This window comes from Oncorhynchus nerka, linkage group LG14 (assembly GCF_034236695.1).
Source record: "Oncorhynchus nerka isolate Pitt River linkage group LG14, Oner_Uvic_2.0, whole genome shotgun sequence".
NCBI lineage: Eukaryota > Metazoa > Chordata > Actinopteri > Salmoniformes > Salmonidae > Oncorhynchus > Oncorhynchus nerka.
The window spans coordinates 69,930,698-70,194,360 of NC_088409.1; the positions used below are offsets into that span (position 1 = coordinate 69,930,698).

The 263,663-nt window shown below is 43.0% G+C and overlaps 2 protein-coding genes across 23 annotated transcripts; both read right to left on the reverse strand.

The window, feature by feature from the left end:
- Positions 1–1,895: 1,895 nt before the first annotated feature.
- On the reverse strand, positions 1,896–72,070 carry LOC115141783 (LIM domain kinase 1-like). 5 transcript variants are annotated; one of them, XM_029680982.2, is made up of 16 exons: positions 71,628–72,070; positions 64,514–64,613; positions 41,456–41,594; positions 22,643–22,752; positions 20,231–20,431; positions 19,479–19,584; positions 18,988–19,184; positions 18,248–18,437; positions 16,717–16,803; positions 15,043–15,174; positions 14,718–14,777; positions 14,136–14,201; positions 8,756–8,909; positions 8,511–8,566; positions 7,480–7,637; positions 1,896–7,002 (listed from the first exon to the last, which is right to left on the reverse strand). In XM_029680982.2, the coding sequence occupies exons 1-16, from the start codon at positions 71,683–71,685 to the stop codon at positions 6,813–6,815; spliced, it is 2,004 nt and encodes a 667-aa protein (XP_029536842.1). In that variant the 5' UTR covers positions 71,686–72,070; the 3' UTR covers positions 1,896–6,812. The 5 variants fall into 5 exon arrangements, with proteins under 5 accessions (XP_029536842.1, XP_029536844.1, XP_029536843.1 ...); XM_029680984.2 differs by lacking the exons at positions 64,514–64,613; positions 71,628–72,070 and adding an exon at positions 59,508–59,750; XM_029680983.2 differs by lacking the exons at positions 64,514–64,613; positions 71,628–72,070 and adding an exon at positions 58,856–59,067.
- Positions 72,071–72,160: 90 nt separating this feature from the next.
- On the reverse strand, positions 72,161–164,031 carry LOC115141782 (elastin-like). 18 transcript variants are annotated; one of them, XM_029680981.2, is made up of 68 exons: positions 163,699–164,028; positions 138,728–138,802; positions 134,519–134,569; positions 133,559–133,654; positions 133,349–133,375; positions 110,648–110,779; positions 110,313–110,450; positions 107,918–107,944; positions 107,499–107,531; positions 106,391–106,435; positions 106,099–106,185; positions 105,957–106,004; positions 102,703–102,765; positions 102,461–102,571; positions 100,973–101,020; positions 100,767–100,856; positions 100,589–100,645; positions 100,349–100,417; positions 100,068–100,103; positions 99,883–99,975; positions 99,700–99,735; positions 99,064–99,174; positions 98,849–98,884; positions 98,620–98,706; positions 98,468–98,503; positions 98,310–98,351; positions 96,903–96,935; positions 96,661–96,714; positions 96,351–96,383; positions 96,172–96,255; positions 95,933–95,971; positions 95,757–95,843; positions 95,612–95,647; positions 95,410–95,520; positions 95,174–95,317; positions 94,999–95,085; positions 94,840–94,875; positions 94,644–94,748; positions 94,442–94,552; positions 94,194–94,337; positions 94,038–94,109; positions 93,736–93,780; positions 93,561–93,596; positions 93,382–93,471; positions 93,182–93,247; positions 92,710–92,745; positions 92,467–92,619; positions 92,180–92,305; positions 91,997–92,074; positions 91,823–91,855; positions 91,478–91,633; positions 89,989–90,039; positions 88,961–88,981; positions 88,712–88,738; positions 88,399–88,422; positions 87,840–87,887; positions 86,056–86,085; positions 85,395–85,424; positions 84,730–84,765; positions 84,427–84,483; positions 83,228–83,296; positions 81,451–81,498; positions 79,293–79,364; positions 78,730–78,771; positions 77,760–77,852; positions 75,339–75,383; positions 73,835–73,894; positions 72,161–73,686 (listed from the first exon to the last, which is right to left on the reverse strand). In XM_029680981.2, the coding sequence occupies exons 1-68, from the start codon at positions 163,826–163,828 to the stop codon at positions 73,637–73,639; spliced, it is 4,602 nt and encodes a 1,533-aa protein (XP_029536841.2). In that variant the 5' UTR covers positions 163,829–164,028; the 3' UTR covers positions 72,161–73,636. The 18 variants fall into 18 exon arrangements, with proteins under 18 accessions (XP_029536841.2, XP_064856398.1, XP_064856409.1 ...); XM_065000326.1 differs by having other exon boundaries at positions 85,395–85,421; positions 163,699–164,027; XM_065000337.1 differs by lacking the exon at positions 138,728–138,802.
- Positions 164,032–263,663: the final 99,632 nt, after the last annotated feature.

Genomic DNA, 263,663 nt, shown 5'->3' on the forward strand with positions numbered 1-263,663 from the left:
GAAGAGCCCGGATCTCAATCCCATCAAGCACGCCTGGGACATGTTAGATCAGAGGGTGAGGGCTAGGGCCATTCCCCCCAGAAATGTCCAGGAACTTGCAGGTATCTTGGTGGAAGAGGGGGTAACATCTCAAAGCAAGAACTGGCAAATTTGGTGCAGTCATGAGGAGATGAGATGTGCTGCAGTACTTAATGCAGCTGATGGCCACACCAGATATTGACTGTTGCTTTTGATTTTGAACCCCCCTTTATTCAGGGACAAATTATTCAATTTCTGCTAGTCACATGTCTGTGGAACTTGTTCAGTTTATGTCTCAGTTGTTGAGTCTTATGTTCATACAAATATTTTATTTATTTGCTGAAAATAAATGCAGTTGACAGTAAGGATGTTTCTTTTTTTGCTGAGTTTATATTATGTCAATCACATTTTTATTTGCCATACCCCTGACGGCATTGCACGTATGTACCCCCAGTTTGGGAATACCTGATCTAGTTGTGTTGACATTTTATGACTGCTTCTTTATAATTTTGTACTTATTTAACCTTTATTTAACTAGGCAAGTCAGTTAAGAACAAATTCTTATTTACAACGATGGCCTACCCCAGCCAAACCCTAACCCGGGCAACACTGGGTGCCGCCCTATGGGACTCCCAATCACGACCGGTTGTGATAGAGCCTGGAATCGAACCAGGGTCTGTAGTGACACCTCTAGCACTGCGATGTAGTGCCTTAGACCAGTGTGCCATTCGAGAGCCCCATTTTCTATAATTAATATTAAATCACTTAATTCATCCGTACTTGATTAGTTATCCCATTAATTAATCAATCTTATTCAGCTACAGTAATCAGGTCTTGAATCTAATCAAGACCTGATTACTGTAGCTGAATAAGATCTGTTAGAGCAGGACTGGAACAAAAGCCAGCACAAACAGTGGCTTTCCAGGAAGAGGCTTGGCCATCTCTACTGTGTAGAAAAATATAACTTGTTGGTTGAAGAGAAAACAATGTTTTTTCAGCTATTCAGGTCATTTGAAATGAGTTCATTCTTGAGAGCAAAAGCTAAATTCATTCATCACAATGCTGAAGTCAGTAGCCTACTTAACTTAAAGGATTTCACTGAGGAGGCGACGACTGCTTTAGTTGCAGCATCATTGTCACAGGCCGGCTCATTGCCTGTGGCAAAAATGAGGGGACACGAACAACAGGTACAGGCCAATCAAAAAGGTTCTTTATTATAAACCAAACTATTAACTTTAAACAAAGAAAAAGGAATGAGGTGTGAAAGTATCATAATGTAAGGTGTATGTAAAGTGCAGGGATGCGTGAATCTGTGTGTGTGAATGACTGAGTGAAAACTATGCAAAACTACAAAGGAACAAACAAAACAGGATCATACCTGGAGGAGCAGAGAGAGAGATTAGTGAAGCAGCAGTTTAAATACCCTGAGCCCAGGTGACTCCAATCACTAACGACCCTCCTCTACCTGCAGGAGGAACCGCCCCTACACTGCAGAGGAGGAGCCGTGACGTCATAATCATCTGGGGTTGATCAAATCAAATCAAATTTGTTATTGCGGGTGTAGCGAAATGCTTGTGTTTCTAGCTCCAACAGTGCAGTAATATCTGACAAATATTATCTAACAACAGACACAATCTAAAGTAAAGGAATTAAGAATATAAACAAATATTTGGATGAGCAATGTCATAGCGGTATAGACTAAGATACAGTAGAATAAGACAGAATACAGGAGGGTTGAAAGGTGGGTTCTCCAGAGCTGCCTGTCCTCCATTGCAGACACAATCTCCTCCTACTCCAGTAGTACTCTTTTGTATAGTAGTCATATCAAATGTAAAGGATATAAATAACCATACAATAAATGACACACAGGCCTCTAATTTCATTAAAAGAGCAACACATTTATTCCAGCTGTGATGAAATAGTGGTCTCCTAGGGTTCTCAATGTTCACGTTCAGGATTAAAGTGCAGAATAGTTCACAGCTTGTGTACATTAAAAAATATATATATAAAGTAAATCAAATGAACCACAATCCCTAAGATATCAAAAATGATGATGGAGAAGTATGGAAAATATAAATATGATACAGAACAAGCGGAACGTCTCATCAAAATAAAACAAAATATCAGCAACGATGTTAAATCCATTCATTATCATCAGGCTTGCACTTGAATTTTATACAAAAAAATCTGTTCAAACAAACGTGTTGAGTCTAGTTGTTGGCAAGGCTAGCTTTAAACAAAGGCACAGCATATTGTTCAGCAGTAAGGATTCTTTGCAAAGAAGTGGTGCGGAAAACATTCTCATCCATACAAACACATACTTGACAATAATGTGGCTTTGACAGACATGATGATACATACGCACAAACATGGCAAAGTCCTATACATACTTAAATGAAATTCCCATTATGCCCATTGATTAACACATTAGCAGAAGATGTACATAAGAAAGATATATTTTTCGGTACTTATTTTATACTTTGACAGGTAGGTAGAGGACTTCATGATCATTGGAGGCTTATTGTACTACTGCGATTGTGGAGATTGAATAGGCCAGTAAGTATAACCTTTTCACATTACTGAGCCATGACAAGCCAAATGGATTTGGTCTTGTTTCGCTTCCACCCTAGTTTCTGGAATCGTTCTGGAAAGGAAAATATCTAGCCAGCGCTATACGGTTCAGCACAATAGTGTGAAAAGGGCTTTCTTTTGATGACAGACTAACAATGCTTTAAACCTCTCTGGACATCACAGTAAGGTGGAGCAGTCAAGAAGACACAGAACTTCATTCACAAAGGATCGGTCTATAGGCAGCAGGCAGACCATGGTTATTTCATCCTCTCTGTAGCAAACTAGAATCATTTTTAATAACAAGGCTGAATAGTTTGGACATTTAAAAGGTAGGCCTGCGAGGTATCTCTTTCGTACCCCTCAAAGTTGCATGTTCCATGTTTTTAAAGTTGAGCATATGTCTGAAATGTGAACCAGTTTAGACACAGACATGCTATGACATTAGAGTTATCTAATAATCAATACCTGCAGTCATCAGAATGGCCACCTAACTCTGGTTTGCTACGAAGAAGGAAGAATTTCCCAGGACACATGTTTACAACTGAACTGAAAGGCGCCATCAGTGACTTGCATTCATATTATCAGCCAACGTCATTTGATTTCTTTATCACAAGTAATCCAACATTGAAAGTGCAAATCAAAGTACTCAAATCTATACAAAAAGATTTCAGTCGTTATATATCAAAAGAGATGCTGTGTTTTTTCTTTATTTAATCTTGTCCGTCTCCTTTGTGCACTCTTTCCTTACTCTTTCTTGTTTTCCTTTCCTTTCAATAACAATTTCTGTTTTAAAGTGAAAATAATAGCTTGGTTTTACAACAGAAGTGACCGCAGTAGCAAGTACACCATGCAGCTCATCTTCTAGTGCAAAGAGGAATAGAAAAAAGGTTTGATGGAAAAAGAACATGAGTGAGAGAATGAGTGACAATGTGTTCAAGAGAGAAATTGACATACAGTAAAATAGATTATTTTCAAGAGTGTAGTATGCAATGCACAACGACAGACAGACATATAATATAGATAGTATTTACAGCCAGCAGTTTGTGTGTAAACAGAGGGCCTCCCATAGGGAGCTCCATGTAGAGGAGACTAGGGTTGTGACTAGGTTTTTCTCCAGGACAGAGAGGATTGTGGTCAGACAGGCACTATGACATGACTGTCTGTCTGTCTGTCTCCAACACTTCCCACAACATCTGTCCTGCTACGGATGACTAAAGAGCTCTATAATAACAACTAACAAATCATCCTCAATTTCTTTTGAGAGGAATAAAGGGTAAATGTGGTTTGGTATATAATGCCAAACTACATAACCGTATTTTTATGTGACTGAGTTGATTCTCTTGTTATGATTACATTCAATTGAGGCGATACCTACGGAGTGGTTATAGCCGAGGTCATGGTCAGGGCACTCTCTGGAGTCTAGACCAGATCAAAGGCTGCTGTAGACAAAATCGTTTGATATGCAGAGACGACGATGAGAGTAAATGGGACACATCATGTGAGAGTGCTTACACTTACAGTGAGGGTAGTTAGGGGTGAGCTGGGACCCTAAGATGCTCTCTTACGTCGTATTAACTTCCTAAAAGACCCTTATGTCTGTCACCATGGCATCCCGAGACAGGAAGTCATCATCACTGTTGAAAGGAATCTGCTCCATATCAACTACTACTGACTAACTTTTTATGTTTTTCTTCTTCTCCTTCATTTCAACAGGTAGCCCAATAAAAATATAACAATGTAGCATACATTATAAGTATACAAAATATGTCTATACATTTACAATATTTAAAACATTTACAATATTATAATATCACTGGCTACATACAGTACCAATCAAAAGTTTGGACACACCTACTCATTCAAGGGTTTTTCTTTATTTATTTTTTTACTATTTTCTACATTGTAGAATAATAGTGACAACATCAAAACTATGAAATAACACATATGGAATCATGTGATAACCAAAATATATTTTATATTCCTCAAAGTAGCCTTTGCCTTGATTACAGCTTTGCACACTCTTGGTATTTTCTCAACCAGCTTCACCTGGAATGCTTTTCCAACAGTCTAGAAGGAGTTCCCACATGCTGAGCACTTGTTGGCTACTTCTCCTTCACTCTGCAGTCCAACTTATCCCAAACCATCTCAATTGGGTTGAGGTCGGGTGATTGTGGAGGCCGGGTCATTTGATGCAGCACTCCATCACTCTCCTTCTTGGTCAAATAGCCCTTACACAGCCTGGAGGTGTGTTGGGTCATTGTCATAATGAAAAACAAATGATAGTCCCACTAAGCGCAAACCAGATGGGATCGCTGCAGAATGCTGTGGTAGCCATGCTGGTTAAGTGTGCCTGGAATTCTAAATAAATCACTGACAGTGTCACCAGCAAAGTACCCCCACACCATCACACCTCCTCCTCCATGCTTCACGGTGGGAACCACACATGCGAGATCACCCGTTCATCTACTCTGCGTCTCACAAAGACATGGCGGTTGGAACCAAAAATCTCAAATTTGGACTCATCAGACCAAAGGACAGATTTCCACTGTTCTAATGTCCATTGCTCGTGTTTCTTGGCCCAAGCAAGTCCCTTCTTCTTATTGGTGTCCTTTAGTAGTTGTTTCTGTGCAGCAATTTGACCAGAAAGGCCTGATTCACAGTCTCTTCTTAAAATGTTCCGTATTGACTGACCTTCATGTCTTAAAGTAATGATGGAATGTTGTTTCTCTTTGCTTATTTGAGCTGTTCTTGCCATAATATGGACTTGGTCTTTTACCAAATAGGGATATCTTCGTTATACCACCCCTACTTGTCACAACACATCTGATTGGCTCAAACGCATTAAGAAGGAAAGAAAGACACACCTGTTAATTGAAATGCATTCCTGGTGACTACCTCATGAAGCTGGTTGAGAGAATGCCAAGAGTATGCAAAGCTGTCGTCAAGGCAAAGGGTGGCTACTTTGAAGAACCTCAAATATAAAATATATTTTGATTTGTTAACACTTTTTTTGGTTACTACATGATTCCATATGTGTAATTTCATAGTTTTGATGTCTTCACTAGTATTCTACAATTTAGAAAATAGTAAAACAATTAAGAAAAACCCTGGAATGAGTAGGTGTGTCCCAAAGTTTGTTTGAATACACAAGATTTCACCTCGACGTGAATGAAATAAGGAGAAAGAAAGAGAGTAATAAACTCAAATGAAATAGAAAAATGTACAAAAGGTATGAAAGAAGTCTACCTCAAAGTGAAATCAGTGCTGCACAGTGAGAGAAGGAACACAGTCATTCATGGACCATGTATTCTACACTACCAGGAATATCACTTTAAGAATACGTCCCAAATGGCACCCTATAATGCACTACTTTGGTAATACCCTTTGGGACCTGGTCTTAAGCAGTGCACTATAAAGGGAATAGGATGCCATTTGGGACACACATGTCATCAGTAGAGGGGGAGAGGAGGAGACAACAGACAAGGCTTACTGGACACAGACTGGGCTATTTACAGTCATGCAATGTTTAAAAAGCTTTTTGTTTATGCTCAAAGCTTTTGCTCGATTATATTCTACATCTGGACTGTGTGTGTGCATCTCAACTTATGTGTTTTGTTTTATCCACATAAAAGGCCCCTTTCTTTAGCATTTCAAAAAGCGTTTGATATCGTAAAATCAAACCAAAGTCACACAGAGGAACACTTTTCAAACACGTTGTTGCACAAATACTCTGGAGGAAGGAGCCTTACCAATGAGGCTGAAGCATCCTTTCTGCTTTTCTGTTTTAGAGACGTCTGAATATGCTTTAACACCATAAGATAAAGATTACATGAGTGTTAAGATGGATGATTTCACAGCTGGGATTGACTGATACTGCTAGCTAGCAGTTACCAGCCTGACATTCAGCTAAGGTACAGCAATCATCAGACTGAAGCTATGATAGTGGTAATGTTAGTCTGAGTGAGTCTCTCTTGGTTGGAGTTGAATGGGTGAGTGCCTTTAGGCAAGACTGGCTTTTCCCATCCTCGTTTCCCCTGAGTCTATACAGCCCACTGTCAGCCCACTGTGACTGCTGTGGCATGAGGAGGTACGTACAGAGCTCCTGCCCCACCCCTCCCTGGACAGTGCAATGCAACTACTCCATTGCCACCACCATAACCCCCTCTCTCTGACCACTCTCATGGGCTGAGACGAGCAGCATTCCGCTCTGTTCCGGATCCCTTCTACTCCGGAGTCTCGGGGTGCGGGGGTAGGCCGTTTTCAGACCGCATGGCTGTGCAAGCCATGGTGGGGGCAGTGTGGTTTCCCCAGAATGCTTTGTGTAGCGCGTCGAGCTCGGACACCACCGGCAGGCGGATCTCGAGGTGCATCTTCAGGTTCTCCAGCCACTCCTCCAGCTTGGTGAAGGCGGGGCTACAGACAGAAGAGCCAATCAGTCTTAGGTTAGTGATGTCAACCTAGATCACATTTTATTTAACTAGGCAAGTCAGTTAAGAACAAATTCTTATTTACAATGACGGCCAAGCCCGGCCAAACCCCAAACCGGACGACTCTGGGCCAATTGTGAGCCGCCCTATGGGACTCCCAATCACGGCCAGTTGTGATACAGCCTGGAATTGAACCAGGGTCTGTAGTGATGCCTTAAACTGCTGCGCCACTCGGGAGCCCATAAATCAGTTATGGGACACGAGACTTATAATAAACCAAGACTCAACATATATAGTATTATCAAACAATAGTTTCCACTCATAAGTAACCTTATAGACAAATACCTGGAAAAGTGTTCCTGTATGCATCATCCATGTACAGAAGGTAAAAATCTATACCCAAAAAATCTCACACAGCATGGTGATACATGACTTAGGTCAGTGTCAGACACTACACACTCACCGTTTCTCAGCATCCAGGTCACAGCAGAGGACAGCCATAGGGAAGAAGGCAGGGGGGCAGTCTGGAGGACAGAAGTGCTCTAAGAAGCCTGTCACATTCAGCCCAAAGTCATGGGCCCTGGGCAAGTAGTCTGGGTCTGCATTCACCCTACCGATGATCTGGAGGGGGAGAGCGAGAGGTTCACAGTAAGGAAAGGGCAAAAGGCGCTGCTGTTATAAGTTATAATACCAGTTATGAAGCTGGAACATCAGTCATAAACTGATATCAGATATCACGACTGCTTGCCAGATTCTTATTTAAACCTACAGATGTAGGATCTTAATTTGATCACTATTTTCTTTCATGGACCATAGGAAATGCAATTGAGCTTTGTGATTTCCATAAGTTCACTGAAAACCAACGATAACAGAAGGTTATATTAACAGTATTGCACTTTCCATATAGCCTGCTTTTGGCCAGCTAATGGCCTAACCACCAATCAAGCGACATTATGGACTAAACGTTCAAATCCTGTTCCTTATGATTATTTTTCTGTGACAACATAGGTCAAATTAAGATCCTACATATGTACATCTGACTTATTGTTCTGAGACTCCAGGCCCAGGGGAAAGGCAGTCCCCAATAACAGGGTATACCAAGCATAGAGGGACTGAGGTTATGCCCAATGGGACCCAAGGGACCACCAAACGAAGCCAGATCAGCTAGCTAGACCACAGGCAGCCCCTGTTCCTGTCAGTCACCCACCACATAAAGAGATCTTCCCCTCTGTAATCCTGCCTCTGTAGAGTCCCTGGCTAATGGCGTCCATGTGGAGATAGACCCACTGCTTCTCTCACTGCAGATTTATTTGAATGTTTTAACAGAGCAGTTCAGCCCATTGCTGCTGTAACCAACCCTAATGGTTACCATGCTGCTTGGTTGGTCTCTCGCTCTCCTTCTCTAGTTTAAGATAACTGATTTAATGAGGAACACGAATACGTTTGACTATTGTTTCCATTTTGTTTCCATATTCTGCTGTCATGGGCACTCACTTCACAAAGCATGATCCCGAAGGAAAAGATGTCCACCTTTTCATCATAGCTTTTCCCTGTGAGAGAAGACATTCCAAGTAAAACATGAGGTTATTCGTTTCAGAGTACTGACATAATGTATTACAGTATGTAGTGTTGAAACAACTGAAGAATTCACATTTTTCTGTTTAAAACCCACTTGGTTGAGTCATTCGATTTAAGTGCAATTCAAGCAATGGTGGTTAAAACAGGTCAACCCCACATACCGTGGATCATCTCCGGGGCCATCCAGTAGGGGTTGCCCACTACAGTGTATCTCTTCCTGCGGTCAGGCTTCTTCTGCAGGAGACTCTTGTCCTGGATCTTGTCTTCCACCATCAGCCGAGCCAGCCCAAAGTCTGCCACCACCACACTGTTATTCTGCAGGGAGACAGAGAGGGGACAAACAGAGCAGACAGAGTTACATCTAGTACAACACAATACTAACAACACCAGCCCAAAGTCTGCCACCACCACACTGTTATTCTACAGGGAGACAGAGAGGGGACGAACAGAGCAGACAGAGTCATTCATACGTGATCAGAGTGAGCAGCTGAACATTGTATGCTAGAAAAACACACAAAACCGCTATTCATTAAATACGAATACCGAACTTTGAACAGCTAGGACCTCTATTTCTTGTCTCGGAATCCTGCTTAACAGACAGGATGAAGCCTGCTTGACTGAGACGCTAAACTGCTAGCCATCAAGCTAACAAAGTTTGTCCCAGATGAGTTTTGCAATGGAGCCTCTTTGTCTGGAGAAATAAATGAATGGTTCCATCGCTGTAGGAGCTGTATCTACTACCCTTGGTTTCAGGACAAACTGGATCACTCAGAATTCCAATGCGGCAATTATTTATTTGCCGAGGATTATAGGCTGAGGTGGATTCCTTGATCACCCAGGTCGCCAGCCTACGTAAGATACTGGGGAAAACGCAGAGTGGAATGGTTCAATTTTCTACGCCGGTGGCTGGACGGCGTTTTCTCCGCCTTGTCGTTTGTTGTTATCAGACTGGCAGGTGTTGCCCAGAGCTCCCCATCTGATAGCGGAGTCGAAGGAGCACAGCATTAGGAGCAAGGCAATCAATGATGGTCGCATGTCATGAGCCGTGTAAGCCGTGTTTCGCCGTCCTGGAGCCTGATCTTCCTGCACCTTCGTCGCTCGGGGTGCCTGTGTTTGGGCCGCAGTGCCTACTACTACAATTTCGAAGTTGACATCGGCGGGGCTTCTCCATCTGTCGGAGGCCTGCAGCAGGCACCAGGAGCAACGGGCTTAAGTTATCCTGCCTCTCGCTTGTCCATAAAGGGTTGTCCGAATCCTGTGAAGCGTGGGACTTGGGCAGATTTCCTCATCCTTCTCGCCAGCAGTGACTTTGGGCAGCTCCATGGTAAGAAATGTGACCGTTCCTGGTGCAAAAACAATGTCCTATCCCGGAGTTCGAGTAAATTACTTTACTAAGCTTCTCCCGGATGTACTACGTCAGGACATGGAAATCGATTCTATCGTAGGTAATGGGGGTGTTAATGACATTATGAAGAGCTGATTGACTCTCTGCTAGATACTCACAAAAGACCCATCATATCTGGCCCTGTGCCCTCTCAGAATCATGGCATGGAACGCTTTAGCCAGTTGTGAAGAGAAAACCCTGCTATGTGATTATTGCAGCTAAATGGGTGTAACTTTTGATGACAATTTGATATCTTTTGGAAACAAAACAGGTTTTATAAGGAGGATGGGATCCACCCAAATCATTTGTGTTCCTGGATCCTTTCACAGCGTTATAAGGCTATATAAGGTTATAAAGCTAATCCCTAACATTGTGTTGCTCAGCAAATGTACATTACACCAGGGGCGTTTGGTAGACACAATGCAAGTAACCTAATTTGTCCCTTTAACTGCCTCTGCTGATCCTACAGCTATTGTATGCAGTAATCATGTGCCTATGAACCAGATTTATACTGTTAGCACTGAGCCAGTGTGCCCTAGGAGGAAGTCCACTATGTGCAGCTCACCCTGCACTAACATAAATAACATGAGCAAATGTACTTATGCTAAGCTTCCCAGTAAAGCAATAAAAACAAGTAAGCATCCCAGAAGAAAGTGCTCAAAATAGACCCACGTCAACATATGTAGCTTAAGAAACATGAAATCAATAATTTGCTAGTAACAGATGACATTCATATTTTGACAATCTCTGAAACTCACGTAGGTAAATTTTTTGATGATACAGTGGTGGCAATACAAGGTTATAACATTTAAAAAGATAGAAATGCCAATGGTGGAGGTGTTGCTGTTTATATTCAGAACCACATTCCTGTAAAGATTAGAGAGGATCTCATGGTAAATACTGTTGAAGTTATATGGCTACAGGTTCATCTGCCTCACCTAAAGCCCATTCTGGTGGGAAGCTGCTATAGACCACCAAGTGCTAACAGTCAGTATCTGGATATCTGTGTGAAATGCTTGATAATGTGTGTGATATCAACAGAGAGGAATATTTTCTGGGTGATTTAAATAGACTGGATTTCATCAAGCTGCACACTCAAGAAAACGCTTCAAACTGTAACCAGTGCCTGTAACCTGGTTCAGTCAACCAACCAGGGTAGTTACAAACACAGGAATGAAATCATCAACATGCATTGATCACATATTTACTTATGCTGCAGAAATGAGCTTGAAAGCAGTATCCAGATCCATCGGATTTGTAAGGATCGATGTTGGAAACGAGAAGCAGATACAGGGAGTGAACATTTAATGAAACACGGACATGAAACAGAACAGGAACTACATCTGAACAGGGGGAAAATAATGACATCCACGCTGACACGGGGAACAAAACTGAGGAACAGACAGATATAGAGGGGGCAATCAACAACGTGAAGGAGTCCAGGTGAGTCCAATGAGCACAGATGCACGTAATGATGGTGACAGGAGTGCGTAATGAAGGGTAGCCTGGCGTGACAGGATGTAGTGATCACAATATAGTTGCCCTATCTAGGTAAACCAAAGTTCCAAAGGCTGGGCCTAATATAGTGTATAAGAGGTCATACAATAAGTTTTGTAGTGATTCCTATGTTGTTGATGTAAAGAATATTTGTTGGTCCGTGGTGTGTAATGAGGAGCAAACAGACATTGCATTTGACACATTTATGAAATTGCTTATTCAATTTACTAACAAGCATGCACCTATTAAGAAAATTACTGTCAAAACAGTTAAATCCCTGTGAATTGATGAGGAATTGAAAAATTGTATGGTTGAGAGGGATGAGGCAAAAGGAATGGCACAACTGATTAGCAAACATATTGCAAATTGAGAAATCATGTGACAAACTGAATAAAAAGAAGAAACTACACTATGAAACAAAGATAAATAACAAAGAATAATAGTAAAAAGCTTTGGAGCACCTTAAAAAACATTTTGGGAAAAAAGGAAAACCAAATGATATTACCAAATACTTCAATGATTTTTTCATTGGCAAGATTAGCAAATTTAGGTATGAAAAGCTGACACTACACATCCAGGTATATCTGACCAAATTATGAAAGAAAATTATTCTAATTTTGAATTCTGTAAAGTGAGAGTGGAAGAGGTGAAAAAATGATTGTTGTCTAACAACAATGACAATTTAAGCCTACTAGAAAGTGTGTGCACCCAGGCTTGGAGGGAAGCAAAAGTCATTCCGCTACCTGAGACTATTAAAGCCCCCTTTACTGGCTCAAAATGGCCAACCAATCAAACTCCTGGAAAAAATGGTGTTAGACTCGATACAATGCTATTTTACAGTAAACAAATTGACAACACATTTTCAGCACGCTTATAGGGAAGGACATTCAATAAGCATAGGCACTTACACAAATGACGGATGATTGGCTGAGAGAAATTGGTGATAAAAATATTGTGGGGGCTGCTTTTGACATTATCGATCATAGTCTGTTATGGCTTTACACCCCCTGCTATGTGGATAAAGAGTTACCTGTCTAACAGAACACAGAGGGTGTTCTTTAATGGAAGCCTCTCCAACATAATCCAGGTAGAATCAGGAATTTCCCAGGGCAGCTGTCTAGGCCCATTACTTTTTCAATCTTTACTAATGACATGCCACTGGCTTTGAGTAAAGCCAGTGTGTCTATGTATGCGGATGACTCAACACTATACATGTCAGCTACTACAGCGACTGAAATGACTGCAACGCTTAACAAAGATTTGCAGTTAGTTTCAGAGTGGGTGGCAAGGAATAAGTTAGTCCTAAATATTTCTAAAACTAAAAGCATTGTATTTGGGACAAGTCAATCACTAAACCCTATATCTCAACTAAATCTTATAATTAATCATGTGGAAATTGAGGAAGTTGAGGTGACTAAACTGATTGGAGTAACCTTGGACTGTAAACTGTCATGGTCAAAACATATTGATACAACAGTAGCTAGGATAGGGAGAAGTATGTCCATAATAATGCGCTGCTCTAACTTCTTAACAGCACTATCAACAAAGCAGGTCCTACAGGGCCTAGTTTTGTCGCACCTGGACTACTGTTCAGTCGTGTGGTCAGGTGCCACAAAAACAGACTTTTTGAAATTGGCTCAGAACTGTCGGCACAGCTGGCCCTTGGATGAACACAGAGAGCTAATATGAATAATATGCATGTCAAGTCTCTTCTGGCTCAAAGTGGAGGAGAGATTGACTTCATCACTACTTGTATTTATGAGAGGTATTGACATGTTGAATGCACCAAGCTGTCTGTTTGAACTACTGGCGCACAGCTCGGACACCCATGCATACCCCACAAGACATTCCATAAGAAGTCTCTTCACAGTCCCCAAGTCCAGAACAGCCTATGGGAGGCGCACAGTACTACATATAACCATGACAACATGGAACTCTACTGCACATCAAGTAACACATGCAAGCAGTAAAATTAGATTTTAAAAACAGATAAAAATACACCGTATCGAACTGTGGGGACTGTGAAGGAACACAAACATAGGCACAGACACATGCATACACGATAACATACGCACTATAAACACACGTACACATGGATTTTGTACTGTAGATATGTGGTAGTGGTGGAGTAGGGGCCTGAGGGCACACAGTGTGTTGTGAAATCTGTGAATGTATTGTAATGTTTTTTGAAATTGTATAATACAATATACTATCAACACCAGCCCAAAGTCTGCCACCACCACACTGTTATTCTTAAGGGAGACAGAGGACACACACAGTCACATCTGCTGCATCACAATACTTAGAATACCATACACACTGCAAACCTACCTACAAGACTATTCATCTTACCACAGACATAAAGACACATGCCAGATAGAGAGGTGGAGAGAGAGAGAGCACACTCAACAACATAGAGAAATAAAGAGAAGAGTGTGAATACTATGACTGTTGACTTTGAGAGGTACAAACACTCTACTGTACAGTACGTTACCCTAACAAAGGTTTCTCTGTGTCTAATGTCAGTACATCGTCATTGTCACATCTCTTTCAATGAGAGACACACCTGTATATGATCTAGACATACAGGTGCAAACTCTTAATCCTCAAAGAAAACACGCACCCCTGAGAGAGAACACACCTTACATCTCTGTACTCACCTCTCTGACAAGACAGTTGTATGAGTTCAGGTCGCGGTGGATTATGTTCATGGAATGCAGATATGACTGGAAGACAGAGCGAAAGAGAGGGGGATGGAAAGAGAGTGAAAGAAAGAAAACAAGAGTTAGGTATTAAGTCTAAACCTCAAACCAGTGCCTAGTGGAACAAATGTGCATTGTTCTTCTTTCAGAGTATAGCCTTTGTACATTCACTAATCTACAGTCATGTGCTATATTCATCACTGTAAACCCAAATCAAAGGCAACACACCATGACTACCCATGATGCCCTAATCCAGAAGGAATTCAAGCTATAATTTTCATATAGGGAAAATCTGCTACACATGTGAACAACACTGCTGCAACACTTCCTCTAGATCTCCACTGGAGGGCAGTGTGAGCATGGTTAGTTTGACTGCACTGTCTGTCATTCTATTCACCACCACTGCACTGCAGTTTCTCTGATTGCAGCAGTGAACCCTGGTCCCGACAAGACCCACAGTGCATACTGGCTTCTGATCTGTTTTTGGTTTTATTCTAGAGGCATTCTATACATTCTATTTGGCATGGATCATTCACTCACCATCCCTGCAGCAATGTCTTTAGCAAAGCTCACTCTCTGATTCCAAGGGTAGTTGATATCCTGTTAGTAAGACAAACCAAGGATAGAATCAGACTCTGGATGTTTCACAGAACATAAACACCAGTGATTAAAACTAAAGGGAGGCTCTCTAATCCTAATCCTGTATCCTCTGATGACTCTGAGACACAATGTACAACACGAAACTATGCACTCATGGGGACACACAGCCACCCAACCGCACACACACAATCTGGTGCAGTGGCACACCCATACAGAAGTGCACACAACAAAGTACTAAAATCACACACAGACACACCACCGTTACCATTTTCTTAATGATCTCCCTCAGGGTTCCTCCTTTGATGTACTCTGCGATGAAATTGAGTCTCTTGTCTTTGTAGAGGACACCTATAAACTTCAGCACGTTGGGGTGCTCCAGACAACGCATCACCTTCACCTGGAGAGGGAGGAGGGTACACCTTTTAAGTCTTGGAAGATACTTTAGGTTTAAATGTGGGACCTTTGTTAGTTATTGAACCCATATTTAGAGCTACAGTCTAGGAGCTGTCCTAGTCCTGACTCCTCATAAAGACCAAACATCTAGGAGCTGGTGGGAGTGGTTGTGTTGTGTGGGTTTAGTGAAAGCAGTAGTTAGATGAACTGGGTGGGTAGCTACATAATTAGTGAAAGACCTCCTTGTCTCCCGCCCTGAGGGTCTCTGTGAGATGGACATTCCTCCTTCTAGACTTTGATTTTAGTCTATAACCATTTCCTCCTGGTCTAAACATATAAGATGTCTCCTCTCCTGTCATTAACTTGACATAATTGTAACAAGAAACAGGAATAATACGTGGTTATTACAGCTTCCCAAAGAGAGAAAAAGTGATTAGGTCCTAAAGGAGGTAAACATTACATAAGCTACTCTGAAGTCAAGGGAAGGGAGGGAGAAAACTATTTTGAAGGCTTTGATTTAAAATGGGCACCAAGGCTCAAAAGGCCAACGGTTTTAAAAAGGACTACCATGTCTCTAACATAAAGGCAAGACTCCAATCCATCAAACAACTTAAAAAAACATCTTGAACTTAGGAACTCAGGAAACCATGCCCAAGGCGGTGTTTGTGATGTGTGATAAGTTTGCGAGAGAGCTGAGCCCTTCCTTTGTAATTGGAGTGTTATGCAGGCAGGGCACTAATAAAAACAGTTAGAAAACAAACCTCAGTCTGCATTCCACTGTTTGTTGGTGGGCGGTCATGGCCTGTTGTTTTAACGGCTTACAGAGTTATTAAAGGGACTAAGGGTGTTAACCTGCACACCTCAGTGTTCACACAGTGTTTCCTGAAGAGGAGAGTAGAATGCAGGGTAGAATAGTGTACTTGTATGTGTGCACATGTGTGGCGAGTGTGCATTTGATTGTCGATGTGAGTGTCTGTGTATCTGGGAGGGATGTGGCAAAGGGTGTATACCTGTGTATACCTCTAATGACTGTCTGTCCACCCCTCACAGCCTAATTAGGGTGGGGTACTTTTTACGAGGTGTAGTGGTGTGTATCACTGTCAACTAAACATGACATTCCGAGCTTGATAAACTACACTCTGTGGTAAAACCTAGACTAGCAGTGTTAACAATAGTGGCCAGGGTTGGAAACATGGTCTGTGATCTCTGTCACTGAACTAAGCCCAAGCATTGTTCTTGACGATACATGTTCTGTAGTACGTAGCACAGGATTGTACTGTCCTTAGAAGAAGTGGGAGCTCTTTGGGGCAAGCACAGAGATTGTCATTGCGTGTGGTGTTTCAAATCATTGGAATAAAGGAAAGAGATGGATGGTGTACCTTCATAAACCTTCAATATATAAGGCTTATCTAAAATCTTCTGAAATCATTTATAAGCAAATTGAATTTATAATCTCAATGTATCTCCTGATTTGACCCTGTTGAACCATGATGGTGACACATCAACAAAGGCAAAAGAAGTCAAGGTTGAAAGAGTGGTCACCCACTTCTTTTAGGAATGACCTCTGCGTCTCGTCATCGAAACGAATCAGCTCCTTCATCACCATCACCTCCCCTGTCTCTCTGTGGGTCACCTGCAGAAACACACACATCGGGATTTCATCAGTCTGCGCCACGGGGAATGGGGGTACTTTCCGATCAAAGCTAATTTCACCCCAACAGGTAAACTCTGAGAATGTGGGAATAAAAACCCTGGATATATGTGGTCTCCCTCTCAAAGCAGATATTTACTCCCTGCTTGAGTGCATCTTCCAAGCAGCAGATGAACATATAGGCTATTGTACTTTCTGGTTTCATTGGAGGCCATTCTGTAAAGCATCTCAATGCTGCCATCTTCTGGAACTTTTGAACACAGAATATACTGCTCCTACGCAGTAACATTTGACACACATTCACTCGTGTGAAGTGGGATTTTAAAAACATTTTTGGGATAGGGGGCAGCATTTTCACTTTTGGATGAATAGCGTGCCCAGACTGAACTGCCTCCTACTCTGTCCCAGATGCGAATATATGCATATTATTATTAGTATTGGATAGAAAACACTCTGAAGTTTCTAAAACTGTTTGAATGATGTCTGTGAGTATAACAGAATTCATATGGCAGGCAAAAACCTGAGAAGAAATCCAAACAGGAAGTGAGAAATTGATTTTCAAAACAGTGCCTATTGAAATCCCAGTGAGATATGAATGAGGATGCACTTCCTAGGGCTTCCACTAGATGTCACCGTCTTTAGAAACTGGTTTGAGGATTCTACTATAAAGGAGGGGCTCATAATAGCTCTTTGAGTGAGTGGTCTGGCAGAGAGACTCGGTCTAGCTTCTGTTGACGCCAAAATGGTGGATATTCCTCTGGCTGTTTTGGGTTCTGAGCGCCGTTCTCAGATTATGCTTTTTCCGTAAAGTTTTTTTGAAATCTGACATAGTGGTTGCATAGAGGATACGTCCATCTTTAATTCTGTGAATAACACTCACCGGATGTTTTGGAATTAAAACATTACTGCACGTAACGTGCCAATGTAAACTGAGATTTCTGGATATAAATATGCACATTATCGAACAAAACATACATGTAATGTGTAACATGATGTCCTATGAGTGTCATCTGATGAAGATCATCAAAGGTTAGTGATTAATTTTAACTATATTTCTGCTTTTTGTGACTCCTATCTTTGGCTGGAAAATGGCTGTGTATGTTTTTGTGACTTGACTCTGACCTAACATAATCATATGCTGTGCTTTCGCTGTAAAGCATTTTTGAAATCTGACACGATGGGTAGATTAACAGGATGTTTATCTTTCATTTGCTGTATTGGACTTGTTAATGTGTGAAAGTGACATATTTCAATAAAATTGCGAGCTGCCTTTTCAGTGGAATGTTGTCGAGCCTGCCCTAGAAAGGTTAAGGTGTTGGAATTGTCCCCCAAAATTAAATGGTTTTCCATGGTCATCTTTAACAGAGAGGACAGTTGAACAGACAATGTCCACATCATACCCAAGTCATCAGGTTGGTGTGTTTACCTTGATGGCCTGTCCAAAGCAGCCTTTTCCCAGCACCTCTCCATGGATGAGGTCTGAGGGCCGGAAGATCCGGTGCATGCGACTGTTGGAGACGACCCGCAGTGACTCGGAGCGGTTAATGTCCTTCCTCTGAGAGAGAGGGGACGCTGCGTTACTGGAGCACGGAGACTTATCAATACTGTAGCTCCGTCTGGAGAGAGGGGGGGAGAGAGGGAGAGAGAGATAAAAGAAGGGAGTGAGAGGTGGAGAGAAGGAAAAAGAGAAAGATGGAACAGACGAAGAAAAATAAATCATCAGTCTCACAGGATCACTGATGTGCATCCATACTGCCCTTCACAGTGTTAAACGACGTTGCCAACCCTGTCATAAGGCATCAGTCTAGCATCTACTACCGTTATATACTAATTATGAAATTGGAGCGACAGCGTAACTGCAGTTAGACATTGCTCATCCATTTCACTGAAGAGCTGAAATAATGTAATGTGTGTCAGCCCACACATTTGCACCAATAACATGTAATTCATGTAAGCTAATTATGTCCAAAATGTGTTTAGTACACGTTGAATGCTTTTATTTATGCATACATTCATTTAGCTGAAGATTTTATATAAATCTGTATTTTGTCGCGTATTTCTTTCATTTTCTATCCTATTCATACTGTACTTGAAATAAACCAAAACACCATGTCTAAAACAGCATGTATTTGTGCGTCTGTAAATGGCACTGAGATTAGTCCTTACGTGATCATGCGTGAGCGCAGGTTATTGATGTCTGGGTGTGGGGGTTGGGTGATGGGGAGGATGGGGCTGGGACCGCCAGACAGAGGAGTGATCAGGGGTCCGTCCACAGTCTCCCCCTCTGAACCCCCCTGGTCGTGGGGGTCGTGCTCTATGGTCAGCTGGAGCAGACGACTGGTCTCCTGGATGAGCAGGTCAATCTGGTGGAGCGGAGGAAAAAGATGATCAGTTTAGCATTAGAATGTAACATAACATGTAGAATCTAGCATAGCATATATCATAGCATGTAGCATGGCTAAGAGTGTTCATGTTTTGGTGGAGTGAATGAGATTGCCTCCTAGTGTCTGTCAACTCCATTTCTGTAGATTAAACATGAGTGAGGACTTAAACTTAGATCTTCTAACATCAAGCCTTGAATTTCATTAACATCTCACTAATATCAATGTCATTGATGTCTAACAGCAACACAGGTAGAAGAGATGTCAGTTGGTTACCTCATCGAGAGGAACGTTCCTGATGGGTGTTCCGTTGATCTCCAGGATCCGGTCTCCGACATGTATGGAGTTCTTCACATCTGGACTGATCAACTCAGAGTCCACCCTGGAGAAGGAATGAGAGAACAGCGATAAGCAGTTGGACACAGATTTAACCTCGATATCCATCTTTCTGCCATTACATTAGCCGAGTGGTTACATCATAAGTCTAGGAGGTATGACAGAGTGAGACTTTAGAAAATCTAACATGTACAGAATGATATACTGGTAAACTGGAAAGATAAAAGACCAGACTGCTTATATACTGCTAGATCCTTTCCATCCCTTTTGTTGTACAAGGACATGGGTATAGTATTTCATCTACACTGGATTTAAATAACAATGTCCTCACTTTCCCCAACTTCCATTCTGTGCTTTTCTCTGACTTCCAGGTCTTCTGTTCATTCATCTCCAATCCTTCTGTTAGCCTCCCCATCCATTCCCTTCTCCCCCTCCCTCCCCCAATCCACCCCCTCCCCCAATCCATCCCCCTCCCTCCCCCAATCCATCCCTCCCTTGGTGTATTTATTACAATTCTATTCCATTTTTAATTAAACCAGGAAATCCCACTAACATAAGGAATCATCTTTTCCCTCTCTCGCCCCCCCCCCTCTTTCCCAATCCCTCCTTATCTCCACCCTCCCATTGCCTACCTACCCCCCCTCTCTCACCTTCCATCCCTCCTACCCCCCTCATCCTTCCTCTATACTCACTGTGACACCCTGACAGTGTGTTCAGGGCCGTAGCCGTTGGGACTGAGAGGGCTGAGAGGCTGGTCGATGGCGACCGAGATCCCTCTCCGCCCGTCTGTGGAGGCTGGGATGGACACCAGGGTCACCGTGTGGGGGATCCTGGAGCATGGTGAGTCTGACAGGGACACAGGCGTCACAATGGTCTGGTAGTAACAGTGGCCACTGTGGAGGGAGAAGGGGCAGAGACGCAGGGGGAGGTCAGCATAGATAGAATAGACAAGTGTATGAATATCCGTAATGCTACATTAATACAGAAAAATAAGAATGCAAATGTAATTTGTTCTTAAACACAATGGCATTTACGCATATTGTTTTGGATATACACTACCATTCAAAAGTTTGGGGTCACTTAAAAATGTCCTTGTTTTTGAAAGAAAAGCTCATTTTTACTCCATTAAAATAACATAAATTGGTCAGAAATACAGGGTAGACATTGTTAATGTTGTAAATGACTATTGTAGCTGGAAACGGCAGATTTTTAACGAGGACAAGTACATTAATATCTAGTTTGAGAAACAGACGCCTCAACAGGCAGCTTCATTAAATCGTACCCGCAAAACACCAGTCTCAACGTCAACAGTGAAGAGGCAACTCCAGGATGCTGGCCTTCTAGGCAGAGTTGCAAAGAAAAAGCCATTTCTCAGACTGGCCAATAAAAATAAAATATTAAGATGGGCAAAAGAACACAGACACTGGACAGATGATCTGCCTGTGGTGGGCCGGGTGTATTGCACACTGACTAGGTCGCTAGGTGTACGGTGTTGGTGCGGCTGGCCTTGGTGCGGCTGGCTTCCGGGTTGGATGCGCACTGTGTTAAGAAGCAGTGCGGCTTGGTTGGGTTGTGTTTTGGAGGACACATGGCTCTCGACCTTGGTCTCTCCCGAGCCCGTACGTACGGGAGTTGTAGCGATGAGACAAGACAGTAACTACTAATAATTGGATACCACAAAAAGGGGGTAAAAAAATAATAAAATCAGCCGTTTCCAGCTACAATAGTAATTTACAACATAACATACAACATACATATAACACTATATTTCTGACCAATTTGATGTTATTTTAAATGGACAAAGAAATGTGCTTTTCTTTCAAAAACAAGGACATTTCTAAGTGACCCCAAACTTTTGAACAGTAATGTAAGTGATCATTTACATTTCTGTGAGCATCACCTGATAGAATGAAATAATATTCTAACATTGTGCCAGAATGTCAGACGGCAGAATAATGATCTAGTCAACCTCCCATCACACACACACTGACACTTCCATTCAGAGCTCACAGAACAATGACTGCTTGCATTTCAACATCCCTTCCTCCCTCCTCGTGTCAGGGTGTGTGTGTGTGTGTGTGTCATACAGTACCCCCTTCCTCCCTCCTCGTGTCAGGGTGTGTGTGTGTGTGTCATACAGTACCTCCTTCCTCCCTCCTCGTGTCAGGGTGTGTGTGTGTGCGTGTGTGTCATACAGTACCCCCTTCCTCCCTCCTCGTGTCAGGGTGTGTGTGTGTGTGTGTGTGTCATACAGTACCCCCTTCCTCCCTCCTCGTGTCAGGGTGTGTGTGTGTCATACAGTACCCCCTTCCTCCCTCCTCGTGTCAGGGTGTGTGTGTGTGTGTGTGTGTGTGTGTCATACAGTACCCCCTTCCTCCCTCCTCGTGTCAGGGTGTGTGTGTGTGTGTCATACAGTACCCCCTTCCTCCCTCCTCGTGTCAGGATGTGTGTGTGTGTGTGTCATACAGTACCCCCTTCCTCCCTCCTCGTGTCAGGGTGTGTGTGTGTGTGTCATACAGTACCCCCTTCCTCCCTCCTCGTGTCAGGGTGTGTGTGTGTGTGTGTGTGTGTCATACAGTACCCCCTTCCTCCCTCCTCGTGTCAGGGTGTGTGTGTGTGTGTGTGTCATACAGTACCCCCTTCCTCCCTCCTCGTGTCAGGGTGTGTGTATGTCATACAGTACCCCCTTCCTCCCTCCTTGTGTCAGGGTGTGTGTGTGTGTGTCATACAGTACCCCTTCCTCCCTCCTCGTGTCAGGGTGTGTGTGTGTGTGTGTGTCATACAGTACCCCCTTCCTCCCTCCGCGTGTCAGGGTGTGTGTGTGTCATACAGTACCCCCTTCCTTACTTCATGTCTGTTGCTTCTCTATCCACCACTTCCGTTATTTCCACATTTCTATTTCTGCTTTGGGCTGCAGTGGCCAGGCTGCACAGCACTGGTATTACTGTAATAACGTTATGAACAAATTATAACCTCTCGTCTCCAAGACAAATAATGACCTTCCCTGGAGTCTGCTGAATCTCTACACCCTACTCCCTATTAGCACTGACTGAAATATATGAGGATCATTTTATAAATAAAGTTGTATGATCACTACAATGTACCAGTATAGTTTGGACCTCTCCACCAGTGCGTAGGTGTCTCCATCTCCGATGAAGGCTCTGCAGTTCAGACAGGTGAAGCATTCTGGGTGGTACTTCTGTTCCCCTGCGACCTGGAGGGCACACGCAGAGGGAGGGTCAGGGTAGGATTACTAGGTAGGGTTAAGAGTCAGCTAAACAACTTATTTTCATATTTTTATTCAACCTTTATTTCAGCAGGCCGGTCAATTGCAAACCAAATTATTCTCTTGCAATGACTACCTGTCTGACCAAGACGGAAAAGCAAGGCAAAGAGAAATCTACAAAACAACACAATGACAGGTCAAACATTAAACAAAGCAAAGAGAATGTACTACAAGTCTACTATATGTTCACTATTTGATCAGGTCAGTAGATGCATCACATCGCAATAACAGCAACAAATGGAGAAACAAACTAGGGCAGATGCAGGTTAACCAGTGCAAGGAGGGCTAGATTGCTGTGGCTGATATCAGCGTTATTAGCTTCAGGCTGGTTTCTATCTAGCTCAATCCAATCACTGGCAGAAGCAGGTAGCTGAGAATTGAATTGCGGCTCAAAACAGCAGAACCAGTTAAATTACCGACCACGACTAGATTTGTAAACAAACAGATACTACAATCACACAGGCTCAACATAGTAACCAGGCAAATTGGTCTAAATGGTGCCACTTAAGAAAGCTTTTGGCAAAAGGTTTTCCTTATAGCTCACGATATGTATGGTAATTTACTGAAGGATGTAAGACCACTAGGGCCTGACTTACACATGGAATGCTAATCTATACATAGAACCCACCCAGGTAGAATTACCTTAAATGCAAATAGAAAACATTCCTGGTTGGATAGGGCTAATCAGGGCTTTACAAGAACCTGGTGACCTTGTAGCTCCTCAAAGACAGGTTGAAGATCTGATTAGACCTCTCCCCCCCCTCTCTCTAGATCCCTCCCTCTTACCCATTTCCTTCTCTCTCCCGCTCTCTTTCTCTCTCATTTTCTGCACTGATCAGCAGAGGGTTGGGCTTGAGGTGGGTGTGGTAGGCACTCTAGAGCTGCAATGATCTGCAATTCAAATTTCACTGAGGGGGAGTTTTCAAGGATGTGAGAGATGGGGGGGATACTGAACAAAGAAGAGTAATCTATGAAATATGAGAATAAAGAGAAAAAAATGACTGTTCTTATGACCCCCCCCATCTCGAGGCTTCCACTGCTGCAAGCCTCATAAAAAAAAGTGTGGCACTAGCAACTTCCTTTAAGAGTGGCACAGTGCTTTTAAATGGTCGATAATATAGATACCAACAACAAAAAAACAGCCCTGTCTGCTGCCCCCCCCCAGGGAGCATTCCCATGGAAACCAGAGAACCCACACTGAGAGAGTACCCTCGGGCTGCTTGGAGGAAGTCAATGGAACACATTAAGAAATTAATCAATAATAAGTCATTAACATGAGCGGCTCATCCCAGCCACAGGAAAAGCTATGTCTGACTGTGAGCATCTACTGATGCAGAAAGGAATGGAGAGAGAGTGAGAATAAAAAAGAAAGGGAGAAATGGGTTGACTCCATGATCTATGTTAGTACCTTTTTAACCTTGATTGTTCATGTTAACAACAGAGCAGAGGGACTCAGAGAGCGAATGAGAAGAGAGAGAGGAGAGAAGGTAATGACTGTGTAATTGGCTTCCATTTGAGCTCTGGAGCAGACAGAACATGAAATGAGTTGGTCAAGAAAAGCAGCCTCAATGGCTTGGTGAGTCACAGTCATTGTGTTTTGGAGTGGAGTAGGGAGGGTAAAACAATGATAAATGGCTGACATCTTTATGTCAGTTAGGATCACAGTACGTGTAAACACCACATCACAGAGACTCAGAGGGAGGGAGATGAGATTATAATTATAGATACATTAGAGCGTGTGCCGCATTGAGAATGAAGTACAACAAATTAGGAAAGATAGGGGTCAACATGTCTTCTATAGAATAAAGTCAGATAGTAGAATATGCATGTGAGCGTGAGTGAGTGAATGAGTGTGTGCGCGCCTGTACAGCAAATTGGCCAGTGTTACCTAGTGTTGATTATTGGGACGGCAGGGTAGCCTAGTGGTTAGAGCGTTGGACTAGTAACCGAAAGGTTGCAAGTTCAAAATCCCAGAGCTGACAAGGTACAAATCTGTCGTTCTGCCCCTGAACAGGCAGTTTTTAAAATGTATTTTACCTTTATTTAACCAGGCAAGTCAGTTAAGAACAAATTCTTATTTTCAATGACGGCAGTGTAATATTTCTAGTGGGGATTCTGGTGTTAAATGAACTCTGTAAGTGAACCCCAGTGTTGGTGTTAATAACCAGTGTTAAACCAAAACCACACCCATCATTATAATATTTCCCAGCATGCTCTATTGCAGGTTGATTTTTAGAATTGTTTGTTTCAATATCTATGTTTTTGCATGTACACTGATTGATTAATTAATCTTATGCTACTCAAATATAAATAACATACATTTTTCTAAACTAATCCAATCTGTTACTTTGTTGCACCAGTTATTGAAATGGTTGATCCAGTTTAGATGGTTTAGGTAGTCCATATCTTAGTCTTCCCAACCCGGCAGTCAGTCTGAATGCAGGTTGCGACTGAATAAAAATGTAAAATGTTGGATAACCCCACTCTGGTTAGATTCCAATAGGAATTACACATCACTTTGCTAGCCAAAATAATGTGACTTGCAGGCCTGAAAACCAAGAGTTTCAGGCCACTCACTGTATAGGGTAAAACTAGGCCTTCAAAATAAGGCCTTATTAAATACTTATTGTATTGTATTGTGTTAAATAATACATTTTTAATGATAAAATATTTGCTTAGGATCTCACTTCATGAAGGTTTCAGGACTGAAAATGGATGAAATCAACAACCATGTCTTTGTCATTAACAAATACAGTCAGGGGGGTTACGCTACAATTCACTTGAAATGCATTCTGGGTAATACGCAAATAAGGCTTTACACTAAGCAGTGTGTTAATTTAACACTGAAAAGTGTGGACCCGTATAGACACTTGACCAGTGTTAAATGTAACACTGTCAGTGTTGATTTAACACTGTAGACTATGTTCTGTGTGTGTGTGTGTGTGCATAATGTGCGTGAGTGGGTGTGTGTGCGTGTGTGTGGCAGGCAGTGGCCAGTCTCAGGTGTGAGCCCCCGTGGGGAGGAGAAGAAGGACAGCTAGATGGAGAGGAAGAGACAGTGTGATGCCTGTCACACTGACACTGTGGCTGCTGCCATTTGTCGACCCCCGCCCCCTCCTTTCCTACACACTCCACCCCACACACTCTTCTCTCCAACCACATCTGACAACTGACAGCTGCTGCTGCACACGCACAAAGAAAAGACTCCTACATCAAAAGCCTGAGGGACAGAGCAGAGCAAGTGAGAGAGAGAGGAAAAGGGAGAGGAAGAAAGAAAAGATAGAGAAGCTAACAATAACCCTGTACATCTCTCATAGGTGGAACGTTCTATTACCTTTGTCTCACTGATAATTGAGTTAGTTCACAATAACTCAGAATGAAACTATGTAGCATGAGAAACCTGCCAAAAAGTTGGTTAAAAAGCTTCAATTTACAATGAGTGGGGATAACTTACAGAATATACTGTAACTACCCACAGCTGGTCTCTCCCTCTCTCTCCCCCTCCCTCTCTCTCCCACTCCCTCTCTCTCTCTTTCCCTCTTTCCCTCTCTCCCTCTTTCCCTCTCTCTCTTTCCCTCTCTCCCTCTCTCCCTCTCTCTCTGTATGTAAGAGAGCAGTGTGGCTTGGTTATGTGGCGCACACAGGACCACTGTCCACAACAATCCAAATCATCAGCACGTTTCCTTTGGGAAGAGTGAGGTCGCCATGGAGAAGCATCTGGAAACAGTGTGTTACCATGGTGAGCTGGAGGGAGGCGGTCACATATTAAGCATGATCCTATAATGAACAATGACTGCACCAGCTGGGGACTTGTGATGAAGATACAAAAGGTGAGAAATGCAATTCATCTGGAAATAGAAAGCAGGAAGTTGCCTGGAACTACTCGTGTGTACAACCAGGCAAATCTTTAAAATTGGCTTTGTCCAATAACTCATCTCCACTTCCTAAACTGTAAACCAAATCATTGCAAATAAATTTAATTTCTTTGAGGGCTTTCCCAAAGCACAAGTGATAATGCAAATGAGTTCACAAGAATGAGGAAATGTCCTTGGTGATATTATGATGACACAGCCATTCAAAGGCTGTCATTTCAGTACTTAAATGTGTCAAAGTTTCAACTTTAAGGGTTTGACGACCCAAACATTACGATGATAAGTTGGGAGGCTAATCCATTTAGTGGTGTGTGTGTGTATGTATGTATGTATGTGTGTGTGTGTGTGTGTGTGTGTCTGTTTTTAGACAGCCTGTGGAATGTGTATGGCCCCTATTGGACCAATCAAAGGTATTTATGACCCTCTGGTTTCACAATGACACTCAGGTTCTCTAGTGTAAACAACAGATGAGGGGGAGGGAGGGAGGGGTGGGGGGGTAGGGAAGTTAGGGAGTCTCCATATTGCTTTTAGGACATTTTCTGTTCACAAAACTATTGCATCACTTTCATTTTTGTTTTAGGATTCATTATAAAAAGTTTAGTCCAACCATGTAAACTAGGTGAATTGGAGCCAATGCTACAGTATATTCTAATATCCATACTAGCATTCCACTTAGAATGCTTGCCCATTGCCCACTACATTGCTTATTAGTGTGGTGGATATTGGAACTTTAGCCGGTTGTTCACTTATGTTTCCTGTATGGACTTCCAGTTATACTGATGCATTGTGGACCTGTGGAGGGTCTTGCCGATATAGTGATATGGATAATGTGAGGAGAGTAATGGGGACTATAAAACACTAGCAACATAAGGTATGCCCCTTACGTCAGTTAGCCTGATGTAAACACTACACCATGCACGCACACAGTCACACGCATGCACACGTTGTCATTTAAACTGATATTAGCACACACTGCCATGACTTCACTAACCCATCCCAGGTAGGATAAATCTATTACAATGACCTAATCCTAACACACCATGATGTGATGCAGAGCTGGTACAGAGGGGATCCGGTTGGTGTAACTAACCACATTATGACCTGGAGATGATTAGTTATTCCAGTGACCTATTGAGGTTCAATGGAACTGCTGCAATAGTAAAGCTCAGGGCTTCTCAACCTTTTCTGTTTTTGAGGCCTTCTGATCCTGACAAGTACACATAAAGCCAATAAACCACCAGCAAGAATTCACACAAGAACTATGACAGAAACCAAGTACTTTCATGCTACACAAGCTGATGTTGACATCAGGAATTGGTTACATCAGCAGCACATTCAGCAGGTAACAGATACTCCCGATACACCCATGAGAGTGAATTCTAGGTCAAATTCCAAAAAAGCTTAATGGGGGATTCCAAATTCCAAAGCCATTTGGACCATGCATGTTGAGGTGCTGGAGGATCAGTCAAATCTCCATATAACAGATGGATAGAACGTCTATAATATAGAATCCTGCATTTAAATCAATTCATCAAGCAATGAAATTTGGCTTTTCAATTTCCAAACCAAAACCTAAACTGTAGAAAGAAGAGAAGTGGAGCATGTCCTGGATCTTGAGTAGAAAAAGGACATCACCTCTATCTTATCCACACTCTCAGAAAAAAAGGTTCCAAAAGTGTTCTTTGGCTGTCCCCATAGGAGAACCCTTTTAGGTTCCAGGTGAAACCCATTTTGGTTTCAGGTAGAACCCTTTTTGGTTTCATGTAGAACCATGTGTAGAAAGGGTTCTACCTGGAACCAAAAAGGGTTATTCAAATGGTTCGCCTATGGGGACTTAAAGGTTCTAGATGGCACATTGTTTCCCCTAAGAGTTCGGCAGCTCCAATCACCAGTTGGCTTCCCTCCTGTTCACTGCCTTCCTTCCTACTTAGATCTCATTTGGCAACACAGGCTTTCATTTTGTTTCTGACTCCGACTCATTTAGAAAGAATAAACGGGGCAAATATGATTAGACCAGACCAAGTGGCAGAAACAGCACCCAGCAACCCCAAACACGGCTTGGATTCATGCCTGTTCACTGGAAAACCCCTGTTTACCACTTAGTCAACAGCATGTTACGGCCATCCTGTAGCATCTACAGCATGTTACGGCCATCCTGTAGCATCTACAGCATGTTACGGCCATCCTGTAGCATCTACAGCATGTTAAGGCCATCCTGTAGCATTAACAGCATGTTACGGCCATCCTGTAGCATCAACAGCATGTTACGGCCATCCTGTAGCATCAACAGCATGTTACGGCCATCCTGTAGCATCTACAGCATGTTAAGCCATCAACAGCATGTTACGGCCATCCTGTAGCATCTACAGCAGCATGTTACGGCCATCCTGTAGCAAGGTTAAGGCCATCCCATCCTGTTAGCATTAGCATCAACAGCATGTTACGGCCATCCTGTAGCATCAACAGCATGTTACGGCCATCCTGTAGCATCAACAGCATGTTACGGCCATCCTGTAGCATCTACAGCATGTTAAATATAGACCATGTGACCGCCTAGGCTCATGTCTATTTCATGAAACAAAAATTATTCAATAAAAAATGTATATGTCATGGACCCAGTTTCTTAGAGATCATTGCATCCATTTCAACATGAACATAAACATCTCTTAACAAGATCATTTTAGGGACGATACAATATCAATATTCTATTTCTACTTAAAACATGCAATAGAGAGATGGAGACCTAAAACACAAACACAGCAGAATCAAGCCTGCTTACTCAACACAAGCCACTTGAGACAGCCCGACTGCCACCCCGCCAATCAACCGGCTGAAGCTAGCCAAGCCCTTTCACTCCATCACAGTCTACATAGGGAAAGCCATCTTACCTTTCTGTCCCTTTTCCACAGCTTGAGACAGCAAAATCCCCAGAAAAATAAATCTGACACCATGACAGCCTCCCTGCTGCTGCTTTCCTATACAGTCCACTCTACTCCCGGCAAGACTAGTTCATTCTGGTGAGCCCACACTGCTGTCACAACAACACAGAGGCCAAATGAGAGAGAGAGAAAAGGATGAGGCAGAGGAGCGAGAGAGAAAGAGAGGAGCTGTCCACGCCTTTGCCACTGAGCTCATATCTGAAACGATGTCACAGGCTGCTCATTCCCCTCCCTCCCTCGTTGCCCCTCTCTCTCTCTCTCACTCACTCTAACAAGCGGCAGCCGCTCTCTCTCTCTGTTTCTATGACCTCATCGTTTCCTGCCTGGTCCAGCCCACCCATGCGCCTGCTGGCTGTGTCTCCTCTCTGATGTCTTCAGAAAATACCCCCCTCTTATATTTCTCCCTCTTTCTTCCCCCATCCCCCTTTCCCTAGTCCCCCCTATTCCAAACCTCCTCTAGCTCAGTCACAGCTGACAGGCGATCATATTTAATACTCTGTCGGAAATGTCAAATAAAAAAAGGGGGCCAGCCAAAGCCCTCACGCAACACCACCATGTCATCTAACATCACTTGCATTAAAGGGCTTACTGTACTAGTGGGGAGGATGACAGACTGATTATACAAATGTAGGATCTTAATTTGAGCCAGTTTGCTACAGCGGGAAAATAATCCTGCAGCAACAGGAAATGTGAATTATTATGTGGAGTATAATTCATGGACATTTTATTAGGGGTTGGTACATTTTACATGAGGGAAAATCAAGTCAAATTTCAGTGGAAATTACAAAATTCCGAAGCCTTTTTAAACCTCAAATAAACATTAACATTAACATTTCCTGGGTGATCAAATTAAGATCCTACATCTGTAAAAGCACATATTGGAAGATTAGAACACAAACATACTTTTTAAAACCTAAACGCAATCTACTATACAAACCACCTGGAACATCAAACACCTAAGAGGAAGATGACCATAATGAGGTAATAAAACCTTATATTTGGGGTTATGGTAGGGTAAGACAGTTGTACTAAGCTCATGAGACTGTTATACATTTTTTGTTCTTCAAGAATCAAATGGGTAACTTACAGGTAACTGCCAACATAAAGGAACTCTATTGGCAGTTACATGTAGATCATTCATTGAAATGGCCATTGTAAATATCCCAGATTGTGCCTTTAAGAACACAGTAATGGTTCATATTCTCTGCTCTTTAAATGTAAAACATGAAGCAGAGGAACACCAACGCATCACCACATCACACCATAACATGATAACATGATAACTTGCTGAACACAGTGACCATTGTGGAGTGCCAGACCAGGGTGTGGCGTGGCGGTGGTGTGTTTACATGTTATTTAGGGAACTGTAGCATCAGTGATCCTGTCCAGGTGCTACAGTCACAGACAGACAGCGATCTTGGTTTCAGGCTGGATGACGGTCCCTGCTGTCCCATTTGTTTGCTCACTCTATTATGTCTCTAGCTCTCTCCTTCTCTTACTCACCTTTTCTCTCTGTGTCAGACTTTCCCTCACCCCAGTCCATCGCTCGCCCCCCTTCCTCTATCCCCCCACTCTCTTATACCAGCTGCTGCCTGGGGCCATCTGACTCGGCAGATGTTAATAGAGAAAGGCCGGGGCATCTGCAGTGTCTGATGGACCTCCCATCAAAAACACACACAATCGATTGAGGATGTGTCTGAAATGGCACATATGGGCCCCGGTCAAATGTAGTGCCCTAACAGGGCTCCATTTCAGACTCAGTCTAATGCAGCCTGAGTGCTTCAGAGCATCCCAGCCAACCACCCAAAAGGTGACAGGACGGATAACTAGTCCATTGAACAGTCACATCACCTACATGTAACCAGGCAGTCACAACTAGACAGCCAAATCTAATAAGGCATCTAAAACTAACCAGGTGGCAAGACTGGCTGACTGTTATGAAGCTTTATTGTCTATATCTGAAAGGCCTGGTAGAGAGGCTAATTCTTACCATGGAGTAAAAAGGTTACTACCCAACTGATTGACTCATTCAAAGAAGTATCCATACTAACCCAAACCAGACAATTTAAATATAAATACCAAATGGATAAAGCAGTCTGAAAACCACTGGTAGTCATGTTTTTTCATAGAATCCGTTCCTTCCTCTCTGCACTGCGACAGCCTAAGGAGTGACAAAAAGTGTTTAAAAAAGGAGTAAAAACTTAAACACTACAGAGAGCCTGTGTCTTCAGGAGGGAAGACAGGCAGACGTCGATGGTGGAGGAGACAAGCGCTGGACAATGTTATTGATGCTCTCCTTCAAAATGTAGCTTTGTGGAGGACTAAAATGTAGCTGTTTGAAGCTAACAAAGACAACCCACTGAGACCAGTCACATAACAAACCATGTTTGGGAAATTTCACTAGTAGGGGAAGAAAACAAATCCATGGAGGTGTTTTTTTAAATGAAGTTGTTTGAAACAGGTTTCTACTGGGGAGGAATGTGAATGTGCCACGACACATAAGATCATTGGAAAACCCCAATAAAAAGCTAAGAATATTGAACCTGAAAAGGTACTAAAATGTCATAAATGATGGCCGTCTCATTGAAGACGCTCATCAGTGTCAGACCAGGTTGAAGTTCATATTGTTATGCGTGGATACGTGTGAATATGCAAAGATCTCTCCATTCTATGGTGTGGGATGGAAAATGTTGACAAATTCATTGTAGGCAGGCAATCAAGACAAGGCAGGGAGGTCATGGTAAGTCAATTCCATCTCACTAGAACCTTACACTTCCTTCCTGCTAAGCCCCCTTTCTGTATTTCACACACACTCCTGCTACCACTGTTGCTCAACCTCTATGTTGACATGCTGAAACCCTTACAGTAACTCTAGCCTACTTTCCAACAAACCCCAGGCATATCTGATCAGACAAACAAAACAACTTCCACCCAAACTTCAGAATATTACACTTTTGTTCACTGACTATTGCTCAATCACCATGGTCACAAACTGAACATCTTACAGCCTTAATGTCTGAAAGTGAGTGTCTTTCCCAACAGATACTCAAGGCTAATCAGACCATAGAGATTATTATGAGACACTTAGAAAACAACATTACTCCCACCTAAACAATGTGCTGTCACACCAATGGCAGTTGTTATAAGATGTTGCTAAACTGGGATTGTCTGTGAAAGGGAGGGACATTTCATGTACTGTAAAGTATCTTGAAAATATGTCTATTTCCCAATATCCATCCACTGATAACAACAGTGAAATGATCCTGGCCTTCAAATGTATTATTAACCACCAAAGGGAGTTAATTATCTTGGAGTTGTGGTTGTCATGCTTGCCTTGGGGTCATGAATACCCCATTAGAATACCTGCAGGGGCATAGCCTGCCTACTCCCACTGGACACTGCAACACTATACCAGAGCGGAAGGAATTAAACTAAGCTGTTTGAGAAATTGATCATTTCTCAATTATCCATTCTGAGGCTCTAGACTCATCGAAGGCAGAGGCACAGTGACATGGTGAGAAATGTCTCTATACATGTCGTTCTCTTCTCCTACCCAAACGACCTAATCAATTTAACATTTCAATCAGCAGGCAGACTGTGAGTCATACCCACATTGCATCACACTATTTTAGTGTGCTTCTATGTCCCAGCTCCAACAAGAAAAACACTACCCTCTTTCAGAGGATGCATTTTGTGGGCTGAAGAAAAATGCAGTCTGCCCGGTTTTGCTGGCCGGATGCCAAGGGTGGGCAGTGTGGGATTGGACTGCATCACGCCACACGTCCAGAGTGCAGGAAATTGACAGTGTCTGCCATTCAGTTCAGTTGGTCAGTCCGTCCGTCTATAACACAATTGGTCTGACATCTTTGGGTAAACGTGATTGCCTGACCGTCTTGGTTGAACTGAACCGCGGTCAGACGTCAATCAATAGCTGATGTCTTTGCACTGTAATGGGAATGTGACTGATACATCTGGCCCTGTAGAGGACTAGGTAAATGGGTAGCGAGTAGCAGGGCAGGGTGAGCGCTAGCTGCCATCTCTGATTCACTTTGGACTCTGCTGGCCTCCACTGGGTGGGTGGTTCATTACTGACCTTGCACTGCAGAGGGCTGAGTGTAATGACACACATACTTGCACGGACACATAGATACACGGACGCATCCAACTCATCCATATATTTATATGTACATATTCTCATTCACCCCATTAGATGTGTGTATTAGGTAGTTATTGGGGAATTTTTAGATTACTTGTTAGATCTTACTGCAGTGTCGGAACCAAAAGCACAAGCATTTCGCTACACTCGCATTAAACATCTGCCAACCATGTGTACGTGACAAACCAAAACTATGAAATAACACACATGGAATCATGTAGTAACCAAAAAAAAGTGTTAAACAAATCAAAATATATTTTATATTTGAGATTCTTCAAAGTAGCCACCCTTTGCCTTGATGACAGCTTTGCACACTCTTGGCATTCTCTCAACCAGCTGGATGAGGTAGTCACCTGGAATGAATTTCAATTAACAGGTGTGCCTTCTTAAAAGCTCATTTGTAGAATTTCTTTCCTTCTTAATGCATTTGGGCCAATCAGTTGTGTTGTGACAAGGTAGGAGGTTATGCAGAAGATAGCCCTATTTGGTAAAAGACCAAGCCACAATGTACAAAATAGTACAAATAAAGAAAAACCCTAGAGTGTGTCCAAACTTTTGACTGGTACTGTATGTATGTGTTGGGTTGAAAACGGAGGTCGAATTTTGTTAGGACCTTGTATGCAATTGACTAATAAAGTGATCTTAGTGAGTTGGGATTGGCCAATAGAAACCCTACATGATAGTGCAGTGTGGTGGGATTGGGTCTGTCAAGAAGTCAGGTCAAGGATTCCAGTGAAAAGGCTTATGGGAGATTGAACAAATACAACAATAAAGGACTGAGAAAGGGAAAGAGAGAAAGTAGACTAGACTAATCTATTTCTGGTGAGAGGTTTTTTTCAGACCCAGAGATCATGGAACGAGAGGAGGTGACATCATGTAACGGAGAAACTTAATGTGAAATCAACCAGGCTCAAATGTTGTCATCTTTAACATATTTCTCAATATCACCCTTATTTTAACCCAGGGCCCAAACAACTCACTCTTACAGTTTAACAACAAGCACAAGATGTACTCTCCCACCACCACCCTGCTATCAAATATAAAATCAGACAGACATTATATGAAAGAGGATGTCAGATTAGAAAAGTGTAGTGAATTAGAGGTGTCTCAGTAGATCATAAAATAAAGGATATTCTAAGGTGAGAGTTTAGAGGGCTAGTTGGTTCAAGAGGCAAAATCCTAGAGGAAACCCTGGTTCAGTCTGCTTTCCACCAGACACTTGGAGATGAATTCACCTTTCAGAAGAACAATAACCTAAAACACAAGGCCAAATCTACACTGGAATTACTTACCAAAAAGATAGTGAATGTTCCTGAGTGGCTGAGTTCCCGTTTTGATTAAAATTTACTCTAAATCTATGGCAAGACCTGAAAATGGTTGTCCAGCAATGATCAACAACCAATTTTGACAGAGCTTGAAAGATTTTGAAAATAATAATGGACAAATGTTGCAGGTCCAGGTGTTGAAAGCTCTTAGAAACTTACCCAGAAAGACTCACAGCTATAATCGCTGCCAAAGGTGCTTCTACATAGTATTAATACTTATTTAAATGAGATATTCTGTATATTTCTGCACAAAAAGTTCAAAAAAGAATGTTTTCACTTTGTCATTTGTGTGTATATTGTTGAGAAATAAAATCGATTTAATCCATTTTGAATTTAGGCTGTCATTTTTTATATTTTTTATATTATTAGGATCCCCATTAGCTAACGCCGTTGCGCTAGCTAATCTTCCTGGCGTCCAACACCAATTATCGAGACATTACAAACCACAACAAATCAAGACTTCACAATCATTCAACAAGTAGACAATACAGACAATTAAATTACCTGACAGGAAACACATTTAACATTCAGTTGATACTTTCTATTTCCTGTCCAGTCATTAGATGTTCTTTTATTTTTTTCTTGAACGATGATTTACTTTTTGCCTGAGAAATATGGATTGGTAAAGAGTACCATTCAGCTACGGCCCTATATAAAACTGTAGATTTAAGGCGATTTGTGCTTGGCATGGGTTGTCTTTGCTGCCCTGAATTTGCCGGTCTGGTTTGGTGGTTATGCGTGTTGCTAGTGTGTACTAATTGGCCTGAAAAATATATATATATTTTTTTAATATAACATTCCTAAAAGAAAATCAGAAGACTGGAGAGTAATTTGTTTTTACCGCGAAGCCATGAGAGATTCTGATGCATTTGGATAATATTCATACAGATAGAGCAATGAAGAGCTAATCTGGCAGCCCTGTTTTGAGCCGTTTGGAGATTTTTGATATCTGTCTTTGCTGCAGTGTGATAGTTGTGATAGGACCAGGGATTGAATCACCTGATTCAGAGTGCTAGATGTTACATACTCTGAACATTTTCTTGTAACAGCAATTCCCTTACCCATCTTAATACACAATATTATCTGTGTTCTGTAGTTTCGTTTTTTGAAATGTAATTGCTCTAAATGCATTCTATTCATCGACAAATACAATTGGGGATCATCAGCAAGTATATATATTGAACCAAATACAATACATTTCGTTTTAGAAATGTTCAATGCCAATTTATTCATATCAACCCACTCAGACACCATTCTTAGTTCACTGCTCAGTAGGGTTGCAAAGGGTCATAAACTTTCCACTAAAATGTCCCAGACATTTTCCATGGGAGGTTAAGCCCGGGAATTCTGCTTAAATTCATCAAAAAAGTTAGCTTATAACAGTGAACCTTTTTTCGTGGTATACACATAAGGCAATTCTAGGTAATGTGGTATATTTTGGTTAAACTATCCCCAATTCAATGGAATTGCAACCCTCTGCATGCACAGTGCATTCTTCCATCACACGTGCAGTGCACTCTTACATCACATGTGCAGCTGATTCTCAAGATCTTGTACACTAATGAGATGCTATTGAGTCCACACTACTACACTGTCTGGGCCAAGGACTGCATGCTTTCTGGTAAGTTTTGTTTACAATACTGGGTGGGGAGAATATATTTTATATGACATACATGCTTTTTTGTTAACTAGTAAATAGTAGCCTACAGCAAAGTGTGTTTAAATCATTTCTAACTTGTTAACAATTTCTGCTAGTTAGTTTTTGCTACCATATGGGTTTTTAGCTTGCTTGAACCTGCTAACTGAGGTGTTAACTCACCTGTTTCCATAAATGTTTCATTTTAAAACATTTATCTTACAAAGGAGTTGTTTATTCTAACTGCTTAACTATTTATCTGTACATGGAATTGTATTTGTTTAAAAAAAAACAGGAAAATGCCACGGGCATTATCTGATGCGTGGAGACATTTCACTGCAGCTAATGTAGAAGGAAAAGCTGTGTACATTTGCAAATACTGTGCCAAATCATATGTGAAGAATACAACAAAGACGCAGAATCATCTGGCCAAGTTACCTCAGCACTCACAACAAGCAACCTCTGACAAAAATCCCTCTACCTCTATTCAAGGTGAAAATTATAAAACAGACACATTAATGATAGCAACAGCTCATGGTCCTCCGGGAATCAGAAGTTTTTTTGGTGGATGCAGAGCTCAACAGAGTTCAAGTGAAGGTCAAGCAAATCATAGAGAAAGCAGACTGTATTGCAATCATCTCTGATGGGGGGGTCAAATGTTTGTGGGCAAGGAATAGTTAACTATCATCTCCACCCCTCAACCAGTATTCTACAAGAGCACAGACACAAGGGACAACAGACACACCGGTCTCTACATTGCAGATGAGCTGAAGGCAATCAATGACCTTGGACCACAGAAGGTATTTGCACTGGTGACAGACAATGCTGCGAACATGAAGGCTGCTTGGTCTAAACTGGAGGAATCCTGCCTTATAGGCAGAGTTGCAAAGAAAAACCAACATCTCAGACTGGCCAATAAAAATAAAAGATTAAGATGGGCAAAAGAACACAGACACTGGACAGAGGAACTCTGCCTTGAAGGCCAGCATCCCGGAGTCACCTCTTCACTGTTGACGTTGAGACGGGTGTTTTGCAGGTACTATTTAATGAAGCTGCCAGTTGAGGAGTTGTGAGGTGTCTGTTTCTCAAACTAGACACTTTAATGTACTTGTCCTCTTGCTCAGTTGTGCACTGGGGCCTAACACTCCTCTTTCTATTCTGGTTAGAGCCAGTTTGCACTGTTCTGTGAAGGGAGTAGTACACAGCGTTGTACGAGATCTTCAGTTTCTTGGCAATTTCTCACATGGAATTGCCTTAATTTCTCAGAACAAGAATAGACTGACAAGTTTCAGAAGAAAGGTCTTTGTTTCTGGCCATTTTGAGCCTGTGATCGAATCCACAAATGCTGATGCTCCAGATACTTAACTAGTCTAAATAAGGCCAGTATTATTGCTTCTTTAAAATCAGCACAACAGTTTTCAGCTATGCCAACACAATTGCAAAAGAGTTTTCTAATGAACAATTAGCCTTTTAAAATGATAAACTTGGATTAGCTAAAACAACGTGCCATTGGAAGGTAGATTACCTTAGGGCCAGCCTTTGGTATTTTAGTTTCCTAGTGAGTGCAACCAAGTTATGATCACTGCAACCTAGTGCCACTGATACAGGTTTAGAACAATGTTCAGCCATGTTAGTAAAATTGTGATCGATACAAGTTGACGATGTGATACTGGACCTATTAGTGAACGTTCTGGTTGGTAATGTCACAACTTGGGTCAGGTTACATACATTGGCAACAGAAATAAGTTTATTTCTCATTGGACAGTTGGTGTTCAAAAAAATCTATATTCATATCTCCCCAAAAATATATTTCCCTATGTTCATCAGATACCTTATCCAACATTTCACAAATTACATCAAGATATTTCACATTAGCATTAGGAGGCTAATAGCAGCAACCAACTAGTATAGGTTTCAAATGTGGTCAATGCACCTGTACCCATTGTGCCTCTAATCCAGTCAACATTAAGTCCTTACAATGTTTTGCTGGAATATGATTCTGGATCTAAACTGCAACCCACACATCTATTTCTGGTCCTCCTGAACAAATTGTGTCCATGTATAGAGATCTCAGCATCCTCAAAAGAAGGGTCCAAGTGAGTCTCTGATATTGCCAATAGATTAATCTTGTTTGATGCGCTAGACAGCCTATTTCATGAATTCTGTTCCTTAAACTGCATATATTCAAGTGAGCAATTAACAGACCTTTCTTTGGTAGATTTACAGTATTTAAATGTCCAATCATGAATCAGAAGTTGGAATCTCAGTCAGTCAGTCAGTCAGTCAATGTTAGTCAGTGTCAGTCAGTGGGTGTGTGTGGCTGGAATTACTTGTGTATGTCACCTTGGGAGGGAGGGTGAACAATCAATGTGTCATACATCAGATATGTCATGTCACCTCGTTCTCTTGCAGCCTTCATAGCTGGTATTAGTTCCTTTCTTCTTTGACGGACTGCATCGGAGATGATGAAGATGAAGGACCATTTAAGGCATTTGGCTTTTTCAAGGACTGCAAGCTTATCCTTGAACCTGAGGAATTTCACTACAGTTGGCCTTGGTCTGGTTCCATTGGTACCACTAGAGACCCCTGGCTTCCCAGACAGGTGAGCACATTCCAGTTCAACATGTTGATCCGATTGTAGCTCCTCAGAAAACAGCTTTCGAACTTTGTCCTCTGATTCAGCTCATATCTCACTTTGGCTCTCCTGGATACAATCTATTACAAGATTATTTCTCCTCAATTGTCCATCCAGGTAATCAGCCTTCCCAGACATGTTCTGGAGGCCCTCCCTGACTGTGGTGATTTCATTCTGCCTCCCCAGACATGTTCTGGAGGCCCTCTCTGTCTGTGGTGATTTCATTCTGCCTTCCCAGACATGTTCTGGAAGCCCTCCCTAACTGTGGTGATTTCATTCTGCCTTCCCAGACATGTTCTGGAGGCCCTCCCTGTCTGTGGTGATTTCATTCTGCCTTCCCAGACATGTTCTGGAGGCCCTCTCTGTCTGTGGTGATTTCATTCTGCCTTCCCAGACATGTTCTGGAGGCCCTCTCTGTCTGTGGTGATTTCATTCTGCCTTCCCAGACATGTTCTGGAGGCCCTCTCTGTCTGTGGTGATTTCATTCTGCCTTCCCAGACATGTTCTGGAGGCCCTCCCTAACTGTGGTGATTTCATTCTGCCTTCCCAGACATGTTCTGGAGGCCCTCCCTAACTGTGGTGATTTCATTCTGCCTTCCCAGACATGTTCTGGAGGCCCTCCCTGTCTGTGGTGATTTCATTCTGCCTTCCCAGACGTTCTGGAGGCCCTCCCTAACTGTGGTGATTTCATTCCGCATAGAGGAACAGTTTTTGGAAAGTGTATCTTGTGTGGTCTTCAATACATCCACATCCTTCTGTGTGAACTGAAGGCTTGTTTTAATGTCTTGTATATCTTTAGTAAGGTAGTCCAGCCGTTTGTTGGTAGACTCCATGATCATTTGTACGAAGCTTTTAAAGTTATTTTCCTGCTGAAGTATAATTTACTTATAGGAAACTTTCTACTTCTCCAAGAGTTAATGTACCTGCCCAGCAGAGATGTGATCCTTGTCTTTTTTCGGAGGCATGACAGTACTAATTGTTTGACGAGTCCACTATTCACTCTGTGAAATGAGAGACGCTGGCAGTAGAAAACTCTGGAAATCAGTAGTCCTAAAACCGAGACAAATAGTGCGGCCCTAGCCACAAGGGCTAACCGCTTAGCGTGCTTGGTATCCGTCAATAGTAGACCAGGTTGCCTAGCTTGATAGCTAGCAGCTAGGCTAGCTGCTCCGGCAATGTAGTACCACCTTGTTTGAGCACGGATCCCGGGACATATATCAGCGGTCCCAGCGTTAATGCGAACTGCGTCCCAGGATCCAGATATGAATAGGAAAACTATTGTAAACTTTTATTATCTAACTAGGTAGTTTGTTGTTAAAAAGTGAAACAAACCGAGTCCCTAGTCTTGTACTGCGCAACGTGACATCAACACGTTGTGCTGTCTAGTATACACATACACATGTAATAACACCAACTGTGGAATAAGTCAAGGGCTATGAATATGGCATGATGGTAATATACCACATTTCAAAGTGTGACATGCTACTGCTGGGGAGAATGCAAATGGTTACCGCACAATTAACAGTATTTCTCACAGGCTACACTCACGTTTTTATCTGCTCTTTATGCAAAGCAGACAGGCGTGTCTTTTTCACAATGCAGACTTTGACATATTTCCAAGTACTCTTGGCAGAAGCTTTAATATTATCTGTCTGGTGGCTGAACCCTGCTCTAGTGACTAGTAAAGTTATTAAACCCATTTCAGAACAACCCAACACCCCTGATCAGAGAAGGGAAAATCATAGAGTATGTCCATCCTCCACATGTCCTTTCACCACCTCTCCTCTCAGACTGTTCTCTTTACTTAAACAACAGTTAATGACTCTCCCTGGAAAGCTTACAGGGATGTGTAAAGCATATGGTATAATTACAGGTACTGTAAAGTGGAGACCAGTGTTTGTGTGGATGTTGTTGGGGAAACCATATCCGACAGACTGTAACAGGAGTGTCGTATCAAGTCTGGCTGATTAGAGAGATTGACTGGTGAAGACAGAGAGGAGAGGGATACCTAGTACTGTAGTCAGGAGGATCTAGTTACTGTGCTGTTTGTGGCGGAAGACTATCTTACCATGATCAGGCCGGTTGTGATGGGGTCGTTGCATCCATGGCACAGCTCTCCGAACTTGGCCCAGTAATCCTTCTTGCAGAAGAGCCGGCCCTCCTTCTGATAGTACCAGTGGGACAGGGAGGCACTGCACTGACAGCATCTGAACAAGGAGAGCGAGAGGAATTATGTGCATGTTTGTAAGTTTATTTGGCAGAGCTGACTTCATAAAACTGGCTAGGTCTTTGAAACCAGTACTGGCCCAGGTTGACTTCTTGTCGGTGCTAAAGAGTAGACAATCCCAGCACTAAAGCTTCTTGGTTGATCACACACAGCCATCTATGGATAGCACTTATAATTGTCAGCTTGAAAATACCTTTCAAAGTTCTTTCCTCGTTGCACCAATCCTGGCAGTGCTGGATTTGGCCTCCCCCTCTGCACAACATTTAACTTCTCGTTGAAAGTTAGTCTTGAAATGACGATGCTAACAAATTAGCCACCACATCCTCCTCAATAACATCTGCTACAGTTGCCGCCATTGTCACACAGACTACAACAAAAGCATGGGAAAACTAGCCTACTGTTCATTATTGGCTAATCGGTAGTGACATGTCTAGGCCTTCATGTTTTTTTCCAAAATAGTCCCACCCATTGCACCCAAATGTGATTGGTTCATTCACCTGTCATTCCAAATGTCTGCTCTAATAAAGCTTCTGAAGGCCTACCCAATGGCTGGCTGAGCTAGCTAGATTTTTCTACCCAGGGAAAGTATTCTCTTTCCAACACAAACTGAAGAGATGAAATCAGAAGATCATAAAAATTATTCAAAATATTAAGTTGAAATTAAAGCAACATTTTATTTAAAATAAATGTTCTGAAGGCCTAGAAGGCCCTCAGGCTCACCCACTGATTAGAGCCCATCAACAGGCTAAACCACTGACATGTGTCTTACTGAAGGTAATGCAACAGATAATGCATCAGAGATCTGAAAGTGATGAAAGTTACATTTCCTTAACCACTAGACTAAAGCAATACTCCCACATACATTAAGTGTTAGACCAAAGTGAGATCACAGATAAGACACCTACACATGGCAATGCTGCCCAAACACAACATCCAACTGTAACAACATGGTTGTTTAGTTTTGTGGATCAAAAGCCCCTGGATAGTTTCACACACACACAGGGGAATGCCAAGGTAAACATTACATCACCATTATAATGTCGACTACGATTGAAAAGTGATTTTATACATTCCAATAACATTTGATTTAGAATAAAACATCTCAGATATATAACCACATGTATAAACCGTGTGGTTCAAACACCCTGAATGCTGACTGGCTGACAGCCATAGTGTATAAGATTGTATACCACGGGTATGACAAAGCATTTATTTTTACTGTTCTAATTACGTTGGGAACCAATTTATAATATTAATAAGGTACCTTGGGGGTTTGTGGTATATGGCCAATATACTACGGCTAAGGGCTGTATTCCAGGCCCTTAGCCACTGTTTATTGGCCATATACCACACCCCCTCGGGCCTTATTGCTTAATTATATCATAGACATAAGGGGCTATCTGCATGTGGAGATCTTAAGGAATGGACCTACCGCTGTCAGTAACAGTACATTAAGAGAACTGATAGTGAGATATCTCTCGCAGGGAGAGAAGAGGAGAGAACAGGACAGAGCTGAATGATTTGGTAGTGATGTCAGGCAGATAGAGATCATTGGCTGATAGACAGGGTGAGTACTGAGGAGTGAAGGGGAGAGGCGAGGAGATGACAACACAGACAACAACACAGTCACTAATCACAGAGACACACACACCAGAGGAGGCTGATGTTAGGAACTATAGGCGGATGGTATCAAATACATAAAACACTCCGTTCCATTGATTCCATTCAGGTCATTACTAAGAGCCCATTCTCCTATAGCTCCTCCCATCAGACTCCTCTGACAAACAGACACACACTTCCATCAGCCTTCCTGCTCCCTTGTCTCCTCTCTGGCCTTCCTCTGCCAAACAGCCAGGGATCAATAGGAACAGACCTGGGGGAGTCAGGGGGACTGTTGGTCATCAATCCCCATCTGCTGCCTCTCTGCTGGGCTACAGTACATCCAGACCAGAGGCCTAGAAGGGGAAAGGAGATGGGGCAGTGGGGTAAGGGTATGGGGTGTAATGTTAACAAATGAATCTTAGGGGCCTGGGGACTGTGGGGAGGGAAGCCTAGGGAGAGGGAAATGGGAACGGGACCAGAAGGGGAGTGGGGATGAGGGCATTGGGGTAAGGTAGAGGATGATGGGGGGGAAGTGAGTGGAAACCCATTGAGGCACTGGAGTGGACAGATCATTTCCCATGGGTTTCTGCAGTTATCATCAGTCTTCTTTAAGTCTATCCAGGACACACATGCATGCACCCCTGCAGAAACACACATAAACACTGACATGTACACACTGAATTGTACACACAGTGAACATGTGAGTGTAATGGTCAAAGACAGAGCTCCCACTACTAGACCCTGATCCTGCTGCATGCAGTATGCTGAGCATGTGGTGTGACGATAGGAGGCAGAAATGGGTCAAGGGTAGCCAGAGGACAATCGCAGCCACACTACTCTACCTAGTCAGCAGTCCCGTCTTCCAGCTGCACCTCCCCCTCTCTACTGCAGAGTCCCTGCAGCCTCCTGCAGAGTCAAAGTCATACCTGGGCCTTCTCTACACACACAGGCATATCAGTACACAAAGGGCTTCAACGCTATCGAGCTAAATCCAAGCTGGTCACTTTATCAGGGAAGGGCATGTAGCGCTGAACTGTACTGTAGCAGAACACCATATGAATATGTTACCCACAGTAGCAGGCAATCGTAGTAGGATTAAATGCGAGTGAAAGTGTGAGTGTATGTGTTTGTGGGATACCCTTTGGATTTGTGCCTGTGTGCACACGTCCATGCCTGTGTGTGTGCGCGCATGCGTGTGTGTTTGCATTACAGGGGGCACATAAGAGGATTAACTGTTTGAAAGACCCAGAGAGTGTCTCTCTAACCCATTGTACCAAGTACCCTGCTGGATGACTAAGAGCTTGCCCTGAGTTCAGTACTACTACTTCTTATACACCAAGGGCGCAACTGTGGTTTTAGAAGTGGGGGGGGACATACACTACATGACCAAAAGTATGGACATCTCATTCCAAAATCATGGACATTAATATGGAGTTGGTTCACCCTTTGCTGTAACAGTGCTTTCGACTCCTAGACTTTTCACATTTTGTTACATTACAACCTTCTTTTGAAATTGATTTAAAAAATATTTTCCTTATCAATCAACACACAATACCCCATAATGACAAATCAAAAACAGTTTTTTTGAAATGTTAGCAAATGTATAATAAATAAATAAATACACTGCTCAAAAAAATAAAGGGAACACTTAAACAACACAATGTAACTCCAAGTCAATCACACTTCTGTGAACTCAAACTGCCCACTTAGGAAGCAACACTGATTGACAATAAATTTCACATGCTGTTGTGCAAATGGAATAGACAACAGGTGGAAATTATAGGCAATTAGCAAGACACCCCCAATAAAGGAGTGGTTCTGCAGGTGGTAACCACAGACCACTTCTCAGTTCCTATGCTTCCTGGCTGATGTTTTGGTCACTTTTGAATGCTGGCTGTGCTTTCACTCTAGTGGTAGCATGAGACGGAGTCTACAAGCCACACAAGTGGCTCAGGTTGTGCAGCTCATCCAGGATGGCACATCAATGCGAGCTGTGGCAAGAAGGTTTGCTGTGTCTGTCAGCGTAGTGTCCAGAGCATGGAGGCGCTACCAGGAGACAGGCCAGTACATCAGGAGACGTGGAGGAGGCCGTAGGAGGGCAACAACCCAGCAGCAGGACCGCTACCTCCACCTTTGTGCAAGGAGGAGCAGGAAGAGCACTGCCAGAGCCCTGCAAAATGACCTCCAGCAGGCCACAAATGTGCATGTGTCTGCTCAAACGGTCAGAAACAGACTCCATGAGGGTGGTATGAGGGCCCGACGTCCACAGGTGGGGGTTGTGCTTACAGCCCAACACCGTGCAGGACGTTTGGCATTTGCCAGAGAACACCAAGATTGGCAAATTCGCCACTGGCGCCCTGTGCTCTTCACAGATGAAAGCAGGTTCACACTGAGCACGTGACAGATGTGACAGAGTCTGGAGACGCCGTGGAGAACTTTCCGCTGCCTGCAACATCCTCCAACATGACCGGTTTGGCGGTGGGTCAGTCATGGTGTGGGGTGGCATTTCTTTGGGGGGCCGCACAGCCCTCCATGTGCTTGCCAGAGGTAGCCTGACTGCCATTAGGTACCGAGATGAGATCCTCAGATCCCTTGTGAGACCATATGCTGGTGCGGTTGGCCCTGGGATCCTCCTTATGCAAGACTATGCTAGACCTCATGTGGCTGGAGTGTCAGCAGTTCCTGCAAGATGAAGGCATTGATGCTATAGACTGGCCCGCCCGTTCCCCAGACCTGAATCCAATTGAGCACATCTGGGACATCATGTCTCGCTCCATCCACCAACGCCACGTTGCACCACAGACTGTCCAGGAGTTGGCTGATGCTTTAGTCCAGGTCTGGGAGGAGATCCCTCAGGAGACCATCCGCCACCTCATCAGGAGCATGCCCAGGCGTTGTAGGGAGGTCATACAGGCACGTGGAGGCCACACACACTACGGAGCCTCATTTTGACTTTTAAGGACATTACATCAAAGTTGGATCAGCCTGTAGTGTGGTTTTCCACTTTAATTTTGAGTGTGACTCCAAATCCAGACCTCAATGGGTTGATAAATTTGATATACATTGATAATTTTTGTGTGATTTTGTTGTCAGCACATTCAACTATGTAAAGAAAAAAGTATTTAATAAGAATATTTCATTCATTCAGATCTAGGATGTGTTATTTTAGTGTTCCCTTTATTTTTTGAGCAGTGTACATGAAATATGACATTTATGTAAGTATTCAGACCCTTTAATCAGTACTTTGTTGAAGCACCTTTGGCAGTGATTACAGCCCTGAGTCTTTGACGCAAACAAGCTACAGATCCTCTCAAGCTCTGGTTCCAAACTTCTTCATTTAATAATAATGGAGGCCACTGTGTTCTTGGGGACCTTCAATGCTGCAAAAAAAATTTGGTACCCTTTCCCAGATCTGTGCCTGGCATCCTGTGACCTCAATTCCTTTGACCTCATAGCTTGGTTTTTGCTCAATGGAATTTACCACAGGTGGACTCCAATCAAGTTGTAGAAACATTTCAAGGATGATCAATGGATGCAACTGAGCTCAATTTCAAGTCTTATACCAAAGGGTTTGAATACTTATGTAAATAAGGTATTTCTGTTTTTTATTTGTAATACATTTGCAAACATTTCAAAAAACCTGTTGTCGCCGCAGCATTCAGCCACAAGAGCATTAGTGAGGTCGGGCACTTATGTTGGCCTATTAGGTCCGGCTTGCAGTTGGCGGTCCAATTCTCTGTGGAGGCCAGTCAAGTTCTTCCATACCGATCTCGACAAACCACTTCTGTATGGACCTCGCTTTGCGCACAGTCATGCTGAAACAGGAAAGGACCTTCCCTAAAATGTGGCCACAAAGTTGGAAGCACAGAATTGTATAGAATGTCATTGTATGCTGTAGTGTCCCTTCACTGGCACTAAGGGGCCTAGCCCGAACCATGAAAAACAGCCCCAGACCATTATTCCTCCTCCACCAAATTGGCACATTGGGGCAGGTAGCGTTCTCCTGGTATCGGCCAAACACAGATTCGTCCATCGGACTGCCAGATGGTGAAGCGTAATTCATCCAGAGAACGCGTTTCCACTGATCCAGAGTCCAATGGCGCCGAGCTTTACACCATTCCAGCCGATGCTTGGCATTGCACATGGTGATCTTAGGCTTGGGTCCGGCTGCTCGGCCATGGTAACCCATTTCATGAAGCGTCCAACGAACAGTTCTTGTGCTGATTTTGCTTCCAGAGGCAGCTTGGAACTCATTAGTGAGTGTTGCAACTGAGGACAGATGATTCTGTGAGCTTGTGTGGCATACCACTTCGTGGCTGAGCCGTTGTTGCTTCTAGACTTTTCCACTTCACAATAACAGCACTTACAGTTAACCAGGAAAGCCCTAGCAGGCCAGAAATTTGACGCACCTACTTGTTGGAAAGGTGGCATCATATGACCGTGCCATGTTGAAAGTCACTGAGCTCTTCAGTAAGGCCATTGTACTGCCAATGTTTGTCTATGGAGATTGCATGGCTGTGTGACCGATTTTAAAACACCTGTCAGCAACGGGCGTGGCTGAAATAGCCAAATACCCTAACTTAAAGGGGTGTTCACATACACTATATATACAAAATGATCTACATGTTGAACTGGCCCAGTGGCCCACCATCCACCACACAGAAAACACAATGGTAAATATAGACGTGATAACGTGAGATGAGTAATGGTCTGTGGTGAAGACCAGAATGAGATTAAGGGCTGCGTGTCAGATACATATAACCAAAATATTCGGAGACAAAATGATGATCTGAACCAAAGGACAGAGAAAGTGTTTACTGGATATAATACTGATATGAACTACAAGGCAGACCTCATATCTATTCATATCAAATGGTCATGCTTTTGTCTTGCCCACGCAGCACAGGGTTAGCTAAGTGCAGGGTTCACTGAAAGCATTGAGAGAAAGAAAAGAGATATGAGAAAAAAGAGGGAGGGAGGACATGCTGTTGGAAGCGTAAGGGCGGAGTTAAGCAGAGGAGAGAGAAAAGAGGTTTAGCTCTGCTGAAAGAGATAGAAGGAAAGGATATGTCAGGACAGGGAGAAGAGGCGCAATGCTTAAAGGACTTCGAGAAAGAGGACGGTAGAGGCAGGGAGATGAGCTATGCCAAAAGGATGGAAGGAAAGGGATAGATGGGTTTTTACTTGATGATTTGAGTGACAGGTCCCCAGGGCTCTGTCATCAGGGTCAGAGGGTAGAGAGAGAGAGGGTGGGAGAGAGAGGCACTGAAAGGAGGGATGAGCTGAGGGAGAAGTGGAAGGATGGAAAGAGAGATGAACAGGAGGCTGACAAATGACTATTCCATAAGCAAAGACAAGCAACGAGGAAAGATCCCAGATTCTGAGATGCCAGACACCCAGCTGCAACCACCTAGGAGAATAGAAACATCTAAAGAAGGGGGAGAGGTGAGTCACAAAATCTGGAGACCCCTCTTTCACCCCTTCATTCCCAAATGGAATCAGCCAAAGTGCCTTGTAATAAAATGTATTAATTAATTAAATGAATTATCTTTGACCCCCCCCAGCAACAGCCATGTTATATTAAATCACCACTCACATAGAGACAGGGAGACAGACCGGCCAAAACACTGTATTCATACAGAGACAACTGTTTGACCAAAACACCGGATTCATAGAGAAAGTGAGAATTAACTAATCCATTCACTTCATATATAAAAAAAATTGATATGTAAACTCTGTGTAATTAACATAGTTTGCCTATTTTTTTTGCATAGCATTGACTCTGATCACAGTTATTATCATAGATTCAGATATTATCGCATTAGACTGATGTTCGTATACTTTAGTTATCTTATTTACAGCCTTTTGGGGACCCTCCGTGAGATGTCACCCTGCGGCAAAACATTTTAGTGGCCACTCTTGACGGTGGAGAGAGAAGAAAAAAAAGAGAGAAAAAAAAGTAAATTCTACACATTTTTCCATGGGTTGGAGAGAACGTAGCAATTTATGTATAATACATTAATGCAATTCTACTCATTTTGCCATGGGGCAGAGAGGATTTTCTTCCAGTTTACAGCTCATTTCCTGCAATTCTACCCCTTTGGCCATGGGGTGGGGAGAATTTTTATTACATTTACATTTAAGTCATTTAGCAGACGCTCTTATCCAGAGCGACTTACAAATTGGTGCTTTCACCTTATATCAGTTTAAAATGCCCACATGAGCTGAAAGATCCTTACCCATGATGTTGCACAACAATTTAAGTCAATACATCATAGTTTTAGTCAAAGTATGATATATTTGGGGTTGAAGTGGGAAATCCGAAGGGGTAACTTCGGAATGTTTTCGTGACAATGCTGAGTTTCCTCTATGGTATGACATGCTAATACTTTTCAGTCTACGTTTATTTTCAGGACTTGGTTTTATTTGAATTTACCACCCACCAGCATGTCATTATTTATTTAATCAGAAACACCTGGAAAGTCCTTTTTTCATGAGTCGCGACTGAGCTGAGCAATATAATACCAAACAGCTTTTTGCAGTAGACGCCTGAGCCATGGAGCAAATTAAAATAGAGGGTGCAAACTTGTGTTTTTACACCTCCACTTTTTACCAGCAAATTATCATAATCCATTTGAGTCATTTAGCGGACACTCTTATCCAGAGCCACCTACAGCAGTGAGAGCATACATTATCGTACTTTTTTCGCACGGTTAGGCAGTGCAGTTAGGCTATCCATATTACCGGAGCTTCATCTTATTATTTTTATCTAGATGGCGGATTTGTGGTTGCAATTTATGGAACATGCCAACATTTTGGAGATAACAACAGATGGCAAAGTCAAATATACTGGCTTCCCCTATCCATCCGTGGCAAAGTTTTCCCTAAATGCTTATGACAAATCCAGCTCCAGAACCATCCATAGCCTAGCCAGCTGGCGAATCTTTTCAAAACGGCGTAGCAACAACAGATAACATTAGCTAGCTAGATAAGGTTAGCATGCTCGGTATCTACACTGACAGCTATGTTGTTATTTATCCACTCCACCTGGAAAACGTTCCCACCCCCAATCATGAATATGTATTAGCAGCCTGCGCCATTCGTTGGCGGTGGAACCTAAACGAGAATTTCTGTTATAGGATAGGAATTTCCGTTGAAATACGGGCAGCATTGCCCTTTGGTGGGGGCCTTTAAAGCTAAATTCCCCAAATTCTACCATGACTAATGCCATGTTAATATCATATCTGCGTGAGAATGCCTAACACAATCAATTGGGGCCCACTGGAGGTCACGGCCCCTGGGCACATGCCCTGATCACTACAAGTTTAAATAGCTGGCTAGACTAACTATCAATCAAACAATATATATGGCTAATTTCCTAGTGGACAAGGGGCCCTAAGCGACCAGCTTATGTTGCTTATACCTGGAGCCGGACCCGCTTCTTTACCATGCAAACCATTTGACCCAGGTCAATATTTGACCCAGATCAACAGCTTCCAATGATTTTAAATGGAAATCAAAGCAAAGGATTCATGAATATAATAATTGTGTTTGTTTACATTAATAAAAGTATGCCAATTTGACCTGTCACTACAGTAGGTCACTCTTTGATTTAGCTAAAGATAGAGGTATTGATCAAGAGGAGTCACACACACACAGCATATTTGTTTTACTATCCTTGTGGGGGGCTTAAATTCATTTCCATTCAAAATCATATTTCCCCTAACCTTAACCATAACCCTAAACCTAATTCTCACCCTAATAGTAACCCTAACCCTAAACATAACCCCTATGCTTAAAAGATCATTTGTCCTCGTGGGAAACGTCCCATAAGGGATCATTTTCTATATTTTACTTTCCCTGTGGGGACATCTGGGGATTTCCAGTAGCCACGAGAATAGTAATACAAGCCCACCCACAAAAGTTTCAGACTGAGTAGACACAGTGGTTTCCCCAGTTCTCCAGGGGACAAACACATATAGCTGGAAGGTTTCCCCACATAGGTAGTGGTTCTAACTCCTACACCAACATGCCATCTCAGCTGTGTACTATGATCTATTGGTCACCCTGTAAACCAGTACCATAGTCTCTAACTAAACTATAGCAATACTGTAAACTGTTTTTTCTGTTTCTAGGATTAATGTTACTGCAGCACTCACATCACATACAATGTGTTGATTCCACTGATAACCCCTCACATCACTGAGTTGAATGGAGTATTGCTTGAGATGACATTTCAATACAAAAATTGGCATCACAAGTCAACTGTGAAAACTATAGAATGTTCACGGTAACCTAAAATACATAGCCTATGTAACAATCAGACTCTCGTGTGGGACTCTTCAAAATGTCAGTCTCGCCATCCTTTCTCTCTGTCTGGATGACAGAGGTCATGGTATGACGTGGGCAGAGACACCTCTGAAGGAAGCGGGTCATGTCTACAGGAAGGGCTTTCTGTACATGGCAGGGGAGGAGAGGACAAGAGGAGATAACCTCCAACAAGGTGTTGACCGATTTGAAGGTTTAAATATTTTTTAGGATGCAGCATTATGAAAAGCGCAAGAAATCATGTGCCACACATGCAGCCTCCCATTTCTCTCTCACACAAACACAGAATAATCTATTTTGCGTGTCCAATGATCCATCCTCTGTCCAATTCCATACATCTAAATGTCAGACATACAGTAAACCGTGTGGTCAATAAATCAATATTCCACAATCCACAGTTGAACGAGCAATAAATTGCACTAAAGAAATGAGACAACATGATTAATTAGTTAGCATGTCTATTGAATGCTGATGTGTTTTATAAACAAATTACAATTTGTTTTTAATCAGTTGGTTGATTAGTATCTAAAATGTACTTTGTGTCTATATTATATCCAGTGCTTGGTCATTTGTGTCTGTCTATATTACATACAGTGCTTGCTGTTGTTGTGAGTGGGTATTGCCGGCAAGACTGCAACCCACACCAAGCATGTGACTATGAGGAAATATGACCTAAGTCTTATGAGAGGGGGCCGAGAAAGAGGGTGAGAGAAAGAGAAAGAATGAGAGAGAAAGATATACAGAAAGAGCGACAGAGTATGTAATGGAAAACAATGAGGAAACGACAGCGTCAGGGAGACCAGGGAGACACCTCTCCTGTTCGCATCTTGTCAACAAGCCAGTAACGTTTCCACTGGAAGGGAATACCAAGACAGGGATAGAGGGGGGAATTCCTGGCAGGGGGCCAAGTTCTACCAATCTTCTTCAGTGGAACAAAAAAAAAGTTAGAAAAAGAGAGAGAAACCCACACAAGTGCGACAAACAACAAAATTAGACACATTCATCACAATCCCAACCAACCTCCCCCTCTCTGCACCCCCTTATTGTCATTCCGCTCACCCTTCACCCCAGGGCAGAGCAGTTCCCAGACCATGATGTCACTCCCCTCACAGAAAAAGCATGACCTAATCCTCTCGGTGGCCCCTCCCCATTGGGTGTTTTCAAATCCTCCCAGGAAATCCCATAGCCAATCAGACACAGGTCAAAACCCCTCCCCTGCAATTGCAAGCTCAGCAAAGAGCAGGCATAAACCCTCTCAGTGCCGGGCTCAGCTATTCCTGTGTCAGCCATCCCCAGCTCTCAAGAACAAAAAGATCAGGGAAAAGATAGTCTGTGCATTTTCATGTGGTGGAAAAAACACAGTGGTTGGCTGGGTTGAGTTATAAGATGGCTGCTGAACACCCGGTAGCTTTTGTCAATGGGGAACAGTTTTTGTTGTAGCACCGGCAGTCTATTGGTCTATTAAGCAGGGGCATTGCAGGTAACGGAGCTTTGTTGAGCTGTGTGGTGGCTGTATGCTGGGGGGGTAAATAGTGTGGCGGCTGGGGGTGAATAGTGTAGATGGAGGCAGTTTCCTTTGTGCTCGCTAAACCCTGTGTCTGTCTGGCTTTCAGCAAAGCTATCTATGCACATTCTGTCTGTCTGGGGCAGACTGGACTGGAAAAAGAGAATGGCCGGTCATTCTTCAATGTTCCACGACCTCGGGCAAAACAAGACATGAGTGATGGAGACGATCAGGTGCCAACCACATTGGCCTCTGGTCCTGTCCTAGTATCAGTGAATAGTCACTGTTCAGAGGACCACAATGCATAGAAGTAAAAGTACAACTTTTTGTGTTCAGCATACAAATATGTTGAGTCCTGGATGTTGGGCAATGTTGGACTGATATAACTGGTAAAGTAAATGAAAAAGTGTAGAAGTGAAATAGTGAATACATTCTATATCTGTAACACTGGGATAAGGGAGGTCAAATATCATTTCTGGAAGTCTGATAAAAGGGTTGTATTACAAGGCCAAAAGTTTAAAGGTTGGGAGTGGGATTTTAATCAAAAGAAAGAACCTACATCTATAGACAGACTCCCTTTTCCTTTGTAAATGTCAGATTAACAATGGAAAGTTAGTCGGTGTGCAAAAATACTTTATTAAACAGAACTGTGTGTTCTTGGTTCTGGAGACAGAACAGAGACACCGTGTCAGTCAGTGATCTCAGTCTAAAAACAATGGGAGGGGGGATAAACCTGGCAGAACTTGATGACTTGAGAACAATTTCCTCAATAATCCCGAAATCCACAAACCAGATGAATTCCTGAAGTAGACCATTTTATAAGGAGCTTTCGAGCAAGCTAGCCCTGAGCCATTTTTGTCAAGTCAGTTAAGAACAAATTCTTATTTACAATGACGGCCTACCAAAAGGCAAAAGACCTCCTGCGGGGACGGAGGCTGGGGTTAAAATAAATAACATAAATATAGGACAAAACACACATCACGACAAGAGAGACAACACTACATAAAGAGAAACCTAAGACAACAACATAGCAAGGAAGCAACACATGGCAACACAGCATGGTAGCAACACAACACGGTAGCAGCACAAAACATGGTACAAACATTTTTGGGGACAGACAACAGCACAAAGGGCAAGAAGGTAGAGACGCCAATACATCACGCAAAGCAGCCACAACTGTCAGTAAAAGTGTCCATGATTGAGTCTGAATGAAGAGATTGAGATAAAACTGTCCAGTTTGAGTGTTTGTTTCAGCTCGTTCCAGTCGCTAGCTGCAGCGAACTGAAAAGACGAGCGACTCAGGGATGTGTGTGCTTTGGGGACCTTTAACAGAATGTGACTGGCAGAACGGGTGTTGTATGTGAAGGATGAAGGCTGCAGTAGGTATCTCAGATAGGGGGAGGGGGGAGTGAGGCCTAAGAGTGTTTTATAAATAAGCATCAACCAGTGGGTCTTGCGACGGGTATACAGAGATTACCAGTTTACAGATGAGTATAGAGTGCAGTGATGTGTCCTATAAGGAGCATTGGCGGCAAATCTGATGGCCGAATGGTAAAGAACATCTAGCCGCTGGAGAACACCCTTACCTGCTGATCTATAAATGATGTCTCCGTAATCTAGCATGGGTAGAATGGTCATCTGAATCAGGATTAATTTGGCAGCTGGGGTGAAAGAGGATTGATTACGATAGAGGAAACCAAGTATAGATTTAACTTTAGCCTGCAGATTTGATATGTGCTGAGAGAAGGACAGTGTACTGTTTAGCCATACTCCCAAGTATTTGCATGAGGTGACTACCTCAAGCTCTAAATCCTCAGAGGTAGTAATCACACAGGTGGGGAGAGGGGCATTCTTCTTACCAAACCACATGACCTTTGTTTTGGAGGTGTTCAGAACCAGGTTAAGGGTAGAGAAAGCTTGTTGGACACCAAGAAAGCTTTGTTGTAGAGCATTTAACACAAAATCCGGAGAGGGGCCAGCTGAGTAGAAGACTATCATCTGCATATAAATGGACGAGAGAGCTTCCTACTGCCTGAGCTATGTTGTTGATGTAAATTGAGACAAGTGTGGGCCTAGGATTGAGCCTTGGGGTACTCCCTTGGTGACAGGCAGTGGCTGAGACAGCAGATTTTCTGACTTCATTACACTGCACTCTTTGAGATTGGCCTGGTTTGCTAACTACCTAAGACACCTCAGAGACACCAATATTCCTTAGCCGGCCCACAAGAATGGAATGGTCTACCGTATCAAAAGCTTTGGCCAAGTCAATAAAAATAACAGCACAACATTGCTTAGAATCAAGGGCAATGGTGACATCATTGAGGACCTTTAAGGTTGCAGTGACACATCCATAACCTGAGCAGAAACCAGATTGCATACCAGAGAGAATACTATAGACATCAAGAAAGCCAGTCAATTGATAGTTGATTGAAGTTTTTCCAACACTTTTGATAAACACAACAAAATAGAAATAGGCCTATAACAGTTAGGATCAGCTTGATCTCCCCTTTAAATAAAGGACGAACCGTGGCTGCCTTCCAAGCAATGGGAACCTCCCCAGAAAGGAGAAACAGGATAAAAAGTTTGGAGATAGGCTTGGCGATGATCGGGGCAGCAACCTTAAAGAAGAAATGGTCTAAACCATCTAAACCATTGGGGTCAAGTTTCAGGAGCTCCTCTAGAACCTTGGACTTAGTGACTGCCTGCAGGGAGAAACGTTGTAGCGGGGCAGGGGAAAAAGAGGGAGAAGCATCGGGGATAGTTGCATTAGAAGGGGTGGGAGATGAGGAAATGTTGGACGGGCAAGGAGGCATGGCTGAGTCAAATAGGAATCCTGATTTAATGAAGTGGTGATTAAAGAGCTCAGCCATGTGCTCCTTGTCTGTAACAACCACATCATCAACTTTAAGGGACATGGGCAGCTGTGAGGAGGATGGTTTATTCTCCAGGTCTTTAACCGTTTTCCAGAACTTCTTTGGGTTAGACCCACAGAGAGAGAACTTTAAAGTAACTAACTTTGGCCTTCCCGGATAGGCTGAGTGCACTTATTTCTCAGGCTGAGCCAGTCAGTCTGTGTATGCGTGTGCCGAGCCTTTCGCCAAATGCAATTCTTGAGGTGGAGTAACTCTGCAAGATCTCGGTCAAACCAGGTGCTGAACCTGTTTTTTATTCTAATTTTCTTTATGGGGGTGTGTTTGTTAACAATACCACTAAAAATATCAAAAAAGAAGGTCAAAGAGTCTTTGACAGAGGGGATCAAGCTGATTCTATAACATTTTACATGAAGGTTTTTTAGCAAGCGTCTATGACAAATCAGGACAGGTCGTTTCACTGAGCAGCTATAGCCATAACCAGAGCCCTAAGAATAGCCAGCTGCAACTGCCAAAGCTAGCCATTGGCCCTCGAGATAAGAACTGTGGGGAAAGCTAGGCCTAGGCTAGGAGATAAGCTAAAAGCTAACCAAATAATTAATTAGAAATTTGCTCTGGACTAATATAATATATTCAGGTGAGAAAAGCCAGAGAAAGGAAACAGACAGTGTCTCTGACCCCTACAAGCTCCTCAAGGACAACTAGATAAAAGGATGACAGAGAGTAATAGCAGAGGAGGAGGAGGAGAGAAATGGGTGATTGAATGATGGAGGAGGAGGTTGAAGAGAGAAAAGAAAATGGTGATGGAGTGATGGAGGATGAAGAGAAGGAGAGGAAAGAGGGGAAGGAGGGAGGAGAAAAGAGAAGCACCCAGTGTTCACCCTTTAAGAGTAATTTCCCTTCCTCCTTTACTCAACATCTGTCTAATAAATCTCCACATCCGTCCTCGACAGCCTTTCATTTGTACACAGCCTGTTCCTCCTGCTGCTCTACAGAAATGAAACACAGAGATGAAACACAGAGATGAAATACAGAGATGAAATACAGAGCAGGCCGGTGAGCCGGGGGAGTCAGGCAGATTTAATCCTGTCGGGAGGATGTGATGTTTAATTTCTTCAGCCTCTCTGATGATGACATTGGTCGTCTTAGTATAAACCAGGTTACTGTCTGCCCACACACCTGCTGTATGCGTGATCTCCTCTGTTACACTTTCACTTATCCTCTCTTCTCCTCTGCTCTCACCTCTCCTCACCACTCTTCTCCTCCACTCACTTACCCTCCACCCATCTCATCCCTCTTCTCCTCTCGCAACCATTTTAAGGTGGCTAACAACACATCCATTACTTCCTGCCTGGTGTTAACTATCACTGAAACAATACCACATTCAGTTACATCTAAAGTAGACACCTTACATAAAGTATAGTTTCATAACCTTACAATATCAATGTTACACAGAAATTTATAGAAGGGGATTTATTGTACTGTACATGGAGGTGTACATTTTATGATCTGATCAGGTTTCAGCTCCTATTCTGAGTATTTGTGTCTACTTCAAAAGGAATGCACCTGTTGTATCAGAGTGTATGATGTGACTTAAATGAGGAAGCTCCTGCACACAGCTTGCAAATGCTCACTATTATGAACATTCCAACCACACCTAATTTAGCCTACCTCAATCACACATTAAAAGAAAACTCCACAAAAAAACAATATTTTGGTATTTGTTTCATTAGCCATTGTTGATATAGTCCTAAATGTTGTGCATGTCAGCAATCAAGTTCAAGATAATTACATTTCAAAATACAGAACTCTGTCCTGCATTATTCACTTTGCATCATATGATGAGAAAGTGACAATGCTAAAGAGTATTTAAACAACATGTGTGAAGTCTGCTTTATGTTTAAAAAAAAATAACTCATAAGCTACAGTTCACCATAGTATTCTCCAAAAGCCATGGAAGACACCCATTCACAGCTTTGTGATTATAGGACCCGCTATTTATAAATTGTGAACAATTTCCCCTAAGAGGGTCTGGCTGTCGTTGGATAACATGCTTATCTGACAACTCACACAAGGCAGGCACACACATACACACAAACATTCAGAGAGGAAAGCTGGAGTCAGTGAACACAGGCGGAGCACTGTATCACAGCGACACTGAAAGCTTCTCTACATCCCTAATCTAGTTGATTCATACTGTGGCGTACTCTCTGTACACTGCACCCAGGCTACATAGAGCCTGACACACTGCAAACAGAGCAGTCACATAGCAGAGAGGCTGGGAAATCACGCTTAGGGTGGACAGGGAGTTATGATCAAAGTCAGACATGGGGAGTTAGAGAGACACAGGCAGAGTGAGGGAGAGTCAGTACTGTGACAGCCTGAATACAGTCAACGTGTGTACTAGACTCGACAATGTACACTTCTGCACACTGGGTGAGGGGTAGACAAACAAACATAGATTGTATAGAGCACCACACCAGTAAACACATACTGTCACATTAAAGGGACACACAGTAGAGACATGGTCTAAGTTCATAAACACAAGCATTGTTCAAATTCATTCTGGACTAAGTCATCTGTAATATTTCTGGTCACGAAAGTGAGAAAAGCAGACATGGAAACGAGGTTTAAAAATAAGGAAGTGATTTCACAGGCCCACCCAAACCACCCTTCTGTCTAGGCTGTGATGCTAACATGCTATCTGCTATCACTTCTCCATTAGTAAGCAAATACATCCAACTCTAGTCGAGTGAACGGTATTCATGACTAAACTGCAAATTTTAAGCAAGTTGTTTCAATGAGTAGATGTAGAAATACAGGAACATAGTTCTGGAACTGCAACCAAGAGGAACCAAGTACCCCAACGACTCCACTACAGACCACACAACTGCCCATCCTAGCCTTTACGTACATCCATCCAACAAAAGGACTTACTTCTTGCCCTTGATGGAATTCCTGTATCGCTGGTCCCTTCGTAACACGTCTCCCTTCAGAGACAGGGCCTTGCTATGACAGTCAGGAAATAGGCTCATCTTAACAGCAGCGTATTGAACAGATAATCTATAGTAGAGAGGAAACCTGCCGCTACTAAACCACACCACCACCACACAGCAGCACTGTCACAACCATGAATATCTTCCTCTCTTTCTCTCACACTACAGCTGCATTCTGGTGCCTCTTTTTTTCTTTTTTAGTAATGTGTTTCCTGTCCCTGCCCTCGCTCTCCCAGCTTCCTTTGGGAGTGGAGTGGTGGTGACCCTGTGACATCATAGCCTTTCCCTTCCCTCCCTTCATCCCTCTGTCTGCCAGACGGCTGGCCTCTCAGTCAAATACAACTGGCTTCTCACAGCCAGTTAACTACAGCCAGCTTCGCATATTCAACCAAAGTGGGATAAAGGGCCCCCTATCTTCCTAGCCAATACTACTCAATAAAGGGTCCCCCATCTACCTTACTCATTTCCATGTTACACTATCTGATACCGCACACAAACACATATCCTATTCATCAAAGACAATACAGGCTAGCAGAAAGTACATTTTTTAATCGATTAAGACCCCTTAACAGTTTCTGTTTCAGTTTACCAACCTTTTCCTGCGACTCTGGTTCCATTCCATTTTGGATGGAGGAGAGAGGAGACGGAAGCCCCTCGGCGAATCAGGTGATGGTTTAGAAGGAGATAACATTTCCTTTAGCCAATTAAGACGATCCTTGAAGAGGAGTCTGTGTCCTAATAGGAATCCTAACAATTCAGGCGATCTTTACAAAGGAAATGGTGTCTCTTTGTTAAGAGCCTCCGTGGGCAACCTTGTAGCTACCGCAGCACAAAAAAGAAAATGTTTTAGGCAGGATACAGAACAGACCTATGAGGATGAGCATACTAGTCTAGCACTGGTACTTTCAAGTTTCACTTCCTTACTGATCCCCCTACCAAATCCCTACTTTCAAAACACAAGTTTCACATCAGCAGCATGGTCAGGAGGGAAAGGCCACAGAGCCTAACAATTCAAAACAAAGAGAGTGGGTGTCTTAAATAGTTGCCACAGAGCCATACAGTACAGCTATAGTATACACTATTATATAATACATCATTATGTAGGGTTAAGGATTTAATCTGCTGTGCTATCCATCAGTTACGACAGATCATGTCACATGAGTACCATTATACCACATCAGTAATAAGAAAAATAACACACTTATGTCTAAGGCCATGCAGCAAACAGCTTGAATCCTCTTTCTAACTCCCTTCTGGCACATCTTTTAAGATAAGTCTAGTGGTTATAAATATGGTGTATGGCTATTTACAATGAATGCATCAATTTTAAAACAGGTCTTTTAAGATGAGTCCTCGTTCTTAAAGAGGCAGAGACAAAGAGAGAAAAACAGAGACAGAGAGAGAGAGACAGAGAAAGAGAAACAGAAAATGAGAGGCAGAGAGAAAGAGAAAGAGAGAAGAATGTGCCTTAAGAATGGAAAGGCTCTGGGGGGTTTCTGTTGCATGTCCTTGAGAAATTGACTTCTTTCAGCCTTGGAGTGTGTGTGCGTACAGGAGTGTGTTAGTGTGTGTGTCTGTGTGCATATACTGTATGAGCATACGTCTGACCAACCAGGTATTGATTGAACCTGGGTCATCCGTGAGGCAGTACTGTACAGTACAGTACTGTATAGTATTTGTGTGTGTGACCTGCAGGGTTGCCAATGTGCTGACACAACAACAGAGCTTGCTGTCTGTTTTTTAGCCATTGGGGGCAGCAGAGCAAGCTGGCAGAAACAGTTACAGGACCTCGCTCTCTCAAGAGAATATCATTTGTCTGACTTTTGATAGACCATGAACTGATAAGTCCTATGAATGAGTATGTGAGTAATTTCGTTCTATTAAAAAATAAGTTATGACATTAAAAAAAAGTTAATACTCGCAAAGAAGGTTACTTTCAAAACAGGTAAATGATGATTGCATTGTGTGTATGAAAAGCAGATGTTTTTTTGACCCCTGTAAAGAGACATACCATGTTACCATACCATGTTATTGTTCCTGCTGAGTCAATATCTTTCTACTGTACACCTGCGGTGTGCGTTCCCAACTTCCCAAGTGTCAAATGTCAAACATTAAACTCACAACATCTAAATTACATTCAACAAAGGGCATCCAATCCACCCAAGAGCAAATTCTCCTTAAAGTCCTTCCACTGAGGGCCATCCAAAGAGTCAAGTAGTAGAGATCCAATTCTTGAGGGAGAACTGAAACATCAGTCAATGCCATGGATGCCTGCCTAACAGACTCAGTACACTACCAGAAGGAAACTTGTAAACTGGACTCTATCATCGATTGTAACATAAAACGCCTCTCTCTGAGTTCTGGGAGTGGGGTCAAAAGCAAAATCTCCTTACCGGCTTTTAAAAGCATGAATGAAAACTCAATAAAGCTAAACGCATGGTTCTGAGCGGTAGGCTTTGTGGTCTCTGGTTTCTCATGGTGAGCCCTGGGACTGCCCCATGCTGAGAGAGTTGGAGGATTGACTAATAGGAACAGGTTGCTCCGTGAGAGCGCCACAGTATTTTCCCATGAAGCTGCTGTTCCTGCTGCCGCTGGCTCTGTGAACAGCGCACACACACACACACACCACTGGCGTTCTGTGAGGACCATGGAGTTTTTCCACCCCTGAGAATCCCGACAGCCTCCAAATAATCCATTCCAGCTATTTTCCCCCTTTTAGTTTATTTTTATCTGCCATTCTAGCACTCACTGAGCTTTCAGTTCTACTTGGGGACCAACTAGCTGACGGGATGGTTGGAGTGTGTTTTCGTGATTTTCTTATGTTTAGCCCTAACCCTCTTTTTCCTTCTGTGTTGCTTGAGGGGAGTAGGGGGACACAGGCGGCTTTCCATAGACGTCTCAGATCAGGAAAGCCATCTTAACCCCCCCCTTTTTCCTTTAACCATGACAATCCCTCCCTCCCCAAGGGAAGGATCAGAAATCTATTACCTCCATATTCTAGACAGACAGGGAGAATTAGAATGTGCCAGCATGCATGTTAGCCCTTAGCTATTCTATCTGTAGGAAGCAGTTACTGTTTTTTTTATTTGTTGTGTTATTGAACAGATAGGACAGTGAAGGGAAGACAGGAAAGGTAAGAGAAATGCAAGTCAGAAAGGCAGTGTGTGGAAGTCGACAAGCCACAAGTTACACAGTTGTAGTAGTGGTAAAACGTGTCTGACTTGTATGTCCCAACAGGGTCGATGACAGCCAGGTCTTCTCAAAGTAACATTCAGTAGAGAAGGACTTCTTACATTCCCCCCACAAGGAGCTCAGGTGTGAATTACATTTGTGTGAGAGAAATGTGACCTCTTTTCTGTTCTAGCCTCTTCGCAACATACATATTATGAACACACACACACACACACACACACACACACACACACACACACACACACACACACCCCTCACTTACCCCCCATCGAAAGCCAGCACTGTGGAGTAGCCAGATGTGTCTCTCCCTCTCATCTCTGGCCCATCTGTATACTCTCTGACTGTCACACACACACAAATGCACGCACACACAAAAAACTCCAAAACCCTTTTTCGCCTCTCTCCAGTGACCCAGATGTCCTCATCCTCAGATCTCCCGTTGGGTCATCCAGCAGTGCTGTGAGTCACTAACGCAACACCAAGCACCCAGGCCAATTTTCCACACAGAAAAGAGAAACCCCACTAGCAGCCTTAGCAGAATGAGAACAGTGGATAAAGGATACAGGGGACAGTTTTTACAGAGCGAGCCAGGTTCAGACTAAACACACAGCATCTGACTAATGGATGGGATGACACACTGCTGACTACCAGCAAAGGGATTCAAATGGACACAGATCATATGCTGTGACAAGACCTATGTGCATGTATAGCCCATACATATAGCACAACAAAACACAAACAACTACAAGTGCATGGTGTAGTTACCGATATGGGCCAGTTTCCAAGATTCAGTAATATGCGTCCTGTAAACCATCCCAAAATGGTCTACTTATGAGGTTAATAAGCGGTGGTAGAACAAGGTAATAACAGTGCCTGTGTGGGTCATTTTGAATGATTTCTAAATGAGAAACATATCAAAGAGATATCCTCTGAGTGTGACAGGGTGATCTGATCTCCTGCTTCCTGAAACTAGGTTTGTCATCCCAAGAACACAGAGTGTAAAACCGAAAATGAACTAAAGAGACAGGGTGGGAGCAATTATGTAAGCAAGACAACGACGACGACAACAACAGGCAGTGTCCTATTAATAACATCCCAATCTCCAGCGGGCACACTACTTTCTGGGAAAAACTGTCTGGTTTTCAAGCAGAGTGAAACAACTTCACCAGCTGCTGGATTAATTAGTTAGTCAGTATAAAGGGGAGTTGCACAACCAGGGAGGGCTGATGTTTGTCATGGTCTGTTGCATCACATACTGTACATATAGAACAACAGCATCATTGGGCGGAGGGAGGTTCTGTGGCCATGTTAAGTTCACGTTTAGGTCAGTGATGGGGTGTAGATGAACTAATTTACAACTACTCTCGTTACTGTAATTGCGTAGCGTTTCTGAAAACGTGTACTTATTTTTGTATTTTTCAGCCAGTAATTTGACTTCTACTTTTTACTTCTAAATTTCGTTAAAATAACAGTACTTCTACTTGAGTAGGATATTTCAGTACTTTTTACACCACTGGAAGAGGGCGATTGAGAGTGAAGTGAGTGAGTGAGGAAAAGAGGGAGTGAGTGAGAGAAAGAGTGTGAATGGGTGAGTGAGTTAATGTCAGCCAGTCCCATGGACAAGTAACAAGTAACAGAGGGGTGAATGAGGGATTGAATGGGTGAAATAATTATTTCTGGAGTCTGAAGTATATTGAAGTCTGGCAGATGTACTGTTTATGCACTTCATTTTGTATTGTTTTTTAATTTATCAATAAATATGTATTGCTTTGTATGTTTGACTTATTTTTTAAATGTTAGTAATATATTTTTGGCAAATCGTTTTTAACATACAGATGTGCCTTGTTGCAACTCATAAAATAAATGAACTTAGTTTCTGCTGTACATTTATTTCCTCTCTTCCTTTTTCAATACAATGCATGGAAAAGATCATGTGTAACAACGTTCAGGTAACCTTAGCAAAATTAGATAATTATCAAGGTCAATGTTGCTATTTTAAAATGAACTCAATTTTAAATAAAATTTTAAAATTTAAAATCAATTTTAAATGCACAATGTTTCCTCCGACACATTGGTGCGGCTGGCTTCCGGGTTGGATGCGCGCTGTGTTAAGAAGCAGTGCGGCTTGGTTGGGTTGTGTTTTGGAGGACGCATGACTTTCAACCTTCGTCTCTCCCGAGCCCGTACGGGAGTTGTAGCGATGAGACAAGATAGTAGCTACTAAACAATTGGATACCACGAAATTGGGGAGAAAACGGGGTAAAAAATATATATATATATTTTTTTTAAATCAAAAACTGGTCATTATGAATAAGACAAGTAGCATGAACATCAGTTGTCTGTCAAAAGATTGACAGGAGAAGAGACTGACTGATCAGTGAGAGGAGACTGTTTAAGCAGCACTCACCTGAAGCATACAGTGTGCCAGTCATTGTTGAGTGCCTGGAGATACTGTTCATCATAGATCCGTTGTCTGCATCCCGCACACACGGGCAAGCTTCTGCCAGCTGTAATACATGACACACACACAGTTAGTGGACAGATCAAAGGACAACATGTGTGGACAGACCCCTTCCCTTTTTCCACATTTCCATATTCTAAAATTGATTAAATTAATGTTTTTCCTCATCAATCTACACATAATAACCCATAATGACAAAGAGAAGCAATGTTTTTAGAAATGTTTGCAAATTTATACAAAATAAAAACAGAAATACCTTATTTACACAAGTATTAAGACCCTTTGCTATGAGACTCAAAATTGAGCTCAGGTGCATCCTGTTTCCATTGATCATCCTTGAGATGTTTCTACAACTTGATTGGAATCCTCCTGTGGTAAATTAAATTGATTGGACATGATTTGAAAAAGGCTCACACCTGTCTATATAAGGTCCAACAGTTGACAGTGCATGTCAGAGCAAAAACCAAGCCATGAGGTCGAAGAAATTGTCCATAGACAGGATTGTGTCGAGACACAGATCTGGGGAAGGGTACAAAAACCTTTCTGCAGCCTTGAAGGTCCCCAAGAACACAGTGGCCTCCATAATTCTTAAATGGAAGAAGTTTGGAACCACAAAAACTTTTCCTAGAGCTGGCTGCCCGGCCAAACTGAGCAATCGGGGGAGAAGGGCTCCAGAATCTAATGGTAACTCTGACAGGGCTCCAGAATTCCTCAGTTAAGATGGGAAAACCTTCCAGAAGGACAACCATCTCTGCAGCACTTCACCAATCAGGCCTTCATGGTAGAGTGCCCAGAAGGAAGTCACTCCCCAGTAAAAGGCACGGCAGCCCACTTGGAGCTTGACAAAAGGCACCAAGGACTCTCAGACCATGAGAAACCAGATTCTTTGGTCTGATAAAACTAAGATTGAACTCTTTGGCCTGAATACCAAGCGTCACGTCTGGAGGACGCCTGGCACCATCCCTACGGTGATGCGCGATGGTGGCAGCATCATGCTGTGAGGATGTTTTTCAGGGGCAGGGACTGTGAGACAAGTCAGGATCGAGGGAAAGATGAACAGAGCAAAGTACAGAGAGATCCTTGATGAAAACCTGCACCAGAGCACTCAGGACCTCAGACTGGGGCAAAGGTTCACCTTCCAACAGGACAACGACTCTAAGCACACAGCCAAGACAATGCATGGGTTTGCTTCTGGACAAGTCTCTGAATGTCCTTGAGTGGTCCGGCCAGAGCCCGGACTTGAACCCGAACAAACATCTCTGGAGAGACCTGAAAATAGCTGTGCAGCAACGTAACCCATCCAACTTGACGGAGCTTGAGAGGATCTGCAGAGAAAATGGGAGAACCTCACCAAATACAGATGTGTCAAGCTTGTAGCGTCATACCCAAGAAATCTCAAGGCTGTAATCACTGTCAAAGGTGCTTCAACAAAGTACTGAGTAAAGGGTCTGAATAGTTATGTAAATGTGATATTTCAGTTTTTATATTTTTATACATTTGCACACCAAAAAAATGTTAACCTGTTTTTATGGGGTATTGTGTGTAGAATGAGGAGGGGGAAAAAACAATTTATTCCATTTTAGAATAAGGCTGTAACATAACAAAATGTGGAAAGAATCGAGGGGTCTGAATACTTATCACTACTGGTGATGGAGTATGTCAATATATTATTGATCAAGGGTTGATAGCTCGGTTTCAGTGGAAAAAGCTTTAAAAAGCCTGACAAGTACTCAAAAGCGAGTCTTCAACTATATTTCTGGTTAACTTATTATTTTTTTTTCAATGCACGTCACTGCCAGACAAACTTAATAATGTAAGATTACTGTTGACGCCAAATGACACAAATACTTTCTATACAAACTAAACCATAGCACCAGTTAGACAGCTAAAAATAGTTTTCATCAAATGACCCTCAGTAGCTTCAAGGCACAAAATCACCCAATTTCATAATGGAGGGAAATTATCCTCATTTAAGATAAGCTGAGTGTTAGAAATGTGGGATATTTTCAGGGGCATGCAAATGTGGCTTTTATCTTTTACTACAGTTCTTAGAAGCAGAGCTTTGGAGCGGTGGATTAACACAGAAGAACCACATTAATGTATTCTATGCTGCTTTTACTTGTGGGAGGATGTAGGTGTGTGTGTGTGTGTGTGTGTGTGTGTGTTTGTGTGTGTTTAGAATGATCACAAGAGCATTTGTTTTCCCTGTAAATCCAGAATGAGAAAAGTGTGGATGTGGTAATCACATAGGAACATGGTGTCAGAAAAAAATGACTATTTATTTGTAGAGGATGAATAAGATAAACCACAACATACGATTATGTTCATATGTGAGCAATGGAAAGTTTCATCTGAGAGAGAAAGCAAAGGAGTGAGAGGGAGTCAGAGAGAAATATTGACAGAGCGAGACGAGAGAGAGAACAGCGAGCAAGAGCCAGAAAGCTGCCACTAAGTGCTCGGATCTTCATAAATCGGTTTCCTCGTTTTACATTTGTCATTGTGACTTGTCACTGCCTTTTAGGGTCCATTCAACCTTCTTCCAGAGGTCTCGGCAGCCCTTAAAAAGTTATTGGCTTCATCACAAATGGCACCCTATTACCTATATAATGCACTACATTTGACCAGAGACCTATGGGCCCTATTCCCTATGTCAGTGTTTCCCAACCCTGGTCCTTGGGTACCCCTAATAGTACACATTTTTATTGTAACCCTGGACAAGCACACCTGATTCAACGTGTCAACTAATCATCAGGCCCTCAATGAGCTGAATGAGGTGTTTGTCCAGGGCTACAACACTAAGGTGTACTGTTGTGCTCGAGGACCAGGGTTTGGATACATTTCCCTATATAGTGCACTACTTTGACCAGAGTTCTATGGGCCCTGGACAAAACGAGTGCTCTATAAAGGGAATAAGGTGCCATTTGGGACGTACACCTAGATACAGTGGGGTCCATTGACGCCATTGATAAAGATGACCAATAGTGACTGTATAAAATAAAAAATACAAAATACTGAGCTATATTGTAAAAAACAAATAACTTGGGAAATCGTGTTCTTTTATAATAATATAATTGCTCAGAGAAAGAGATTTTGTTTAACAAGTAATAATTCATACCACCATGATATGCTAACCTCTCGTTATTGGCAATGGTGAGAGGTTAGCATCTTGGGGGTAATTTTATTTGTCACATGCTTTGTAAACAACAGGTGTAGAATAACAGTGAAATTATTACTTACAGGTCCTTCCAAAAAATGCAGAGAGAAAGAAAATTACAAAATAATAGATAAGTAATAATAAATACACAATGAGTAATGACAACTTGGTTATATACAGTACCAGTTAAGCATTTGGACACACCTACCAACATTTTTCTTTATTTTTTACTATTGTCTGCATTGTAGAATAATAGTGAAGACATCAAAACTATAAAATAACACATATGGAATCGTGTAGTAACCAATAAAGTGTTAAACAAATGAAAATATATTTTATATTTGAGATTCTTCAAAGTAGCCACTCTTTGCCTTGATGGCAGCTTGGCACACTCTTTGCATTCTCTCAACCAGCTTCACCTGGAATGCTTTTCCAATAACCTTGAAGGAGTTCCCACATATGCCGAGCACTTGTTGACTGCTTTTCCTTCCCTCTGCTGTCCAACTCATCCCAAACCATCTCAAGTGGGTTGTTGGGGGATTGTGGAGGCCAGGTCATCTGATGCAGCACTCCATCACTCTCCCTTTTCATCATATAGCCCTCACACAGCCTGGAGGTGTGATGGGCCATTGTCCTGTTGAAAAACAAATGATTGTCCCACTAAGCACAAACCAGATGGGATGGTGTATCGCTGCAGAATGCTGTGGTAGCCATGCTGGTTAAGTGTGCCTTGAATTATAAATAAGTCACTGACAGTGTCACCAGCAAAGCACCCCCACGCTTCACGGTGGGAAACCACACATGCGAAGATCATCCTTTCACCTACTTCGCGTCTCACAAAGACATGGCGGTTGGAACCAAAAATAAAAAATTTGGACTCATCAGACCGAAGGACAGATTTCCACCTGTCTAATGTCCATTGCTCGTGTTTCTTGACCCAAGCAAGTCTCTTCTTCTCATTGGTGTCCTTTAGAAGTGGTTTCTGTGCAGCAATTTGACCATGAAGGCCTGATTCACACAGTATCCTCTGAACAGTTGATGTTGAGATGTGTCTGTTACTTGAACTCTGTGAAGCATTTATTTGTGCTGCAATTTGATTTATACGACTGGCCTTAAAGTAACTTACAAAGTTCTTGAAATGTTCCGGATTGACTGATCTCCATGATGGACTGTTGTTTCTCTTTGCTTATTTGAGCTGTTGTTGCCATAATATGGACTTGGTCTTTCACCAAATAGGGCTATCTTCTGTATACCCCCCTACCTTGTTACAACACAACTGATTTTATCAAATGCAAGAAGGAAAGATATTACACAAATTACCTTTTAACAAGGCACACCTGTTAATTGAAATGCATTCGAGTGACTACCGTAATTGTACAATCTTCTAAATGGCATTACTTTGGCAGTTAGTGGAAGAGCAGTTCAATGCTCCTGCTGATCTAACAATGGAAACCTGATCTTGCAGCGAAATATCTGGTCGATCTTTTCTTTTTCACAAATGTTTTAGTGTAGGCTATATAATTTGCCTCCCCTAAGTCATTGACAGTATTATGTATCCTTAACTTCCAAAATATAGTGCACTATAAATGGGATAGGGTGCCATTTAGGACACACACAAGATATTTGCTGGGCAATGGGTCCCTTCCCCTGCAGTGGTTCAATATTAGGAAGTCAGCGCTGCAGTAGTTGTATTGATTGTATTGGCCAACACATCTACTCTGCACTAATGGCCCTCTCCCAGCCTCTCTCTGACTGATCTGCTTTCCCTGACGACCGCTGGTGTTGCGTCTCAAGAGGGCCAGACTCCAGTCCATCACAAACTGATACACAGACACACGGAGTCAGCAGCACTAGTCAGATGCCCTGTCTCTGTCACAACTCACATAGACGCAGGCAGGCAGGCAGGCGCGCATGCACACACACAAATATTATGCATGTGCATGCACAAACACACAGCGCACACACACACTTGTATGGGCGCACACACATTTACTCAGCTCTGATAAAGGGTGACACTCGAGTTCGGGTGCAGTCATTCACGCTGATATGAGCTAAACATTCTGTAATCAAATCAAATAGAATGTTATTGGTCACATACACATTTTTGGCAGATGTTATTGCGGGTGTAGCGAAATATTTGTGTTTCTAGCTCCAACAGTGCAATAATATCTAACAATTTCACAACAATACACACAAATCTAAAGGAATGGAATTAAGAATATATAAATGGGCAATGTCGGAGCAGCATTAGAGTAGAATACAGTATATACATATGAGATGAGTAATGTAAAATATGTAAACATTATTAAAGTGACTAGTGTTAGTGTTCCATTATTAAAGTGGCCAGTTATTTCAAGTCTAAGTATATAGGGCAGCAGCCTGGCTGTTTAACAGTCTGATGGCCTTAAATTGAAGCTGTTTTTTAGTCTCGCGGTCCCGGCTTTGATGCACTTGTACTGACCTCGCCTTCTGGATGATAGTGGGGTGAACAGCCAGTGGCTCGGGTGGTTGTTGTCCTTGATTATCTTTTTGGCCTTCCTGTGACATTGGGTGCTGTAGGTGTCCTGGAGGGCAGGTAGTTTGCCCCCGGTGATGCATTGGGCAGACTGTACCACCCTCTGGTGAGCCTTCCGGTTCGGGGCGGTGCAATTGCCATACCGGGCGGTGATAGGATGCTCTCAATTGTGCATCTGTAAAAGTTTGTGAGGGTTTTAGGTGCCAAAACAAATTTCTTCAGCCTCCTGATGTTGAAGAGGCACTGTTGCGTCAATGTGGATAGGGGGGTGCTCCCTCTGCTGTTTCCTGAAGTCCACTATCAGCTCCTTTGTTTTGTTGACGTTGAGTGTGAGGTTATTTTCCTGGCAGCACACTCCCAGGGTCATCACCTCCTCCCTGTAGGCTGTCTCATCATTGTTGGTTATCAGGCCTGATGCTGTGTGTCAGTGTCACACAATGCAAGGCCCAAGTGCATACCATTTTCATCTCTGAACAAAATCTGATTTCAACAACCTGTTAAGTGAACCTGCATTAGTAGGAATATACTACTAGTAATTGTACACCCTTCTAGTGGATTTACTTTGACAATTAGTGGAAGAGCAGTTTAATGCTCCAGTTGATCTTACTATGGAAACCAGATCTTGCAAAGGAATTTCTGGTCGATTACCCCTCCTGTGAGGACCCAGTAACAACATTGTCCAATCAGATATTTAGGCGCCCTATCCTGTTGATATTACTAGGCTACTTGTCATAGACAAGTTTCCTACCTATCCTTTTTCATAAATGTTATATTGTAGGCTACATTATTTTGTATATTCAACTTCCACAATATAGGCTAGCGAGCAAGCATCAGTGGAACTAGTTACATTGCAACTAGGCTAAACGAGGTCATGGATTCACAGGAATGGAATGCCAAGAAAGGGTATTGATTATTTAAAAGAAAGTCTAACTATCAGTTTTGAAGTTGTGTTGTTGTGGGTGAGAGCAGTGCTGTGGTTTCAATGTCCCATGTAATTTGTATTTAATTAGATTGAACTAACCAAAACATTAACAGTTCTAAAACCCAAATTATTATACTTCTAAACACCATCCCGGTCGTGTTATCATTATGCATCGGGCTTGTGTTTCTCGGAAATAAAATAGAACGACTACCTACTTGTGTTATTGCAGCAAAACAATGACATTCTTTATTGATCATTCTCAAAGAATACATGTCACCAATCTCACCCTCCACACCATAAACAATGTATCTATTGTGTTGTTTATTATGAATTCAGTGTAGCATCTCTGTTATCGAGCGATGAAGGGTTCACTACACTAGCTCTAATAACATCTCCCGCACTGACACGTTTCAAGACACCCGCTATCTTCTTTCCAGAGAAAAACTGCGTATCGAAAACTTGAACTCACCTTCCTCCTCTCCCATACGTTCGTCCTTCCAGTTACAACAGAACAGCATCAACCTCATTCACTCTCCGACTGGGAGCTCTATGAGAGCCTGCCTCTGATGAACAGATAACCGGTCTAGTAGTGTTGTGTGTCTGTGTATATGCAGCCCGCTGGACGCCCCTTAAAGCTTGACACTACTTCGAAAGATATTCTGCGATTCATTCGAAGAAGAGAGGATGGGCGAATTAAAACATTCCGGCAGGGGACAGGAAGCTATGGGTTGGCCAACCAACAACAATCCCTGGAATTTTTGTCTGCGCAGCAAAAGCACAAGCAACTGAGGGCAGAGAGGAAGGGATGCGCAGTGCACCCATCACAGAAATGAGCTGTATCATCTAGTCTATGAGAACAGGCTGGAATAGGCTAGTTGCATTAATAAAAGACTAGCCTACCTTCAGCCATTTTAAAGTTCTTGAATAACATTTGAGCCATTGATTCATTTTGATATGTTGGTGCAGTTTTGGTGCAAAAACGCTGAAGCCTGGGCACAAATGTGTATTCATTAAAACAATTTTATTTCGTTTTTTTACTGAAGCAAATAAAAGGTCGGTATTGCTGGGCACAAGTCAAATGTGCTGTGAAAATCAGATGAATACTATCCCACGGCACAGGGCAGCGGCCCCTGACAGGTGCGGCTCACACAGTTCATAAAAACCATCACGGAGTAGGCTACAAGAACTGAAGAGAGTGAGAGTCATGATAACCTAGGGCTATTACTACAACATACAGTTAGTTGCCTTATTCTAGATTACACAAATCTGGAGATAGTCTACTTTTCTGACCACAAACATTTGAAACTTGAATAATGCAATTTGCATAAATTAAACTATAACTGCATATGAAACTAGAATGATTCCAGATATGCATAACATTCTAGGCACTTAATCTTGGACACCAGAAAAATTATATATAATTAAGAAAACAAAATGTTCATGTCATACATACATACATAATGTACAATACATGCCAGAGCAGTATCGAAAGGATTTGAATTTTACTTTTACATTTTTGTAAAACCTGCATTTCTAAAAACTAAAAACATACAAATCACGTAAGAAACAAAACACACCGCATTTCAAATGATTGGTACAAACCGACACAATGTGTATGATATGAATATCACTAAAGATCACCTAAAAATCTTTTGAACACCTTTGGATTGATTGTCATCAGCTTTCCCACATTCAGAGCAAAACCTGCTCTTCATACTTCACAAGTTTGGTGGAAATCAAGGTAAGAAGGCTGAAGATAGGCTACTTAAAATAGTTACTGATGGCAGATGGACTGTGAAACCTGTGCCCACACACACCCGCTATGCCACTGCTATTTCACCCAGGGCTATAAATAGCAGCAGAGATGATAGAAAGCCAGAGGAGGCAGTTCTGATACATGGCCAAAGTTTATCAGCACTTTACCAACCATACCGCTTGAAGCTCAACCCTTAGTTTGACGTGTCAGTATGTGAAGATCTCCAACTTTGGTACACACAGACACTAAGCAATTGGGGATACTGCAGTAGACGGATGTACTGTCACAGAACTGGTGCTTCTATGGCTGGAGAATCTTTCACATTCTCCTATCTACCCAAACACGCACACATCTATGGCAACACGTGCAGGCGCACACGTACACACAGCCACATAGGCAAACATCCACACAAACATGCCCACACACATGCACGCACACACAACTACTGAGTATAGCTACTAAAAGGGGAGCGTCGCAGGCATGTCAGTAAGAGATGATGAGCACCATGACCACTGTAACGATAAAGGCACAATCAATAACACCAAGTCACATCAAATGTGTGCAAAAGTCTGGGTCGGTGGGTTTGTATAAAAAATATCAAATAAAGTACAACATATCTTTACATACTGTAATGGGGGATTTTGTGCATATAAAATGTACATTCTAGATAATGCAGTAGCACCATTGTTTCTTGAAATTCAACTTCTTCTCAAGAACATCCTCTACTTCCGCCTTCCACAGTATTTGCTTTGACATCCAGCAGCAACTCCTCCTGTTCCGAAACCACATTGGAAAAGAGGATATTTTAAATGCATGCATTTGAAAGACGGTTTGGATTCATGCATTTCTACTTGGTTCGGAACCAGATTTAAGAATTGTTTTGGTCACATGCCAGAGGATGTGTGTGTGTTTTATCGTACCTGGTCTGTAGCCTCCTCCTCCAAGGAAGCTCTGGAGTGGGCCATACTTGGCTGCTTTGGCTGCGAAAAAAGTTAGTGACCACAAAAGCACCTGTGATTAACATTCTTTTTTACAGTGTTGGCAAGTAATATCCTGAACAACTCTAATGTGTTTTTCTAACCACACTGCACAGATGGGTAAACTTTATGGACATCTGTTGCTTGACCACTGCAGCCAAGAGCCCCAGTAAGCCTGGTGAGTCAGTTAGCATACACTAACAGGTTGGCTAACAACAAACACTAACAGGTTGGCTGTCCGCATATGCTAGATACAGAGGGGCTATTGATATTCACTTGTGTTGCGACTGCAACAGATGCTCCAAATCAATAGTCTTAATGAATAATTCTCAGCTATTACAAATGTATTGATTTGAACTGCAGGTATCCTACAGTAGGTTGCAGGCTGTACTCAGAGGTGTTAGCGGTATGTGTGTAATATAATGGGAATACTACTTGATCTATGCACCATAAAGGGGCCTACATTGATAACAAGTAATAATTTATGATACTGTATTAGCACAAATAATTGGCAATAGCACATCATTTGGCATAATGTAGATTAGACATTTAGACCATTCTTGTGATAAGTGTAAACATGTGAAAGATTTAAATAGTTTTAAATAGTTATATAAAAACCCATGTGAGTGTAAGTCTTATCTACTAAAAGTAATAAGAGCTAAGATATAGCTGAAAAAGTAGATTCCAATTAGTCAAGAACATATGCTGGGTAATTTCTCCCTGGCAGTGCCAGTATACAGTTGTGGGCTCCTAGCAAACATATGCGCTGACAGAGAAGGCTGGTGGGAGGAGCTATAGGAGGATGGGCTCATTGCAAATACTGGAATGGAATAAATGGAATGGTATCAAACACTCCGTTCCATATATATTCCATTCCAGGCATTACAATGAGTCCATCTTCCTACAGCTCTTCCCACCAGCCTCCTCTGGCGCAGCACTACAGAAACAGACTGACAGTGACTGTTGTGAATTTATTTTAGGTTAATATCCCAAAGATTTCCACGCAATATCAGCACAGCACTACTGGAGTAGCACATCAAATCCTCTAAATCCTGACCTGTCATAGGTTTTATTAAACTAGCTGAGAAAAACCTGCCTTGCTTTTTGAAACATAATCCCACCGTCAGTAATCTTCCCTGTGCTCAGGAAAATTCTGATTATCAGACTCACTAGGCATTGGTTGGTACACCATCTGTACTGACAAGTACTCACTGTTCTATCACCCCCCCCATCCTCTCATTCTAATCTCATCCAAATAATCTTATGTGATGTCATCCTCTGCTAAGAACTGACTGATTATAATAAAATAGGAAATGTACCAGGTGTAAGAGAAAATCTGAAAATTTCAAGCAAATCTTTCCCCCTTGCACTGGCTGTGTAGTGTAACGTTTGGCTGAGTAGGACAACAGTTACTTTTCAAGAGGCGAAAGAAGGAAGACACCAGTACCTTGTTGAGGAGTCAGTGGTGCCGTCTGGCCTGCTCCATATGCTCCTAGTAAACAGACAACGTTTAAACTTAACAAAAAGCATTTGGAGTTTGGAAGGAATGAGATGATTTTTGCTAAGGGCGATTCATGTTTAAAATAGCACAATGTAGTAGAATCTTCAAAAACTTTGATCAGAGAGTTTTTAGATAGAGGGTGAGAGAGCTGAAGACCCTTTCTTCATTGTGCATTGGAACACACAAAGCAACCAAAACACACTTGGTCAGACAGATAACCAATGGAAAGTGCCCGTCTTTTGGTGAGTCATGAACTAGAATGATCAGTATGGGACTTTCTCTGTCAAAACAGGTATAGTCATAAACACACTATCAATCTGATTAGGAAACAGCAGACATCACATAATCACAAGGTGATTTTCCCCATGTAATGATGACGTGCTTTGGAATTTATGTAAGACAAAATGTAGAGACTTTTCAAGAAAGTGCGATTATGTTTGAGCATTATCTGATAGAGTAACAACCACATGCTTTTACTAATACTGCAATAGCAAAATACCATGTTTTGGTCTCATTACTGTCTTTGTAAACAAATAGTAAAACATGAATAGATATATAGTAAACAAGCACACTGCAAGGGTAAAGTGTTCACTGATGCCAGAAATAACATTCATCACCTGTATCTGTTTTGTCAGTAAACAGTCTGCATTTCAGACTAGACAGGAATATGCAGCAGAGCTCATTAAGTCATCCAAAAACCAATTCATTATTCCCAAGGGTGGTCACACCATTGAGACATCCTGAATTAAATCATTATTTTTAATCATGTCAAATGTAAGAAATTGGAAATGAACGGTATTAATATGTTAAAAGAAAAAAAGCTACCAATAGAGATTTGGTTCATTTGAAATATAATGCTAGACATCATCATCATGTTGCCAGACAAAAGTAATTGACAATTCAAGTTAACTCTATATCATCAGTAATAATAGGAATTGGGACTTTTACATTTGAAGCTGTAAATTGAGGAGGTTACCAGGAGTGTTTGATGTTTTCTGTGTGTGGGAAATATTTACACCATGGTAGTAAAACATTAATACCTGATTTGCATGGTCAGAGTAGCTATCCAATTCACAGAAGCTACAGTAAACGTGAGAGTAATTAACAACTAGGGACTACGCTAAGAGAGAGAGAGAGAGAGAGAGAGAGAGAGAGAGAGAGAGAGAGAGAGAGAGAGAGAGAGAGAGACCAACATTCCAAACACCACCTCAATAAAAAAACAATGATGATTATTTTCATAACCATTTAAGTGCTCAGAGCACCCAATGTTCCCCCTCAATTAATTTAATGAGGGGAAACTAAACCAGGTATGGGGAAGTTGGCTGTTCCTTTCAATTGTCTCTAGATCAGTTCCCTTCTCTCTTTCTCTGGTTAGCTCTAATAGGAAAGCAACAGGCCTGAGGGCTGTCTGTCTGTCGTTCTGGGTTACTTGTCTGTCGACAATTCGGCTTTAGTCCACTTCCTGATCCAAGCAGAAACAGAGGGTAATCATGGGCAGTGAAAGATCCACCAGCACTCTGAGTCAGGTTGAATTTTTGCTTTTTGCTTTTATATTTTGTATTTACAGTTCAGCTGTAAATGTAGAGAGGGAGACAGATAGTAGGGGCATAGACAGAGGGTGGCTGAGACAAGGCTCAACCCCCTGTTGCCAGTGGGCATATGTGGTCAGGATAATAGGTCAGGTTTAATTGACAACTATTCTTTTGATGGTTCTGTTGAGGGGCTAGCCTATTTGACCTTGAAATAACTGTTGGCGACTATTTCTTAGTATTAAACTCAGTTTTGCAAAATTATGTCAAGTCTGTCAGAAGTCTAAACTTACGGCCAATCAACACTTTTCTACAGTTACTGTAAGTGAATGATTGGGGCATGCTTACAAAGGGGAACTCAAAGTGAATGCCCTTGCTTCCGCTATCTTCACTGGATAGTAAAGATGAACAAATACAATAAATCGAACACATCTATCAAATTTGGTTCAAACCACAAGCTCTTTTTGTTCTACTTTTATCTTTATAGTTCCTGGGTCACAACATCCCATTCTCTATAAAAAAGCTATAACAGCTAAAAACTGTTTTTCTCCTTTTCCCTTTGTCTCTCGAGTCTAGATGATAAATGTCTCTGTGCTGTTGTCTCTGTGGTAGTTGCCACTGATAAATGGCACCGTCAGTGTTCACTATGATCCTTGGGGTTCACAATACAAAACAGGCAATACAAAATAACCTTTATGGAAAATGACCATCATCCCCCCCCCCACACACACACACGCTATACATAATAGATACTGTAATAACAACAACCCCATGTTTATGTACACATACTGTACACACAGTGCATCTGATTATCACATATAGCGGTTATACACGTTACCCGGGTAGGCTTGCTGTGGGTAGCCTCCACCTTGCTGTGGGTAGCCCCGTTGTTGTGGGTAGCCACCTCCGTAATTTGGGACCGCACCAGCACCTGCAAGGGTAACACAGCAAAAATGAACAAAACAACAACACACAACAACACTACATATACTGTATACATTGTATATACTGGTCTACATTTAGACAGGGTTACATACCCTACTGCAGCTTTGGTTTCAGACTTAACTTAAGCATGGCTTTTTCCTCAACAATCAATGGCCGAGCCCAGAACACAACCAGTCAAATTACAACATACAGTATGAACTGAGAGGTAGCATCAGGTCATATGCATTGTGTATGCATATTTACCAGGCCAGTGTGTTTATTCAAACTATTTAGCTACAGTATTTATCAAAAGGCTAATGGTGCTGAATTCTCCTTGGGTAACAACATTTGCATACAGTATTAGCAAAGTTGTACCATATGTGATAGCATGTGAAACAGGCAATATGTTGTACTGTGGGGTGCTCTGCTCTCTGTGTCAGGGAATATTTGACCAATGGTTGGTGGATAATAGCCTGCACGCATTGACTAGTCAGTATCCGTGGAGCCTGAGGCAGAGAGCAGTCTCTCCACTGCTGGACCAGCGTGATAACATTCATCCCGAACAGCGAGGAGGAGAGGATGCTGAAAGTTCCACAACCTTGGTGATACACTTCCAAGTATAATCCTGAACATAGTCAAAACCCTGCCAATGTGTCAACATAATCCTAACCATATGAAGACGTGATATGTGCCATGCTAGTCTTGCGATGTCTGACTTGTCAGAGAAGTCTTTTCATCACAGTGTTTTGACAGTGAGTCTTAGTGAGGTGACACTATCCTGCTACCTATGTGTGTGCATTTTTACCAGTTTATGAACATGAGGATGAAACCTCACAGTTAACTACAGTAAACTACAGAAACTACAGCAGGACAGTCAGTCTCACCTGGATTATAACCAGCACCACCAGCACCCAGGTTACCATAACCTATTGAACAGGAGAGAGTGGAGCATTACTGAAGAGTTGAGATATAGTTGAACGATTTTCAAATACTATTTGAACCCAGGTCTGCTGTTGAATATGGCTAAGCTGTAGGCAGGAACATCTTGTATACAATGATGGAATCCTACTTCCCCTGGCAGAGCTCACGCAGTACGGGGAATTATGGACAGAATAGAACGACTCTCCAGAGGTCTGTGCTGCTAGCTCTAAACCGTCACACTTTGATGTTGCAAAAACCGTTACAAACTAACTCTGCCTCTGACGGTAATCAGTCTCCACTGGGAGTCTCCACTGGTTTCTTCTGTCTTGCCCTACAGTACTGTACCCTGGGGGATCCAGTGTCTGGAGTTGATATGACTCAATGATCAACATTTCTTTTACGATAACTCTACTCCAAAATAAAGATAACAACGCTGTGCTATGTTGTTCATATGAGTTAGATTGGATAAGTAAGACTAAAACGTGTAATTAGTACAAAGCTGGGCTTTATGTGTCAGGGTTTTTACCTGGGGGTTTGGGTGCTTTTTGACCTGCTCCTGCCCCTGTTCCCAGACCAACACCAGCAGGATACCTCGCACCTGAAACATGAGACTGGATTAGTTCTCCAATAGCCTCATGCCAGGCATCTAGTGGGTGAGACTAATCCTCCACTAAGAACATGGTTGAAATTTCACACACTAGGTACAGTTGAAGTCGGAAGTTTAAATACACTTAGGTTGGAGTCATTAAAACTCATTTTTCAACCACTCCACAAATGTCTTGTTAACAAACTATAGTTTTGGCAAGTCGGTTAGGATATCGACTTTGTGCATGACACAAGTAATTTTTCCAACAATTGTTTACAGACAGATTATTTCACTTCAAATTCACTGTATCACAATTTCAGTGGGTCAGATGTTTACATACACTAAGTTGACTGTGCCTTTAAACAGCTTGGAAAATTCCAGAAAATGATGTCATGGCTTTAGAAGCTTCTGATCATTTGAGTCAATTGGAGGTGTACCCGTGGATGTATTTCAAGGCCTACCTTCAAACTCAGTGCTTTTTTGCTTGACATTATGGGAAAATCAAAAGAAATCAGCCAAGACCTCAGAAAAAAAAGCAAGTAAGTATAAACACCATGGGACCACGGAGCCGTCATACCGCTCAGGAAGGAGACGCGTTCTGTCTCCTAGAGATGAACGAACTTTGGTGCGAAAAATGCAAATCAATCCCAAAACAACAGCAAAGGACCTTGTGAAGATGCTGAAGGAAATGGGTACAAAAGTATCTATATCCACAGTAAAACAAGTCCTATATCGACATAACCTGAAAGGCCGCTCAGCAAGGAAGAAGCCACTGCTCCAAAACCAGCATAAAAAAGCTAGACTATGGTTTACAACTGCACATGGGGACAAAGATTGTACTTTTTGGAGAAATGTCCTCTGATGAAACACAAATAGAACTGTTTGGCCATAATGACCATCGTTATGTTTGGAGGAAAAAGGAGGAGGCTTGTAAACTGAAGAACACCATCCCAACCGTGAAGCATGGGGGTGGCAGCATCATGTTGTGGGGGTGCTTTGCTGCAGGAGGGACTGGTGCACTTCACAAAATAGATGGCGTCCTGAGGATGGAAAATTATGTGGATATATTGAAGCAACATCTCAAGACATCAGTCAGGAAGTTAAAGCTTGGTCCTAAATGGGTCATCCAAATGAACAATGACCCCAAGTATACTTCTAAAGTTGTGGCAAAATGGCTTAAGGACAACAAAGTCATGGTATTGCAGTAGCATTCGCAAAGCCCTGACCTCAATCCTATAGAAAATTTGTGGGCAGAACTGGAAAAGCATGTGCGAGCAAGGAGACCTACAAACCTGACTCAGTTACACCAGCTCTGTCAGGAGGAATGGGCCAAAATTCACCCAACTTATTGTGGGAAGCTTGTAGAAAGCTACCTGAAAAGTTTGACCCAACTTAAACAATTTAAAGGCAATGCTACCAAATACTAATTGAGTGTATGTAAACTTCTGACCCACTGGGAATGTGATGAAAGAAATAAAAACTGAAATAAAAAAATATCTCTACTATTGTTCTGACATTTCACATTCTTAAAATAAAGTGGTGATCCTAACTGACCTAAGACAGGGAATTTTTACTGGTGTTAAATGTCAGGAATTGTGAAAAACTGAGTTTAAATGTATTTGGCTAAGGTGTCTGTAAACTTCCGACTTCAACTGTAGTTATTAGCTACTAGCTAGTTATTACAGTATCTGTAGCTTTATATAATCAGCAACTGTTGATGACAGTTGAACCTATCTAGCTACACTAGGCAGTTAAGGACAAGCCATTTCCCCGGCTATGGTCAAGCTTTGTGTTGTTACAAAGCTACAACCGCATAACTTGTAGCTTTGTAACTGTTTGAGGGGAAATGAGAGTTTCAGCGGTTTGGTTTGGAAAGGGTGTTTCTAGCTCAGTGGGCAATGGGGTTTCAGACACACAGTCCCGTTGGCATCTCATTCCTGGCTCTGGTGTCTGTCACAGTCACCGCTCCTATCGCCTCATTGGTCACAGGAAGTGCAAGCCAATGACATTTCCTGGACAATGGTCACTCTGAGAGGCCAGAGTGAGGTAAAAGGGAATACAATATTGAGCTGGCCTGCTTCTCCTCTCTCATACATACCCTGTCCCTGTCCATAACCACCTTGACCATAACCATACGGGTATCCCCCTGAATCATGGTGGAAAGAAAAGCAGTTTTATTCCTGACATGATGACCTCATTGTGTAGGGAATACCAAAGATTTATGCTGCCAGATTTACAGTGCATTTGGAAAGTATTCAGACCCCTTGACTTTTTCCACATTTTGTTCCAGTACGTTACAGCCTTATTCTAAAATGAATTCAATTGATTTCTTCCCTCATCAATCTACACACAATACCCCATAATGACAAAGCAAAAACAGTTTTTTTCAAAATTGTTGCAAACGTATAAAAAATAAAAAACTGAAATATTACATATTCAGACCCTTTAATCAGTACTTTGTTGAAGCTCCTTTGGCAGCGATTAGAGGCTCAAGTCTTTTGGGGTATGACGCTACAAGCTTGGCACACCTGTATTTGGGGAGTTTCTCCCATTCTTTTCTGCAGATCCTCTCAAGCTTTGTCAGGTTTAATGGGGAGTGTACCTGCACAGCTATTTTCAGGTCTTTCCAGCGATGTTCGATCGGGTTCAAGTTCGGGCTCTAGCTGGGCCACTCAAAGACATTCAGAGACTTGTCCCGAAGCCACTCCTACGTTGTCTTGGCTGTGTGCTTAGGGTCGTTGATGCTGCCACCACCATGCTTCACCATAGGGATGGTGCCCGGTTTCCTCCAGAAGTGACGCTTGGCATTCAGGCCAAAGTGTTCAATCTTGGTTTCATCATACCAGAGAATCTGGTTTCTCATGGTCTGAGAGTCCTTTAGGTGCTTTTCGGCAAATGTGCCTTTTACTGAGGAGTGGCTTCGGTCTGGCCACTCTACCATAAACACTTGATTGGTGGAGTGCTGCAGAGATGGTCGTCCTTTTGGAAGGTTCTCCCATCTCCACATAGGAACTCTAGAGCTCTCTCAGTGACCATCGGGTTCTTGGTCACCTCCCTTCTCCCCTGATTGCTCAGTTTGGCCGGACGGCCAGCTCTAGAAGAGTCTTGGTGGTTGCAAACTTTTTCCATTTAAGAATGATGGAGGCTACTGTTTTCTGGGGACCTTCAATGCAGCAGAAATGTTTTGGTACCCTTCCCCAGATTTGTGCCCCGACACAATCTTGTCTGAACTCTATGGACAATTCCCTGGACCTCATGGCTTGGTTTTTGCTCTGACATGCACTGTCAACTGTGGGACCTTATATAGACAGGTGTGTGCCTTTCCAAATCATGTCCAATCATTTGAATTTACCACAGATAGACTCCAATCAAGTTGTAGAAACATCTCAAGGATAATCAATGGAAACAGGATGCCCCTGAGCTCAATTTCAAATCTCATAGCAAAGGGTCTGAATACATAAATAATGTATTTACATATAAAACTAGAAAACGTATAAGGTTTTATAGTTTTAATAAATTTGCAAACATTTCTAAAAACCTGTTTTCGTGTTGTCATTATGGAGCATTGTGTGTAGATTGATGAGGAAATAAAGGTATTTAATACATTGATTTTAAGGCTAAAACGTAACAAAATGTGGAAAAAGGGAAGGGGTCTGAATACTTTCCGAATGCCCTGTATGTAACACAATGTTATATAGAGTTGATCTGAGGTTAGGGAGTATGGAGTTACAATAAGACCTTATTGAATTTATGGGATGGGGTTTAACTCAACATGTCTCTTTGTACGGCTCCATTATGGGGACATTGTGGATGTTGGCTCAGTTACACAGAAAGCTTGCTTATTTCCTAAGACGCGTACGAAACTGATCCCATACCTACACCACCACCGGCTCCAGTAAGAGGAATACCTGCTCCTCCAGCCACACCGCCTGCTCCTCCCACAACTACAGGAGAGATACAAAACACAGTGAGTGAGATTATATACAGTGATCTCCAAAAGTATTGGGACAGTGACAAATTTTTAGTTTTTTTGGGGCTCTGTACTCCAGCACTTTGTATTTGAAATGATACAACGACAACGAGGTTAAAGTGCAGACTGTCAGCTTTAATTTTATTTTCATCCATTAAGGTAAACGGTTCAGAAATTACAGCACTTTTTGTACATAGTCTCCCCATTTTAGAGGACCAAAAGTATTGGGACAATTTCACTTATATGTGTATTAAAGTAGTCAAAAGTTTAGTTTTTGTTCCCATACTCCTAGAATGCAATGATTACATCAAGCTTGTGACTCTACAAACTGTTGGAAGCATTTGCAGTTTTTTTGGTTGATTCAGATTATTTTGTGTCCAATAGAAATTAATTGTATATAATGTATTGTGTAATTTTGGAGTCACTTTTATTGAAAATAAGAATACTTTTTAGAGTTTGTAGAGTCACAAGCTTGATGTAATCATTGCATGCTATGAATATGGGACCAAATAGTAAACCTTTGTCTACTTGAATACACATAAGTGAATTTGTCCCAATACTTTGGTCCCCTAAAGTGGGGGGACTATGTACATACACAAAGTGCTGCCATTTCTAAATGGTTCACCCAATTAGGATGAAAATACCCTCAAATTAAAGCTGGCAGTCTGCACTTTGTATCATGTCAAACCCAAAGTGCTGGGGTACAGAGATAAAAACAACAAAACATTTGTACTTTTGGAGCTCCCTGTACTGTAGCTACATCTTCGATCAACACTTCTTATGACACAGTCATGCACTGACACACACCTGGAGGTGACATGCACTGACACACACCTGGAGGTGACATGCACTGACACACACCTGGAGGTGACATGCACTGACACACACCTGGAGGTGACATGCACTGACACACACCTGGAGGTGACATGCACTGACACACACCTGGAGGTGACATGCACGGACACACACCTGGAGGTGACATGCACTGACACACACCTGGAGGTGACATGCACTGACACACACCTGGAGGTGACATGCACTGACACACACCTGGAGGTGACATGCACTGACACACACCTGGAGGTGACATGCACTGACACACACCTGGAGGTTTCAGGGGCTTGGCTCCAGGAAGTTGTCCAGTTCCTGCTCTGTATGGAGCTGAGGAAATACAGAGATCATAAATGTAATCCGTTTGACTCTCTACTCCACAGTGACTGTAATGCCACAGTGACTGTATCACCAGGGATACGGAAATGTATTGAGATTAATGGACAAATACCTGAATAAAACAATTACAGTGATGGGGATTTAGTCTGAGTAGAAAATAACCTAAGGCCACACATGGTCTTTGTGAATTAAGTTTGAGACTCCATTACAATGATGCAGATAGGGAAATTGGCTTACTTCCATAGCCTCCTCCATAGGGATATCCACCTGCACCTGTGGAGCAATATATGCCATTAAAACCCTATGGACATAACATATTTGAATACACATAAGTGAATTTGTCCCAATACTTTGGTCCCCTAAAGTGGGGGGACTAGGTACATACACAAAGTGCTGCCATTTCTAAATGGTTCACCCAATTACATAACATAACATATGTGGGGTGTGGGGCTGGAAGGGATGCCACTACTGTAGTGTACCATCAAAGCTGTGGGATGGGACACTGATCTGAGATGGAATTATGAATGATGGTGGAGAGGACTATACAGTACTGCTAACTACAGTACCTCCTGTCTATGCTGAATGTCACACACAAGCTTTATTGTCCTAGCTCTATCAACAATAATCTCTTCAACATGACCTTGTGATTTGATAGTGAAGACCTACAGACTGTGTGAAGCTTTTAAAGTGATGACATAAGAGGTATACTGTGAGGTCAGCCTAGAGGTCAGAGTTCACGATCTAGTACATCTGGTACTAGTGTTTGTTGTTTTCTTTCTTTGCCTATAATACTAGTTTTAAGAGGATGTGGTGGAGTGGCCTTCTATCCTCCTCTCCTCTCCCCTCCTCTCATCTCCTCCTCTCCCCTCCTCTCATCTCCGCCTCTCCTGTCTCATACATACCCTGTCCATGACCATACGGGAGTCGTCCTGCTGAATCATGATGGAAAGAAAAGCAGCTTTATTCCTGACAAGGGAGCACCAGCGAGTGGCTCCGTCAGGTCATGTAGCTAGCATACTAATTCCAATAAAGTTAGCTGACCCCTGCTTATATAATAAACTTTAATATGCTTTCAACATGTCAAAATATTACACAGCTTATCCCTGGCCTGACCATACAATCCTAATTTTGATCAGATCTTTGATGCATTCATTTACAGAGAAGAGGCTGATACTGCTGTCCATTGCATATGAATCAGTCCTATGATTAATTGATGTGAATAAATCCTATTATTGATTCATGTAAAGAATGAGTCATGTTCCATCATTAAATCAGCATATCATAATGTATGATTAAATCAGCATATCACTCATAATGTGTGTAGTGGATTGATGAATTCTGCCTGTATAAAATACTGAATGGTGTAAGGATCTGTATTATCTGTATTATTTCCTGCAATATATGGATCAAGCCAAGGTCACATCTCAGTGAAGTCATACAGTAGTTTGAAATAAAAACAGAGATGTGTGTGTGTTTGCGTGTGTGTGTTTAAGCAGAGTGTGTCTGCTTGCTGCTAGTGCAGTGATAAGGTTGTGGTTTGCTCTTCTCCTCTCTCATACATACCCTGTCCATAACCACCATACGGGTATCCCCCTGAATCATGACGACAAAGAAAAGCAGCTTATTTCCTGACATGATGACCTCATCACCAGGGGACGCCAATGAATGGCTCAGTCAAAGAATGTTAGTTAAGACAACAAATGAGAACATCCTAATGCAGATTCAGTCATGCAAGGCCTTTCAGGTTTAAGACTTCAGACATTCCATTTTGCGCTCTCATCTAGTTTACGATTTGTTGGCCAATAATCATACATGGGCCTTCATTTTATGTTGTAGCCCAAATATGTATTTAAATGCTCAACAGAAATGGTTCACAAAAATATGTACATGTAGGCCTGAATTGTTTTCTTTTTGCCTCTGAAGGAGATACTGTGAAGGAGATACCCAGCTAGCTGAGACAGAGATAACATATTCAACACATTCACAGGAGTTCAGGCAGGTTCACCCTAAAGCTTTACCTCATAAGGCATTACATTTACATTTAAGTCATTTAGCAGACGCTCTTATCCAGAGCGACTTCAAAAAATGCACATAACAAACATGTGAATGTATAAGGATGACTGCATCCACCTGTCTAGATTCGGTCTATTCTTTAATATTACACGTCCCAACAGCACCTTATACGGCGTAGTACATCACTGGTGCCAAGCTTCCTGCCATCTAGGACCTCTATATCAGGCGGTGTCAGAGGAAAGCCCAAATAATTGCCAAAGACTCCAGCCACCCTAGTCATAGACTGTTCTCTCTGCTACTGCACGGCAAGCGATACCGGAGCGCCAAGTCTAGGTCCAAAAGGCTTCTTAACAGCTTCTATCATCAATCAAATGGCTACCCGGACTATTTGCATTGTCCCCCCCCCCATTTTTACGCTGCTGCTACTCTCTGTTTATTATCCATGTATAGTCACTTTACCTCTTTTACCTCAATTACCTCGACTAACCTGTGTATATACTCGCTACTGTTATTTTATTGTTGCTCCTTAATTATTTGTTATTTTTCTATTTCTCTTATTTTGTATTTGTATTTGTATTTTACATTTTACATTTTACATTTTATTTTTTACTTCAGTTTATTTGAGTAAATAGTTTCTTAGCACTTACTGTATTTTTCTTACTGCATTGTTGGTTAAGGGCTTGTAAGTAAACATTTCACTGTAAGGTCTACCTGTTGTATTCGGCGCATGTGACAAATAACATTTGATTTGATTGGATTTGATTTGATTTATAAAGGCCCAAGACTACTAGCAAATATAACTGCACCTTTTACTATCATATGCTGTTGACTTGTACTTATCTCTGTATATCTTTAATCAATATGACTGTCTTGCAATGGCTAACACATTTTAGGTATGTCAACAAAAATTGTGGCCTGGGTCAGCATTATTCATATATGATATATTACCATGGAATCATCATTCCTTTTAGTAGCAGTCTAGTCTTAATTGGATGTTCTGGTGCATTAGACCAGTGAAAAGGGCTGATGCTGCTGTTCATTGTGTGTAAACAACTCCTACTACTGACTTACTATACATAAAGAAGGTAATAACATCCTTACCTGACCAATAACTAAGCATATTATTCCGAATCGTGTGTATGAGGGTTGGTACATCACTACTACATGAATGTGCATAGGGGTTAATACATCTTATATAGGCATGTAAAAGTGTTCAATCACATTACTGGATGGGTTATGGATCTGAGTTGATGGTATCAATTTGAAGTTGTAAACAACCAGTGCTGTAATACTACTGCAATAATATAGTGTTAGTAGGGTTTCAGAATGCTTACCTGCACCAGGCGGTTTAGGAGCTTTGCCACCTGCTCCGACACCCACACCTGTAAATAATATAAAGTCTAGCGGTTAGAGCTTTGGGGCAGAAACCGAAAGGTCGCTAGTTTGAATCCCCGAGGCAACAATGTAAAACATCTGCCGATGTGCCCTTGAGCAAGGCACTTAGCCCTAATTGCTCCAGTGTCGCCGTTGATAATGGCTGACCATGGCATTGACCCCACTCTCCAAGGGGATATGCAAAAAACACATTTCCAATTCACACGTGTCTATAATGCACATGTGAAATAGGACAAATATAAACACCCACCAAATTATTATTATTATTATTGTAATTTCCGTTTGCAACTGGAAACAAACTACTTAACAGCATTGCCTGCAGGAGTTTGTCGCCACCATGTGGCCAAACAATGTCACATACTCTGCTCCTCATAGTCCCCACTATTGAGACACCTAACCTCCAGGCTGCTGTACTCCAGTAGCAACTACATGAGAAGTATTTGAAAGAAAAACAATTGTATTTGAACCCAGGTCTGCTATGGTGGACACAACACTCACCAGGCTGAGCTGGCCCTCTACCAGCTGGAAACAAAGTGAAACGTCTTTAACACAGTTACAGAGGCATATCCGTTCTAAGTAATGATAAATCAAAACCCCTACTAATGTTTGACTGTACAGTGAATGCAAAAATAATCACAGGTCATGAACAATGAAGGTGAGCTGACAGTAAAGCCATCTAATATTGCTCTTCAAAGATAAGATAAGAAGAAAATATAAGAAAGTACAGAAAGTTTGATAGGTACAAGTAAGGACACCATTTTTATGCAGAAGGAATTTTACGCTGTCAGGAGTATCTATTTCAATTACTTACCACTAGGTTGAAGAACCCCAGCACCAACTGTGAAGGCAATCAGGTCAATTATTACCAGTTGGGTCATAATTATGACAGTTATAAAAGTTACTCCAAAATAGAATAAGGTACCACTCGAAAAACTAAAATAAAATGTTCAGTGATTCTAATGACATATGTTGCAAAACTATTGAATATAAAGTATAATTGATGTTGGCTTCCTAAAAAAATACAATAACTGTTCTGCAGTGGTAACGGTCTAATACATACCTCCTGGTAATCCTGTGGCACCTGCAGTAAACCAACAGAAAGTTCATCAATGACGTGGTATACTTATACTATGCATTTCCATGGAAATTAACAATAAAGTACTGTATCAAAGTACTCTATCCGAGATGCAACCAGACAGAGAGAAAATCAAACAAAATGAAATACCGTAAAGCTACACAAATGTTAGTTTCCCTACTGTGAAGAACACATCTAAAGCAGGGGCTCCAAACATATGTGCTGAAAGAATGACACAGTAATATGTACTTTTGTGTCCAATGTTCTCATATATATTTTTTCAAACAATGTGGTATTTAGAATACAGTACTGTAAGTAAACATCAGGTAATAGCAAGGATATGATCCCCTGCTGTAGAAGATAGAGGGAGATAGGACTTTAACTACCAAGGAGAAAGGGTGAGTGCATACAATACGTATCTATAGGGATATCAGGCACAATCTTCATCGGAGCAATCTTTATTGTGGAGGAGAAGCTTGTCACAATACAGTCTCATACCAGTAACATTAACAGTAACCAGTAACATTAAAGTATAAGTCAATCAAGTATTGACAAGTGTCAGATTCATTTTATTTGTTAAAAAGCAAGGGAGGGAGGAGAGAGCAGAAATGGGAGACATTTCAAGCGCAGCGAGCTGCAAAGTTAGTTGGGGGACAGAGAGGCGGAGCATTTTAAGAGGACAAACTACGTCTAGAAAATACATTGGCATCACATTATTTTGTCAACATCCACATGAGCATTACTTTACATTCCTCTACATATTATTTTTTAGCAGGAGGCCAAAACACTACAATGTTTTCACAAAGGAATCTAACAGAATCAACCGCTAACAACTGTCATATGGATTGAATGTTTATCAAAAGCCAATAAGTAATCGCATCAAATGTTATGAAATGCTTATGTAAGGAATTGTAAAGAACACATGTGTATACTACACTCTTCAAATGAAATGTAACTATGTCCTTAGTCAGAAATGGTTTTATCATGCAAACACAGACAGCAGCAAGTCTTACTGGGCTCTGGCTCTGGGGCCTCTGTGGCCTGTGTGCCAATAGGTGTGGGATCTGCCAAAAGACAACAGGTTCCAGTTTCATCCATTGCAGTTGAAAACTAGCATAGAGCAGAAGCCATTATGGGGATCCTTGGCACTGCCATGGCAGGAGGGGATGGGATAAGCTCCAGCTCCAGGTGGTGAATAGCTATTGGATCATACAATGACACTAAATGGGACAGCACTAGCAGAACAGATATTAAGCTGTCTCATGTTTCAGGGTCTTGGGAGAAGAGAGGGGGGCAAAGAGGTTTGGGGTTTGGGAGGAGATAAGGCAGGGGACTGGCTTGCGTGATACTGCCGTTGCTGTATGATACACCTGCAGTGGAGCGCAGTTAGCCAGACAGCAGTGGTAGTGGTAGAGGAGGGGGGAGTTAGATAGGATGCTAAGCCTGTGTCTGTAGGCCGTTGATGTCCTGCTGAGGCCTGCTGGAAAAGTCTGATGAGGTTATACAGTACATCAAATAAAAAGGAAAACTTGCATTATAATCAGTCTCTATTATTGAATAAAAAATATATTTGTATGGCATTCTATGGTACAGTAATTACTGCTTTTTAACAGCTCTGTAAAATACAGTGTATATTTACAATACAGTAACTCAGGGGTTCTCAAAAGTGGGTCTGAGGTATTGCAGGGGTCCACGGACAGATTATAATTATGATTTTTTTTCCATATATATTTTTTATTAATATTATTAACAACAACAGATTAAACTAATTTTGGCCAAGGGATCCGTGGAATAAGTTTAGAAGGTGTCATACAATACATTACAATGTAATATTATTAATCTACAATGTATGTTCTTAACCCTGGGCAACATGGGCCTGTCAGGCTCACATGGATATTGGTATCCACAGTAATCTGCCAATTACCAATCTTTTTACATGATACTTTTTGTATTCCCCCCAAATTGTTTTAACATAACTGCACTGTAATTTAAGCTTTAAAACAGTAAAGTTTTCTCTCTGCCCCATGACGAAATGTGTAGAATTGCAGGAAAATGTTCCTTCCCAGGGTCCGAGACTTGGTTCATCCGGCCATGCACTGCCAACGTCATAGTTTACTACACTCCTTGTATGCTATTTTTTAACTCACTCGAGCTTTGTTCTTATTATGAGGGGGTCTCTGATGAGTTTTCTATCACAAAAAGGGTCCCTGAAAAGTTTGAGAACCGCTGCAGTAACTAACACTTACTCTGTAGCTTTTGATATACAGTATTTGCACTGATCAATGAGAAAACAGTTGAATTAAATCCAAAGTCTTGTTGAGCGCAAAACATGTGGTTCTACCTGTTATGGGTAATAGTGTCACATTAGGAACATTGTGGATTTTCTTTCAAACCTTCATTTTGGACCTAGTTGTGTAGTACTAGGAATGATCCTGAAGGAACTATCTAGGCTAGGAAAAATAAACCTAGCAAGAATCAAAGGTGAAACTAGTATCCATTTACCTGGTTTGCCTGCGATAGGTATCCCTGTGCCCACTGGTAAGTCAGTGCGCTCAATGGCAGTTCCTCCAACACCACCACCCACGCCCACACCTGGACTTGGAGTCACTGCTGGCGCTGGTACACCTTCTCCACCGATGCCCACCCCGTTTGGCTTACCTGTGGGCAGGTAAGAACATAGGTGAGGGTACAGTATAATCTCTTGAGCTATGGTGAAAATCTTGATTCAGCTAACAAGAGATATTAGGTACTGTACAGAGACCGCACAGAACAGACAAACAATATTGTTCTTCCACTGGTCTGCATTACCTAGACTAAAAGTTATGACAGAACAAGAGAGGCTCTTACCATATTTAGCAGCTTTGGCCGCGGGATCATATCCTGCAATCACAAGCATCACATCATTCATATTTTCACTGTCTTCTGAATCACCTTGATAACTCACAGAAAGACAGACCAGACCGTGATGCTGTTGGAGCTCTTTCTGATGTCTTTACCATTCACACACATCCTCTGACGTACCTCCAGCTCCTACTCCACCCTGTACTCCACCCTGTACTCCTCCTGCTCCCAAGCCTGTTCCTACACCTCCTGAGACTCCTGCGTAGAGGGTCACAAGGAAATTATAGGATTTCAAAACCAGAGATGTGAGCATGAATTCAACTGATGTACAAATTCTGATGTTGCTATTTTGAGTGATCTTACCATATTTAGCAGCTTTGGCTGCAGCGGGATTATATCCACCAGCCCCAGTTACACCCCCTCCTCCTCCTCCTGGTAATCCTCCTGCTCCTCCAGCTCCTATTCCTGCTCCTGCACCTCCGGGGACTCCTGTGGTAGAGGGCCACAAGAAAACAATTGGATTTTTAATGAATGTCCAGCTTCAGAACTGCCAAAGATACAGTAGACTTGTCACACCACGACTTAAGACAGACGTAAATTCAACCAATGTACCAATAATGAATGAGATTGATTGTTTTGAGTGATCTTACCATATTTAGCAGCTTTGGCCGCAGCAGGGTTATATCCTCCAGCCCCTGGTACCCCTCCTCCTGCTCCTCCAAGTCCTCCAGCCCCTGGTACCCCTCCTCCTGCTCCTCCAAGTCCTCCAGCTCCTAGGCCTGCTCCTGCACCTCCTGGAACTCCTGTGGTGGAGGGTCACAAGAAAATTATAGTTAGTTAAAAGTAGACAGAAGTTTAACTCTGATGTTGCTGTTTTGAGTGTTTTTTCTTACCATATTTAGCAGCTTTGGCCGCAGCAGGATTATGTCCTGACATGCAAAAGTTTAATGAATTAAAGACATCATCCCTGACTTATGAACTCACTAAAACAATTGGGGGGTGGTGAGGAGAATGTCCAATGAAAATGTTTTCTATTCCAGGATAAGTCTTCATCTCTGTCTAGGAAGCTACCCTTTACAGAGAGCAACATAATGTGTAGCATATAGTACAGTACATTTCCTTGGCAAAGCCAAAACGGACTCACCTCCATATCCAGCCCGGGTACCCTTCCTGCTCTCAGGCTCAGGATGTTATTATTTGGTGGTTTAAACAACATGTAATATATAATGGTTGCTTCTTTGAAACCCAGTGGGAAAAATTTTTATTTATTTCGGGGGTTTAGCACCACCGGCAGTGTATCAATACAGTATATTAATACAACGGTTAGGCAGTACATTTTTCAAAATCATGGAGAGGATAAAATACCATATTTAGCAGCTTTGGCAGCAGCGGCAGCCCCTCCTGCTGGTACTCCTCCATATCCTCCATAGCCTGCAATACAAAACAAATAGCAACGTTTATAAATGACCTCATAAATGGTTTGATAAGACAGACCAAAGCTCCCCAATCATAACCAACAGTATTAACTCTTCCAGATTACATTAGATTTCAACTTCTGTGCAAACCTCCATATCCTGGTCCAGCCCCAGTCCCTGGCCCTCCTCCTGCTCCTCCTAGGCCGGCTACTCCAGCTCCTAGGCCGGCTACTCCAGCTCCTGGGACCACAAGAAGAAATTGTTATTATTTTGAAATAATGTCTCCATTCAGAACTGCCTAAGATACAGTATACTCTTCTTCTTCTTACCATATTTAGCAGCTTTGGCCGCAGCAGGATTATATCCTGAAATGTAAAAAAATAATAAATGAAAAACATCACTCTTGCATCCCAAGCCTCATGATACAGTAGTATTACTAACACTAGTTTATGCTATCAATTCATGATATTACAGTATATCAAGTTGGCATCATTAGAAACATACCTCCTGCTCCTGCCCCTCCTGCTGCCCCTCCATATCCCCCATAGCCTGTCAGTCAAAACATGGGACATCATCAACCAAGTAGCACTATAAGGCAATGTGCCCCACTTTACCTTAAAACCAAACCCTCTGCTCAAACACACTAACTCCACAGATTAAACCTGTATATAAAGCCAACTCTACCCCTGTGCAAAGTTTACAAACTACATATAGATGTATTGTACATAGGAACAAATACATATTGTATATGTGAACACTGCCTTTACTTCCACTCCTCCCCCAGACCCTTCCTTTGGTATACGTACTCCCAGGCCTGGGATATCCTCCAGCAGGCACACCTCCATATCCACCCCCTGGCCCACCAGCAGCCCCCTGACCTATAACACAGGAGACACGTCATGAGCAGACACACGGTAGTACTGTAAAACATTGACAGAAATGTCATTATGAATTTTTCTTACCATATTTAGCAGCTTTGGCTGCAGCAGGATTATATCCTCCAGCCACAGGGACAACCCCTGCTCCTCCTCCAGGTACTCCCTGTATTCCTCCTGCTCCTCCAAGTCCTCCTGCTCCCAGGCCTGTTCCTACACCTCCTTGAACTCCTGTGTGTTCACATGGAAATTATCTGATTTTAAAACCTGAAATGTCAGCATGAATTCAACCAATGTACCAACTCTGATGTTGCTGTTTTGAGTAATTTTTCTACCATATTTAGCAGCTTTGGCTGCAGCGGGATTATATCCTCCAGCCCAAGGTACACCCCCCCCTCCTCCAAGTCCTCCAGCTCCTAGACCTGCTCCTGCACCTCCTGGAACTCCTGTTGTAGAGAAAAATTATTGTATTTAAAAGTCATGTATACCATAAACCAACACTGAATGAGACTAGCCTTGTGTTTTTAGTAATATTACCATATTTAGCAGCTTTGGCTGCAGCGGGATTATATCCTAAAGCCCCAGGTACACCCCCTGCTCCTCCTCCAGGTACTCCTCCTGCTCCTGCACCTCCGGGGACTCCTGAGGTAGAAAACATCAAGATTTTGTTGTTAAGTCATGGCTAACTTAACAATTGAAAAGATATAGTAGACTTGTCACTTTTCTTCTTTACCATATTTAGCAGCTTTGGCAGCAGCAGGATTATACCCTACAAATAAATAAATTAATAGATTTAAAAAAATATTTTCAAAGTCACACTTTCCAAGACACATAATGCAGTAGCATACAAAACAGTGTGAATGGATTGGAGAAGTCAAGCATCATGACTGACCTCCAGCCCCAGCTCCTCCTGCTGGTACCCCTCCTGTTCCTCCAAGACCTCCAGCTCCTAGGCCTGCCCCTGCACCTCCTGGGACCCCTATGGTCGAGGGAAAAAAACTAATTTCAAATTCAACTATTGTATCAACACTGAATGAGTCTGGCCTGATGTGGAGTGATTTTCTTACCATATTTAGCAGCTTTGGCTGCAGCAGGATTATATCCTCCAGCCCCAGGGACAACCCCTGCTCCTCCTCCAGGTACTCCCTGTATTCCTCCTGCTCCTCCAAGTCCTCCTGCTCCCAGGCCTGTTCCTACACCTCCTTGAACTCCTGTGTGTTCACATGGAAATGATCTGATTTTAAAACCTGAAATTCAACCAATGTACCAACTCTGATGTTGCTGTTTTGAGTGATTTTTCTACCATATTTAGCAGCTTTGGCTGCAGCGGGATTATATCCTCCAGCCCAAGGTACACCCCCCCCTCCTCCAAGTCCTCCAGCTCCTAGACCTGCTCCTGCACCTCCTGGAACTCCTGTTGTAGAGAAAAAATATTGTATTTAAAAGTCATGTATACCATAAACCAACACTGAATGAGACTAGCCTTGTGTTTTTAGTAATATTACCATATTTAGCAGCTTTGGCAGCAGCAGGATTATACCCTACAAATAAATTAATTAATAGATTTTAAAAAAGACTTTCCAAGCCACATAATGCAGTAGCATACAAAACAGTGTGAATGGATTGGAGAAGTCAAGCATCATGACTGACCTCCAGCCCCAGCTCCTCCTGCTGGTACCCCTCCTGTTCCTCCAAGACCTCCAGCTCCTAGGCCTGCCCCTGCACCTCCTGGGACCCCTATGGTCGAGGGAAAAAAAACAAATTTCAAATTCAACTATTGTATCAACACTGAATGAGTCTGGCCTGATGTGGAGTGATTTTCTTACCGTACTTAGCAGCTTTGGCAGCGGCAGCAGGATTGTATCCTGAAATATAAAACAATGACAATAATTCAAAACATCACTCCTGACTTGGATAATATAACAACTGCATTTCCAGCCCCATATCCTGAAATGTAATAAGATCATGAGATATAAATATCACTTTAGATAATCCTGTTGCCAGGCACTGGTTTATACTATCGATTCATTAAAATTGTTATAAGCCTTAGACCGTGATGAGATACCTCCACCCCCAGCCCCTGGTACCCCTCCTCCTGCTCCTCCAAGTCCTCCAGCTCCTAGGCCTGCTCCTGCACCTCCTGGTATTCCTATGGTGGAGGGTCACAAGAAAAATATCAGCATAAATTAAGCAATGTACCAACACTGAATGAGCCTGAAGTTGTTTCAAGTGTGGTTTTCTTACCATATTTAGCAGCTTTGGTGGCAGGGTTGTATCCTAAAATAAAAAATAATTAAATTAACTTACATCATCCTTCCTGGCTTGAATAGCAAAATACAACTACATTTCTAGCCCCATAAAGTAGAAGCAGACAGCACAGAGTGTCTGGAGGGTATAAATGACTGTACATCTTAATGATTCAAATGAACTTGATCATGAACATTTGTCTTACCATGAATTTCTGAGTCTCCTCGAGCAGTAGTTTATGCTATGAATGAATTCATGAAATTGCTACAAGCGTAAGATACTATAGTGCAATAATTAGACAAGGTACCTCCAGCCCCTGGAAAAGTCCCTGCTCCCCCAAATCCAGCACTCCCTGGAACACCTATAGGGAGGGTAACATCCATACAGTACATTACACTATACAGCATGATCATTTCCATTATTAAAAAGACTAGTGTGAGTTGGAGCTAGCTAAGCCAAAGAACGAAGCCCTTCAGTGATGGTGTGTTAACAGCATTGTAAAGTCTGTGGCCTGGGCAGCTTTGGGATGTTTTGGTTAGTTATCCTCACCATAATAGGGAGGCCTGGCTCCCGCTCCATAGCCTGTTCGGAGATGATGAAAATGGTAATGGTGTTAAGATATCTGCTACATGGAGTTTAAAGCTGCAGTGCCAATCCAGGTTAGTGCACTTGATAGAAGTCAAGACAATACAGAATTATAATGCATATACAAGGATGTCTACAGGCAAAATGCACTGGTTACCAACTCTCAGGTTGGGGTCTGCTTGAGCAAGGCACATCACCTTCATGCAGAGCCCAGTAGCTGGGATAATGTACAGTGGGGTACATAATTGTTGGCACTCTTGATAAAGATGAGCAAAAAAGACTATTAAATAAATAACACAAATACTGAGCTATATTGTATGCTCCAAAAAATGGTGGAATTATATTGATATTAATACAATTGACAATTGCTCAGAGAAATAGATCTAGATAAAACATTATTGGCACACCTGTTTTCAATACTCTAGCACCCTCTCCTTGCGAGGATAAAGACACAGAGTTTTATGAGATTGGAGAACATGTTGGGAGGGATCATAGACTATTCCTCTAAACAGAACCTTTCCAGAACCTTGATGTCCTTTGTTTGCGGTTATGGACTGCACTCTTCAATTTAAACCACAGGTATTCAATGGGGTTTCGAATCCAGAGACTGAGATGGCTATTGCAAAATGCTGGTTTTGTGGTAAATTATCTATTTCTTTGTGGATTTTGATTAGTGCTTTGGGTTATTGTCTAGCCAAAGATAGTCAAAGATCCACCATCCTATTTTACAGTAGGTATGAGGTACTTTTCTGCATATGCTTCTGTTTTCAATGCTAAACTCACCAGTGGTGTGCATGGCCAAAGAGCTCTATGTTCATGTCATCTGACCATAGCACCCGTTCCAAGCCAAGTGCCAATGCTCTTTATCAAACTCCAGGTAGTGCTATAGTCATATGACATGAAAACAGAACTCTTTGGTGGTGGGCTTGGCATCGAAAAATGGAACTTAAGCTTGGCCGTAAGTAGATCTTCCATCAAGACAATAATCCTAAACAGACATCAACAAAGAAATGGTTAATTGTCCCCAAAATATTTTGCCATGGCCATCTCAGTCTCCGGACTGGTGGAATGGAATGGTCTAAGATCCCTCCCAATGTCCAATCTCATAAAATATTTTAGACAAAGGCTCAGTGTCGTTATCCTCGCAAGAACACTCTGAGCAATTGTATTAATATAAAATAATATAATTTCCCCATTGTTTTGAGAGCATAGGTCAATAATTGTATTATTTATTCAGTCTTTTTTGCTCATCTTTATCAAGGGTGCCAATAATTTTGGACATGACTGTACTTTAGTTTAAGCTATAGCTTGGCAAACATACTGTAGTAGAGGTATGTAGTATGTTCCTCCATTCAGAGGTGTCTAGCCTACCTCCAGCTCCCCCTAACCCTGCGCCTGCTCCTCCTGGAACTCCTGTGGGGGAGGGTGACGTGAAAACAAAGGTTGGTTAAAAGTGGACAGACAATTTCAGCATGAGCTAAAACCAATGTACCAACTCTGATGTTGCTGTTACGGGTGATGTTTCTTACCATATTTAGCGGCTTTGGCCGCAGCAGGATTATATCCTGAAATGTAAAACATTAATTCATTAAAAATGAAATTCCGCTAAGCCATTACAGTAGACATAGAGTAGAGTCAAACTACATGACATCCTGCACCCCAATGGTGCTCCTTACTGTACCTCCAGCCCCAGCTCCTGGTACTCCTCCTACTCCTCCTGCAACTGATCCAGCACCTGGAAGACCGCCTGCACCTCCTCCAGGGAGTCCTGTGTAGAGAGACACAAGAAAACCATTGGATTTCAGAAGCATGTCTAAATTCTGATATTTAACAGTGGAACTAAATTAGTAAACAGTATGAATTCAATCAATGTACCAATTCTGATGTTGCTGCTTTGAGTGATTATTTACCATATTTAGCTGCTTTGGCCGCTGCGGGATTATATCCTAAAATGCAAAAAGTTAATCACTCGTGATTTTTATAGTCTAAAAATGATTAAATATTTTTGCCAAATATAACCAAGTTTACAATATCATACCTGAATAAAGTCCTTAATCTACACAGTAAAGAGCAGCACCACTGAGATGAGATTAGTGATAAATGTGTAGTATACTTTTAGGCTCACCTCCAGCCCCAGGTACACCTCCCCCTCCTGGTACTCCTCCAAGTCCTCCAGCTCCTAGTACCCCTCCAAGTCCTCCAGCTCCTAGGCCTGCTCCTGCACCCCCTGGAACTCCTGTGTGGCAAGACAAGACAAGACAAGACAAGACAAGACAAGACAAGAGAAGACAAGACAAGACAAGACAAGACAAGACAAGAGAAGAGAAGAGAAGAGAAGAGAAGAGAAGAGAAGAAGAGAAGACAAGAGAAGACAAGACAAGAACAGTTAGTTAAAGGGATGATCTGCAGTTCAAACAATAACAAAGCAATCTCAAATTTAGAGACAGCGCTACAGATGCAAGACTGACCATCCACGATATCAACATTATAGTTTTAACACTGTTTTGAGGCTATGCAGTATATGTTTACAATAAAAAGGTTTACAAACAAAGGAGTAAAACACGTTTATTTTGGATTCTGATGGTACGACAGTTCAGCTGAACTAAGGAAGCATCTATATGTTATATTCTTCAGGAATATGTGGGTATAAAGAGTATCATTAATTAATTTTAAAAAAGTATGTAGCAACTGCTGTTTACCCCTTTAAATGTGAAAATAAAACATTTATGTACCACCACTTGTTTTGAGAGATTTTTCATACCATATTTAGCAGCTTTGGCCGCAGCAGGGTTATATCCTGAAATGCAAAAGTTTATGCATTAGAAACCCTGATTTTTATAGTCAAACTGCAATCACAAAAAAATGTGGCAGAATTATGAACTAACTAAACTCACTGTAAGAGGTCTATCAGACTTTTAAGTTGTACAGTTTCTTTCATATGTACCTCCAGTTCCTCCGGGTACCCCTCCAGGTACTCCTCCTGCTCCTCCTGCTACTGATCCAAGACCTGGGACGCCCCCTGCACCTCCTGGGACTCCTATGGTGGAGGGTCACAAGAAAACGACTCACATTCAGTCTTGTCTTACTATCTAAAACTCTGATATTGCTGTTCTGAGTGATGTTTCTTACCATATTTAGCAGCTTTGGCTGCAGCAGGATTATATCCTGAAACGTAAAAAAATTATCATAATCTGAACAGCTTTAGATATACACTGTCAGTATAGACCACAAAAAGAGTGAAAAAGCTATGTTTCATTTGTATCCTCTGAATATCTAGTGGTAGTAATGTTGCTGTCCTGCAGTAACTGTAGCTGTCCTGTCTAGTAGTTTTGTTTGGTGGTACTGTACACTGTCAGGTACAGTAGTAGGTCAGAGATCTCTTTCTCACACTCTCTTTCTCTCTCTCTCACCTCCAGGGTAAGCTCCTCCCGCTCCAGGGTAGGCTCCACCTGCACCAGGCACACCACCCAAACCAGCACCTAGGGGTGGGTGAAGAGAGAGAGAGAGAGAGAGAGAGAGAGAGAGGGAGAGGGAGAGAGACAGAGAGAGAGAGAGAGAGAGAGAGAGAGAGAGAGAGAGAGAGTAAACACCTCAAGAGTTAGTAGTTGAAGTAAAGACATTTCAGTAGCCCCTGTGATAGCGATCATTACCATATTTAGCAGCTTTAGCTTGAGCCTGGGCCGGGTTAAGACCTCCTGTCCCCACACCTGCAGAGAGTGGGGGAAAATAGACAGAGTTACAGGTCTCATTTCAAATTCATTTAAGTAATAGAGAGCTTTTAAAATATATTTTCACATATATTTGTGTAAGTGTTCCCCAAATCCCTACCAGTTCCAATGGGGTATCCAGGCTTGGATCCAGGACCTCCTTTTCCCCCAGGAAGGCCTGCTCCACCACCACCACCAAAGCCCCCGTATCCTGAAACAAGTGGAGAGAAACATCTACCATCTACACACATACATCTACACACATATAATTACACATACATGCAGACACAATACTTAAAACATTTACATATGAAAAACTTTCTGTACCAAATGGAAGTTTGCCTCCAGCTCCTCCAGCTTTCGCTCCATAGCCACCTGTGGAAACCATGGTGACATATAAATGGAATAGAGTAAAGGTTTTGAATATCCGCTAGCACACTGTCAGAAAATCAATTACTTACTCCAATGTTTTTGAACGGTCTTTGTTTTAAGGTATTGATTTATTGCTGATTTACATAATACAAATACATAAAACCACACAAGTACACTCAAGTATATTCAGCAGGAAACATGAATACATCTAATGTAGAGGGTTAGTAGTTCTACATCATTGTTAAGGTTTGAGCCCAGTAGGTCATAGCTGAAGCAGTTTGGCTTTTTGCATGTGTAAACACAGCTACATTTGTTTCTCATCAAACCGCTGTTGATTTGATTCAGAGATATGACCTAGCCTGCTACAAACATCGAGAAACATTCTGAAAACGAAGCTACGGAACAGACAAGGAGGATTTGTCAGTCCACTCAGATCTTACTATTGCCCCTGAGTGACTACAGATCTGAGAGGAGGCCAAAGGAGAACTCTAACCTACTGTATGCTTTTGGCTGCATGACACTCTTCCCTGTGAGGGACCACATACGGTAAATAGATAACTAAGACCATGTTGTCTTAACACACATAATATTAACTGACATTGATTGAAGTGGTGGTCCCTTACCGGGAGTGGGTGTGAAGCAGCTAACTTACATACAATACATGACAGGAGCAATCACAGTTTTAGTGGGTTACGGTTCGGAGGTATTGCACTTTTCAGATTCTCGAAGTGTCTTAGAGGGGAAGGTGGTAGATGTATTGTTCTGATTTTGAGGTCTTCCTAGAACGTGATGATGTGACTGCAACAACACATGGTGAAAAGGGTCTCATTTTTGAAAACAACTCAGTTTTGAAGAGGAAAGAAAACACCCTTGTCCCAAAGCCAGGACCTAGGCCTCAAAAAGAGAACGATTCTCGGCAGCCAATTCACAATGATAAACCCACCATACATGACCTGATGCCATTGAGGGGGGTAGCCATAGAACCGCCCGTGCACGTGGCCGTTCATGTGACCGTGGCCGTGCATGGGGCTGTGCATGGGGCTGTGCATGTGGCCATAATGGGGGTGATGGGGAAAAGACACTCTGTGCACTGGAGGGAAAGGAACTGCAACGCACGGTCAACAGTGTGTCAACTTCATTTATAGTGACTGCAAACATCTGACATTTAACATCCATTAAACACTGGGATGATTGACATTTAAGGACAATAGTCATAGTTGTTTTTAAATAACTAATGGAGGATTGCCACCTCCAGTTTACCTGCACACGCCAAATGACTATACACTTGTTTTAACACTAGCTATGTGTCCATTTCTATAGATTCCAAGATGTCAATGCAAAGACTGGAAAATGTAGTTTCATTATCTTTTTCACTTTATTTTACCTGTGAATTGATAGTAGAAAATATATCATTAGCAGTCATTAAATTGTCCGATGACATACCTTGTGTTTTGGGTGTTTTGAGTGGGTATCCATGGAATACTCCTGGCTGCATTGGTCCTCCGTAACCAACACGACCTGAGCCTCCTGGTCCCTGTTGTCCTCCACCTGGCACTGTAGAGGACAAATCATATCAGACAGACGGACAGGCAAACACATGCAGGCAGGCAGACAGAGAGACAGACTAGACATGAAAACAATGTGATCTGTAGATGCATGCTACAGGTATCCCAATCAAATGTTACATGATTTGGGATTGAGTCCATTCCCAGTGGCCACACCAGGCAGCACTCCACGACCACCAAACCCTGCAGACATGAAGAGAAGGGGATCAGAGAATTAGCTAGTGAATGGATTAAGGTTGAATGGCGGGATTTACCGAGATTTACGGGGATTGGCCGCCTAAAATCACTCCCTTTTCCCGGGATAAATAACTGTGAGAAACTGGTAAATTATAATAAATGATTTATATGAACAGCATGGCGTGAAATGGCGTTAAATGATATGTGATGTCGCTTCCCTGCGGGCTCTGCATGATGAACACTTAGGGTGGGGACAGACAGCCCATCTCCGTATGGAGCGCAGTTCACAATGCATGTAGACCTCATCATGGTAACTTTTTTTCTTGTGACAGGTAGGCCTACATTTGGTACAGCATAGACTATGCTACAGTAACATAAATACCAAATGCGCATCTAATTTACACATCTCCATCTGGCTTTCAGGGATCCCCTTGTTTTTTAATTGTAAAGATTATTATTATCATTTTAGTTGCAGATGCAGAGTTTTAAAACAGAATATCACTTAAATATCGTTGCTTTAAATCAGGGCACGTGCCAGCGCTCACTCACAGTTTTTCTTTCTCTCAACTCCATTCAAAGCGCATCCAAAATAAACTATCCTGTTCTAGATTGATATATAGCCCTATATAAAGATCTCATAGCCTACCTCTTTCAGGTAATACATTCAATGCAATATTAGCCTTATATTTAGCTAATTAATTATGGGTTATGCATAATAAGCTTCTAATTTATAGCCTCCGTCTCTTGCGCAATACGCACACAGTTTTGCTCCGCTGGCCTCTCTCCTTAAAAAACGCTCCCTAGCTCTTGGAGTCCCATGCAGGATAAGCTAGACTACAATAGCTTGCTGGACATAATTTAAAAACAATTTTTTATACCACTAGACTATTTGAAGAGGGACACAAGCTCTTTTTTGCTGAATGTTAAATACAGCAGCCAATAGAACTCACAGGTAGTTTGAAAGGAGAGCAAATGCGCGATGGCGGTAGGCTTTAGCAGTTACTTTTTCAGACCCATAACCATTCAATCTTCGTGAAGCGAATTGAAAGCCTTCTGCATCTAATTATAGTCCTATATTACTCAAGGATGTCAATAGAATGATGAAGATAAGGAAAACAAAACTGATTTAATTAACTGTTGAAAACGAGGAAGGAATGACACAACAACAGAGAGAGAAAGTAGAGGGAGGCTAATAACATTAAGGGAAATATGAAAGGTATATATGCATCAGCCTACTAATTATACAAATAGGCCCTATTATATTTCAATGTTAAAATCAAATTCTCTAGCCTATTCTTGTAACTTTGTAGGCTACGTGTGCTGCACCGGGGGAATCACATATTCTCTTCTGCTTTATCATGGTTTATATAAATACAATACAGTACATTAATACAGTTCACACGAAAAAAAGATGAGTCTACTGGAGCCAGCTGCATTTATTTACTCAAGAGAGCATATACAGTGCATTCAGAAAGTATTCAGACCCCTTCACTTTTCCCCCCACATTTTGTTCCATTACAGCCTTATTCTAAAATGTATTAAATTGTTTTTTTAACTCATCAATCGACACAAAATACCCCATAATAACAAAGCAAAAAGAAATAGAAATAAAAAAACAAACAGAAATATCATTCAGACCTTTTACTCAGTACTTTGTTATCGTACCTTTGGCAGCGATTACAGCCATGAGTCTTCTTGGGTACGACGCTACAAGCTTGGCACACGTGTATATGGGGAGTTTCTCCCATTCCTCTCTGCAGACCCTGTCAAGCGCTGTCAGGTTGAATGGGGAGCATCACTGCACAGCTATTTTCAGGTCTCTCCAGAGATGTTCGATCGGGTTCAAGTCCGGGCTCTGGCTGAGCCACTCAAGGACATTCAGAGACTTGTCCCGAAGCCACTCCTGCGTAGTCTTGGCTGTGTGATTAGGGCCGTTGTCCTGGTGGAAAGTGAACCTTCGCCACAGTCTTAGGTCCTGAGCACTCTGCAGCAGGTTTTCATCAAGGATCTGTACTTTTCTCTGTTCATCTTTGCCTCGATCCTGACAAGTCTCCCAGTCCCTACCACTGAAAAACATCCCAACAGCATGATGCTGCCACCACCATGCTTCACCGTAGAGATGGTGCAAGGATTCCTCCAGAAATTAAACTTCTCATTCAGGCCAAAGAGTTCTTGGTTTCATCCAACCAGAGAATCTTGTTTCTCATGGTCTGAGAGTTCTTTAGGTGCCTTCTGGCAAACGCCAAGCGGGCTGTCATGTGCCTTTTACCATGGAGTGGCTTCGGTCTGGCCACTTTACCATAAATGCCTGATTGGTGGAGTGGTGCAGAGATTGATTGTCCTTCGTGAAGGTTATCCCATCTCCAGAAGAACTCTGGAGCTCTGTCAGGGAGACAATCGGGTTCTTGGTCACCTCCCTGACCAAAGCTCTTCTCTCCTGACTGCTCAGTTTGGCCGGGCGGCCAGCTATAGGAAGATTCTTGGTGGTTCCAAACTTCTTCCATTTAAGAATGTTCTTGGGACCTTCAATGCTGCAGAATTGTTTGGGTACTCTTCCCCAGATCTGTGCCTTGGTACAATCCTGTCTCGGAGGTCTACGGACAATTCCTTTGACCTCATGGCTTGGTTTTTGCTCTGACATGCACTATCAACTGTTGGACATTATATAGACAGGTGTGTGCCTTTCCAAATCATGTCCACAGATAGACTCCAATCAAGTTGTAGAAACATCTCAAGGATGATCAATGGAAACAGGATGCACCTGAGCTCAATTTTGAGTCTCATAGCAAAGGGTCTGTATACTTATGTACATTTTTTTTCTTTTTTTTTTTGCTTTGTCATTATGGGGTATTGATTAAATAAATGTTTTTCCTAGTCAATATTAGAATAAGATTGTAATGTAACAAAATGTAGAAAAAGTCAAGGGGTCTGAATACTTTCAGCACTGTAGCTAGCTACATCTATGGGATTTTGGGTGCTTGGGCTCATTAAATGTATTTAATATATGGCTCATCAGGCTAGAATTGTTTTGTAAAATATTTAACCCTAGAATGGATATCACAGCATGCAGATCCCAGAGTTACATCAACCTATATTAATCCCCAGAGGGGAGGGTATGGTGAAACACTCTGTTTGATATATATTGTGATTCATGTGGGTTTGATCTGTGGACTTTCAGAAGAATAGAAGATACACACCTTGTCCTGGCACCTGGCCACCTTGGTAAAGTCCAGGCACCCCCACACCTGCAAAGACCAATAAAATCAATGATTTTATACTGGATCCAATGGCCTTCATCGGATATTGTACACATGCATAGTCACATAAACCCACGCTCACCTGGCACTCCTCCTTTTGGAGCCTTTCCTTTTCCGGCACCAGGTCCCAGCCCACCTCCAGGTAGTCCAGTCTGAGGAATAACAGGTGCTGAAAGAGATACATGGAAGAGATATTACATACTGTAGTTACAACTACTCATATACCAGTTAGTCCCCAGTCAGTATTGTGAATCGGCATAGGTACATTAAACATCTAGAGGATAATGATTAAACATTGAAAATTGTCAAGATAAAAAAGTAGGACTGGATGGCATGATTTGAGCTTTGTGTGTGTGTGTGTGTGTGTGTCTTACCTCCTGCAGGCACTGCAGCTCCTGTTCCTGCGCCTCCAGGTCCCCCTGAGTTGGTCATCATCATCATTGTCATCATCATCATCATTAACACCACAGTGATCAAAGAATGTGGACAATGCTAATCTTTATCCAGAGTTGTATTGAAAGGCAGAGGTTCTATGGTACTCTAATCTGTATAAAGTGTATGTTGGGAATAGGGTGCCATTTGGGACACAGAACACAATAATGCATGGCATTCATCTTGCCTCATCAAATGCTTTATATCTTTGGCTCTTTGGTTATCCCCTACGCAGGAAATGAGCTGTCAGCTCTGGCTCTTGGGGGCTTGGCAGTCGGATGAAAAGTTTTCATTTATTTATTTAACCTTCTCTTTCTATCTTAAAATCCACCAATCCTTCTCTCTAAGGAACAGACATTACGCAGTGCCTTTAGTATGTGGTGAACAAATGAGGAGATTCAGAGAAACAAGGGAAGGCTGGCAACAGAAAGAATGGAGAGGAATGCTGCTGTTCTGTTCTATCTGAAAGGGGTTTGGATGAAATGGGATCATTTTGTTGGAATACCATGAAAAGAGTCAAGATAGGGTTGAGGAGCATTGCACAAGAGCTGTATCGGCCTGTGACTGAGGGCCTTGTCGACTGCCAACCAATATTTAAGCACAGGCTCTTTTCCATAATGCTAAGCCATGATACCCTTCGTTGAACATGTACACACATACTCCAAAACAATGTAGTTCAGGCAATATTGTTGCTTAAACTATCTAGACTATGTATGCCAACTTATAAATCATGTCAAAAGTTTGGATGCAATTGATGTGAAACATTTTTTCATAGCATGTGAGCACACAAATATATGTGTTATATAAGGTTTTTACAGTTAGCGAGTGCTTTTTTAGATCAGATAACCTCTGCTTTCTTTTGTCTCTAGTCTATTGGGAATATAATTTAACCTCCTTTGGGTGGTTTGGGACCCTTTCCTGCAGCTCCAGTGAACAAGAGATACAGAAGGTACAGTATATACAGAAAGTAGTTCACTAGTTCTAAAATGGCCGCTGCGACTGTAGGATTTCAATATGTCATGGGACCTTGGGTGCCAACATGCCACTCACCTAAACCTGGCTGTAATCCACCACCGCCATAGCCTGTAGAGAAACACAGATACAATATGGTTGGATTATAGTTTGATGTGATATATGTGTATTTGGTTGTTTTATAGCTTTCCACAACATAGAGAAATTCATAGCAAAATTATTAAATGGCAATAAAGTGTTCTTTGATACAGACTCTACCCACACAACTCTATAGTCTAGGGCCTGTGTTTCTCAAACATGTTGGCACCAGGGACTGGCAAGCCATGGTTCTCCTCTTTGGAGTACAGCTTTGGTTAAAAATAGGACTTGAAAACGTGAGGACTTGTACGTAAGTTATAGTATCGATCACATGGACCGCTGCATGGATTGCCCACAGAATGAGGGTTGAGAAACAAAGCTCTAAGGATCTGTCCTGTCTTGTGTAGTGTGTACTGTACCTGGCTGTAGTCCACCTGCACCATAGCCTGAAAGAAACAAAGATTTATAGCTCTGACATATTGCTCAATGTATATTGAAAAACATCTCACCTAGCTATCTTAAGATGAATGCACTATTTGTAAGTCAGTCTGGATAAGAGCATCTGCTAAATTACTCAAATATACATGTAAATTGCAATACTATCACGGAGACCAGTGGTTCCCAAACTTTTTATAGTCCCATACCCCTTCAAGCATTCAACCTCCAGCTGCGTACCCCCTCTAGCACCAGGGTCAGCACACTCTCAAATGTTTGTTTTTTTGCCACCATTGTAAGCCTGCCACACACACTATACAATACATTTATTAAGCATAAGAATGAGTGTGAGTTTTTGTCACAACCCGGCTCATGGGAAGTGACAAAGAGCTCTTATAGGACCAGGGCACAAATAATAATATAATAATAATCAATAATGTTGTTCTTTATTTAGCCATCTTACATATAAAACCTTATTTGTTCATCAACAATTGTGAATAACTCCCCACAGGTTAATGGGAAGGTTGTGCTTGAAAGGATGCACATAACTCTGCAATGTTGGGTTGTATTTGTAGAGAGTCTCAGTCTTAAATAATTTTCCACACACAGTCTGTGCCTGTATTTAGTTTTCTTGCTAGTGATGGTCGAGAATCCACTCTCACATAGGTACGTGGTTACAAAGGGCATCAGTGTCTTAACAGCACGATTTGCCAAGGCAAGAAACTCTGAGCGCAGCCCTATCCAGAAATCTGGCAGTGGCTTTTGATTAAATAAAGTTTTCACAGAACTGCTTGTTGCAATTTCGATGAGGCTCTCTTGTTCAGATATTGGTACGTGGACTGGAGGCAGGGCATGAAAGGGATAACGAATCCAGGTGTTTGTGTCGTCCGTTTTGGGAAAGTACCTGCGTAATTGCGCACCCAGCTCACTCAGGTGCTTCGCTATATCACATTTGACATTGTCCGTAAGCTTGAGTTCATTTGCACACAAAAAATCATACGATGATGGAAAGACCTGTGTGTTGTCCTTGTTAATGCAGACAGAGAAGAGCTCCAACTTCTTTATCATAGCCTCAATTTTGTCCCGCACATTGAATATAGTGGCAGAGAGTCCCTGTAAACCTAGACTCAGATCATTCAGGCGAGAAAAAACATCACTCAGACAAGTGAAAATTATGGTCAGTAAAGAACATTTTAAGCTCTTCACTCAATTAAAAGAAACGTGTCAATGCCCATATCATTGCATAATGCAGAAAATACACGAGAGTTCAGGGGCCTTGCTTTCACAAAGTTAACTATTTTCACTGTAGTGTCCAAAATGTCTTTCAAGCTGTAAGGAATTCCCTTGGCAGCAAGAGCCTCTCGGTGGATGCTGCAGTTTACCCAAGTGGTGCAGTTTACCCAAGTGGATGCTGCAGTTCACTCCACTATGTCTCCCTGGTTTTTGCGCCATCAGTACAGATACCAACACATCTTGACCACCAAAGTCCATTTGATGTCACAAAGCTGTCAAGGACTTTAAAAATATCCTCTCCTGTTGTCCTGGTTTCCAGTGGTTTGCAGAAGAGGATGTCTTCCTTAATTGACCTCCCATAAACAAAACGTACATATACCAGGAGCTGTGCCAGGCCCTGTTGATTCATCCAGCTGTAACGCATAGAATTCACTGGCTTGTATGCGAAGCAGTAATTGTTTCAAAACATCTCCTGCCATGTCACTGATGCATCATGAAAGCGTTGTTTGATGAAGACATTGTCTGTATAGTTTTTTTGGGCCTTTCCTCCAGCACTGTCCCAGCCATATCCACGGTAGCAGGAAGAATTACGTCCTCCACAATAGTATGGGGTTGTCTGTCCTAGCCACTCGGTAGCTCACCATATAAGATACTTCTAGCCCCTTTTTTATTAATGGTATCTGTTACTTTTATACATGTCTTACTACTCGAAAGTCGTCTTTATTCTCGCTCAAAATGGTCCTGTGGCTTATTTTTCAAATGGTCTTGTTTCATTTCTAAATGTCTGCGCAAGAGTGAAGGTTTCTCACGAGAGAGTAACGCTTAATGTGATTGGATGTTAATTATTTGACTAGACTACCTGTATTTGACATTGTGTTGTTATTTCAGTGAACACTAACTAGATTGTTTAATTTTCTTTTTGGCAGTGAAACTACTCAGGTGAGAAAGAAACCTCACTCAAATGTATAGCCCCGTTGGAAAATGTAAATGTATTGTTTGAAATGTGAAGAAAATTGTGAATCACATTTTTATTTGGCGTACCCCCGACGGCAATGTGTTTGGGAATACCTGACGTAGACCAATGCAGGTCCACAGAAATACAGTAGAGAAACATGGCTTTGAGAATCTATTCTGTCTGTACAGTACCTGGTTGTAGTCCAGCTCCTGCCCCATAGCCTGGTTTGGGTCCTGCCTTCTGTCCCAGACCACCTCCAGGGAAGAAGCTCCCAGCACCACCTCCTCCATAAGTCGAGCCGCCATACGGCGAGCCTCCTCCATAACCAGCTGAGGAGAGTGACGGTGGGGGGTTGTTAATCCAACCCTTTTAACACTCTCAGTGACTCATTGTGTCATATTGTGAAGCACTCTAATGTGGCCAGGAGTGATGGGTAGCCTAAGTGGTCATTTAGCATAATATTAGCTTGAACAGGGTCAGTACTACTGGTGGACCAAGAACTTGAAGTCACACTGCGCTCCTGTACCTCCAGGATTAGCGTATCCTCCTCCTCCTCCAAAGCTTCCTGTTCCTAGACCGGTGGCTCCAGGACCAGCTCCATATCCTCCACCACCAAGACCACCACCCCCAACACCACCAGCACCAAGGTTTCCATAACCTCAGAGAGGAGAGGAGAGGAGAGGGAGGGAGGGAGGGAGGGAGGGAGAGTATGAGGCAGGGTTAGTGAACAACATCATTTCAGATCCACATGAAGTGCATAGGTTGTGGATAGAAGATAGAGAATTGACTTGGTTGTATATATAATGTAGTAGTTCTGCAGCAGTGCTGGTGTTGGTAATGCCAGATTGTGACCACTAGAGGGAGTCAAAGGCTGAGAGGAACGGTTATTCTGATGTGGCAACAGTTTTTTGGCACACAGCAACAGTCTCTATGGGGAGAAAAAAGTATTCTTCCCACATGGTAATCATACATAAATTAAGTCATATTCCATCTTGGGTTTCTTATTGCTGACAAAACAGCGGGAGGGGGAGGCGGGGGAGAAGAAGGTGGAACAGGGGGAAACTCAGGCAGCGAGAAATGCTCTGTCTTTTCGCCACCTTTAAATATTTCACAATCGTTAATCAGTCGTTGACCTGTGGCTAAACCCTCACATTGTAATTCATTCAATTACAGACAGTAAGATTTTTATTTTATTTAACTAGGCAAGTCAGCTAAGAACAAATTCTTATTTACAATGACGGCCTACCCAGGCCAAATCCCGGATGACACTGGGCCAATTGTGCGCCGCCCTATGGGACTCCCAATCATGGCTGGTTGTGATACAGCCTGGAAGTGAACCAGGATCTGTAGTGACATCTCAAGCACTGAATTGTGCCTTAGACCCCCAAAAAACCTCATCCTCCACATGACAAGATAACTAAGGAAGACATACGGAGCCAGCCACCCCTGACATTGTTACAATAGCTGTAAGAGTAATTCAGTTAATGGACACTCCTACTGTCGTGAACTTAAGTTTTAATAGGGTGATAAAACATGACCTAAACAGCATTAAATATGGTAACAGTAATCAAGAGTCATGATCTGGATATAGTTAGCATTAGCAGGTCACCCCAGTCTCTGGCCCTGGTAAGGAGGCAGTGCAGTCTAGCTGTAGATAGTAGGTACATTATTCTGCTCAGTTAGTCTCTTGTGACAGAGTTAACAAATAAAATGTTAAATTGAGGAGCTAGCTGAACAGAGCACACGTGAGTTTTGGGTGTCGAGATGACTACTCAGTAAACACGACCTACTCCATGACCTCCTCCAGCTCAGAGGGGTCCTGTAGGGGACTGAGTAAGTCACTGGGAGTGTTAGTAAGATTCTTACAGTCTATTTAGCAATAGCTGGGCCACTGCGTTTTACAGGGGTCGTAGTGCACTGGGTTGATGAAGTAGATAGAACCGGCATGAGGTGTAAGCATGCACCCCTGGAGTGGACTACGACCCAATACAGGCCTACAATGTTAATACTGGACATCCCTGTAAAGCTGTGTGGCATACGGTTGGGGAATTATACAAAATCATATAATCTTAATCTATTAAAGGCTAAAATGAAATTACTTCTGTGAAAGACCCAGACTAGACCAGAAGAGATCTTGGTTTGGTCTTGGTTTGAGGTGTTGTAGGCTGTGTCAAGGGGGTGAGAAGAATAGCCAACTGTGAGGCGTCTGAGAAATGAGGGAGGAGAGAGGAAAGAGAGGCGGGAGATGATTATGGAGATGGCCCAGCTGTCCGCAGAAAGCAGAGGAAAGAGGGGAGAGAGGAGTGGAGGAACACAAGGGGAGCGATAGAACAGGACAGAGGTGTGGGGTTTCATCCTCTAGTCAAAACAATTGTGGGCAACGTCCTGCCAAGGCAGTTGACATCCCCACCACACTAAGCTAGATGTCCTTCGGCTAATCCTTCCTCCAGACCTCCTCCTCACCCTCCTCCACCTCCCGTTGTACAACCGACAGCTGACAGGCCTCTTAGACCCGTGGAGGTGATGAGGAGGAGGAAGAGGCGAGACAGACGCTAAGCTAAACAGCCTCGGACTAATCCACCTCCTTTAAACCTTTTTCTCATTCCATTGTTCAACCAACAACATTCTTTGAAATGAGGAGGTGATGAGGAGGAGGCAGCACAGGGTTGAGGAAGAGGCAAGACAGGGTCGTACATTTGTCTAAATGGTAAAGTACACTCCCTTGGCCTGGGGTTGGAGAGCCAGTCTATCTCAAAGCTGTTGGCTTTTCATAACTTTCAGAGGAGACCAAAGACCAGCACAGGGTTGGAATGTTTCACTGGCAGCTCTCTGTTTGGGAGAGGAGCACGGGTCTGAGGTGTGTGTGTGTGTGTGTGTGTGTGTGTGTGTGTGTGTGTGTGTGTGTGTGTGTGTGTGTGTGTGTGTGTGTATGTATATGTGTGTGAGAGAGAGACACACATACAGTATACGGCCTTGCTTTTTCTCTTTTGGCTGTGTGAGACAAGCTCAGCACTCAGGGTTGACCGCCACCTGCTACGCTGCTCTGAACCCTCTGATCGCAGACCAGGAGACGAAAGACAGACACCACCAACTCTTCCTGAGAGGTAATGTATGTGTGTGTGTGTGTGAGTGAGAGAGAGAAAGTGCGCGAGAGAGAGAGAAAGAGAGAAAGGCAAGGAGACAGAGAATAAGAAAGAGAGAGAGTGTGCAGACTCTCACACCAGGTTCAAAGACAGTAGAGACAGCAAGGCCGTCCCAGTCACCACAGGACTCCATTTTCTCTGGCTCCAACATCACTGGATCTCACTTGTATAAAACAGCTGAAAGGGAAGATACAGTAACCGTAATGCCTACAAAGTCATGTCTCTTTCTCTTTAAGGGTAAGAGAACACAGCAACATGCTCCGTCCGGACCCTTGCTGATTGGCAACCTTCCACAGATTGTATCACCGAGACACATAAGAGCTCAGTACAAAAGCCCTTTGTTTTAGTCATATTTACTCAGAGCTGTCAGCTCCAACAAGCAGGCCTTTGTCTGAGGCCTATTATTACAGTATGTCAGTTCACACAAACATGTCTGTCTTAGCTCACACATTAACTTGTTGGAAGTGAGTGTACTGCAAGACCCAAGTTTGTTTGTTGTAATGAACCGCACACATGGAAACTCTGTCAACCTGACCTCGACTAGCTGTGAAACACACTGTTTCTTATTTGATGTTTAGACATTCAATTAGCAGATTACTGACAGGTCATTATAGTGTACGTGAGCCAAAATGGCCGTCTGTCTATGTGAGACATGCGAGCCACAGCAGAGACACCATAGGGCTAATGGAAACCAAATTGGCAGCGGACCCGAGACAGAGAGAAGCCGTGTAAAGGTCAACGACTTTAAATACAAGACAGAGAGGATAGAGAATCCTGTACAGGAGAGAGAGAGAGGGAGCTGCAGAGCCAGGAAATTATAAGGTGACTGATAATAATGCAGTTTAATGCATCACACTTTCCCTCTGTTTGAAACGGCACTACGTGTGGTGTGTCAAGATAGGTTGAACGTGTTAACATGTTTAGCAGAGAATTTCCATTCAGAAGGGACCTCTTGTTGTTGCAGCTGTGCAGTCAGTTGTACAGTATATGTACCTGGTGAGGTAGAATATGGTGTTTTTCTTGAAGCAAATTAGTATATTGGGCACAGCATACTTTCTTCATAAACTAAAATGTGATGAATGACATATTGGACCAATGTACCTATCACATACTACATCAACATTGGACTGGAGCTGGCTAGACAAACTGGCAAAACAAACGGGTGCCTTCAGGTCATCGTGTATGTTCTCGGTCTGACTCTGTAGCTACAGTACGGATAAAAGAGAAGAACTCATGTAACAGAGAACAGTGGGTCTGGTTTCAAAGACGCCCTCCTATTCTCTCCTCTCTGTTACCACGTACAGTGGCAAGAAAAAGTATGTGAGCTCTTTGGAATTACCTGGATTTCTGAATAAATTGGTCTGAGTCATAACAATAGGCAAACACAGTGTGCTTAAACTAATAACACACCAATTATTGTATTTTTCTTGTCTATATTGAATACATCGTTTAAACATTCACAGGGTAGGTTGGAAAAAGTATGTGAACCCCTAGGCTGATGACTTCTCCAAAAGCTAATTGAAGTCAGGAGTCAGCTAACCTGGAGTCCAATCAATGAGATGAGATTGGAGATGTTGGTTAGAGCTGCCTTGCCCTATAAAAAACACTCACAAAATGTGAGTTTTCTATTCACAAGGAGCAATGCCTGATGTGAACCATGCCGCAAACAAAAGAGATCTCAGAAGATCTAAGATTAGGAATGGTTGACTTGTATAAAGCTGGAGTATCTCTAAAAGCCTTGATGTTCATCAGTCCACGGTAAGACAAACGGTCTATAAATGGAGAAAGTTCAGCACTGTTGCTACTCTCCATAGGAGTGGCCGTCCTGCAAAGATGATTGCAAGAGCACAATGCAGAATGCTCAGTGAGGTTAAGAAGAATCCTAGAGTGTCAGCTAAAGACTTACAGAAATCTCTGGAACATGCTAACATCTCTGATGACAAGACTACAATATGTAAAACACTAAACAAGAATGGTGTTCATGGGAGGACCATGGAAGAAACAACTGCTGTCTAAAAAAAACATTGCTGCACGTCTGAAGTTCGCAAAAGAGCATCTGGATGCAAAATATTCTGTGGACAGATTCAACTAGAGTTGAGTTGTTTGGAAGGAACACACAACAACGTGTGGCGAAAAAGGGCTCAGCACACCAACATCAAAACCTCATCTCAACTGTAAAGTATGGTGGAGGGAGCATCATTGTTTGGGCCTGCCTCAGGGCCTGGACAGCTTGCTATCATCAATGGAAAAATGAATTCCCAAGTTTATCAAGACATTTTGCAGGAGAATGTAAGGCTATCTGTCCGTGAATTGAAGCTCAACAGAAGTTGGGGGATGCAACAGGACAACAACCCAAAACACAAATCAACATAAATCAACAACAAAATGGCTTCAACTGAAGAAAATACGCCTTCCGGAGTGGCCCAGTCAGAGTCCTGACCTCAACCCGATTGAGATGCTGTGGCATGACCTCAAGAGAGCGGTTCACACCAGACATCCTATGAATATTGCTGAACTGAAACAGTTTTGTAAAGAGGAATGGTCCAAAATTCCTCTTGACCGTTGTGCAGGTCTGATCCGCAATTACAGAAAATGTTTGGTTGAACTTACTGCTGCAAAAGGATAGTTAACCAGTTATTAAATCCAAGAGTTCACATACTTTTTGTACTGTGAATGTTTACACGGTGTGTTCAATGAAGACATGAAGACATATAATTGTTTGTGTGTAATTAGTTTAAGCAGACTGTGTTTGTCTACTGATGTGACTTAGATAAGATACCATTTTATGACCAATTTCTGCAGAAATCCAGGTAATTCCAAAGGGCTCAGATACTTTTTCTTGCAACCGTACATTTTACGTAAGGCAATCCAATAATCAAGATTTTCAGATCTCTCTCTCTCTCTCTTTCTCCCCCCTTCCCCTTCTCTCTCCCCTTCTCTATCCATCATCTAGTCTAGTCTGGTCTGGTGAGGTGAGGTCAGGTCACAGTGGCTCTGCACATCAGGCTTGTTGAGTTAAAAGGAGCAGAGAGAGGGAGCCAAAAGAAAGATGGATCCACTCTCCCCACACTCTCTCTATCAGCCTGTCTTCTCTCTCTCTCTCTCTCTCTCTCTCTCTCTCTCTCTCTCCATCTCCCTGTCTCTTCCCTCCTGACTTCTCTCCCCCCCTCTTCTCTCTCAGGAACCAGCTGGGACTGGTGAAGGGTTTAATTTAAGAGAGTGGAGAATTCCATGGCAGGGTTCCACAGTAACTGACAGCAGGTGGGGTGGTGAGAGTCGAAACCTGGGATAGGAGCTTCATAACCAGGACATCTCTGGGCCCTCTTACTCTCTCTCCAGTGGAGTAGACTTACCTCCCAAACATGATAAGTGTGAGACTGCAGTCACGGTAGATTATCGAGACCAGAGATTATTTGTGTGGAGCCTAACAGAGCTAGCATACAGGACACTATAGGTTTCTACTTTCCCAGCCCTGGGTTTGTGCTCTGTTTGAGCATATTGAGCAGCCCAGTCGTAATAGAATAGATAGAGAATGTGGAAGGATGTGGACAGATGATACGGTAGGATAACCAGGCATACAGTCAGGCATAATCTAATACCAACACTGATAATGACACAGCCAGTGATATAGTCTGAGATTGTCCTCTGATGTTCTGATAAGGCGTGAGTCTGAAATCCTGTGGATGTCTATATCATTAAATCTACAATCCGCTCCCAAGTCCTTAGAGAGTCTGTGGTTAGCTGTGACTGACAGGTGGACTCCAGCCCCCAGCCTCCACTTTATAGGCCCAGTGCACATCATAATAGCTGTCTTTCACTGTCATTATAGCCGATGGTATCAGTAATCAAATGATCATGATGTAGGATGATATAGTGGCTCATTTGGGTATGGTCCATTCTTATGTTAGTAGCGCACGATGATGTTGGATCAGAACAAGGAGGGGTGACTTTAGGTACTATCGGTGATTCCAGATCGCGTGAGTGGAATAGGCCGTAGCTCCCCCTGTCGTCTCTCTTCACTCCTCCTTCATCCCCCTTTCTCTCCCTCTGGTAACCTCCCCTGCTCCTTGTCACTTCCAGGTTTTCCAAGCTGTCAGTCATGAAGCAGCTATGCGGAATGGATTTAAGACGCATGCTGGACTAATTAAACACACACCCTTGTGCGCACAAACACGCACACACACACACACACACACACACACAGTGACAAAAATCCAGGCTCTGGGTCGGCGATGAGTCCTTTGTTTTTCGCCTTCCTTTCCATGGAGTCATTGTCAGAGAGAGGTCCCAAGTACTCCCTGCCAGAGGACCCCAAGTACTGAACTGTTAGGGAGTTTCGGCTTCTACAAACAGGCCGGGTGATGGTGGTTTCAGGCCCAGGGTTCTTGGGCTTCTCTCATTCAGTTTGTGTCGATGCCTTCGGGCCAGTGTCCAGGCCCAAACGAGTGGAATAAAAGCTGGAGAAATTGGAGGCATTTTTTGGGCCCGCCTGGTTTTCCAACGTTGTTGAGGATCATTATTTTCATTTGGTCGTTATAAGAATTGGTCCGGGTTCAGATTTGTTTGTCCTGCGGTTGATGGATACTCTGCCTGGCATCGATGCACGTTTTTGCACAAACTAGCTAATACACACCCATATACACCAAGACACACATTTACACATACACACACTCTGTGGGGGCGAGCAGCTCTTTCGAATGGCTCCAATTTACAGACCGTCGTAAAACGATCCATTGGACTTATGTGGATTACAGCAAAGCCACCGGGCCGAACCTAACCTAGCTGAGTCCTGCCTAGCGACGTCCACACACACACACCCACGCACGCACGCACACACACACACACACACACACACACACACACACACACACACACACACACACACACACACACACACACACACACACACACACACACACACACACACACACACACACACACACACACACACACACACACACACACACACACACAGTATATGCTTACATGTGCACTTACCGTACATGCCAGTGACAACGTCAGAGCCGTCTTCTTCTAACTAACCCTCCCAACGAACCTCCATCCTCCATCTCACCATGACAACATCTGTCTAATCACATGCCTTGATGTAAAGAAGTTATCACACTTGTTTACCGTTCTCATTCATACAGAGCAGTGTGAGTCACGAGTCATGACATATCCACTCATTGAGTTTGCGATGAATTACATAATTGTTTATGCCTCAATTCATACAGTATGTCACCCGTTGCTCTTTTCCCTTTCAAACAGATCACACAGCCTCCTGCTCTCCCTTTCTATTAGCTCACAACAGTCTTTCTTAAGGCTCTGTGCGAGAGAGAGTAGAGAAAGATATTCTGACATGCTAATATCTTGGTTCTTTTTCATCCTGGTCCAAAGGAATATCACAGTTGCTGTGCCAGCGCTGAGCCCTACAATAGGTCAGGAGTATATCCCTAGACCCATCTCTCATACCAGCCAACACATGTATCTGCAGGCACACACACACACACACACACACACACACACACACACACACACACACACACACACACACACACACACACACACACACACACACACACACACACACACACAGTATATGCTTACATGTGCACTTACAGTGCCTTGCGAAAGTATTCGGCCCCCTTGAACTTTGCGACCTTTTGCCACATTTCAGGCTTCAAACATAAAGATATAAAACTGTATTTTTTTGTGAAGAATCAACAACAAGTGGGACACAATCATGAAGTGGAACAACATTTATTGGATATTTCAAACTTTTTTAACAAATCAAAAACTGAAAAATTGAGCGTGCAAAATTATTCAGCCCCATTAAGTAAATACTTTGTAGCGCCACCTTTTGCTGCGATTACAGCTGTAAGTCACTTGGGGTATGTCTCTATCAGTTTTGCACATCGAGAGACTGAATTTTTTTCCCATTCCTCCTTGCAAAACAGCTCGAGCTCAGTGAGGTTGGATGGAGAGCATTTGTGAACAGCAGTTTTCAGTTCTTTCCACAGATTCTCGATTGGATTCAGGTCTGGACTTTGACTTGGCCATTCTAACACCTGGATATGTTTATTTTTGAACCATTCCATTGTAGATTTTGCTTTATGTTTTGGATCATTGTCTTGTTGGAAGACAAATCTCCGTCCCAGTCTCAGGTCTTTTGCAGACTCCATCAGGTTTTCTTCCAGAATGGTCCTGTATTTGGCTCCATCCATCTTCCCATCAATTTTAACCATCTTCCCTGTCCCTGCTGAAGAAAAGCAGGCCCAAACCATGATGCTGCCACCACCATGTTTGACAGTGGGGATGGTGTGTTCAGGGTGATGAGCTGTGTTGCTTTTACGCCAAACATAACGTTTTGCATTGTTGCCAAAAAGTTCAATTTTGGTTTCATCTGACCAGAGCACCTTCTTCCACATGTTTGGTGTGTCTCCCAGGTGGCTTGTGGCAAACTTTAAAGAACACTTTTTATGGATATCTTTAAGAAATGGCTTTCTTCTTGCCACTCTTCCATAAAGGCCAGATTTGTGCAATATACGACTGATTGTTGTCCTATGGACAGAGTCTCCCACCTCAGCTGTAGATCTCTGCAGTTCATCCAGAGTGATCATGGGCCTCTTGGCTGCATCTCTGATCAGTCTTCTCCTTGTATGAGCTGAAAGTTTAGAGGGACGGCCAGGTCTTGGTAGATTTGCAGTGGTCTGATACTCCTTCCATTTCAATATTATCGCTTGCACAGTGCTCCTTGGGATGTTTATAGCTTGGGAAATCTTTTTGTATCCAAATCCGGATTTAAACTTCTTCACAACAGTATCTCGGACCTGCCTGGTGTGTTCCTTGTTCTTCATGATGCTCTCTGCGCTTTTAACGGACCTCTGAGACTATCACAGTGCAGGTGCATTTATACGGAGACTTGATTACACACAGGTGGATTGTATTTATCATCATTAGTCATTTAGGTCAACATTGGATCATTCAGAGATCCTCACTGAACTTCTGGAGAGAGTTTGCTGCACTGAAAGTAAAGGGGCTGAATAATTTTGCACGCCCAATTTTTCAGTTTTTGATTTGTTAAAAAAGTTTGAAATATCCAATAAATGTCGTTCCACTTCATGATTGTGTCCCACTTGTTGTTGATTCTTCACAAAAAAATACAGTTTTATATCTTTATGTTTGAAGCCTGAAATGTGGCAAAAGGTCGCAAAGTTCAAGGGGGCCGAATACTTTCGCAAGGCACTGTACATGCCAGTGACAACGTCAGAGCCGTCTTCTTCTAACTAACCCTCCCAATGAACCTCCATCCTCCATCTCACCATGACAACATCTGTCTAATCACATGCCTTGATGTAAAGAAGTTATCACACTTGTTTACCGTTCTCATTCATACAGAGCAGTGTGAGTCACGAGTCATGACATATCCACTCATTGAGTTTGCGATGAATGACATAATTGTTTATGCCTCAATTCATACAGTATGTCACCCGTTGCTCTTTTCCCTTTCAAACATATCACACAGCCTCCTGCTCTCCCTTTCTATTAGCTCACAACAGTCTTTCTTAAGGCTCTGTGCGAGAGAGAGTAGAGAAAGAGATTCTGACATGCTAATATCTTGGTTCTTTTTCATCCTGGTCCAAAGGAATATCACAGTTGCTGTGCCAGCGCTGAGCCCTACAATAGGTCAGGAGTATATCCCTAGACCCATCTCTCATACCAGCCAACACATGTATCTGCAGGCACACACACACACACACACACACACACACACACACACACACACACACACACACACACACACACACACACACACACACACACACACACACACACACACACACACACACACACACACACACACACACACACACACACTTTAACCACAAATACCTGCTCATTTCTGTCCATGATTTATTACGTCTGAAAAGAGCAATGGATGCGAAAACATGCAGGGAGAGAAAAACAGTGGAGCCAGTGACCATGGTATGTAAAGCTGGATATGCACATAACATCCCCCAGATGGTCCACATATGCATTTCACTGCCTGTCCGCTGAATCCCTTCTTGACAAGTCAGTGTTGAAAAATGATACTAGCATTAAACAGGTCAGTGTGTCTTGAACACACACTGTAGCTGTATCCAAACTCTGCCTTGCCTTCTACTTACTAAAATGACATACTGTGTACTAATCAATCATACTACATACTAATATTTACAGCATAATGTTTAGTAAAAACATATGCAGTAACCAATAAATATCAACATACTTATCGTCCATACTGCGCCTGTTCCCTGCCAGTCGTTTATTTTTGTGGAGTGCGTCCCCTATTCTGTCAAACACAAGTGGGTGTGAAAAGATGATTATCTTCCTCAATAGTGTGCAGCCTAAATAAGTTTGACATCCTGGCATTTAAAGCATATTTAAAACATACTTTAAAACGTTCTATTTTTGCATTAGCAAAAAGCCTACTATTAAGAACGCAAGTATGGATATTAAGGACACAGCGCGTCTCTCTCTCTCTCTCTCTCTCTCTCTCTCTCTCTCACTCACACACACACACACACACCTCGTGAGTTCAGGTTCATCACATCATCCTCAAAAGCATTTTTGAAGTTCCCTGATAATTACGACACAATGTGTTCATAGTCCAGCCATATCAACACATGGGATAAACCCTGAGGGATCACACTGAGAGAGAAAGCTCACCTGTCAGTGATGAACAACACACTACACAATAGCACAACTGTCAGACTGTGTGCGCAACTGGTCAACTAGAGTCAGGTGCAGGAGAGTAGAGATGAGTGATCATGCACACTTTAATTGGCAGATGCAAATCAGTCAGACGCAACAGCGTCACAACACTCCAGCCAAAGGCAAACGAGAATAGCACACTGGTCACACAAAATAATGTACAACAATACAATACCACGGGTTCAAAACAATAACCCCCAAAAAACAGCCTGACGCGTCACACAATAAACATAACGAACAATTACACACACAGACATGGGGGGGAATAGAGGATAATATACACCTAGAGTGATGACGGGATGTAAAACAGGTGTGCGGGAAAACAAGACAAAACAAATGGAAAATTAAAGATGGAGCGGCGATGGCTAGAAGACCGGTGACGTCGACCGCTGAGCACCGCCCGAACAAGGAGAGGAGCCGACTTCGACAGGAGTCGTGACAACAACAAATAAAGTCATAACATGATACTGTATCAGCTAAGACACCCACAAAGCATCCTTTACAGTGAGTATAGGATAATAAACCTACCCACATTTCCTACAAGCCCATTAGGCCTATGTGTTAAAGCTTGTAACAGTACGTAGAGTTGGGAGCTGCACAATGTAACCAGCTTTCCAAAATAATAGGGTGATGTTATAGCTATTAGGCGATAAACGATGTCTAGTTAAATATCTAGTTAAACTGTGATTGATTCATACCATGTTTTTTCCAGGCTTCATTTTCTTTCACTTGGATACTGTGCCAACAGAAGATTCAGGCCTAGGACCTATGGTTCTATTAAATCTTAATCGCTGAACCGATTGAGACTAAATATGCAGCATTTACCGTGAATGCAGTCTCCACTAATGCAAGAACATTGACTTTACATTTTGATCACGCTGTAACGCTGTAACACTGTAACTGAGGTCGGTCCAGTGATGATTTAGCTTTATGGACAGCTGGGGAAATGGGAGCGGAGAGATTTCTCCATCCCTGCATAAACAACACTTAGGCCTCTCTGCCAGATGGATGCGGAGAGAGCTGCTCGCTCCAGACCAGAGCCACTGGCAGACACTGTGCAGGGGAGAGAGCTGGTTGCTCCAGACCAGAGCCACTGGCAGACACTGTGCAGGGGAGAGAGCTGCTCGCTCCAGACCAGAGCCACTGGCAGATACTGTGCAGGGGAGCGGCTCGGGCTGCACAGTCAGACACACTGGCAGGGTTAGGAGAGGGGAAAGGAAAGGAGGGAGGGGGTGAGGAAAGGGGAGACCGTACAGGCCGGGGAGAGGCATGCTCGCTCCAGACCCACTGGCAGCAAATCTTAAAGACAGGGGAGAGGTGGAGGCTTCAATCCAGAACCACTAGCAAGAAACCTTAAAGACAGGGGAGAGGTGGAGGCTTCAGTCCAGAACCACTGGCAGCAAACCTTAAAGACAGGGGAGAGGTGGAGGCTTCAGTCCAGAACCACTGGCAGCAAACCTTAAAGACAGGGGAGAGGTGGAGGCTTCAGTCCAGAACCACTGGCAGGAAACCTTAAAGACAGGGGAGAGGTGGAGGCTTCAGTCCAGAACCACTGGCAGCAAACCTTAAAGACAGGGGAGAGGTGGAGGCTTCAGTCCAGAACCACTGGCAGATTGTGCATGGAAGAGGGGTTGAGGAGACCAGGCCAGGAGACACATGGAGAGTCTTCCACTGACCACAAACCACTAATAACTGTGAGAACATGGTCAGCAGAACGAACAAGACCACAGAAACACAAAGAGACCATCGTGAGAACACAGCTGGCACAGCTGGTACTGAATATAGTAACTTGTAGCACAAGGAAGTCAGCTTGTGTCACAATACAGTTTTCAGTTTCATCTTTAAGATACAATAAAGCAACAGATAAAATTCCATGAGAAAACTCATCAGAATCAATAGCCCCTGAGGGCCTGAACAGAGTGGAGTCATTCACAAAGATAACAAATAACCATAAGAAACGTTTTTTTCTATTTTTCTTATTTTTTTCAAAACTATTTTAATAATATTTGTACAAACAATATAAACATACACAGACAAAACACAACAGACTGATGCACACAAACATCAAGGACATCATCCCTGCCCATCACCTCTGCTCCCAACGCCTCCATCTCCAGCACCACTTCTACATGACTCCTAACTGCATCCCTCTGCCCTTCTCTGTTGCCTACACCCTTTCAATATTCAAATAATAATGCATTTGATTCATTATTCCAAACTCACAACGATGGAGGATTATTTCATTCCAGTTTTTAAGCAATTATTATTATTTTTTACTCACCCTCAGGCCAAGGGCCAACGATGTGTCCCAAAACACACACACACACACACACACACACACACACACACACACACACACACACACACACACACACACACACACACACACACACACACACACACACACACACACACACACACACACACACACACACACACACACAGGGCTGTTGTGGTGACCGTATTACCGCCACACCTCCAGTCATGGGTCATGACAGCTTTAAAATTGTACTTTCAAAACTCAGATCACTGTGATTGATCAATTTGAAGAAAGAAGTTCAACAGGTTGAAACTGAATGGAAAACATGGTCATTGTGGATGTTTAACGAAATGGACAGCGATCCCATATGCATAATTAGAGCTTATACATATGCATAGGCCTATATATGAGGCCAAGCTTGAAAAAACCCCATAAAATAATGATTATACAGTACATAGAGCATGCAGAATTATTTTTTCTTCTTAAACAGATTTAAAATGTATTTAATCAGTTAGCCTATAAACATATTCTAGTAATCACTTTTGAGTGTGGACTGTATAATTATGCATACTAGATGGACTGGTTACCTTATGCTACACTCCAAAGTTGGGTCAATAGTGCATGCTGCGATGCTGTTGGTTCAATAGTGCATTTCTATCGGTTTTTGAATAGCCTGGTAGTACCCAGGGAATTTTGGGGATTTTCATAATTTTTTATATTTTCATAATTAATAACAGGCTACAGAATATTTCACCACCGTGCGTTTCCATCTACTTCCCCTCTCTCATTCATGACTTGCTCCAGCACGCAGAGAGAAGAGCTGTCAACAGTTTCATTAATTATGTTTTGTTGTGAAAACATGTTACTTTCCATGTTCCCAAACAGATGTCACTTCATTAAGCACTTGTTATGTGCAGGAACAGTGTTGGGGAGCCCATAGCATACAGAGTTTGGGCGGAATATCACCTGTTGCGCAGGGAGAGACTGCATGCCCCTCAAACAGTGGTTGATGCATGGAGTGAAATAACCAAAGTAGCCTATCTGAACGAACAGGTGGGAAAGCGCCTCCATTCGGTACTCCAGAGCATAGCGGGTGATGTATTTTTTCCCTGCACCTGTTCCTGCACACTTAAAAATGGGCCATTTTGAAACTAATTTAACATGTTAGTAAAGACAATACTAAATTGAGAATAGTCTGATGGGTGATAATATGATCAATTGAGGAGAGAACAGTGTGTGCAGCCTGAGGGGAGAACAGTGTGTGCAGCCTGAGGAGAGAACAGTGTGTGCAGCCTGAGGAGAGAACAGTGTGTGCAGCCTGAGGAGAGAACAGTGTGTGCAGCCTGAGGTAAGGAACAGTGTGTGCAGCCTGAGGTAAGGAACAGTGTGTGCAGCCTGAGGAGAGAACAGTGTGTGCAGCCTGAGGTAAGGAACAGTGTGTGCAGCCTGAGGAGAGAACAGTGTGTGCAGCCTGAGGAGAGAACAGTGTGTGCAGCCTGAGGTAAGGAACAGTGTGTGCAGCCTGAGGTAAGGAACAGTGTGTGCAGCCTGAGGAGAGAACAGTGTGTGCAGCCTGAGGTAAGGAACAGTGTGTGCAGCCTGAGGAGAGAACAGTGTGTGCAGCCTGAGGTAAGGAACAGTGTGTGCAGCCTGAGGTAAGGAACAGCGTGTGCAGCCTGAGGAGAGAACAGTGTGTGCAGCCTGAGGAGAGAACAGTGTGTGCAGCCTGAGGAGAGAACAGTGTGTGCAGCCTGAGGAGAGAACAGTGTGTGCAGCCTGAGGAGAGAACAGTGTGTGCAGCCTGAGGTAAGGAACAGTGTGTGCAGCCTGAGGAGAGAACAGTGTGTGCAGCCTGAGGAGAGAACAGTGTGTGCAGCCTGAGGAGAGAACAGTGTGTGCAGCCTGAGGAGAGAACAGTGTGTGCAGCCTGAGGTAAGGAACAGTGTGTGCAGCCTGAGGTAAGGAACAGTGTGTGCAGCCTGAGGAGAGAACAGTGTGTGCAGCCTGAGGAGAGAACAGTGTGTGCAGCCTGAGGAGAGAACAGTGTGTGCAGCCTGAGGAGAGAACAGTGTGTGCAGCCTGAGGTAAGGAACAGTGTGTGCAGCCTGAGGTAAGGAACAGTGTGTGCAGCCTGAGGAGAGAACAGTGTGTGCAGCCTGAGGTAAGGAACAGTGTGTGCAGCCTGAGGAGAGAACAGTGTGTGCAGCCTGAGGAGAGAACAGTGTGTGCAGCCTGAGGAGAGAACAGTGTGTGCAGCCTGAGGTAAGGAACAGTGTGTGCAGCCTGAGGAGAGAACAGTGTGTGCAGCCTGAGGAGAGAACAGTGTGTGCAGCCTGAGGAGAGAACAGTGTGTGCAGCCTGAGGAGAGAACAGTGTGTGCAGCCTGAGGTAAGGAACAGTGTACAAGCTTTTTTTGCGACTTTCTCAAGTAATCAATAGCCTATAGCCGCATCATGCATCCCATATACAGTACGTTTTGATTTGTAAGACATTCTAAGGTTTGAATTATTAACAATTAAAGTTGCAAAATAACAATAATAATCTAGCGCAGCCTATAGTATCTGTTTCAAATTATCACATGCATGCTCAAAATAGCTTTCATATGCGCAATGATAAAAATATCCTTTAAATTTTATTCAGCTAAGTTAAATTATATTCTTCTTACTATGAAATAATATAATATAAAATAAGCCTATCATGTCTGCTAAATGAACAAGCCTACAGCCTATGGCATGCTGCATAGCCAGATAACATATAACACAGTAGGCCAACTCATATTCTGTTCATCTGAAAACATTTTCTTCATATCATGTTTCTTTAGGCCTACCTAAAAAAAAGAATGGATTTATTGTTATGGTGTTTATCAAGTTGATTTATTATACTTATTAAAATGTAGATGTTCCAAAGGCATCCATAAGCAGCTTGTATGTGTGGAGGGGTGGAGATGCTATGCTTGTTTATGTTAATTATTATTTTGTATGACAATAATCGTATGGCAAAATGTAATGACTGCCACATCGCACACACACACACACACACACACACACACACACACACACACACACACACACACACACACACACACACACACACACACACACACACACACACACACACACACACACACACACACACACACACACACACACACACACACACACACACACACACACACACACACACACACACACACACACGTAGTGCCATCTGGGATTAACAAAGCCTAGCGTCCCCCAGCTCTTCTTCTGTTGGCTAAGCACTCACATCATATCTTTCACTCACTTTCTTTTTTTCCTACTCCCTCTGTAATTTTCTCACTCTTCTCCAATAAGTTTTTGTCATGGTGTTCTAGTCTCTCTCATTGTTCTCTCTCAATCATCCCTCTATCTTTTTCTCATCCCTCCCTCTTTCTCAACCCCATCTCGCTCAGTTCTATCCATCCTCTCTCATCTCTCTGAGTCACTCCTTCCTAGGTGAATTCAACATCCCTTCTCAAAGGATAACAATAGAGCTTTGGGTCAGCCTTTTTTTCAAATCCCAGGAAGCTCACATACAGAGAAACACCCTCCAATATTTCACTGCTTCATTTTGCAATATGATAATGTGGAGTCTTCTGAGTCGGAAGTTTGACTGGTTCTGTGAGATCATTACAGACAGATACAGACAGTAGGTCAGCCCAGCTGTGTACAGTACAGTCTGACCTGACCTGCAGCCCTGTCCTATGAAGAGTGACCTGCAGCCCTGACCTGTGAGGAGTGCTTGCAGCCCTGACCTATGAGGAGTGCCTGCAGGCCTGAACTATGAAGAGTGTCTGCAGCCCTGACCTATGAGGAGTGCTTGCAGCCCTGATCTATGAGGAGTGTCTGCAGCCCTGACCTATGAGGAGTGCCTGCAGGCCTGACCTATGAGGAGTGCTTGCAGCCCTGACCTATGAGGAGTGCCTGCAGGCCTGACCTATGAGGAGTGCTTGCAGCCCTGATCTATGAGGAGTGTCTGCAGCCCTGACCTATGAGGAGTGCCTGCAGGCCTAACCTATGAGGAGTGTCTGCAGCCCTGACCTATGAGGAGTGCCTGCAGGCCTAACCTATGAGGAGTGTCTGCAGGCCTGACCTATGAGGAGTGCCTGCAGGCCTGACCTATGAGGAGTGTCTGCAGGCCTGACCTATGAGGAGTGTCTGCAGGCCTGACCTATGAGGAGTGCCTGCAGCCCTGACCTATGAGGAGTGCCTGCAGGCCTAACCTATGAGGAGTGTCTGCAGGCCTGACCTATGAGGAGTGTCTGCAGCCCTGACCTATGATGCTTGCCTGCAGCCATGACCTATGATGAGTGTCTGCAGGCCTGACCTATGAGGAGTGCCTGCAGGCCTAACCTATGAGGAGTGTCTGCAGGCCTGACCTATGAGGAGTGTCTGCAGGCCTGACCTATGAGGAGTGTCTGCAGCCCTGACCTATGAGGAGTGTCTGCAGGCCTGACCTATGAGGAGTGTCTGCAGGCCTGACCTATGAGGAGTGTCTGCAGCCCTGACCTATGAGGAGTGTCTGCAGGCCTGACCTATGAGGAGTGTCTGCAGGCCTGACCTATGAGGAGTGTCTGCAGCCCTGACCTATGAGGAGTGTCTGCAGCCCTGACCTATGAGGAGTGTCTGCAGCCCTGACCTATGATGAGTGTCTGCAGGCCTGACCTATGAGGAGTGTCTGCAGCCCTGACCTATGATGAGTGCCTGCAGCCCTGACCTATGAGGAGTGTCTGCAGCCCTGACCTATGAGGAGTGTCTGCAGCCCTGACCTATGATGAGTGTCTGCAGGCCTGACCTATGAGGAGTGTCTGCAGGCCTGACCTATGATGAGTGTCTGCAGGCCTGACCTATGAGGAGTGTCTGCAGCCCTGATCTATGAGGAGTGTCTGCAGCCCTGACCTATGATGCTTGCCTGCAGCCCTGACCTATGATGAGTGTCTGCAGGCCTGACCTATGAGGAGTGCCTGCAGGCCTAACCTATGAGGAGTGTCTGCAGGCCTGACCTATGAGGAGTGTCTGCAGGCCTGACCTATGAGGAGTGTCTGCAGGCCTAACCTATGAGGAGTGTCTGCAGGCCTGACCTATGAGGAGTGTCTGCAGGCCTGACCTATCTGAGGAGTGTCTGCAGCCCTGACCTATGAGGAGTGTCTGCAGGCCTGACCTGAGGAGTGTCTGCAGGCCTGACCTATGAGGAGTGTCTGCAGCCCTGACCTATGAGGAGTGTCTGCAGGCCTGACCTATGAGGAGTGTCTGCAGGCCTGACCTATGAGGAGTGTCTGCAGGCCTGACCTATGAGGAGTGTCTGCAGCCCTGACCTATGAGGAGTGTCTGCAGCCCTGACCTATGAGGAGTGTCTGCAGCCCTGACCTATGATGAGTGTCTGCAGGCCTGACCTATGAGGAGTGTCTGCAGCCCTGACCTATGATGAGTGCCTGCAGCCCTGACCTATGATGAGTGTCTGCAGGCCTGACCTATGATGAGTGTCTGCAGGCCTAACCTATGAGGAGTGTCTGCAGCCCTGACCTATGATGAGTGTCTGCAGCCCTGACCTATGATGCTTGCCTGCAGCCCTGACCTATGATGAGTGTCTGCAGGCCTGACCTATGAGGAGTGCCTGCAGGCCTAACCTATGAGGAGTGTCTGCAGGCCTGACCTATGAGGAGTGTCTGCAGGCCTGACCTATGAGGAGTGTCTGCAGCCCTGACCTATGAGGAGTGTCTGCAGGCCTGACCTATGAGGAGTGTCTGCAGGCCTGACCTATGAGGAGTGTCTGCAGCCCTGACCTATGAGGAGTGTCTGCAGGCCTGACCTATGAGGAGTGTCTGCAGGCCTGACCTATGAGGAGTGTCTGCAGGCCTGACCTATGAGGAGTGTCTGCAGCCCTGACCTATGAGGAGTGTCTGCAGCCCTGACCTATGAGGAGTGTCTGCAGCCCTGACCTATGATGAGTGTCTGCAGGCCTGACCTATGAGGAGTGTCTGCAGCCCTGACCTATGATGAGTGCCTGCAGCCCTGACCTATGAGGAGTGTCTGCAGCCCTGACCTATGAAGTGTGTCTGCAGCCCTGACCTATGAAGTGTGTCTGCAGCCCTGACCTATGAAGTGTGTCTGTAGCCCTGACCTATGAAGTGTGTCTGCAGCCCTGACCTATGAAGTGTGTCTGCAGCCCTGACCTATGAAGTGTGTCTGCAGCCCTGACCTATGAAGTGTGTCTGCAGCCCTGACCTATGAAGTGTGTCTGCAGCCCTGACCTATGAAGTGTGTCTGCAGCCCTGACCTATGAAGTGTGTCTGCAGCCCTGACCTATGAGGAGAGAGTATAAAGAGAGCCTGCAGCACATCGCTTCCTTCGCGTGTCACTCTTAACCTTGAATAAACGGATGCGGATCTCATACCACCACTGACACACTGGGCCCTGTGTGTGTACAGTATGTGTGTGTACATTATGTGTGTGTACAGTATGTGTGTGTACAGTATGTGTGTGTTCCTGAGAGTTTTACTTCTTATCTCTATCCAAAACATATTTTTCCCCGTAGTGAAATGACAGAATTAGCAAAAACAGCAATGTTGTCCATGTTTCTTGTTATGCAGTCTCCCTGCTAACTCTTAGTGACAAGACGTTATTTAGAAAATCAAAACATTTGTAATAAGTTTTGTCCAGGTTTGGCAAAGAAACAAAGAATGTAGGAGTAATCCACCTTAGCTTTAGGGGGGAATGATGAGACCAGGTCCAGGGCCCAGCTGCTCTCTGTTCTCTCTTCCCTCCCCCGCTCTCTGCCACCCACCTCTCACCCCTCCCCCTCTCTCTGCCCCCGCTCTCTCTTTCTCTACCTTCTTCTCTGGTCCCGACCGACTCGTCCAAAGCATGCACACATACACGGATGCTGACAGGATTCACAATTCGTTTAGTAGTCTAGCGTTTTACAAGGCTTGGCACGCGTCTGACAATGATTCAGCTGTCACGCCACTTTGATCACCAGCTGCTGTTCTCTGTCAGGGCCAAGGTGTGTGTGTGTGTGTGTGTGTGTGTGTGTGTGTGTGTGTGTGTGTGTGTGTGTGTGCGTGCGTGCGTGCGTGCGTGCGTGCGTGCGTGCGTGCGTGCGTGCGTGTGTGTGCCAGGACCAAGGTGTGTGTCTGAGGTATGCAGCTGATGCTCCACTTCAAGCTTCAATCACCAGAGAGGTTATGATGAAAAGTGGGCCTCGGCAGGGGAAAGAATCCACACGAGAATTCTAGAATGCAACTGGTGTCTGGTTCAAAAGCCAATCCTCACATCTGTTTAGCCAGGATAGAATACTCTGTCAACATGTCAATGGACAGAGTAACCCTCCCCTGGCCTGAACACCTGGCGTCGTTTGGTTTCCTTAAACATTGTCCCTACCTGCACTATTTCATATTAGCGTGTAGCTACAGTACCTCAGCCAATTATCAGATCACATTACCATCTACACAAATGCTAATTGATCTGTATGGATCCAAACCACCCTTGTTTTGTGAGACAATTTAGGTAAACGTTAATCTGTGTTTGTAATGGAAACTTAATCTCTGTGTAGAAAGTTAGTTGTTTCCAGCCCAAGTGCCCTCGAGTGAAACACTAAATCTGGATAGCTTCAGTCAACACCCCAGCTGTTGGAATGGATACATCTCAAATGTAAAAAAGTCACCTTGTATGAAAAGCCCTTGCTGAGCAAAAGAAGGAAGAAGGGGCATTACAATGTTGTTGTGACTACTAATATCTTGTTCTCGTTCCATTCAAATGGATTAATTCGCTCAGCTGACCCTAACAGTTCCAGCTCGACCTACCCCATATGTTTTCCCACTTTGCCTGTTTGGAGCGACTGGGAGCAGCCTGTTTCCTTCCTTCTCAATAATCAAATTTCAGAGAGAGAGAGAGAGAGAGGGAGAGAGAGAGAGAGAGAGAGAGAGAGAGAGAGAGAGAGAGAGAGAAAGAGAGAGAGAGAAAGAGAGAGAGAGAGAGAGCTCTAACTCTAACAAAAGCCAAAGCATTATACTTCACAATCTGAGCTCTGAGGCGCTGGTGACCCAGGCCAAAGTCAACTTCCACCTAATATCCAATATTAGGATGCTTTTACAAAACAGATTTCTGAAACTCAATTACTTGTTTGGGAGACGGAGGAAAAAACACTTCAAGGAGCCTACAGTAAGCCATTCAAAATCTTATCAGACTTTAAGACGATTACTCCATTCCTTATCTCTCCAAGCACATAGCTGTGGTGGTGGCCTAGATGAAATCACCTCTCCTTTAGGAAATTAAATAATGGCTAAACATTGCTAATGCCCTAATACTGTGTTCATCAATATTTACATGGCAGTATCAGTGGAAAGGACAGTGGCAAAACTTCAACAAGGAGGTTTTTCCAGATATTGTGTCGGCCTAACGTTACAAAACATTAATCAGCTCGGCCTAAGGTTACAAAAACAATCAGCGCGTTGGAGGGAGTTCACACTGCCAATCATCACTCAGTCTGGGACGTGTAGGGGTTGAGGAGAGGTGAAGCGATGTTGTGATGGAGGGATGGAATAGTGGCGGAGGGGTTGAGTGAGGGAGGAGACAGGGTCCCCCTGTTCTCATCAATGGAACGCACTGAGTCAAATCCCAGACAGGACTTCCCAAATAGCTGCCAAACCCGGGGCGACTCAACCACGATGAAAACATAGGGGTGATAAGGGAGATGTAGCTGACAGTCCATCAAGAGAGGTAGCCCCTCATTGAACTACAGAATGCTACACTACAGGTTTCGCCCATCATTGACATGCACTCTAATGCATTCTATACAGATTAGCTAATAGTTACATTACCCACCTCCTGCTCTCATTAAGAACTCTCATTTCCTTCCTCTTTAAAACACTTCAGTAAGGTTTCTTAGACAACAATGTACGAGAGGAATTTTCCTAGTTAAAGGCATAACAGGATACTCTGACTTGATACTACCAGACTAGTCTGGTACAGTACCGGTACCTGTCTTGTGCCTTCTAAAGAACTGTATAAAACAGTATAGAGTGCGAAAGAGTGAGTTGGAGCAGATAGCTTACCAGGTTTGGGGCCCTTTCCACCGACTCCTGTTGAACAAAGCACACAATAATTAATCTACAAATGATAGAAATACACTATAGTTGAATAAACATATTTAGTTCCATCATTGACACTGCACATTCAAAGAGAGTGCTATAGTTGACAGTGTAAGTGCTTTAATATAAATGGTGATGTCTCAACTTTACAATGTTCTGTAGATGAGTACACACCTCCTCCTCCTAGGCCTCCTGCTCCTATGCCTCCAGCCCCGCCACCAGGGACCAGACCTCCAGCACCAACACCACCCCGTCCTCCATATCCTCCAGCTGGGGGAAACATAAGGTCTGGTTAGACAACGGGTCTTTGTCATTACCGTCACCATCATCTTCTTTATTGTCATTATAATCATTATCACCATCATTGTCATCATCAACACTTACTACAGTATGTAAGCCTATAAGACAACACTTCCCTTACTGCATAGCCATTCCCTGACAGCAACACAGAACACACCCACATGGAGGACAGGACAGCACGCTGTGGTTTTATAGGTGTGAGGAGAACACTCTAACTCCCTGTACACCTTGTTAAACCAGACTTAATGACAGTGGTTGTGTCTGAGCACTGTGTTGCCCAACAACAGCATGTCATTAGAACCAGCACCATGACTAAACTAGTAGCTTAGCCTGTGGCCATGTGGTTGAGTGGAGGAGAAATCACACCTTGAGCTTTCTGAGATGGAATCAGGCTAAATCGTACAAAACTATTCCTATTCTCCAGCAGTTTTGTGAAATAGCTACAGACTTAACAAGTGTGGTGGCGTGGTAGTTAACGTGGTGTACTGTAGTGGTCAGGGTGTTCAGTATGCATGCTGCTGGGTGTGTCTCTGCTATGACAGTGTGATAAGACAAAGGCCAAATATAATAACCACTCTCCATATCTCTCTATGTGAATTGCTGTGATGAGGGTGGCCTGATGCTTGTAACCCAGTTCAGTCCCCTGGCCCACACGCAAGACAGGGAGCTCAAGCTCTGTGACAACGTTGTGGTTTTGAAAACCCTGTATCTGTAGTCATTGTTCACGGAATGACTGTAGGTCTCAACAGCAGCATACTGTAGATGCTGTCTCTATTAGTCCAGCTAAGGGACAATTATTAGAGGAGGGCTTTACAGTAAGTGTTTTCTACTCACCACCTGTTTTAGCTGGTTTGTAGCCTGCTCCTGCAGGTATCCCACCAGCTCCTGTTGGTAAAACAAGAAAAGCAAAAGAAAACAGAAGAGAAGCAGAAAAAAAGAGTTAGAGTGAAAGATTCGACGTTTCTTTTAGCTCTCCCCCTGGCTGTTCCCTCCCTCGCTTCGGTCTCTGACCTGACCAGGTATCTCCACACAGAGACTAGACCACTGTGGTGGGTAGGAGGCTCTAAATCTCTACATCTTTAAATCTTCTAAGTTTGAGTCCCAAATGGCACCCTTTCCCTATATAGTGTACCACTTTTGACCAGGACCCTAGTCAGAAGCAGTGCACCATGTCTGGAATAGGGTGCAATTTGGGACACACTCTAAATCTCCAACTGTATCACAGAGACATCTTCCAACCTCAGAGTGAGGAGTGGAATGCAATGGGTCGGTGTGGCAACTCAGGCTTCCTCACACTGTATTTCACTGTAATTTATGGCCTCAATGATGTTACAGTGAAAACCTACGGTACAGCTACATTATACTTATCCAGAGGGAAATAGTACAGTACAATGGGAAATAGTAAGGTGCGAGAGAGAGAAAAATTACAAGCGTTATTGCGTTTTTGTGTATGGCGGTAATGATTAAGAGAGCCACGTATGGGACAGACTCTTCGGACCATTTCAAGTTGCCCGGCTCGGCCTGCCCATCATTTAAGACTGGTTTTAAGGCTGGAGGTGTGTGGTTCAACTGTCCTGGAGGTTGTTAATATTTTACATGCTGAACACAAGGGAAACCCAACAGCCACGGTCGGCTCTCAGTAGGTTTGGAGAGGGAGAGCAGTGGTGATCGCTGGTTGGTTTGTGGTTGAGGTGGAGACTTGCAGTACTGTACACTACAGGCACAGGGCTAATGGTTAAACTGTGGGTTGCAATAATATACTGTGACCCAACATGTGCCTTTATTTATTCAGTAAGTAATGCTACAGTAATTTAATCATACAGGTTTTGTGTTGTGTGCTGGGAAACATGAAAGGTGTATGTTGTATGCTGTACAATACGCTGTATGATGTAGACTACATGGCCAAAAGTATGTGGTCACCTGCTCGTCGAACATCTGATTCTAAAATCATGGCCATTAATACGGAGTGGGTCCTCCCTTTGCTGTTATAACCAGTCCTGGTTCACCAACTACTTTGCAGACAGAGTTCAGTGTGTCAAATCGGAGGGCATGTTGTCCGGTCCTCTGGCAGTCTCTATGGGGGTGCCGCAGGGTTCAATTCTCGGGCCGACTCTTTTCTCTGTATATATCAATGATGTTGCTCTTGCTGCGGGCGATTCCCTGATCCACCTCTACGCAGACGACACCATTCTGTATACTTCTGTCCCTTCCTTGGACACTGTGCTATTTTTAAAATGTTTTTTAAAATTGATTTCACCTTTATTTAACCAGGTAGGCTAAATAAAGGTTATCATTTGCAACTGCGACCTGGCCAAGATAAAGCATAGCAGTGTGAACAGACAACAACACAGAGTTACACATGGAGTAAACAATTAACAAGTCAATAACACAGTAGAAAAAAAAGAAAGAGAGTCTATATACATTGTGTGCAAAAGGCATGAGGAGGTAGGCGAATAATTAAAATTTTGCAGATTAACACTGGAGTGATAAATGATCAGATGGTCATGTACAGGTAGAGATATTGGTGTGCAAAAGAGCAGAAAAGTAAATAAATATAAACAGTAAGGGGATGAGGTAGGTAAAATTGGGTGGGCTATTTACCGATAGACTATGTACAGCTGCAGCGATCGGTTAGCTGCTCAGATAGCAGATGTTTGAAGTTGGTGAGGGAGATAAAAGTCTCCAACTTCAGCGATTTTTGCAATTCATTCCAGTCACAGGCAGCAGAGAACTGGAACGAAAGGCGGCCAAATGAGGTGTTGGCTTTAGGGATGATCAGTGAGATACACCTGCTGTAGCGCGTGCTACGGGTGGGTGTTGCCATCGTGACCAGTGAACTGAGATAAGGCGGAGCTTTACCTAGCATAGACTTGTAGATGACCTGGAGCCAGTGGGTCTGGCGACGAATATGTAGCGAGGGCCAGCCGACTAGAGCATACAGGTCGCAGTGGTGGGTGGTAGAAAATTGAAAATGACAGGCCTCTCTCATCTTTTTAAGTGGGAGAACTTGCACAATTGGTGGCTGACTAAATACTTTTTTGCCCCACTGTATATAGACTTTTTTTTCTTTTTTTTCTACTGTGTTATTGACTTGTTTATTGTTTACTCCATGTGTAACTCTGTGTTGTTGTCTGTTCACACTGCTATGCTTTATCTTGGCCAGGTCGCAGTTGTAAATGAGAACTTATTCTCAACTAGCCTACCTGGTTAAATAAAGGTGAAATAAATAAAATAAAAGGAGACGGAGAAAACACCAGTCTTCGTTACCTGTCTACATTACATCTAACTAGCTACATTTTCAGATATTACACGTTTCTAATATTGTCAGAAAGTCATTTTTATTTCAAGTTAAAGTGTAATGTTAGCTAGCTAGCTAATGTTAGCTGGCTGGCTAGCTAGCTAACATTACATGTATGAGCGCAGAATAACTGACACATTTACGAACACTCAACACCCATTGAATATGGCCTGTGTCTGTAAACGTTGGCAAAAAAACGTAATTAAATTGTTGCCAGCATTACAGTTGCAGTCACCAACGCTCTGGATAACAGCCCAACCAGCTCTGCTAGGGAGAGTAAAATGTTCAGAGTGAGCGGTTCTCTCATTTGTGCCTGGAAGTAGCTAGCAAGCTAGCCAACATTAGCCAGGTAGCTTGGGTGCTCGACTGCTGTTGTTAGTTCAGAAAGCTTGGATCAACCTTACTCCTCGGCCAGAGCGTCCAGTGTGAGAATCGAGCCGGTTGGTCACATTTCTGTACGGACCTCGCTTTGTCATGCTGAAACAGGAAAGGGCCTTCCCCAAACTGTTGCCATAAAGTTGGAAGCACAGAATCGTCTAGAATGTCACTGTATGCCGTAGCGTTAAGATTTCCTTTCACTGGAACTAAGGGCCCTGGCCTGAACCATGAAAAACAGCCCCAGACCATTATTCCTCCACTACCAAACATTATACTTGGCACGATGTATTCGGGCAGGTAGCGTTCTCCTGGCCTCCGCCAAACACAGATTTGTCCTTTGTGCAAAGCTGTCATCAAGGCAAAGGATGGCTACTTTGAATAATATCAAATATAAAATATATTAGTATTTTTTCAACACTTTTTTGCTTACTACATGATTCCATATGTGTTATTTCATAGTTTTGATGTCTGCACTATTATTTTACAATGTAGAAAATAGTTTTTTTTAAACAATTTTATCTGTAAGGAGTAGGTGTGTCCAAACTTTTGACTGGTATTGTAAGTTATCCCATACAAGCTTTTGTGCCAAATACATTACCTTGTTACAGGTGTCAATCCTATGGGCATGTGGTAGCAGTGCATAGGAGAAAAGTGTGAGAAGTGTGCAGAAGGGCATGAGGGAAAGGAATGTGGAGCATTGGGGAAAGTAGTGGTATGTGTTAATTGTACTGGTCCCCATGGGGCTGGGGTTCAGAAATATCCGGTGCGAGAGAGGCAGGTTGAGGTTTCCAGAGTTAGAATAGTACAGACGTTGTTGTATGCTGAGACAGTGAAGAAGGTAGAGGAAGATGGGTCAAGGGGGAGGAATCCTGAGAGGAGTGGTATGAGTCGTAGAGCTGTACCAGTACAGGGGTATCGGCCAACAAGTCCTACTGTATATTGCATCTGAAATAGTTTTCAAAGTTGGATTTTTTAGCGAAACAAGGGGTGATAAGGGATGGAAGACCCACACCTGACATTAGGGACTTGCGTCAAAAGAAGGGACAGAAATAATTTCAATCTGAGTGGTGTCAACGGAAGACTGGCTCTGTGGACAACAGTCAACAGCATCAGTTAAGAGAACATTTTCTGCACTCAAACAAATATTGATCAAGGACAACTCTCATCCCTTGCCATCATCTCCATCGATTTTTAAAACTGAGGGTCAACAGTCAACTCCCAAGTCACTGATGTCTTTAACCAGAAGGATAGACGTCAGATGGGTGGGCTTCCGGCCTCAGACCTCACCGGACGTCACTGTACTTTATATAAAGAGACATGCTGTGTCATGTGTTGCTGTGTGCAGGCGTAGGTAGCTAATATGTTACCTGGGTAGAGACCAGCACCTGGTCCAGATCCTCCTGCTCCTGGTCTGACTCCAGCACCAGCCGGCACATACACACCTGGAGAGACAGACAGGTAACATACCTGGTCAGGGACAGCTCTGTATGACACCACGACACTAATCTTACGGTCCAACATCTAGACTGCAATCCATAGTTTTTAAATGACTATATTCCAAACCTCAGCCATGACCAACACTCTAACTTACGTACCCACAGCCTAACCCTCAACCCATTGTACAGCTAACCACTCACTCCTTATTCAAAGTAATCTTGAATCTAGACAACCAAAAATCTAGTCTCGCCTGCCTGTGGGATGAGTCAAACCCATGATGTAGTGCAAAACAAAACTATGGTACAGTAAGAGGTCAAGGCAAAGTCTCAATATCAAAAATGTCTTTGTTTTAAGCTAGCAGTGAGATGAGGTATTGCAGTTGGAGGAACAGGGAACATTTTGACCAAGTCGTAACATTGCATATTCATGTTCCCCGTCTCTACCGATTTTCTAGCCGAGGTCCAGCCCAGTCCCGAGATAGACGTTCTATAGGCCATAAATGGCTGCCTTATGTGTAGAAGGAACCCAACCGAAACAAGAAGAAACCACTAGTTGTTCTGGGACGACTAAACCACACAGCTCTTCTCTGTGAGCGGTGAGCTCAGGCCTCAATTATAACATTATTTGTTTGAAAGAAAAACCTGCTTTGTATCACCTCAAAATGGTGTAGAAGCTGAGGACCTTAAAATGATGTAGATTATATTTAATGACTTTTACATGTGTTGTTGTTCAAGACTAATTCATTTAAGCCACATGTCAAAGGCCCTCATGTTTTTATTTAAGCAGAATATGATGTGAATGTAGGCAGTGCATTGGTATGTAGTCCACTAGGTCCAGTTATTAAGTAGTTAAGTAAAATATTACAAGTTATTACAAGGTATTTCTGTCAGTAGAATTTTGGCAGTATAGTGAATACATGAAGACAGCCCTTTTCTGGTCATGTTCAGTTGGGCAAATGGGGGAAGCAGGAGGGGAAAAACCTGTGGGTATGCTGTTGGTGTATAGAGGGAGGTTTGGCCATGGTTTTACGTAACATGCTGTGACATTGTAAAACGTTTACTGCCACCATTGCCACATCAATGTTCTTTCTCTCTCTCAGCCCCTAGGAGGAGTTTAGCATGTGAGACGTCAGTGCTACTCAACAAGGTAATCAGCAAGAATGTTTGTCTGCTACAGGCTACAGGATTCGGAAATATACTGTAAGAACACCTTAACTGTAAGGTGGGAAGAAGGGAGAGAGAGGGAAGAAGAAAGGGAGAGAGGTGTGTGTGTTAGAGAAGGAGAGCGAGGTATGAGAGAGAGAGAGCGAGAGACAGAGAGAGACAGAGAGAGACAGAGAGAGAGAGAGAGAGAGAGAGAGAAAAGAGGGGGAAACTTATGGCATCCCCCAGCCAAAGCAAACCATGAAGGAATGGAACAAAGCACGCTAATAAGTCAGCTCATGCAGTCGTGTTTCTGGTGGAAAGTTAACATAAACTGTGAAAATCTACACTGGAGCACAACACCGCGCCTGCTGAAGCCCACACTGAGTCACTCATTTGGAGAGAAAGGTTAGCGAGGACAACAGAGTCAGTCATATTCACATAAATCACCCAAATCGCATACCAAAATCTGATTAGCAGAGAGGGAAAATATTTTGTCTATCTGGTCTGTTTTCATTTAACTGAAAATGTATTCTCAATAAAACTCAGTACATGCCAGCAGGGATTTGAATGGTTGTGCTACGGAGCTAGAATTTTTAACATGGTTTTTATGACGTTGCATGTTGTTTTAAAAACACAATGTTTAGGAGTGTAAATAGGGGTCGGTTTGAGTGAATATTTGTTTGAAAGAGAGTGGCAGCCGTGTCCTTGGAAAACAAATGAGCTCACAGCTGAATCGGTCCAAGACAGATCAGAGAGAGGATGCTCTCTAGTCTAACTGCTCTTAATTGAGATGGTGAGGGAGTTGGATGATGGGAAGAAGAGGCGATTGGGTTTCCTTACTGTTTGGACTTGAGGTCTTAATGGCTGGCTGAGTCGTAAGAACTTGCTAAACACACAAGGCTCAAGGTTCCAAATGAAAAAATGTTCACATGGCTGAACATTCAGAGAGGGCTGTCAAGGGAAAAGCATTACACTCTTAGAAAAAAAGGTGCCATCTAGAATCCTTTACACAGAGGGTTCTACATGGAACCAAAAAGGGTTCTACCTGGAACCAAAAAAGGTTATCTTATGGGGATTGCCAAAGAACCCTTTTGGAACCCCTTTTTCTAAGAGTCTACAACATTTAACAAAATACTCTGAGGATGGTGTACAGCGCCTTCAGAAATTATTCAGACCCCTTGACTTTTTCCACATTTTGTTAGGTTACAGAGTTAATCTAAAATTGATTTTTTTTTAAATACACGTCAATGTACACACAATACCCCATAATGACAAAGCAAAAACAGGTTTTTATAAATGTTTGCTAATTTATAAAAAAAATATAAAACAGATATATCACATTTACATAAGTATTCAGACCCTTTACTCTGTACTTTGTTGAAGCACCTTTGGCAGCAATTACAGCCTCAAGTCTTCTTGGTTATGACGCTACAAGCTTGGCACACCTGTATTTGGGGAGTTCTCCCATCTTCTTTGCAGATCCTCTCAAACTCTGCTGCACAGCTATTTTCAGGTCTCTCCATGTTCGATCGGGTTCAAGTCCGGGCTCTGGCTGGGCCTCAAGGACATTCAGAGACTTGTCCCGAAGCCACTCCCTCATTGTCTTGGCTGCCCAAGAGGGCTGTCATGTGCCTTTTACTGAGGAGTGGCTTCCGCCTGGCCACTCTACCATAAATGCCTGATTGGTGGAGTGCTGCAGAGATGTTTGTCCTTCTGGAAGGTTCTCCCATCTCCACAGATGAACTCTAGAGCTCTGTCAGAAGGAATATCGGGTTCTTGGTCACCTCCCTGACCAAGGTCTTTCTCCCCTGATTATCCAGTTTGGCCGGGCGGCCAGCTCTAGGAGGAGTCTTGGTGTTTCCAAACTTCTTCCATTCCTTATATAGACAGGTGCGTGCCTTTCCAAATCATGTCCAATCGATTGAATTTACCACAGGAAGACTCCAATCAAGTTGTAGAAACATCTCAAGGTTGATCAATGGAAACAGGATGCACCTGAGCTCAATTTTGAGTCTCATAGCAAAGGGTCTGAATAATTATGTAAATAAGGTATTTCTGTTTTTATTTTATTTTTAATAGATTTTTAATTTGAAAAACCTGTTTTCGCTTTGTCATTTTGGGGTATTGTGTGTAGATTGATGAGGATTTTTATTGATTTAATCCATTTTAGGTTGTAACGTAATAAAATGTGGAAATAGTCAACGGGTCTGAATACTTTCCGAAGGCACTGTACTGTATGTGTGAATGTGCAAGTCAATGGATTGATTTGTGTGTGTGTGTTCTTAAATGTGTGTATGCTTGCTTGTGTCTGTCCACTCCAGGCCATTTCACTACATGAGTGTGTATTTGTGTTCCACCCTCCTCCCTCAGCTCAGTGGATGCCATGTCATGCCAGCTCCATGGCAGAGCCCCCAGGTAGTGTCCTGTACTTTACCCGCAGGGTGGAATGATTATTCGCCACTTCAACCTGACCTGCCAGACCTGCATTTCACAATCAAAGGGAGGATTTCCTGTCCCAGGGATGAAAGGGAGGGCAGATGGAGTGAATGTAATTTCTGCTCCAATTTTCCGCTGGCCAGAAGCCCGTCCTATCATAACTACTGTACTGTAGCTACCACACCATCCTACTGGGCAGGGCAGAACCCAGTAAGGGGCACTGGGTTCACAAGAACCAACCCAATTGGGTACTCATTGACCTCAGCTAAGAAATGTGAACTATGCTGACCTACAGTATGAAGTCATTGGTTTCTTATCGCTCATCTTAATGTCTAGCTCAAACTCTAAGTGTTCTCTAAGAATGATTTGGTCATGGGAGACTTTTGGAATGCATGTGATTGGAAGTCATACCGGAGGCAAAGGAGACTGGCAGAATTAACCTGCAGTTATATGAGTAACCAGTAACCTGATTTAATCCCATATAGAACGTAAAGTAGTTTCTATCTGGTATTCACCGTGAACATAACATGCCATTTCCTGCATTAGCAATCTATATAGTTTATAAGTCAAACATCTGAGAAATTTTTGCACACGATTACATGGTTTCCCATGAAATGGATCTGGCTTACCTCTGAGGCACTGGAACAAACATCTTATTTAGTCTACGATGTTGAACCATGTTTTGGCATCCTCCATTAGACAATAACATTGCTCCGATTGTTTTGAGTTCAAGTTGAATGGGCTCGTTTTGTCCACGAGACTTAAGCTAACAGATTTAGCCCCATAGGGCGTATCCGCGCTATGTTTAGTTTACAGTTTGCGTATCAGCCAGAGGAATAAGCACTGACATGTTTACCGACCATTAGCTGGCCATAAATGTTATTAAAGCCAGACCAAACAAATCCAAAACTAGAGATCCGAATACAAATGAAAACCTATTTTAAAAGCCTCTATGTCTGATGGTTTGTTCATTGAAACCCTATAGAGGCCTATAAGGGCCCGAGTTTATTGTAAAGTTGTAGAGCAAAAAAGGACTTCTAATGACTGGATGGCAAACAAATTAGTGATTTAATAGAACTTGTTTTCCAATCCAGAGCATTCCTAATTTATCCATGGTCTTTGATGTTTTTTCCAATAATAACTGACGAGAGACATTTTCTTTAAAGGCACAGTAAAGGACATGAGTGTTTACGCCAATTAAGAGAAAGCTGGTGACTAATATAGTCACTTTCAAGACCTTGTGCTTTGGGTGTCTAATAATTGTTCCGTTTTACAGGATAATGAAACGCCTGGAAGTCTATGGAGCACATGTGCACACAGTCGCACGCGTGAACACACTTAGCTAATTGCTAGCATTCTCCACCCCTTGTTAAAAGCTTAGTGAACCATTACTCTCCCATCTCCATCCTCTGGCACTGAGAGCTTTCACAGATCTTTAGGCTAAGCCTGAACTAGTATCTGGGCAGAAGGAGGAGATGAGGAATATGACTAGTCTCCTCTCTAGCCGAGTTAGCTTCCATTCATTTTCCCTTTAGACAGCTCTGCAAGCGTTATTATGTCGAAATAAGATTGTTACTTACCAAATATGGAGTTTCGCTGAGCAACTAACATAATTTACTGCCGTCACCCCCAGAATGTAACTTATTTTGTACATAATGTTTCTGCCACCGTCTCTTATGACCAAAAAGAGCTCCTGAATATCAGGACAGCGATTACTCACCTCGTACTGGATGAAGATTTGTTCTTTAATGAGTTGGATGCGAAGGATTTACTTCAGACACCCGTCAAGGCCCAAATCCTGTCATTGTATGAAGAAGAGACAGAGATATCGGGACGTAGGTCGGGGTGCCTTGTAAGGATCTGGCGGCGAGTGGGTAATCTGCCTCTACCATCAGTCCTATTAGCCAACGTGCAATCAGTGGATAACAAAATGGATGAGCTCTGATAAAGACTATCCTACCAATGGGACATTAAAAACTGTAATATCTTATGTTTCACTGAGTCGTGGCCGAACAACGACATGGATAACATACAGCTGGCTGGGATTTCGGTGCATCGGCAAGATAGAACAGCTGCCTCTGGTAAGACACGGGGTGGCGATCTGTGTCTATTTGTAAATAACAACTGGTGCACAAAATATAATATTAAGGAAGTCTCAAGGTTTGCTCGACTGAGGTAGCGTATCTCATGATAAGCTGTAGACCACACTATTTACCAAGAGCGTTTTCATCTACACTGCTGTTCAAAAGTTTGGGGTCACATAGAAATGTCCTTGTTTTCCATGAAGACATACATGAAATGAGTTGCGAAATGAATAGGAAATATAGTCAAGATGTTGACAAGGTTATAAATAATGATTTTTAATTGAAATAATAATTGTGTCCTTCAAATTTCGCTTTTGTCAAAGAATCCTCCATTCGCAGCAATTACAGCCTTGCAGACCTTTGGCATTCTAGTTGTCAATTTGTTTAAAATCTGAAGAGATTTTACCCCATGCTTCCTGAAGCACCTCCCAATAGTTGGATTGGCTTGATGGGCACTTCTTACGTACCATACGGTCAAGCTGCTCCCACAACAGCTCAATAGAGTTGAGATGTGGTGACTGTGGTGACCACTCCATTATAGACAGAATACCAGCTGACTGCTTCTTCCTTAAATAGTTCTTGCATAGTTTGGAGCTGTGCTTTGTGTCGTTGTCCTGTTGTAGGAGGAAATTGGCTCCAATTAAGCACCAATCTCCCACTTTCCACCACCAAAGCACCCCCAGACCATCACATTGCCTCCACCATGCTTCACAGATGGCATCAAGCACTCCTCCAGCATCTTTTCATTTTTTTCTGCGTCTCACGAATGTTCTTCTTTGTGATCCGAACACCTGAAACTTAGATTCGTCTATCCATAACACTTTTTTCCAATCTTCTTCTGTCCAATGTCTGTGTTATTTTTCCCATATTAATCTTTTATTTTTATTGGCCAGTCTGAGATATGGCTTTTTCTTTGCAACTCTGCCTAGAAGGCTAGCATCCCGTTGATGTTGAGACTGGTATTTTGCGGTTACTATTTAATGAAGCTGCCAGTTGAGGACTTGTGAGACGTCTGTTTGTCAAACTAGACCCTCTATTGCACTTGTCTTCTTGCTCAGTTGTGCACCGGAGCCTCCCACTCCTCTTTCTATTCTGGTTAGAGACAGTTTGCACTGTTCTGTGAAGGGAGTAGTATACAGCGTTGTACGAGATCTTCAGTTTCTTGGTAATTTCTCGCATGGAATAGCCTTAATTTCTCAGAACAAGAAAAGACTGACGAGTTTCAGAAGAAGGTTCTTTGTTTCTGGCCATTTTGAGCCTGTAATCAAACCCACAAAGGCTGATGCTCCATACTCAACCAGTCTAAAGAAGGCCAGTTTTATTGTATCTTTAATGAGCACAACAGTTTTCAGCTGCGCTAACATAAGGGTTTTCTAATGATTAATTAGCCTTTTAAAATTATAAACTTGGATTAGCTAACACAACATGCCATTGGAACACACACAAACCCGAAGCTAGTACTAAGACCGCACTCAACGAGTTCTATAAGGCCATAAGCAGAGGCGACGCTCATAGGGAAACTTAAATCAGTTTGAAATCATTTCTACCAGGATGTTGCATGTGTAACCAGAGGGAAAAAACTCTGGACCACCTTTACTCCACACACAGACACGCGTACAAATCTCTCCCTCGCCATTAATTTGGCTAATCTGACCGTAATTCTATCCTCCTGATTCCTGCTTACAAGCAAAAACTAAAGCAGGAAGTACCAGTGCTCGCTCAATACGGAAGTGGTCAGATGATGCAGATGCTAAGCTACAGGAATGTTTTGCTAGCACAGACTGGAATATATTCAGGAATTCTTTGGATGGCATTGAGGAGTACACCACACCAGTCACTGGCTTCATCAAATGTGCATTGATGATATCGTCTCCACAGTGACCGTATGTACCCCAACCAGAAGCCATGGATTACAGGCAACATCTGCACTGAGCTAAAGGGTAGAGCTGCCTCTTTCAAGGAGCGAGACACTAACCCGGACGCTTATAAGAAATCCTGCTATGGTCTCTGACGAACCATCAAACATGCAAAGCATCAATACAGGATTAAGATTGAACCACACCACACCGACTCCGATGCTCGTCGGATGTGGCAGGGCTTGCAAACTATTATGTATTACAAAAGGAAGCACAGCCGCGAGCTGCCCAGTGAAACGAGCCTACCAGACAAGCTAAACTACTTCTATGCTCACTTGGAGGCAAGCAACACTAAAGCATGCATAAGAGCATCAGCTGTTCAGGACGACTGTGTGATCACGGACTTCCTGACATGCCGCCCCCAGGTGATAAGGGTAGATAACAACACATCTGCCAAGCTGATCTTCAACACAGGGGCCTTTCAGGGTGCGTGCTCAGTCCCCTCCTGTACTCCCTGTTCACCCATGACTGCTTGGCCAAGCACGACTCCAACACCATCATTAATTTTTCAGACGACACAACAATGGTAGGCCTGATCACCGACAACAATGAGACAGCCTATAGGGAGGAGGTCAGAGACCTGGCATTGTGGCGCCAGGATAACAACCTCTCCCTCAACGTGTTCTAGACAAAGGAGCTGATTGTGGACTACAGGAAAAGAAAGACCGAGCACGGCACCATTCTCATCATTGGGGCTGTAGTGGAGCAGGTTGAGAGCTACAAGTTCAAATTATCACGGTCCTAACACACCAAGACAGTCGTAAAGAGGGCACGACAACACCTATTACCCCTCTGGAGACTGAAACGATTTGGCATGGGTCCTCAGATCCTCAAAAATGTCTACAGCTGCACCATCGAGATCATCCTGACTGGTTGCGTCACCGCCTGGTATGGCAACTGCTTGGCCTTCAACTGCAAGGCACTACACAGGGTAATGTGTATGGCCCAGTACATCACTGGGGTCAAGCTTTCTGCCATCCAGGACCTCTATACCAGGCTGAGTCAGAGGAAGGACCAAAAAATTGCCAAAGACTCCAGCAACCCTAGTCATAGATTGTTCTCTCTGCTACCGCACGGCAAGCGGTACCGGATCGCCAAGTCTAGGTCTAAAAAGCTTCTTAACAGCTTCTACTCCCAAGCCATAAAACTCCTGAACAGCTTATCAAATGGCTACCTGGACTATTTGCATTTACGCTGCTGTTACTCTCTGTTTATTATCTATGCATAGTCACTTTACCTCTACAGTACCTACATGTACATAATAGCTCAATTACCTCGACTAACCTGTGCCCCGCACATTGACACTGTACCAAATTGTTGGTTAAGGGCTTGTAAGTAAGCATTTCACTGTAAGGTTGACACCTGTTGTATTCTGCGCATGTGACAAATACAATTTTATTTTATTTTATTTTTATTGTCAAAGTATAATTATGTTTTTAGATTTTTTTTTACAAATTAATAAAAAATGAAAAAATGAAAAGCTGAAATGTCTTGAGTCAATAAGTATTCAACCCCTTTGCTATGGCAGGCCTAAATAAGGTCAGGAGTAAAACTTTACTTAACAAGTCAATAATAATTTGCATGGACTCACTCTGTGTGCAATAATAGTTGTTAAGATGATTTTTGAATGACTACCTCGTCTCTCTACCCCACACATATAATTATCTGTAAGGTCCCTCAGTCGGGCAGTGAATTCCAAACACAGATTCAACCACAAAGACCAAGGAGGTTTTCCAATGCCTCACAAGGGAAGAGCACCTGCATCCTGCTTGCAATAAGGCACTAAAGTAAAACTGCATAAAATTGAGCAAAGAAATTAACTTTATGTCCTGAATACAAAGCTTTATGTTTGGGGAAAAATCAAAACAACATATCTCTGAGTACCACTCGTCATTTTTTCAAGCATGGTGGTGTCTGCATCATGTTATGGGTATGCTTGTCATCGGCTATGACTAGGGAGTATTTTGTCGGGATAAAATAAACGGAATAAGCTAAGCACAGTAAAAATACTAGATGAAAACCTGCTTCAGTCTGCTTTTCAACAGACACTGGGAGACAAATTCACCTTTCAGCAGGACAATAACCTAAAACACAAGGCCAAATATACACTGGAGTTGCTTACCAAGATGACATTGAATGTACCTAAGTGGCCTAGTTACAGTTAAAAAAAAAAAAAAATTATTAAAAAATGTTTTACCTTTATTTTATTTAACAGATTCTTATTTTCAATGACGGCCTAGGAACAGTGGGTTAACTGCCTGTTCAGGGGCAGAACGCCAGATTTGTACCTTGTCAGCTCGGGGATTTGAACTTGTAACCTTCCGATTACTAGTCCAATGCTCTAACCACTAGGCTACCCTGCCGTTTTGACTTATATCGTCTTGAAAATATATGGCAAGACCTGAAAATGGTTGTCTAGCAAGGATCAACAACCAACTTGACAGAGGTTGAGGAGTTTTAAGAAGAAGAATGTGAAAATATTGTGTGATCCAGATGTGCAAATCTCTTAGAGACTTACTCAGAAAGACTCACAGCTATATTCACTGCCAAAGGAGTTTCTAACATGTATTGACTCAGGGGTGTGAATACTTAAAATAAATAAGATATTTCTGTATTCCATTTTCAATAAATTATGGGGTATTGTATGTAGATGGGTGATACTTTTTTGTATTTAATCCATTTTGAAATCAGGCTGTAACACAGCATATATGGAATAAGTCAAGGGGTATTAATACTTTCTGAAGGCACGGTATATAACCGGAAGAAAAACAGTTTGTGAATTAAATCAATGACACAATGAATGCTATAATGATTACCTTAATTCAATCAATCAATCAATCAAAAGTATTTATAAAGCCCTTTTTACATCAGCAGATGTCACAAAATGCTGTACAGATACACAGCCTACAACCCCAAACAGCAAGCAATGCTGATTTAGTCCATGTGTAATAATTCTTTGAGTATTCCACAGCAATGACCATACTGGCTGGCGTATGTTCTTCTAATCCATTTTCCTTGATCGTAAGACTAATGATGCTAAGCAATTTAAACCAACTGGAACTGAAAAAATAAATACATTTGTGCAAGGCTATGATTAGCCTAACCTTGGGCCTTCACTGATGCACATTTTATTTCTTCCCAGACCATATATAGAATAAGCAATTATACAAATCACATGGAGTGCTGGACATGTCACTTTGTTGATTAGCCAGTGGTTAACAATTAGACATAAAATAAGCAAGCCATAAAGCATTATTAAAACTATGCAGTTACACATTCTTTCAAATTCCTCAATAAGATTGTATGAGTTATTCCCAAGAGTGTGATCCCCTGCTCCCAAGAGTCTGATCCACTGCTCCCAAGAGTGTGATCCCCTGCTCCCAAGAGTGTGATCCCCTGCTCCCAAGAGTGTGATCCCCTGCTCCCAAGAGTCTGATCCCCTGCTCCCAAGAGTCTGATCCCCTGCTCCCAAGAGTCTGATCCACTGCTCCCAAGAGTCTGATCCCCTGCTCCCAAGAGTCTGATCCCCTGCTCCCAAGAGTCTGATCCCCTGCTCCCAAGAGTGTGATCCCCTGCTCCCAAGAGTCTGATCCCCTGCTCCCAAGAGTCTGATCCCCTGCTCCCAAGAGTCTGATCCCCTGCTCCCAAGAGTCTGATCCCCTGCTCCCAAGAGTCTGATCCCCTGCTCCCAAGAGTCTGATCCACTGCTCCCAAGAGTCTGATCCCCTGCTCCCAAGAGTCTGATCCCCTGCTCCCAAGAGTCTGATCCCCTGCTCCCAAGAGTCTGATCCCCTGCTCCCAAGAGTCTGATCCCCTGCTCCCAAGAGTCTGATCCCCTGCTCCCAAGAGTGTGATCCCCTGCTCCCAAGAGTCTGATCCCCTGCTCCCAAGAGTCTGATCCCCTGCTCCCAAGAGTCTGATCCCCTGCTCCCAAGAGTCTGATCCCCTGCTCCCAAGAGTCTGATCCCCTGCTCCCAAGAGTCTGATCCACTGCTCCCAAGAGTCTGATCCCCTGCTCCCAAGAGTCTGATCCCCTGCTCCCAAGAGTCTGATCCCCTGCTCCCAAGAGTCTGATCCCCTGCTCCCAAGAGTCTGATCCCCTGCTCCCAAGAGTCTGATCCCCTGCTCCCAAGAGTCTGATCCACTGCTCCCAAGAGTCTGATCCCCTGCTCCCAAGAGTCTGATCCACTGCTCCCAAGAGTCTGATCCCCTGCTCCCAAGAGTCTGATCCCCTGCTCCCAAGAGTCTGATCCCCTGCTCCCAAGAGTCTGATCCCCTGCTCCCAAGAGTCTGATCCCCTGCTCCCAAGAGTCTGATCCACTGCTCCGGTTTCCACACTTCAATCAATGTATTTATCTAAAATAATTCATGTCTGTCATAATTATTTTGCACTGGTGTTTAACAATAAAATGCTTTCTAATGACCTTCAATAAATGGCTTGGAGCACTGTCTTAGAATCACATTTTAACATCACTTTCCCAGTTTTATGTAAAGAACTCTTCAAAATTGAGACATAATTAGATATTTCTCTGTCAGTGTTAAATATACAAAACAAATTAAATACTTTTATTCAATAACTTTTTGGGGGCCATTTTCTGTTTTTGTTGACTTTGCACATGAGCAGCAAATGACTCTCATATGGAGGCAGTGTTTTCCACATGCGGTCAGAGCAGAATAGCATGACAATGTCAGAGTCATTCAACAGGGAAAGACTTCCCATAGCATCCATGGAAGACTCTATCGGCCTGGAACTACGTGCATCTGCAAACAAAGACTAACAACCGCAAGAATGTATGAGTACTTTCTGAAGGCAATATACTTACATGAAATATTATTGCATTTACATGCAGTGCTTGTGAAACAAGACGTTGATATGACGGTCATACTGTACACTGCAGTAGGTGATCAAATCAATGATCTTTCCAGACAATACATTTTTTCGGTTGCTTGTCAATTTTTATTTAGACCTTTTTGGAAGTACATACCGGGTGTGACAGTGGTAAATGTCAATAGTTGCTCAGAGTAACAAACGTATTTTGACATTATAGCGCTTGCAGAAGTGTCTAATGTGGAAATTAATGGTATTTAACTGCACAAAAAAAAAAGCTATTTAGAACCTAAAAGGGTTATTCGGCTGTCCCAATAGGAGAACTAGTATCACACCATCCAGGCCTCCATCCTTCCATGTAAATGAAAGTGTGTCTGTCTCTGGTAAAGCCTGTGTGGCCAGCAGCAGGTCCAGGTCACCCTCCCTCCCAGAAGGTTCTCTGTTGCTCGACTAACTTAATATCAGCCTTCCTCTTCTGATTGCAGTGAAAGGCTCAGTCTTAAAGGAGGCTGACATCCTGAGACCAGGATCTACAGAGCAGTGCAGCAGAGCAGAGCGGAGAAGACTCCCTGGTTCCTGGCACTAAGCAACAACAGCTATCAGACGTGTGGCGTCTGGCCTACTTTTTGTCACAGTTTAGCATTATATTTTCCAGAACGCTTAGCGAGAAAAGGGAGGGGGGAGGTGGGTCAAAGAAAGACAAGAGTGAAAAGAGTAAATCTTGATAGAAGAACTCTGTGCCTCTCTCCCTCCACCTTTCTTCCCCTTCTCTCCTCTCTCCCTCTGACTGAACTCAAGGCCCCAGCCCCAGCCGCTCTGATACACACATCTGTGGAGCAGAGCATAAATATAAAGTATGCAAAGTCAAATAAACAAATGACACACAGACGGTAATATTTTAAAAGGAGGTGGAATTCCGATCTCATCATCGCCACTAATCTTCAGCCCTCTGATGTATCTTGGGTGAGACAGAACCTACCTACTGTACCGGGAGGTTGACATAGTGCATGATCTCTCTCCTTCATAGGTTCAGAGAGAGTGTCTATGAAAAAAACAAGGTTTGCAACAGCTGCAAATTCCTTCTTACTTCGTAAGGTTTGAAGATTTTATAGACGATGAATTGAACATGACAGGAACGTAAGCTATGGAATGACAATCTGAACTTCACAGAGCAAATTGCATCTCATTTCTAAAGAACCTTACTTCATCACATCTTACACAATCTCTTAAAAGGACAGAGCAAAACTAAGTATGTAATTAGTAGTCTGCTCATTGCCTATGATAAGACTAGCATTTTCAAGGATACAGGTTACTTTCAGTAACCATCCAAGGTAACTTACATTTTTATGTTCAGAAAAGGACATGAATAATGAGATATTTACCCAAGTTTTACCCTCATTCTGGAAAGCATAAGTACTCTGTAGTTCGTTATTACACACTTACAGGGTATGAAGAAAAGCACAAAATGTGTAACTTCCAGTCTTTTCTGAACCAGAAATGTCAGTTAAGTTCGAACAGGCCCCCATTACTACCATTTCATAAACTGGGCAAAAATGTATGTGGGTTTGGGACCAGGTCCAAAGATGATGTACTAACTTTGGTGCTAACAAAACAACAAAGATTTATAGAACTCCTAGGTTGACATCACTTAAACCAAGACAATAATCCATGTTACTAAAAAACATCTGTCACATGTTAAGCTTGGAATTTCCTCTTAATCATTTAGTTACATTTGCAAGATTGTCCATCTATATGGTGATAAAAGGAACTATTATCATAACATTGCTTTGTATTTTTATCCCTCTTTAACATGAACGAGTAACAGTATATGATTGTCTCTTATGTTACCCTCTTAATTATGCCATATGAACCATTTAACGGTGAATACCTGAGGTATTAGGAAAAATAGAAAATGCCATGAACGGGTCCTCCAGAACTGGAAAATATTACATTTATTTTTACGATGCTTTATGATTGTCATAAAACAAACAGTGACATGCCGCTACAAACATCTGGCAGATGGAACGTTTTATAAGAGCATCAGAGATGGCTGATTTGACTGAATCTTTACAAGACAGGTTCCTTTAGGATCTGCTGCACGGGGTTCATAGTAAACCTGGGAGATCAGATAATGGACAGCGGGGGGGTCAAAAACTCCAATAGACTGAGGAACATTCCTGGCAAGGCCCATTTGAGAGTGTTGGCCCAGCGAGACCAACCAACTGACCGCCTCCCTCACAGCTCACAGTTTGAGGCCAGTATGTATACCTGGGTTCAAATGGTATTCGAGGTCTTTCAAATACTTTGAGAATTTCCTTTAGCCTGCTTGGAGTGCAATATGGATGTGGTTTGCAGCTTTGCAATTATTCTATTTGATAGTAAGAAGAAGCTGTTTTGTTAGACTTCAGTGGAGCTTTTGATATAATTGATCATAACCTATTGCAAAGAGGTGTTATGGATTTGTATCCTCTGCCTTATCATGGAGAGTTACCTATCTAATAGAACACAGAAGATTTTCATTAAAGGAAGCCTAATTCAAATTCAGTTGAGTGTGGTGTACCGCAGGGCAGCCGGCTTGGGCTATTATTGTTTTCTGTATTTACTAATGACCTTCCACTGACCTTGAATAAAGCTTGTGTGTCTATGTACGCTGACGACTCAACAGTATACACATTGGCTACCACAGTAAAATAAATAACTGACACCCAGTTTTAGAATGGACAGTTGTTATGCACATATTGTTGTTTTATTCCTTTTCCAAATGTTCTAATTGAACTGTAACATGTACATATTGTGTTTTTATTGTTCCTGGAAGATGTTTCATCATTTTTGGGACAAATCACTCGCTCGATGCTAAACCTTATTTAGATCTATTATTGAATAATGTGGGATTGTGCAAGTCAAGGAGACTAAACTGCTGTCTGGTTCCCTAGATAGCAAACTGTCATGGTCAAAACATAGAGACTCAATGGTTGCTAAAATGTGAAGAAGTCTCTCCATGATAAGGCGTTGCTGTGCTTTCTTGACATCTCAGTCGACCAGACAGATCCTACAGGCCCTAGTTTTGTCACACTGGGACTATTATCCAGTTGTGTGGTCATGTGCGGCACACTTAGATATACACGGAGGGCGAATGTCAGTAACATGCATGTCAATCTCTCCTGGCTCAAAGTTGAGGAAAGATTGACTGCATCACTATTGCTCTTTGTGCAAGGTGTTGATGTGTTGAAGGTACCAAACTGTCTGTTGAAGCTGTTGGCACACAGTTTGGACACTCATCAGTACAACACAAGAGATGCAATCAGAGGTCTCTTTACAGTCTCCAGGTCCAGAACAGAGGCTGAGAAACACACAGTATTAAATAGAGCCATGACTACATGGAACTCTCTGCCACCTCATTTACTCAAGTTAGCAATAAAACCAGATTTAAAAAAAATGGATAAAAGAACACCTTATGGCAAAATGGGGACTGTGAAGAGACACAGACAATTTTATATATTTTGTATTGTAATTTGAACTATATTATCTATTGTATTATGTAGGTGGCAGGCCTTGTTGAAGTCTTACATTTACATTACATTTAAGTCATTTAGCAGACGCTCTTATCCAGAGCGACTTACAAATTGGTGCGTTCACCTTAAGACATCCAGTGGAACAGCCACTTTACAATAGTGCATCTAAATCTTTTAAGGGGGGGGTGAGAAGGATTACTTTATCCTATCCTAGGTATTCCTGAAAGAGGTGGGGTTTCAGGTGTCTCCGGAAGGTGGTGATTGACTCCGCTGTCCTGGCGTCGTGAGGGAGTTTGTTCCACCATTGGGGGGCCAGAGCAGCGAACAGTTTTGACTGGGCTGCGCGGGAACTGTACTTCCTCAGTGGTAGGGAGGCGAGCAGGCCAGAGGTGGATGAACGCAGTGCCCTTGTTTGGGTGTAGGGCCTGATCAGAGCCTGGAGGTACTGAGGTGCCGTTCCCCTCACAGCTCCGTAGGCAAGCACCATGGTCTTGTAGCGGATGCGAGCTTCAACTGGAAGCCAGTGGAGAGAGCGGAGGAGCGGGGTGACGTGAGAGAACTTGGGAAGGTTGAACACCAGACGGGCTGCGGCGTTCTGGATGAGTTGTAGGGGTTTAATGGCACAGGCAGGGAGCCCAGCCAACAGCGAGTTGCAGTAATCCAGACGGGAGATGACAAGTGCCTGGATTAGGACCTGCGATGCTTCCTGTGTGAGGCAGGGTCGTACTCTGCGGATGTTGTAGAGCATGAACCTACAAGAACGGGCCACCGCCTTGATGTTAGTTGAGAACGACAGGGTGTTGTCCAGGATCACGCCAAGGTTCTTAGCGCTCTGGGAGGAGGACACAAAGTCTTGACTTGTGCGAGCCGGAACGGTTCATAGGGCAGGGGACATCTCCTGTTTCTGAAGCGTAAGGCAGAGGCAGGACATTATGTAGAGTTATGTATATTATGCATTTTATTTGTTCTTTTGTTTTCTGTTTGGACCCCAGGAAGAGTAGCCGTTACCTTCTAAGTGACTATTTGGGGATCCCAATAAAATACTAAATACTATTGATTCCATCGCAACATTCAAGCTCAATCAAGCCAAGCTAAGGTATTGGAAAAGATTTTGATCCCACGTTTGGGGACCAGGCCTACTAATCACAATGCTGTTCAGTATGGTCGGGAATGAATCATCTGGGTTAAGTAAGTGTGCTTCTTTGTTGAGCATTTGGCACCAGTTGCACGCAGACCAAACATCTTTAGGGAGATGCTTGTGTGGTTGACATTAATCCACTACCGAAACCATGAGCATAAACAAACCATGAAACAATACTTGTTCCCTCACCATGGTAAGGGCTTATGGTGATTAGGGCAGTGCTGTGTAATGTTGTACTCTAGTGTTTTTTTTCAAGGATTTCATGTCGTCTTTACGATCAACCTGTGGCATTACAGTTGTAAGCATGTTAAAGCACAAATCCTTGTAAGTCGCTCTGGATAAGAGCGTCTGCTAAATGACTTAAATGTAAATGTAAATGTAAATCCTATTACATCAGACGTGCATTTGTAAATGGGTTGCATTAAACAGCCTATCTGTGTTACATAGACTCACATAATAAAAGTGTGTGTTGTGTGCAGAACAGTCATGGAGCTACGGTACACCCTGGACATTTCCAGTGCTCTCCTTTTGAAACCAACTCTTCCATCCCAAATCTGGTCTGGTTTGGTTTCTACAACACTCGTACTGGCAAAAATTGTCATGCTCAAAATCTATAACCAGTGTGTCAGTAATGACTCCATACTACATGTTCTATAAGCGCTTCAGATGTTTGGATAAGCGATTTCCCAGCCATGCTATCCTGTTCTAAAATGGCTCCAGAGAGAGAGAGAGAGAGAGAGAGAGAGAGAGAGAGAGAGAGAGAGAGAGAGAGTGCAGCAGTGAGAGAGCATGTTTTAATATAAAACTGCCAAAAACGGATAGAATGTCAGAGCTGTTAACAGTCCTGCCAGTGAGTGTGTGAGAGGAATGAATAAACACGGCAGAATGAGAGTCTTATCTCCAATAGCGGCCTCAGGGGGCTCCTGCCAGCGACTCTGGCTTTGAAAGGGGTCACGGAGCAACAATTAAGGCACGGCCTGGTTCTCAGAGTGTAACTCAAGACTAGGGTTGCAAAGCTACCGGTAATCTAGCAAAGGTACCGGAACATTCAATCATTTTGGTAATTAACAAACAGTTTGGACACACCTACTCATTCCAGGGTTTTTCTTTATTTTTACTATTTTCTACATTGTAGAATAATAGTGAAGAAATCAAAACTATGAAATAACACATATGGAATCATGTAGTAAGCAAAAGTGTTAAACAAATCAAAATATATTTTATTTTTTAGATTCTTCAAATTATTCAAGTGCAGTTGCAAAAACCATCAAGCGCTATGACGAAACTGGCTCTCATGAGTTCCACCACAGGAAAGGAAGACCCAGAGTGTCACGTGTGCTCCCTCTCTGGCCTCTAGGGAACCAGGCTCCTCGTTATGGCACACACCTGTTACCATCATTACGTGCACCTGCGCATCATCAGACTCACCTGGACTCCATCACCTCTCTGAATACCTTCCCTATATACGTCACTCCCTTTGGTTCCATCCCCAGGCGTTATTGTTTATGTTCCAGTGTTAAGTCTGTGCGCTGTTCTTGTTTTGTTTTATGTTGCGTTTATTTATTAAAACACTCACTCCCTGAACTTGCTTCCCGACTCTCAGTGCACATCGTTACAGAGTTACCTCTGCTGCAGAGGATACGTTCATTAGAGTTACCAGCCTCAGAAATTGCAGCACAAATAAATTCTTCACTGAGTTCCAGTAACAGACACATCTCAACATCAACTGTTTAGAGGAGACTGTGTGAATCAGGCCTTCATGGTCAAATTGCTGGAAAGAAATGCCTACTAAGGTACACCAATGAGAAAAAGAGACGTGTTTGGGCCAATAAACACAAGCAATGGACATTAGACTGGTGGACATTTGTCCTTTGGTCTAGAGTCCAAATTGGATATTTTTGGTTCCAACCCCCATGTCTTGGTGAAATGCGGTGTGGGTGAACGGATGATGTCGGCATGTGTATTTCCCACCGTGAAGCATGGAGAAGGAGGTGTTATGGTATGGGGGGTGCTTTGCTGGTGACACTGTCTGTGATTTATTTGGAATTCAAGGCACACTTTAATAGCATGGCTACCACAGCATTCTGTAGCGATACACCATCCCATCTGGTTTGGGCTTAGTGGGACTATCATTTGTTTTTCAACAGGACAGTGACCCAAGGCACTTCCAGGCTGTGTAAGGGCTATTAGACCAAGGAGAGTGATGGAGTGCTGCATCAGATGACCTGGCCTCCACAATTACCCAATTACTTTTGTCTGGTACTGTATAATCTATGGCAATCTATTGTAACATTGGTAATTTATACTTTAATAACTTAAAAAATATATATTCATATATATTCATTTGTTTATATTTGTGTCCATATTGTCCATGAGTGGTACCACTTAGCCTAATGAATGAAAAATGCAACTAATCAACAATGGCATTATTTTCAATTAACTCTGCAACTCTTCCAACTTTTTACTTTTTTTCACAACTGCCACCAGTTTGGTGTCAAAACATTAACAACAAAGACATATTGACATAGTAAAATAATTAAAAGTGTATTAATATTCAAATAATGATATTTATGCTGAAATCCTTATATTAAACACCAATGGTATTCACTAAATTGATGGTTTATATTTAGAATGTTTTACAGCTTTGTTATTCTATTTTTTATTTTAAAATCATATTGTATTATTTTATATATTTTACACAGTGGGACAGAGATAATTACAGGCACCTGTGATAATCAGAAGTACCCAAAAAAGGCCACTAGGTGACTTGTGACAAATTACATAAAATCCTTGAAAGTTACAACATTTCTGGTAGTTTACTGGTAAACTTAGCAAGATACAAGTAATATACCCTCCCTTAGCATCCTTACTCAAGACCAAATGTATATCCCTTCCTCTAAAGAGACCAAAATGAAGTCTAAAATGCCTATTTTTTCTTTCTTTAAATAGTTTTGAGTGGATTCTGTTTTGAAGAAGATGTGATCAAATCACATTACGTTTAAGTCTTCCCCTAAGTGGATGCCCTGTGGCACTGAACAGTAGCCCCTCTGACAACGAGCCACAAGACGCCAGGGTGTCACTTTAGTCCTGTTATCCCTCCCTGGCAGCCCACCTCATACAAAGGGATTAAGTCCAGAAAGGTGCTTCCCTCACAAACACACGTCTCCAATAGATAACTAGAGAGCTACTGCAAAGCTCAACAGAGAAGATCAGAGTCGAGATAATCAGATTGGGAATCTACCAACCAAACCAGCAGTGAAGCATGGGCAACACAACACAGCAAGCCAGGGCAATTCATCACCAGTCTGCCCAACCGACAGGCGAGGTGTGCCATTCAATCTGCCATGATTTCATTCACCTTCAAGTGCAGCCAGGAGAGTTTCACTGAAGGAGAGAACTAACGGATTAGAATCCTCTGAAGTCCTGAAAGCCTGAGCTTTGACGCCAAAAGAGACAAACTGACTTCCAGGGCTTCCAGGCAGCACTGCATGCAGAGGAAAAACTCACAGACTCTGGCTTCTTAATTCTTATGAGACTGGCTGGAAGGAAATTAACAGAGTTGGTGGAACTTTTGTTATTCTTTATCCTCTGCCGGCATCTGCATGCTTGTCAGGGTTGTGTCATTAACAGTGTTGGTCATAAAACAGAAACTAATGACTCTGACACTGTTTTTGAAACCCGTAATTGACTTGAATTGTCTGGACTAAAGTGACCGAGTACACTGAGGTGTGAACTGAAACATTGATATCTGATACACTTCTTGGAAATGTAGCATGTAAAAGAGTGAACAAACTCTGATTACATTACTTTATGTGACTAAGTACAGAAAAGAGATGGACGGTTGAGAGAAGAATTTGTCGAATGCCAGAATAGTTATTAATCCCAGAGGGATTGGCAGTAGCATTGGAAGCTGACAGAATGTTTGGTCTTTCCTTCACAAGTCTCATACTATCCACATACTTCAGGGTAAACATCGGATGGGTGTGGATACCACACGAATGACCATTAATGAAAAGGTAATAAGCCAATTTAGGTCAAACGAAAAGTGCTCAGAGCAGACAGTTTTACAGAGAGATCTTGATTGAACTGTAGTCTCCGCATTACATTTAGTCAGACTATGCCCTTTATAGTGTAATACTTTTGACCAGGGCACACAGGGCTCTAGTCAAAAGTAGTGCATTATATAGGAAATAGGGTTCCATTTGGGACTGTGTCTTTGAGGAAGAGGCCACTTAACTCCATCTGTCTCTTCTCAGATTTATAACGTCCCATTCTCACTCTATCCTATCCATCTGAAAGATGGTGTTTGTAGGAATTGTAAAAAAAATATTGAGGGCTCCCGAGTGGCGCAGCGGTCTAAGGCACTTCATCTCAGTGCTAGAGGTGTCACAACAGACCCTGGTTTGATCTTGGGCTGTATCACAACCGGCCATGATCGGGAGACCCATCGGGAGATGCACAATTGGCCCAGTGTCGTCCGGGTTAGGGGAGGGTTTGGCCGTCATTGTAAAATAAGAATGTGTTTATAACTGACTTGCCTAGTTAAATAAAGGTTAAATAAATAAAAAAAATAGGACAGAGGAACTGATGACACATTTCAGCAGTCTGCCACAGTACATGCTCAGGGACACCAGACAGAGTCATATCACAACTGACAAGCTGCATATTTATTACCCAACTCCTTCCCTGACGTTCCCTCATGCGTCATAACTCATTCACACTCGCAAAAAAAAAAAAAATGCTCCTCAATCCCATTCTCATGATTACTGTCCAAAGTATGAGCAAGCAAAGGGTTTTTTCGGGGGAAAACCCTCTTAAAAAGGCGATTGGGTGTTAATGGGGTTTGCATTACTTTCAGATAATTGACACTTACTTGGAACGAGCTAGAGGGTTTCTTAACTTTCTGGTCACAGCCGGAGACAGCTGGAGCTGGTTTCAGCACCTCAGAACAGGTTTGATAGGGATGGATTTTACGTTCACTGAAGATCAACGTTTGGCTCATAAGCCAATATTGATATTCGCTGGCCCCACCGTCCGTATGCTGTAAATTCTCCCTGAGCTGAGCTGCTGCTCTCAAAAGCTGAACTGAGCTCTGTTTGTTTCAGACGAGGCAATTGGCTCACCAGTTTAGGTCAGTGCAAAGAAGAGTTGGAAGGAAAGTGCTGTGACGGCAAAAACGGAAAACACAATATTAGATTAGCAAATATATTACCTAAGAGATCCACAGTCCTCAGATCCACAGGCTCTGGGCAGTTTTCACATACATTCAAATATCACAGTTGCTTAACAGGTGAATGGGGCTTCTATTGACCTGTAAGTTAACGTGCCATCCAATAAAGTCTAATAAAGAGGAGACAGCTTGGAAAAGGATGATGTATCAAGCATCATAAACGCGTATGTCATGTCAAAATTAGATTAATTTATCATAAGGTGGTTATAACAGGTGTCTGACATGTCACATTGCTGATGCATTACTGTGTGTACATTTTATGATGAATCGCCTCAGTTAAATTTGACCATTTACTCCTATCACACTCATCAACATCGCAGATCCGGCCACCGATTTAAGATACAGTTAAATATGAGACTATATAAGGGCAAAATATTCCAGTCAGGGGTTTTACAATGGACTGTAGCAGCTCCACCATCTATAACTCTATCTGACACCGTTAGAGAGAATGATAGCTCAGACTCAGATACTAACAGATGAGGAACAGAAAATACATGCATTCTTTTTGGGCAAATAAATACATTTTGAAAAGATCTGGCTTGGCTTGAAGAGATCAGACTGCAGTGCAGAACTTCAACATGCTTTCCAACTGGAGGGACTAAACAACTCTGGCTGCTCGCATAAACAAAACAAGAACAATATCAAAGTAGGGAGGGAGGGAAAGAGGAGAAAGTGGAAATTCCTTGCAGCTTGAAGGAAAGAGTGAACGACGTACGCAGCTCCGAGCAATCACTGACCATTTCTCTCTCTCTCCCTCTCTCTCTGTACAAAACGATAAGCTGTTGTCCGCCCCAAACTTGGTTAGAAATGAATACCTCAGACCACATGCTGTGGAACAGAGGAATCTCACACACACACACAGACACACAGACACACACACACACACACACAGACACAGACACAGACACACACACACACACACACACACACACACACACACACACACACACACACACACACACACACACACACACACACACACACACGCGCGCTCAGATCCACACTGCCGTTCACATGGGAATTCATTATGGGTAATTCTACATGACGTAGCTGACGGGAAAGAGGGACCAGATGGAGTTATGCATTGCACACTAACATGCTGCAGTACTGTATGGGATTCGGCTTTACATTACAGTATAGCTACACAGAACTCCCCTCCGGTGCCTGAAGCCAGGGGCGTATTCATTACAGAAACAGTTTACTGTTTAAGAACCAAATGGAAGCAAACAGAGCAAAACGAGAGTTTCTATTGGACAAATTCAGGTAGGTCCCTTCCCATTTTGTTCCGTTTGCTTCCGTTTAATAAATGTTTTGCTACAGAATCGGCGTAATGAATACGGCCCTGATTTCATTCACACTCAAAAACACTGAATCCTGTTGGAAACAGTCCTCTCTAGAAACCAAACATACTGTATGTCAATTTGTGCTAAGCCAGGTCACTCATATCTCTGTATTACTGTGTTTAGGATATACTGTATATATTTTATTGTTCACTCTTCCTAGTGAGCACTTCCAACATTAGCCAATTGCTGGACAGTTCCTCCAGCTTTATCTGAAATTGTATAAATTCAAGAAACAATTTTAGAGGTCCTAATAAAATGTGTTTGTTTAGGTTTTATAACCACCACAATCATTTCATTTCACTTTTAAATTTAAGCTATTATGTTGTTGTTTGAGTCAACATATAAAATCAAGTTGAAAATATTGCTGGAGATCCAATTGTTGGATCAATATTATCATGTGTGACACAGATTTTCGCAAAGACTACCTTTCATATCCTCAATATAAATCCTTTACAATTCTTAAAATACAAATATGTACCTAATAAAGAAATGAGACAGACTGCATAAAGTACAGTATTTTGACACTGAATCTGCCTTTAGAAAGACAATCCTCTCTAAAAATACCACAACAACAACTCTAACCCTGCAGGCATAAATACTGTATCTGGTCCAAAACCTGGACAATATTAGCCACAACTACAAGAACACAAAGCACATGCAAATATGGAGCAGATTACCATTGTGTGTTTTAATTATAATCGAGACAGTGAGTGGTAGATCTGCAATGCAATGGAACAGAATTTTGTTATCTTGAACTTCAAGTGCAATGGAAAGTTGGGGCTTTTAAAATATTTGACACTTGTACAGAGAGTCAGATAGAATCAACATGACTGAATAGTCATAAGTGCTACTTTCAAAATAAATATTCAGTTCGAAGTATGGTTTATATTTTAGATGCAAACATTTTGAGGGTATTTGAGAGAAAAACATTTTTTTTACGGAGAAAAGGTTTTGTGTGAATTTTGCACAGAAATAAGTTATCTGAATTGCTTTCTAGACAGGTCCTCTTTAGCAGGGTTTGCAGACAAAATAAACAAGACACGACTGGGTCAGTGGATATCAATGCATGCATGACAAATATACCATACACTTGATGAAACAGGCAGAACTGCACACACAACAAAGAGGTTGGAGTGGTTAAAGTCCTCTGTGTAACAACTGAGAAGCGTAAAGAGAAACACAGAGACAGACCTGCACCTGTTCTAAACTAAGCCTGCTATCTAGGTAGCAGAGGTCATGGCTGAGTTCACCAAGGCACACACCTACCTCCTTGAAGAGAGGGCTGAATCAGAGATAGGTAGAAGAGACCATGAAGGAGTGATAGAACCATTCTGTTAGCCATCTCGCTCCACAATGCACCACCCCTCTCACAATCGGCTGGTTTTATTCTCCTCATGCTAATTACCAATAACCAGAGGTCTTCAAGTACAGAAGAAAGATTTTTTTTTTTTTTTTTTAAGTGGAAAAAAAAGAGAAAAGATATGGGCCACTACGTAATTAAGAGAGGGCAAAGACTTTTGGTTCAATGGATCACTTCGCTTTTTTCCCTCCCCTATGTCTGGTGTTGCTGTTTTTATTCTGGTCACTCCTGCCAACAGTGCAGCCTCTACTGCCAGAGAGAGAGAGAGAGAGAGAAGGGGGGAGAGAAAAGAAAGAGAGAGGGACGGAGAGAGAGAGGCAGAAGGAGACACCCCCCTCCTTCCCACCCCCCTCATCCAAAAGGAATTGCACTGTCTGCCAGACATTTGCATGGATTCAGAGAGGACTTATCTTTTAAAGTACACAGTGAGAGAGACAGAGGGGGAGAGAGACAGGGAGAGAGAGTAAGAGAGAGACTGGGGAAGAGAAAGAGAGGGAGATTAAACCAGTGAACAAATCTTGGGTAATTACCTGTTTTCCATGACTATTCCTCTTAGTAATAGAGTAGAGGGTTTTCAGCAACACAATATCTTAAGGGTTTTTTCCACAGGTTCAGTGGTGTTCCGATGACCCTAAATCCTTCCAGACAGAGGGAACAACTATCAAAGAGTTTAAAAGAAAAATAAAGTAGACTTCAATTCAGTAACAAACTTTCACCAAATATCAAGGCAGAAACATAACAGAGGCAGCAGATAGTCTGAAGAGGCTAGAAATAGCAATTCATCCTGCCCAACGGCCCACGTGTGAAGAGCGGTTCTAGCAGGGCAGTGAGAACACTGCCAGCGTCACTGAGAGAGAGATGGCTGTCGGAGAAATGCCTTCTAACAAACATCAGACTGTTGTTCAGCTAGGCCAGCTTGGTCAGCAGGATAAACGTTTAAACACACACATACAGTTACATCTCCAACTGAGCAATGGAGCTTGAAGCAGCCCATTCCGATTCACAACCTTGACACAGTTTGACAATCTACTGTCCTGAGTTACCCTGCCAGGATAAGGACAGACCTCTGAGCTATTAATCAGCTTGAGAGGCATTCCGATGACGTTTTGACGACAGACCCTACCTATGGGGTCTCTATGGAAGCTGCTGGGTAGACATCACCTACTCCCCGTGCTGCCCCTGGATCTCAGAGAGCATTCTGCTCATGGCCAGAATTCCTCTTTTATGAGAGTTTCCAAAGTCAGCATATTGTACAGGCATTAGGAGAGAAATGATTCACTGTGCTTCCTCCCTTTCTCTTACAGGTAATACCTGCATTGCTGTAATACAATCTCAGTGTACACCCTAGCACTATTGCACACATTTATTTTAATTAAGTGTGGCGGAGCCCTCTCCATTCCATTCAGAACTTAATGGTAAACATTTGCTTTACAGTGCTATGGCTTTAAAGTCACCCGCAATACAAAGGAAAAACGTATTTAGCGAGCCAGCTCATAAAGTAAAAGCGGAACCGAACTTCCTATTTTCTTGGACTTTCCATCCAAAACTTGGGTTGAAATATCTCACTTTTCAGTCAGCCATGACTGTCAGGTTAGAGCTCTGTGCCATCTCACGAAACCAGTGCTACTAAACCATGATGCTGGCTAGCTCAGCACTGCACCAGATTACCCAAATGATTACCCAATAAGAGTCCCATTTCCAGGGTTCACTGTGGGTTAACATATTCTTCCTACAAGGGGGAGAATCTAAATTCTAATCTAGAGGATAACCAGAACTCAAATCATCGGTTTCAGATCTGTTGTGTCGGTTGGAGGTTTGTGTTGGAGATAAATCACTGGCAGGTGACTCACCGGGTCACTTCCTCTCCAAACACCTGTGAACAGTTTCAGTTCAGCATAGGAAGTGCAGCCCATTACTTTCCAAACATCTCACTGCTGACAAGGCTGTCATTGTTCATCCTTCATTTGTGTCCCGGGACACATATTTGGATTTTGAGGTGAGAAGGGGGGTCAAACGGGGTTTCTTTCTCTGGCAGGAGTCGGGGCCAACACTGATTATTCTTTCAGACATAAACTTGACACACAGGCTATAGCACACATACAAATAGGCCATGTTGCCCAAGACAAACAGTACTCTTCATAGTGGCGACATACCTCATTTACGTCAAGATTCCCTGATTTTGATCCCCTCCAATCAGGCTTGCCTCAGGACTCCTACTGTTTTCTAGTTGGAAGGGGCCATTGGTCATTCACAAACAAACGTGTTTACTACAGTTAAATATCAACCCCAGTGGATTTCCCATGCTTCCAATTGTTTTTTTCAGATTTTTTTTGGAGTGCAGAATCATCTGGTCTTTTATTGTATAGAGGTTTCACAATAGAGAACACCAGGTCAACGAGTTGGGTCACTGTGACATCTAAAGAAGTGTACAAATCCAGGGGGGTTCTTTCAGGTCAGCCAGCGGGTATAACTTGAAGAGAACCTATATCAGATAAGACATTTATTTTCTTTTGACGGAATGGAATTTCTGAAAGCATCAAATCAATCAAAGGGTTTATTAATAACTTTTCAAGTTCATAACTGTGCGCTCTCCTCACACAATAGCATGCTATTCTTGCACTATAATAGCTACTGAAAATTGGACAGTGCATTTAGTTTAACAAGAATTTAAGTTTTCTGCCCATATCAGATATGTCTATGTCCTGGGAAATGTACTTGTTACTTACAACCTCATGCTAATCACATTAACCTACGTTAGCTCAACCATCCCACAGGGGGGACACCGATCCTGTAGAGGTTTTAACAGTCTGATGGCCTTGAGATAGAAGTTGTTTTTCAGGCTCTTGGTCCCAGCTTTGATGCACCTGTACTGACCTTGCCTTCTGGATGATACAGGCAGTGACCTGGGTGGTTGATGTCCTTGATGATCTTTTTGGCCTTCCTGTGATATCTGTTGCTGTAGGTGTCCTGGAGGGCGGGTAGTTTGCCCCCGGTAATGCGTTGGACAGACTTCACCACCCTCTGGAAAGCCTTGTGGTTATGGGCAGTGCAGTGTTGGTACCAGGCGGTGATACAGCCCAAGGGGATGCTTTCAATTGTGCATCTGTAGAAGTTTGTGAGGGTTTTAGGTGACAAGCCAGATTTCTTTAGCCTCCTGAGGTTGAAAAGGCTCTGTTGCACCTTCTTCACCACACTGTCTGTGTGGGTGGTCCATTTCAGTTGGTCAGTGATGTGTACGCCAAGGAACTTGAAGCTTTCCACCTTCACAACTGCGGTTGATGTAGATAGGGGGTGCACCTTCTGCTGTTTCCTGAATTCCTGAAGTCCATGATCATCTCCTTTGTTTTGCTGACGTTGAGTGAGAGGTTGTTTTCCAGGCACCACACTCCCAGAGCCTTCACCTCCTCCCTGTAGGCTGTCTCGTCATCGTTGGTAATCAACAAGCCTACTACTGTTGTGTCATCTGCAAACTTAATGATTGAGTTGGAGGCGTGCTTGGCCACGCAGTCATGGGTGAACAGGGAGTACAGGAGGGGGCTGAGCACGTACCCTTGTGGGGCCCCAGTGTTGAGGGTTACTGTTTATGGGGGTGAGGTTTCCTACCTTCACCACCTGTGGGTGGCCCGTCGGGAAGTCCAGGACCCAGTTGCACAGAGCAGGGTTCAGACCCAGGGCCTCGAGCTTAATGATGAGCTTGGAGGGTACAGTGGCATTGAATGCTGTGCTATTAAACAACATTCATTCATAGGTTTTCCTCTTGTCCAGATGGGATAGAGCAGTGTGCAGTGTGATGTTGATTGCATCTTCTGTGGGTCTACTGGGGCGGTAAGCAAATTGAAGTGGGTATAGGGTGACAGGTAAGGTAGAGGTGATATGATCCTTGACTATTCTCTCAAAGCACTTCATGATGACAGAGGTGAGTGCTACGGGGGGATAGTAATTAAGTTCAGTTACCTTTGCCTTCTTGGGTACAGGAACAATGGTGGCCATCTTGAAGGGACAGCAGACTGGGATAGGGAGAGATTGAATATGCCTGTAAACACACCAGCCAGCTGGTCTGCGCATGCTCAGAGGACACGGCTAGGGATGCTGTCTGTGCCAGCAGCCTTGCGAGGGTTAACATGTTTAAATGTTTTACTCACGTTGGCCATGAAGAAGGAGAGCCCACAGTCCTTGGTAGTGGGCCGCGTCGGTGGCACTGTGTTATCTTTTGTAACTAACAGAATAATCATCTGTTTTCTTTGTTGCCTCAATGTACCCGGTCATACTGAATAAATAATTTAAAACCCTGTGTTACAGCAATCCAAACAAAAAAACACTTGTACAGTTCCCTTCTCTCATGGTTACAGTAAATCATTAGTTACCACCCAAAGCATTACCAGGACATCTGACCTCATGCTGTATCCTGAAGAACACTATTCTTCCAATGTTTAATTATTTAAGACTAATGGCCCCAGCTGACGAGTCTGTTTGGGAGGTAAAGAATGTGTTCTGGAAAGATGGAGTGTTTTTCCCCAAAAAACGTACAGGTCTAAATCTCTATTTTAGCTGATGTCTGGTGCTCCACCTTTGGGCTCAGTTGCTTGGTGTTTTTGCCAGAAAGACTGAGGTTGTTTGTAGACAAATCCTCCTTGGGGAGGACAACTGGAGGTTAAGTAGACCTGAATCTCAAATAAATTGATGAGTGACATATTTGTCATCATACGATTTAGAAAATACAGAGATATATATGTATTTTATTTGACTATGATTTTTGAAAGTTAATGTAGTGTAGTTTGGCAATGACACTCGTTTTCAAGGAACAGCAGTGAATTCACATCTTATAGCTAACAATTTCAGACCACTTTGCATCTTCACTAGCCAAAAACAATACAGAAAATGTTAACAGGTAATTAAATCTATAATTTGGCAATTAGCTTAGGCTTAATCAGCTTTATCAGCAAGCATAGCTGACTTTTTGAATTAATAAATAGTTTATTCAGAGCACTTATGGCAATGAGTACAAACATAGTCAATTTATTTATCTTAACCAGCATTTTCTCCAACATGTCACTGATATTTTTAATGATTATGAATTTAGTTATTTTGGACTTGTTAGGCAAAAGTATATGAAGTAAACAAATCAGCTGTTAAACAACTATGAAAAAGATCTGTGAAGAATCTGAAAAAGAAACCCAGATATTGTGGATTTCTGAATCACCTTCATCTTGAGATAATGCTAATTCCATCCATCGTATTAATAAATGCTCTCTACCAAACACTATGTCCAGAAGCAACAGCAGCTCCATTCGCCCAGGTTCAAAATAATAATATTTTTTGGGGGCCGCCATCTGTTTTCTTTGGCATTTATTTTCATATATACAGTATATATATATATATATATAAATACCCCTTTTCTAGTATCCAATTGGTAGTTACAGTCTTGTCCCATCGCTGCAACTCCCGTACGGACTTGAGAGAGGCGAAGTTCGAGAACCGTGCATCCTCCGAAACACAACCCAGCCAAGCTGCACTGCTTCTTGACAGTCCGCTAAACCCGGAAGCCAGCCACACCAATGTGTTGGAGGGAACACCGTACACCTGGTGACCATGTCAGCGTGCATTGTGCCCAGCCCGCCACAGGAGTTGCTAGTGCGCACTGGGACAAGAACATCCCTGCCGGCAAAACCCAGACAACGCTGGGCCAATTGTGGGCCGCCCCATGGGTCTCCCGGTCGCGAACCAGCTGCGACAGAGCCTGGACTCGTACCTGGATCTCTAGTGGTACAGCTAGCACTGCAATGCAGTGCCTTAGACCACTGCTCCACTCGGGAGACCCTCTTTAGCATTTATTTGTCGGTGTATCTAAAAATATGATTGAGTAATTCCTATATATGAACATTATAGTTTTGTGAGGGCACCCAAATCATAACCATATGAATGGTTTAAAACGCATATTCAAAGGCTTTGATCTCTCTGTTCGCTAGGGTCTGAGTTAACGTGCGGATACATGGTGATGGATTTTCCACATCGACACCCCTGCACCCCTACACCACCCTCCCAACTCAAAGGTACATGTTCTGGCATCTCAGGATGATAGGCAGACAAAGTAGGCCTCAATATACTCTGTGTTTCTGCACCGTAACACTGCACAGCAGATTGGGTGTCACAGTAGGTCAGACAGAATGTCTGTAGCCCCAGATTCCCCAAAGTTGAATGCCTCTGGAGTCTGGACAAACTCATATTTTAATGTTACAAGCTTTTTCTTATTATCTAGATGCTCCCAAAACTAAGGGAGCAATATAGAGCACTTCCATAGAGTGGAATTGAGGATAAATAGTATTGTGGCATTGTCTTTGTGCTAACACAATGAAAGTTCAATGGATGATCTATAACAAATAAAGCTGAAACATTATACAGTAAATCAAAGTTTATTAGTCACGTGCGCCGAATACAACAGGTGTAGTAGACCTTACAGTGAAATGCTTACTGACAGGCTCTAACCAACAGTGCAAAAAAAGGTATTAGGTGAACAATAGGTAAGTAAAGAAATAAAACAGTACAAAGACAGTGAAAAATAACAGTGAGGCTATATACACAATAGCGAGGCTATAACAGTAGCGAGGCCACATACAGGCACCGGTTAGTCGGACTGATTGAGGTAGTATGTACATGTAGATATGGTTAAAGTGACTATACATACAGTGGGGCAAAAAAGTATTTAGTCAGCCACCGATTGTGCAAGTTCTCCCACTTAAAAGGATGAGAGAGGCCTGTAATTTTCACCATAGGTACACTTCAACTATGACAGACAAAATGAGAAAAAAAATCCAGAAAATCACATTGTAGGATTTTTAATGAATTTATTTGCAAATTATGGTGGAAAATAAGTATTTGGTGACCTACAAACAAGCAAGATTTCTGGCTCTCACAGACCTGTAACTTCTTCTTTAGGAGGCTCCTCTGTCCTCCATTCGTTATCTGTATTAATGGCACCTGTTTGAACTTGTTATCAGTATAAAATACACCTTTCCACAACATCAAGAAGTCATCATCCAAACTCCACTATGGCCAGGACAAAAGACCTGTCATAGGACACCAGAAACAAAATTGTAGACCTGCACCAGGCTGGGAAGACTGAATCTGCAATAGGTAAGCAGCTTGGTTTGAAGAAATCAACTGTGGGAGCAATTATTAGGAAATGGAAGACATACAACACCACTGATATTCTCCCTCGATCTGGGGCTCCACGCAAGATCTCACCCCGTGGGGTCAAAATGACCACAAGAGCTGTGAGCAAAAATCCCAGAACCACACGGGGGGACCTAGTGAATGACCTGCAGAGAGCTGGGACCAAAGTAATAAAGCCTACCATCAGTAACACACTACGCCGCCAGGGACTCAAATCCTGCAGTGCCAGACGTCCCCCTGCTTAAGCCAGTACATGTCCAGGCCCGTCTGAAGTTTGCTAGAGAGCATTTGGATGATCCAGAAGAAGATTGGGAGAATGTCATATGGTCAGATGAAACCAAAATATAACTTTTTGGTAAAAACTCAACTCGTCGTGTTTGGAGGACAAAGAATGCTGAGTTGCATGCAAATAACACCATAACTACTGTGAAGCGTGGGGGTAGAAACATTATGCTTTGGGGCTGTGTTTCTGCAAAGGGACCAGGACGACTGATCCGTGTAAAGGAAAGAATGAATGGGGCCATGTATCGTGATATTTTGAGTGAAAACCTATCAGCAAGGGCATTCAAGATGAAACGTGGCTGGGTCTTTCAGCATGACAATGATCCCAAACACACCGCCCGGGCAACAAAGGAGTGGCTTCGTAAGAAGCATTTCAAGGTCCTGGAGTGGCCTAGCCAGTCTCCAGCATCTCAACCCCATAGTAAATCTTTGGAGGGAGTTGAAAGTCCAGCAACAGCCCCAAAACATCACTGCTCTAGAGGAGATCTGCATGGAGGAATGGGCCAAAATACCAGCAACAGTGTGTGAAAACCTTGTGAAGACTTACAGAAAACGTTTGACCTCTGTCATTGCCAACAAAGGGTATATAAAAAAGTATTGAGATAAACTTTTGTTATTGACCAAATACTTATTTTCCACCATAATTTGCAAATAAATTCATGAAAAAATCCTACAATGTGATTTTATGGAGAAAAAAAAATCTAATTTTGTCTGTCATCGTTGAAGTGAACCTATGATGAAAATTACAGGCCTCTCTCACATTTTTCAGTGGGAGAACATGCACAATTGGTGGCTGACTAAATACTTTTTTGCCCCACCGTATATGATAAACAGAGAGTAGCAGTAGCGTAAAATAGGGGTTGGCGGGTGGCAGGACACAATGCAGATAGCCCGGTTAGCCAATGTGCGGAGGCACTGGATGGTCGGGCCAATTTTTTTATTTCACCTTTATTTAAAGGTTAGTTGAGAACAATTTCTCATCTGCAACTGCGACCTGGCCAAGATAAAGCAAAGCAGTTCGACACATACAATAACATAGAGGTACACATGGAATAAACAAACATACAATCAATAATACAGTAGAAAAGTCTATATACACCATGTGCAAATGAGGTAGGATAAGGGAGGTAAAGGCAATGAATAGGCCATGGTGGCGAAGTAATTACAAAATAGCAATTAAACACTGGAATGGTAGAATGTGCAGAAGATGAATGTGCAAGAAGAGATACTGGGGTGCAAAGGAGCAAGATAAATAAATACAGTATGGGGATGGGGTAGTTTGGATGGGCTATTTACAGATGGGCTATGTACAGGTGCAGTGATCTGTGAGCTACTCTGACAGCTGGTGCTTAAAGCTAGTGAGGGAAGTAAAAGTCTCCAGCTTTTGTGATTTTTGGCTTGAGGTATTCAGGTAGTATGTACATGAATGTATACTTAAAGTGACTATGCATATATGATAAACAGAGTAGCAGCAGCGTAAAAGGGGGGGTTGGGGGGAGGGGGGGCACACAATGTAAATAGTCTGGGTGGCCGTTTGATTACCTGTTCAGGAATCTTATGGCTTGGGGGTAAAAACTGTTGAGAAGCCATTTTGTCCTGGACTTGACACTCCGGGACCACTTGCCATGCGGTAGTAGAGAGAACAGTCTATGACTGGGGTGGCTGGGGTATTTGACCATTTTTAAGGCATTCCTCTGAGACTGCCTGGTGTAAAGGTCCTGGACGGCAGGCAGCTTAGCCCCAGTGATGTACTGGGCCATACGCACTACCCTCTATAGTGCCTTGCGGTCGGAGGCCGAGCAATTGCTGTAACAGGCAGTGATGCAACCAGTGCTCTCGATGTTGCAGCTGTAGAATCTTTTGAGGATCTGCGGACCTATGCCAAATCTTAGTTTTCTCAGGGGGGGAATAGGCTTGTCGTGCCCTCTTCACGACTGTCTTGGTGTGTTTGGACCATTCTAGTTTGTTGTTGATGTGGACACCAAGGAACTTGATGCTCTCAACTTGCTCCACTACAGCCCCGTCGATGAGAATGGGGGCGTGCTCGGTCCTCCTTTTCCTGTAGTTCACAATCATCTCCTTAGTCTTGGTTACGTTGAGAGATAGGTTGTTATTCTGGCACCACCTGGCCAGGTCTCTGACCTCCTCCCTGTAAGCTGTCTCGTCGTTATCGGTGATCAGGCCTACCACTGTTGTGTCGTCTGCAAACTTGATGGTGTTGGAGTCGTGCCTGGCCATGCAGTCGTGGGTGAACAGGAGGTTCAAGGGGGGGGGGGGTACTGAGCATGCACCCATGGGGGGCTCCAGTGTTGAGGATCAGCATAGCAGATGTGTTGCTACCTACCCTCACCACCTGGGGGTGGCCCGTCAGGAAGTCCAGGATCCAGTTGCAGAGGGAGGTGTTTAGTCCCAGGATCCTTAGTTTAGTGATGAGCTTGAGGGTACTATGGTGTTGAACGCTGAGCTGTAGTCAGTGAACAGCATTCTCACATAGGTGTTTCCTTTTGTCCAGGTGGGAAAGGGTAGTGTGGAGTGCAGTAGAGATTGCATCATCTGTGGATCTGTTTGGGCGGTATGCAAAGTGGAGCGGATCTAGGGTTTCTGGGATAATGGTGTTGATGTGAGCCCTTACCAGCCTTTCAAAACACTTCATGTCTACGGCGTGAGTGTTGCGGGTCTGTAGTCATTTAGGCAGGTTGCATTTGTATTCTTGGGCACAGGGACTATAGTGGTCTTCTTGAAACATGTTGGTATTACAGACTCAATCAGGGACATGTTGAAAATGTCAGTGAAGACACCTGCCAGTTGGTCAGCACATGCCCGGAGCAGACGTCCTGGTAATCCTTCTGGCCCCTCAGCCTTGTGAATGTCGACCTGTTTAAAGGTCTTTCTCATGTCGGCTATGGAGAGAATGATCATGCAGTCGTCCGGAACAGCTGATACTCTCATGCATGCCTCTGTGTTGTTTGCCTCGAAGCGAGCATAGAAGTGATTTAGCTCATCTGGTAGGCTCGTGTCACTGGGCAGCTCGCGGCTGTGCTTTCCCTTTGTAATCTGTAATAGTCCTGCAACATAAGGCAATGTCATTTTGAACATTTAACACGATCAGATAAAGACAGCATGATTAAAGTTGCAGAAATGGCTCCGCAATTTCCTAGTTGCTAAAACTCTAATAGTTTGCCTAATTTTAATTTATGATACAAAATAAGCTAGTATAGTGTAGAGAATCTTCGTACCATCTAAACGGCTGGAAAATAGATTTTCCATAACCCAATGTTGAGGTTTTCTTCCGGGGAAAGAGAGGACCAAAATGCAGCGTGGTTATCGCGATACATCTTTAAGAATATAACGAACAATACAAAAACACTAAACGTAACGTGAAAAACCTAAACAGCCCTATCTTTTTTCATTTTTATAAAAAATAATTTATTATCTTCAATACCATTCATTCTTTACAACTCATAATTTTCATACACTCAAATAATAGTATTTTAATTTAACTAATTTAACTAAACATAAATCCCAAGCAAAACCTCAGGGGAGCATCTTCCCTCCCCGTCATCCTACAAAATACCTTTCCCTATCTCCCCTTCCTTAATCTATCCCCTTACAAATCTAAATGACACCCAGCCCTAAACCCCCCTTCCACGTCTCCCGAGCAGCATGCTGCCCCCACTTCCTCTCCTCCCTCTTCATCCTCCCCCTCAAATCTCCTTCCACCCTCCTCACTATCCCTTCCACCCCCCAATCTCTCCCTGTCTTCACCATGTTCTGCCTGGCTTCCCACAGCCCCCGTTTAAAGAGACTCATGAGAAGCCAGAGCAGAAACCTGTCCCTATCCGTCCCTCTCGCTCTCCCTACACCTCTCTCTAACCTGGCCCACATCAATACAAAATCCCCCCTTACCAAACCTAACACCCGTGCCCTAGCCCATACTACTCCGGCAAAGGCACAGTCCCAAAAGACATGGCGCACAGTCTCCTCCCTGCCACAAGAGGATCTTGGACAGGTGGGGGATTGCACCAAACTATACCGGTACATGATGGAACGTACCGGCAAGCACTTATGGAGGCTCAACCAATTCAGGTCCTTGAGCCTGTTGTCCAGACCCCGCTCCTGCACTCCCTCCCAGACCACTTCCGAGATGCCCACTACAGGCGCCGGACTCCCTGCCTTTCTGACCTCCTCGTACAGGTGCCTGTGATCTAAACGGGCAACTTCAACCTCGGGGTGCGCACGCAGCCACTTGGCCGCATGACCAAAGTGCCACGGCAGCTGTTCCGCCCGAGGACCCGTGTTAGACCACACCATTACGCTTCTCGCCTGATACGAGAAAAACACCTGCAGGAGGTAACCGGAGGGGTGTATCACTGGATGAGCAAGCTCCGTTAACAAGAAGGAAACAAAAATTGCGTCCAGCTTGAGGGGGAAATGTGGTACCCCCCTACCTCCCTCCCCGATGGGACAGATCATGCGTGCCCTGGCGACCCACTCGCACCTGCCACTCCCCATGAACTGAAACACAAGCCTCACTAGAGGCCTCCTCAGACAAGCCGGCAATGGGTAGATGTACGCCAAATACAAAAGAGACGGCAACACATCCACCTTTAGGACCAGGACTTTGCCCATAAAAGACAAATACCTAGCCTTCCACATTGCTAGCTTCCTCTGTACCACTGCGATACGCATGTTCCAGTTCAGCGTCGCTGAGCCGGAGGTCTCAAAATGGACCCCGAGAATCCTCAGGGCCCCCTCACAGAGAGATAACCCCCCGGGCACATCCGTTCTACCGCGCCATCTTCCGAAAAACTTGACGGAAGACTTTGCATGGTTCAGAACCGCTCCCGACGCTCGAGTGAAATCCCCAAAGAGGGCAAGGGACCTTGTCAGGCACGAGTCCTTGCACAGCAGCAAGGAAGTGTCGTCGGCGTACTGCGTCATCTTAACACGCAGCCCACCACTTCCAGGGATCAACAAGCCTTCCAACCCTGTGTCTGCCCTAATGGCAGCCCCCAGAGGCTCCATGTACAGAACGAAAAGGAGAGCCGAGAGTGGGCACCCCTGCCTGACCCCAGACGAGAGGTCAAAAACGTCACCCAAGTGACTATTTACACTAACTCAGCACCCCGCTCCAACATATAATGTACGAATCCATCCTATGAACTTCTCCCCAAATCCTAATCGACCTAACACTCTGAATAAAAAGGATCTATTCACACGATCAAAGGCTTTCGCCTGATCTAGCGCTGCTACCATTAAAGGCAGTTATCTTAAACCGAAGCGATGGAGTCCCTGATTAACTGTAGGTTCCATCTAATAGAGCGGCCCTCTACCCCACACGTCTGATCCTCATGGACGACGTAGGGAAGGGCTGTGCGCAACCGGTCTGCTAAAACCTTTGCAAGTAGCTTGTAATCTACACACAGCATGGTCAACGGCCGCCAGTTGCGCTCTCAACCTCTTCTAGTGAAATCTGGGTCTCCATCACTTCTCTAATGTCCTCCGGCAACCGCCTGGACAAGTGTTCTAAAAACACATTTCCCTGCTCTACATCTATTTCCCTTTCCTTAAATAAACCTTGGAAATGATCAGTTGTCACCCTGACCATATCCTCTGGTTCTCTAACTATACTACCATTTTCTTCCCTAACGCCATGCATTACCTTCCTACTCTGTCTGGCCCTAACCGACTTAAAGAACATAGCAGAACAAGTCTCATTATGTTCTAGAAAGCCACTATGCGCACGCTCCAGGAAAGCTCGAGCCTTCCGCTCCTGCAACTCCCTGAAATATAGTCGAGCCTCCGCTCAACCCCCCTGGAGTTGCGCCATGTAGGACCGGCCATTTTCGGAGTAGTGTGCAGACCACCATCAACCAGACCATGGCAAGCCATTAGCCTGGTAATGGCGCCTGCACTGCTATCCCCCCTATTCCTAAATCTGTATTAAAATCCCCCCTATCACTAATTTCCTATTTGTGACACACAGGGGCATCAGACAGTCCACCATCTCCCTCCTGTCTGCCACCACCTGTGGCCCATACACCACCACTAATCTAAATGTACAATCCCTTATCGTGACATCCACCCCTATAACCCTCCCCTGCATTACCACAAAAGAATCCTCCACTTTTACCTCCCTGTGCCCACACAAAATCCCTACCCCCGATGAGTGCACCCCCCCAATACCCCAAACTGACTCCCCCTTGTCCCACTCCCTCTTAAACCTACTAACATCCCCTCCATCCCTCAGGTGAACCTCCTGTAAAAAACAAAAATCAAACCCCACACCCTCCAAATAACTAAAAACCGCCCTCCTCTTAACAAAATCCCTTAAACCCCTTACATTTAAACTAACAAAAGTAAAATTAGACCCCATGAAATAATCAAATAAAAACATGTAATACACTCAAATTCTAAACCCAGACAGAAAAAAAAAAAAAACAGGAGACTCACCCGATGCTCCCCTGCTCCATATCTACCGGTGAGAACACCATCCGTACTCCCGACATCCCCCCCTCTTCCTCCATCTCACCAACCCAGGATGCAGGAATAGTGTTTGGCTCCGGGGTGCCCTGCAGCCTGGGTCTACCCCCACACTCATCCCCCTCCCCAGTGCTGCAGCTGGTTTGGAAAAAAAAAATCGGGGAGGCTGAGTCCCCAAACAAAAAACTCCCCACCTCCTCCTGTACCCAGTCCTGAGTCTTGTTAGGTGTGTCCCCACCCAACAGAAGTTCAGGGCCTGGGGAAACCAGCAGCAACCAAGAGGTTTCTCCCACCCCCATCACTCTCTTGGCCATCCCCTCCCTCTCACTGTCGGCCAATCGCACCCTCCTCTTCATTCTCTTCTTTGGTGATGGCGGCAGTGGAGAGATACCACCCTCCCCCCCGCCAGCTCCTCCACCATACCCCTCATTTCTTCCACCAGGGCACTTTCCCCCCAGTCCACTTGCTCTTCCACCGTCTCCTTCTCCACCACTCTTCCCTCACTTTCTTCTCTCTCATGCTCCTCCACTCGGTTGCCTTCTTCCGCCGCTTTTCCTGGTTCTCCTACTCCCGTGCCTTCCGTTTCCGTCTCTCTTCCATCCGCCGCTTCTTGCTCCTCCTCCTTCCTTGCGGCCTTCCCCTCTGGACCTGTACTCTGGTCTTGAGGTGTGCTTCCTTCCCCTCCTCTTCTTCCCCCATCCCCCGCTCCTGCTCCCCCAGCCGCAGACGCATATGACCTCTGACGAGCCGGGCACCCCCGCCACAGGTGTGCTGACGAGCCACACCCGTGGCACGCCTTAGGCTTGTCACAATCCCTCGCCTCGTGTTCCTCAGATCCACAAAATCTGCATTTTCTTGTGCTGCACGAGGCGAATATGTGTCCGTAGGCCATACAGCGCCTGCAAAATGGGGGCTGACGTGCATAATACAACGTCCCCCTGTCAGCCCCTAGGGAGAACATAGCAGGAGGATCGAGGTAGCCACCATGTCCCTTTGGGTCCTCTCTGAGGAGGGCCTGGAAGCCTCTCCTCCCATTCCAAAACCCAAGGGAGTCTTTGAGGTGCCTTGCTGAGGAGACGTTATCCATGTATCTCCCCAAAAAGGCCCTCACCTCTTCGTCCTTAACGTATGGGTTGTAAATGTTGACAGTTACAACCCTAAAGTTGTTCTTCGCCAGGCTTGTTATTTCATAGTGGCTCATCGGCCTCTCACCTCTCACTACTCTTGCCCTTCTCAGGATATCATCGTGTTTCTCCTCTGTATATAGTGCCACGTCGTATGCTCCCTCCAACGAGTTGCCTTGGAAACAAAACACGTCCTTCACCGTCAGCTTTAGAATCCCCATCAATATTATCCTTCCAAAAGTTTCCCGTCCTAAAGGCTCCAACTCCTTTTCCTTCCAAGCAAACCAAATCGTGTTGGCCAGCCCAATCCCAGGGACCGACCGTGTTGATGGATTTAGCACCATCTCCGTAAGGAGAATGGCGCTCATTATCTTCTCTTCCAAAACAAGGAAAAAAGAAAAACCAAAGTGACTGAGCCTAATCTGGTGCAAACAAACACAGAGACAGGAACAATCACCCACGAAACACTCAAAGAATATGGCTGCCTAAATATGGTTCCCAATCAGAGACAACAATAAACACCTGCCTCTAATTGAGAACCACTCTAGGCAACCATAGACTTACCTAGACAACTCTACTATACCACAATCCCATAACCTACAAAACCCCCAAGACAAAATACACCACATAAATAACCCATGTCACACCCTGGCATGACCAAAATAATAACGAAAACACAAAATACTAAGACCAGGGCGTGACAGGACCCCCCCCCCAAGGTGCGGACTCCCGGCCGTACACCTAAACCCATAGGGGAGGGTCCGGGTGGGCGTCTGTCCACGGTGGCGGCTCCAGCGCGGGACGTGGACCCCACTCCAACAAAGTCTTAGTCCGCTTAATTCGTGTCCTTAGATTGGCGACCCTCGCCGCCAACCTTGGCCTAGTAAACCTAACCAAGGGCCCCACTGGACTGAGGGGCAGCTCCGGACTGATGGACAGCTCGGTACTGAGGGGTAGCTCGGGACTGAGGGGCAGCTCAAGACTGAGGGGTAGCTCAAGACTGAGAGGAAGCTCAAGACTGAGAGGAAGCTTGAGAGGAAGCTCAAGACTGAGAGGAAGCTCAAGACTGAGAGGAAGCTCAAGACTGAGAGGAAGCTCAGGCAGGTTGATGACTCTGGCAGATCCTGGCTGACTGGCGGATCCTGGCAGACTGTCGGATCCTGGCAGACCGGTGACTCCGGCAGCGCTGCACAGGCGGGAGACTCCGGCAGCGCTGCACAGGCGGGAGACTCCGGCAGCGCTGCACAGGCGGGAGACTCCGGCAGCGCTGCACAGGCGGGAGACTCCGGCAGCGCTGCACAGGCAGGAGACTCCGGCAGCGCTGCACAGGCGGGAGACTCCGGCAGCGCTGCACAGGCGGGAGACTCCGGCAGCGCTGCACAGGCGGGAGACTCCGGCTGCGCTGAACAGGCGGGAGACTCCGGCAGCGCTGAACAGGAGGAAGGCTTTGGCAGCGCTGAACAGGCGAGGCGCACTGTAGGCCTGATGCGTGGTGCTGGCACTGGTGGTACTGGGCCGAGGACACGCACAGGAAGCCTGGTGCGGGGAGCTGCCACCGGAGGGCTGGTGTGTGGAGGTGGCACTGGATGGACCGAACCGTGAAGGCGTACTGGAGATCTTGAGAGCAGGGCTGGCACCAACCGCCCTGGCTGGATCTTCACCCTAGCCCGGCAGATGTGAGGAGCTGAGATGTCGCGTACCGGGCTAAGCACGCGTACTGGGGACACCGTGCGTTCCACCGCATAACACGGTGCCTGACCAGTACCACGCCCGCCACGGTTAGCACTGCTAGGCGCACTGTAGCGCTGAGCTGGCACAGGACATGCAAGGCTAGGGAAGTGCAAAAGCAGCCTGGTGCGTGAGGCTGGCACCATCTTCACCAGCCGACTAGCACGCACCTCAGGACGAGTATGGAGAGCTGACCCAGGTGCCATCAAATCCCTGACACGCTCCGTCTGGCGAATTCCGTGCCTCATGCACCAACAGAGCCACTCCCTCATAACTCTCTCCTCCAATTTCCCCATTAACTCCTTCACAGTCTCTGCTTCGCTCACCTCCAACACCGGCTCTGGTTTCCTCCTTGGCTCCTTATGATAAACAGGGGGAGTTGGCTCAGGTCTGACTCCTGACTCTGCCACACTCTCCCTGTGCCTCCCCCCAATACATTTTTGGGGCTGACTCTCGGGCTTCCATCCACACCGCCGTGCTCGTCTCTCCAACTCCATTCTCCTATAACCCTCTTCGCACTGCTCCAGCGAATCCCAGGCGGGCTCCGGCACTCTCCCTGGGTCGACCGCCCACCTGTCTATTTCCTCCCAAGTCGTATAATCCAGACTTTGTTGCTCCTGCTGCCACTGCCTGTCACCACGCCGCTTGGTCCTTTTGTGGTGTGTGATTCTGTTAAGGTTTTCTTGTGTGGAAAGAGAGGAGGACCAAAATGCAGCATTGGTTATCTCGATACATCTCTAATAAAGAATATAACGAACAATACAAAAACACTAAACGTAACGTGAAAAAACTAAACAGCCCTATCTGGTGCACGCAAACAAACACAGTGACAGGAACAATCACCCACGAAACACTCAAAGAATATGGCTGCCTAAATATGGTTCCCAATCAGAGACAACAATAAACACCTGCCTCTGATTGAGAACCACTCTAGGCAACCATAGACTTACCTAGACAACTCTACTATACCACAATCCCATAACCTACAAAACCCCAAGACAAAATACACCACATAAATAACCCATGTCACACCCTGGCCTGACCAAAATAATAACGAAAACACCCAAAATATTGTTGTTTCAGCTGTTTGAAACTGGTGTACAAAACTGAAAGTAAAATACGCAAAAACAAAACTTAAGATCAGGAAGCATAGAAATAAAGCACATTGTACAATTCTACCAGGTCTTAGACTACATGTAGCTTTCAAGTAGAATGATAGATCTATAACCCACATTTCTAGGGGAATTTGGTAGTGTCCCCCAAAAAAATTACATATTGCCACTCTAAGTCTAATTATTATAATAATGACTGTATTAGACTAGACATGTCCAAACCAAACATACAGAGAAAGTTAAAGACATTGCTATAATTGCCTGAGAACCTGCAAACTCTCCGATAGTGCCTGATGTACAGCATGGATAAGTTACAAGATTATCTAACTAGATGCACACAATATACTATAGGTTCAAGCATTAAAACAATAACAAAAACACTATATATTAAAGGAAAATTCCACCCAAAAATCTTTTAGTATTTGTTTCATTAGTCAGTTGTTGATATATACCCAAAATGTTTTGCATGTCAGTAGTCAAGTTTTCAAGATCTATAACGTTCAATATACAGAAATACAACCGGTATGATGCATTTTAGAGACCAACGGAGTTACAGCATAGGTCATAACTGCACCTTAAAATGACCCCAACTCAGTGAAGCGTATCTGGCTTATCTTCCTGTGTTGGCTGCTAATGTCCACGTAAGCGCAATCAGGCTTACATGGACATTAGCAGAGTAATTAAGCTAACAAATGAGTAATTGCAGTCAAATTTTGACACACGCAAACCTGTGAACAATCTATTACAGATCTAGACCTCCACAAGAACTCTAACAGGGTGTGTATGAAGCTTCGAGAGGAATAATGTGATATATTACTGTAGATATTATTTTTGTTTTTTTATACAGTTTAATGTTGTACTCGAGGAATACAGTTAACCATGTTTTTATACGTTCAGTGTGAATTAATAAATGTACTGGTCATCGCAGTAAAAGGATTAACACTTCTCAGCCCCCAGACATAATCATAACAACGGACAGACCAGTTAAAAGCTTAGTATTATTGTCCATAAAAGGTGGAGGTAATAAATGTATGTTTGATGAAGGGTATGTTTAATCCACAAAATATTATGTGAAACAACTGGACATCATATGACCTCTGGGGTTGACAGAGAAAAGGACAAGGGACCTAAAACATATGAGATGCATTTCTCAAGTTAAAGTCTACTTAAATATTTAAGCTATGTACAACCCTTGCATATTATATCCCAAACAACAATTGAGTCAAATGATCAAGTATGTCCTGAGCTATGATTGCTTTTGTGAGGAATTCCTATGGTCTTGGTCCTACCGAACAATGGAGCTAGTGGTTTTCGTTGGATGGGTTCTCTTTGGCCCCGCTCTAACAGATATTGATTGAATCTATTTAAAGAAGTTCAGTAATTATCTGACACCTAAGCCAGGTGTTGGTTTCATGAAACACAAATTATTTTTTGTCTGTTTCAGTGTCAGCACCTGGTACACCTAGTCTCAATGAAAACAACCTGGAGCTCGTACTACACACCTTCACATCTGGAAACTAACTAGACCTTCCTGTTGTGCGGGGGAGGGGGGTTGCATGTTTGCTAATTTGATCAGGGACCAATGTGTATTCAGTATCCGTTCAGTATGCGTGTAGTGTCAGTATCCATTCTCCTATCAGAAACATATAGGCTTTATCAGTAGCATGTAGAGTGAAGTTTTAAAAAAAGCAAGTCCACAAGATGGTGCAGCGCTACTCTTACGTTCTTTGGAGAAAACCCTGCCTACACATTTCCAGAGTTGCAGAGAGTTCCAGAGCTCACGGCCACGGTACAGATGGCTGTTCCCTTCAGTTAGAATGTCAATATAGAGCCCCATTGTCACCGTTGGATGAACACAGCAGAGCAGAGCAGACCAGAGCTGAACAGAACAGAGTCCACTGGCAAGCCTCCAGAACTCTCTGCAGACGCCCAGACCACACTCCAGATGTTGTTCATCTGAAATTACATTACTGCATCCACGAGATATGGTCCAAAGTGTGTCTCGTCCAACATCCAAGCCCAGGCAACCGCCATGAAGTGGCCGATGAATACTGGTCAGAGTAGAACCAGGTCTAGGCAACAGAACGGGCGAGTCATGTTTGAAATGAAGTTTTGCAAGGATTTTAGGTTTAAGTACATTTCATCCATCTTATTCAATTCAAAGTGCATGTAGCAGCTGACTAGCAGCTGGAGTTTTTTCCCTCTTATTCTTCAGCCTTTGTGGTTACATTCTTGTCATACTTTCACTGACATGCATGTTTTAGGTCTAACCTCCTAGGGGTAATGTTCTCATTAACCAATGGCAGGTGTTGGCTCGCAAAAACATAGCCTGAAGGCCTGTAGCCTAATCTATTAATGAAAAGGTATTCTTTAGAATATCTGAGTATTTCTGCAGTCAAATTTCAGGTTTAGAATCATCTTTGGATAGTAGCCACAGTACAAGACTTCGCTAAACTTTGGGGGTTGGGTGACTGCTATTGTAGGCCACTGTAGATGATGACCCTGCTTTTCCTTTAAAGGAAATTCCGGGTCACGTTCAGGGTATTCAAATGTCATCGGTTTCCCAGGGCTATGGGAACTAAATAATGAGCTTATCAACTTCAGAGTTCAGCATGGCAGACATTTCTGCCCTATGATTTATCACACTAGTTCCCTTTGAAACAGTCTCTATGAGCTGGGCAGTCTTTCTCATTGTTATATAATGAAAAGGTCTCTATGAGCCGGGCAGTCTTTTTCATTGTTTTATCCCATGAAACAAGCTGCCAGACAAGAGAAGTAGACAAGTGCATTATATGTCATGGCATTACAGTACAATCAATCTGCTCACCTCTGACCTAATATACATAATTCCACTTAACGTTTGACATTTTCTATCTACAAAATCCACACTATTTCCATGGTATTCTGCCTACTTCACACCAACCTGCCACATCCAAACCCTCTCTCTCTCAATCTTGGTATTTGGTATTTTATTAGGATTCTCATTATCTGTTGCAAAAGCAGCAGCTACTATTCCTGGGTCCATCTAGCCTATACCTCCATCCCTTCTCTTCCCAACAAAAATAACATAATTGGCTAACTTAAGCTTATTATATCAGATTCATAATACTAAATGATAATATTAGAATGTTTGGGGAATGTTTGAGCTGGGACTTATCAGCATCTTATCAGATTTCTCAGGGCTTCTAGAAGACATGGAGGCATGCAGGTCCGGCAGGGTGCCACCAGAGAGAGGCCGGAAGAGAGAAAGAGAGAGATTGAGAGAGAAAGCAGGGTTCTGGCAGAGTTTATAGGTGATATAAGTCACGGGTGCACTTCAGTCACGCTAAAGGTACTAAACGATATCATAACCGCCATCGATAAAAGACAGTACTGTGCAGCCGTCTTCATCAACCTGGCCAAGGCTTTTGACTCTGTCAATCACCATATTCTCATCGGCAGACTCAGTAGCCTCGGTTTTTCTAATGATTGCCTTGCCTGGTTCTCCAACTACTTTGCAGAAAGAGTTCAGTGTGTCAAATCAGAGGGCATGTTGTCCGGTCCTCTGGCAGTCTCTATGGGGGTGCCACAGGGTTCAATTCTCGGGCCGACTCTTTTCTCTGTATATATATATATATATATATATGATGTTGCTCTTGCTGCGGGCGATTCCCTGATCCACCTCTACACAGACGACACCATTCTGTATACTTCTGGCCCTTCCTTGGACACTGTGCTATCTAACCTCCAAACGAGCTTCAATGCCATACAACACTCCTTCCGTGGCCTCCAACTGCTCTTAAACGCAAGTAAAACCAAATGCATGCTTTTCAACCATTCGCTGCCTGCACCCGCAAGCCCGACTAGCATCACCACCCTGGATGGTTCCGACCTAGAATATGTGGACATCTATAAGTACCTAGGTGTCTGGTTAATAGACTGCAAACTCTCCTTCCAGTCTCATATCAAACATCTCCAATCCAAAATCAAATCTAGAATCGGCTTTCTATTCCGCAACAAAGCCTCCTTCACTCACGCCGCCAAACCTACCCTAGTAAAACTGACTATCCTACCGATCCTCGACTTCGGTGATGTCATCTACAAAATGGCTTCCAATACTCTACTCAGCAAACTGGATGCAGTTTATCACAGTGCCATCCGCTTTGTTACGAAAGCACCTTATACCACCCACCACTGCGATCTGTATGCTCTAGTCGGCTGGCCCTTGCTACATATTCGTCGCCAGACCCACTGGCTTCAGGTCATCTACAAGTCCATGCTAGGTATCTCAGTTCACTGGTCACGATGGCAACACCCACCCATAGCATGCGCTCCAGCAGGTGTATCTCACTGATCATCCCTAAAGCCAACACCTCTTTTGGCCGCCTTTCCTTCCAGTTCTCTGCTGCCTGTGACTGGAACGAATTGCAAAAATCGTTGAAGTTGGAGACTTTTATCTCCCAACTTTAAACATCTGCTATCTGAGCAGCTAACCGATCGCTGCAGCTGTACATAGTCCATCGGTAAATAGCCCACCCAATTTACCTACCTCATCCCCATACTGTTTTTATTTATTTACTTTTCTGCTCTTTTGCACATCAGCATCTCTACCTGCACATGACCATCTGATCATTTATCACTCCAGAGTTAATCTGCTAAATTGTAATTATTCGCCTACCTCCTCATTCCTTTTGCACACAATGTATATAGACTATTTTTTTAAAAATGTTTATTTATTTATTTTCCTACTGTGTTATTGACTTGTTTATTGTTTACTCCATGTGTAACTCTGTGTTGCTGTCTGTTCACACTGCTATGCTTTATCTTGGCCAGGTCGCAGTTGCAAATGAGAACGTGTTCTCAACTAGCCTACCTGGTTAAATAAAGGTGAAATAAAATAAAAATACATTTAAAAAAGATGCCGACGAAACTTCCTCTCAGCATCTCACTGTAAGAGCAACAGGCTTCAGATACCACAGACCATTTAGTGAAACGTTAACGCATTTATGTGTTTCTATCTGGACACAACATGTGGATGATATGATAACTACAGTAAGATCTAGCTAACAACTTCCTTTTCCCTCTCATGTTAAAGAAAAAGACAAAAACTGCAAGAACTATAGAGAACATATTCAAAATCATTGCTGTAAAAATGACCTCCTGACCCATTATATCATCAGCCATATTCTTAATCCTTTGGCATTAACCCATGTCTCAGAGCTCCATTAAGAACACTGTCACTTACTGTAGCTTTTCATTTCTGATACATACACACTTCCTAGACATTTTTACCACTTCCTTATGTCCCCCATTACAGTCTGCCCCCAGAGCGAGATACAGTGCCACGAATCGATGGCGATGGCTTATTTTATTTAACACCAATGTGGAACAGCAAATTTGAAAACTGAGCCAATCCCCTGATAAGCTGGTATGTTCTCACACTAGACCCACTCCAAGAGGAGATACTTGCCAACAATCTGCCTCGCAGAAACAATCGCGAAGGAACTGCCACATCCTCCTTCGGAACCAACTTCAGGCCCTAATCAATCACCATGCAATGGGCTTCCTGACCCATTGGACTCACACGCCAACCACCATCATTCTCTCACCCCCCCTTCTCTTTCTCTCTCTTCTCCCTCCTGAATGTTCGCACCAAGTTGCTACTTCGGGTGAAACTTATAGTACAATAGTCATTCCAGTTTAATAGAATCATAAAAATACTCCACTTATAGTCAGCAGCGGAGGAAAATCGAGGATTTAAAAAAATGCAACAGTCAGTTTGGACCCATTTGAGAGCTGCATGTCAAATGTTTCAGGATTTTAGAAGTTCTGACTAAAGCTTCAGAACAGCCCCTTTATCTGAGAACTTAAGGGATACTATGCATGTTATTACAACCCATCATTTTAAAGGACAACATCAATCTTTGTGAAGTTAGTAGTTCATTGGATGACTATTGCAGCTTTAGGCCATCGATTTCCAGAATCCATGTTCACTTTCGTTAATGGTCCTATTTTGTGGGACTTTTTATTCTCTCATGAGAAAGAGATTTAACTGCAGGAGAATGAGCTCTAGGTATATTTTAAGGAGAGAATAAAATCCCTGAGTTTTGTCATTTTAACAGGGCAAATCGATTTCCTTCTGGCATTGACTTCATCTTTCTATTCTCTCCAGAGAAAATGTCAAATAAAGGTCAAGACATTGACACCATGCCAGTACCAGACCATACGGCCCAAGTCAAGGAACCCATGGCAGCATTTCGTTATATGTCTTTCCAGAATCTCAATATTTTTTTATCTGAACTGGTACATGAAAGAAAAAAGAAACCTGCATTCTGCTTTCGCTACTATCACTGTTCTTTGTTAAGCTTTATGCATCGGTTTCTTGGCGTTCGTCAGAGATTTTTTTCTGGACTGGCACAACAATGATTCATAGGAACATGACAACCTAATCAAGGCATTGTTGTATTTGGCAAACTAATATCAAAACAGACTTTGAATGTCAAATTATGGGGCAGAAAATAAATTGGGAATGGCTGGCTTTAAGAGAATTCCCAGGAGCTATTGAGTGATCTCACCAGAGATTGCCATTGAACTCAAGCCAAGTTAAGTGGCCTTGTGGCATTGTAAACGGTGTTCGCTTAATAATACTGTCTACAGTATTGAGTCATATGTTTTATGGTGACACTCTACTCAGCAAACTGGATGCAGTTTATCACAGTGCCATCCGTTTTGTCACTAAAGCATCTTATACTACCCACCACTGCGACTTGTATGCTCTAGTCGGCTGGCCCTCGCTACATATTCGTCGCCAGACCCACTGGCTCCAGGTCATCTACAAGTCCATGCTAGGTAAAGCTCCGCCTTATCTCAGTTCACTGGTCACGATGGCAACACCCATCCGTAGCACGCGCTCCAGCAGGTGTATCTCACTGATCATCCCTAAAGCCAACACCTCATTTGGCCGCCTTTCGTTCCAGTTCTCTGCTGCCTGTGACTGGAACGAATTGCAAAAATCGCTGAAGTTGGATACTTTTATCTCCCTCACCAACTTCAAACATCTGCTATCTGAGCAGCTAACCGATCGCTGCAGCTGTACATAGTCTATCGGTAAATAGCCCACCCATTTTTACCTACCTCATCCCCATACTGTTTTTATTTATTTACTTTTCTGCTCTTTTGCACACCAATATCTCTACCTGTACATGACCATCTGATCATTTATCACTCCAGTGTTAATCTGCAAAATTGTAATTATTCGCCTACCTCCTCATGCCTTTTGCACACAATGTATATAGACTCCCCTTTTTTTCTACTGTGTTATTGACTTGTTAATTGTTTACTCCATGTGTAACTCTGTGTTGTCTGTTCACACTGCTATGCTTTATCTTGGCCAGGTCGCAGTTGCAAATGAGAACTTGTTCTCAACTAGCCTACCTGGTTAAATAAAGATGAAATAAAATTTAAAAAACACTGTGGTGTACTGAAACCACTCTTGGTTATGCTGATGCGTCCATGATGTCTAATGGCTAGGGCCTTTTAAAGGGTCATCAAAAATAAATTTTGATCCCTGGCGCTGAGAGGAAAAGATAACATAAATCTGATCTGTTTCACCTGTCTTTGTGCTCGTCTCCACCCCCCTCAAGGTGTCGGCCATCTTCCCCATTATCCACTGTGTATTTATACCTGTGTTCTCTGTCTGTTACCAATTAGTTTTGTTTGTGAAACCTACCACCATTTGTTCCCCTGTTTCTTGCTCCTGTTTCCTAGTCCTTTCCGGTGTTGACCCTTCTGCCTGCTCTGACCCTGAGACTGCCTGCCGTTCTGGTCCCTTTGCACCCTCTCTGGATTACTGACCCTTCTGCCTGCTCTAACCCTGAGACTGCCTGCCGTTCTGGTCCCTTTGCACCCTCTCTGGATTACTGACCCCTGCCTGCCCTGACCCTGAGACTGCCTGCCGTTCTGGTCCCTTTGCACCCTCTCTGGATTACTGACCCTTCTGCCTGCTCTGACCCCGAGACTGCCTGCTGTTCTGGACCCTTTGCACCCTCTCTGGATTACTGACCCTTCTGCCTGCTCTGACCCTGAGACTGCCTGCCGTTCTGGACCCTTTGCACCCTCTCTGGATTACTGACCCCTGCCTGCTCTGACCCTGAGACTGCCTGCCGTTCTGGTCCCTTTGCACCCTCTCTGGATTACTGATCCTTCTGCCTGCTCTGACCCTGAGACTGCCTGCCGTTCTGGACCCTTTGCGCCCTCTCTGGATTACTGACCCCTGCCTGCCCTGACCCTGAGACTGCCTGCCGTTCTGGACCCTTTGCACCCTCTCTGGATTTATTGACCCCTGCCTGCTCTGACCCTGAGACTGCCTGCTCTGACCCTGAGACTGCCTGCTGTTCTGGAACCTTTGCACCCTCTCTGGATTACTGACCCCTGCCTGCTCTGACCCTGAGACTGCCTGCCGTTCTGGTCCCTTTGCACCCTCTCTGGATTACTGACCCTTCTGCCTGCTCTGACCCTGAGACTGCCTGCCGTTCTGGTCCCTTTGCACCCTCTCTGGATTACTGACCCCTGCCTGCCCTGACCCTGAGACTGCCTGCCGTTCTGGTCCCTTTGCACCCTCTCTGGATTACTGACCCTTCTGCCTGCTCTGACCCCGAGACTGCCTGCTGTTCTGGACCCTTTGCACCCTCTCTGGATTACTGACCCTTCTGCCTGCTCTGACCCTGAGACTGCCTGCCGTTCTGGACCCTTTGCACCCTCTCTGGATTACTGACCCCTGCCTGCTCTGACCCTGAGACTGCCTGCCGTTCTGGTCCCTTTGCACCCTCTCTGGATTACTGATCCTTCTGCCTGCTCTGACCCTGAGACTGCCTGCCGTTCTGGACCCTTTGCGCCCTCTCTGGATTACTGACCCCTGCCTGCCCTGACCCTGAGACTGCCTGCCGTTCTGGACCCTTTGCACCCTCTCTGGATTTATTGACCCCTGCCTGCTCTGACCCTGAGACTGCCTGCTCTGACCCTGAGACTGCCTGCTGTTCTGGACCCTTTGCACCCTCTCTGGATTATTGACCCCTGCCTGCTCTGACCCTGAGACTGCCTGCTCTGACCCTGAGACTGCCTGCCGTTCTGGACCCTTTGCACCCTCTCTGGATTATTGACCCCTGCCTGCTCTGACCCTGAGACTGCCTGCTCTGACCCTGAGACTGCCTGCTGTTCTGGACCCTTTGCACCCTCTCTGGATTATTGACCCCTGCCTGCCTTTGACCTGTCGTTTGCCTGCCCCTGTATTAGACATACACTTTTGTTTATTCAACACTGTCTGCATCTGGGTCATACCTGAAACGAGGATAGATGGTTATTAATCACAGTTTCTTAAAGATATGGTGAATGACAGAAAGGGTAGATAGTCTCTGTTGTGACATAAATTACTCGCTATAATGCATTGCTCTTTTTACTTTGGGACAAGTTGGCTGCCGCCAACTTACAAACAATAGTTGATGTAGTGTGAAGATAAAATGTTGCAGGTATTGTTCCTTCAGAGTAGTGTTTCCAATATTACAAAATATAGCCGTGTCTCTCAGCCCTGGTCTCTTTATTTTTTACCATGATGCAATCCATTTCTGTCAATCAGTTTATCCTACAGTGCTGAAAGTTTGATGTTGGATAGCATGATGAAATGGTAATCAAACCTTGATTAATAAGATGGATGCTTAACGGATGAATTGCGGGAGGCCAGCGTCTCATCTGGACATATTTATAGAGCCTTTAAATCTTTTGATTCAGGCTCTGGCAATAGGCAAAGTGATTCTCACATGAATTCTGTTTACATAAGTTGCAAATACATGATTAGCCCAATGATCACACAATACCGTTTTTTGGCCATCGGAGGCCAAGATTTCCTGACTGGTTTATCCAGCTGTGCAGACACCTTGAAAAATCTTTTCCTCCCGAGATCTTGCACTGGAGTGGAAGCTGGCTAAAGGCTGTGGACCACTTTGACTGTTTTACCCCCTGTGGACTACAGAGAAAGGGAGTCAAGAATTTGTGTTTCTGTTGCTTCACGAATTACAAATGAAGGGTCTCATTGCACATAAACTATCTCGAACAGTTGTAAAATGAATGATTTCAGAATATCACACCACAACTCCGACTTCAACTGTACATATGGACGACCGATGTCAGAGCGGAACGGACTAAGATACATAGAGTACAGTATATACATACATATGAGGTGAATAATGCAAGATATGTAAACATTAAGTGAAATGAGATACTGTAGAATAGTATAGAAAACAGTATATACAGTTGAAGTCGGAAGTTTACATACACCTTTACATACACCTACATACACCTCAGTTTCTGACATTTCCTGACATTTAATCCTAGTAAAAATGATCTGTTTTAGGTCAGTTAGGATCACCACTTTATTTTAAGAATGTGAAATGTCAGAATAGTTGCAGGAATGATTTATTTCAGCTTTTATTTCTTTCATCACATTCCCACTGGGTCAGAAGTTTACATACACTCAATTAGTATTTGGTAGCATTGCCTTTAAATTGTTTAACTTTGGTCTAACGTTTCAGATAGCCTTCCACAAGCTTCCCACAATAAGTTGGGTGTTTATACTTGCATACTATTGTTTGTACAGATGAACGTGGTACCTTCAGGCATTTGGGAATTGCTCCCAAGGATGAACCAGACTTGTGGAGGTCTACACTTTTTTTCTGAGGTCTTGGCTGATTTCTTTTGATTTTCCCATGATGTAAGCAAAGAGGCACTGAGTTTGAAGTTAGGCCTTGAAGTACATCCACAGTTACACCTCCAATTGACTCACATGATGTCAATTAGCCTATCAGAAGCTTCTAAAGACATGACATCATTTTCTGGAATTTTCCAAGCTTAATTTTCCAGTCAACTTAATGTAACTTCTGACCCATTGGAATTGTGATACAGTGAATTATAAGTGAAATAATCTGTCTGTAAACAATTATTCTACTTTGTCTGTAAACAATTATTCTACATTTGTGGAGTGGTTGAAAAACAAGTTTTAATGACTTCAACCTAAGTGTATGTAAACTTCCGACTTCAACTGTGCCTATAATAAGTAATACCGGATATGTAAACATTAAGTGACTAAGATACCGTAGAATAGTATAGAATACTGTATATACATATGCGATGAGTAATGCAAGATATGTAAAAAAAAATGTAAGTGACTAAGATACCGTAGAATTGTATAGAATACAGTATTTACATAGGAGATCAGTAATGCCAGATATGTAAACATTATTAAAGTGACTAGTGTTCCATTCCTTAAAGTGGCAGTGGTTTCTAGTCTATGCATATAGGGAGCAGCATCTATTGTGCTAGTGATGGCTGTTTAAAAGTCTGATGGCCTTGGGATAGAAGCTGTTTTTCAGTCTCTCAGTCACAGTTTTGATGCACCTGTACTGACCTCACCTTCTGGATTATAACAGGGTGAACAGGCAGTGGCTCGGGTGGTTGATGTTCTTGATCTTTTTGGCCTTCCTGTGACATTGGGGGCTGTAGGTGTCCTGGAGGGCGGGTAGTTTGCCCCCGGTGATGCGTTGGGCAGACCGCACCACCCTCTGGAGAGCTTTGCGGTTGTGGGAGGTGCAGGTTGCCATACCAGGTGGTGATACAGCCCAACAGGATGCGTTCAATTGTGCATCTGTTGTTAAAGGAATTTAATTCCATTATGTTCATCAACCAATTCAATTAAAACACTCTGCCCATTTCTAAGAATTTGTAAGAAACTTATTTGCATAAAATAGACAGAGACCAGTCTCAAAATCAATCAATAGCGTTTATTCTCGAGAGTACTCATCATAGTACAATATACATCAGGTTATATACTAAAAATGACGTCACAGGTTTTAAAATGTCCTTCCTCCACTCCGATACAATGGCAGTATAGTTCACAAGCCTTCCCACATTGTCTACCACCTGTTAAATAATCTACTAGTAGCCCAAGGTCTATCCCCTCCCTGGGTAGAGACAGGATGTCCTGTAAGGAACACAATATTCCAGCCGGTCTGACGATAACTCCATTCGTTTCTAACAAGGAACAGACAGTCCTTGTTCTAATTCTTGATTATAATTACACACATTATATTCAGTACTATGATTATAATAAGATTCATACATCCATACAGTAAGTAGTATTCTGTTTAGTTATAGTTTTAAGCTAAATGTATACATAATTTAGTCATTATTCCTCAAAATCCCATAACATCTGTAAAAGTTTGTACGGGTGAAGCCAAATTTCTTTAGCCTCCTGAGGTTGAAGAGGCCCTGTTGCGCCTTCTTTACCACCATTTCAGTTTGTCAGTGATGTGTATGCCAAGGAACGTGAAGCTTTCCACCTTCTCGACTGCAGTCCCATCGATGTAGATAGGGGGTGCACTCTGTGCTGTTTCCTGAAGTCCACGATCATCTCCTTTGTTATTTTGACGTTGAGTGAGAGGTTGTTTTCCAGGCACCACACTCCCAAACCCCTCACCTCAAGCCTACTACTGTTGTGTCGTTTGCAAACTTGATTATTGAGTTGGAGGCGTGCTTGGCCACGCAGTCATGGGTGAACAGGGAGTACAGGAGGGGGCTGAGCACGCACCCTTGTGGCGCCCCAGTGTTGAGGATCAGTGGAGGTGATGTTTCCTACCTTCACCACCTGGGGGGCGGCCCGTCAGGACACAGTTGGACACAGGACACAGTTCAACTTTTTTTGTCTAAACTCAGTGTAAGCCAAGTTAAAAAAATCCTTACATAATTTAATGAACACCAGAATATACAACATAAATATACAATTCATCTTATTGCAATAATGTAATTTTATTGCATAAATATAAGATTTATCTTATTGCAATCGTGAGGAATCTACAAGTCGCCATTCACTCCACATGTTATTGGTCAAAAGCTTAATATTGTGTGTTCATTACACATACTGGGTTCACTAATTACCCAAAGGATTTAATAGAGAGGTGTTTTAATACATTGTGCCATTCTGTCGTAATGTTTATGTTACAGTGGGAAAACATCTGTACAAATTGTTAGGGTTGTATATCTATCTTGTCATTATGGACAATTAAGCCACTCCATAAAAAAAACGAAGTATGTTTGGCTTTTAGAAACTGAGAATGTCCTCAAAGACTGTAGATGGAGGTTGTCACACCCTGTTCTGTTTCACCTGTCTTTGTGTTCGTCACCACCCCCCTCCAGGTGTCGCCCATCTGCCCCATTATCCCCTTTGTATTTACACTGGCAACACAAAGTATGTGAACCCTTTGGATCTGGATTTCTGCAAAAATTGTTCATAAAATTTGATCTGATCTTCATCTAAGTCACAACAACAGACAAACACAGTCTGCTTAAACACACACATTATTGTATTTTTCTTGTCTATTTTGAATAGATGATTTAAACATTCACAGTGTAGGTTGGAAATAGTACGTGAACCTCTAGGCTAATGACTTCTTCAGAAGCTAATCAGAGTCAGGAGTCAGCTAACCTGGAGTCCAATCATTGAGACGAGATTGGAGATGTTGGTTAGAGCTGCCCTGCCCTGCCTCGCACAAAAGAGATCTCAGAAGACGTAAGATTATCAAATCAAAATCAAATCAAATTGATTTATATAGCCCTTCGTACATCAGCTGATATCTCAAAGTGCTGTACAGAAACCCAGCCTAAAACCCCAAACAGCAAGCAATGCAGGTGTAGAAGCACGGTGGCTAAGAAAAACTCCCTAGAAAGGCCAAAACCTAGGAAGAAACCTAGAGAGGAACCAGGCTATGTGGGGTGGCCCTAGGACCATGCCCCAGGACTACCTGAAGAGGACTCTCTTCTGGCTGTGCCGGGTGGAGATTATAACAGAACATGGCCAAGATGTTCAAATGTTCATAAATGACCAGCATGGTCGAATAATAATAAGGCAGAACAGTTGAAACTGGAGCAGCACGGTCAGGTGGAAGTTGAAACTGGAGCAGCAGCACGGCCAGGTGGACTGGGGACAGCAAGGAGTCATGATGTCAGGTAGTCCTGGGGCATGGTCCTAGGGCTCAGGTCCTCCGAGAGCGAGAAAGAAAGAGAGAAGGAGAGAATTAGAGAACGCACACTTAGATTCACACAGGACACCGAATAGGACAGGAGAAGTACTCCAGATATAACAAACTGACCCTAGCCCCCCGACACATAAACTACTGCAGCATAAATACTGGAGGCTGAGACAGGAGGGGTCAGGAGACACTGTGGCCCCATCCGATGATACCCCCGGACAGGGCCAAAACAGGAAGGATATAACCCCACCCACTTTGCCAAAGCACAGCCCCCACACCACTAGAGGGATATCTTCAACCACCAACTTACCATCCTGAGACAAGGCTGAGTATAGCCCACAAAGATCTCCACCATGGCACAACCCAAGGGGGGGCGCCAACCCAGACAGGATGACCACATCAGTGAATAAACCCACTCAGGTGACGCACCCCTTCCAGGGACGGCATGAGAGAGCCCCAGTAAGCCAGTGACTCAGCCCCTGTAATAGGGTTAGAGGCAGAGAATCCCAGTGGAAAGAGGGGAACCGGCCAGGCAGAGACAGCAAGGGCGGTTCGTTGCTCCAGAGCCTTTCCGTTCACCTTCCCACTCCTGGGCCAGACTACACTCAATCATATGACCCACTGAAGAGATGAGTCTTCAGTAAAGACTTAAAGGTTGAGACCGAGTTTGCGTCTCTGACATGGGTAGGCAGACCGTTCCATAAAAATGGAGCTGTATAGGAGAAAGCCCTACCTCCAGCTGTTTGCTTAGAAATTCTAGGGACAATTAGGAGGCCTGCGTCTTGTGACCGTAGCGTACGTGTAGGTATGTACGGCAGGACCAAATCAGAGAGATAGGTAGGAGCAAGCCCATGTAATGCTTTGTAGGTTAGCAGTAAAACCTTGAAATCAGCCCTTGCTTTGACAGGAAGCCAGTGTAGAGAGGCTAGCACTGGAGTAATATGATAAAATTCTTTTGGTTCTAGTCAGGATTCTAGCAGCCGTATTTAGCACTAACTGAAGTTTATTTAGTGCTTTATCCGGGTGGCCAGAAAGTAGAGCATTGCAGTAGTCTAACCTAGAAGTGACAAAAGCATGGATAAATTTTTCTGCATCATTTTTGGACAGAAAGTTTCTCATTTTTGCAATGTTACGTAGATGGAAAAAAGCTGTCCTTGAAATGGTCTTGATATGTTCTTCAAAAGAGAGATCAGGGTCCAGAGTAACGCCGAGGTCCTTCACAGTTTTATTTGAAACGACTGTACAACCATTAAGATTAATTGTCAGATTCAACAGAAGATCTCTTTGTTTCTTGGGACCTAGAACAAGCATCTCGGTTTTGTCCGAGTTTAAAAGTAGAAAGTTTGCAGCCATCCACTTCCTTATGTCTGAAACACATGCTTCTAGCAAGGGCAGTTTTGGGGCTTCACCATGTTTCATTGAAATGTACGGCTGTGTGTCATCCGCATAGCAGTGAAAGTTAACATTATGTTTTCGAATAACATCCCCAAGAGGTAAAATATATAGTGAAAACAATAGTGGTCCTAAAACGGAACCTTGAGGAACACCGAAATTTACAGTTGATTTGTCAGAGGACAAACCATTCACAGAGACAAACTGATAACTTTACGATAGATAAGATCTAAACCAGGCCAGAACTTGTCCGTGTAGAACAATTTGGGTATCCAATCTCTCCAAAAGAATGTGGTGATCGATGGTATCAAAAGCAGCACTAAGGTTATGAATTGTTGACTTGCATAAAGCTGGAAAGGGTTACAAAAGTACTTCTAAAAGCCTTGGTGTTCATCAGTCCACGGTAAGATAAATTGTCTATAAATGGAGAAAGTTCAGCACTGTTGCTACTTTCCCTAGGAGTGGCCGTCCTGCAAAGAGGACTGCAAGAGCACAGCACAGAATGATCATTGAGGTTAAGAAGAATCCTAGAGTGTCAGCTAAAGACTTACAGAAATCTCTGGAACAAGCTAACATCTCTGATGACGAGTCTACGATACGTAAAACACTAAACAAGAATGGTGTTCATGGGAGGACACCACAGAAGAAGCCACTGCTGTCCAAAAAAAACATTGCTGCAAGTCTGAAGTTTGTAAAAGTGCATCTGGATGCAAAATATTCTGTGGGCAGATTAAACTACAGTTGAGTTGTTTGGAAGGAACACACAACACTGTGTGGCGAAAAGAAGGCACACCAACATCAAAACCTCATCACAACTGTAAAGTATGCATCATAGTTTGGGCTGCTTTGCTGCCTCAGGGCCTGGACAGCTTGCTATCATTAACGGGAAAATGAATTCCCAAGTTTACCAAGACATTTTGCTGGAGAATGTAAAGCTATCTGTCCGCGAATTGAAGCTCAACAGAAGTTGGGTGATGCAACAGGACAATGGCCCAAAACACAGAAAATACGTCTTCTGGAGTAGCCCAGTCAGAGTCCTGACCCCAACCTGATTGAGATGCTGTGGCATGACCTCAAGAGAGCGGTTCACACCAGACATCCCAAGAATATTGCTGAACTGACACAGTTTTGTAAAGAGGAATGGTACAATATTCTTTCTGACCGTTGTGCAGGTCTAATCTGCAACTACGTTTAGTTGAGGTTATTGCTGCCAAAGGAGGGTCAACCAGTTATTAAATCTAAGGTTTCAAATACTATTTCCAGCCTGCACTGTGAATATTTACATGGTGTGTTTACTAAAGACATGAAAACGTATAATTGTTTGTGGATCTACCCATCCCGGATACGGGAGAATTGTCATCAACTGACATTAAGTAGCATAACGCAACGGACAAAAAATCTTACTAGAAAATATTAATATTCATGAAATCACAAGTGAAATATATTCAAACAAAGCTTAGCCTTTTGTTCATCACCCTGTCATCTCAGATTTTGAAAATATGCTTTACAGCCAAAGCAAGACAAGCATTTGTGTAAGTTTATCGATAGCCTAGCATAGCATTATGCCTAGCTAGCAGCAAGCAATCTGGTCACGAAAATCAGAAAAGCAATCAAATTAAATGATGAGCTTTGGATGTCTTCACTCACGAGACTCCCAGTTAGATAGCAAATGTCCCTTTTTTTCATAAAAATGATTTTTGTAGCCAAAAATAGCTCTGTTAGTTCTTCACATTTGGCTGAGAAAATGACCGGAAATTGCGGTCACGACAATGCCGAATAATATCGACAGAAACATGGCAAACGTTGCTTATAATCAATCCTCAAGGTGTTTTTCAAATATCTATTAGATAATATATCAACCGGGATAGAGCTTTTTTCAGTAAGACCGGGTGGAAAAATGGCTACCTCTGTCTTTTGCGCGAGAAATACACAAAGAGTCATCAGGTGGACACTGACGCAATGTTGTTGTACACGCTCATTTTTCAAAATAAAAGCCTGAAACTATGTCTTGTGATACTAGACACATTAAGGAAGCAATAGAAAAAGGAATCTCGTTGATATCCCATTCACTGCTCAATAGGGAAGCATAGGAAGGGACTCTTATTTAGAAACCGCTGCGTTCCTGATAGGATTTTTCTCATTATTTTGCCTGCAATATCAGTTCTGTTATACTCACTGACAATATCTTTACAGTTTTGGAAACTTTAGAGTGTTTTCTATCCTAAGCTGTCAATTATATGCATATTCTATTTTCTGGTCCTGAAAAATAGCTTGTTTACTTTGGGAACGTTATCCCCCCCCCCCCCCAAAAAAGACCCCTAGATTCAACAAGTTAAGCTGACTATCTGTCTATTGTTGTGACTTAGATGAAGATGAGATCAGATTGTATGACCAATTTATATAGAAGCCCAGGTAATTCCAAAGAGTTCACATACTTTTTCTTGCCACTGTCTTGTCAAGCCTACCAGCGCTTTCCCTCACTCCTGTTTTCTCTCTAGTCCCTGTTTTCCTGGTTTTGACCATTCTGCATGTCCTGCTCTGCTCTGGATTACTGACCTCGGCTTGACCTTTCGTTTGCCTGCCCCCTGTTTTTGTAATAAACTTTTGTTACTTCGAACTGTCTGCATCTGGGTATTACCCTGAGGTCTGATAGAGGTGGCTTTATACTAAAGGTTATACAAACTAAAACCAACTGACCAGCCAGGCCAAAGACAAAAATCAATTATTAAATGCCATGTCAAGGTAAGTAGGTTTTGATATTTTGACCAAAACTAGTTTTAATTACTGGTTGAAGTGACAAATCTATTGCAGCATGTTACCTGATTGTACTGTCACAGTAATACTGACCTATCTTCTGCAGTCTATTTTGGTATGATCAGGAGGTGGTGAGACAGTTTCTCTACATCGCTGTTCACATGTCACCGACATCTCTGCTTCAGTGTTAGCATAACCTCCACACAAAGACCTGCAGAATATATTAGGAAACGCTTTTCTGGCCTTCAAGATGTTTGCTACATATCATGCTTACTTTCTTCATAGACCAGAGGGACAGAGCATAGCAGATGCTTGGCAAACCCTTTTTTCCTTTATTTTATCCTCTACTTGCAACAAATCTCGCTGTTGGTTGGACCTATGCTAGAGTTGCGTTTCAGAGGTCTTCATTTCATAGTGAAGTTTCAGTACTAAATGACAGAGACACACAATTGTACATTTGTGAAATATAGTATTGATTTAAGGCCCTAGTCAGAAAATAAGTTCCTAGTCTTATCATAGAAAGTGTCTTAACTCACTCAGCAATACATAATGAGACCGAATAGAGCTGCAAGTCCTCAAAGTTGTTAATAGATTGAAACAAGGCAGCTATAAAACTTGGTTCAAAACACGATTACGGTAAAAATGTGCTATATCACATGTCCTTTTAACAGGCTGCTAGCTATTTCCAGTAACACTGGAGTCATTGTCTGTTTGGACCACTCATTGTATTCTTTGGCCAGAAACTTTAGTCAGTTGATGGTCAGTTTAAGGTCAGGAAGTAAGACAAACTGTAAATAAGAAACACAGGATGAAAAACACAGCAAGGAAACTAAAACACCACTGACCAGACAACAAATATGCAGAGGACATGAACAAAGAATGGGAGCTGCTATTGTACTCTGCAAGTTCTTGACCATACAGGTGGACAGACAAACTGTTTAGTGTGCTGGACTGTGTATCATTAACATCCTGTTAGCATTCACAAATGAAACGTCTAATTTTAGAGAACATTTGATAAACATTCGCTTTTTTCCTATTGATGGAGAAAAATGTGAAAACAAAAGAAAAAAAATCAACAATACTTTACTACCCCCAAGGGAAGTGATCTGTTAGCTTGTTTGACTTATCACCCTGAATTATAGGCCATTCCCTGCATATGCAGTGGCAGAACCTCAAACACACAAACATGTAATGCAATGTAATGCAATGTAACCTCTGGGCTTCTCTGAGTATAAGTTCAAAAGCAATGTGAGGGACAAAAGTGCCTTGGGTAACTGTAGACCAAAACAGGACACTACAAGACTGAAGGAAAGGCTGGTAAAATGGGGGTAAGTGCACTAGGAGGGAGTGCATTAAATCAAATTCAGAAGTGGAAATATGCAAATATGCTTAATAAATACCTCTGGAGTTTCTTCCTTTTAGTAACTACTAACAATGTCTGATTTTACTTTTCCTGCTTTCCCATCCTTCTCCTTCCCCACTATTCCATCTCCTGTATTTTGTCCATTTAAAAAGTCAGAAGTGTCTCTGATGGTGAACCCAAACCTGGCCCAGTCCAGTGCCCATTGTGTCTCTGTCTTCCCTCCCTCAGCTCTGCGGGGCAGCAGAACATTCCCTGGGCAGCTGCTAAAAGTCGCACACCAGGTCGGATGTTTGCCTAGAGTCTGAGATCACATCAGATAAAACACTTGCCCTCCCTATGCCTCGCTCTTGGGTGTCACAGGCTCACACAGCACAGGACGGCCAGCCGCCATACTTTCTTTGAAAACACACAGCGATAGGCCTTTGAAATGGAGATTTCCCCCTTGTTTGCGTATTAACATATGGGTCCTACTCCAATAAAAATGCCACAGGCCCCAATCGATGGCGATGAGCTCTTGGTTCAGTGCAGACCCGGGTCTGCTTTGTGTCAGATCCAGATTCGCACAGCTTTCCCTCAACAGACTCACCGCTCCAGCGCATGGCTGTTGGAGCTGGCTGGTGGGATGCCATGCTATGCATTTCCGTGTTAATCTATCTTCATGTTTTGGTTCAAACATAACAGAGGTATTTTTCCTCCTGTTCTTGAGATGGACTGTGGTCTCTGTCTCTGTGTGTTCTCTGAAGTCTCAGAAGAATAAATAACTACTAAAATTGATAATGATGTGTTAAGCCTATAGCTTAAGCTTTTGTCCAAAAGTAATCAAACCTTCGGTTGCCAAGAGTTTGAACTGAACAAAATCAAGAAGTTTGGATGGGCTTTGCCTTGCCAATCTATTTAATGGCCTGGACACAAACTCAGTGCAGGGCTACAGATAACATGCACAGTGAGTTGGAGTTGGACGCTGATCCTCCATAAAGTAGAGCTGATGTGTATTCCAGGCAACATCAGTTCTCTCCACATAATCTTCCCCTGTGTAATTTTCCAGATTGCAGCCAACATAAACATCAAACAAGACAAACAAGACAAACTTTGCAAACACACATCACAAACACAATACACTGCAGGCTACAGTATGTACAGGTATTTCTACAGGTCAAGGTAATTGATTTCCAAACTGAATTGTCAATCACTTATGAGGTAAAAACCAATGCTGTCTTCCTACAGTAGGTGTTGAGTTCTAATGGCACATTCAGACACTGGTTACTACAGTTGTGACTCTTGCTTCTCCCGATGCTTGTTGTTCTGGCCACTTGAACACAGTGTAACTAAAGGTGAAGAAAAAACAACACTGTCAGAAAACCAGAGGGTGTCCTCCCAGCCCAGCACAGGTCTTTAAGTGGCATTACAGACCTTTAGCTATGAGCTTGTCTTATCTACAACAGTAGCTGTGAATACTAAATGAACTTGAGACAGACTAGCATGCATTAAAGGTGCATTTGGTTTTTCAACAGGTGGGTCAGCCCCAAGATCCATTCCAACCACACTGCTGTAAGCCAAACAACTGCAACGTTCCGGGAAGGAGTCTTATGTGCCAGCATTCAAACCCCTCCTGACATAATTGCTTCAATCTCCTTACACTCCTGGGTGAAAAAAAATAATTTGCTGACTGTAGGTTGCCATGACCAGCTGTTGCCGTGGAGATGATGACTGAGTTGGCCAGGAAGTTAACGTAACACCTGCAGCACTAAATTAATCACTTCTCGTATGGCATCACACACTCAATCAATCAATCAATCACATTTATTTATAAAGCCCTTTTTACATCAGCCGATGTCACAAAGTGCTGTACAGAAACCCAGGCCTAAAACCCCAAACAGCAAGAAATGCAGATGTAGAAGCACGGTGGCTAGGAAAAACTCCCTAGAAAGGCCGGAACCTAGGAGGAAACCTAGAGAGGAACCAGGCTCTGAGGGGTGGCCAGTCCTCTTCTGGTTGTGCCGGGTGGAGATTATAACAGAACATGGCCAAGATGTTCAAACGTTCATAGATGACCAGCAGGGTCAGATAATAATAATCACAGTGGTTGTAGAGGGTGCAACAGGTCAGCACCTCAGGAGTAAATGTCAGTTGGCTTTTCATAGCCGATCATTCAGAGTTAGAGACAGCAGGTGTGGTAGAGAGAGAGTCCAAAACAGCAGGTCCAGGACAAGATAACACGTCCGGTGAACAGGTCAAGGTTCCATTGCCGCAGCTAGAACAGTTGAAACTAAAGCAGCAGCATGACCAGGTGGAATGGGGACAGCAAAGAGTCATCAGACCAGGTAGTCCTGAGGCATGGTCCTAGGGCTCAGGTCCTCCGAGAGAAAGAGAGAGAAGGAGAAAGAGAAAGGGAGAGAATTAGAGAATTAGAGGGAGCATACTTAAATTCACACAGGACACCGAATAAGACAGGAGAAATACTCCAGATATAACAGACGGACCCTAGCCCCCAGACACATAATCTATTGCACTGTGGCCCCGTCCGACGATACCCCCGGACAGGGCCAAACAGGCAGCATATAACCACACCAACTTTTCGAAAGCACAGTCCGCACACCACTAGTGGGATATCTTCAAACACCAGCTTACTACCCTGAGAAAAGGCTGAGTATAGCCCACGAAGATCTCCCCCATGGCACGAGGGGGGCACCAACCCGGACAGGAAGATCACGTCATCAACTCAACCCACTCAAGTGACTCACCCCTCCTAGGGACGGCATGGAAGAGCACCAATAAGCAAGTAACTCAGCCTCTGTAATAGGGTTAGAGGCAGAGAATCCCAGTGGAGAGAGGGGAACCGGCCAGGCAGAGACAGCAAGGGCGGTTGTCGCTCCAGTGCCTTTCAATTCACCTTCACACCCCTGGGCCAGACTACACTCAATCATAGGACCTACTGAAGAGATGAGCCTTCAATAAAGACTTAAAGGTTGAGACCGAGTCTGCGTCTCTCACAAGGATAGACAGACCATTCCATAAAAACTGAGCTCTATAGGAGAAAGCCCTGCTTCTAGCTGTTTGTTTAGAAATTCTACGGACAGTAAGGAGGACTGCGTCTTGTGACTGTAGTGTACGTGTAGGTATGTACGGCAGGACCAAATTGGAAAGATAGGTAGGAGCAAGCCCACTGTAGGTTAGCAGTAAAACCTTGAAATCAGCCCTAGCCTTAACAGGAAGCCAGTGTTGAGAGGCTAGCACTGGAGTAATATGATACATTTTTTTGGTTATAGTCATGATTGTAGCAGCTGTGTTTAGCACTAACTGAAGTTTATTTTGTGCTTTATCCGGGTAGCCGGAAAGTAGAGCATGGCTGTAGTCTAATCTAGAAGTAACAAAAGCATGTATGAATTCTTCTGCATAATTTTTGGATAGAAAGTTTCAGATTCTTGCAATGTTACGAAGATGGAAAAAAGCTGTCCTTGAATTATTCTTGAAATGTTCGTCAAAGGGAGATCAGGGTCCAGAGTAACGCCGAGGTCATTCACAGTTTTATTTGAGACGACTGTACAACCTAGATTAATTGTCAGATCCAACAGACCTACATCATATTTGTAAATGGGCTAATTGGCAACAGCCACAACCCATGTAGGTATTACTGTGGCTTATCCAACAGGTATTGAGTCTGGTTCTGTAGATCACATACACATACACAGACACACACACACAGGAGGACCGGCCTGCCAACATCACCAGGAGTTTCTATTTCATCAGAATGCATTTAATACCCAAGATCATTTGCTGCTTCTCTGCCTAACTAAATATAAATGATTCAAACACTCCCCCTAAAGAATGTTAGACATTCTCACGGAACACTACAAAAGTGTTCTTGTGCATTCATTTCCAGAACCAGACATAAAGTCTCAAATAAAAAAATTAAAATCATGTGAGCAAAGGATTGTCTACAAAGAAGCAGGAACCATGGTCTAATTCTACATTGTGTACTTTAATTTCAGTCACCACATTGTAGCATGAAAGTCCAAGTGTAAGGCCATGCTCTGTGGAACATATCAAATACCGGAAAATCATTTGACAATAGTCCTAAATTAACAGTGTTTATTGAAGCAAATATGTTGAACAGTATGCTTCACAACATCCTTCATGTGTCTTGGTCAATTAACTTTTTGTGTGTATAATATTTTTGGTCTGAAATATTACCCAAAAGAAATCACACATTCAAGCTCAAAGTCTTTGTGGTCAGAGCATCTATGAGACACAAGGTTCTGTCCACTGTCCCATGACGAAGCACCAGAGATCATTTACAAATCTTGCAGGAACCACAGCCTTAGAGAAAGTTAAGTACATTTCTGCCTCCTGGTCCTGAGAACACAGCTGGATTATTCCAGGATGAGCATTCAGTTACATGTAGGTATTACTTAACTTTGGGGGATCAGTAAGAAATGGCGAAGATGCAGATTGCCGGCCGGAGTACAATATGACATCAACAATATGGCAGCCACTGTCTGTGCTCATTGCAATCCCAGAAAAACATGTAATTATTTTGTAATTAGCAGATTTAGTCTTGGAGAACAGAGGGTAGATACACTGGCAAAACAGTAATCACGTAACAGATTTTTTTGCAACCAGCACTACATTTGTTTGATTATTTCTTATCAAAGCAGTGAAAACACCTGTACCACACAGTATGCAAGGTTTTCATGGCATTCAATGTCTCAATGGCTCTCAGCATTCTAGTCAGGTTTACAGTTTAAAAATCTAACATCCAGGCATATCAGATGCAGTATGTGTTGATCTATTTTCCAGTGGTCTGGTGCCTTTATTAACACAATTAAGAGTTTCTGTTAATCAATACCATAATAAAAACATCCCCCAAAGCCAGAGTTAATAGATGCCCAGCTCGGCAGCTCAATTTCAATCAGCAAGCAAAAGGTCAGAGGGAAAAAAACTTTGTGATTAGACCCATTTCAATTCCAAACACTTGTTCTTCCAAGTTATGGAGTCCTGGAGAATGGACAAATCAGGCTAAAGCGTACATTTGATCATCATCATTACATCTCAAAGGAGTCACTCATTTCATTTCTGCCTTTTTGCACAACTCAACATTGGGATATGTTTAATGCCTGTATTCCAGTCCTGGTGTTAATTACAACCCCTGTTTCTACATTTCCCCAAGAGTAGCTGAGACTGATTTACACCATGTTCATGAAGAACAAGTGGTGCGCTGTGCATCATCTACCGTGCTGCTCAGTGTGTCTGGATTAACACCGGCTCTAACCACTACCATCTGTGGGAGGCCAGATTTATCTTTAACAACTTGAACACACTGAGGAGTTGCGGGGAGCGTTTTATACATTAGACCAATCAGATCTTAATTAAAACATCTGACAGGGTTGCTCTGTGTTTCTGCCGGGAGTACTTCCCTGATGCATGGCATTATCATCCAAGTGTGAGCTCTGTACGCTTTCACGGGAACACCTGAGAGTGTCTTGCGAATTTCTGAAGCCAGATTAATACTCCCAGAATATTTTTACACTAATTATAACCTTGTTTTCACCTATAGTCTCAGTCGCACGCAATTCCTCCTCGTGAATGTTGTGGCTGCAGCAGAGCGGGGTAAAAACACTTGTGCACTGTACAGTAGTATCTCAATGTATTCAACCCCTTACAAATCACAAACAAGTGGAATATAAATGAACTCTATGGTGTCCCGCTTTAAATTATGTGCAGTTTATAAAGGTTTCATAACTGTGTGACATCACCCACTAAGTCAAATACGACATAAAGCTGTGCCTCATAAAGGGTGGCATAAGCACAGCTTAATAAAGGCCTTATACATCATATTAAATTGAGGTTTCACAAAGCATTTATAAACCTGTCATACGAGCATTGCAACGCCAGGGTAGTGGGTTCGATTCCCGGGACCACCCATACTGTATGCAAAAATGTATTCACCCATGACTGTAAGTCACTTTGGATAAAAGCATCTGCTAAATTTGATATATTATGTTATATTACTCTAAACATTTCTAGGATGGCCCAACCTCTTTCCCTCTTGGTTGCATAGTTATTATTGGACCTGACCTCAACTTTCCACAAAATTCTGTGCTGCAGGATGACAGACACTCTAAATTGTAGTTATGCACAGCAAAAAAACGCTGGTAAGGCCTTTATCTGTTTTCCCCCCCAAGTTCTCTCTGTTTTCTTTTTCCAGGTTTTGGATTTATATATTTTTCCCCCAGTTTTTCCACAATTTTTAAATAGGAAAACAACTAAATGTGATTTTCTGTGTTCACAACAATACTTAAACCACGTCAGAGGATAACGTTTGAGGTTTGGGAAAAATCTAAATTAATTTTTGAGTGTAGTTACTGTTACGAGTCCGACCGAGGGTGGCTCCCCTTCCCGGTCGGGTGGCGCTCGGCGGTCGTCGTCACCGGCATATTAGCTGCCACGGATTGTCTTTCCTCCCCCTCCTTGTATGTTTATTGTTAGCACCTGTTAGTGAGTCATTAGTTGGGCTTTATTAGACAGCCAGCCCGCCTGTTTCTTTGTGCGGGATTCATTATTGTGACCTTCGGTTATGTAGTAGAGGAACGTGTTTGTTCCTGGTCGTGTATTCTGCTGTACTGTTTTCGTCCCCCGTGTTTTGGGGCATTTGGTTTTGAGCACCCAGTGTTGCGTGAGTGCATTAAAGAGCACAGTATTGCACTCTCTGTTTCCTGCGTCTGACTCCACACCCACGACACCCGGAGCGTTACAGTTACTTTTAATTTAGTGAGCATGCCACTGTTGTTTTATTTAGCTCCGTAAGCATTTATAAGGATGTTGTATTCCATAAACAGTGATTTGCATTGTGGCCACCAATAGAATGGCTGGAGTAAAAGGCACCATGAAATGACACCATACATTCTACAGACCCTACTAATTATTCCCTACAATACCTTTACTGCAGCACATGGGACTCCCAATCACAGACGGTTGTGATAGAGCCTGGAATCGAACCAGGGTCTGTAGTGATGCCTTTAGCACTGATATGCAGTGTCTTAGACCGCAGCGCCACTCTAAGGCAATATTAATTCCATTGAAAGTGTTCATTTGATCTTGGAACATGTTTTAAAACCCAAATGTAATGCAAATGTTACTTAAATATGAACAAATATGAATCATTTGGAATATCGGAGATACTTATTTTAGTGTTGCTGACAAGACACTGATCATGTGATGAGTTCGCAAATCAAATCGAATGACATTTTCCATCGTCCCACATAGAGTTTCTGGCACAGCACAGAAATGCCCTTATCCAGATGGTGTGACAGATCTGCTAACATTATTTGTTATTACTTTTAAGGTTGGAACCAACATACAGTATATCCAGCAGGCAAAGAGGCCAGAACCACTTGTCTGCCAGCTCAGGGACAAGCTACACCAGGTATTACCAAACTTTTTTGGCCCACGACCCCATTTGAAACCAAAACTCCTCGGTAGTGTACATTTCAAAAGTGCTGAACAAATAGTTATATTGACTACGTCCGTCGTCGCTCGCTCATTAATGTTTATATCGAAATTGCGGGTTGCCTCTTATCCGTTTGTCATCTCCTTATTGCCATAGTTTGTATATCTCAATTTTCAGTAGAAACCACATTTGTTTAAGCAAGTTAGCCATATCAGCTATGTTTTTTAAAAGGCAGTAAATGAGGCTGAATAAACTGTTTCGCTGCCAGACAACACTCTGCTGAAACCAGGTGTAGCAGTGGTAAGGTGTTGGGAATGCTGTTGGGACTCTGCTGTTGGGACAGCTTTATGGAGGCCCTAACCGTTTGTGGGCACCGTTTGTCACTATTATAGTGCAATCAATGTATTGTTTAGTGTTGTGTTGTGTAGTGGCTTTTGCTGGCATGCTTCCCACATTATTTTGTTTTGCCCCACAAAGATTTACATGCCTCACCAGACATTCTTCTTCTGTTCCCATGCTGGAGATCAGGGCTTGATTACAACCTGAGGCTGATCTTTCAGCGGTGGAGTGGGTGAATGTGTCAAAGACCTGATTGGGACCATCAGTGCACGGCATGGCTTGTTTTTGTGTGTGTGTGTGTGTGTGTGTGTGTGTGTGTGTGTGTGTGTGTGTGTGTGTGTGTGTGTGTGTGTGTACTGAGGCACGTGTAACTTGGTTTCAAAAGAAAGCCACTTTCAATGTAATTAGGTTGGGGGCTTTCATCAAGGTAAGTGTTTCTTTGTGCAACGTCGTCCCCAGGCTATTGCACACACAGCACATATATGCCTGGGATATCAATCATTCAAAGTTGGCATTAGCGGGAAGTGACCTTAATGAGTAAAGTATTTGTTGTCACTATTTAACACAGTCAAAATCATAATTATGGGTAAACCTTGTCCATTTCCACAATTTATTTTCCAAAAAATAGATTTTAAACCTAACCCTAAGTAATGAAGGCCAAGTTGGGTGGAAGTGTTTGGGAAAGAGATTAGGTTTAATGTAACTAATGTTACAGGTCACAGTTTTGGGACTGGTGCAGCAGATAATAGTTCCTGTAACACAGGATAAATGTTGAAACAAGTGAACGTGGCTTTTATTTCAAAGGTTTTTAATTGTAAGAACACACAGGTGTAGGATTGCATATAGTCCCAGTGCGAAGCGAACACGTCTCACTGCCCCCTACTGGCCAACAGTAGTATAAATGCTTTGCAATGGCGAAACCTTGGAGGACTGACGTTTCAGTAAAAGCATTATTCCCCAATACAAAGAAACAATACATAAGCACAAATGTGACCATACGTTTTGTGTGCGTCACACTAACATGACTTCACTTTAGAGCATATGCCATCCTTCAGCACATGTCACCCTTTATAAAGCAAATCTTATTTGACATAGTGAGATATGTCACATTTGCATTGGTGATTATGTTGCACAGTTATGCCACATTTATGAACCCTTTATAAAGCATGACATAGAGTTATAGATGCTAAGTAACACAGCCTTAATAAGCTGAATGTAATTTAAAGCAGAACCAAATATGGTATATCAAAAGCATTAACATAAAACGGATACCAGGTGGAAACTTGCTAAGGAACACAGTAATCTGAGAAACTTTAAATTAAGTATTCATGTTTTTAGTTTTGCTCTTGGGACCAGCCGAAGGGACTCCACAGTCAAACCTGGCAATTACAGTATCAGCTAGGATTGGAATCATGTTTATCCAATTATCACTTTCTCTTATTACATATTTATGTGAATTCCAGATACATCTTAAATGGTCCCCGATAATTAATATCATTAGTCATTCCTTGATTTCATCCACTTATGAGGTCCTAAACAAGGTTTTTTTTCAGACACCTTTCTGGACCAGCACCCCTACATCCTGCCACATCTGGGTTCTGTTCTTCAGAGCTTGACCTCAAATGAAACAGGAAACAGCGGTTTTAGACTGAACATTTCATCGCAGAACAGATATGGTGTTCAGCGGCATGCTCCCTGAGGATCCCTTCAGCACATTGTTGAGGATTGACCTCACTGCAGAGCCAGCATACATATGGATAGATATAAGACGGGCCTTGTTTTCAGGATCAAGAGATTGTTAATTGTTGGCTGTGGTTCTTGGCGTGAAGCTCTGGGGTTATTTTATGGTGCAAATCCACTGCGTAATGTCTGTAATATGTCCAGTGAACCTGCAAGGGCTTGCCATTATTGTTTGGTGTGAGAGCTAATTAATCTAAGCACTGCCAGACTTTGACACTCACGAAGTGGGCGCAAGGAGAAACAAAAACACTCTCTCTCTCTCTTACTCTGTCGTCCCAATCCTCCTGGAGCACCTCCTGTTGCAGCAGCTGTGCTCACTTGGGAAGGAATGACACAGAGACATTTTTAAACAAAGCTGTTGTCCAGGATGTGCCAGCCCTTAATGGTTTTCTTTTTCAAACTTGATCCCTTCGCTTTTCATTGTGCCAAATCCCCCAAAGTGTCCATTGTCATGTACTCTCATTAACATCATCAACTGTTCTGGGAGCTTTGGGAAATTCTATCTCTTTCAGCTGATTGACAATGTAATCACTCAAATCAAAATGCACCATATTTATGTCTCTACCCATGTCATCATAGAAGTCAGCAATTTCATCACTCACCACTGAGAGAAATAAAATACCTTAGATTCTTCAAGGACCATATAAAACCATATGAAGATATTCTCTTGGCAGGGTTCTTAGAATCCCGATCAATGATGCCATTTTGGAAAGCATGATGCTCTATCCTTACATCACCTTTTCTAGGTTTTCTAAGCTTCCATGCTGGTTCAACAGGTAAGGATTTGAAGGAGGGAGGACCTTAGTGTTCTTGGTATAAAGTCATCACTAGAGTTCATGAAGTCACACTGACACAGAACATCTGCTCTTCCCTCCAGTGAAAACAACCCGCAACAATTACCTGCAGATTTCCGCACTTCAAGGAATGTCTGTAATAGTGGTGATGAAGACTTCCACACTTCAAGGAATGCCTGTAATAGTGGTGATGAAGACTTCCACACTTCAAGGAATGCCTGTAATAGTGGTGATGAAGACTTCCACACTTCAAGGAATGCCTGTAATAGTGGTGATGAAGACTTCCACACTTCAAGGAATGCCTGTAATAGTGGTGATGAAGACTTCCACACTTCAAGGAATGCCTGTAATAGTGGTGATGAAGACTTCCACACTTCAAGGAATGTCTGTAATAGTGGTGATGAAGACTTCCACACTTCAAGGAATGTCTGTAATAGTGGCGATGAAGACTTCCACACTTCAAGGAATGCCTGTAATAGTGGTGATGAAGACTTCCACACATCAAGGAATGTCTGTAATAGTGGTGATGAAGAATTTCGCACCTCTGCTTATCAAATCAAATCAAATCAAATGTATTTATATAGCCCTTCGTACATCAGCTGATATCTCAAAGTGCTGTACAGAAACCCAGCCTAAAACCCCAAACAGCAAGCAATGCAGGTGTAGAAGCACAGTGGCTAGGAAAAACTCCCATGAAAGGCCAAAACCTAGGAAGAAACCTAAAGAGGAACCAGGCTATGAGGGGTGGCCAGTCCTCTTCTGGCTGTGCCGGGTGGAGATTATAACAGAACATGGCCAAGATGTTCAAATGTTCATAAATGACCAGCATGGTCGAATAATAATAAGGCAGAACAGTTGAAACTGGAGCAGCAGCACGGCCAGGTGGACTGGGGACAGCAAGGAGTCATCATGTCAGGTAGTCCTGGGGCATGGTCCTAGGGCTCAGGTCCTCCGAGAGAGGAGCTTATGGGTCTAGGAATCGAGAAAACATCTGCTCGCTCCTCACCATGTTTTTCTAATTATGGTGAACGTAAAATGTGACCACACAGTGGCCTGGTCCACACTCATATTCTAAGGAAGCTTCATTAAGAGAAATAGTAAAGCTGTGTGAGCTCAATGGTATGTATCTGTGGCCAAAGCAACTCAAGTAAAGCCATTATCTATGAGCACGGACAACAACAACAAAAAATCCTTTGGGGAGATGGAAGTAAAGAGACGGCTGTTATGTGATGAGTGGAAGAGAGACAGACTAATCAGGGGTTTATTGCTCAATGGAAACCATCTTTAAAAAATATGAATGAATTTGATGTGCACAAGAAACATAAAAAATGACAAATTTGGACCTTTGTCCGAAAGTAATTATGCCATATTTCCAGGATTCTAGTTGACTGATTGCTGGTCCACAAACACACATTTTCAATTTTTCCCATTCTCGGCTGACAGCACATAGCCCAGCACACAAAGTGCCATTGGCACCATAGACCAACCACCGGGCCAGCAACTGAAAGGAGAGACTGAGTTTTAGGGGGTTAGGTGACTTTTCAGCAGACACAGGAAAGCTTACTCGTGTCTATAATCCTGACATTGTTTCCACTCCTGCTCACGCATTCCCTTCTCCATTTTGGTCCAAGCCAAAGGATAAAACAGCATTTGTTTCTTGTATTTATTTTTAATCCATCAGTCCTCCTTTTAATAAAGGGTAATTGACTAAAGCGAGGTCAGCCTCTTCTGTGCTTGTTAAAGAGCATCTTTAAGGCCTAAATCTTGTTGCTCCTAGCAGACTTGTTAACGGGGAGGCATGCCAGTGGAGCAGTTTGGCTTGTCTGGCAGGTCGTGTTTGGGCACAGGGTTCTACCTCTTCACGGGACTCAGAGGCAGAGTTAGCTCCCAGGCCGGAGTGATAAATCCACAATATCTATCGGCTGACGTTCCGACAGGGAACACTTTTAACTATTCCATCTTCATCTGTTTCTCAATAAAGGAGATAAAACCTTCATACAACCCAAGAAGGTGGGTGGGTTTTGAGATGTGGCGCCTATGCTCGTATCCATTTTGCCATCTCTATTGAAAAACAAGTGGTCAAAACATGACCAAAAGTATGTGGAAACCAGCTTGTCGAACATCTAATTTCAAAATCATGGGCATTAATACCCCATTTGCTGCCATAACAGCCTCCACTCTTCTGGGAAGGATTTCCACGAGACGATGGAACATTGCTGCAGGGACATGCTTCCATTTAGTGAGGTTGGCATTGATGTTGGGCGATTAGGCCTGGCTCGCAAACGTGTTTGACGAGGTTGAGGTCAGGGCTCTGTGCAGATCAGCCAAGTACCAAACTGATCTCGACAAACCATTTATTATGGACCTCACTTTGTGAAAGCTGGCATTGTCATGCTGAAACAGGAAAGGGTCTTCCCCATACTGTTCCCACAAAGTTGGATGCACACAATGGTCTAGAATATCATTGTATGCTGTAACGTTAAGATTTCCCTTCACTGGAACTAAGGGGCCTAGCCCAAACCATGAAAAACAGCCCCAGACCATTATTCCTCCTCCACCAAACTTTACAGTTGGCACAATGCATTGGGGCAGGTAGTGTTCTCCTGGCATCCGCCAAACCCAGATTTGTCCAATGGACTGCAAGATGGTGAAGCGTAATTCATCACTCTAGAGACGCATTTCCACTGCTCCAGAGTCCAATGGGGGCGAGCTTTACACCACTCCAGCCGACGCTTGGCATTGCGCATGGTGATCTTAGGCATGTGTACGGCTGCTCGGCCATGGAAACTCATTTCATGAAGCTCTCGATGAACAGTTCTTGTGCTGACTTCGCTTCCAGAGGCAACTGAGGAAAGACGATTTGTATGCGTTACGCGCTTCACCCCTCGGCAGTCCTGTTCTGTGAGCTTGCGTGACCTACCACTTTGCAGCTGAACCGTTGTTGCTCCTAGATGTTTCCACTTCACGATAACAGAACTTACATTTACATTTACATTTAAGTCATTTAGCAGACGCTCTTATCCAGAGCGACTTACAAATTGGTGCGTTCACCTTAAGACATCCAGTGGAACAGCCACTTTACAATAGTGCATCTAAATCTTTTAAGGGGGGGTGAGAAGGATTACTTTATCCTATCCTAGGTATTCCTGAAAGAGGTGGGGTTTCAGGTGTCTCCGGAAGGTGGTGATTGACTCCGCTGTCCTGGCGTCGTGAGGGAGTTTGTTCCACCATTGGGGGGCCAGAGCAGCGAACAGTTTTGACTGGGCTGCGCGGGAACTGTACTTCCTCAGTGGTAGGGAGGCGAGCAGGCCAGAGGTGGATGAACGCAGTGCCCTTGTTTGGGTGTAGGGCCTGATCAGAGCCTGGAGGTACTGAGGTGCCGTTCCCCTCACAGCTCCGTAGGCAAGCACCATGGTCTTGTAGCGGATGCGAGCTTCAACTGGAAGCCAGTGGAGAGAGCGGAGGAGCGGGGTGACGTGAGAGAACTTGGGAAGGTTGAACACCAGACGGGCTGCGGCGTTCTGGATGAGTTGTAGGGGTTTAATGGCACAGGCAGGGAGCCCAGCCAACAGCGAGTTGCAGTAATCCAGACGGGAGATGACAAGTGCCTGGATTAGGACCTGCGCTGCTTCCTGTGTGAGGCAGGGTCGTACTCTGCGGATGTTGTAGAGCATGAACCTACAAGAACGGGCCACCGCCTTGATGTTAGTTGAGAACGACAGGGTGTTGTCCAGGATCACGCCAAGGTTCTTAGCGCTCTGGGAGGAGGACACAATGGAGTTGTCAACCGTGATGGCGAGATCATGGAATGGGCAGTCCTTCCCCGGGAGGAAGAGCAGCTCCGTCTTGCCGAGGTTCAGCTTGAGGTGGTGATCCGTCACTTACAGTTGACCGGGGCAGTTGATCAGGGCAGTTGTTGGAAAGGTGGCATCCTATGATGGTGCGACGTTGAAAGTCACTGAGCTCTTCAGTATGGACCATTCTACTGCCATTCTACTGCCAAACTTCTACAGATGCACAATCGAGAGCATCCTGACGGGCTGTATCACCACCTGGTACGGCAACTGCTCCGCCCACAACCGTAAGGCTCTCCAGAGGGTAGTGAGGTCTGCACAACGCATCACCGGGGGCAAACTACCTGCCCTCCAGGACACCTACACCACCCAATGTCACCGGAAGGCCATAAAGATCATCAAGGACAACAACCACCCGAGCCACTGCCTGTTCACCCTGCTTTCATCCAGAAGGCGAGGTCAGTACAGGTGCATTAAAGCAGGGACCGAGAGACTGAAAAACAGCCACCACTAACATTGAGTGGCTGCTGTCAACATACCGACTCAACTCCAGCTCACTTTAATCATGGAAATTAATGGAAATTGGTGCAAAAAATGTATCACTAGCCACTTTAAACAATGCCACTTAATATAATGTTTACATACCCTACATTACTCATTTCATATGTATAGGTATATACTGTACTCTATATCATCTACTGCATCTTGCCATCTTTATGTAATACATGTATCACTAGACACTTTAAACTATGCCACTTTTATGTTTACATACCCTACATTACTCATCTCATATGTATATACTGTACTCGATACCATCTACTGCATCTTGCCTATGCCGTTCTGTACCATCAGTCATTCATATATCTTTATGTCCATATTCTTTATCCCTTTACACTTGTGTGTATAAGTAAGTAGTTGTGGAATTGTTAGGTTAGATTACTCGTTGGTTATTACTGCATTGTCGGAACTAGAAGCACAAGCATTTCACTACACTCGCATTAACATCTGCTAACCATGTGTATGTGACAAATTAAATTTGATTTGATTTATATGGACATTTCATGGCTTTGTGCTCTATTTTATACACCTGTCAGCAACGGATGTGGCTGAAGTAGCTGAAACCACTAACTTAAAGGGGTGTCCACATACTTATGTATATAAAGTGCCTTCCGGAAAGTATTCAGACCTCTTGACTTTTTCCGTCATTTTTTTTAGATTACAGCCTAATCTAAAATGTATTAAATCGTTTTTACCCCTCATCAATCTACACACAGTGCCCCATAATGACAAAGCAAAAACAGGTGTTTAGAAATGTTTGCTAATTTACACTACCGTTCAAAAGTTTGGGGTCACTTACAAATGTCCTTGTTTTTTAAAGAAAAGCACATTTTTGCCCATTAAAATGTCATCAAATTGATCATAAATTCAATGCAGACATTGTTAATGTTGTGCATAACTATTGTAGCTGGACACGGCATATTTTTTAATGGATTATCTACAGAGGGCCAGTACAGAGGCCCAGCTAATCAAAGTTTATCATTTTAAAAGGATAATTGATTATTAGAATAAAATTTCAATCAAATCTATTTATAAAGCACCATGACTGACCCACCGCCAAACCGGTCATGCTGGAGGATGTTGCAGGCAGCAGAACGTTCTCCACGGCGTCTCCAGACTCTGTCACGTCTGTCACATGTGCGAATTTGCCAATCTTGGTGTTCTCTGGCAAATGCCAAACCTCCTGCACGGTGTTGAGCTGTAAGCACAACCCCCACTTGTGGACGTCGGGCCCTCATACCACCCTCATGGAGTCTGTTTCTGACCGTTTGAGCAGACACATGCACATTTGTGGCCTGCTGGAGGTCATTTTGCAGGGCTCTGGCAGTGCTCTTCCTGCTCCTCCTTGCACAAAGGTGGAGGTAGCGGTCCTGCTGCTGGGTTGTTGCCCTCCTACGGCCTCCTCCACGTCTCCTGATGTACTGGCCTGTCTCCTGGTAGCACCTCCATGCTCTGGACACTACGCTGACAGACACAGCAAACCTTCTTACCACAGCTCGCATTGATGTGCCATCCTGGATGAGCTGCACTACCTGAGCCACTTGTGTGGATTGTAGACTCCGTCTCATGCTACCACTAGAGTGAAAGCACCGCCAGCATTCAAAAGTGACCAAAACATCAGCCAGAAAGCATAGGAACTGAGAAGTGGTCTGTGGTCACCACCTGCAGAACCACTCCTTTATTGGGGGTGTCTTGCTAATTGCCTATAATTTCCACCTGTTGTCCATTCCATTTGCACAACATCATGTGAAATGTATTGTCAATCAGTGTTGCTTCCTAAGTGGACAGTTTGATTTCACAGAAGTGTGATTGACTTGGAGTTACATTGTGTTGTTTAAGTGTTCCCTTTATTTTTTTGAGCAGTGTATATCTTTATATCCCAAAAAAGTAAGTTTCAATGGCGCTTGACTCAGTAATCCACCGGTTCCCTTGTTCAAAATGCATACAAAATTAATCCCGTAGGGCACCAATAAACTTATACTATACAAGTCAAACAACGTTCCTAATCAATCTTCAGGTACCCTGTTATGTAAATAAACGCAAAAATTTAAGACAGAGAGTACCGGAGACCATTACCAGAGATAAATAACGAAGTATGCGCACTCACCGGAACACGCTACAAACACTACAGCCAAAATGGGAGCCACCTACAACAATACTGAATGAATACTTATTTTAACTTAATATAATACATCATTAAAAATCCATTTAGCCTCAAATAACAATAACATGTTCAATTTGGTTTAAACAATGCAAAAACAAAGTGTTGGAGAAGTAAAAGTGCCATGTGCCAAAAAAGCTAACGTTTGAGATCCTTGCTCAGAACATGAGAACATATGAAAGTTGGTGGTTCCTTTTAACATGAGACTTCAATATTCCAAGGTAAGAGGTTTTTAGTTAATATAGTATTTATAGGACTATTTCTCTCTATACCATTTGTATTTCATTAACCTTTGACTACTGGATGTTCTTATAGGCACTTTAGTATTGCCAGTGTAACAGTATAGCTTCCGTCCGTCTCCTCGCCCCTACCTGGGCTCGAACCAGGAACACATCGACAACAGCCACACTCGAAGCAGCGTTACCCATCGCTCCACAAAAGCCGCGGCCCTTGCAGAGCAAGGGGAATAACTACTCCAAGTCTCAGAGCGAGTGGCGTTTAAAACGCTATTAGCGCGCACCCCGCTAACTAGCTAGCCATTTCACATCAGTTACACCAACCATTAGGCTGATAGGCTTGAAGTCATAAACAGCACTGTGCTTGCGAGTGCTGTTTGAATGAATGCTTACGAGCCTGCTCCTGTTGCCTACCATCGCTCAGTCAGACTGCTCTATCAAATCATAGACTTAATTATAATATAATAACACACAGAAATTCGAGCCTTAGGTCATTAATATGGTCGAATCCGGAAACTATAATCTCGAAAACAAGACGATTATTCTTTCAGTGAAATACGGAACCGTTCGGTATTTTATCTAACGGGTGGCATCCCTAAGTCTAAATATTCTTGTTACATTGTACAACCTTCAATGTTATGTCATTATTACGTAAAATTCTGGCAAATTAGTTTGCAATGAGCCAGGCGGCCCAAACTGTTGCATATACCGTGCAATGAACGCAAGAGAAGTGACACAATTTCACTTGGTTAATATTGCCTGCTAACCTGGATTTCTTTTAGCTAAATATGCAGGTTTAAAAATATATACTTCTGTGTATTGATTTTAAGAAAGGCATTGGTGTTTATGGTTAGGTACAGTCGTGCAACGATTGTGCTTTTTTCGCAAATGCGCTTTTGTTAAATCATCCCCCAGCATTGCATCGATTATATGCAACGCAGGACACGCTAGATAAACTAGTAATATCATCAACCATTTTAATTTTATTTTACCTTTATTTAACTAGGCAAGTCAGTTAAGAACAAATTCTTATTTTCAATGATGGCCTAGGAACAGTGGGTTAACTGCCTGTTCAGGGACAGAAAGACAGATTTGTACCTTGTCAGCAAGGGGGTTTGAGCTTTCAACCTTGCGGTTACTAGTCCAACGCTCTAACCACTAGGCTACCCTGCCGCCCCAAACCATGTATAGTTAACCAGTGATTATGATTGATTGTTTTTTATAAGATAAGTTTAATGCTAGCTAGCAACTTACCTTGTCTTCTACTGCATTCGCGTAACAGGCCGTCTCCTCGTGGAGTGCAATGAGAGGCAGGTGGTTAGAGCGTTGGACTAGTTAACGGTAAGGTTGCCAGAGCTGACAAGGTAACAATCGGTCGTTCTGCCCCTGAACAAGGCAGTTAACCCACCGTTCCTAGGCCGTCATTGAAAATAAGAATGTGTTCTTAACTGACTTGCCTAGTTAAATAAAGGTGTAATATATATATATACATATATATATATATATATATATATATATATATATATATATATATACAGTATATATATATATATATTGATTTCCGATTGTTATGAAAACTTGAAATCGGCCCTAATTAATCGGCCATTCCGATTAATCGGTCGACCTCTACCCCTAGCCCGAAGAAGTTCAACTTTAAAGGGAATACAAATAGTTTCATCTTTACTCATTCATTTTATACAATAATTAGATGCATACCTCATAACAGAGGCTACTGTATAAACAGAGTTATGGTAATGTGGCTGTATTGTCTTTCATGAGGTCACAAACATGAAACAGAATGTTCAGTTCTCAAGTTCTGTGATGTAGAAGAAGTTCCTTTGTTCTCTCTATGTGTCTCTTTCTGCATGGCCAGGAGGAGAGAGTCTCTTCCAGGAATTTACACCCTGAGATAACAGAACCTGGGTGAAGGAGGGAGAGAGGGGAAAGCCACTCGCTATACCCAAAGATGGCCACGTCATGACACCTATGTAGATATTCCATAAAAGATTGGCAGTTTCCAGCTACAATAGTCATTTACAACATTAACAACGTCTACACTGTATTTCTGATCAATTTGATGTCATTTTAAAGGACAAAAAAAAGCTTTTGTTTCAAAAACATGGACACTTCTAAGTGACCTCAAACTTTTGAACAGTAGTATATACATTTTATTTATGGAAATATCACATTTTCATAAGTATTCAGACCCTTTACTCACTACTTTGTTGAAGCACCTTTGGCAGTGATTACAACCTCGAGTCTTCTTGGGTTTGACGCTACGAGCTTGGCACACCTCTATTTGGAGAGTTTCTCCCATTATTTTCTGAAGATCCTCTCAAGCTCTGACAGGTTGGATGGGAAGCGTTGCTGCACAGCTATTTTCAGGTCTCTCCAGAGATGATCGACTGGGTTCAAGTCCAGGCTCTGGCTGGGCCACTCAAGGACATTCAGACTTGTCCCGAAGCCACTCCTGCGTCTTGGCTGCGTTCTTAGGGTCGTTGTACTGTTGGAAGGTGAACCTTCGCCCCAGTCTGACAGTCTGAGGTCCTGATCACCATGGAGCAGGTTTTCATCAAGGATCTCTCTTTACTTTGCTCCGTTCATCTTTGCCTTGATCCTGACTAGTCTCTCAGTCCCTGCCGCTGAAAAACATCACCACAGCATGATGCTGCCACCACCTTGCTTCACCGTAGGGATGGTGCCATTTTTACGCTTGGCATTCAGGCCAAAGAGTTTAATCTTGGCTTCATCAGACCAGATAATCTTGTTTCTCATAGTCTGAGAGTCTTTAGGTGCCTTTTGGAAAACTCCAAGCGGGCTGGGAGGTGACCAAGAACCCATGATCACTCTGACAAAGCACTAGAGTTCCTCTGTGGAGAACCTTCCAGAAAGACAACCATCTCTGCAGAACTCCACCAATCACTCCTTAAGGAGTGACTTCTGTATGGCCACTCTACCATAAAGGCCTGATTGGTGGAGTTCTGCAGAGATGGTTGTCTTTCTGGAAGGTTCTCCACAGAGGAACTCTAGTGCTTTGTCAGAGTGATCATGGGTTCTTGGTCACCTCCCTGACCAAGGTACTTCTCCCCCGATTGCTCAGTTTGGCTGGGCAGTCTTGTAGGTTCCAAACTTATTCCTTTTAATAATTATGGAGGCCACTGTGTTCTTGGGGACCTTCAATGCTGCAGAAATGTTGATATTACCCTTCCCCAGATCTGTGCCCCGACACAATCCTGTCTCGGAGCTCTACGGACAATTATTTCTACCTCATGGCTTGGTTTTTACTCTGACATGCACTGTCAACTATGGAACCTTATGTAGAGGTGTGAGGTGTGTGCTTTTCCAATCAATGTCCAATCAATTGAATAAACCACAGGTGGACTCCAATTAAGTTGTAGAAACATCTCAAGGATGATCAATGGAAAAAGGAGAGCACAATTTTGGGTCTCATAGCAAAGGGTCGGAATACTTATGTAAATAAGGTATTTCATTTTTTTTGTTTTATTAATACGTTTACAAAAATGTCTAAACCTGTTTTTGCTTTGTCATTATGTGGTATTGTGTGTTGATTGCTGAGGATATTTTTTATTTAATCCGTTTTAGATTAAGGCTGTAACGTAACAAAATGTGGAAGAAGTCAAGGGGTCCGAATGCTTTCTGAAGGCACTATATAGTGTATTACAGGATGTTTTGTATCCCTGGAAATAATCAGAATTAATGTAAACATTAGTTTTGAAAACATAGCATGTCAAAAAAAGTTGTATCTTGGCACAACTTACCATTGGCTCTACACCATGGCCATTGGCTCTACACCATGGCCATTGGCTCAACTTACCAAGGCAAACATTTTGACAATATTAGCCCACACAGCTACAAGGATGCACTTTCATGCAAGGTTAAGGATGAAGCTTATAGAGACCCCTACTGATGTATAGAACAATCTTAAAATGATCTACTTTTGTTTATATACAAGTTTTTAAAAACTCTAAAGACCATTGCAGTCCGTACATCAGATTCAGTCTTTTACAATTCATGTCACACTGGACCAGCAGCGTAAGCCTCACTCTATGCTTATGCATGAGTGAAGTGAGTTTGGATAAACTGAAAGTATGCATCTTAGAAATAATCTTCACATACAAACTTAATATATCTGAACTCAGAATCAAATAGGCTTCCACAAAATAACATGATCACTCTGGAAGAATGCATATTTTGATTGCTGATGTTGTGCATTTATCAAAATCGCATCTGGTAGACTGGTTTCAAATGTGTCATGTAAACAAGGTTATTATGGAAATCATTCTTCTTGCACAGCAACGTTTAAATTGAACTGTTATATTAACCTGACTATTCACAATAATCATACTATTGTCTGCATACTCAGTGCTGGCCATCGCCTCGTAACACCAGCCACACACTACACAATAAAGGCAAAACAATTCTAACACTGCTAAAACCTTGTTGGAGCCAACGTCCACACGTAACGGTACTTAATCGTCAGACCTAGGCCTTGTCACACTGAACAAGCCAAGATGTCCGACAATCGTTTACAACCTAAGAATTTCTATGGGACGGCAAAAACGTGGCATAAGACGACTAAAATCGTACAGTCTGCAAAACCTTAAAATAATGAATTAACCTGTTTTTTTTAACCCAGCCTGTTTACCACTTATTCCATGTGGTTTCTTCCTTCTTAGATTCCATGAAATGATGACCTATTCCTAAATATTTTGTCAAATTATTAAGTTTGTGTATGGTTTCCTAGAAACAGTGGTGGTACAACTTACCCCTTTGGCTCAACTTACCCCACTCTCCCCTATGATTATTTTGTAGGCTACACACTATAGAGTGCTTAGCAGGTCAGAGTGAACTGATTGGTCAGATAGACTAGTCTAACAGTTGGCCTTACAAAAAAAAATTCATGGTTACATGGACAGAAATCAAAACAAAGTCATGGCTATGCATACGGATTACTGAAATTCACTCCTCTGAGATGCATGTAAGATGAATCTATCATTATTACCAGCTTCACCTCGTTTTGATCAATGCAGTACATGTAGAATACCAACAGCTCAAAAAAAGTATTTTGGGAAGAACTGGATGACAAAAGGAGGGATGAGAGAAACTTTTGCTAAATATAGTGGCATCACGCAATCTTAAGTCATTCCTGAATTCATATCCAGAAATGTACATGGATTTGTTTTCGGGGAAGATGTGATCATCAATGTAAAATCTGTGTCTTCTTTCCAGCTTGATTACATTTCAGCCTGACATCACTCTTGACATCACTCGCACCCAATCAGGTGCGAGTTCAGCTTTGCATTTCTGACGGGATGGCTATAAGCATTTGAAATTGCGTTAACACAAACATGTATGTATGTACTGTATAATGAAGATATGCGAGTTAGTATATGGCCTGGCCGCTAACTAACTTGTTTCCTCACGCCGTCTTGGTCTGGTGTGCACACTGCATTACCTCTCCACTGAGAGCTGCTCCTGTTCCCTTTATCTTATCGGCTCGGGGGGCTTGTCGGCCTAGAGGGCTGCTGAGGCCCAGCGTCTGTTACACTGTGCACTCTTAGAAAAAAAGAGTTACGAAAGGCTTCTTAGGCTATCCCCAAAGGAGAACCCTTTTTGGTTTCAGGTAAAACTCTTTTGGTCTCCAAGTAGAACCCTATGGGGAAAGGGTTCTACATAGAACCCAATTGGGTTTTACCTGGAACCAAGATGGGTTCCTCAAAGGGTTCTCCTATGGGGACAGACGGATAAACTTTTTAGGTTCTAGGTAGCAAAGAAAAAAAAAGTTATTGTCACATACAACGGATAAGTGCAGTTTTACAGGGTGGAGCAAATTATAGGGTTAAGGGCCTTGCTCAAGGGCACATCAACAGAATCTTCACCTTGTCAGCTCAGATATTTGAACCAGCAGCACTTTTAGTTACAGGCCCAACGCTCTAACCGCTAGGCTACCTGCCACCCTGTAATTCAGTAAGACAACGGGAAAACAACCAATAACTGTTTATCTGTGGGAAAACATCCCCATTAATTCCTGCTAGTCATTAGCAACTCAATGCATTATATTTGTTAAACATCTAATACAGATCAAGATCAAGTTCCTGCTCCCCATCTTGTAGAAAAACAATAAAACATTTAAAAACGACTTTAAAATGGTCTGAACAAATAAAAAAATCCCAATGAAAGGCAATTCCTCTGACATTAATTATATCTTGCGACATTTTGATAAAGCATGAGAAATAGCATTTTTGCTTTCAACATTTCTGTCTAGTAGTTTGCATTCTCCATCAAACTGATACAGCACACAGCCTATCATAGAGGTATGTTGTGAAGCTTGATGTGGATATTGAGAACAAGCCACCTGGGTTAATTTTTCAATGCAAGATTCAGACGAATTGGCCATAGGCTACGCCAAGTACTCAATTCACTGAGACGCATAGCCATGACAAATGATGCATGAGCAGTTGCATTTTGAGAGCTATGTGGACTGTCTCCATGTTCAATTAATCATTTTACACTCCTGTGTTTTCTTTCGCTCATTTCTGATGATTACTTTAAGCTGTTATTTGAGGATGAAAGGTCTATCTCTGAGCATTTGTTTCTCTGTAATGTCATAGAAACTGGTTCATTACCAGCAGAGTCAGACATGTGGGCACTCCTTTAATTCTTCTTTTGCCAGATTAAAAATACACTGGTAACAAAATTTTAAAAATAAATTGGTAACAAACCAGAATGTCTGTTGACACAGTGCTTGTAGCTAGGAATGGTCCACCCACACAGTCAGTGTGGTGAAGAAGGCGCAACATCCCTTCTTCAACCTCAGGAGGGTGAATAAATTTGGCTAGGCCCCTAAGACCCTCAGAAACTTTTACAGATGCACAATTGAGAGCCTCCTGTCGGGCTGTATCACCGCCTGGTATGGCAACTGTACCACCTGCAACCGCAGAGCTCTCCAGAGGGTGGTACGATCTGCCCAGCACATCACCGGGGGCACACTGCCTGCCCTCCAGGACACCTACAGCACCCGATGTCATAGGCAAAAAAGATCATCAACGACATCAACCACCCGAGCCAATGCCTGTTCACCCCGTTATCATCCAGAAGGAAAGGTCAGTACAGGTGCATCAAAGCTGGGACCGAGTGACTGAAAAACAGCTTCTATCTCAAGGCCATCAGACTGTTAAATAGCCATCACTAGCCGGCTACCACCGACCACTCAACCCTGCACCTTAGAGGCTGCTGCCCTATATACATAGACATGGAATCACTGGCCACTTTAACAATGGAACACTGGTCAGTTTAGTAATGTTTACATACTGATGTACTCATCTCATACACCACCGGTCAAAAGTTGTATGACACCTACTCATTCAAGGGTTTTTCTTTATTTGTACTATTCTCTACATTGTAGTATAATAGTGAAGTCAACCAAATTGAGATGGTTTGGGATGAGTCGGACCGTAGAGTGATGGAAAATCAGCCAACAAGTGCTCAACATATATGGGGACTCCTTCAAGACGGTTGGAAATATTTTCCAGGTGATGCTGGTTGAGAGAATGCCAAGAGTGTGCAAAGCTGTCATCAAGGCAAAGGGTGGCTATTTTTTTGGTTAATACATGATTTCATATGTGTTGTCTCATTGATGAGGTCGGGTGATTGTGGAGGCCAGGTCATCTGATGCAGCACTCCATCACTCTCCATGGAATTTTTTCTTTTCAAATTGATTTATATTAATATAGCCCTTCTTACATCAGCTGATATATCAAATTGCTGTACAGAAATCCAGCCTTAAACCCCAAACAGCAAGCAATGCAGGTGTAGAAGCACGGTGGCTAGGAAAAACTCCCTAGAAAGGCCAAAACCTAGGAAGAAACCTAAAGAGGAACCAGGCTATGATGGGTGGCCAGTCCTCTTCTGGCTGTGCCGGGTGGAGATTATAACAGAACATGGCCAAATGTTCATAAATGACCAGCATGGTCAAATAATAATAATCACAGTAGCTATCGAGGGTGCAACAAGTCAGCACCTCAGGAGTAAATGTCAGCTGGCTTTTCATAGCCGATCATTGAGAGTATCGCTACCACTCCTGCTGTGTCTAGAGAGTTGAAAACAGTAGGTCTGGGACAGGTAGCACGTCCGGTGAACAGGTCAGGGTTCCATAGCTGCAGGCAGAACAGTTGAAACTGGAGCAGCAGCACAGCCAGGTGGACTGGGGACAGCAAGGAGTCATCAGGCCAGGTAGTCCTGAGGCATGGTCCTAGGGCTCAGGTCCTCCGAGAGAGAGAAAGAAAGAAAGAAAGAAAGAATTAGAGAAAGCATACTTAAATTCACACAGGACACCGGATAAGACAGGAGAAATACTCCAGATATAACAGACTGACCCCCGACACATAAACTACTGCAGCATAAATACTGGAGGCTGAGACAGGAGGGTTCAGGAGACACTGTACACCCGGACAGGCCAAACAGGCAGGATATAACCCCACCCACTTTGCCAAGGCACAGCCTCCACACCACTAGAGGGATATCTTCAACCACCAACTTACCATCCTGAGACAAGGCAGAGTATAGCCCACAAAGATCTCCGCCACGGCACAATCCCAAGGGTGGGCGCCAACCCAGACAGGAAGGCCAGTGGCTCAACCCACTCAAGTGACGCACCCCTCCTAGGGACGGAATGGAGAGCACCAGTAAGCCAGTGAAAATAGCCCTTACACAGCCTGGAGGTGTGTTGGGTTATTGTCCTGTTGAAAAACAAATGATAGTCTCACTATGCCCAAACCAGATGGGATGGCGTATCGCTGCAGAATGCTGTGGTAGCCATGCTATTTAAGTGTGCCTTGAATTCTAAATAAATCACAGACAGTGTCACCAGCAAAGCATCCCCCATACCTTAACAACTCCTCCTCCATGATTTACGGTGGGAAATACACATGCCAAGATCATCCGTTCACCCACACAGCGTTTCACAAAGACATGGGGGTTGGAACCAAAAATCTCCAATTTGGACTCCAGACCAAAGGACAAATTTCCACCAGTCCATTGCTCATGTTTCTTGGCCCAAACAAGTCTCTTCTTCTTATTGGTGTACTTTAGTAGTCGTTTCTTTCCAGCAATTCGACCATGAAGGCCTGATTCACACAGTCTCACCTGAACAGTTGAGATGTGTCTGTGAAGCATTGATTTGGGCTGCAATTTCTGAGGCTGGTAACTCTAATGAACTTATCCTCTGCAGCAGAGGTAACTCTGGGTCTTCCATTTCTGTGGCGATGGTTTTTGCGATTGAAGAAACATTCAATTTTTCAGTAATGACTGACCTTCCTGTCTTAAAGTAATGATGGACTGTCATTTCTCTTTGCTTATTTGAGCAGTTCTTGCCATAATGTGGTCTTTTACCAAATAGGGCTATCTTCTATATACCCCCCTACCTTGTCACAACACAACTGATTTGCACAAACGCATTAAGAGGGAAAGAAATTCCACAAATTAACTTTTAAGAAGGCACACCTGTTAATTGAAATGCATTCTAGCTGACTATCTCATGAAGCTGGTTGAGAGAATGACAAGAGTGTGCAAGCTGTCATCAAGGCAAAAGGTGGCTATTTGAAGAATCACAAATAGAAAATATATTTTGATTTGTTTAACACTTTTTTGGTTACTACATGATTCCATATGTGTTATTTCATAGTTTTGATGTCTTATTCTACAATGTAGAATATAGTGAAAATAAAGAAAATCTATTGAATGAGTAGTTGTTCTATAACTTTTGACCTGGGTGTGTATGTATATACTGTATTCTATTCTACTGTGTTTTAGTCAGTCACTCCGACATTGCTCGTCCTAATATTTATATATTTCTTTATTCCATTATTTAACTTTTAGATTTGTGTATGGTTGTGAATTGTTAGATACTTCTGAACTGTTGGAGCTAGGAACACAAGCATTTCCCTACACCCTCAATAATATCTGCTAAATATGTGTATGTGACCAATAACATTTGATTTGATTCAATTTGGAGACAGATCTGCTTTCCTTTCCCTTACACCTTCATCTACCCCTAATTGGTATAGCACATGACATAATTACTATCAAGGTTGGACAAGGTTATAGTTCAAGCATTTATCAGGCATGATCTGTGTGGTCACTTTGTGGACCTATGAATTTAAAGATGAAAGAATTTGCTTTATAACTCTGCTTTTACTCCCTCAAAAGTAAGGACTACACTGTAACTGGGTAAGGCCTGGAAAACAACAGGTTCACCACTCTTAGATAAAACTACAGACCCAGCTTGTGTAACCTCACTGTGCTTGAACAATATCTACAGTGTCTTGATTCAAGTAATGCATTACCTAGAACAAATTGATTACAGCAGACAAACTTGGCCGGGACAGAAAAAAACATAAAACACTGAGAAAAGGCATCAGATGTTTTCAACAAAACAGGCCATTCCTGCTAGTCAGAAATGCACTGCTCTTCATATTTTAATTGAATTACCTCTCCTGTCATGTTTGGATCCAGGAAAGTGTTAAGTGTCTCATTGTATTCCCCAAGCACTGTGATTCATAAACGGCCGAGTGTGGGCTCGTTTGGATTGACAGCTCTCTGATGTTCGAAGGAAAAACATCCTGGCACTTCATCGTCTTACCTCATACAATAAAGATCCCATACAATAAAACAAGATGGAGCTTTTTGATGAGTAGAGCAATAGTGATAATAATTGTTTGCAGATGCAATGGAAGTCATTGGGAAAATGCACTCATGTTAAACTGTACTGTAAGAGAGACAGTGGAAGCTATGGACAAACTTCAAAGAGAGAGATGGGAGAATAGAAAGAGAATGTCTTCAACGTTCCTCAACGTGTGACATTTTTGGCCATCCATAAATTCTGTAAAGTCTGAAATAATAAGTTATAAATTTGATGTCAACTTTGTACAATACCTAAGAGTCAGTGATGCATTGTAGTTTGTCAGGGTATCACTGTTCACCTAACACAACTGACTCACCTTTTGGCAAGTCTCTCTGTCAGCAATACCATCCAAACAGACATATTAAGGGTAGAATGAATAACGTATGACTAGGCCATTAGTCATCTATCTGGACTTGCCTGAGCTCAATCCACAATGTCTGTCTAATATTTCAAAAGGCTTTGACAGTGTGTAATTCAGGGAAAGTACAATTGGAGAACTACCCAAGTGGAACCCAGTGAACTGGTGCACTGCAAACTACAACAGAGCAACATATTTTGTTGCACATGATTAAACACATGAATATGCAAGAATGAACCACAGTCAGAGGTGTAGAGGCAGGCATGTATTTTTTACCAGAATAAAACAGTAATAATACAGTTTGGGCTAAAGAGTTGTTTGGAAAGCCAATCCTTTCTCTAAAGAGACTTTGTCAACCCAAAGACCGCCTGCCAACACAGGTGTTAAATGATACCTGACATATACATTCATTAGAATTCACAAACATTCATTACTCATTATATAAGTATATAGAATATAGTGCCTTTTACATTAAAATCTCATAATGCTCTGTCATAATAGTTTATGTGATAAGAATGAAAGGTTTATGAGCACTAATGACTGCTGTGATTATGTGAACTGTAAGTACTGTATATCCATCAAAGTAAGGTGTTGGTGATCCTCAACAATATTCCCTTGCAATGAAACTCTATGGCTATTCCAAGCCAATCAAATGCCATTATTGTCCTTTAATGTGGTGATGCAACAAGGCAAGGCACTGGGGCAGCACTAACACCTCAAGGTCCCTTTAAGACTTAAGGAGTGCACATGCACACCCTTGACAGGTCTTCCTCTTAAAGTGACACCCCCCTTGTACAAGCTGTCCTCCCTCCCTCTCTGATAAGGCCTCCACTCTGTCTTGCTCGTTGACATAATTATTTTGGCTTGCCCCGGCGCTGTGCTCTCCATGCCTTCTCCCTTACTCATGCTGTTATCGAGGCGCTTGAGGGCTGCTTTTAGTCTGGCCTAATCAGTGCCTTCAGCCTCTCTGGACTGATCTGCCAAGAGTGCTGAGCTCTGAGAGGGAGTGGCGGCCTGATACAAAGAGAAGGGCTGTTGGCTGACAGACGACTGCACACGGCTCAGGGTCAGAGACAAGACGGCTCAGTGCAGAACATGGCCTGTTAAAGTCTGTCCAAAGCAAACTAACTTTATGCACCGCAGCCGTTTCAGTCTTTCTCTTACATTGCTCTACTCAAGTTCCTTGGTCACGGCATCTCTGTATTTCAACGGCTACTCTCTGTTTGATGGGCTATGTGAAAGTTTTTTTGGCATGTCTTATCTAATACACTAGATGAGTAGATATAGACATTGGAAATGTAACATACTCAGTCACAATATAAAAGATATGTCCCTGAACTTTTGCCCTGACTTATTTATCGTTCTTTCTCACCTCAAAGGTTTTCTAAATTAAAATGGCTACACTACACCTGTAAAGAGAGGAGAATGTCAACTACAAAACAGTATGGTATATTTTCCCATAAAGCAGACAGACATGATTGACTTGTGGTGGCTATTTTTTCACTACTCATTCTCGACCACAGGGGGGCTCTACTTCACATCTGCTGTTCCTCACCTTCTGTCCATCACCCCATCTTTACAGACTGACAAAATTGCAAGTCTACCATAAATTTGACCAATTGCGTGGAAAGAACCTAAAATGGCAAGTTAAAAATCTCCATATAACACTATTCTTTTTGAGTTTTTGGCTAGACAAATGATTGATGTACAGTATGTTGTGGTTCTCTCATCAAGGGGTTTGGGGTGTGCGACTACCTATCAAACTATGTGTTATTGAACTTATTTTTTAAGAAAATAGTAGACATAGAGGAGCCTCCCTCTCAGGAGTGGTTATTCTACAGACCTGGCCGGGAAAACAACATAAAATCATTTCTGTGAAACAATGGTGTGGCAGGCACATGTGTAGCCTTTGTGCTCAGACAGACAGAGATCAAACTGTTGGCGAGGAGGTGAAGGGTTTGATGGGCCTTGGCACGCCCCCATGCCCTGTAGGCTTAGGATACCACGTCTGGGAGACTGCTCTTCCTCATGTGGTTTTGGAGTGTCCTTGTAAAATGTGGAATATTTATTAATACAATCCAAAGACCTAAACCTTAAATAGTGTAATTGCCTTGAGATGACGGAAGGGACTGTAAATTCTGAAATGCAGCTCCAGGGGTAAAGACTAATCCATTCTGGTCTATAGTGGGCTGTGTATGGCAGTGGGGGCTGCTGAGGGGAGGATGGCTCATAGTAAAGGCTGGAACGGAGCAAATGGAATGCATCAAACACGTGGAAACCATGGAAACCATGCGTTTGATGTTGTTGATACCTTTCCACTGATTCTGCTCCAGCCATTACCACGTGCCCGTCCTCCCCAATTAAGGTTCCACCAACCTCCTGTGGTGTATGGTGATATTCTTCTAATTGTAACATTTACTGTATGGTGACCATCACTTACAGGGCACATTCTGAATGAACCATGGGGATTAATACACCAGAATCTGTTAATTCGCTGTTACAATCCTTGAGCTCAAATGCCACCCAAAAGTGGACTAAAGGGACCCACTAAATGGATTGACCGACAAATGATCCATAGCATTAGAATTCTTTGTTACCCCCTCTGTCATGTTGCAATACTGTATTTACAGTACTATAACCCCAACTGAACCTTCACATTCAAAATGTGCAATCTAAGTGATAAGACAACATTTGAAAGTTAGATTTATTATAATAGCATTGAAATAATTCAATTAAAGGGAATTAAATGCCTTTTATGAGGACTTAACAATGTCTTACGAATGACAGACCTAATTGAGCGGTAATTTCAGGGGCCTGATGAAGCTTGGTAATAACAGTCATCTGGATGTTATCCAGATCCTTAGTGTAAGTCATTGCCATTTTTAATCTCACCATAAAGATTTGACTGCGGGGTAAAGGAGAAATATTTGTTTTGGAACAACTTCCGTTTTCCACTTTTTGGAGAAATTAGCCTAGCTAAACCTCTACAGCAGAAAAATACAGCTAATTTGACCATTAAAACATTAGAATGTTTAAGAACTTTTATTGTGCTGTAATGAATGTGGCTTGTGACAGCAGCCACACTTTAAATATTGATTAAAAGAAATCGGACTGTAGTTATTATTCTTTACAATGCTACTCCTCTTACACCGTTTAAGCTAGAAATGACATTTAAACTTTAAAACGTGTAGACTGATCTGAAATAGTGTGCTTACATACAACTTTTTGATCTATTTTATACTTTTTAACTATTAAACTTTTTTGTCAACAGTAACTCTTGAACTGTTAAATCTAGAGACACCAAATCAACTTTCACAAATTCAGGGTATCCTAACCGATAAAATGCAATTGTGTTCGTTGTCCATAGCTTATGTCTGCCCATACCATAACCCCACCGCTACCATGGGGCATTCCGTTCTGTTTGTTGACATCAGCAAACTGTTCACCCACACGTTCCCATACACGTGGTCTGCAGTTGTGAGGCCAGTTGGACATGCTAACAAATTCTCTAAAATTATGTTAAATTAAATTATCTGATAACTGCTCTGGTGGACATACCTGCAGGCAGCATGCAATTGCATGCTCCCTCAAAAGAAAGATCTGTGGCATTGTGTTGTGTGACAAAAGTGCACATTTAGAGTGGCCTTTTGTTGTCCCCAGCACAAGGTTCACCTGTCCACTGCCACAAAAATATCTTTAAAGAGCTGAAGTCATTCAATTTTTATTAATGGACAATTACCATTTAGTTTTGTTTGTTGTGGGTATTGAGTTATTTTTCACAAGGATGTTAAACGGGAAAATCCTCCTGAATAGGCCCCTGAAAGCAGAGAAACTGAAATTGGCCTATTTTCTGCCGTCAGCATTTATTTTCTGTTGATGGGACATTATTAGTGCATATTAACTGAATTATCAACGGTATGATTGTTAGTGTACCAGTAATTAAAAGTATAAAGGGAAGGATCCAAACCCAAGCACTGTTCCCAAACCGCCAACAGCAAAACAGTGACCTAAATTTGAGATTACCTAGTCAAATACTGTAATGCAAGGCTATCATAGTTGATGAGATGAAGGGTGAAAGCACTGAAGTTGAACTGACCCCTGATATAGAAGCCCTAAAAGGAACATTTAGGCCATGGGAATGGGTCCATATCAAAAACATGCAAATTACTGTAATAGAAGTGATATACAAATGTGAAAATGTCAGACATAAAGGAAAGTATTTTCCAAGATTTGGGAAACTTCCCCTGGAAGTAGGATTAAAAAAGCTCTTGTTGTTGAGTGGCTATAAGGCAGACTAAGACTGGCATATGGTCTATGCTGCTGGAGTGGGGTAGTCTGGACTTGAAAAAGTGCTCTTTGCTAAGAAGCTGCAGTAAGGTTGTCACGGCTGTCTTCGTCCTCCTCATCTGACGAGGAGAAACGAGAAGGATCAATACGCAGCGTGGTAAGTGTTCGTCATTTTAATTGAAAAAAAAAAAAACTGACCACTACAAAACAACAACCATGCCGCTACTAAACAATAGTGCTGACACAAACACTACACATAGACAATCACCCACAACCAACAATGACAAAACAGGCTACCTAAATATGGTTCCCAATCAGAGACAATGACTAACACCTGCCTCTGATTGAGAACCATATCAGGCCAAACACAGAAACAGACAAACTAGACATCCAACATAGAATGCCCACTCAGATCACACCCTGACCAAACAAAACATAGAAACCTACAAAGCAAACTATGGTCAGGGCGTGACAAAGGTACTTAATTCTTACCCAGAAATAATTTGATATTAAGATAGAAATGGCTCCATTGGTCTTTGGTAACCGGATGAGAGGCGCTCTTTGGAGATGGATGGATACTTGAACAAGCGAAATGAAGTATGCAGGTATGTGAATAATGAAAAATGAAAAAGCATGCGGGCAAAGCACTCTCAGCAGACCTTTATTCATATGCTACTTGGAGGATTTTCCTGATTAACATCCTTGTGAAAAATAACTCAACACCAGGATAACTAATGACCAGGATAAAAAGACACACCTATGCGATGCTGCTATACCAGCCTTGATTAAGGAGAGGGTAGGCTATGCTTGGTTTTTAATCATAGGAGATTCACCGGCTCAAAAGGCACATCTCTCTTCCTTGGTCACTGTGGGTAATGGCTGGACAGGCTGAGTTTCTGCTCTCAAATTCCATACCATTATCAAGTGTGTTACCATTAAGACCTGATTTTTGTGGGTATTAAAACTTCCTTTTAGCGCTGCATTAAATTGTCACTTTTGCGCTTGTTTTTAAGGACAAACCTCAAATATTGCCACCATTCCCACCTCAGCGGAAGTGAGCTGATGTTTGACAGGTAAATTGCCGAACCTGGCGTTGGGGACGGAAAATGCCAGTGCGTCACTTTTTACATGACGAAATTGCAAACTAATGTGCATTTGACACTTGCACCTCCTTAGTGCCAGCCAAAAATAGAGCCCCAAGACTTAAACACTTGATACCAGGGCCATTGGCCAAGATTGGAATAAATGGCCATCAGATCAGGCTGTGTGATAGAAGCTAAAGTAGGGATTTAGACATGAGACAAGAATATTTACTACACTAAGCTCTATCATACTAACACAACACTACAAGCGTGATGAAGCTTCAGTTTGTTGAACTGATGCCTCATTAATACAAAGGACGGAGATATCTTCTGAGATAAGAGAAGGAAGCAGAAATCACCCTTGATGCATATTTGGTCATATTATAACTGTCCACTGAGGGAATGTAAGAAGAAATGCCAGATACCTGATGAAATGTAAGATTGTATCAGCGAGTGAAAGCATCATGTGCATTTCTCAGTGATTTTGGTAAGAAAATAACACTAAACCGGCGTGTATTTACAATTTGCTTTGCGTTATAAAAGTATGATTTATTATATTAGAAGTGCAGATTGTCACACAAGTCTTATTGGCAGACCAGCGCAGGAATAATGATGTATAACCCTGATATGTTGGTGTTGGTTTTCAATAATAAAACTCTATGGCAACAAACATAAAAATCCTCCACATCTTTTCCTATGAAAACATGTTGGAATTTATGTTATGTGACCTACACATGGTGTTTTAAAAGTGTCCAAGCAAAATGCTTGTGGCCACACATTGCAGCTCTTCAGTCTGGAGAAAAGGATTTGATTGTGTTGGAGTACAGTACAGGGCAGCTGGTGCTCTGTATAGTCAGAAACCAGGGCTGTGTTTGTTAGGATTATGTTTCAGTAACACTTCACATTCAGAAGGGGACCTAACCCAAGAGATACCTAAATTAGAATGACTCTTTACTTTGGCACATGAGGGGTCTCCGCACTCTAAAATGTAGGGTTTCAACAAGGGTTCTTCTAAGATCCTGAAAGTTCTTTGAAGATCCTTAGGGTACTCGGCACTTGAAATTGCCCACAAAAGGTTTTTCCAAGAACCCTTTAGGAAGTGGGGTTCATGGATGAACCTCCTTAGTTGGTGGGGGTTCTTGCAAGAACATAACATTTGGAATCAAATTTGAAAGGACAGCAGTTGCAGGTTCTTAACTGAAAAATGTAATGATCTCTTTAATTTAAGATAAGGGTTGTCCCTTGTATGATCTAAATTGATATTGTTTCATTATAATACCATCTATATTTTCATATTTGTGCAAATCTTTCTAAAATAGAAAATGGTCACAATTCAATGAATGTCAATCAACAAAGAGGTAAGAATATGTAGGCTATAAGAATATGTAGGCTATAAGAATATGTAGGCTATAAGAATATGTAGGCTATAAGAAGATGTAGGCTATAAGAATATGTAGGCTATAAGAATATGTAGGCTATAAGAATATGTAGGCTATAAGAATATTTTGAAGACTAGCTGTATTGGGTGCAGATGACTGAACGGCTCACTTTTGTGTCTGTGTCTGCAGGTATACAGACAAGGAGGCATACAAAGGTATGTCAATTGGTTTTGGTATGTTATGCAGATCACATTTACCATCCTCCTCCCTTACATCTTCAATGAAAATTCCAGAGGCCTCTAAATTATGGAAGGTCTGTGTAAGAAAACCATTATCAAAACAGTTTTTTAAATTCACATTTACCACAGAAAACAAGGTATGAATACTGTTGTGCATGTTTTGTTAATCATCTGTATAATTACTATTTTTTGGGATTCACAGACTTCCCCCTCCCTACACCTCTGATGAATATAACAGGAAACCTGTTTGATCACTATGCACTGCAAAATCATTGTGGCTCTTTATACAGAGAACATCAACATCAACACGCCAGAGGATATACCCAATGGACTTGGGGCTCTGCTGGGGGCTTACTTCACATTTGGATTTTTTATTCTGCTTTGCCCAATAAGGTTTTTCAAAAGGTTTAATCTGAGGATCAACCCTTTTCAACCATTTTAAAGGGTTCTTCAAATAGCTTAAAGGGGTTCCCCCACCGTTTCATTTTGAAGAACCCCTAAAGGATACTCCAGGGAACTTTTATTTTTAAAGTATACTAATATTCATTAGGAAATTAAGAGCCAGGCGCTCCAGAGAAAATGAAGAAAGAAGCATTGAAAACAAAGTTTATTAAATTGAATAAAAGTGGAGCACTGTTGTGGCAGTCCATAATCAATCTACAGGAGTCTGGAATGAAATGGGGTTCACCCCTAAATCAACTCTCTAAGGTTGTATCCCAAATGGCACCCTATTCCCTATGTAGTGCACTACTTTTGACCAAGGTCCTATGGGGCCCTGGTCAAAAGTATTGCATTACATAGGGAACAGGGTACAATTTGGCAATGCAACCTAAAGCTTCATGGTCTTGAGAACTGCGAGACAGAGTGATTTGGATGGTCTTTTGAGCCAAAAAGCCTGAATGATGTGAGACTGTATTACCACATTTTTTTCTTCACTTGAGCAGCTAAATTGAGCTATATACTACATCGAAAGATAAATGAGTCTGTAAACGTGATTTAAAACATGCCCAAGCTGTTTTTCAGTCTCTTGGTCCCAGCTTTGATGCACCTGAACTGACCTCACCATCGGGATGGTACCAAGGTGAACAGGCCGTGGCTCAGGTGGTTGATGTCCTTGATGATCTTTTTGGCCTTCCTGTGACATCGGGTGATTTATGTGTCCTGGGGGGTATGCAGTGTGCCCCCGGTGATGTGTTGGGCAGACCGCTTCACCCTCTGGAGAGCCCTGCAATTGCGGCAGTGCAGTTGCCGTACCAGGCGGTGATACAGCCGGCAGGATGCTCTCAATTGTGCATCTGTAAAAGTTTGAGGGTCTTAGGGGCCAAGCCAAATTTCTTCAGCCTCCTGATGTTGAAGAGGCGCTGTTGTGCCTTCTTCCCCACACTGTCTGTGTGGTTGGACCATTTCAGATCGTTAGTGATGTGCAAACCGAGGAACTTGAAGCTTTTCACCTTCTCCACTGTGGTCCCGTCGATGTGGATAGGGGCGTGCTCTCTCTGCTGTTTCCTGAAGTCCACGATCAGCTCCTTTGTTTTGTTGACCATTCCGCCAGAGCCCTCACCTCCTCCCTGTAGGCTCTCGTCATTGTTGGTAATCAGGCCTACAACTGTTGCGTCGTCTCTAAACTTGATGATTGAGTTGGAGGATCAGCGAAGTGGAGGTGTTGTTTCCTATCTTCACGACCTGGGGGCGGCCCATCAGGAAGTCTAGGACCCAGTTGCACATGGCGGGGTTCAGACCCAGGGCCCCGAGCTTAATGATAAGCTTGGAGGGTACTATGGTGTTGAAGGCTCAGCTATAGTCAATAAACAGCATTCTTACATAGGTATTCCTCTTGTCCAGATGGGCTAGGGCAGTGTGCAGTGCGATGGCAAATGTATCGTCTTTGGATCTATTGGGTGGTATGCAATTTGAAGTGGGTCTAGGGTGTCAGATAAGGTAGAGGTGATATGATTCTTAACTAGCCTCTCAAAACACTTCATTATGACAGAAGTTATTGCTATGGACGATAGTCATTTACTTCAGTTACCTTTGCTTTCTTGGGTACAGGAACAATGGTGGACATCTTGAAGCAAGTGGGGACAGCAGACTGGGATAGGGAGAGATTGAATATGTCCGTAAACACTCCAACCAGCTGGTTTACGCATGCCTTTAGGACCCGGCTAGGGATGCCGTCTGGGTCGGCAGCCTTGCGAGGGTTAACACATTTAAATATCTTTAGTTTTGATTGTTTAACACTTCTTTGGTTACTACCTGATTCCATTTGTGTTATTTCATAGTTTTGATGTCTTCACTATTATTCTACAATGTATAAAATAGTAAAATAAAGAAAAATGAGTAGGTGTTCTAAAACTTTTGACTGGTAGTACATATATATAGAGAGATATATATTTACACACACACACACACACACACACACACGATAAGGCCACACAGAGGGCCAGAGATAATGAAAGAAAACTGATAAACTAATGTACAGAACCCAAAAAGGCCTCTAGATGTAATCTGATATAAATTCCGGATATTTCTTGAAAGTTAGCAAAATGATGGTAGTTTAGTGGTAAACTTAGAAATCCTTGAGTAACATGCAACCCTGCTGTAGCAAAGACACATTAATAATGAATAGTTTTCATTTCCCTCCTCTGTTTTCCCATGTGTCTCCTGATGGCCAGAGAATTCTTTGGATATTAAAAGATGACTGGGGCAGAAGATGTTTTCCCAAAATTAATTTCTGTAATTGTGAGAGAATAATTTATTTTTGTATAAATTATTTAACCATGGAAGTCATAAAGAGATTTACATCACCTTTTCAATTGAGCCCTGGATGCAGTGCATTCGTACTACATCCAACAAGTCATCTAAATTAAAGACAATTATTCAACAAATCCTCAAAAGCGCATGGAGAACAACCATACAGAATTTCTATATTTAAAAACATGTCAAACATGTCACAATGGACTCCCATTAGAGCACTATAACATTCAGGAGAGTAATGTTAAGTGAAAATGGATTGCCAAAACATGCCAAAGTTTTTCTCAGACAAACACGAATAGGCTGAGAATGTGAGGCTGTGCTGACATATTACCGCCAGCTCCGAGCATGAGGCAGCCATAGGGCGGACGTGATTTGTTTTCGATGTCATGCTTTCTTAACAACGACTAGACTTTTGATTTCAAGTGAAACTTAATCTTGGCTAAATCAAATCGTTTGGACCTTGACCAATGCCTTTTTACAGGGTGTGTGTGTGTGTGAATGTGTATGAGAGGTGCGTGAGAGTGTGTGTTGTCATAGAGATAGAGCTAAAAAAGTGAACAGATATGAGAATTGATGTGCACAATGTTCTTCTGATCGGTGGTCCAATATAGTAATGATGACTATGACCTCAGCATCCAACATGAAGTGAAACGAATGCATTTCATTGAAACATCCCTGGCTTCAGCATCTATAATGCCAGTTATGACATCTTGCCTCTTTCCTTCCAACTTTCAAAAGTGGATGTGGAAATGTTTTTGTGCATTAGACATGCAAATGTATACACATTAGAACTACAGCTTCGTCTTCTGATGGACGGGTGAAGTATGGCCAGGAAAGTCATTATCATGTCTTAGCAGGATGTCATTGATAATATTCAAGGTCTTCTTCAGTTGTTAATTATACAGTACATTTGGAAAGTATTCAGACCCTTTCACTTTTTCCACATTTTGTAAAGTTACAGTCTTATTCTAAAGTGGATTAAATTGTTTTTTTCCCCCTCATCAATCTACACAGAATACCCAAAATCAAATCAAATCAAATTAAATGTGTCACTTGCGCCGAATACTACAGGTGTAGACGTTACTGTGAAATGCTTACTTACAAGCCCTTAACCTACAATGCTTTAAGAAGTTTTAAGAAAAACAGTTTTAAGTAAAAAACATAAGTAAATAATTGAAAATACTATATACAGGGGTGTACAGAGTCAATGTGGAGGCTATATACAGGGGTGTACAGAGTCAATGTGGAGGCTATATACAGGGGTACCGGTACAGAGTCCTATATACAGGGGGTTACAGAGTCAATGTGGAGGCTACAATACAGAGTCTTTACCAGAACAGAGTCAATGTTTTAAGGGGGTACCAGTACAGAGTCAAGTTTTACAGGGGGTACTGGTACAGAGTCAATGTGGAGGCTATATAGGGGGTACTGGTAAATCAATGTGGAGGCTATAAAATAAAAGTAACAAATAATTCATACAGGGGTACTGGTACAGAGTCAAAGGCTATATACAGGGGGTACTGGTACAGAGTCAATGTGGAGGCTATATACAGGGGTACTGGTACAGAGTCTAGGCTAAACAGGGGTACAGAGTCAATGTGGAGGCTATATACAGGGGGTACAGAGTCAATGTAGAGGCTATATACAGTACAGAGTCAATGTGGAGGCTATATACAGGGGGGTACAGAGTCAATGTCAATGTCCGGTACAGAGTCAATGTGGAGACTATATACAGGGGGGTTAGTCGAGGTAATTGAGGTAATATGTACATGTAAGTGGAGTTAAAGTGACTATGCACAGATAATAAACAGAGAGTAGCAACAGCGTAAAAGAGGGGTCTGGGTAGCGCTTTGATTAGCTGTTTAGGAGTATTATGGCTTGTGGGTAGAAGCTGTTTAGAAGCCTCTTGGACCTAGACTTGGTGCTCCGGTACGGCTTGCTGTGCGGTAGCAGAGAGAACAGTCCATGAATGAGGGTGGCTGGAGTCTTCCTCTGACACCGCCTGGGATAGAGGTCCTGGATGGCAGGAAGCTGGGCCCCAGTGATGTATTGGGCCATACGCACTACCCTCTGTAGTGCCTTGCGGTCGGAGGCCAAGCAGTTGCCATACCAGGCTGGGATGCATCCAGTCTAGATGCTCTCGATGGTGTAACTGTAGAACCTTTTGAGGATCTGAGAACCCATGCCAAATCCTTTATGCATGAAAAAAGCAAAAACAGTTTTTTGACATTTTTGCTAATGCAATTACAGCCTCGATTCTTCTTGGGTGTGACATTACAAGCTTGGCACACCTGTATTTGGGAAGTTTCTCCCATTGTTCTCTGCAGATCCTTTCCAACTGTGTCCGGTTGGATGGGGTGCGTCGCTGCACAGCTATTCTCTGGCCTCTTAATTCAGACCATTCCAAGTCCTGCTGTTTTTCTCCCAAACATGGAGCAAACATTTCCACATTTCCAAGCCAGTTCTTAGTGGGCACTGGCTCGGTCCAGAGAACAATACGAAGGACCTCGTCTCCAGTTGTTTAAACTTCAAACACAATGACCTAATATCTCTGAAGGAGCAGAAACCCTGAGAACATCCAGCATCTGGAACGCATATGAGATGTGTCAGTCACATCTACAGAGAAAATGGACTGAAGTAAATTTAAACAACAATCTGAGAATCAAGTCAAAGTTGGAGGCAGAAAGGTATGACTGATGTGAGCCAGAATGGGAAGCCGAGACTTCATTAAAAGGAATGGATTAGGCTACAAAGATGTAGAAATGCCCCCTGCAACTTTTGTCAACTTTGTGTCATACTTGGTAAGCTCTGTTACTATCCTAATTTACCAGTGAATTGAACCTGGAGTGGGGTTTTATAGGCTACATCGATTCAAACTAGCCTAAGTGTGATCTAAATATAATTTCACCTGTATGACATAAGACTCAAAGCCACAGCTAGTCAGTGTACAATCATACCATACAAGTTACCAACCATAACTTATCATCTCATCTGTCACTCATCATAATGTCATCACTATCTCTCAACAACCAGCCTGTGTTCCATCTCATGAGGCTATTCCCACCAGTTCTTTCCAGTCTTCAATTGTTTTTGATCATGAATGGCCTGAATTACACAGGCCATCCTTACTCCAGATCCTAGGAGCTACTCGGATGCAAGAATCTCAAACACCCTCTGTTCCTCTAACCTAATTAAGGCATTCAACATCTCAAGGAATACAACCTCCCAAGTCCTTACAATAGACATTTGACTATAAATATTTGGCTATAACGTGCTGTTATGCCCTAAAAACACCTGCATTAGGGAACACAGCTACACATGTCCACAGATGGAAGTCACAGCTGAGTCTGACGTTACCATGTTATACTTACTTAGGGGTTTCCTGCTATATCTGTAGTCTGATACCTTTAGACCACAGATAGGCCCAGGAAGGTTGAATTGTCTCTATAAACTGTACCGAGAGAACCATCTAAATTCCTCCAACATTCTGGAAACTAGCCATGCAGATTTTTGTCCAGATTTCCTTTTAGCTAGCTACGGTGCAGGCAATCTGGTTATTGTGTCTAGCAGGATATTATTCTCAATGTACAGTATCTGATTCTTGTAATGGGTAAATGGGTAAATATTTAAAAACATAATAAATTCATCATTCCCACCTGCAATATCCAATACAATCTCATTTCTAGCATACCACATTGTTGGCAAAAGCTGACCAAGTAAGAAGTAAGACAGACTGACAATGCTGTAATGCTGGCCTACACAGTACATTAGAGACAAAGTTGTTTCTAGAGGGAGAAGTCAAGTGCATGTATGTAAAGCAAGTCATTTTATCCATGTTCGGTTCTGTGAAAACCCAGGTTTTGTTCTGGATCAATAAGGGGCTTAGGTGGTGGGCGTGGCAGGGGGCTCGGTCAGCCCGCAGCTGAATTCTAGAGAACATTTTAGAGGCCCCCAGTTTGGCGTTGTTTTAGGATTTTTAAATTCTCCCTGACCGTCTAGCCTTTATTTTGGTCATTGTTAGTTCTAATAGGTTATATTATTGAAAAATATAAAAGGTCCATTATCTTTTCTACACACAATACATTATATATGGTTTTAACCATCTAAGTTGACACTGAAAGCGTTTTTCCATCCCAAAAATGTATTTAAAAATACAAAATAGAAAAACTGTTTGAACTGTTGAAACCATTTAAAACCATGATGCTAAAGCAAGCCTGCTTTCTAAACGTGAACAAATGCATAACATGACAGCCTGGGTATTTTCACATGACCTCTGGAATACAAGAAAATCTATCAATCCTCTCAAACCTATGAAAAGTTCCCACGAAACTCTCAAAGTCAAAGGCAACCAAAAAAGAAGCAGACAGAACAGTACAGCAGCCTACCCAAAATTCTACAGCGCTGGAATGTGTCAGGTCTGTCTTGAAATTGGCATTCCGACAGGATCCATCATTGTCTTAATTACGTCGGAGACTAACATTCCCACAGAGGAGCTGTTACTATGACCCTTAAGACATGTTTTGCAGATAAGAACATATGAGAGACATGATGACTCCCAGACTGGGATACAGAGCATCTTTTTTAAATGATAGTACACCCACACCGTCAGAACGATGGCCTAGTTTTAAAAATAACCGGAAGTCCATTAAGATAGATCCAGAGTGATCCCACGGATATTACTTTGAATTGATAATAAAAATATTACCAGAAGATGAGGGTATTCAGTTGAAACCTAGCCTACCCAGACCTCATGTTTCTCAAATATCCTGTCAGACTATGGTGGCTCCAGAAAACCACTGCAGTTCTGATGGGATTCATTAAGACAACAGAAGGAAGCATGTTTGTCAAACAGTGATATGTACAGAACATTTACATTTGAGTAATTTAGCAGACGCTTTTATCCAGAGCGACTTACAGGAGCAATTATGGTTAGGTGCCTTGCTCAAGGGCACATCGACAGATATTTCTCCTAGTCAGCTCAGGGATTCGAAACCAGCGACTTCTCGATTACTGGCCAACGCTCTTAAGCGCTAAGCTACCTGCCGCCCACAACACAGCCACAATTGTTTATTTAATTACATAGGATCTGTGAACGCAATGTGATGTATGCTACCCAGGCCTGACAGAGGGTAGGTAGGGTACATCAGACTTCAGAGATCAGACCAAATAACATTTCAACAAACAGTAGGGCACATCTTTACCTAATACATTTTCCTTTGTCATGACAGATTTAAAAAAAAACATTTATTTAACTAGGCAAGTCAGTTAAGAACAAATTCTTATTTTCAATGACGGCCTAGGAACAGTGGGTTAACTGCCTGTTCAGGGGCAGCACGACAGATTTGTAACTTGTCAGCTCAGGGATTTGAACTTGCAACCTTTCGGTTTGTAGTCCAACACCCAAAATGAGAGGCTTCATAAGAAATCAAGCATGCTGTTGTAGCTAAGATTAGTGATTTAAAGCACAGACTATAAATAGGATGCTACAGAACTATGACTGTAGACACATTCTTTCATGATTGGCATCAACCCCTTTCTCTACCTCATCTTGACCAGATGTAGCTGATTATCAACATCCAGATGAGTGCAACTAGTTTGAAGCCTTGTGATTTAGACATCCTCTCTGTTTGTCAGTTTTTCAGTTGAATGAGTTCAAGGGAATTGTAAATTTACATTTACATTTAAGTCATTTAGCAGACGCTCTTATCCAGAGCGACTTACAAATTGGTGCTTTCACCTTATGACATCCAGTGGAACAGCCACTTTACAATAGTGCATCTAGGTCTTTTAAGGGGGGTGAGAAGGATTACTTTATCCTATCCTAGGTATTCCTTAAAGAGGTGGGGTTTCAGGTGTCTCCGGAAGGTGGTGATTGACTCCGCTGTCCTGGCGTCGTGAGGGAGTTTGTTCCACCATTGGGGGGCCAGAGCAGCGAACAGTTTTGACTGGGCTGAGCGGGAACTGTACTTCCTCAGTGGTAGGGAGGCGAGCAGGCCAGAGGTGGATGAACGCAGTGCCCTTGTTTGGGTGTAGGGCCTGATCAGAGCCTGGAGGTACTGAGGTGCCGTTCCCCTCACAGCTCCGTAGGCAAGCACCATGGTCTTGTAGCGGATGCGAGCTTCAACTGGAAGCCAGTGGAGAGAGCGGAGGAGCGGGGTGACGTGAGAGAACTTGGGAAGGTTGAACACCAGACGGGCTGCGGCGTTCTGGATGAGTTGTAGGGGTATAATGGCACAGGCAGGGAGCCCAGCCAACAGCGAGTTGCAGTAATCCAGACGGGAGATGACAAGTGCCTGGATTAGGACCTGCGCCGCTTCCTGTGTGAGGCAGGGTCGTACTCTGCGGATGTTGTAGAGCATGAACCTACAGGAACGGGCCACCGCCTTGATGTTATTTGAGAACGACAGGGTGTTGTCCAGGATCACGCCAAGGTTCTTAGCGCTCTGGGACGAGGACACAATGGAGTTGTCAACCGTGATGGCGAGATCATGGAACGGGCAGTCCTTCCCGGGAGGAAGAGCAGCTCCGTCTTGCCGAGGTTCAGCTTGAGGTGATGATCCGTCATCCACACTGATATGTCTGCCAGACATGCAGAGATGCGATTCGCCACCTGGTCGTCAGAAGGGGGAAAGGAGAAGATTAATTGTGTGTCGTCTGCATAGCAATGATAGGAGAGACCATGTGAGGTTATGACAGAGCCAAGTGACTTGGTGTATAGCGAGAATAGGAGAGGGCCTAGAACAGAGCCCTGGGGGACACCAGTGGTGAGAGCACGTGGTGAGGAGACGGATTCTCGCCACGCCACCTGGTAGGAGCGACCTGTCAGGTAGGACGCAATCCAAGCGTGGGCCGCGCCGGAGATGCCCAACTCGGAGAGGGTGGAGAGGAGGATCTGATGGTTCACAGTATCGAAGGCAGCCGATAGGTCTAGAAGGATGAGAGCAGAGGAGAGAGAGTTAGCTTTAGCAGTGCGGAGCGCCTCCGTGATACAGAGAAGAGCAGTCTCAGTTGAATGACTAGTCTTGAAACCTGACTGATTTGGATCAAGAAGGTCATTCTGAGAGAGATAGCGGGAGAGCTGGCCAAGGACGGCACGTTCAAGAGTTTTGGAGAGAAAAGAAAGAAGGGATACTGGTCTGTAGTTGTTGACATCGGAGGGATCGAGTGTAGGTTTTTTCAGAAGGGGTGCAACTCTCGCTCTCTTGAAGACGGGAGGGACGTAGCCAGCGGTCAGGGATGAGTTGATGAGCGAGGTGAGGTAAGGGAGAAGGTCACCGGAGATGGTCTGGAGAAGAGAGGAGGGGATAGGGTCAAGCGGGCAGGTTGTTGGGCGGCCGGCCGTCACAAGACACGAGATGTCATCTGGAGAGAGAGGGGAGAAAGAGGTCAGAGCACAGGGTAGGGCAGTGTGAGCAGAACCAGCGGTGTCGTTTGACTTAGCAAACGAGGATCGGATGTCGTCGACCTTCTTTTCAAAATGGTTGACGAAGTCATCTGCAGAGAGGGAGGAGGGGGAGGGGGAGGAGGATTCAAGAGGGAGGAGAAGGTGGCAAAGAGCTTCCTAGGGTTAGAGGCAGATGCTTGGAATTTAGAGTGGTAGAAAGTGGCTTTAGCAGCAGAGACAGAGGAGGAAAATGTAGAGAGGAGGGAGTGAAAGGATGCCAGGTCCGCAGGGAGGCGAGTTTTCCTCCATTTCCGCTCGGCTGCCCGGAGCCCTGTTCTGTGAGCTCGCAATGAGTCGTCGAGCCACGGAGCGGGAGGGGAGGACCGAGCCGGCCTGGAGGATAGGGGACATAGAGAGTCAAAGGATGCAGAAAGGGAGGAGAGGAGGGTTGAGGAGGCAGAATCAGGAGATAGGTTGGAGAAGGTTTGAGCAGAGGGAAGAGATGATAGGATGGAAGAGGAGAGAGAGTAGGGGGAGAGAGAGCGAAGGTTGGGACGGCGCGATACCATCCGAGTAGGGGCAGTGTGGGAAGTGTTGGATGAGAGCGAGAGGGAAAAGGATACAAGGTAGTGGTCGGAGACTTGGAGGGGAGTTGCAATGAGGTTAGTGGAGGAACAGCATCTAGTAAAGATGAGGTCGAGCGTATTGCCTGCCTTGTGAGTAGGGGGGGAAGGTGAGAGGGTGAGGTCAAAAGAGGAGAGGAGTGGAAAGAAGGAGGCAGAGAGGAATGAGTCAAAGGTAGACGTGGGGAGGTTAAAGTCGCCCAGAACTGTGAGAGGTGAGCCGTCCTCAGGAAAGGAGCTTATCAAGGCATCAAGCTCATTGATGAACTCTCCGAGGGAACCTGGAGGGCGATAAATGATAAGGATGTTAAGCTTGAAAGGGCTGGTAACTGTGACAGCATGGAATTCAGAGGAGGCGATAGACAGATGGGTAAGGGGAGAAAGAGAGAATGACCACTTGGGAGAGATGAGGATCCCGGTGCCACCACCCCGCTGACCAGAAGCTCTCGGGGTGTGCGAGAGCACGTGGGCGGACGAAGAGAGAGCAGTAGGAGTAGCGGTGTTGTCTGTGGTGATCCATGTTTCCGTCAGAGCCAAGAAGTCGAGGACTGGAGGGAGGCATAGGCTGAGATGAACTCTGCCTTGTTGGCCGCAGATCGGCAGTTCCAGAGGCTACCGGAGACCTGGAACTCCACGTGGGTTGTGCGCGCTGGGACCACCAGATTAGGGTGGCCGCGGCCATGCGGTGTGGAGCGTTTGTATGGTCTGTGCAGAGAGGAGAGAACAGGGATAGACAGACACATAGTTGACAGGCTAGAGAAGAGGCTACGCTAATGCAGAGGAGATTGGAATGACAAGTGGACTACACGTCTCGAATGTTCAGAAAGTTAAGCTTACGTAGCAAGAATCTAATTGACTAAAATGATTAAAATGATACAGTACTGCTGAGGTAGGCTAGCTGCGTTGTTGACACTACCCTAATCAAGTCGTTCCGTTGAGTGTGAAGTTTCTACAATGCTGCTTTTCGGGGGCTAGCTGGCTAGCTAGCAGTGTTGGTTACGTTACGTTGCGTTAGGAGAACGACAATAGCTGGCTAGCTAACCTAGAAAATCGCTCTAGACTACACAATTATCTTTGAAACAAAGACGGCTATGTAGCTAGCTACGATCAAACAAATCACACCGTTGGGACTGTAATGAAATGAAATGAAAATATGATACTACCTGTGGAGCGAAGCGGAATGCGACCGGAATGCGAAAGTTCTATTCAGTAGACGTTGGCTGGCTATTGGCTAGCTAGGAGTGTCTCCTACGTTAAGGACGACAAAATAGCTGGCTAGCTAACCTCGGTAAATTAAGATAATCACTCTAAGACTACACACTCTAACTACACAATTATCTTGGATACGAAGACAGCAAAGACAACTATGTAGCTAGCTAATACTACACTAATCAAGTCGTTCAGTTGAGTGTGATAGTTACTACAGTGCTACGGTAGCCGGTGAACGTATGCTAGCTGGCTAGCTGCTAGGCAGATAGGAGGACGACGAAATACGATAATAACGCAATTATCACTCTAAGACTCCACACTCTAAACTACACAATTATCTTGGATACGAAGATGGCTTTTGACTCGATCACATTCATAGAACGTGTTCTCCCTCTCTTTGTGCATACATCAACACTGTTATTGTAGACCCATTCATACAACCAGGTACCTTAATAAAGCAGGGTTTCCCAAACTCGATCCTGGGCCCCCCAGGAGGTCAGACTGCCATAAATTAAGCTCTTATCTAACTTGCAACACATTCTGATAGACATACTGTGCTTAGCAGTCTTTGTGTTTCCCCTAAAAGAGGAAATGATTCTTCCTTGCTCTGGTGACCTCTGACTGTTGGTTCAGCTGTAGTATTGTAGTGAGAGGCTCTTTAGGGGTGTTGAGCTATGATAAATGACGAATATAAATTTCAATTACAGAGAGCGTCAACATGTTATCCATTCCACTCCTTAAATGTAGGCCTAACATTTGTGATTGGAATTTAGGGCTTTGGTGGGTCACACTGTCTGACTCTGACCTGACCTCTCTTTAGACTATTCGTTACGCCATTTGTCACAAGAGGGAAGAATAATCAGTTAATACTTGGTTAAATACATTTGAGAAACAATTTTAGGATGGAATTAAATGTTCCTTTTGGTGTTTAGTAGATACGTCCTTTCATCAAAGTGGTAGGAGTAGTCTCACTCCCCAAAACTTTTTTTGGAAAGCAGGATATCCTTCTCGTCGGACTCGTTAAAAAGGAAAACGTTTATTTCAGGCCATGGTGAGTAATTGCTTTTCTGATGTCCAGTAGATATTTTCGCTCATAAGAGACCGTAGCAGCAACATTATGTACACAATAAGTTGAAAAATAATTTATACAAAATGCAAAAAAATAACAATATTTTACAATTGGTTGGGAGAATGTAAAACAACAGCCATGTTCTTCGGCGTCATCTTTATTTAGGTCATTGGCCTGTTAATAAAAAATGTCCCATGAAATATCATCAATCAACATCTTAAAGAGCTCACAAATACTTTTGTTAAATACTCTACATTTACTGCTATTAACCATTCCCATCTATTATTTTCCAGCTGACGAAAAGAGAAGCGGACAAATGGAAAGTGACGGCGTAGTGTGTTACTAATGGTTTTCTTTGAGACTGTGATCCCAGCTCTCTTCAGGTCATTGACCAGGTCCTGCCGTGTAGTTCTGGGCTGATCCCTCACCTTCCTCATGATCATTGATGACCCACGAGGTGAGATCTTGCATGGAGCCCCAGACCGAGGGTGATTGACCGTCATCTTGAACTTCTCCCATTTTCGAATAATTGCGCCAACAGTTGTTGCCTTCTCACCAAGCTGCTTGCCTATTGTCCTGTAGCCCATCCCAGTCTTGTGCAGGTCTACAATTTTATCCCTGATGTCCTTACACAGCTCCCTGGTCTTGGCGATTGTGGAGAAGTTGGAGACTTTTTATACAGGTAACGAGTTCAAACAGGTGCAGTTAATACAGGTAATGAGTGGAGAAAAGGAGGGCTTCTTAAAGAAAAACTAACAGGTCTGTGAGAGCCGGAATTCTTACTGGTTGGTAGGTGATCAAATACTTATGTCATGCAATAAAATGCAAATTAATTACTTAAAAATCATACAATGTGATTTTCGCAGTTGAAGTGTACCAAATTACAGACCTCTACATGTTGTGTAAGTAGGAAAACCTGCAAAATCGGCAGTGTATCAAATACTTGTTCTCCCCACTGTATATGAGTGCCTCTTTGCTTGACATCATGGGAAAATCAAAAGAAATCACCCAAGACCTTCATAGTAGACCTCCACAAGTATGGTCCATCCTTGGCAGCAATTTCCAAATGCCTGAAGGTACCACGTTCATCTGTACAAACAATAGTACGCAAGTATAAACACCATGGGACCACGCAGCAGTCATACTGCTCAGGAAGGAGATGCGTTCTGTCTCCTAGAGATGAATGTACTGTGGTGTGAAAAGTGCAAATCAATCCCAGAACAACAGCAAAGGACCTTGTGAAGATGCTGGAGGAAACAGGTACAAAGGTATCTATATCCACAGTAAAACGAGTCCTATATCGACATAACCTGAAAGGCCGCTCAGCAAGGAAGCAGCCACTGCTGCAAAACCGCCATAAAAAAGCCAGACAAAGGTTTGCAACTGCACATGGGGACAAAGATCGTACTTTTTGAGAAATGTCCTCTGGTCTGTTGAAACAAAAATATAACTGTTTGGCCATAATGACCATGTTTGGAGGAAAAAGGGGGAGTCTTGCAAGCCGAAGAACACCATCCAATCCGTGAAGCACGGGGGTGGCAGCATCATGTTGTGGGGGTGCTTTGTTGCAGGAGGGACTGGTGCACTTCACAAAATAGATGGCATCATGAGGTAGGACAATGATGTGGATATATTGAAGCAACATCTCAAGACATCAGTCAGGAAGTTAAAGCTTGGTCGCAAATGGATCTTCCAAATGGACAATGACCCCAAGCATACTTCCAAAGTTGTGGCAAAATGGCTTAAGGACAACAAAGTCAAGGTATTGGAGAGGCCATCACAAAGCCCTGTCCTCAAGCCCATAGAAAATTTGTGGGCAGAACTGAAAAAGCGTGTGCGAGCAAGGAGGCCTACAAACCTGGGTTAGTTACACCAGCTCTGTCAGAAGGAATGGGCCAAAATTCACTTATTTACTTCCCACAAACTTATTGTGGGAAGCTTGCTACCCAAAACATTTGACCTAAGTTAAACAATTTAAAGGCAATGCTACCAAATACAAATTGAGTGTATGTAAACTTCTGACCCACTGGGAATGTGATGAAGGAAATAAAAGCTGAAATAAATTATTCTCTCTACTATTATTCTGACATTTCACATTCTTAAAATAAAACAGGCATATATACAGTATATATTTATTATTCTTTTTTATTTTTGTAAGCAGGTGGGGCCCTGCTGGGCTAAAGCAGGGAATTAGACATGAGACAAGATCAAGAAGATTTGCTACACTAAGATCTATCAAACTAACACAACACTACAAGCATGATAAAGCTTCAGTTTGTTTAACTGAGGCCTTGTAAATACAAAAGATGGAGGTATCTTCTGAGATAAGAGAAGGAAGCTGAAAACATCTGATGAAATGTAAGATCGTATCAGCGAGTGACTATCATGTGCATTTCTCAGTGATGTTTGTAAGAAAATACCAATGTACAATTTATTTTGCATTATAAAAGTATGATTTACTACATTAGAAATGCAGATTGTCACACCATAGTCTTTCCAGTGCTGGAATAATGATTTATAACCCTGATATGTTGGTTTTCAATAATAAAACTCAGCAAACATAAAAATTCTCGACATCTTTTTCCCATGAAACCGTGTTGGAATTTACGGGTCTTGGTGTTTTAAAGGTGTTTTAAAGGAGTCCAAGCAAAATCCTTGTGGGCACAGGTCCCAGCTCTTACTGCAACTTGTCTTTAAGTGAAACATGACTTTTCAACCCTGTTAACAGTGCTGCTATCAACTCTCAAGACAGCAGCTATACCACCCTGCATCTTTCTGTTGACTTTATTCTGAAGCAAAGCTGGTTTTGACCTGGTCAATCCCTGGATGGATTGCCTAGGCTAGCCTAAAAAGTTAGTTAATAATTACTTAGTTCTCATCAGCCTCTTTTCCACAAAGTACAGTAAGATCTTCTTATGCTCATCCTACGTCTTCTACTTCCAGGATTTGTAGAGTTTTAACCCAAGCAGCTCTTCAAGTCATAGTAATCCACTCTCTACTGGAAACCCCCAGTCCGTATCAAAGGCCTCCTGGATACGTCTTACTTCCCATGATGAATGAGTTGTTGATAATGCAAGATTAAAGACAAAATATGGGATTTGTGTTTCTGCTCAACGAGAGCCACACCACATAAGGTGATGGATGGGGCCAGGCTGGAGATAATCAATCCCTCTTAAAATTCATAGACATAGCTGTAGATGCAGGGACGGAGAAGCAGCCAAGACCTAGGTATTCTCACAACTCAACATTAGATTCTTCAGAAGAGCATTGACACAGTTGGTGCCAGACTGACACAAGTGTCAACGTTTGACATGCTCCTCAGAGAGACAGTTGGGCACATTGTCCTGTGTTACAAAGATCTGTAAGATTATATAGGTATTGATCTGGCTCCGGAAACTGAGCTCCAGAGTGACCATTTCCCACAATTCAGAGTCCCAAGGTTACTGAGGGAGGAAATCCCACTCCAGCTGCTGTTTCCAAGTGTCAGTTGATTCATTTTGCAGACCCAACATGGTACAGCTATCACTGCATTCACTTTCTGCAGGTCACTACAGTCTCCTAAGATCAGTTCGTACTGAGCTGTTTGCCTTTCACTGAGCTGATTATTCAATGAACCAGATCAATCAGTTTGGTTTAAAATTATTATTTGGGTTCCTGAATGTTATTTCATTAATTGCAGATTAAATATAGGGGTTAAATGATTTACAATATGATATCACCCTTTACTATTGTTCCAGTTAAGATTATATTATATTTGTTGGGAGCGAATGTAGGAAACATCTGCTGCCGACATAGCTTTAAGTTATTTAGTAATTCTTATGAAATAGTATCCTCATGGCAGTACTATACTCTGTTAGACAAGTTTGTCTTTAGAAAATTCCCAATTATATGTCAATACAATTTACAAAAGGAAATATATTAAGTGGATTTTTATTTAGGTGGGGCTACATTCTAAAATTGTATTTGTTATATATCACAAAATGAACAGTTTGTGAATGAAATTAATGACAATTAATGATGCAATGATTACCTAGACTCCTGTTGATTTAGTCAATGTGTAATAAAAAAAGTAGCCTTTGAGTATTCCACAGCAAGGATCATACTGGTGTGTTCTTCTAATCCATTTCCCTTGATTGTAAAACAAATGATGCCGAGCAATTTAAATCATCTGGAACTGAAAAAAATACCAAAAAATGATTGGGCCATATTTCTACTACAGGCTATGATTACCGTATCCTTGGTAATCTGATGCACATCTAATTTCTTTCCAGACTATATATAGAATAAACAACATATCACACTTTGTTGATTAGTCAGTGGTTAATAAAATAAGCATGACATAAAGTATGCAATAAAATAAAACATCAGATTCCTCAATAAGATTTTATGAGTTATTCCCAAGAGTCTGATCCCCTGCTCCCAAGAGTCTGATCCCCTGCTCCCAAGAGTCTGATCCCCTGCTCCCAAGAGTCTGATCCCCTGCTCCGGTTTCCACACTTCAATCAATGTATTTATCTAAAATAATTAATGTCCGTCATAATTATTTGCAGTGGTGTTTAACAATAAAGTGCTTTCTAATGACCTTCAATAAATGGCTTGGAGCACTGTCTTAGAATCACATTTTAACATCACTGTTAGTTATTCCATTAATTGCATTCTTTGCAACTTTCCGGTGCTGTGCGAAAAACACTTCAAAATGGAGACAAATTGGATATTTCTCTGTCAGTGTTGACTATACAAAACAAATCAAATAATTTGATTCAATCATTATTTGAGGGTAAAACATTGTTATATGTGACTGTTGACTTTGCACATGAGCAGCAAATGACTTTCATGTGGACGCAATGTTTTGCCACATGCCGTCAGAGCGGAATTCCATGACAACGCCAGAGTCATTCATCTGGGAAAGACTTCCCATAAACTCTGTGGAAGACACTATCAGCCTGGAATGACCTGCATCTGCAAACAAACACTAACAACCATAAGAATGTTATCAAACATTTCAATCAAGCAGGGAATTAGATAAGAGATTCTTAGAAGAAAGAGGATACTCTTTCAATCTCAAACCAGCTATAAAATGTTCCTTTCTCCTTTTAATGAATGGATTCTCTAATAATCTCTGAAGTTGTAATGTTTAATTAACATTGGCTTTGCATTCTCTTCCTCATTCAGGCTAATTCCCAATCACATCTAAATTAGCTTCCCATGCTAATGTCAGTCAGAAACCCTCTGTATCTTTTAAAAACAGTCCGTGACATCCACAAACTCAAAAAAAATATAACGCAACATTGAAAACATTTTTGGACAAGTGCAGGTAACATGATATCTCATAGTGTCTGCCCATATATCACATAAACTGGCTGCAGGTCATCTACAAGTCTCTGCTAGGTAAAGCCCCGCCCTATCTCAGCTCGCTGGTCACCATAGCCGCACCCACTCGTAGCACACGCTCCAGCAGGTATATCTCACTGGTCACCCCCAAAGCCAATTCCTCCTTTGGTCGCCTTTCCTTCCAGTTCTCTGCTGCCAATGACTGGAACAAACTGCAAAAATCTCTGAAGCTGGAGATTCTCATCTCCCTCACTAGCTTTAAGAACCAGCTGTCAGAGCAGCTCACAGATCACTGCACCTGTTCATAGCCCATCTGCATACAGCCCATCTATCTACCTCATCCCCATACTGTATTTATTTATTTTGCTCCTTTTGCACCACAGTATCTCTACTTGCACATCCATCTTTTGCACATCTACCATCAAAATCAAATCAAATGTATTTATATAGCCTTTCTTACATCAGCTGATATCTCAAAGTGCTGTACAGAAACCCAGCCTAAAACCCCAAACAGCAAGCAATGCAGGTGTAGAAGCACGGTGGCTAGGAAAAACTCCCTAGAAAGGCCAAACCCTAGGAAGAAACCTAGAGAGGAACCAGGCTATGTGGGGTGGCCAGTCCTCTTCTGGCTGTGCCGGGTGGAGATTATAACAGAACATGGCCAAGAAGTTCAAATGTTCATAAATGACCAGCATGGTCAAATAATAATAATCACAGGCAGAACAGTTGAAACTGGAGCAGCAGCACGGCCAGGTGGACTGGGGACAGCAAGGAGTCATCATGCCAGGTAGTCCTGAGGCATGGTCCTAGGGCTCAGGTCCTCCGAGAGAGAGAAAGAAAGAGAGAAAGAGAGAATTAGAGAGAGCATACTTAAATTCACACAGGACACTGGATAGGACATGAGAAGTTCTCCAGATATAACAAACTGACCCTAGCCCCCTGACACATAAACTACTGCAGCATAAATACTGGAGGCTAAGACAGGAGGGCTCGGGAGACACTGTGGCCTCGCCCAACGATACCACAGGACAGGGCCAAACAGACATGATATAACCCACTTTGCCAAAGCATAGCCCCACACCACTAGAGGGATATCTTCAACCACCAACTTACCATCCTGAGACAAGGTCGAGTATAGCCACAAACATCTCCGCCACGACACAACCCAAGGGGGGGCGCCAACCCAGACAGAAAGACCACGGCAGTGACTCAACCCACTCAATATTGCCATATTGTAATTACTTCGCCACCATGGCCTATTTAATGCCTTAACTCCCTTATTTGACCTAATTTGCTGTATATAGACTTTATATAGACTTTTTTCCTACTGTATTATTGACTGTATGTTTTGTTCATTCCATGTGTAACTCTGTGTTGTTCTATGTGTCGAACTGCTATGCTTTATCTTGGCCAGGTCGCAGTTGCAAATGAGAACTTGTTCTCAACTAGCCTACCTGGTTAAATAAAGGCGAAAAAAATAAAAATAAAATAAATAAAAATAAAGCGGACTTCAGGGAAGCAGGTCCACCTGAGTTCTTCAGTGATGCATGAATCACTAAGTGCCTGTTTAAATACCAGACAAGGGTTAAATAACTTACAATGATGAAGCTAGTAAAGTTAAAGTCATAGCTCATGAGGAGGACAGAGGGCAAGTCTCGGGAGGACTGAGCTACTGTTCTTATCCCCTTAAGTGTTTTGACCCATAAGCTTAAATCCTGTCAGCATATAAATAAGACGGATGTAGCCAAGGAGGGTGAAGTAAGGGGAAGTTACTAAAGTTGTCACGCCCTGACCTTAGAGATCCTTTTTATGTCTCCTTTTTATGTTTGGGTGGGGTGGGCATTCTATGTTTTGTGTTCTATGTTTTCTATATCTGTGTGTTTGGCCGGGTGTGGTTCTCAATCAGAGGCAGCTGTCTATCGTTGTCTCTGATTGAGAACCACACTTAGGTAGCCTTTACCCACCTGGGTTTGTGTGTAGTTGTTTACTGTTTATGTGTCTGCACCAGACAGAACTGTTTCATTCGTTCTCTTTGTTGTTTTTGTTATTCAGTGTTATTAATAAATCATGAACACTTAGAACGCTGCACTTTGGTCCACTTCTTCATGCAACGATGACCGTTACAGAACAACCCACCACAATCGGACCAAGCAGCGTGGTAACAGGGATCAGAGGGTGCAGGACTCCTGGACATGGGAGGAGATATTGGACGGACAGGGACTCTGGAGACAGGCTGGGAAACATTTTTGGGGGGCTGCCTCTCGTGCCTGCTGCGCTGCCTTGCCTCATATCGCCGCCTCTCAGCTTTCGATGCCTCCAGTTCTTCTTGCGGGCGGTGATATGAGGCAAGGCAGCGCAGCAGGCACGAGAGGCAGCCCCCCCAAAAAAAATGTTTGAGTTGGCTCAGGCGATAGACCTGAGCCAACTCCCAGTGCTTACCGGAAGCAGCGTGGTACTGGTCAGGCACCATGTTATGCGATGAAGCCCACAGTGTCTCCAGTGCGGGCTCATAGCCTGGAGCGCTACATGCCAGCCCCCCGCAAGTGCCATGCAAGAGTGGGCATCCAGCCAGGGTGGATTGTGCCAGCTCAGCGCTTTTGGTCTCCGGGGCACCGTTTCGGCCCAGGGTATCCTGCGCCGGCTCTGCGTACTGTGTCTCCGGGGCGCTGGGAGGGTTCAGTTCGCCCTATGCCTGCGCTCCGCCCATACCGGGCGAAAGTGGGCATTGAGCCTAAGGGAGAGGTGCGAGTGGTAAGCACCAGATCTCCAGTGCTCCCCCACAGCCCGGTTCGACCTGTGTCTGCACTCTGGAGGGGCTAAAGTGGGCATTCAGCCTGGAGGAGTGGTGCCAAGGCTGCGCACCAGAGCTCCAGTGCTCCCCCACAGCCCGGTTCATCCGGTGCCTCCACACACCAGGCCTCCTGTAGGTCTCCCCAGCCTGGTGGGCCCTGTGGCAGCTCCACGCACCAGACCTGTTTCGTTCGTTGTTTTTGTTATTCAGTGTTCAGTTTTATTAATAAATCATGAACACTTACCACGCTGTGCTTTGGTCCACTACTTCATGCAACGATGACGTTACAAAAGTTGCCTCCTGTTCTTGTTTATCAGGCTCAAGTTCAGGAAAATGTGTTTCCAAGCGCACCAGGTCGGCCATTACACAAGACTAAGAAATATGAGTGCCGATATACGTTTCCCGTTAGAACTATGAGCTTGCAGAGGAAGGATGTTCAGGGATCAGGGAGCCAGGCCTAGGGGATCTCAGTCAGACACAATGTGCTTCCAAACAATAACTTACAATAAAACTCAAAACAACAACCGTCCCAATACTAAATCAGAGTGTTGCTCTGGGGACCAATAATACTAAGGCATTGTGCTAGCATGGCTGGAGTCTGAGGCAGACAAGCGTGTAAGAAATGATTCCCGACAAAGGATGATTGGCTAAGTCCAGGTCAAAGACACACTTCAGTCTTTTCAACAGCAGAATACAGTGTACTATGGTCATGTAGATAAAAGCATTTTTTTTTTAAAATAATGCTGTATTTTCACTGCAATACATCATTTTGAAATCAACACCACTATCTGCCTCCAGTCACACACAGCCAAATTTGATATATAAGCACCAGGTGTAAAAGGAATAGAACACTCTGGATTCTTCTGCATAATAGGCTGCCACTGTGATGCTCTCTAGACAGATATTAATTTATTTTTATCAACCTAATTCAGGGCAGATTGCTGAAAATGGTTTGCAGATAGAATATGACTTTTTTTAAAGCTTTTTGTCTCTTCTGAAACACCAAATCAATGAAAGCCAGGAAGAGATGCTGGCACAACTGCTACCTAACTTTCTGTGATTATCTACAACATTTATTAAGTGATTAAAAGCAGAAAACTCAGAATAATGTTATACCCAGATGAATCGCTGAAATGCCATGCTCTCATCCTTTTGAACTCAAATACACTTACATGGAAAGCTGAATATGTAGTCATCTGAGCCCTCAGCTAAAGTATAAATTCTTCCTATTCCCACTCACAGTACACAGATTCAAAGTGGAAGCTGTGTCCATGTCAACTGTTATTCAGGACAAAAAGGCTATTCAAATGAAAATAATTCAATTTGTGGCTCAACCCCTTTACTTGTTTGATCCAAGTAGCTTTGTTGATCAATTGCTTGTCCAGAAAACATGCACTTATTGAAATCTTGTTATTAACAAAACGGAATAACAATGTCTCCAACCACATAAGATATTATTCTCCGCAGACATTGAGACATTCTGCATTCACAAGCAAAGTAACATTTTCGCAAGATGTTTCCCTCATGGCTAAGAGAACTGGGATGGCCTGATTTGGTTCATAACTTGCAACAACAAGTGACATCAGTGTCTGTCTTTTTGCTTAGAGAATGTTGGAGCTAGGGACACGTATGCAGTCATGGCTGAAACCAGACAGGGACAAATCGGAGAGGAAGGCAGAGGGGAACGGGGAGGGGGACAATTCCCCCACATAGAGACATTTTAATGTACCAACACATTACCTCGTCCAAACCACATTAAGTCTCTGGGTGGTACACATTCCTGGGACATGCTTTTCTGGTGACAACACCGGCATCATGACAGCACATCCTGGGACACCCAAGTAGATCAGTAGACCAAGGTTCGCCAGTCTTGTGTCAACTGACTTGATTCAATTTAGCAGTCTATATAACTTTTTGTGCCAGAAAATTATACTAACCTAACCTGATTCAATTGCTCTAGTCTGCAACCCTTACAACCCTCATATTATAACCCAGGCAGTGACACGACATGCAGATGAGGCAATGTGTTTGAGCAATGTGTCACAGAGGAACCGTAAAAACGTATCTGGAGAGGAAAACAGCCTTTTACACGCATCGTTGCAGCCTTCCCCTGGCAAGAATGACTGAAACGATTCCCTAGAATTCCAGAACTCTGACCTCCTTTCTGGAGGCAGATTTATGAGACTTGAGAGGGCATGTTAGGGGATACTGTACCCCGACAGAACATGGAAAAATGAGGTCAAAGAAGAATTTTCTCCACCCAAAAGTCAACACTAAGTACAACCTCAGAGTTCCAGGCTGACCGTCAACTGAATGAAAAGTATCAAACCAGAACCTTTATTAAATGCAAAAACAGATCTAAAAAGAATGAGTACCATATAAGAAGTGCAGGCTATCTAATGCACACCATGTATTGATCAAAGTCATGTCCCACACTGTTATCCTGGAAATGTCACGCCCTGATCTATTTCACCTGTCTAGTGCTTGTCTCCACCCCCCACCAGGTGTCTCCCATTTGTCTACTACCCCCTGTATATTTATACCAGTGTTTTCTATTTGTCTGTTGCCAGATCGTCTTGTCCCGTCAAGTCTTACCAGCGCGATTTCAGTTTTTGAGTCTGTCTAGTTGCTGTTTTCTGCCTTCCCTGAGCATTCTGCCTTCCCTGAGCCTTCCCTGAGCCTGACCATTCAGCCTTCCCTGAGCCTGCCTTCCGTTCTGTTCCTCATTGACTCTGCCCTGGATTACTGACCTCTGCCTGCCCTCCCCTTGTATAATAAATATTATGAGAACTGTACTATCCGCTTCCCGTGTCTGCATATGGGTCATATCCTGAGTCATGATAGGAAATGCAATCTGCTGATAATCAGAGCTTGTTTAAGACAAGATTGAGCACTCAATACAAAGAGTCTGTATCCAATCCACTACTGAGATGTGCATCTATGGGAAAACATCTGCCCTGAAATGACAGCAAAGAAGTGAAACTTTGAAAAACGAAAGAGATAAACTATGCACCATTCACCTGTCAAACCTCAGCATGTTCCCTGTCAAACCCACCAAGTGGAAGACAAGAGCCAGGTCGGGCTACACAACGTGTCTGCCATTTAATTGAGGAGTCAAAACACCATAGCCATTTCCTCATCAGCCAGGCCGCCTGTGATGCTTGGCTCACAAGCATTTCACTACACCCACAATAACATCTGCTAAATATGTATGTGTATGTAACCAATCAAATTAGATTTGATTTTGATTTAAAAGAAAAACACACCCCTGCCGATCTGCTGGAAACCTGTCGGTATGCAACGAGACATGATCTACAGGAGAGATTGCTCCCAGGCAAAACAGATCCTGAGCAGGAGCTGGGCGTGAGGCCCTTTTTCATTCCTCCACATAATCTTATTTTTGGCCTTGGGACATCGACCGGTTAATTTTTCATTCACACATCTGACTTGTTGTCTGAGCGTTATGGGAAATGTGTGGAGTGTTTAATAAGCTCAGACAGAGACGGTAGACAGATTTGGACGCCATGAAAATCCTATGCAGTTACAAAGGACCTTTATATCTTTGTATGTCTTGTGTCATTCCGCATTCTCTCAAAGGAGAGAGAGATAATGTTCATGAAAAGAAATCAACACTGTTTAAACAAGTTTTATGGAAGCTTTTCACTGAACGTCTTGGTGCAATTGCAAACTATACTGCCTTTGTTTATGGCTAGGCCCGGATTGATTTATAACTGGTATTATGGCTGATATATTTACTTTTAGGGAGTGGTGCTGAAGATGTAGCCTATTCATTACATTAATAGATCACTACAGACTGTTGCTGTTTGCCTGATCCCCCATGACCAGACGTCATCTATGGTAATTACCAAGTTATTTATGCTCCTGTGCTTCTGGAAGGCTTGCCAAGTTGCAATGATGATGATGTCATTAGCTATAGTGCTAAAGAGTTGCAGACGTATCCCTGGGTACATTTTCCTGCGAACAGACATAAAAGACCCCAGGAAAATGCTATAAATCTCTCCCTTTAGAAAAAAAGTTAAAAGCAACTTGTATACACAATGTTTGGAAATTTGTGAAACAAATAAGAGCTACAGTTACAACTGCAATTACATTATTTGGTATGTTATCAAAACTGTCCATGACTAAATTAAATAGGAGCATGGAATCATTACGGCACAATGTAACACAGAGTGATATATCACAGATATACAGTACAATATATCAAAGAGACATATTTATGGAGTCTAATTTATTTTTTGGGTTGTGTAATAACACTAATAGGTCACAGGCCTATGTTCTGAGATAGATATGATCAAATACTTGAACGTGTAGTTTAGGTCTCACAAAATCTGTTTCTTTGCCAGTTTCACTGACAAAGATAAAGCCTACTCCTGGACTCTGGTTGCTCCTGGACACTATGCTACGTTAAGTATCAGAAAGGGTCCTATGATGGATGTGTATGACCATGTAAACACCACAGGACTGATTTATGTGTTCATCAGTGAAAACATAGTGTGTAGTAAAAAGTTTTGTTATAACTATGCAAATAATATTTTTTATAATATATGATTATTATCATGTAGATCTGATATGTATTGTTAAACTACAGTGAACAGACCAGATCAGGCCACCAGAGATACCTTTGAACTCCCTCTGCCAGTTCCACAGCCTTCAATGAGTGGATAGATTTGCCATTAGGTGATGATGTCTGCTTCCAGAGCTCTTTGTTACAGTTTTTCTCAGTCGCTTTGGTGCATTTCTTAGATCAAAAGTGCAATTCTTGAAACTACTTGTACAAATTCCATATCATCTAGTCACTTGTGCACATCATTAAAGCGATTTCTTTTTCCTTTGAGCAAATTGCAATTGATAATGTACAAGTGTCAGCTTTTTTCCACATTATCAATTGCTCATGTCATGTTGATCAAAATGTAGTAGATGGTTCTCTATTGAATAGTCTTACCCCTCAAAACATCTAGGCATTAGTTCCTTGCATAAGCCATTACATGCAAAATTGTTGAACTATTTATCATAAACTGTCAAGCATAGTTTTACACATTTCTATTAGACCTTTTGTACAAAAACATGAATTGATGAATCGTGCAGGTGAAATTGACCCTCACTCATGAAGGAATGTAAAGTGTTAGTTCAACCAACAATCAACCAGTTGTCTAAATTGCTCAAAGGTGCATCTCATGAAGAATCAATTGGCAAGCATATATAGACAGACCACAACACAGAGTTGCAATTTTCCAATAATGGATGGACCAGGAAATGAACAGGGTCAACAGCCAAGAGGAGGAGGAAGAAGAGGAGCAAGGATGCGTGGTGGAAGGCAAAACAGAGGAAGAGGCAGAAGAAGACATAGGCTCCACCTGGCACAGCCAGAAGAGGACTGGCCACCCCTCATAGCCTGGTTCCTCTCTAGGTTTATAATCTCCACCCGGCACAACCAGAAGAGAACTGGCCACCCCTCATAGCCTGGTTCCTCTCTAGGTTTATAATCTCCACCTGGCACAGCCAGAAGAGGACTGGCCACCCCTCATAGCCTGGTTCCTCTCTAGGTTTATAATCTCCACCCGGCACAGCCAGAAGAGGACTGGCCACCCCATATAGCCTGGTTCCTCTCTAGGTTTCTTCCTAGGTTTTGGCCTTTTTAGGGAGTTTTTCCTAGCCACCGTGCTTCTACACCTGCATTGCTTGCTGTTTGGGGTTTTAGGCTGGGTTTCTGTACAGCACTTTGAGATATCAGCTGATGTATGAAGGGCTATATAAATACATTTGATTTGATTTAGGCGCATATCTGATGACATAAGGGCCACTATTGTAGACCATGTTGTCAATCATGGCCTTACAATGGCTGAGGCGGGTCGAAGGGTGCAGCCGAATATTGGGAGATCAACCGTGTCCTCAATAGTTCAAATGTTTCGAAGGGAGAACAGGTATGTCCACCAATGTACAGTGCACTGTTACTGTATATAAGCAGTATACTGTATACTTCCTACAATGCTTCATATTACAGTAGTCCACTTGTATTTCACAGCATACAGAAATATACTATATACAGATACATACTGCACCTTACATGCACCCACCTGTATGTTTTACAGTAAAATGTGTGTTCGCATAGTTTTT

Excerpts from the sequence above, each read along its gene's own strand:
- LOC115141783 (XM_029680982.2), bottom strand. The coding sequence starts at position 71,685 with ATGAGGTTGATGCTGTTCTGTTGTAACTGGAAGGACGAACGTATGGGA. Across the intron at positions 64,614-71,627 it reads ACGTATGGGAGAGGAGGAAG|CTGGCAGAAGCTTGCCCGTG; the intron begins GTGAGTTCAAGT and ends CATGTATTACAG. Across the intron at positions 22,753-41,455 it reads TCACAACCGGCCTGATCATG|GTCGCAGGGGAACAGAAGTA; the intron begins GTAAGATAGTCT and ends TGTGCCCTCCAG.
- LOC115141782 (XM_029680981.2), bottom strand. The coding sequence starts at position 163,828 with ATGAGGAGAATAAAACCAGCCGATTGTGAGAGGGGTGGTGCATTGTGG. Across the intron at positions 96,715-96,902 it reads AGCCAGGCCTCCCTATTATG|GTGTTCCAGGGAGTGCTGGA; the intron begins GTGAGGATAACT and ends CCCTCCCTATAG. Across the intron at positions 75,384-77,759 it reads CCCACAGCAAGCCTACCCGG|GAGCATATGGAGCAGGCCAG; the intron begins GTAACGTGTATA and ends TCTGTTTACTAG.